The sequence below is a fragment of the Camelina sativa genome, chromosome 17 (genome assembly GCF_030686135.1).
Source record: "Camelina sativa cultivar CO46 ecotype springtype chromosome 17, ASM3068613v1".
NCBI classification, from domain to species: domain Eukaryota; kingdom Viridiplantae; phylum Streptophyta; class Magnoliopsida; order Brassicales; family Brassicaceae; genus Camelina; species Camelina sativa.
The window spans coordinates 9882611-10157541 of NC_141896.1; the positions used below are offsets into that span (position 1 = coordinate 9882611).

The following is a 274931-nucleotide window of genomic DNA, read 5'->3' on the forward strand; positions in this document are numbered from 1 at the left end:
TTGCAAACTTATAAAACTTTTACTAAAATTCAAAATACAATACCAAATTTTTATGAAACAACAAAAACATTAAAGATAAAAAAAACATATTACTTAATTAAAGCACATAAACATTTTATTTAATTAATATATAGTTTAATGTCCAAATTTATTCTATATATTCTTAATCAGATCCTCTTTTAATTTGTGAAAAATTGTTTGCAAAAAATTGTATCCATTCATAGCTTGCCACGTCAGCTTAGAACTAAGCCAAGATCAGTTCTACATCAAGAACTAAAAAAAAGTGTTCTAAACCACCATTCATTATTTTTTTATTTTTTTTGGGCTAAGAACACCCCCTCATGTTCTCCCTATAAAGATGGCCTTAGGCATTAACAAACAATATGTATAGACATGAGTCACATGATATCCTATTCACAGATCCACTAGATGTTAAAAGCTGACAAATTATCTAAGAACTACAATGCCTAGAGATATTAATAGATTATACCAATTTGGAATTTAAAATTTAAGTAAATTAAAAAAATATATATCATCCTACCAATAGGGGTAGCGAAGAAGAAAGTAACACAAGTCAGAGTTACAAAATAAAATATTTAAAAGTTCCAACCTATTGGTGGTTTAAAATTAATCCCACTTAATTAACATGTCATCAGCTTCCCATTCTCTCAGATCCTAGTGTCCGTAAATCCCAAGGTAATAATAATAGTCTTTGCTTAAGAGCACCCTGACAAATCATAGGTATTGTAATATCTTGGTTAAAGTTTAACTGTAGTTAATTATTGGGACCAACTTTTCATATATAATACTAGTATGTGAGTATATGAAAAGGACAGAGGTTAGTGAGTAGCTTCTAGGTGTCTGTCAAATCGTTGCATGCCTAATATTCCTTTTCTTCTTTTATTTTATATCATAAAGATTTACCAATTTTCTTAAGAAAGTGTATAAAGTATTTGTTTATTCCATTTTTACTGCGTTGGTCAAAGACATTTACCAACGTTACAGCAGTAAGATCTTTTGTCTCACCGGCCGATGTCTACGTCTTGTTTATTATGTCATGTCTGTGTCTGTCTTCTACAAACTGGATATACTGACGTTAATGTTAACAACAATAGAGTTAACAGACTAATAGCATAGCAATTATAATGTTTATTTTGTTAACAAAATTTATCGTCTATATATATATATATCCATTTTTCTAGAATAGCATGCATTGAGTTGGATTTAAACGTATTTCACGTAATAATTTGATATGTGATTGATTAATCTGTGTTTGGAAACCGAAGACTAACCATGGACTAAACAAGACTAATCCTTGAGATATATAGAAAACTAAATATCTTGCCAATCTGTGATTTTAGTACGAATACGTCAATTTACATGGAGTACCTTTGAAATCTGAAACGAAAAATTGAGTAGGAACCTTTTGAAAGCTTTTTATTGGAAAATGTATCAGGGTTAGAAGTCAATCCTAGGCATGATTTCATTATATCATCCACCTTTCTCGGTGAATAGTTATGTTATTCTCTCAGATTCCTTCTTTTAAATTCTTTAGAAACAATAGTACTTTAAGATATATATATTAGTCGTAAATTTCAATACTTACAACATAGTAGTAAATTGAAGTTGTGGTATAATATTAAGCTTGTCATCTTAATGATTGTGATAGTTCGAAACATGGTTGAGCTGTGTTTCTCCACGTATGTTTTTCATTAACATTGCAATATAAAGAACTGAGTGGTGCCAACATATTTTAGATTTTACGGTAGTGTGGGTTTAGATATGGATTTTTTTTTTTTTTTTTAATTTATTGATTTTAAAGATGTAGTTTTCATGGATTCAGACATATGGGGTGTGAGATATTGACAATGAAGGCCCAAATGAAGACAAGAAGAATGGGAAATTAGGGAGTGGTCTCAACTTTGGGACTATGTTTGTCTGAGGTTGAAAAAGCCCCATTCGTGTATTTTAAAAAATGAGCTTACATTATTTCTTTAACACACCCAACATAATGTCCCACCATGAAGGGGACACCTCCCTTTAGCTATCTCTTTCTCATTATTCTTGTGTTTTTATACTTCTTTGTTTTGTTTACAAACAGTTGCAAAGAAGTACTTATTATTATTTGTTAGAAAAATTATAACAAAAGTATAGTCACTAGCACAACAAGAATTGTAGACGCATCATCCTAATACTAATGATGTTGTCTTTCACTTCTTTGAGAAACCTCGTGAATCATGACACTATTCAAATTGACATTTTTCTCAATTTTATATCTTTCATATTGTCCAAATATCTTTATGGTTCTCACATTCTTCAATCCTTTTGAATTTTTGTTCTTCACTCTCTTGATATGAACATAGACTCTTCCAAGATTTGTGGTTTGTGATATACTTGATTGCCAACAACACTACCGTTTCCTCATTCAAAAATAGATTACCATGAATCCATGATAAAACGTTGTGTTATATTTAGTACAACGTTAGATATATGTTATATTTTGACAGGTATGTTTAACAAATCATCGAGAATGTAAATGTTCCTCGCGCGCATTTTCACACATCATCGAGAAAGAAAGAGACAACTCACTTCTGGATGATATGGTTAAGCATTCACACGAGACCTTCTGCCCGGGTGGTTAAATTGTCCGCCCGAGTTGGATACACACAAAAACATTAATCAATCACCACAATGAATGTAAATGCATTTTCACACACCATCGAGCTATGACAAAATATGAAGAAAGAGACTACTCACGTGTTGTCATCAGAGCCATCAAAGCCATTAGAGTCATCGGAGCCATCAGAGCTAAGAAGTTTTTTCCAACGGAGTAGTCTAGAAGGAGTCTTTTCCAGAATAGAGGGAGCCGTTTTCTCACGAGCAAGGATGACATCATACCCACTGCTGACAAACTTCTTGACTGTGGAAGCCAGCCTGTAATCATTGGAGATAAGAAGGACTGGGAAGGCATTCTTATGTTCAATACACCATTTGTGTTATTGTGTATAGCCTCACCTATCTTGGCATCTATATGATCCTCCTTGGATTTTTTAATCTCCGGTAGGAATCAAAACAACCTGTATTTGGATTCCATTTGCACTCATTATCTTCAATGAATCTTTGTGGATGATATTGTTTCTGACAAATGCTACTATAGGTCATTCCACACCTTGATAGCCAGCACGTTTTAAACCTCTGTCAACATTTTCTATTTTTGAAGAAGGAAACGGTAGTACACCACAACGTTTGCGTAACATATATTTTCTATTGTCATTTAGTATTGACTGTGTTATTACGTACTAAAATAAATTGTTTGTGTGACTATTTTGCTTTATAATCTAACTTCATCTTTTTGGATATATATGTGATCTTAATTAATAATTATTAGGAAATATCCCGTGCTTTAACATTTAAAATAAAAAATTATAATAGAATAATAAAAGTTATTATTATATTTTTTAAAAATAATTATTTTGTTTGAGATAATATTTATTTTCAATTGTTCTGTAAATCTATATATAGGGTTTTGAATACTAACTATTTTAGAATATTATAATAATTTATTTTTGACGTATATTACAGTTTTATATTATTTGTTTGTTGTATTTGCATCATTATTTTGTGAAATATGAAGTAGTAATTTTAATATTATAATTATGAACAAATAAAATTTATTAATTTACCAGCTATATAAATTTAGTTTTACCAATCCGCCAATGTGAAAATTAAAACACACATTTTATTTTCATAGATCGAGTAATATATCTTTTTTTTTTTAATTCAAATCACAACATATGCAAAAAAAATCTGCATTTTATTAATCATAAGTACTATATGAAAATTCCAAACAATTTGTAAATAAAATAAAATAAAGATGATAGGAGTGTGATGAAATAAAATAAAATTCCAAACAGTTCCAAACAATTTTAACAAAATTTTCAAAATCTAGTTATTAAAAATAATTATATTGACTACTTGGATATAAAATCTTAGTTTTTGAAATTTTGATTTGTTTATATATTTTTTTTAAAAATTTTGTAAATTTCGTCCATAATTTATTAGAGAGTAAAAATATATATATTTTTAACTAATAATTATTTAAAATCAATTGCATGACAATGTAAAATTAAAGAAGAAAATAAACTCTACTTGATTTATCTGTATTTTTAAAAAATCTTATCAGTTAATTTTTTTTTTCTAAGTACAAATTAATTTTGATTTGAATAGATTTCTTTTACTTTTCTAGATTTTTTTATATTTGATCTGTCAGCTTTTTTATTTTTAATTAATTATATTTATTTAATTAGTAGGATTAATCTTAATTAAATGTAATTTTTTACTAGTTTCATATTTGTACTTCTCAATTAATGTAGTATGATGTGAAAGCCGAATGTTTTAGATATACTAAATAGATTTCTTTTAAGAACATACTAATGGTGCACAAATTCCTTTTTTTGAAAGCATTAGTTTGAACTATTCAAAATATCATGTTCAAGATATTATTCTTTATGAGGTCACTATACTAGTAGTAGTGGTCAATTTAATTGTCTTTTGCGATTTAAGATTTACTTGAATTTGTATTCAGTAGAATTGGTCTTATTTTGAATTTGTGCGGAGATATAAGTTAAGCTTTTATCGTGAGAAACGATCATAAATCAAAATTATGGATATTAAAATTATGGATATTATGGAAATTATGGATATTATGTGTATATTAAATTGTTTTTTTTTTAAATAGTTGCACATATCTAGGCTACAAATATTTGAAATCACTTTTGGATTAATTTTGCTAATGAGGACAAAAAAGTTTACATGTGCAATTTCCAAATCCGAATGATAAATTGCGATCCAAACTCCATCCTCCCGAATCACAAACAAACGGATTTGTGCGTTTTGTATATCGAAAATACCACAACGTTTTTTTTATAACTTTCCACCAAAATAAAACTTAACTTTTTAACTCAAAAATGCTTTTCTTTTAACAATATACATTAGATTAATTTTTACATTGAACCGGAACAATATTAAATTCTGATCTAAGACGAAATTCCAAGAAAAAAATTAAGGATATGTTGTTGTAAAAAAAAAATATTAAGGATATGTTAAATAAAAATTAGAATATAAACCGGAATTTTAAGGATATTGTTTGAACAATATACAAAACACTGAGTTTTTGGACTATATATCTACGTTTATTTGCTACAAAAAAAAATAAAAAAAAATTAAGGATATTGTTCGAACAATATTAAATCATCGATGATATATATTTTGTAAACAGAAAAATCCGATAAAACCGTATAATATATACCAATACCTAACTGAGCAAATCCGGATTGAGCCCTCCTAGATCCAAGCCCTACAGGAGTCCAAAACCTATATATATTTAAGTATAAACAGAAAACAACGTTCCAACCAAGAGAAGAAACCCTAAAAAGCAAACCTCGTATTCTTTGTAATGGATTTTCATGGCGAAACAGTATCCCTCAACCATGAAATCGACCACATACCTAAACTTGAAGACGCTGGGAGAATCAAAGTCTATGTGAGCATCCGACATCGTATAAGAGATTGCCAGCCAATACTGGCTTTCTCCTTGCCTGCCAGAGAGTTTCAGGATAACTTCATGGGGTATAGATGGGAACAACTGAATTGCTTAGAGGACGATGAACGTCTCAGTATCTCTCAGGTTGATTTCGCGAGGAGGGAACTCAGTAGACTTGTTACTGACGTCATGTTCTACTCGGTTAAATATTCTCCATATTGTGCTCTGTCAATTTATATTACCTTTAAGTTCAGTCCTAAACCTCCTCCTATGGTTGAAGAGTATAAATCATTGGAAGAGATGACGACGAAATACGAAGAGTATAAGCATCTCCCTGTAGATGAGAGCGTAATGCGCATCCAAGAGCCGAACTGGAACGTCTTTCACTTCTAGAAAAGGAAACACAACCTTGAGATTTGTTTATTGATTTTATTTTATTGGTGTTATATTTAATTTCTCTTATAAATAGGATTGAAGCTAGGTGGCATGAACTTCATCCAAGAGTTTTGAGGGATTTAGGGTTTAACCGAGGGAAAAGAAGAAACTCTATTTGAGAATTTTTTGCTATGTTACCTTATTGTTTTGTGTTTTATATTATCCTAAATTCTTAATAAAGGTTTTGAGTTTTGGAATTTGTTTTAGACTCTAATAGAGCACCACTGGTATCCGATTTAGAATGGCAAGTAAGCACCCATGATTTGGTTTAATGAGTTTAAATTGGGAGAAAGAGTCGTGACCTTACCATGTGGGCACTAGTTGTATCCTCGAGTGGTTTGGCCACCAATCATATTTGTCCATTGTGCAGTTTCGAGTTACCATGTGAGAGTTAGACGAACTACTACTTCCGGTGAAACGTGCTCAAGAATTTAGTTCAATTGTTTAAGGGTTTTCAATCTTTGGCTTTTTAAGCTTATGAAAACAGAGAATTTAGCCATTTAGGTAAATGACTTTATATGAAAGAAAGTTCAAAACTTGCATAAGTGATTGTGTTTGTTGTAAGTGTTGTGATTGTTGTACAAGATGCTGAGGTTGAGATGGTTGCTGATGTTTGCTGCAAGTTAAATGACTCGAAATCACGAAATCAGAGAGAGAGGAGAGTATGTGAGGACTCTGTTGGAAAAATTCGATGGAGACCAAGGCACTGTCAACGCATAATCACTTGAATCTAGCCATGCAGAGCTGATGGCGATTTGGCAACAGAGTTGCAGAGCCTGGACTGGAGTTATTTTCTTTCCATAGCGAGTGAAGCATAACTTGAATATCTCGTGTGTTGTGTAATGTGTATAGTGCTATATTGTAATATTAAATCATTTGTAAAAGTCATATATATGTGTGTTCGCCAAGATCATGGAGCTTTCAAATTTTATTGAACTCTTGGTTTCAAATGGTCAATAGCCTTTTTGCTAAACATGTGATAGATTTGGTCGACGACATTCAAACTCGTTTGAGATACAGTCAACTTTCCCATTTGAGATTGGCACTCTACCTGTTAGATATTTTGGACTGCCGCTTCTCACCAAAGCTATGTCCAGGGGTGACTATCAGCCACTTATTGATAAGATTCGAACGAGAATAAGCTCATGGACTGGTCGGTTCCTTTCTTATGGCGGTAGGCTTCAGCTCATCAAATCTGTCCTCCTCAGCATTACAAACTTCTGGTCCTCTGCTTTTCGGTTACCAAGCAGTTGTCTGAAGGAAATAAACAACTTGTGTTCCGCTTTCTTGTGGAGTGGTCCGGACTTGAAAACACACAATGCTAAAGTGGCTTGGGATGCTGTCTGCTTACCTTTCGGTGAGGGAGGTCTTGGCCTGCGACCACTAAAGGAGGTAAACACCGTTTGTGGCCTTAAACTTATTTGGAGATTGCTCTCTACGAATTCCCTATGGAGTCAGTGGGTGCATACATATCTTATCCGGCAATCATCCTTTTGGGACGTCGGGGACTCGCCTCAGCGGGGTTCGTGGATGTGGCGGAAGTTGCTCAAACTACGAGGGTTAGCTAAGCAGTTTCACAGCAAAGACATCAAATGCGGTCGTACGACTTCGTTCTGGTATGACTGTTGGTCTCCAATGGGTAGGCTGCATGATTTGTTTGGTGACCGGGATTTTATTGATCTTGGGATCTCAAAACAAGATACGGTTGAATCAGTTATGCTACACCACAGGGTGCGGCGGCATAGAGTCGACTCTCTCAACACAGTGGAACGCCTCATTACCACTGTCACTGCTAAGAGGAAGCCGATGCAGTTGATGTGCATTTGTGGCGTCATAGAACTGGTCCAAAGAAAAAGTTCTCGACAAAAGACCTGGCTCCAGTTGCGCATAACCACGCCTGTGCAACACTGGGCAGAGGGTGTTTGGTTTCCTCAAGCAACCCCAAAATATGCTTTTTTGACTTGGCTCGGCATGCTTAATAGACTCTCCACTGGAGACAGAATGTTGAAGTGGAACCAGTCTGTTGACTCCTCTTGCTCGTTCTGCTCGGCACCCTTGGAAACTCGATCTCACATCTTTTTCCAATGCTCTTACTCGCATCAGATTTGGCATGCGCTCACCTCGGGTTTCCTTGGGGTTCACTCAACATCTGATTGGGAATCCATTAAGACCCTCTCCTCGAACTCAACCCTTGACAACAATCTCTGGCTGTTACTACGATGTTCTCTTCATGTTGCCCTCCACTCCATTTGGCTTGAACGCAATAATCGTCGCCATGGTGAATCCCCCGTACCTGCCACTACCCTGCTTCAACGGATTGATCGAACCATCAGAAACAAGCTTCTGCTCCTTCAAGATTCGGGAAACCGTTCATCTAGGGAGGCTCTCACCCTATGGTCCACCACTAGAATCTAACTAATGTATGCTTTTCAACAAAGCTTAAACCCAGCTTATATTTGATGTAAAGAGAAAACGGTTTTTTTGATGAATAAAATTTTACATTCATTCAAAAAAAAAAAAAAAAAAAAAAAAAAAAAAAAACTCGTTTGAGATATTTTTTATATTGTTTATTAAATTATTTTCACATGTTAGTTTCTGTTTTCAACTGAATTTGGAATTCTGGTCTATTCATTCTGATTTCTAAACTGGATTTCCACATAGTCACCATTAAAAGAAATAGAAATTTCATATTGAGCAAAAAGTTTATAGGAAGAAGCAATTTTGTAACGCATTCTTTCTTTTTATATTTTTGTTTTCCACAAATAAAAATAAAATGTTGAACTAAAAGGTCGTCTTCCTCAGCTTCTTCTCCAAGAAGCGAATTTGTATACCTTTTAATTATTTTGCAAAACAAAACGTTCATCACCACCTCTTATCTCTTTCTCCTATGTACGTAAGAGAGTTATAAATTGGCCTTCCACACAGCTTTATTGATTACCTTCGCCACAAATTGCATGAACCATCCACATTCTCTCTCGACTGATCTAGTACTTATCCCACTGCGCTTCCCGTCAAATGACGCCACACACATTTTTCCAGCCTCTACCTTCATTTCAGTCTTTGGGAAAGAGAGAGACGTAACAGCATGAGAAAATCTTTCTTTACAAATTTCTGAAGGTAGAGCTGGAGGAGTACCACTACAGAAATTACGATCATCGATTTGCTCAACCTCAAGACCATGAACCATGACTCGAGTGTCACATCTTCATTTTGCATACTTATGCAAAATTGGCCTGCAAAGTCAAACATCAAATGAGAATTAGTTTTTATATATTTAAAAATATTTAAAGATTTTAATACTATATATGAGATTCTCTTTTTCCACAATACTATATATGAGATAAAATATGTAATTATATACTATTTATTTTTCAAAATATGTGAAATCGGAGAGATTTACTGAAAAACCTTATAATTTATGGAAATTAGTCTTCTAAAATCTGTTTTTTTTTTCTTCTTCTAATTTAAACATGGCCCGCTCCCGTTAGCCTAAATGTGGATAATAATTAATCTGCTGTATAATAATATATTTTTGGTTAAAAACATAAAGTTTTTTAATTTTAAATATATTTTAAAATATAAAAGATGATCAGATATATTATTTTAAATATATTTGATGTCATTTATAGTTTTTCCATTATATTAAGTAATTTAATTGATTTGTTTTTTTTGGTAGGAGAAGGGAAGACAAAGTCTCCCCTCATATTATTATTAGAAAAGAAAAAAACTACAAACGGACCGTCCTTGGTCGAGTATCACCAACAGCATCCTCAAGAATAATCTCTTGAACACACTCAGGGCTAACTAACAAAGCATGAAAATCTAAAGGAAGAGAAAAACATAGTTCGCTAATCCATCGGCAAGACGATTAGTCTCTATATAGCACAACCGTACTAGGAAAGACAGGGGATGAAAGTCTTCAATCCCTGACTTTAAAAAACTAACCACCAGCTTCGAGTCCACCTCAAATTCCACCGCGTACATCCCATTTCCCATGCCATCACCAAGCCATAATAGATACCCCAAAGTTCCGCAAAAGGTGCTGAGCAGAACCCTACATTCAAAACAAAACCAGTAATCCAGTTCCTGTCACCATCACGCAGAGCACCGCCGGCTGTAGCCATCCCTGGGTTACCATGCGATGCCCCATCCGTGTTTAGTTTCACCCACCCCATATGTGGTGGACACCATGATATCAATCGTTCCTCATTAACCCTTCCAGCTCTCTCACCACCCGAAACCAGAAAAGCATTATAACTCTCCACCGCCAAGTCCTTCACGAAATGAACCCTGTCTCGAAAACGACCCAAACCACCAAAAATATCACCACATCTCCACTTCCACCCCCACCAAACTGCTCCAGCAAACAGAGTGGCCCAAGAGTGACCGTTCCTTTCCACACTATCCGACAGATTAGCATACAACCACTCCAATAGCGACGCATCAAAGAAAGACTATTGTCGTCCCTGTGGCACCAACCTTCGCCAAACACCTGCCATTGCCGGACCAATCTCGCAGAACATGTATGATCGTCTTCTCCCCACTACTAAAAACAGAGCAAATGCTTGAATCACTCATATGTCGTCTAACGCATTCAACATTTGTCATCAAATTCTGATGGGAAACCAGCCAAAGGAAACAGCAAACTCGCTATGTCGTCCTAACCCTCCAAATACACGAAAAAAACTGGCTCATGTCTAGTTGCGGCTCAGTACTCCTTCGCAACAACCCATAAGCAGAACTGACAGTAAAACACCCATTTGACGTCTCTCCCCACGACACCCTATCTGAACCTCCCGTTAAAGTATCAATAACCACAGCGTGGAGGCAGAGGCGTAAATTCTCCGACAAGTAAGGAGCGAGTATATTCCAATCCCATCCCATATCATTTCGCCAAGCATCACCTGCCATCATCTCCAATATGTTCGCTGGCAACTCCCCACACACTACTTCCATCAGAGGCTTAGGGAGGAGCCATTTATCTTTCCAAAACCGTATGGTCCTTCCATCTCCAATCACCCAGCTTAGACCCGGAATTACCACTTCTCTCAACCCTATACACACACTTCTCCAGGTAGATGACCATGTGCCTTTAGACACCAGCCATGAACCATCATGAATGGCGCCCACTTTATATTTGGATCTTAACACGCGTGCCCAGCGGCTCTCTGTCTCGTGTAGTAAGCGCCATCTGACTTTTCCAAGCAAAGAAACATTCATGTCCATAGCCATGCGAATACCCAGATCCCCTTCCTGTTTTGTTCGACACACTCTCTTACAGGATAACAGGTGGAGTTTATGCTTCTCTGATGTACTTCCCCATAGGAAACTTCGAGAAACTTTATCCAAAGCAGCTAGAGTTGATTTTGGCAAACAGATGGTACTCATAGAGTGAATTGGAATTGACGAGAGGACAGCCTTAGTGAGAGTTAACCGACCCGCAAAGCTAAGAAATCTTCCCTTCCAGCCAGCTAACCTTGAGGAAACCTTCTCAAGCACCTTCCTGAAAGTTTCTTTGTTTATTCTTTTGTGGAGAACCGGCATCCCAAGGTATTTACCTAGCACCTTAGTAGAACCAATCCCACTCTCTGCACTGATACGCTCTTCAAGGTCTCGACTCACATTCTCTGAGAAAATTTTTTTGGTCTTATCCAAACTCACTTTTTGACCTGAGGCAAGGCACAACCGTTCCAAAACCTTTTGAATAACACGAACCTGCGCCACAGAAGCTTCAACGAATAGTATTAGATCATCCGCAAAACAAATGTGCGAGAGTTTTGGACCTCCTCTGGACAAAGCTATTGGTGTCCATTCCCTGGAGTCAACAGCCAACTCAACAAGATGACAAAGCCTCTCTAAGCATAAGACAAAGAGATAAGGTGACAGTGGATCACCCTGTCGCAAGCCTCTAGAGGGTTTAAACGGAGTATTCCTCTCCCCATTCCACAACACCATCATCGAGGGATCCACCACACACTGCATGATCCAGCGATGCCAGCAATCAGAGAGTTCCGCAACTGAGAGAGTTTCCTCTAAGAAATCCCATCTAATACGATCATATGCTTTTTCTAGATCAAGCTTCAGCAACATCCATCCTTTCTTGTCCTTCTTACGCCACATAGAGTGTACCGCCTCCTGGATTACAACGATATTGTCCAAGCTCAACCTCCCTGGAATAAAGCTAGCCTATGCAGGACCAATCAGCTTAGGCATCACCTTCTTAAGTCGTGTCACCATAGTTTTAGTAATAGTTTTAAATAAAACATTACATAAACTGATAGGGCGAATTTGTGACATTAACTCTGGTTTCCCAACCTTGGCAATCAGCACAACCAATGCATCATTTGCCTCCACAGGTAAGATCCCTAAGTCAAAATAATTCAACACAAATTGGACCACCGAGGGACCAACCACATCCCAGCCAAACTGATAAAAACCAGGCTGGAATCCATCTGGACCCGGTGATTTGAATTTTCCCATACTTCGAATGGAGCTCTCAACTTCCACTTTTCTCTAGATTTTTGGAACCAAAGTATCTCCTCCTGCTCGAGAACCAACTCTAGCTCCTTTACCAAATCCTCCTCCTCTCGTAACAAATTATCTGACTATTAAATATCCAACTGATATGCACGCTCTTAATCTTCGTTTCCAGAGACTCCTTTCTTCGCTGGATATCACCAAACACCTCACGATTCCATTTCTTGAGCTTATCATGCAATCTCTGTAAAGCCACCTGTGTAGTAACCTCCGCATCCCACGAGGTTGCCAGCAGCTCTTTAAAAGCAGGATGATTCAACCAAGCAGCCTCAAATCTAAAAAGACGCCTTCGTGGATCACCTCTTATTTCCAGGCTGAGCTGTAGATATAACGGAGCATGATCTGATGCCAAAAACGGAAGGTGAGATACAGTCGCACTTCTTACCACCTAAGACGAGTTTGAGCACAACATAACACACGGTCCAGTCACTTAGCAACATAAGTACTTACTACACGCCCACGCCGCCATGTGAACTTATGTCCTTTAAACCCCATGTCAATGAGGGAATTAGTATTTATCCAATCACCAAATTCCAGGGAGTTATGAGACAGACGACCATTCCCCCGGATATCTCATCCAAATGTACTACCGTATTGAAATCACCACCCACAATAATTGGTTCACTAACCCCCTGCAACACCTGGCTAAGCTTTCCAAAGCCCCTGCCTACGACTAGGTGTGGGGGCAGCATACACAACCACCACATGAATCAGATCCCTCCATTATCAACTCTCGCATGGATAAACTGATCTAAGGATTCAACAAGAGACACCATCCCCACACACGTTCTCCACAAAAACCAGATACCACCACTCTATCCCACAACATCCACTCGAAAAGACTGATCAAATCCCAACCCCGCACAGATTCGCATTGCTCTATCTCCACCTGCATGGGTCTCAAACAGAGCTAGCAAATTCGTTGGAAAATTCTTCAACATATATCTTACCGATCGCCTAAAATTGGTTTTATTAGCCTCCCGACAGTTCCAAAAGATGCAATTCATCATAACAAACAAAGTATACCATAAAACAACCGGGGAACCCCATCAAGCCAGTCAGAGAACCACCGTTCCATCCGGGGGTTGATCCTCTTCCACCATATCTCGTGATCTTGACACATCCTCCAACAGGGACTATGGTTGGACATCCGACGGGATCTCCCCCGACCCCGAGTCCGCTTGTACCAATCCACCATCACTAGCCTTCACAAAAACACCTCTAGGGCGACGTCCCCCTTCCGACTCCAATCGAAGACGTTCCCTGAGACAAAAAGTTCAATCTCCCCTTACGCAGGACCAAAGATCAAAACCCGGGTGGGCTTATTCTTAAATTGTTTTGATTTCGGCCCATTAGCAGCTGAGCTTCGTTGGCCCGTAGAACTTTTCTCCTTAGCACCCATTTTCAGCCCATTAGAGCCAACTGTATTATGATCCATTAAGTCTTTATTCTTCTCTTGAATTACTTGCCCTCCACGCTTCAAATTATGCACCGTATCCCCAAATAAGCGATTTTCCTTATCATAAGTTCTTGAAATCACGAGATCCCGTATCTCTGAAGATACCAATCCCAACTCTAGGTTACCAAAACTGTTCGTGACCGGGATATTCGCGAGCAGATTATTCGAAGGGATTTCCTTCAGATTTCTTACCATGTTTGGCTCCGACGGCCCTGCGGCAAAAACAATGGGCGGAGTTCTCGTCTCCGTCCGTCGACCATTTCTCCTCACCACCGTGAAACCGTCATCCCCCGCCGGAGATTCCCTTGACTCACCAACCACTGGTACCACAGGCTTCTCCCCTCCCTCAGTTGGACTCTGCCTCACCATCACCGTCCGACCTTTAGGACATGAATGTACCATGGAACAAATATTGTAAGACCCTCGTAAGCAACAAAGTAACGCTCACCATTAATCATAATTGTCCCTTTCAAAGGTTTCCTTAAATTAACTTCAACATAGACTCTCGCAAACCTAGCACGCTCAACGTTCAGCGTCATCATGTTCACTTTAATTGGGCTTCCCAACCCTTTCGCAAGTCGCATAAGAATGGACTGATGGTAAAAATTAAGAGGAATGTTTGTCAGCCGAATCCACACCGGCGTCATGACAATTTCATCCCTCAAAGGATCAAATTCCGGTGACCAAGCCTTTACCATGAGGTAACTACCAAACGCCTTCCAAGGACCCCCTGTCAAAGCTGCCAAAAACTCTTCCTCAATATCAAAACGAATCATGAAGAACTGCCTTGGAAGATCCAACACATACATCCCTCCCTTTGGATTCCACAGCTCCCTCAACTTTCTGCTCAGCACCGCAATTGATATGTTACGCCCCAACACCTTCACAATCATACATTGCTTCCACATGCCATTCATAACATCAAGAATCTCTGCCCCAATCGTTACCACCGGCTCACCATCTTCCCCATTCGGAAACTCTAGCCGCATTCGAGAATCAACAAACGCATCATCCAGTAAAACCTCTGGCACCCGTCTCTTCCCCGCATTACTACCAATAACTTTCTGAACCCAAGACCGATGGCCATCCGGGAGATCCCCCGAAGGACGGTCCTGCACACCACACTCCGACATTGTAGCATCCTGATTACCCGCCGCCAAAACCCTAGAATCGCCCAGAGAGAGAGAGATACCCTTAGTGTAGGACAACGCAGCTGCTTCAAAACAGAAATTTTGGTCAGTAATTTAATTGATTGACATATGAGAAACCTCTGCATAGCTTTTATTTGTTATTGATTACCATCAAGTTTTTTGTTTTACATAATATGAAAAATATTAGAATTGATATTTGAAGATTTTAATATAATAATAAACACATCATTAATATTTTTCATTATAAGTTTTTTTTTGTATATCTATATATATTATAAATTTATTTTAATAAAATATTTGATTAATTCTAACAAATATACATCTATTATTTGTTAAATTTCTTATACCAAAAATAGACTTAATAATATATATATATATATATATATATATATTATTCTAATCCACTAAAGATTTTGTAATGGTTTATAAAATTAAATTTATCATATAACAAACTAATATTCATTTGATGGTGTAGATAAGTTACTATTATTTATGTATTTAATTTAGAATTACGAAATAACAAAGAAATATTATTTTTGAACTTTGTAAAACTTTTTATTTTTATTTATTCTCTAATCAAAAAAATTATTTATTTTATTAAAGTAATTTATAATTAAATTTCATTTTTAATTACATTATTACTTATTAATGATTTTCAGTTATTTTTGGTAAGATCTATATTAAATTCATGCGGATTTTTAGATACTCTAATTGGATGATCCAATTGAATTTTCATCAATACCAAATTACCTTTATTAATTTTAAATTCTTTTTCTAAAAACAATAATTGAGTGGCAATTGAAGTAATTAGATTCATAATTTTGGACATGTTCTAATTTGTACTTCTCTTTTAATATTATAGAAATTAGCATAAAATTGTAATAGATTTTTATTTATATGTGCATCTTCTTATCACTTAGTACTGATTGTGTTATGAGATTACGTACTAATGTAAATTGTTTCCGCAACTTTTTTACTTTATACTAGGATTTTACCCGCGGTACACCGCGGGAATAAATTATAAATTATTGTATTTTAGATAATAATTTTTAATTTATTTAGTTTTCAAATTCTCAATTAATTAACTTTTGTCGAATTAATTTAGATTTTTTAGAATATTTTTCTTCTTCTTACGTTTTACAAAGTTTATAACCTAATTACATTAAATTTGTTATTAGATAGAATATAAAATTCTAGATTTGTTTTGTTCTCTAGAATTAAACAGAGGTATATGCCTATATAGTATGTAAGTGTATATTTTGTTGTTGTAAGCTTGATTTAATTAGGAGATAAGGCCATGTATATTTAGGAGAAATCTAAATATACATAAGATAAGGTCAATTATATTTAGGAGGATCTAAATATATATTTTGGGAGTTATCCAATTGGGTTTTGGTCTTATGTTTTCTATATAAGGAGGTGCTAGCTTGTAGCACAACTTATGAGTTTGAGCTTAAGGTTTTGAGAATATTTTCCTTAAGATTAATAAGAGAGTTATACTTATTAAAATACTTGTAATCTATACTTGGTTTCTACACGTGGTATCAGAGCTTCATCAATGGCAGGAGAAGACTCAAAAGCTCTGGTGGAAGGAGGCGAAGATAAAAACTTAATGATAGGTCAAGAAGACAAGAAGAGTTCGGCTCAGGTTTCAGAATCAACACCTTCGACAGACGGAGGCTCTTCTTCTATTAAGTGCCTGATGCTGAACTCGAGCAACTACACCGTATGGTCTATGAAAATGAGAATTCTACTTAGGGTTCACAAATCATGGGACGTAATAGAGAAGGGAAACGTTGATGAGACAAAGAACGACTCGGCAATCGCTCTTATCATACAGTCTATTCCTGAAGCTCTTACTCTCCAAGTTGGAACTATGGAAACTGCAAAGTAGATATGGGAAGCTATCAGATCAAGACATATTGGAGCGGATATGGTTAAGGAAGCAAGACTGCAAACCTTAATGGCTGAGTTTGACCGCTTGAAGATGAAGGAGACAGAAAGGATCGATGAGTTTGTTGAAAGGCTGTCTGCAATTTCAACAAAATCAGCTGCATTAGGAAACGAGTTGGCCGAACCAATGGTTGTCAAGAAGTTCTTATCAAGTCTTCCTCGAAGGAAGTTTATTTAGATCGTTGCTTCCCTCGAGCAGGTACTTGATTTGAACAAAACCAGTTTTGAACACATTGTAGGTCGACTCAAGGCATACGAAGAACAGATTGGTGAAGAGGAGACAGAACATGTTTGCCAATTCAAGTTCTTTTGGAGGATACAGAGGAAGGGGACGAGGAGGTCGTTCTTCCAGGGGCAGAGGAGGACGCGGCAGGTTTAGTTTCCAACAAAAGGACAAAGATAAGGAACAAGACCTGTCGCATATCACTTGTTTCCGATGTGATAAACAAGGACATTATGCATCGGACTGCCTAGATCGACTACTCAAGTTGCAGGAAGTAGTGGAGAAAAAGGATGAGGAGACTCACATAGCTGATGAATTGATGATGAATGAAGTAGTGTTTCTTCAAGAAGACAAAGTGAAGCCAAACGTCTTTGAGTCCAATGTCAATAACACTAACGTATAGTATTTAGATAACGGTGCAAGCAACCATATGAGTGGTATTAAAAGTTTCTTCTATGATATGTGTGAGAAAGTGACAGGCAAAGTTAGATTTGGGGATGACTCTCGTGTGGATATCAAGGGGAAAGGCTCCATACGATTTGTTTTTGAGAATGGTGAGAAGAAAGTGCTTCACAATGTGTACTATATACCTGATTTGAAAAGTAACATTGTGAGTCTAGGCCAAGCTACTGAGGCAGGTTGTGAGATACGAATGGTGGAGGACAAATTAATGATTTACGACAAGTCTGGGAAGCTACTCGTCACTACAGCAAGGTCCAAGAATCGTCTCTACAAGGTTCTGCTGGAAGTAGATAGCATTGAGTGTCTACAACTTGTCTCGACAAATCAATCCTCTGTTTGGCACGCAAGACTAGGGCATGTCAACACTGATGCGATGAAGCTGATGATCAACAAAGATTTAGTGACTGGTATACCTAGCATCAAGGTTGAAAGACAGACATGCGTGTCTTGTTTGCTTGGAAAACAAACAAGAGACTCTTTTCCCGCACGCCACTATGTATAGAGCTACACATCCTCTCGAACTGATACACGGCGACCTCTGCGGACCGATCACGCCTGCGACACCAGCTCAGAAGAAGTACGTCTTTGTGCTAGTTAATGATTTCGCGCGTTATATGTGGACAGTTCTTCTGAGGGAGAAGAGTGAAGCAATCGAGAAATTCAAGAAGTTAAGATGATTGCTGAACAAGAAACAAGATGTGTAATCAAAACACTTAGAACTGACAGAGGAGGGGAATTTACTTCAGCAGATTTTCATTCTTTTTGTGAAGAAAATGGAATCATGAGGCAATTAACAGCTCCATACTCTCCTCAACAGAATGGAGTGGTTGAAAGGAGAAACCGAACACTGATGGGAATGTCGAGAAGCATGTTAAAACATATGGATTTGCCAAATTATTTATGGGGTGAAGCTGTGAGGCACTCGACATATTTGATAAATAGAATAGTGACAAGGTCTCTTGCAGAGAAGACTCCATACGAGATGCTGAGGGGAACGAGACCGAATCTAGATCATCTGAGAGTTTTTGGTTGTATCGCATACACAAGAACAGAAGCCGTGGGAAGAAAGAAATTAGATGACAGGTCGAGACTCTTGATACATCTGGGAACTGAACCTTGAACAAAAGCCTATCGTCTGCTTGAACCAGGTAGTAAACAAATCATTGTGAGTCGAGACGTCCGTTTTGATGAAAACAGAGGATGGAATTGGAAAAGAGTGGGAACAGAGGAACTCACTCCAAGTTTTTTGATCACTGTTGGTGGTTTTGGGAATAGAGGTGTTCGTCTGATTGAACACGAAGACGAGGATGATGATCTGAAAATTGCAGAAACAGAGTCGAATAAAGATCTTGTTGAAGAGGAAGATGGTATAGAAACAGACAATGAGGGAGATAATGAAGAACAACCATTGGTACGGAGGTCTACTAGACTTCGAAGTGAGCCAAAGTATTTTGCTGATTATGTCACTCGGGAAGAAGAACTGGAGCGTCTTTTGCTGTCAATCAATGAAGAACCCTGGGATTTTAATGAAGCAGCTAAAACAGAAGTTTGGATAACAGCCTGTAAGGATGAATTGGCATCAATTGAGAAGAACAATACATGGAGTCTAGTTGATCTACCCTATGGAGTTAAGCCTATTGGTTTGAAATGGGTGTTCAAGATTAAAAGAAACTCGGATGGAAGTATAAACAAACACAAAGCTCGATTGGTGGCAAAGGGGTATGTTCAAAGGTATGGGATTGATTATGATGAGGTTTTCGCACCTGTAGCTCGCATGGAGACAATCCGGTTTATTATAAGTCTCTCTGCATCGCATGGCTGGAAGATTCACCATTTGGATGTGAAAACAGCTTTTCTGAATGGAGTTTTGAAGGAGAAAGTGTTTGTCACACAACCAGATGGTTTCTTGGTAAAGGGAAGTGAGAGGAAAGTATACAAGCTTCACAAAGCTCTCTATGGCTTAAAGCAAGCTCCTAGAGCTTGGAATGCTAAACTGCACATGACTCTCGAAGATATGGCGTTTCACCGATGTTCTAAGGAACCTTCACTATACTTTAACAATGATGATGAAGAACTCCTTATAGTGGCGGTTTATGTGGATGATCTACTCGTTACTGGAACTTCACAGTCTGCGATTTGCAAGTTTAAAGAGAAGATGGCAACTAAGTTCGAGATGAGTGATCTTGGGTTACTCACTTACTATCTTGGCATTGAGGTAAGACAGCTTGAGACAGGGATTGTACTAAAACAAGAAAGGTATGCGATTAGAATATTGGAAGAGGCTGGAATGAGTGAGTGTAACCCTACTCAAGTGCCAATGGACATGAACATGAAGCTGTCAAAGTCGCAAGGTGAGAAGTCTATTGAGGGACTCAAATTTCGTAGAAGTATTGGTTGTCTCCGATATCTCCTACATACACGACCCGATCTTGCTTACACTGTTGGAGTTTTAAGTAAGTACATGCAAGAACCCAAGGAATCTCACAGAGCAAGCTTGAAGCAGGTTCTTAGGTATCTTCGAGGGACGTGTTCCTTTGGTCTTTTCTACAAACAAACGAACAAGACTTGCTTTGTTGGTTACAGTGACAGCTTGTATAATGTGGACTTGGATGATGGCAAGAGTACCACAAGACATTTGTTCTATCTCGGTGAATCACCAATTACTTGGTGTTCACAAAAACAAGAGATTGTAGCTTTGTCTTCCTGTGAGGCATAATTTATGGCTGCTACTGAGGCTGCTAAGCAAGCGATCTGGCTGCAAGAACTACTTGAAGAGGTGACTGGTGAAGAGTGTGAGAAAGTGGTCATTCGGGTCGATAACAAGTCGACGATTGCACTTACTAAAAACCCGGTGTTTCACAGGCGTAGCAAGCATATTCACACTCGGTTCCACTTTATCCGTGAGTGTGTCGAGAGGGAGCAAGTTTGTGTTGAACATGTACCTGGGAGTGAACAGAAGGCTGATATTCTGACTAAGGCTCTTGGGAGGATGAAGTTTAAAGAAATGAGGACTTTAATGGGAGTGGTTGATGTAAGTGAGGATGAGCTCAAGCTTAGAGGGGACAATGTTGTTGTAAGCTTGAATTAATTAGGAGATAAGCCATGTATATTTAGGAGAAATCTAAATATACATAAGATAAGGTCAATTATATTTAGGAGGATCTAAATATATATTTTGGGAGTTATCCAATTGGGTTTTGGTCTTATGTTTTCTATATAAGAAGGTGCTAGCTTGTAGCACAACTTATGAGTTTGAGCTTAAGGTTTTGAGAATATTTTCCTTAAGATTAATAAGAGAGTTATACTTATTAAAATACGTGTGATCTATACTTGGTTTCTACATATTTTATGTGTATTTAATTTTTTTTTTTTGAATATTAAGAATGTGTTATAGTATTTGTAATATTTTGTAGTTCATATACTAAATATTATAAGTTAATTTTTAAAACTATGATTACAAATCTATAGTATATATATGAGATAAACTAATAAGATTTAGTGTTGGTTCTATAGTCCAAACCCGCTATGCTAGGCGGGTGAGGCAACATGTTCAAAGATTTTTAATCCGCAAAAACTCATCATATGAAACCCGTGAAATTAAAAATTAGTTTTAAATACGTAATAAAAATAAATCTGTTAGCAAGCAATATCTTTTATATATTATTATTATTCCTTGAATAAGATATCAAATTGAATGGTAAATATGTTTGTTACCTTTTAAAATCATACATCTAGTTTTTTTGAATGATTGTTTAAATTCAGAATTTATGTAGAACAATTATACCGAAATTATTGGCATTTGCTCCTATAACAGTTAACCGAATTAATGTAAAACACTTAGTTTCTAGAAACAATCTGAATTGTGTATTGAGAAAATATTGTTTTGTAAAATTGGAAACTTAATATTAATTAAATTAATTATAAACTTAATACTTAATGTTAAAGGGAGTGGTTCCAATTGTTTTAGAAATTTTTTTAGGATGAGAAATCTTGTTTTCAAAAATAGAAACTTAATATTACTTAACTAAATAAAAAAACAAATTAATAATTAATGTCAATGGCATAATTGTAAATAAGTATAAACTTCATGATTTATTTCATAAATGTCTCCAAAAATGTATATATAGATGTTGTCTATAGCTATCTTCATCTTTTTGGATATATGTGGTCTTACTTAATAATTATGTCAGAGCCAAATGTCTTAATTATAGTAACTAGATTAGGACCCGCGGTACACCGCGGAGCAAATTATTTATAATTAAAACATTTAAATTATAAGTTGTATTTATTAGTTAAATAATTGTATAATAATTGTTAATTTTATAGTTTAAACCATATACTACCGTAATATAATTTACTTTTTACATAATATTTATTTAATCAATTTAATTAGATATGTCTATTTTCTGATATCAATAGTGTTAACAAAATAATGAAATAATGTTTTACCCGTGTAACACCGAATTAATGAAACCTGTCCCGCTATATACCATCCCGAAATATTTAAAATCCCACTATATCATCTTAATTTTTAATATTTATTATTTTGTATTATAAATATTAGATTGAGTTAATATGTTATTTATTAAGATTGTAACCATTTACATTTTATAAGATTAACGCTTCTTATAAAATTTAAATATTTATAATACTTAGAATTCTTAAAACGATTGAGTATTTCTCATATTTGAAGTTTCCTAAAAGTTTAAATATATTATTAATATTTTAAAAGTCTTCTAATTTTTTTAAAAGTTGAAATATTTTATAATACTTAAACTTTATATTTGAAACTTCATAAACATTTAAATATTATTAATATTAATAAAGTTTAACTTTCTAAAAATATAAATATTTATAATATTTAATATAACATTTATAATATTTAACTTTTTAAAAATCTTTAAAATAAAGAACCGGAATAAACCAAATTAAAGTTTTTTAAGTTTGAATACCTGATAAATTAATCTTTCTATTCATTTGTATTCTGAATCATTTTGGTCTCTTTTATAGTATGACTCTAAACTATTGCCCAATTTTTTAGGCGATGTGGGAGATTGTACCGGTATTTTTTTTATTTATCTATTGAGTAATATATGTCTGTTTTAATTATTTTTTATTACATCATATGCAAGAAAAAATCACAATTTTTATTAACTAAATGTATTATAGAATAGTTCAAGATAATTTAAATATAAATTCAAATAAAAATGAAAAAGAATCATATATTTATGTTTAAATGAGGTAGACAGATTTTCTTATTTTTTTTAAATCTTACCTATAATTAATTTTGAAAATTTTGGTAACTAATATTAAAGTCAATGCATTAAATGCAAAAACTTTCCAAAAAGTATTTTTGAGCAAAAACTGCTGCAAAAATACTAGTATAGATTTCAAAGTTTAAAAGTCAAAAATGAACCAAATATAAAAAGATTAAGAACAATACTTAGGTTCACCCCTAGGGGTGAACCTAATCCTTCACCCCCTCTAGTGTTAACCAATAAAAACATGACATGTAACATTAAATTTAAACTAAATATTGAATTAAAACAAAAATCAAAAATAAACAAAAAAAAACAAAAACATGACATGTAACATTAAATTTAAACTAAATATTGAATTAAAACAAAAATCAAAAATAAACAAAAAAAAGTCAATACGTGTTTGCTGTCGTTAACGTCGTTGACGTCAATAGACGTCCGCATCTTTTATTTATTAACCCTCCCCATCTTTTCTTATATATATATTTATTATTTCACAATAGTTTTAGACTATTATTATTAGTGATTAGGGTTTCGTCATATTGACGTCGATAGCTTTACTTCATCGATAGATTGTTGGGCTATCTCGTAACACCCCTAATAAGAAGTTTTTCACAAATTTACAGAGGAAGATTCATTGTTTCACAAACGTCAACTTGTCAGGTAAACCTACAAATTCTGTTTTTTTTTTTATTTGGGTACTGTAATTGATACATATGTATGAAATTCTGTATTAAAAATAGGGGCATTCTCAAAAATGCCCCTTTTTCCATATCTCTTTTTAACAATACCCCTTCATGTTGACCATTTTTAAAACTACCCCTCTTTATATACAAAATGACCAAATTACCCTTTTTGAGTGACAGCAAGAATGTACAGTCATCAAAATCGAAAATATTTTCCCGCCAAAAAAATTTCCCGCCAAAATTTTATTTCCCGCCAAAATCGAAAATTTTTCCCGAAAAAATTATTTTTTCCCGCCAAAAAAAAAAATTTCCCGCCAAAATCGAAAAATTTTCCCGCCAAAAATATTGAAATTTATACCTTTTAAAAACCTTGTAAATGCTTTTAAAAAACTTTTAAAAGCGTTTACAAGGTTTTTAAAAGGTTTTTAAACACATTGTAAACGCTTTTAAAAACCTTGTAAATACTTTTAAAAAGCTTGTAAATGCTTTAAAAGGTTTTTAAACACCTTGTAAACGCTTTTAAAAACTTTTTAAAAGCATTTAAAAGGTGTTTAAAAACCTTTTAAAAATTTTATAAAAACTTTTACAAGGTTTTTAAAAACATTGTAAAAGGGTTTAGAAGGTGTTTAAAAACCTTTTAAAAATCCTTTTAAAAACCATTTGAAAACCTTTTAAAAACCTTTTAAAAACCTTTTAAAACCTTTTAAAAATCTTGTAAAAGCGTTTACAAGTTGTTTAAAAAACCTTTTAAAACTCTTTAAAAATCTTGTAAAAGCCTTTACAAGGTGTTTATAAGGTTTTTATAAGGTAGAAACCTTATAAAACCTTTTAAAAACCTTGTAAATTTTTTTTGGCGGGAAAAATTTTGGCGGGAAAATTTTTTTTTTCGAAATTTTTTATCAAAAGTTTTTTGACAAAAAAATTTTTGGCGGGAAAATTTTTTTGAAAAATTTTTGGCGGGAAAATATGTCGGAAATTTTTTGGCGGGAAAATTTTGTTTTTCTTTTTATTGAATAAAATAATTTTCATCTAAGGGTAAAAATGGTCATTAAAAATTAAAAGAGGGCATAAATAAAAATGGCCAGAAAGAGGGTATTTTTGAAAAGGGGTATATCAAAAGGGGCATTTTTAACAAATTCTCTGAAAAATATCTATGGATTATGTTTTTCAGATCATCTATTTCTCTGTTGTGTATTGATCTGGATATATTGAAGTCTGGATTCGGTTGAAGTTAACAGAGACGTATAAATACCTACTGCAAGGTAAGATGCAAGCATCAATTTAACGATATTTTTTCTAAGTATATTTACTAGGAGATATCAAAACCTAGACGTTTTTTTCTTCTAATAATTAAATTATAGTATTAAATGTTTTAGTTGTATTTTTTTTTGAGACAGTTTTTGTTTGTAAATTTATTAAAAACGGTAAAGAAATAAAAATTATTAATTTATTAACCCTTAAAAGAAATAGATTGAGTAACATATATTTATTTTTAAAAATACATATTTATTGTATTATAATATCATTTAAAATAATTTGTAAAATAACATCAAACAAAGTGAATGGAGAATCATAAAATTAAATCTTAACAAAATCTTCTATATATAATAATTAGAAAGAAATAATATGGTATAATATCAAATCTTAGTTTTCAAGTATGATTAGTAAACAATTTTTAAAAAAATTAATTTGTTATTTTCGTCCATAATTAATTGAGAGAAATGCGGATATTTTTTTGGGAAAGTAATAATTATTTAAAAGATTTTCTTAGTTTAAAATTTAATTTACAATTGTTTTACCCTTGTATGCTGTTATCAAAAAAAAAAAATTGTTTTAACCTTAATAAGAAATTTTATAAAGTGGCTTTTCAAATAATAGAATAGATATATTAATATTAAATGGTTAATGCAGATTAATTGCAATGGAGAATAATTATATAAATGAAGATTTTTTACCCAAGGAAGATGATGATTCAATAAGTGAATACACAGCTTCAGTTAGTGAATTTGAAGAAGAAGAAGATAATATAGCCAACAATGAGAATGATGGCCAAGCTGAAGAGGTTGTTGTTTTAGAAGCAAACAAAAAAAACGAGCTGAAGGATGAGCTATGTATTGGCATGGAGTTTAGCTCTGATGAGTCTGCACATATAGCTTACACAAAGTATGGAGGCAATCATGGGTTTGACGTAAGAAAACAACGAAGGTCGATAAAAAAAATAAGTTAGTAAGGCTTCATTATGTTTGCTCAAAAGAGGGGTATAGGAAAGAAGAATCTAAGGTCGAAAAATCTTTTTCAAAACCAATCACACGGTGTGGTTGTAATGCTCATATGACTTGCTTCCTTCAGAAGAACGAAAGATATAAAATTGTGTCTTTCGAGCAGAACCATAACCATGATTTAGTGGGGACACCTATGAAGCATTTGTTGAAGGGCAATCGTGCATTATCTACCTCTCAAAAACAACATGCTGACGATGCTGAGATGTCAGGAATTTCAGCAAAAGCAACTATTGAAATGATGAGCAGAGAAGTTGGGGGACGAGCAAATCTGGGATTTTTGGCGAAAGACTATCAAAATTACATATACCGAAAGCGAATGGCAAAAATGGAAAAGGGAGATGCTGGAGCAGTTTTGGAATATTTTCAAAAAAAGAAAGAGGGTAATTCATCATTTTTTTATTCAATGCAGCTTGATGAAGATGATATGATCACTAATATCTTTTGGGCAGATGATCGGGCTATAAGTGATTACAGTCTTTTTGGAGATGTTGTTTGCTTTGACACAACTTATAAGACTAATGAGTATGATAGACCCTTTGCTCCATTTGTCGGAGTTAATCATCACAAGCAAACTATAGTGTTTGGTGCTGCTCTCTTATATGATGAAACTACTGAGTCATACAAGTAGCTTTTCGAGACTTTTCTTGGAGCAATGTCTGGAAAACAACCAAAAACAATTCTGACTGACCAGTGTGCAGCAATGGCGAATGCAATAGTGAAGGTTTTCCCAGAAACAAAACATAGGTTGTTTGGCATATTTATCAAAATGCTGCAAAGAAGTTGAGTCATGTATTTCATGGAGCAGAACAATTTGCCATGGACTTCAGTAAGTGTGTATATGAACATGAGGAAGAAGAAGAATGGTTATTGGCATGGAATGATATGCTCCAGAAGCATAAATTGACAGAGGATAAATGGTTGAAGAATTTGTTTGAGCTCAAAGAAAAATGGGCAATGGTTTATGGACGTCATACTTTTACAGCGGATATGGTGAGCACACAACGTAGTGAACGTATGAATAATATATTGAAAAAATATTTGAACCGTAGTTATAACTTGTTGTGCTTCTTTGAACACTATGAGAGAGTGTTGGAGGATCGACGATATAAAGAATTAATTGCTGACTTCAATATGATGCATACCTCGCCGGTTTTATGTGCTACTGTAGAGATGTTGCAACATGCACAAGAAGTGTATACACCCGAAGTTTTTAGCTTGTTCCAGAAGCAATACATAGTTATCGGTGATTATGTCGCCAAAAAGGTCAGTAAGTCTGAGATGGTGTATGAATACAACGTATCTTATCGTGGTGTAGCACGAGAGCATTTGGTTAATTATGATGCTAGAAGCGAAATAATACATTATGGTTGCATGAAATTTACTTTTGCTGGGATCTTATGCCGTCATGCATTGAAAGTGTTGGACAAGAAAAATGTTAGAAGAATTCCATCTACCTACATCCTAACTCGATGGAGCAAAGAGGCAAAAGCACGAAGTATATCTTATTATCATCCACATACACCTAATGAAACAGTGAAGCAATCCATTGGAAGGCGATACAGCCATATATGTCGTACTTTCCGTGAGATTGCATCTGTTGCTGCTGACCATATAGAGTTGACGTTGTGTGCAAATGAAGATGCCATTCAATTGCTTAGAAAATTGGAGGAAAAGAAAAAAGAACTTGTAAAAGCTAATGCATGGATACCCCAAACCTCAGATGTTGAACTTGTGGAAGAAGAAGTAGAAGAAGAAGAAGAAGAAGAAGAAGAACAAGAAGAAGAAGAAGAAGAAGAAGACAAGGAAGTTCCCAATGCACGTGGAATAAAAAGAAAAGCTTCTGTTGGACGACCAAGGAACAAAAAAGTTGGACCCCATGGTCGATTTTTGAATGTTATTGAAAAAAAAAATCAGCGTACATCAAAATCAAGTAATGCTACGGCAAAGAAAAAGTTATCATTTCAGGTACATTTTTCTTCTTAGTTTATGTCTAATTTTCATTAACATGTGAATTAATATAAATATATATATATATGTGTGTGTGTATATTAATTTTTTTTAATAAAATGATAAATACTATAGGACTCTACTCTTACTCCAGATACCCAATTATCTGTTACTACCACTAATCCGACTTTACATAATGAGTCATTTATCTCACAAGTGTTCAAGGTAAACATTTCATTCTTACTATTTCTATTTGAGTTATTTGTCATTTTTTTTTTATTAATTTGAAGTTTTATATTTGTAGGAATACGAAAAGAGTTATGGTGGTTCATCGTAATGCTCTATTATTACTTTTTTATTTATTATTTATTTTTATTTTTTCCATAATCATATTCTTAGCAAGAAAAGTGTTAAAGCTAGATTATTTTTCATTTTTTTTTATGAAATCACATGTTTACAAAAGTACATTAGTATTATTTTTATTCTAGATTGATTTCTTTTTCTATTATTATTTCTTTTTATTTTCTTCTAAGTTCACATTTGTTTGACTTAGGCATACATGTTTACACTGACAAGAAAAAAAAAAGCTCAAAATTAATGATATAATATAAATTCTTAATCATTAACTACTGTGTTTTTCTGCATCAAAAACAAATATATTTTTATGCTGTTGACAAAATATATATATATATATATATTGGCATATTACTCGTCGAACAAAACAAATGGTTTTAAACCTTCCGTTTAGCATCATAGCTTTCTTAGAAAATTAAATAAACATAGGTACTTTATAGAATTAAAACAATTAAAGATGGGGAGGGTTAATAAATAAAAAATGCGGATGTCTATTGACGTCAACGACGTTAACGACAGCAAACACATATTGACTTTTTTTTGTTTATTTTTGATTTTTGTTTTAATTCAATATTTGGTTTAAATTTAGTCTTACATGTCATGTTATTATTGGTTAACACTAGAGGGGGTGAAGGATTAGGTTCACCTCTAGGGGTGAACCTAAGTATTGTTCAAAGATTAATTGTAATAACGAACTAGTAGTGCACAAATTCCTTATGGTGATAGATTTTGCTGAGGAAAGCTGGAGGTTCAAGCTCATGTTCAGAGATGACCATCAAGATTACTTACTGACTGATGATTGGGCTTCTTTTGTGAGATACAAATCGGTTCAAGTTGGTGATGTCGTCGTGCTCTTCAGAGACCGTATCTTGGATAACACTCGTTTTGCTGTTAGGAGAGCTAGTTCGGTGAGTGTGGGAAGAAGAAACAATTTAAATCTTGATGCGTTTAGCAGAGTACATGGAAAGTTAAGTCAGAATTTTTATACCATGATTAAATATTACCCAAATGATGTTAACTCAGACTTCTTGGTACCGGTACCTGTATTTGACATTATTGTTGGCTTCGACTGGGCAAGCGGTATAAGGATTAGCAGTGACGGACCCAGAAAAAAAACTTAGGAGGGTTAATTTTGTTAAAAAAACTGTATTATTGTAATATGGGAGAATCGAACTAGGTTAAGGGGGTCATTGATACATCATTGATTTACATGCAAAAAAAATTATTAGTATTTTAGGGGAGTCATTTTGTTGAGTTTCCGAGTTTTTTTTATAGATTGGATTCAGTCAGCGTCACGACATAATCAAAAGGAAGGAGTGAGGCTTTGGTTACTGGCGAACGCGCAGAACTACAAGAAAGCTTTCTTTATCTTTATGGATAACCAGTTCATTTTCAAATATAGTTGGGAGACTTTACCCAAGAAATGGGTAAAAAAAATGGAAAGATCGGAAAATGGGAATATATCTGATACCAATGTTTGGATTTGGATTGGTCTCTTAGATTGTTCTTTCGGTTCTCTTTCTCGAATCAACCGTAGAGCTAGGTAGCAAGGAAAAAAGCTTACTATTCTTTTGTTCAAAGTTAGGGAATTCCCCCAAATGGCTTGCGGAAGAGCTTTTGTTTACTACGAAAGATAGGGTCGATTCTGATACATCAACCGTCTACTCAATATCCTTAGTAGAGTCCAAAATCACTACACGAGATGAACCTTGGTTTGGTGAATTGAAGTTCGCCTTAGGTGTAATAGAACTCCCAGTTACTGCATGTGATCGTATACTGAGATGCTCCCGCCGGTTGTTCGAACGACGCAAATCAATAGGAAGTGCTATTTGCTTTGTAAGAAGTCTTTTATGAAAGTGTTTCAAAAGAGAACTGTTTCTATCAATGTAGCTGCCACCTTTCAAGAAAGAGCATGGTTTAGGACCAAGGGGGAAATTGAGAGACTGAGAGCAAGGATTCTTTTTTTAGTAGGAACAAGAATAAACATAGGACCGCCACTGAGGGTTAGTAAATGTAATGATCACAGAGAACATCTAGGCACCATTACAGAAGCAACGTTCAAGAAACCATCCGTTGGTGCTTTGCTGAGAAGTATGTGGAAATGTATATATGTGCAATGGGATGAACCGGTATGCTTCAAGAGGGAGACATTTTCTCCATGGGAGGTCTCTTTGAAGACAAGCAAAAATGGGACTATGCTGTTTGGTGTGGATCTTTATTTGGTTCAGGTAAGAGGTATTATACATACAACCTTATCTACGCCACACCTCCTTTCTATAAATTTCGTGTTCGTCTGTCTGATTTTGTAACTCAAGATAACTCAGAGAACCACCAAGAAGAAGAAGAGAGGAAAAAGTAGACAAACACATGCTTGATTTCTGATACAATTAGTACACCATATATTATTTGGTGGGACGTCCCCTCTGCTCTATGGATTCGCAGATTTATCTTCCACCACTAGGTCAACCAAGGTTGGGATTTTTCTCTAAGTACATAAAATAGAATTTTTGCCACTTGAATATTTTCAGTTTTAATTCTCCACTCTTTGGATTATGTTCGCTTCTCGATCGGTTATGCTAAAACACTAATCTGAAAAAAACCTTTGGTCGAGCTCGAGCAGTCAAAGATGTTAAGGTGCAAAATTGACTGTTTAAGGTTTAAATTTAGAGTTTAGTGTTTAGATTTAGATGTGTATTTTGTAAAATTACAACTAGGGGTGGGCAAAAAAACCGAAATCCAAAAAACCGAACCGAACCGAACCGAAATAATAGGTTTGGTTTGGTTATGGTTAAGTCTAAAAATTCGTTTGGTTTTCATTTTAGTTAAGCATTTGGTTTAGGTTTGGTCTGGTTAAAAACCGTAAAACCGAATGGTTTTTTTGGTTTTTTAAAAAAATTTAGGATAAATTAGATATTATCAGTTTCTCCAACTTATAACTTTATATTGTGTAACAATATCAATATTTTTTTTCTTTATTGGGCTTATAGTTATTGATCTCTTAGTAATCTATCGAATTACAAAACTAAATTTGGATTCTATTTTTTTTATTTATGTTTAGGTTTTACTTTTATGTTTATTTTTAGTTATGTATCAACTATCTATTTTTAAAAAGTATAAAATAACCATTAAAAACCGGAACCGAACCGAATTGTGATACATATAGTTTTTATATGGTTCCATTTTTGATGAAACCGAAAAAACCATAAACCGAAAAAACCGAACCGTAACCAGACCGAATTACATATGGTTTCTTTATGGTTCTATTTTTATAAAACCAAAAAACCGTAAACCAAAAAAACCGAACCTAAACCAAACCGAAAAACCGAACGCCCACCCCTAATTACAACAACAAAAAAAAACCAAGACTATTATTATTTCTATTTTTTTTGGTGGGGGTAAGGGATGGCAAATATTCCCTTAATTATCAAAAGAGAAAAAAAATTACAAACAAATCCATCTAGAAATCACATCCCCTCTAATATCCTCCATCAAAACAGAAAGAAGATCCTTTGGACACGACTCAGACAACTGCAAGCCTAATGGATGAGTAAAAGCATAGTTCACTAACCTGAAAACAAAACGATTAGCTTCCCTATACCAATGCGTAACTCGGACTGACCAGTATTCTGAAAGAAAACGGTAACACAATCGCACTAAAAAATACAAGTGATGAGTAATAAGGATCCCTGTCGTTAGAAAACCAACCACCAACTCCCAAAGGTTCATCAAGAAAATTTTAAAACTTTATGAATCGGATGTTATAGAACTTTCTAACCTCATGAGAAGGAATCACTGCTAAATCAAGCATCACGAGAAAATTAAAATTTGTAACACTCTTAATAGAGGAAAAGACGAAGAACATACCTTAGTTTCTTAACCCTAGGTCAATATTACATACCATGGACATAACTCTACTCATCCTTTGTGATTTTCTTATATATGTATTTTCTACAAACTGCATATAAGAACTTATCTCATTGCAAATTTGCAATATATAGTAATTATCAAGTAACTTGATCATAGGCGACCAAGTTACTATTAAAACGATAAAACAAACAGTTTCTTAGATGAAAAGTTAAACGAAACAGCTGCCAAGTTTGAAATTTATCAGATACAAATATAATTTTTCTGACTCATTCCACCAAACCCGTTATTGCAAGGCTATCTGGATAGTAAGTGGTTAGTAGATATCATCCAATTTGTTCAAATCTCATGCTCTTAGATAGAACAAATAAGGAAAGGAGATGGTATCATACAAAAAAGCCACCACATGATTGGGTGATGTTAGAAAATATTACAAGATATAAATTAAATTAAACAGCTTTAAGAGTTAAAACAATAATGTTTTGCAGCAATCAAAGAACAAGGTTTTGGCAAATAAATAAAGGGCGAAAAGACACATCAGAGGATATGGATCCTACAGTTTGATGAAACTGTGGAAAGCTTCATAAGAGCATTGGTAATTCTCAAGTACGTATATATATCATTAGTATCGTTGTCCTCTCCGTGATCCACTTTAACCCCCACCTTAACAGTTTCAAGACATTTCAAATTTCCCAAGAAGTGAATCATCTGCTTCTGCTCACTACAAGTTCCGCGATACCCTGAAATGTTTAACACCTTCACTTGACATGTGGTTAAACTGCATACTCCCTCTTCCACCTTCTTGCTCTTCTTCTTAGGGATGCAAAGGCAGACGTCCCCGCATCTACTTGTAACTTTGTGCACAAGTCCCTAAAAGCTAGCGAAAGTAAATTCATACGTAGCAAAAAGAAAACAAGAGTGAGTTGTTCATCAGATGAGATTTAATTTGTTATTTTTTCTTTACCTTGATGACTAAAGTTTCTAGGTTTGGCGAGCTGTTGAGAAGAAGTGGCACCACTTGCCAGCCTCTTTCTTTGTCACTCTCAAAAGATAAAGTAAGGAGGTTGTGAAACACTGGCATTGATTGACACAGAGAATGCAACACCTGATTTTATCACAACACAAAACAAAGATACATAGAAATTGAGACTTTCGTTAGCCAGCTAAGCGCATCCGCTTCAAAATTGTAAAAATATCAAACGAAAGAACAAGTTGCAAATAAAACTGACCTCAAGAGAATCTGAAGACAAGTGAAGGGTCTTAACATTGCTTATCATTGCAACCAAACTCGTAACATCACCCAGATCATCATCCACAAGATAATAAGAAATTATATCGTCCTCATCTGTAACGTCCTCATCCTCTGTATCACTACTAATTAAGTTTCTCCCATGGTTGAAGATCGAGTCTAGCTTCTACAAGGGAACCCAAATTAGCCTCATAGCAACCCGAGACATGAACAGAATAGTCAAGGTACACAAGACTGGGTGTGTTAACCCAAACATGATCCTGAGCTTCAGGGTAATCGGGGAAATCTTGAATGATGGTGAGTCGCCTGATGGAAGGGTTAAGGGCTTTCCCATTCCAAGCCGGGGGACCACCGTTATCAGGATAATGTAGGAATAACTCCTCAAGCACAGAAAAGCTAGAGAAACTGAGTTAGGGTATATAACTGATCTAAATTTGATGGAGCAAATGAAATGGAAGACCGTAAGATTGTCCATCTACATTTCCAGCCGCATGGAGATGATAAATCCGGTCATGGAGAGGTACGTAATTATGGAAGCTACTAAATATGCGGGATATATATTTTGTTGTGACTTCTTATGATGTGTATATTAACTTGTTTTAAAAAAAAAATAGTTGCACATATCTCGGCTACAAATATTTGAAATCAATTTTGGATTAATTTTGCTAATGAGGACAAAAAGTTTACACGTGTAATTTCCAAATTCGAATGATAAATTGCAATCCGAACTCCATTCTCTTGAATCACAAACAAACGGATTTGTGCGTTTTGTATATCGAAAAATTCCACAACGTTTTTTTTTTTACTTTCCACCAATAAAAAACTTAAAATTTTTTTACTCAAAAATAAGAGAGACAGTTTCTTTTCTCTCGGGCGACTTTCAGAGCGACTCATCAAAACTCTTCGCTATCTTCACCGTTTACGGCCGGCGTTGGCTTCTCCGATGTCGGCTGTTGTAGTCATTTTAATTCTGTTGTTTCTTTTCACTACTTTTCACAAAATTTTAGATATTAATACCGGTAAATGATTCAGGTAGATAATTTTTTGGTGTTAGTTTTTAATTGTTTCTTTGTCTTTCTCTCTTTTCGTGAGAGTCTTCTTCCGACCATATTCCGGCGAGGGTCTGGGAACAGTGTCGGCGCTTTTCCGCTGAGAATTTCTTTAAGTGGCTTCCTTTGGTTCAAGGTTGAAATCGTTCATCTTCATCACTGTCAAGTCATCAACTATGATTTACAAGTCCAGAACTTGGATATTGTGATTAAGAAACGATACAAGGAGACTTTGAATCCCGATCCTTGTGTGGGGCTGTTCTACAACAATTCCGCTCAAGCATCTTTCATGTCCGTTGTTGGATACGCCTTCAACGATGTCAATTGGGCTCGCTATTTTCAGATTGAATCTGTTGTGTTTCTATTTGAATGGTTTGAGAATTTAGCAACCAATCATTCGAGACATGTAGCGACTCTTCCTCGCAATTGGTGCCTCGGTCGACGGATATGGGATCTAGGAATTTTATGTTTAGAAAGAAGACTCAAACCGGTGAAAGGGAAGAAGACAAGTTTTTTGAAGAACGTTATGGATATATCATGGGCGATATTTACAAGCAAAACAAATCCATTGCCTGGTGCGGGAGATGGATATGGTTATATGGTTTGCAATGTAACTGATGGATTGCAACCTTTTGATTTTCAAAAAAGATATTGGAGTTTCATGAAAGAGATGATAGCCAAACAAGAAGATCAAATTAGACCGAAGACGAAGACGATCAAGTAAAATAACAGATTGATAAATTTGTTAGCGTGTAAGACTTATCTAAGAAAGAAAGCAACGTGTAATTTCACCTTTTCGTTTCTTTCGTTATATTTAAGTTTTGATTGTATGGTTTGCGAAGCTTTCACTTGTATGCTCATTGATACATTTGTAATATTTTCTTAAAATTAACTAAAAAGACGTTAAAAAAAAATTACTCAAAAATGCTTTTCTTTTAACAAGATAGATTAATTTTTACATTGAACCGGAACAATATTAAATTCTGATCTAAAACGTAATTTCAAGAAAACAAATTAAGGATATGTTAAATAAAAATTAGAATATAAACCGGAATTTTAAGGATATTGTTTAAACAATATACAAAACACTGGAGTTTTTGGACCATATATATCTACGTTTATTTGCTACAAAAAAATAAAAATAAATTAAGGATATTGTTCGAACAATATTAAATCATCGATGATATATATTTTGAAACAGAAAAATCCTATAAAACCGTATAATATATACCAAAACCTAACTGAACAAATTCGGATTGAGCCCTCCTAGATCCAAGCCCTGCAGGAGTCCAACAAAGAGAAGAAACCCTAAAAAGCAAATCTCGTATTCTTTGTAATGGATTTTCATGGCGAAACAGTATCCCTCAACCATGAAATCGACCACAATTCTAAACTTGAAGACGCTGGGAGAATCAAATTCTATGTGAGCATCCGACATCCTATAAGAGATTGCCGGCCAATACTGGCTTTCTCCTTGCCTGCCAGAGAGTTTCAGGATAACTTCACGGGGTATAGATGGGAACAACTGAATTGCTTAGAGGACGATGAACGTCTCAGTGTCTCTCAGTTTGATTTCACGAGGACGGAACTCAGTAGACTTGTCACTGACGTCATGTTCTACTCGGTTAACTATTCTCCATATTGTGCTCTGTCAGTTTATATTACCTTTAAGTTCAATGATAAACCTCCTGCTATGGCTGAGTCATCACCACTTTAGACCAATTCTCATGAACTTTAACCTATAATCCAATGTTTGAGGAGTTTCTTTGAGACAAATTGGTGAGTCAAATTTGAATGAAGTACGCAAAACTAAGGTACTTGAGCAGACTGATATGGAACCGCAAATGAAGTTAAAAAAAAAAATATGCGCTTGGAATTTATATGAAGAACTGATTATTGATGAATAATTTTTACTGATAAAGCAATGTGATTAATATTTCAAACATTCACATCTGCCAAGGCGTTCGTTGCAGAATCCTCCCTTATGACCGGGACATTTTAAGTAACAATCGATGTCCCTCTTGCAACTTAGAGCCTTGCCCAGTGTGTCACTAATGCTTACATACTCTGGACTTGCGGCGGCACCTTCAAAACTAGCATCAACTTCGGTTAGATGTCTTGCTTGTGCTCCAAGATCTTCTCATCGATCATTTGCATAAAACAAAATGGCTTTAAAGGTTAAACTCTTCATCTAGAAACAAAAGTTAAAAATACTAATAACCAATACTTAAAAATGTACTTTTTGTTTCTATCACTTGTACAAAAAAAAACATCTTTAGAAAAGTATACTATAAAAATTGAAATCTTATTATATAAAGTTTGATTTCAAAATTACTCATTAACAAAATCGTGACATGTGTCAATTGTATTATTTAGATGTTGACACATGTCAATTCTAAATTTATTAAAATTTAAAAAATAAAAATGTAAAAAATTTAAAACCTACCATAAAAAAAATTTATATAAAAGTAAAATAGAGAAGAAAACCTAATTTATTTAAATTTTTTTAAAGAAAAAAACTCTTTGTAAACTTCCAAATGTAAAGTTTTTAACAGATTTAATAATATTAAAAGGCAATTAAAATTATAAAATTTAAACAGCTTTAAAATTTAGAAAATATCATTATAAGGAAATTATATATATATATATATATATATATATATCTTATTATATAAAGTTAGGTTTTGAAAGTTAGCCATTAACAAGATTTTGACATGTGTCAAGTTATCAATCTCAGATTTTGACATGTGTAAAAGTTAATATTTAATAGGAGGAATTTGATTACAACAAAAATAAAATATTTTGTTTGAAAAAATATTAATAATGTAAAAAGATAATTACCAAAAATTACAGAATTTATAAAAAATACAAAGTTTTTTAAATAATTATAAGAAGATTATATATATATATCATAAAATTCGAAATTATAATATTATTTAATTATTTTAAATTTTAAGTTATTCAAAAACACTGGTTTCAACTATGTTTAATTGAGAACTTTTTTTTAATGGGAAGATAAAATAGGCTAATCAAACACAAGCTTACAACAAACATAGATAGATAGATTGAAAAACATAAATCGTTGTTGATAGATCCATAGGAGCTCAAAGACTGTGACACTCTGGTTTGCGGAAATGTTTAAAAGAATTGATTTTGGCTACATATGTCACCAAAATGAACTTATTGTTTCGGTCAAGAGTTCTGAGAGAATTTTATGATGGATGATCTTTCTGGAAGTGATTGTTGGAACTGTGCAAATGATGACAAAACAAAGGAAAATATCATTTGTTGATTTGAAGGATCAGTAAACAAGTTTTTAAAGCTTCATAGACATAACGAACCGACCATCGAATATGGGTGGGTCCACGAGCCAGAAATAGATGTAGAGCCCACTTAGGAAGGTGAGCCAATGGACTGAGAGTGGACATGGGCTCACTAAGCAAGGTAGCGATTAATGTGTTACAGAGACAGAGGCTACATCGTGGTGTATCAAAGACACTTACACAAATACATTGGGAAATTTAACATTAGTTACTATCAAAAAAAATTTGTGACGTTAGAAAAAATGTTTTTACTTTCATTGGTTGTCGGAGCAAGCCATTTTGAGATAGCAAAAAGACTTGAACATGTTCTCCCCACACAGGAGGAGGACAAAACCGAGGTTCTCTCTATGGCGTAGAAGATTGAACACAAGGCTATCTCCCCAAGGGAGTAAGGTGGAGGAGGTTTGACGCAAGGTTATCTCCCCAAGTGAGGAAGGTGGAGCCAAGGTTCTCTCCATGGTGGAGGAGGTTGGACGCAAGGTTCTCTCCATAAGAGATGAGGGCGGATCCGAGGTTTCTCCATGGTTGTCATAGACTATTGTGATGGTACATCATTGATTAGTATATTATGTAATATATTTTTTATTCAAAATATTTTTTGAACCAATAATTTTATTTGTTAAAAAACTATGCAGAAGTGAAAGTAAAATAGTTGATTTAATGTGTTCAAACAAACATTTTCTAGGTGGGTGAATATATTTGTAACATATAGTATATGGTGTAAAAAACAAAATTTAATGGTAACATACATAAAAGATTTGTAAATAGATATAAATCAGTGTATTATAACAAAAATAAAATTTATAAATAACATACAACAAATCTAATTATATAAAGTTGGGTTTTAAAAGTTAGCCATTAACAAGATTTTGACATGTGTCAAGTTATCAATCTTAGATTTTGACATGTGTAAAAGCTAATATTTAATAGGAGGAATTTGATTACAACAAAAAGAAAATATTTTGTTAGAAAAATATTAATAATGTAAAATGATAATTATTAAAAATTACAGAATTTATGAAAAGTACAAAGTTTTTCTTAAATAATTATAAGGAGATTATATAAATATATATATATCATAAAAATCAAAATTATAATATTATTTACTTAGTCTTAATTTTAAGTTACTAATTTTACAAAAAAAAGATTAAGGAAAATATACAGCTAATTATTAATTCTAAATTTTGTAAATACTCACTTTTATATAAACACAGACCGTTTCATATTTTTCATCTAAAAAAATAAATAATTTATTTAAAAACATTGCTTTCAACTTTGTTTAATTGGGAAAAATATTTTAATGGGAATGTAATTTTTTCTTATTTTTTTAAACACAATTTTCTCCCACTTTCTTTTTTTCAGTTGGGAATAGGTAAGATTAATATATTGACAAAAAAAGATTAATATATGCGTTTTCTTTTCCTAATACTGTATTTTAAAATTTACTATAGTATTTTTGGATTGTTTTTTTTTTTAATTTATATTTTCATCTTTGAATTATTTGGGATTCATATATTATGGTGCTTATAATTTTTTTTTAATTATGTCAAATTAATTTTCTTCTAATTTCTCAACCTTGATTGGTTGGTCATAAACCTTTTTTTTTTTTTGCAAACATAATTGTTACCATTATTCATTCAATCCCAAATGGAGAAAACGAGTAGAAGCACATCAACCTAAAGGATAGATAAAATAAGTTAATCAGACACAAGCTTACAACAAACATAGATCTAATGGAAAAACATAAATCGTTGTTAATAGATCTATAGGAGCTCAAAGACTGTGACATCCTGGTTTGCGGTGGCATTCCTGAAAGTGATTGTCGGAACTGTGCGAGTGAGGACAAAACACAGGAAAATATCATTTGTTGATTTGTAGGGTCGGTAAACAAGTTTTTAAAGCCTTCCTGACATAACAAACTGGCCACCGAATATGGATGGGTCCACAGACCGGGAATAGATGTAGGGCCCACTTTCCTAAGTGGGCCCATGGTCTGAGAGTGGACATGGGCTTGCTAAAAAAGGTGGCAGTTGGGGTGTTATAGAGACAGAGCATACATTATGGTGTGTCTGTCAAAGACACTTCTACGAATACATTGAGAAATTTAACATTAGTTACTATCAAAAGATTTTGTGACAAAAGTTTTTACTTTCATTGGTTGTCATAGCAAGCCATTTTGAGATAGCAAAAAGACGTGAACATGTTCTCTATAACATGAGGAGGGCAGAGCCGAGGTTTTCTCTATGGTAGAGAAGGTTGGACACAAGTTTATCTCCCTTGGAGAGGAAGGTGGAGGAGGTTGGACGCAAGGTTATCTCCCCAAGGGAAGAAGGTGGAACCAAGATTTTCTCCATGATGGAGGAGATTGGACGCAAATTTCTCTCCATAAGGGATGAGGGCGGAGCAGAGGTTTTCTCCATGGTGGTCATACATTACTTTGATGATACATCATTGATTAGTATATTATGTAATATTTTTTTATTCAAAATATTTTTTGAGCCAACAATTTTAGTAATTAGAAAACTATACCGAAGTAAAAGTAAAATAGTTGGTTTTATTGTGTTCATATAGACATTTTCTAGATGGTGATAAATAATATATTTGTAACATAGAGTATATTTAGGTGTAAAAAACATTTTTAATGGTAACATACATAAAATCTTTGTAAATGGATATAAATCAGTGTATTATAACAAAAATAAAATTTATAAATAACGTACAACAAATTTTAATATATTTTTAAAAAATTAATTTAATTTATAAAACTTTAAATGAGCGGGTCCTCATCTAGTTTTAATATAATTTATGAGATTTTAAACCCGCACATCAGGCAGTCCTCATCTAGTTTTTTATATATATGAATTTTTTTTTAAAACAGTGACAGTTACTACGTAGAATTGGTTTATATATACAGCGTATTCCACAATTTCCACATAAATGACTTTTTTAAATTAAAAAAAATGCAGTTACAATTACTATGTAGAATTGGTTACTACAATTTGATTTCGTATTGATACTGGTCAAAGATTTGTAGAATTGGTCACTCTAGTGGGGGTTGTTCAAAAAAAAAAAAGGTCACTCTAGTGGGGTAGTTAATACGAAATCAAATTGAAACAAGAGAGAAACAGTTACAATTACTATTAGTCAAACTAGTCAAATATCATAAAATATCTTTGACGTTATAAACGATCAAATATTTCTATAAGATATTTTTTCTGAACACTTACTGAAATATCATAAAATATATTTTAACAGTAACTTATATTAAATCGGCTAAAATAGTAAAAATTAGATAAATATTCGTATAAATTATTATGAGTAATCGTGTAAAATAGTATTTAGAGTAAAATAATAAATTATTTTTTTCTGCATTTTATCGTTTTTTGAAATCTATATCAAAATGAAAAATGGTATACAGTTCGACTCGTTTCTTCTTGTTTCTACTTTAAAAAATGATCCAAGGTTCATCGGATTTCATAACATGCTTAAAAGTAGAAATCACAAGTTTTAACAATGTCAAACTTTACGTGCCAAACTTCAAAAGCAAATGTAATTTGATATAAGTATATATAACTCATACAAGTTTGTGTAGCCACAAAGAAAAAATCAAGATATCGTGTAGTAAGGAGTCCATTTGGAAACTGAATAGAAATCAAGTTGCAAGAAACTAGCCGGTGAATTTGAAACCTCGGGCTTGGAATCAATGCATGTAGTATGAATACATAGTTGTTCTAGATAGTGTAGAAATCGATCAATGCATGCATGAATACATTGTTGGTCGTTTGAACGTATGATTATTACCCTTGAAATTAATGCAAATGAGAGTAAAAGTCTGAAAATTGGTAGATAAATTTTATTGATAGAAATATATTAGAATGCGATTAATCCAATTAGAGACAATCACATTTGCCATTATTGCAGATTCCAGCTCCCTTGAGACATCTTAAGTTACAATCAACATCTCTTTTTGCAAGGTGGGGCTTGCATTAAGGTCCTGGTGGTGCCGCCGTAGTTTGAACTTCCGGTGGCAACTTCGAATTTCTTGTCAGCTCCTATTAGCTCCTTGCTTCTGATCCATTATCTATTCGTTCATCATTCATAAGGGTTTAAATTTTTTCTCTAGTAATAATATTTGTGCATCTAAAGCTATAGAGTAATTCAAATGATAAACCAAGGTAACATGTTTTGAAAATATACTCATCCTCTGTGATTTTCTACAAACTGCATATAAGAACTTATCTCATTGCAAATTTGCAATAGATAGTAATTATCATGTAACGTGATCAAAGGCGACCAAGTTACTATTAAAACGATAAAACAAACAATTTCTTAGATGAAAAGTTAAACTAAACAGCATACTGTTTCGTGGCTGCCAAGTTTGAAATTAATCAGATACAATATAATTTTCTGACTCATTCCACCAAACCCGTTATTGCAAGGCTAGCTGGATGGTAAGTGGTTAGTAGATATCATCCAATTTGTTCAAAATTTCATGCTCTTAGATAGAACAAATAAGGAAAGGAGATGGTATCATACAAAAAAGCCACCACATGACTGGGTGATGTTAGAAAATATTACAAGATATAAATTACATTAAACAGCTTTAAGAGTTAAAACAATAATGTTTTGCAACAATCAAAGAACAAGGTTTTGGCAAATAAATAAAGGACGTAAAGACACATTAGAAGATGTGGATCCTACAGTTTGATGAAACCGTGGAAAGCTTCATAAGAGCATTGGTAATTCTCAAGTACGTATATATATCATTAGTATCGTTGTCCTCTCCGTGATCCACTTTAACCCCCACTTAACAGTTTCAAGACATTTCAAATTTGCCAAGAAGTGAATCATCTGCTTCTGCTCACTACAAGTTCCGCGATACCCTGAAATATTTAACACCTTCACTTGACATGTGGTCAAACAGCATACTCCCTCTTCCACCATCTTGCTCTTCTTCTTAGGGATGCAAAGGCAGACGTCCCTGCATCTACTTGTAACTTTGTGCACAAGCCCCTAAAATCGAAAGTAAATTCATACGTAGCAAAAAGAAAACAAGAGTGAGTTGTTCATCAAATGAGATTTAATTTGTTATTTTTTCTTTACCTTGATGACTAAAGTTTCTAGGTTTGGAGAGCTGTTGAGAAGAAGTGGCACCACCTGCCAGCCTCTTTCTTTGTCACTCTCAAAAGATGGAATCTCTTTATCATTGAACCAGGATTATTCAAGAGAACAAGTGTTTTGTCCACGAACTCAGGGAAGCCTAAAGGACAACCACCCGCCTCACTCAAATCAAGATTGTCTACAAGACCACGCAGATTCCTCCAACTCTTGGACAGAACCGATGTGGAAGCAGTAACGTGTGTCGGAAGAAACGACAGGATTTTGCCAAGTATCTCATCTGGGCGATTGCTAATTAAATCCTTAGCTACGCTTTTGGCACGCATTGTAATGACCCTCACCAAGGGTAAAAATCCCAAAATAAAAATTCAAGGAAATGACTCGGGAAAGACTTAAAAAGAAAGAAGATGGAAAACAAAGAAGAACGACTAGAGGAAGTCCGAGAAGATATTCGTGAGTCAGGGAATGGCCGAGCTAAGACTGGAGTGACCGGAGGTGAGATCAAGGCCTTAAGATCGATCAAAAAAAAATTAATGGTTTATGCGGAATCGGCATCCGCGGGGAAAGTCGGGTAAGTACTGAGGAAGAATACCGAGACGTCCAAGGGATGTTCAGGTAATGTCCGGGAAGAGATCAAGATGACCGAAGAAAATCGAGAAGTCTAGGGATGGTCGAGAAAATTGTCTGAGGAGTCGAGAAAAGTTGTCGAAGAAATACCGAGAGACTGGTTTTGCCAAGAAACGTCGGACGAGAGACGGGTTTTGTTCAGAAACATCGACCGAGAGACGGGTTTTACCGAGAAACGTCGGACGAGAGATGAGGAATGCCAAGGAACGTCGACCGAGAGACGAGTTTGGCCGAGAAAAATAAAAATTTTCTTTTCTCAAAATCTGACCAATCAGAAGCCATGCATGCTCATGCACTAATAAAATAATTTTCATGCACTAATAGAGTGGAGTTAGTGGGCTCAATTGCGATTAACGATTGGGGGGTGTTAATACGCTCAACATGCAAGCCATGAGCTAGCCACTTGTCAAGAAGCACTAAGGGTAAAGAGGGAGAGCTCGAGCCTATAAATAGAGGATGTGAGACTTCATTCCTCACTTTTCTCATTCTCTCAAACACTAAAACACCAAAGTCTTGTTTTTCTCTCAAAGCCGAGAGAGATTGTCGAGAAAAACTGAGAGAGATTGTCGAGAAAGACCAAGAGAGTTTGTGGAGAGGGAGATCGTCGACGCTACGTCGAGAGAGGACCGAGAAAAGAAGGAGTTCCTGTCGAAGAGTTCATCAATGAAGGACCGGTGTTAGTATCGAAGAGATCACCGAGAAAATATGGTGATAGTGTCGAAGGAGATTACCAAGAGATCAACGACGATTGTGTCAAAGGAGAAAGACTGAGAAGGGAACGGTTTGCGATCGGGAGAAGACCAAGAGGCGAGACGCGGTTTCGATCGAGTAAAGTCTAGATCGAGAACGGTCAAAGTACCGGGAAGCTGTCGACGCGAAGACTGTCTGATCGACTGGTGCGGTGACGTCCGGTAATCATCGACGATCGCGTGAAAAGGTGAGTCTACGATAATGCATGTAGAGTAGATGCATGTAGTTGCGGTTTAAAGTTGATGCATGCAAATATGGTAAGATTCATGTTAGAATCACCATGTGAAAATGAACTAAGTTGCATGATCAAGAATTTGGACTCACTTAATAATTGGTTAAGGAAGAACTTGGATGCATTTTAAGTATAATCGGATTACTTAAAAATTGGTTTAAGGGTTGCATGCATGATCGAACCTAGAGGATTTTGTAAGTAATATTTCTTGCTTAAAATCGGTTTTATGCATGAATAAATGAGTAAAGTATTTTGCATTTTATTGCATAATATTGATCGAGGTTAGTTGCATGCGTAATTTGGACTTGAAGATTTAAATGGTTAAATCGAAAGATTTGCATGCTTAATTGGACTTGAAGATTTAAATGGTTAAATCAAAAGACTTGCATGCTTAATTGAAATTAAGGATTTAAAACGGTTTAAATCAATTTGGTTGCATGCATGGATAAACTTGTTGCATTATGTTGCTTAAGTTGAATAAATTGGTTGCATGCATCTTAAGTTGCTTGATTTGTGTTTCTTGCTCCTTGTTGATTATTGCATGTTCTCTTGCTCGAAGTTTCTTGCTCGTTTTATGCTTGATTTTCTTGCTTGAGATGTTGTTGGTATTTTAGCGAGTCTCTTGAATTTGTTTCTCGAGTCTTAGCTAGAATAGTGTGTCGATTTCTGTTCCAAAAGCGGTTGTCACGCGTGAGTTCCCGACGACCACTCACGCGGGACACTGTCACGGCTAGCTAGCTACTAGCGTGACCGCTACATGACGATGTAGCATAATTGCGGGCTCATTGCTGGTGACCTTTGTGTTCTCGGCATGGGGGATGGTATGGAACGGAACAGATTATCAAGGGCCCTTAGGTGAAAATAGTCTAGGGTATTCCAAGCGATCCTTGTAGTATTCTAGATGTCTTTGTTTGGTTGATAGGCGAAGGAGTCTAGGGTATTTCAAGTGTCCCTTATTTTATTCTAGATTGTCCTTGCGAGTCGCGTATGAGTCAAGAGTCTAAAGTGTTCTTTAGTCGTCTTGTAATGCGTATAGCGAGTCTAGATCGTTGAGTCAAATCGTCTTGATCTAACCTTTCTCGCTTGTTTGTGGTTTAATTTGCTTCCGCTATTATTCTGCTGCGTTGCTTTGATTACTTGCTGGTTTGTTTTACTTACTTGTTTTCTTTGCTTGCCGGGTAGTCGGGTTGGGGAAAGTAGAATCATGTCTATGATAAAGGGGTACCCAGGCTCACTGAGTAATCTTAAATTACTCATGATATTATTTTGGTCTTGCAGGGAAGCCTAATTGAGTCTAGAGCTGGAGCAAACTTTAGGGTGCCGGATAGGGTTTTTCTTGTGTTCTTTGTAAAACCCTATATTTCTATAAACGGTTATGTATAAATTTTCCGACTATCTTTATATATTGCTTTAATGATTTATTTTTGATGAATTATTTTATTAAAGTGATATATACGGTTTTCAGGAAAACATGGCAAGTTGCAAATGATTACTCGGCCTTGTCCGGGCTAACACAACGCACCAGGCCGCAAGGGTTGCAAAGCCTAAGTAACCTCGGTTGCGGGTGGAGTTGTGCCAGGGAGGACCGGTCGGGAAGTCTGCAGCTTCCGTCCCTCGACCGGATCACCTCGGTGCAATTCTGCAAGTAGCGTTCTGTGGCTGTCCGATGGCCTTCGTGGTCATAGGACGGTTCGGGGGTGTTACAACGGTGGTATAAAAGCGGTGTTTTCGAACCCACGAGCACTTGTGCATTTCAAGGTTATATCGAGTAAATGTGTCACAAAAGCACAAAAACTTTTATCCGGTTGTTTGCTTGTCTAGTTTTAAGTGAACCTTAGAATGGACTAAGCATCTTACCTTGTTTCTTGTGGGTTTTAGATGTCTTCAGGTAATTCAGGTCGCGGGGATGGTTCAGGAGATGAGGGGCCGAGACATGAGGATTATGGGCATCACAATGGGTTCTTGTCAACGGAATCAGAAAACAACCAAGGGCCAAATGATTCAAATGATTGGGATGAGGATGGGGTGTTCGATGCTGACGACACCAACTGGTCTATCGAGACAGATCCGTCCGGGTGTTTAGAGGAAACGGAGGAGTTGGAAGCTGATCAGGATGACCAGACGATTGTGTTGGAGATTGGAGAACCAAGTCGTCTCCAAGTACGAATGGATGTGAAAGGAAAGTTTGAGACTATCCCTGTGGGAGATCATGGAGAGGCGGAGGTGGAGCTCGCCTACAAGTTACATAAGTTATTGTTGGATCTTGTGGAGGATCAGGGCGAGGATATCAGCCCTGAGAACTATATGAGGGAGTATCCGGAGGCAATTGATAAGATTTTGGATTTCTTGACGGACGTGTACGTGCCCGAGGAAGAAGGAGCTGCGAGCGGTGCAAGAGTTGTACCCGACACCGGAGGCACTAGTGGAGAGCGACCTGCGGGGGAGAAGCCAGAGACGGTTGCAAGGATCCTTCTCATGTTGAATGAGTTGCGTTCGCCGGAGAGAGCGGACAAAGGCGATGGGGAAGTCGTTGTACCGGAGGCCAAGAGAGAAGAGAATCCAGCCAATGGAGACTCTAAGAATGGGGAACCAACGACAAGGAGAGAGCGGTGTGTAGAGGTGATCGACCTCTTGTCGAGTGATGATGAAGGGATTCCAAATTTTGTAGTGGAGTCAAGAGATGACCAAGACCCAATACCGAAGGGTCAAGAACAAGAAGCTGATGCGAGAATGGAGCGTGGAGAGGATGCGAGATTGAGGACTAGTACAAGCGGAGTCGCGAGAGACCAAGGAGAACCAAGTTCCGTGGTGAGAGAACAAGGAGGACCAAGTCATGTTGTGAGAGAACGAGGAGAACCAAGTCAAGTTGCGAGAGATCAAAGTGATCGAGACCAAGTTGTACTAGACCAAGCGGAGCCAAATCAGATTGTGCTGAGGCGTGACAGTCCCATTCAAGCTGTACCATTGCGGATGGTGTTACCGGGACAAGAAGAGGAACCAATGGACCGAGATTTGGAAAGGATCGCGAGGATGTATGAGTTAAGGAGGCAGAACCGAGAACGAGTAAGACTCGAGATATGAGAGAGTAGCTCAAGTTTAAAGAGGCCAAGGATGTCGTACCAGGAGTTTCAGGCATAGGAGCAGCCAGTGACCTTTCAACCGAGAGGTAGAATGAGAGTGAGAGCTACTGCCAGGAAGAGGGTGGTTTATCCGAACTAAGTCCACATGAGGAACCAGCCTTACTACGAGCTGTGCGAGGGCATTGGACATTGGACGAGGCATTGTTGGAGAACGGAGCTGAGGCGCATGTGCGACCCGACGAACGTGGAGTGTGAGTGGTGCGGAATGCGAGGGCACTTTGCCTATCGCTGCCCAAACCCGGATCTTATGCGATATATGAGGCCGTGTGATACGTGCAGAATGCCGGGGCACCTCAACAACCATTGTTGGAGGACCAAACCACAACATCTATCGATCCCAGAGCGTGTTGTATGTGCGGAGTGCAGAAGCGCGGAGCATTACACTTACAACTGCCCATATCGAACTGTGCGAAAGACAATGACCTCATCTAGTCGTCATGTGGAGACGGGAGAGAACCCAATAAGACGAGTTGAACGAGTGGAAGAAAACCCGACGAACCAAGCTGGAACCTCGATGTCTGCTGCCTCTACCTCAACCGAGTCTCCCGCTGAACCGCCACTTGATGAGCCAGCTAGGGAGTGCGTGTGCACGTGCGAAGCGTGTACTAGGCTCAGGAACTTGTAGGACTTTGGGAGTAAGGGAAGTTCTTTTTGGGGTTATGTGTAAGGGTTGGATAGTATTCTTTTTGTTGTTGTTTCTAGACCTAACCTTTATTGTGTTTGTCTAGGATCCGAACCCTTAGAATTATCGGCTAAGTGGTGTAGAACCTCCGTATCTTTTGTGAAGTACCTTGTGTTCTTTAGCCGTATTTGTGTTGTTTGTGGTACTATTTAACTGCTTGCTAATCTTTGCTTGTTTGAATTACTTGCTTTGATTGTTGCTTGAGTTTTATAGGTTGCATAGTTAATTATTTGCTTAATTAACTCTCACGCAATCGATGAGGATTCACATAAGTCACCACAAAACGCGATCAGACAAAAGAGAAGAAGCTCAAGAAAGTCCAAGAGAGTTTGATCAGGACAGAGCAGCCATTTCGGGTTAAGAATTGAAAGAAGGAGAAGAGAAAAGAAGAAGAATGATGGAGAAGGTTGAGGCAAACTCAAAGAGATTGACAGAACAAAAGAGCAGTGCAAATCAATCGACAGTGGCAAACAAAGTAAAAAGGTCAAATCAGACATGAGCAAAGGAGTGCAAAAAATAGTGCATGGTCCAAGGAGTAGGACAAAGAGGATGCAAGAAGATAATGCATAAAAGAAAGAAAATAGTCTAAGAATAGACAAAGAGGGTGCAAGAAAATAATAGACGGCAACGGAGGAGCATTATTATGCTAAGAGGCGAGAGTCGAGAAAAGTTATCAAATCCAATTCCATTGGTGTGGAAGTTGAAGAAGAAATTCAAAGTAATCCGAAACCAAAGAAATCAAAAGGAGATAAAATCCTAAGGTGTGGAAGGATAAAGGAGTCGAAGGAACAAGGGAAGCAAGTACTGGGGCTAATAAAGGAGAAAATACAACTTAGATAATGAGTATATCAAGATAATGGAGTGAATCAAGCTGTAAATTGGAGGAGGAGAGAAGAGTCAGGAACAAGCTGAAGAAAGAGAAGCATTGAATCAAAGAATTTAAGTGGTGGACAAGTCATGGTGCAACAAGGCAAAAGCCTTAGTATTTAAGAAACGTAAAGGTTATGAGGAGTCACGTGAATGCTGGAGATGGAGAAGCTTTCCAAAAACATCAGCAATGGTGGTATAAGTGTGAAGTGAGATTATGGAGTCGAAACTACCAAGGAAAGGGAGATTCCAATAAAAATATTGACGTGACGGTAATTGCAAGGCAATGACACCTAAGTTAAGGAGTAACGACATCACAAGGAGAGAAGGAGAAGGTGTGAGAAATCGGGGACGAATTCTTATAAGGGGGAGAATGTAATGACCCTCACCAAGGGTAAAAATCCCAAAATAAAAATTCAAAGAAATGACTCAGGAAGGACTTAAAAAGAAAGAAGATGGAAAACAAAGAAGAACGACCAGAAGAAGTCCGAGAAGATATTCGTGAGTCGGGGAATGGTCGAGCCAAGACTGGAGAGACCGGAGGTGAGATCAAGGCCTTAAGATCGATCAAAAAAGAATTAATGGTTTATGCGGAATCGGCATCCGCGGGGAAAGTCGGGTAAGTACCGAGGAAGAATACCGAGACGTCCATGGGATGTTCGGGTAATGTCCGGGAAGAGATCAAGATGACCGAAGAAAATCGACAAGTCTGGGGATGGTCAAGAAAATTGTCCGAGGAGTCGAGAAAAGTTATCGAAGAAATACCGAGAGATGGGTTTTGCCAAGAAACATCGGACGAGAGACAGGTTTTGTCGAGAAACATCGACCGAGATATGGGTTTTACCGAGAAACGTCGGACGAGAGACGAGGAATGCCGAGGAACGTCGACCGAGAGACGAGTTTGGCCGAGAAAATAGTCTAAGAATAGACAAAGAGGGTGCAAGAAAATAATAGACGGCAACGGAGGAGCATTATTATGCTAAGAGGCGAGAGTCGAGAAAAGTTATCAAATCCAATTCCATTGGTGTGGAAGTTGAAGAAGAAATTCAAAGTAACCCGAAACCAAAGATATCGAAAGGAGATAAAATCCTAAGGTGTGGAAGGATAAAGGAGTCGGAGGAACCAGGGAAGCAAATATTTGGGCTAATAAAGGAGAAAATACAACTCATATGATGAGTATATCAAGATAATGGAGTGAATCAAGCTGTAAATTGGAGGAGGAGAGAAGAGTCAGGAACAAGCTGAAGAAAGAGAAGCATTGAATCAAAGACAAGTCATGGTGCAACAAGGCAAAAGCCTTAGTATTTGAGAAACGTAAAGGTTATGAGGAGTCAATTGAATGCTGGAGATGGAGAAGCTTTCCAAAAACATCAGCAATGGTGGTATAAGTGTGAAGTGAGATTATGGAGTCGAAACTACCAAGGAAAGGGAGATTCCAATAAACATATCGACGTGATGGTAATTGCAAGGCAATGACACCTAAGTTAATGAGTAACGACATCACAAGGAGAGAAGAAGAAGGCATGAGAATTCGGGGACGAATTCTTATAAGGGGGCGAAATGTAATGACCCTCACCAAGGGTAAAAATCCCAAAATAAAAATTCAAAGAAATGACTCGGGAAGAACTTAAAAAGAAAGAAGATGGAAAACAAAGAAGAACGACCAGAGGAAGTCCGAGAAGATATTCGTGAGTCGGGGAATGGCCGAGCCAAGACTGGAGTGACCGGAGGTGAGATCAAGGCCTTAAGATCGATCAAAAAAAATTAATGGTTTATGCGGAATCGGCATCCGCGGGGAAAGTCGGGTAAGTACCAATAAAGAATACCGAGACGTCCAAGGGATGTTCGGGTAATGTCCGGGAAGAGATCAAGATGACCGAAGAAAATCGACAAGTCTGGGGAGGTTCGAGAAAATTGTCCAAGGAGTCAAGGAAAGTTGTCGAAGAAATACTGAGAGACGGGTTTTGCCAAGAAACGCCGGAGGAGAGACGGGATTTGTCGAGAAATATTGACCGAGAGACGGGTTTTACCGAGAAACGTCGGACGAGAGACGAGGAATGCTGAGGAACGTCGACCGAGAGACGAGTTTGGCCGAGAAAAATAAAAATTTTATTTTCTCAAAATCTGACAATTCAGAAGCCATGCATGTTCATGCACTAATAAAATAATTTTCATGCACTAATAGAGTGGTGTTAGTGAGCTTAATGGCGATTGACGATTGGAGGGTGTTAATCACGCTCAACATGCAAGCCATGAGCTAGCCACTTGTCAAGAAGCACTAAGGGAAAAGAGGGAGAGCGCGAGCCTATAAATAGAGGATGTGAGACTTCATTCCTCACTTTTCTCATTTTTCTCTCAAACACTAAAACACCAAAGTCTTGTTTTTCTCTCAAAGCCGAGAGAGATTTTCGAGAAAGACCGAGAGAGATTGTCGAGAAAGACCGAGAGAGATTGTCGAGAGGGAGATCGTCGATGCTACGTCGAGAGAGGACCGAGAAAAGAAGGAGTTCCTGTCGAAGAGTTCATCGACGAAGGATCGGTGTTAGTATCGAAGAGATCACCGAAAAAATACGGTGATAGTGTCGAAGGAGATTACCAAGAGATCAACGACGATTGTGTCGAAGTAGAAAGACCGAGAAGGGAACGGTTTGCGATCGGGAGAAAACCAAGAGGCGAGACGCGGTTTCGATCGAGTAAAGTCAAGATCGAGAACGGTCGAAGAAGCGGGAAGCTGTCGACGCGAAGACTGTCTGATCGAGTGGTGCGGTGAATCCGGTAATCATCGACGATCGCGTGAAAAGGTGAGTCTGCGATAATGCATGTAGAGTAGATGCATGTAGTTGCGGTTTAAAGTTGATGCATGCAAATATGGTAAGATTCATGTTAGAATCACCATGTGAAAATGAACTAAGTTGCATGATCAAGAATTTGGACTCACTTAATAATTGGTTAAGGAAGAACTTGGATGCATTTTAAGTATAATCGGATTACTTAAAAATTGGTTTAAGGGTTGCATGCATGATCGAACCTAGAGGATTTTGTAAGTAATATTTCTTGCTTAAAATTGGTTTCATGCATGAATAAATGAGTAAAGTATTTTGCATTTTATTGCATAATATTGATCGAGGTTAGTTGCATGCATAATTTGGACTTGAAGATTTAAATGGTTAAATCGAAAGACTTGCATGCTTAATTGGACTTAAGGATTTAAACGGTTTAAATCAATTTGGTTGCATGCATGAATAAACTTGTTGCATTATGTTGCTTAAATTGAATAAATTGGTTGCATTCATGTAGAATAATCTTAAGTTGCTTGATTTGTGTGTCTTGCTCCTTGTTGATTATTGCATGTTCTCTTGCTCGAAGTTTCTTGCTCGTTTTATGCTTTATTTTCTTGCTTGAGATGTTGTTGGTATTTTAGCGAGTCTCTTGAATTTGTTTCTCGAGTCTTAGCTAGAATAGTGTGTCGATCTCTGTTCCAAAAGCGGTTGTCACGCGTGAGTTCCCGACGACCACTCACGCGGGACACTGTCACGGCTAGCTAGCTACTAGCGTGACCGCTACATGATGATGTAGCATAATTGTGGGCTCATTGCTGGTGACCTTTGTGGTCTCAGCATGGGGGATGGTATGGAACGGAACAGATTATCGAGGGCCCTTAGGTGAAAAGAGTCCAGGGTATTCCAAGCGATCCTTGTAGTATTCTAGATGTCTTTGTTTGGTTGATAGGCGAAGGATTCTAGGGTATTTCAAGTGTCCCTTGTTTTATTCTAGATTGTCCTTGCGAGTCGCGTATGAGTCAAGAGTCTAAAGTGTTCTTTAGTCGTCTTGTAATGCGTATAGCGAGTCTAGATCGTTGAGTCGAATCGTCTTGATCTAACCTTTATCGCTTGTTTGTGGTTTAATTTGCTTCCGCTATTATTTTGCTGCGTTGCTTTGATTACTTGCTGGTTTGTTTTACTTGCTTGTTTTCTTTGCTTGCCGGGTAGTCGGGTTGGGGAAAGTAGAATCTTGTCTAGGAGAAAGGGGTACCCAGGCTCACTGAGTAATCTTAGATTACTCATGATATTATTTTGGTCTTGTAGGGAAGCCTAAGTGAGTCTAGAGCTGGAGCAAACTTTAGGGTGCCGGATAGGGTTTTTCTTGTGTTCTTTGTAAAACCCTATATTTTTATAAACGGTTATGTATAAATTTTCCGACTATCTTTATATATTGCTTTAATGATTTATTTTCGATGAATTATTTTATTAAAGTGATATATACGGTTTTCAGGAAAACATGGCAAGTTGCAAATGATACTCGGCCTTGTCCGGGCTAACACAATGCACCAGGCCGCAAGGGTTGTAAAGCCTAAGTAACCTCAGTTGCGGGTGGAGTTTTGCCAGGGAGGACCGGTCAGAAAGTCTGCAGCTTCCGTCCCTCGACTGGATCACCTTGGTGCAATTCTGCAAGTAGCGTTCTGTGGCTGTCCGATGGCCTTCGTGGTCATAGGATGGTTCGGAAACGTTACACGCATAGTCATAGATTTAGGTTTCAACTCAAACAAACAAACAAAATCACAAGATTCACCTCGATTATCGATCAAGTGGCTCAATTTGATCGTCTCAAATTGATAAGACCCGAGTTAGGGTTTATAATAATAAGCAATTTTTCTCATGCCTTGATATAGAAAAGTCCCATTTTCTCTTTTTATATTTTATTTGTTACACAAACACAAAAAACAAAAGGAAAATACTGAACTAAAAAGGTCTGTTACTCAAAAGAAAGTTAAATGAAGTAAAAGGTCTTCTTCGGCAGCTTCTTCTCCCACTAAGCGAACTTTTTGGTTCTTTACAAAACAAAATATTCATCTCTTCTCTTATCCTTTTTTTCTCCTATGCAAGAGAGTTACAATTTCGCATCCCACACAGCTTTATTACCTTCGCCACACATTACATGAACCATCCACATTCTATCGACTGATCTGCATACCCCACTACATTTCCAGTCGAATGACGCCACACACATTGCTCCAGCTTCTGCCCTCATTTCACAGTCTTTGGGAAAGAGAAAGTAACATCATGAGAAAAAAACTCAAATCTTTCTTTACTAATTTCTTGAGGCATAATACAATATATAGTGAGCTTTTTTACCTGGAGGAGTAGCACAACAGAAATTACGATCATCGATTTGCTCAACCTCAAGACCGATGAACCATGAACCGAGTGTCACATCTTCATTTGCATACTTATGCAAAATTGGCCTACAAAGTCAAACATCAGTTGAAATGCTTAGATAATAAACATTTCCCTTGGTAAAAACATTGTGTACTTAATTAACAATCCAATAAAACGTAGTTATATAGTTACGTACTGGTTGACAGATATGTATGTGGCAAGATCCTTTGAGATGGCATAGATCTGTCCTGTAGCATGTCGGAAATATTTGTTACCTTCTTCTCCAAATTTCCAAAACTCGGGCTCACGGTACTTGGCCGTCCTTAAGAAAAAAAAAATGGTTTAAAATCCAAACGAATAGAATAAGAGCATACTAAAAAATGAAATAATATGACACATTGAGAAGATTACTTTTTAGTAAGGACAGGTCCAGATTTCATACATCCAATATAGACCCTTGGCTTAGAACGGTGAAGAGCTAATGTGGAAGCAAGCGTACCTGAAAAGGCAAAGGGCTGAGCAAATATATTCAACATTTAAATCCTAAGGATAAAAAATCTTAAAAGTATTCAAGAAACAGATTTTTGGTACCAAGATTGACATGAACATCATCATCAATCTTGACATAAAACTCAGCATCCCACTTTGCAACTGCACTTGAAAAGAAGCTTTTGGTTTTTGCAGACAGATTGTAATATCCTTCCACATGATCCTGCAATGATTAAAAATTAAAACAAAATGAAGAAAACCGTAGATCCAAATCCTAGAAGGATCAAATTAAAAATTGGTCTCACCAGCCTAAAGAAATCTTTGTATTGAGCATCTTCTGAATCAATTTCCTTATCCAGTCTACTATTTGGCGTTGAACTGCCAACACATTCAAGTAAGAGTCTTAGTCTACTTTAAGAAAACATTAGCCTATATATATATATACATTGCATTCATTTCACTATATTCCATAAATTAATTCACCTGCGTCCAATCATGAATTTGATGATAATTCCCTTCTCTTGTTCCAGTTTCTCTAGATTTTCCCCTGTGATAGATTTATATACAAAAGCTAAATAAGATTGGAAGCAATGAAGAATGAAAGTAATAACCAGAGAGAGATTTGAAGGAGGGACATCACAAAATACCCTGAGGCATCCAAGTCTCTCTAAGAGAATCGCGACGTTTTCTACTGCTAAACGCAGTGTTGATACCAACCACCATGAAAACTTTCTTCTTTTGGTTTCCTTCTGTTGAAGAATTGGTGGTGGCTGAGACATCAACAACAACCTTTTGAGAGCTCTGTGTAGCAGAGAGCTGCTTCTGAAGCATAGAAACTGACTTATCTAATGACCTGTGGTCACAAGTGTTGTATAATCATCAAAATCCTATTAATCAACATGCAAGTGATCTAAGCTTTACAAAAAAAAAAAAAAAAATCATTAGTAAAAAAAGATTCACTCACTCGATGGCTTTATGAGTTTTTAAAACTTCTTCCATGACATCTTTTTCTTGTGATTTTTTCTGTATTTGAGGTGAAATCCAAAGATTAAAAAAATAAGAGTTTGTTATAACACCCAAATAACGTTTGTAACAATTAAATGAGATTTAATTTTTAAAAAGAATAATACTTTCACATGAGCATAGTCTTCGGAAACGATCTTAAGTTCCTGATCACGCCGGTGCTGTAAAATGAGCTGGCTACCTGATTCCGACGAACCTGATCGCAATCTGAAAAATGCAACAACAACAACAACATAATGAAAAAGCAAGAAGACATGATTTTTCAATTTACTATATAACCGTAGAAAGATTAATTGATGAAGGAGAAGGGAAAAAAAAAATTCAAAAACATTAAACAAGCTATAGCAAAACCAAACAAAAACAGAACCTGGAAGTGAAGATTGCTCCGAGGAAAAAGCAAGAAATGCAGAGAAGAGGAACCCATGTCAAGGTTAGTTTCTTGGAGACTTTGTTGGTGTGCTTCATGATGAGAGCACAAGAGAGAGAGAGAGAGAGAGAGAGAGAGAGAGAGAGAGAGAGAGAGAGATGAGAGAAGCGAGAAGAAAAATTTCAATAACGGCAAGGCAAGTTACTACAACATGCAGAGAAGAAAATTAGTAACACTCTCTTTATATATATATTAAATGCCAAGTTTGACTGTTTAGTATTCAAAGTAATCTAAGTATTCAAAGTGATTTACTTCCATTTATATAAATGTTCAAAGAAAAAATGAACTTATTGACTAAACAAACATAAACAAATTAAATAACCTTATATGGTTTTATTGAATTTTAATTACTTTTTAAACTCTCAAAACAGTTTTTCATATGAACCACACAAGTTTTGTGATACTTTTGGAAGTTAAAGATTTTTTTTTGTGGTTCTAATTATAGGAAATAAAGCATTCAAAACTGCAGTTAAGGAAAATTATCATACGGAATTTATAACTCGTTTTATTAACATATATTTCGTATTCAATTCAATCAACCAATCAAATATATTCAAAAATTTCACTTGGAAATAGTGTAGATGATAGTTACATGTAGTATTTCATTTTGGGTTTTGTTGTGTGTTACGATATCATGAAATTCTTCAACATGCAAATTGTATTCACTAAAGAAAGGAGATGCGTGTGATTCAACTAATTTTTATATTCATTGACAAGCATTTAATTACATTTATTTTATAAAAAAACATTACAAAACGCTTTTTTATGTGGTTGGTCTCTCGTAAACGTTTTTTTTGGTGTGATTGGTTTGCAAATGCAACATAGGGTTTGTTACTTTGAAGTAAATCTAAGTATTCAAAGTGGTTTAGTTTACATTCATACATAAACCCAATCAATTCAAATCCTTCCTAAACCGAAATAAAGTCACCGGCTACTCCCGGTTGAAAAGTATGCGGCGTCTTGAATCAGTCATGTTGCCGTCTTTACCTATTCAGCCGGTAACCCTTCCAAATTCCATTTTGCGTTTATTCCCCATTGGCCAATTCTCTCATTCTCATCAACCATAGCTTCCGTATTCATCCGACGAGAGAGAGAGAGAGAGAGAGAGAAGAAAAAGCAAAATTCGACTTTTTCTGGGTTTTTAATTTTTTAGGGTTTCTTCGAATTTGGATGGAAACCTCAACTTCATCTGAAGATAATTATAAAGGAAGAAGAAGCTTTCGTTGTCTCCATTGTTGCAGAAACTGTCGTCTCTATTGCTTTTACAGCTAAGCAATTCTCGATTCTCTCGTTTTCGATTATTTTGGGGTTCTTCTAGATTTAGGTTATGGATCGTACTGCTCAATCAGATCTCTCTTTAGGATTCAGTAGCTCCCACGCTTTGCCGCAACCTCCGAGAATCCCAATCGCTGATGACTCAATCACGCTTCAGATTGATTCTAGTTTCCGTCCATCTTCTAATCCAATACCTCCTGTTCCGCTTCAGCTGCTAGAGCAGAGGTTCGATTTCACAGGATTCGTTGAGGAAGACGATGACGTTGTTGTTGGTGATAACGATGATGTAGAAGTTGATGATGATGATGATGATGATGAGCAGTTGATTCTCTTGGGTCATTCCTTGAAGTTAAAACGATCTAGAGTTGTTAATTCCAATTCAGTGTCATCATCAAGTTCTTGTAAAAGATTTGCAATTGATTCAGGGGTTGAGAGTAGACGAGCTGGAGTTAGAGCTTGGGGTAACCAATCAATTGAAGAAGCTGATCCTGAGATTTATGAGTTTATGGAAAAGGAAAAACAAAGACAGTTTAGAGGTATTGAGCTTATAGCATCTGAGAATTTCGTGTGTAGAGCAGTGATGGAAGCTTTGGGATCTCATTTGACTAATAAGTACTCAGAAGGGATGCCTGGAGCTAGATACTATACAGGGAATCAGTATATTGATCAGATTGAGATTCTTTGCCAAGAGCGTGCTCTTACTGCTTTTGGACTAAATCATGAGAAATGGGGAGTTAACGTGCAGCCTTATTCTTGCACTTCAGCCAATTTCGCTGTTTTTGCTGGTCTTTTGATGCCTGGTGAACGAATCATGGGGTTGGATTCTCCTTCAGGTGGTCATATGAGTCACGGTTATTACACGCCAGGTGGGAAGAAAGTCTCCGGTGCGTCTATATTCTTTGAGAGCTTTCCATATAAGGTTGATCCTCGTACAGGGTATATTGATTATGATAAGCTTGAGGAAAAGGCGCTTGACTATCGTCCGAAAATACTTATCTGTGGTGGGAGTTCGTATCCGAGAGACTGGGAGTTCCCTAGGTTTAGGCATATTGCAGACAAATGTGGAGCTGTTTTGATGTTTGATATGGCACAAATTAGCGGCCTTGTAGCTGCCAAGGTAATGTTTATCTCTGTTTCCATATTTTGTTATGGATTTGTTTCTCTTTGGCATCAGTCACCAAAACTTGAGGCTTAAGCACTTGCTCTTTGTGTTTATTAAGTGATGTTAAACTATTTTCTTTGCTCTCTCTTAATGTTGTAGGAAAGTCCAAATCCGTTTGACTATTGCGATATTGTTACCTCAACGACGCACAAGTCTCTACGTGGACCTAGGGGTGGTATCATATTTTATAGGAGAGGCTTGAAGCCCAAGAAGCAAAGCATGAATCCTAATCACTGTGAGAGCAATATCCAATATGAGTACGAAGAAAAAATCAACTTTTCTGTCTTTCCATCGTTGCAAGGGGGACCTCACAATAATCATATAGCTGCTCTAGCCATTGCCCTCAAGCAGGCTGCTTCACCAGAGTACAAGCTTTACATGCGACAGGTCAAAAAGAATGCCAAGGCTTTAGCATCTGCTTTGATAAGCAGAAAGTGTAAGTTGGTAACAGGTGGCACCGATAATCATTTGCTTCTCTGGGATCTGACTCCTTTGGGCTTGACAGGTATGGGATTCCTCTCTTAGCAGATAAGGAAATGATTAATCACACTGTGTAATTTAAATGTATGCCTCATACAAGCTATTGTCAGCATTGCAAGTGTGTCTGTTTTTTCATGGTGTTACATCTGCTTAACCATTTGTCGTGGGTCTATAGGCAAAATATTACCATCTTAGAGTATCTATTATTTCTCATCTCTCTCTAGGTTGTGGATAGCCTACATGACTAGCTTGATGGCCAGTGATCAGTCTGAAATTTATTATCAAACTTATTTGAGATCAAGCATATTTGTCTAGTTTCCCAAAATCAAAGTCTTATTTCTTTGACGTCTGTACAATGCATATGTTTAGCTCTGTCTCCACAGAATTCAAGTCTTCCGCCTTGTGCTTTTCAGGCAAGGTGTATGAGAAAGTATGCGAAATGTGCCATATCACTGTCAACAAAGTCGCCATTTTCAGCGAAAACGGCGTTATTTCCCCTGGAGGAGTGAGAATAGGTAAGCAAACCAAATTCTCAGTGAAACCTCAACAATCTGAACTCTGTAGTCTGTTTTGAATTCTTTATTCTTGTTGTCTGATTCTTGAAAATGGGGCTCATGTATCAGGCAGTCCGGCTATGACCTCAAGAGGTTGTTTAGAATCAGATTTTGAGACAATGGCTGAGTTTCTATATAGAGCTGCTCAAATAGCAAGTGCTGGACAGAGGGAGCACGGGAAGTTGCAAAAGGACCCACTGAAAAGCATCTATCACTGTAAAGACATTGCAGATCTCCGGAACCAAGTCGAAGCTTTTGCTACTCAGTTTGCAATGCCTGCGTTTGACATGTGAGTCATCCTGAAGAACGAGACCACCTCAGTCTCTCTCATTTTTTTTTTGTTGCCATGGTAATCTAAATCCATACACCAATTTCTCTATTTTACAAATATCAACATTACCTCAAATTTATGCTGAACTTAGATCAATATTTGGGGGGGAGAAAACAAACTTTTGTGTGTTGTTGCTACTATGGTCGGTTAATTCTTTATTGCTTGTGTACATAGACATTTAGGGGTGTGTTGGGTATTAGTGTATCCCCCTTTATAAGTTCTTTTTTTTTTTTCAAGTGGTAATAATAGAACACGGGAAGAAAAATCAAAAACAAATTCTGGAAAATTAGCTGTAATGCAGTTGAATTTTTTGTTATATAGAAAAGTGGGAATAATAATATACTTTCAGGATGTTTGTTTATATGTTGGGGAACACAAATCCATGTGAAAGTCTATTGTTTTGTTGTATGCACTTAGTGAAGTTTGATTTTTGGAATGATTTTTATTAAGGGAGAGTTAAGATCCAGGGTTGAACAATTATTTCTAGCCATAAGTGGCTTTAAATGAATTGCTTTGTACTCATTTAGAAGATTTTGATAAAATAAATGTTACTACAATGTTTTAGACTGAGACATGATTGTTCTCTAGTGCCTTTTAACTTATCTTTTTTCTCTATTGGAAATCAAGAATTAAGAGAGCTAACAGTAATGGGAATTGGCACTTTTGGTACTTTGATTACACATATACCAAGTGATTCTTGAGGGTTGATATTTTACTGATAGATTGATTACAAAGAACCAAAAAAAAAAAAGAATATTTTGTCAAAGATGTTCTTTTTGGGTTTAGAAAAAGGAGAAAGAAAAGCAAAGATGAGTGAATTGTGTGTAAAGCAAAAAAAGATTAAAATATTTAAGTAGTATAAGAAACTTAAAGAAGTAAACAAGGAGTGCTTTAAAACAGTGGGTGGGGATGGGATTTAGGGTGTGAAATTGGTAATAATCATAATTATTGACACAAAAAAGCCACCAAATGGTGTGCCCAAAGCATATATATTTAGATGAGAGTGCCAAAAGACAAATCTGCTTTACAAAGGATCCAATTTCATCATTAGTATTGGATTAACACCACAATTTCAAAATTAACAATCTCTCTTGACCTTCACCTCCTCTTCCTCCTATGTGAATCAAATCAAATCCAATTTTTGATCATTGGCTATTTTCAATTTACCTTTCCTTCTCCAACTATCTCAAGGAGACAACAAGCACCCCATTTTGACCAATTGCTTTTTTCTTTATTTAACTTGTGCTAGTCTAATGATGTAGTAATAGGTCACAAGTTACCCCATAAAGTGTACTATTAGAGTATTAGTGAAGGTGGATGATCAATTCTTTAGTAAACTTTCACTTGAGTATTGTCATTTCGCTTAGTTTTAGGTTCGGTCTTGTTATCTATAGAGTATAGACTATACCGACAAAGAAATATACATTCCCCAACTAATGTAAAAAAAAAAAAAAATTCCAAGTCCAAACACACATACACCAATTTGTTGAACTCCTCCATGTTTTGAAACCTTCCAGAAGAACAAAACATCTTCCAACGGCAGGGAACTACCAAAAACTGAAAAAGCAGACATATACTTTAGATATGATTCAGAGAATCACTCCATTTCTAGAATTACATATATAAACATCAAAATACTAAAATAGAGCAAGAGTGACAAAGTTCTCAAATTCCAAATTTTTTCATTTTTTTTTTCATAACAACAAAGATAAAAATAAAATAAAAAAGTTACAACAACTCCCTACCAACTGATTCATCTAAAAGCCTAAAAGCCTACACATTTTTTTTTTTTTTTTGATAAACTGAAAAAATTAAAACCAAAATGTCAGCTTTTGAGAGATGATTCATTTATTTTTCATCTATGGCTGCAGAAATCCAAAAGCTTTTTTCTTCCTTCAACAATTTCCTCAAAGAAATCATCGATTTGGGCCACTATACTCTCTGTCCCATTCCTTAAATTCCCAAAATACCCTTTTAGATTCTCCACTCTCTCTCTCAGCAGCTCCCTCTCTTCCTCCTCCCCTTCCTCCCTCTCTCCTCCTCCGCCGCAGAACCGCCGCTCCAGCTCCGCTTTAAGCTCCTCCAACGCAGCTTTGCTCCGTCGGTACTCATGCATCAGTATCCCTTTCCTCATCCCCATCCTCCCAACCTCAGCCGCCACTCTCTGCTGCAACCTCCCCATCGCTCCGGCGAAACCTCCTGCTTGACTCTGCGTTATTATCTGCGTCTGTGTCTGCGTTGTTGCGTCTCCTGGGAAACAGTAGACGAGACCGTTCATTAATACCATGAGGAGAAGCGAACTCATGCTCCTCGTCGCGTAAAGCACGCCTCGGAACCCGCTGAATCCGTTTTGTAGCTTCGTCGACGATTCTATCGCCGTCGCTGACGTTTGCTCCGACCAAAACGGAAACCTTTGAACTCTGTTCTCCATTAATGCTCTGTTTTCTTCCTCTATCCCAATCGCTTCTCTCCTATATCCTGATATTGCCCTTATCACCTAAACCACCATTAACAAAAAAAAACTAAAACTTTGATCCAAAAACACTAAAAAGATTCAATCTTTAGCCAAAAGATTCGATTTTTACGATCACCCCACCTGACGAGAAAGCTGAGGTGAGAGACGACGGTGGTGGTGATGACCATCGAGTGTGGAAGCGATTGAAATCCCGGCGGAGGAGAAGTTTTCGACGGAGGAGACGGCTGATTTGATGACGAGACAAGCTTCCCAAAGTTTGGAGCTTTCGTCCATATACTCGTCGAGCCATTTGTCACCGACGGGAAGCTGAAGTTTCTGAACTAAGAGAGTGAGATGTGAGTGAGAGGTTCGGAGAAGACAGAGAGCTCTCTGTAAGAAGTGTACGGACATGAAGTTGTTCGAAAGGTAAACTCTTTCGAGATCTTCCATTGATCTGTTTAGAAATGAGTAGAATCCGTTCACTGAGTTTGCAGAGGACGGATCCATTTTTGATGGGTTATATATAATAAAGAAGAAAGCTTTCAAAGATCTGATTTTTATGTTTTGGGTTTTGGTTGGTCGATGATCAATGAGAAAGATATTAAGAGAGAGAGAGAGAGAGAGAGAGAGAAGTGAGGAAATTGGGGGAGAGGGAAAAAGGGAAGAGGAGAATAAAAAGGTTATATAGAGATTGGGATGGTGTATCTATGTATTTATGTACGTATATGTCATCGTATGTATGTATGTGTATTGAGTGTAGATATGTAATATGTATGTGTAGATGAAGAAGAAGAAGAAGAAGAAGGAAGTTGAGGTTTTTGATTCTAAGGATGAAAGGGATTGTTGGGTACAATGATGGATGTTTCCTACTGAGGAGGAAAGATGATTGGTAATTTTGTCTAGTTTTGTTATATTTTTTGTTTTCCATAATTTTCTTTATTTATTTTCAAAATGGGTTATAGTACTAGAAGAAAATAAAGAAATTATGGAAAAAAAAATCATACATATTGGACAAGAATTTGTTTCATGATATCTATCTTAATTTGTGGGTCTTATTACACTTGAAGATATATGAAAATTAAAAATTGTAATGAGTTTGTTTCTTTTTGTAGAAGATACTCCATGAGCTATCTTCTTTTTTTTGGTCTTTGGAGAAATTGATGCTTTGTCTGAATAAAATCTCTAGTTGTTCGATATAAACAGAAGAATATAAAAAAAGAAAACAAAAATTTAACAATCATGAACCCCCAATACCTTGTATTTGGTAGTATATATGATTTATTAAGTTTAGAATTTTCGTTTAGAGGTATCTAATCCCATCTTCACAATTTTACTATCTAGGTTTGATTACAAAACTCTTGATGTTAAACCATATCAAGACGTATGACATTCAATGTGCGTAACGTTTTGTATCTCTTTGTGTATAAAGCCTACAGTTTGATTTTTTGCCTTCTTGGTAAGTTTATGCATGAAACAAAAGATAGGGGAGCCGAAGATAAGATTCTTCTAGGTCTTTATTTGGTGGTAAAATTCCGATAGATAAGGTAATTTACATTGACATTTATTTATGGTAAAGATTAAATATTGAGATATTCCAACGATCAACCTAAAACATACTAATAAATTATTAACGTACAATTTGGTCCCTTTTCTTTGCTAAAACATTCAATAAAATTTAAAAAAAAAAAACAAGGAGCCATTGAATGTTTAGGGTTTTGAGTGGGGTTTTAATTTATTTTCTATGTTCTCATTTGTATATTATGTTGAGTTTTAGTGTTCACTTTTTTAGGTGCTTCTTCCCTCTTTTCCTCCCTCGAGCTACTGATTTCGTGGGTTTCTTTTTTTCTCCAAGAAAATGATTTTAACACTTAATAGTATGATTTTCTATTTACCCAATTCATATTTTCGTTTATGCCACCTTTTTCTACAATTTGCAACATTTGCCAAAAAAGAATAAATGGAAATGATGAGATTCTTTGTATGTATCCTTTTAGGTCGATGCACATACTCAAAATTCTTTTTAGGACATAGGTCTCTGTGATGTTTACAAGCCATCATCAGTCCTATAAGGTATATATATCAACCATTTATTATTATTTTTCATTTAACGAAATATTAACTCCTTCAAAGTATTTATTAATTGATTAAATATTACTTAGTGTTTTGGTGATTAGTATATTAATTTTTTTTTTTTTAACGTCTTTTATTAAAAAATCATTGTTTTACATAATCTTGGAAAAGCTCCCTCCTTAAATACATTGGAGGGTAGTATATTAATATAATCAACAACTTAAATTGTATTTGTCGAAAATTATTCATATAGATGCCGCACTAGTGACTTAGTTGATCGAGATTGATTTATATAGTACGACGATAGATTCGTTGGGAACTATTATAATGCAATCCTAATTTATTTTTAAAATCGTAAACTTCAAAGTGGCATTTCGGACCCATTTAACGGCGGATATCTCAAAAGGAATGTTATGTACTCTATTTAAACATTCAATTGAGTTGATATGTAAGTTGAAGATATAATAAATGCAACAGGGAAAGAAGAAAAATAAAATTAAAATGCAAAAGTGAAAATATATCTTGTAAGCTAAGACGTATACTTTGCTTTATTTCTGTTACCAATATTGAATGTCCATTAGTAGTATACTATTTCTTATTATTTGGTCGGATTTTATTATAGTAAATTCATCCTAAAACAAGAATTTTGGTAAAGTGTTATCAAAGATAGGGATTAGAATTCACGTGGCCACACTCGTTCGGTCAAGCCACAAAGACTAGTAAAACGCGGTGTGCTAGAACTTGGAAAATAAAAAATCTGCATCGAGAGATGATCTAAACCAAATGAGCTAATCCGCAAATAAACACCAATAGTTTTTGTCAAAGAAGCACAATAAAAACACCATTACGTGTAGGTTTATATATGTATAAAAATGTACTAAATGATATGATGAAGAATGTGTATTATTAGTGTATATAATAAGGAGGATGGTGCGAGAGAAATGAGTAGTGGCAGTGGAGCAAGGGGACCATGAAATCTATGGGAAGCGTCGGACAACTCAAAAACCTCGGTTTCGTAAAGAGACTTTCCCCTCCATTCTTTTTCATTTTTTTCTTTCTTAAAACCAAATTTAGTATACTATTTAGTCTCTACCATTTTCTACCAATTTTCAACTTTTACAGAAGAGTTAACAAAAAAAAGAAATTGATATCTTATGCTTAAATTCAAGAACATAACAGAAAAAGTTATCAAAAAAGCTCTTGTAAATGTTTTTTCTTTTGGTTTTCCAATGTTTTTTTTGTTGTTGTTGTAAATGCTCTCATAAATATACATATATATTCTCTTATGGTCTTATTTATGTTTAAATTTCGTAAATAAGAGAATAGAACAGTGAGAGAATGTTTCGTTTTCTTATTAATTGTGTGATGGTCCATAAATTGCTAGTATGCATAGACCATCTGCCTCTCGAATCTATGGGAAAAATGTCAATTAAATCATAAACTTACACAAAAACGTCAATTAAACCCTGAACTTTCCCTAAGACCATTTAAATCATATAATTTCGTTGCCAACTCTAATTAAACATCAAATTTTATTAAAAACGCCAAAATACACATTGCGCAAAATTGGGTAACAAAGCAACTAATCTCTGTTTAACACCCGTTAACATCTGTTAGATTAACCCGTTAGAATTATTAAAAAAAAAGAACTCGAAATCCCTAAATTACTTCGATCTCTAATCCCTAATTTCACAAACACAAAAAAATCCCCAAATCACTTCACTCTCTAATCGCTAATTCTCTAAATAAACATGAAACCCTGTTTTTGATTTGATGCCAAAAGTAAAAAACATACCGTTTAATTGGATTTTTTGGAAAATAGCACGCAGCTACACCACATAAGAGTTTAATGATCGTATGACATAACTAAAAGTTTACAATGCATGAGCGCTTTGTCATATGCTAGCCTTTATTGGATATGCTAGAGGATATAAGGAGGCAATGTGTACGGCAAAACTAAAGGCTACACCACAGGAGAGTTTAATGAAATCACACCCTTGTTTTTTATTTTCGGCATCAAATCGAAAACAGAGTTTCGTGTTTATTTAGAGAATTAGAAATTAGAGAGTGAAGTGATTTGGGGATTTTTTGGGTTTGTGAAATTAGAGATTAGAGATCGAAATAATTGGGGATTTCGAGTTCTTTTTTTTTATTTTAACGGGTTAATCTAACAGATGTTAAACGGAGGTTAGTTGCTCTATTACGCAATTTTGCGCGATGTGTATTTTGGCGTTTTTTGTAAAATTTGATGTTTAATTAGAATTAACAACCAAAATAAATGATTTAAATGACCTTAGGAAAAATTCAGGGTTTAATTGGCGTTTTTGTGTAAGTTTATGATTTAATTGACATTTTTTCCTTGAATCTATTCCGCATCAGTTTCAAAATGCAAAAATTTAACATCAAAAATAATAATTTTCTCAGCTTTCTAAAATTAAAAGAGGTAAAGAGAAAGAGTTTTATTTGGTCCAACAAAAAAAAAAAAAAAAAAAGAGAAAAGTTCTGAGTTCTTGCAAAATATAATTTCTGTCAATTATTTATTTAAGGCCTCAATGATGCATTTATTTTGAATTTTTCGAAACAACGTAGAATATCAAATAATTATAATGTTGACTGTCCGAACATTATCATACAAAAGAAGACACAGAGCAGAGTTGATATGATTACGTATCATGCAAGAAATATTTTTGGAAAAATCAAGATGATATTAGTATGGTGGAAATTCCGAATTACCGTCCCACAAAAAAAAAGTTGAAATTTAAAATACAACTTTTAATTGTTTTCTTAGCATTTCCATAGTTATTATTATTAGGATATTTGTAAATGAATGCAGTGGCAGTGACAATGAGCAAGTGTGACATTAACCTGTCCACCTAGAAGGAGAAATTATGATTAAAAATAAATTAAGGTGGTACGCAACTGATTAGTGCTGCTTAATCTTTGATTCAGTGATTTCTATTCGGACGGTGGAAAGAGAGATGTGGAATAAACTTTTATTCGTTTCAAGGGTCAACTGACCCCCACTTGAGATCTAGAGATATGCTCTCTTTTCTTAAAATTTTTACCTTTTCCCCCATTATATAGTAATATTTTCTCCATTATACACTCTTTTGTATAAACAAAAATTGGATCCAAAATCATTGAACCTAGGTGAAGACCTTTCTTTCGAGATTACGCTACAGAAACGTTTTGGTTTAAGTTATAGTTATCTCTTTGCATTTTTGTTTACATCAAATAATTTTTGAAGTATCAAAAGAAACTGTAACGTTTAATATTTTTTTTGCGTGGCGTTTCATGTAAATGCAATAGAAAAATAGCGTTTGGAACCATCAATACCTTAAATATTTGATAAAGAAAGATGTTGAACTAAAAAATGATTTTGAATGAAAAGTTTTTTGTTTTTTGACATCAAATTTTGAAACTAAAGTTAAGAAAGCAAATTCATAGCTGTTTCGATGTAGCCAGAGATATATACTATATTAATCAAATGATAAATGCCAGTTTTGTATACTTCATGGAGACAGATATGTGTATCTATGTGGTTATGATACATTCGTACACATGACAAATTATATTTTTTCGTATGTGGTCCAATTCTCAGTAATGATTTGAGTGTCTTATCCGTGTATATGACAAGTGTTTATGTATAAATTATAGGAAGATAGAGAATAGATACCGAAGAAAAGCTATAAAACTTGGCTTGAAAGTAATACTATATCAATACCGTTACTTTTACTTCAGGACAAGAACGAAGAATTCGAACTCAAGGACTAGGAAGTAAGAAATAGTAACCAACAAATGTTTTATGAATTGGACTGAGCTTAATTAAGGTAGTGATATGCAGATTAAATCGGGTAAATAGATCAATCATTTTATGGAGAGATAGAGAGGAAGGAGAGACAGAGAAGGGTGATTATTAGAAGAGTGAGAAGGAAGTGGCAGAACAAGTCATATCAAGAAGAGACAGCTGTAATTTCATAAAGACATCAAGTGGTAGAGAGAAGTGTGATGCTTAAGGTTGGTAACAAAAAAAAAAAAAAGTTACTGCTACTTTTCTAAAAGCATCTCTACTTCTATTTTTGTAGTTGTTGTAGTTGTACACACTTCGACTCAATCAGTATCAACATTACATCATCAGACGTCGACAAAAAGCTAAAGAAGCCAGATTTGTCTAAGGAAGTGTAACATTGTTAGAAAGGATCTTCTTATACATAAGCACATAAACAGAAAGATAAAAGAATCATCTCTAACAATATATAAAGAGTGTTTGCATAGAATAATAAATAATGCAAAGTTAAATGCAAATTAATAAAATAGCAATGGCACTCACAATAATATTTGTTTATCTATTTAATTCAATACGTTTGGATGAAATTTACATTTCATTTAGTATGGGTTTATAGATTTTATGGTTAAGTTTTGTAGTCAAATATTTCTTTTTTCGATACTTTTACTCTTAAATATAAAAGTAACTAATAAGTATCATTATTAATCCTACGGTTTTGGGTGGACCTATTTCGATGTAGAACTCAAGGTCGGCCCCTTCTCGTTCTACTACTACTACTCTCCACAGCTACTTGTCATCATTGTCATTCTCCCTTACACTTTTTCCTTACCCGCACCAAAACAAAGAGATGAATTGTTTAAACAGATATGTAAGTAAAAAGGTAAAAAAAAAAAAAAAAAAAAAAAAAAAAAAACACTAGACATACGTTCGTGTAGATGATGGGAAATTGTGTCATGTGTGGGATATGAATAATTCAAATGGTACACTGAGTATATTGTACTAGTGTTCCTAAAATAAGAGCAAAGACCAAGACTTAACTAAACGATGATCATGAAACGTGGCCCTTTCAAAGTTTCCTCTCGAACCCACAAGAGTGCCTTCTTTGTTCCAACCAAGTTTTGTCCTTTATTTATAACCTTAAGCATTTCTTGTTCTGTGATTGAACAAGACACTGGTTTTATGTTTGTTCTCAAGTTCACGTCATGTCTATTAGTGTCGCGAACAAAATAATCATATGTTTCTTAGGAGATAATGTGTGATTGGCTGATTGTTTATATGTATCATGTGTGTACACTACAAAAAAAACTGTTATTAATAGCACATAAGGATAGCGCGGTTTTCGTAACTGCTATGGTTGATTTTGATTATTATATAATGGCATTTTATAAACACCGTGATAGAAATCGGATAAGCGGGAGGCTAAAAATAATTATTCCGCCAATACTTAGAACAAAAAATTAGAAACTAAAAAGACACTCGTCACTTAGCTAAAAATTTTCCCCTTTTCTCAAAACCTAAAAATTTCACTGAGCTAAAATTTTCCCCCTTTTCACTTGCGAAAGGTCTTTCTCACTCAATTTCGTCCCACTTTTTCAATCTCGTCCTTCTTAATCACTCAATTTCGTAGACCTTTTTCAATTTCGTAACTGCTATCGTTTGATTTTGGGACTGAGACTCCAATCGAAGGTATGAAATCTCTCAATCAAAGGTCTTTGGGCGTAGTTTACTCTCAATCGAATGTTATGTGTTCTTGAGGGTCTTTGGGCGTAGGTCTTTGGGAGTAGGTTTTCGAGTTTTAGCAAAATTGGAGATTCGATTTTAGTTGAGGGTTTATACTATCGATTTTTGTTTGGATTTATACTATCGATTTTAGTTGGATTTATACTATCGATTGTTGAGGGTTTATACTATCGATTTTAGTTTGGATTTTGAGGGTTTATACTATCGATTTTAGTTTGGATTTTGAAATTTTCGATTACCAAATTTGTTTATATATTGACTCTGATTTTTTTTCTCTTTTCTTTGCAAGTGTTGTCGACTGTTTTCAGGGGATTCAAGCTACTCTTTTGGTAATTGTATTCACCCGACAGGTCAGTAGTTTTTCTGGTCTTGTTTAGTTGTTTGTTTTGTTAAACATAGCTATATATACGGTTATGTCTTAGCTATATTGGTTTGACTCTGTGGTTGAATTATGATTCTATTAAGTAGTACACTTTTGTGATTATGTGTTTGTCTGGTCTTGTTTTTGTAGACTATATGCTTAGTTGTTTGTTTTGTCAAACATAGCTATATTAAGACTACATACGGTGATTTGTCCTAGCTATATTGGTTGAATTGTTGTATTAAATGTTTTATTAAGGTAAGTACATAAAATGGTGGACAAGGCATGGGTACATTTGTGCAGGTATGGAGTTTAATTTTATAGTTTGGTTTGATTGTGAGACTGTATAGTTTTAGACATAATTTAGGTTTTTTATATTTTGAAATAAAGAGCTGATCCTGCTTATGAGAGAGGTGCGTGGAGTTTTGTTCGCTCTGTGTCTGCGGCATTAGGAGATACGAACGTCATAGTATGTCCATGCATCGACTGTCGTAATGTAGATCGTCATGAGATCAGTGAAGTAGTCGGCCATCTTGTAACAAGAGGAATGGATGAGGTTTACAAGCTACAGACAGATTGGTATCATCATGGAGATGTTACTTCAGGGACTATGGGTGAAGCAAAGCAGCATCATTGGAGTGATGAAATTTATGATTTATACAGAGCTGCAGAAAATGTAGATTCAGAAATGGTTAGTAAGGATCACTTGGGTGAGATTGCAGAGGTTGAGGACAAGAAAGAAGATGAGTTCCTTGCTAAGCTTCGAGATGCTGAAACACCACTATATGGAAGCTGTGAAAATCATAGCAAGCTATCTGCTATTGTTTCACTTTTTAGACTGAAGACACAAAATGGATGGTCTGACAAGAGTTTCAATGATCTACTTGAGACATTGCCTGGAATGTTGCCTGCAGATAATGTCCTCCATACATCTTTATACGAGGTGAAAAAATTCTTGAAGTCGTTTGATATGGGCTATGAAAAAATTCATGCTTGTGTAAATGATTGTTGTCTGTTCAGAAAGAAGTACAAGAAGCTTCAAAATTGTCCAAAATGCAATGCCTCACGATGGAAGATTAACCGGCAAACTGGTGAAATAAAGAAAGGTGTCCCTCAGAAAGTTTTGCGGTATTTTCCGATCATCCCACGGTTACAAAGAATGTTCAGATCGGAGGAAATGGCAAAGGATCTAAGATGGCATTTTAATAACAAGAGCAGTGATGGAAAACTGCGTCACCCTGTTGATTCTGTGACATGGGATCAAATGAATGATAAATATCCAGTTTTTGCTGCTGAAGAAAGGAATATAAGACTTGGACTTTCCACAGATGGATTTAATCCATTCGACATGAAGAATAGTAGGTATAGTTGTTGGCCTGTCCTGTTAGTAAATTATAATTTGCCTCCTCACCTGTGTATGAAGAAAGAACACATCATGCTTACTCTACTTATTCCTGGTCCACACCAGCCTGGAAATAGTATTGATATATACTTAGAACCCCTTATTGATGATCTGTGTCATCTCTGGAACAAGGGAGAGTTAGCATATGATGCCTATAGTAAAACTAATTTTACTTTAAAGGCAATGCTTCTTTGGACAATTAGTGATTTTCCTGCATATGGAAATCTTGCTGGATGTAAAGTGAAGGGTAAAATGGGATGCCCTGTGTGTGGGAAACACACAGATAGTACTTGGTTGAAGTTCTGCAGAAAGCATGTATATATGTGTCATAGAAAGGGTCTGCCACCAACACACAGATATCGAGACAAGAAGTCACGGATTGTTCAAAAGATAAATACAGCTCTGATAAACCAACAAAGGATGAATCTGCGTCCAAAAAATATTTCTCCAACAGAATGGCGGAAATTTGTCAAATTCAAAACAAGTCAAGCTTTTAAGGTATTACCTTGTATTAATATATATTAATTACATAGTAGACTATTAACATTCATATGGTAGGTCGTGAGTGATCAATATAAGAAACGAAGGAGCATGCAGATTCCTCATACTTGTAGCCGTAAAGGGATGGTTAGACTCGCTGAAGAAATGGTTAGTTTTAATAACATGTATAATATTGCTTATATTATAAGCTCATTACTATAATTCATAACACTTTATTCTTTTGATACATAGAAAGAGGAAAGCTCAGATCCATCTGAAGTCACAAGACTAAAGGTGTGGGTGAAGTCGCGTACCAAGAAAGATGGTACACCCGTGAATACAAATGCAGCGGTAAAGTTTGTAAGTTGTAAAGTTTTATGTAAATGATTTATGCATTTTGGATTAACTACATGTGGTATGTTTTCAATTTGTTTTTATGTTTTTATTTGTAGAGAAAAGCAGCTGAACTAGTTGATACCCAGCCTGAATCGAATTCAACAAATCCTAAAGATGATCTCCTTTCACAACTACTAGGCACTGATAATCCTGGGAGGCTAAGGGAAATTGGGAGAGGCATGAGTATGTCCAAGTTAGATTGTTTCCAAGTTAAGAACAAGACTATGGCTGAAATGCAAGAGAAACAAGTTCTATTGCTACAAACAGTAAAAGAACTACGAGAGGAGATTGCCGAAATTAAAAACAAAGTAAGCAAAAAATTTACACATTCAATATATTCGTTTATTTCAATACCTACTTTAATCATTAAAACACATTACAGAAACACGAGCCTGAAGTCGGTGAGAACTCAGCTGCAAGAGTAAGTACTTCATGAGGATTTTACATTGTATTTCAAACTTTTCTGCATCTGACTCAGGTACATGATAATTTTTTTTTGTAGACTGTTAATAGAGGAAAATCCCAACCAAAGTGTGTGTTGGTTGATTGGGCTGGTACAGATGAAAATGTTGCTGAGGGTCTTGTTCTTTCAACAGATCCAGCTGACTTTGTTAATGACATTCCCTTAGGCCCTAATCATGTTAAAGTTTTGGTTGAAACGGCTATAAAACCAGATGCGTATCTATGGAGACCTGCAATTAATGTGTTCAACATTGAGCAAGCTGTTGGGTTACTAGTAGCATGGCCTGATCATAAATGTGTTATTTTGGATCAAAGGATTGACACGGATGACATTGCGCCTAAGGTATAGTCTCATATGTCTAAGAACATTAGTTATACTCAATAAGTTTGATTACCTTTGCATTTTTCCTTTTTTTGCTTATCAAAATGAGGATGTTGTATGCATGTGTTTGACAGAGCCCAACCACAAACCCATCGAACAAATGCAAACTCTTGCATTTGTCTAAAAAGGATGAAGTGGTTGCTGAAGGACGTTGGCAATCTCAAGATCCAAAAGCATTGGTTAATGGACTTCTTCTCGGACCACATGCTGTTAAAGTATTTGTGGATGTCGTAATACAACCTGATACATTTCTATGGAGGCCTACAATTGAAACAAAATACTTAGTGGAGATGTCTTTTGTTGCATGGCCGGCTCATGCAGTTGTATTTGAAAATACCTCAGATGCATCTGGCCAAAAATCTGCACTGCATACTTCTACCGCAATTGATCAAGACGGAGGTGCAAAGTCTCATGCAACTGTTTCAGAAGTCCGTCCACATAAATCTCCTAAGAAGACAAATAAACAACAAGCAAAATCGCCAGTTAGGAGATCTGAGGTAATTTTTCTTTGTTTTAGATGATATGAAACTGATATAGTTTACTCTATAATCTTTACTAATAACTTGTATTTTGCAGCGACACAATCCACTTGTAGTTGCTAAAGAAAATCAGAAGTGCAAGCTGATGGATGTAACAGGATTGAAGCGGGTAGTTGCCGAAGGACGATGGGCTTCAAACAACCCTGACCAAACTGTCCACTTTGTTCCCTTGGGGAAAAATGCAGTTAGAGTTTGGGTCGATATTGTGAAGGTGAGCAATGCTGCAGTTTGGAGGCCATGTTCAGAAATTGAGACTATGGAAGATGCATTAGGAACATCTATCGCATGGCCAGAAGATAAAGTCATCATGTGTTAAACAATGAAATACTTTAGTAGCTTGTTATGTTGTGTGTTTTGGATTGACTGTGACATTGTGTTGAATGCTTTTGGTTGAATGAATGGATTCAGAAAACATGCTTTTTGGTTCAATATTGCCCACTTTTAATAGCATTCATAATAATGCCATAAAAAGTACTAAATCTTTAACAGCAAAATATACGAGTCATGAAAACACATATAATAGCATACACAATACTGCAATAAATACCAATATAGCAGAAAACATTTATGCCATAACATAACTTATTACAGCACACAAAATCCTGCTATATATTTACGGATAATGACAAAATATTAAAGCTATGGAAGAAGTAACTATATTATAGCATAATACAAAACTGCCATGGTAGACTGAACCTATAATAGCATACAATAAAAAACGCTATAGTAAATGTCAGACCTAAGATAGCTGCCGAGAACATAGCGTTTATGAAAACGCCGTTAAACATCTATTATAGCGTTAATCGTGTGCTATTAATAACAGTTTTTCTTGTAGTGGTATAGGAGTTTGATGAGCCAAACCCTGTTCTTGAAAGAACTACGAAAACAGATTTGGATTTTGTGATGGCTTTATCAAATACCAACTGATTGAGCTGCATGGTTCACATCATATAACTCAAGGGAAGTGGTCATGGCACTGGCTGGACCATACTCAATCCACCATATAACAATAATGTGAAAATGCTCCAAATCTCATGATCCCTTGTGTTTTAAGCTAACCAGAAAAAAAAAAAAGAAACTCAAAGCTTGGCTCAGAAGAGACTATTCGTAGCTTATAATTTAATTAGCATCACTTCAATGCTACAAAGAAATAGATCGATCGAGTTACAAAAGATGGAGAAGAAAAACATCTTAAAACAACAACAGAGCTTCTGAATTGTTTGTACTGTAAAAAAAACATGATCCTAGAAATGATCAAATTGGGAAAAAAATGTCAAATCAGATTTAATCTGTTGTAATAATCACATCAAGAACATTAACTTAAAGTACGGATTTGCTGGCGGGAAGAAGAAGGAGCAAACCAAACACCAACCGGTTCATCTTTTTGGTTTAAGTAATAAGTTAAATACTTTTTTTACTAACGATTAACAGATTAGTTAACTCAAAAGAATAGAAATTATTCAAGATTACGATTTTGTCAACTTGTTAATTGTTACAAAAAATAATTTAATAATTCTAGTTGACTTCGAAGATGATTAGACTGGGTTACCTAATACATTTCAGTTCGTCTCACCAATCCAACGGTCACAATTAAATCACACTAATGCAAAATAAAATAAAATCGTGCGTCAATTGTTTGATTCAACTACAAAATTCCTCTTTGAACCAAATTAAAAAAGAGAAAAAAAAAGAAAGACAAAACCGAAACATAAGCGTGTGGATACGAAAGATCTCAAAGATTCGTCACTCCTAAATTTCTCATCTTTCCCTGCATCGGTGAGATTTTCATGTCCTAGAATTTGTCTGTTAACTCACTGTGTTGTCTGAACGATTTTTTTTTTTTTTTTTTTAATAAAGTTTATTACTTTGTTGGTTTTATCGATGTGGAATCGAATTGATTTGACTGGTTCTTAAGGTTTATGTCGGTTTCATAAAAAATTGAAAATTTAGGGTTCATTTGTATCTGATTAGTGTTATAAGCCCATTTCTTGATCATGTGTTCTTGATTGTAAAGTTCTGTTTTTTTTTTTTTTAATTGTTGGGAATTTTATTGATATCCTACAGTGATGGGTTCTGTAATGAGCTTGAGCTGTTCCAAGAGGAAAGCAACGAGTCAAGACGTGGAATCCTCAAACGAATCTCGTAAAAGACGAAAGACTTGTTCAGATAACGATGTTGTTGTTGATGAGTTTTGCAGATTGATTCCAAGTCTTCCTGATGAGTTATCTATACAGATTCTCGCTAGGCTTCCTAGGATCTGTTACTCGAGTGTTAGGTTGGTTTCTCGGAGGTGGAGATCGGCTGTTTCGACTTCTGAGGTGTATGGTTTGAGGAAAGAGCTTGGGAGAACTGAGGAGTGGCTCTATGTGCTTACTAAAGGTCATGAGGATAAGCTTTTGTGGTATGCTTTAGATCCTGTGTCCACTAAATGGCAGAGATTGCCTCCTATGCCTGTTGTTGTTTACGAAGAGGAGTCTAGAAGGAGTTTGTCTGGTTTGTGGAACATGGTTGGTCCGAGTTTTAAAGTTACTGAGATTGTGAGGAGCTTGTTTGGTAGGAAAGACACCTCTGAGCAAATGCCGTTTTGTGGTTGTGCTATTGGTGCGGTTGATGGGTGTCTTTACGTTCTTGGTGGGCTCTCTAGGTCTAAAACAGTGAGCTGTGTTTGGAGGTTTGATCCGATTTTTAACTCGTGGAGTGAAGTGAGCTCTATGTTAACGAGCCGGGCTTATTCTAAAACTGGTGTGTTGAATAAGAAACTATATGTTGTTGGAGGTGTTGATAGGGGACGGGGAGGTTTAGCTCCGCTACAGTCAGCTGAGGTTTATGATCCGAGTACGGATGCTTGGTCAGAGGTTCCGAGTATGCCTTTCTCAAAGGCGCAAGTGTTGCCAAACGCGTTTTTGGCTGACTTATTGAAGCCTATCGCCACGGGAATGACTTGTTACAATGGTATGTTATGTGTTCCTCAGAGTTTGTACTCTTGGCCTTTCTTTGTTGATGTTGGAGGAGAGGTTTATGACCCTGAGACAAATCTATGGGTTGAAATGCCGTCTGGTATGGGTGAAGGTTGGCCTGCGAGGCAAGCAGGTACAAAACTGAGTGTTGTGGTGGATGGTGAGTTATATGCATTTGATCCTTCTTCTTCCATGGAGAATGGGAAGATTAAAGTTTATGATCAAAAGGAAGATACTTGGAAAGTTGTTATAGGAGAAGTCCCTATTTACGACTTGACAGATTCAGAATCTCCTTATTTGCTTGCTGGGTTTCACGGCAAGCTTCATTTCATTACTAGAGACACTAACCATAACGTTACAGTCTTACGAGCTGATGTCCCCAACATCCCAGTGTCCTTACCATCGTCTAGCTCAAGTTCTGTTTCGGGTTCACGGTCTTTGAGTGAAAAGGGCAATGCACCTAACAAGTCAGACACTGTTATCTGGAAGCTCATTGCAACCAAGGACTTTGGTGCTGCTGAACTTGTTAGCTGCCAAGTTATAGATATATAATAAAGTCAAGCAGTTTTTTCCCATTTCTCGTGGGATATTGAGAAATCTCTGTGTACAGCCAGAAGCAAATACCTGAAGCTTATGAGATGTTCTTCCAAAGATTTTAAATGTCTATTTAATCGATGATACATCCTTCTGGCATTTGGCTGCCAAAGTAAGCCTGAGTAATAAAATGTTGTGACAAATATATAGTAATGCGATTGTTTTATCGATACTCTCCACACATGCGCAAACATACACCATAGCATTACATTACCTTGTAATTTAATTGCAAAAGTTGTGAATCTGTAACATCAATTTGCTTTCTGCATACATATTTGATATTTCTGTAGTTAGTAATAGAGAAACTTGTAAAAGATAGAAAGTTTCAGGTAAATTTTGCAACTTATAGTGTGGATCTGATTTAGGCAATTGAAACAGTCTACCACAAAAAAGGTATTGAAACCTCTTCCTTAAATGGGTCAATCCATCTCAACTTTTACCCGGAGAGATCACATTTCTTGAATCCTTTTGCTTGAGAAATACTCGGTTTGGTGTAGAATATCTTCCTTGGACTGAAATGTGTAACACTTAGATAAATTTCTGTAATGGTGGGGGACCTAAGGAGGCAGATAAGCAGAAGAAAAGGTTTTTTAAAAAATGCCTTAGAAACATAAACGCATCATATGCTCTAAAGCAAACCATTTCTAGATTCTCATTTACACACTTCACCTCTATTCTTTATTTCTTTTTATCTTCTTGTATTTTCTTTATATGAAAGTTGCGTTTGATTTATGTTTCAACGAATCTATTCCATGATTATTATTTTGACATTTGGTTATATAATACTTTAATCTGATGTGAAGGAACCAGTCTTATTTGTTATTTTCTTTCTGAATACATAAATCTTAGTAATATCTAAATATCACTAGCCTGTTGTTTATTCCATCCAAAGCATGTATTGGTTTCTTTTTGTGGCATGCACGAACATTTTGGTTGGCGTTTAGCATGAGCCTGTTGTTTATTCCATCTCAGTTTCAACCATTTGAACCGAACTAATTTCATTTATAAATGACTTAACCGAGAATATCAAATCTTTTTTTTCCCGAATATAGTTTACTTGTAAGTTGGTTCACAATTTGGTCTCCCATCTACTTGAAAGTGAAGGAATTTTAGTTCTATGACTGTAACTTTTTCCCAAACCAAACCGAAAACCAAATGTTAAAAGGCATCATTAGACAAAAACTTTCTTGAATATAACAGTCAATAACGTCATTTAAATACCCCTTTGTTTCATATGGTCTTACTACTACAATTGAGTAGAAGAGATGTTCTTAACTCTTAACTCTTAAAAACCCCCCACAAAATTCATAAAGTTTTGTTATTAAATAACCATTATTATACATTAGTTACAGTAGTTAGCCTTCTTCTATAGTTGGTGGCTGCCATTTTCTAACCATTCGAGTTTACAACAACAATAACAATATGTTTATATGCTTTCATCGATAATTCCAGAATTGCCCCTCTTATCATTTGGTTTACAAAAATCACATATTTTGGCATAATGTATTGCCCGACGTATAAAAAACAAGATATAATAGAGGAATCCATAACAAGAAGTAAATCTCTCTTATATTTTTTTAAAAAATATAATAGGGGGTTAAGAGTTCAATATCAAAAGAAAAGTATCAAATACCCCCACTTAATACGAATAATAAAAAAATTATTGGAATCCACTTGTTTCATTTTGATATTGTACAACATGGCCAGAGTTTTTTTGTCTTATAGTATTTTGCATCATTACGAATATTTAGATTTATAAACTATATAATATCACCATCAAAACAATCTTAAGTTTTATAATTCACAAGTCTAAAGATTTGAACAAATTTGTTTGATTAGTAAAGTCTCTAAATAATAAAAGAAAAGTCAACTTTATTAGATGATACTCTATCCGTTTCAAAATATATGATGTTTTAGTGAATAGTTACTTTTAACAAGTTTAACCAATCATAAACAAGCCTACATAATATAAAATATAAATTTAATCTAAAAGTTGCATAAAAAAGGGGAAACATCATATATTATGAAACAAAAATATTTTTCTAAACATCATATATTATGAAACGGTAGGAAGTATATTGATGGAGGAATATATAGGGGTAGAAACGTCAAATTGAGGATTTCAGGTAAGATTATAGAAAGAGAAAAGAATCTGAACCCAAAAAAATTAAAAATTAAAAATTTCCCAAATTGTTTGTGTGTGTTTTTTTTTTTGCTTCTTGTTGCTCAAATACAGAGCCTTTTCAACCAAAGTGTCTCTTCTTCTTCTTCTTCTTCTTCTTCATCATAAATTTCTCTCCTTTTTTTTAATATTATAATTTGGATCTGTTCTGCTTTAAGAACGGTTTGATCCTTCTTGTAACAAAGCGTCGCTGATATAGTCAAAAGATTCAATTTTTTTTTTTGCTTGGCGCGTCGGTTTCGTGCTTTTGAGCAACGGGGATTTGAAAATTCTCCACGAGAATTGATTTGGGGTTTTTGTTAATTTTCATTATTTGGGTTTTGTAATTGGGGTTGGTGGAACAATCAATCCTGTAAAGTGTTCGATGATTTTCCTCAGAGAAGAATTTTGAAATTTCTCTCTTTGATTTAGAGTTTTGTTTGTTTTCTTGGGGGGGGGGGGGGGGGGGAAATTGAAAGGAGATGGGTGGTGATGAAGATTGGGTAGAAATCAAGTTTAGACTGGCAGATGGTACTGATATAGGTCCGAGCAAGTTTGATCAATCTATGACTGTTTCTTCTCTTAAAGAGAAGATCATTTCTCTATGGCCTAAAGGTATTATTATCATCATCTTCACGTTTTTTATGTTTCAGTCTCATTAGTTTCTCTGATGTATACTGATTTGATTTGTTTGATGGTTACTTGGTTTAAAGTTTCTACCTTTTCCATTGGGGTTTTATTGTATACAGTTTATCTTCTTGATTCTTGTTTTTTTTTTTTTTCTTTCTCTGCTGTTGTCTTATGTATAATGATTAGGCTAGTATAGGTATTGAACTTTGTAAAGTAATGAGAATTTTAAAGATAAAAGGTGAAAGGTTTAGGTGTTGTGTAAAGCTACTCTAGCAACTGATTTTTTTGGCTAATAAATGAATGTCTCACCTCACGTTGTATTTTCATTCATGGATTTTTGTGTGTGTTTTTGGCCTTATTTGGGATATGTTGTTGCATTTTGCTATCTTCTGTGCTGTGGTATTACTACTACTTAAGGTTTGTGTTGGAACTGCTGCATATTCAAGTGTTTTCACTATTTTGACAGACAAAGAAAATACTCCAAAAAGTGTAAATGATGTGAAGCTCATCAATGCCGGGAAAATACTGGAGAACAATAGGACACTTGCGGAATCCAGGCTTCCGGTTGGGGAACTTCCTGGAATGATCATCACTATGCATGTTGTTCTTCGCCCTCCTTCGCTAGACAAAAAGAGCGGTAATTTTATCCATACCACACAATATGTTTCCCCTGAGTCTGTAGTCGCTTGCAGTTATGGTTTTCGGATTCCTATCGCTATGTTTCCTCCTATAGGTTTTGCTGCTAATTACTCTTATTTGAGAGATCATTGTCATATCATCTCATTTTCTGAAATCTTTCTGTTTTTGTTTTTTGTTTTTCAGAAAAGCTGCAGAATGATCCACCGATTAAGAATCGCTGCATGTGCACCATTTTGTAGCTGCAAGTAAATTGGATCATAGAGAATTTATATCCTTCATGATAATGGCATTGGTTGATGATGCTCCATGCAACAGCTTCTGTAGCTTCAAACAAGCTTTGAGAAGTTCGTTCCTTCAGTACAAAATGATTGGCATAGACATAGAAAACAAATGATCTTCATTACAGAATTTGGTTCCATGTGTGTGTGGTTGTTAATTTATTTTTCATTTTTTTTTTTCTGTCAAAAATGGCTCCACAAAATGTACTACGATTCTTGAAGGATGGTTTTTCGTATAAGTGTTATACTGTTCGAAGTGATTTTTGTTTTCAGAATTATAAGAAAAAGATGTTTTAAGAATAAGAGATAGAAACGAACGCAAAACATAATTAAAAAAAAAAAAAAATCAAATTTATTAAAAAACTCTGCTTTTAAAACTCTTAAACGATGAACCAAATTCTAAGGCTCGTGTCACCTAACACTCGAGGAGACAGCCATCGTCAAACTCGTGTCCACACGGTAAGGTCACGATTCTTTCTCCCATTTTAAATGGATCAAAACATATTGTGCACATGTCGGAGCTGGATGTCTTGTTCTCGTATACTTTCCTTGGCAAAGACTCAACCGCAAACTTACATGGCGGTGTACACCGGATGTCATCAATGGTTCTATCATCAAATGAGACTTCAATAGTTATGTCATCAAATGACATCCTCTCCAAATATAGACCGATCTTCCAATGATCGCCTATACTCAGAAATATTGGACATACACTTCCATTAGGATAGGAGGATTGAACTTAAAGTTAATATAAAATAAAAAAGCACAATCGGGATAATTGTTAACGGAGGAAAATATGACCTTAACAACAAGTTCATTAAGTTGACTAATCCCATAGCCAACCTGATTGTGAGTTAAATGTTCATCGTCGAGTACGGTCGGGCAATCTCTTATTGGTTCTTCCGACATTAGGATACTCGCATAGACTTTGATTCTTCCTGCGTCTTCAGGTTTAGTATTGTGGTCGATTTCATGGTTCAGGGATACTTTGTCAGCAAGTGAATCCATTACAAAGAGAATACTAGCTGTGCTTTTAGGTTTTGTGGCAACTTTTGTCTAGGGTTTGTGGCAACTTTTGTCTTCCATCACACCATCATCGAATCCCGCCCTCTAGGAATGTAGGGATTTGGCTAAAAGACCGGTTTGTTGCGGTCTAGTGGTTGAAAAAAAATGCACTTTTCAATAAATATATATACAAGTATAAGACTTTTGTAGGTAGGGTTAGAATGGGATTCAATATTTATATTTTAATAACTGTTTTGATTTTTGTCAATAATAACCGTTGAGATTTTACATTTTCTAGGATTTGTTAATTTAAGAAAATTTAGAATTACTATCCTTTATATACTCCATCTGTTTCACAAAAAGTGTCATTTTGACACATTTCACATAAATTAAGAAAATTTTGAGTTATGCATGTTTGCTCCTATCTAATAAGTAGTTAATGATCTAAATTCAATGAAAATTGCTTTGGATTTAGGGGTAAAAAAGAAAATTTAGCATTAAAACACTCATTGGAAATGTAAAATGACATTCTTTGTGAACAAAATTTTTTCTCCAAAGTAACACTCTTTGTGAAATAGAAAGAGTAATAAATTGTAAATTTTAAAAATCATTAATTAAGAATTTTTTTAATTTGGTGAATTACTACTGGTTAATAATTATGAGCCATAAAAAAATAATGCATTTATAACTAAACATATATATATATATATATATATTAATTTGTACAAAAACTCTACAAAATCAATCTTTTTGATACAAATATGGATTATTGGAAAATGTTGATGAGTCATGACTTAAAATTAGGCCTACTTGTTTTTTTATTATAATATTAAAAGAGAAGTACAAATAAAGAATGTCTAAGATTATGACTCTTACTACATCAATTACCCACTCAGTTATTGGTTTTAGAAAAATAGTTTTGAAATTAATAAGGGTAATTTGATATTGATGAAAAATTCAATTGGATCATCTAATTATAATATTCAAGATCCATGGGTGCTTAATATGGATCTTACCAAAACAAAATCATTAATAACTAATTAAGGAAAAAACTAAATTTCATCATGAAATATTTTTTAAAATATATATAATTTTGCAATTAAGGTATAGTTTTAAAAAATTAAGAAATTGCAAAAATAGTATTTCTTTTGTAGTTTTAAATAAGATAATGTTAACCATAATTTATCTACACCATCAAATAAATATCATTATATGATAAATTTAATTTTATAAACTATCATAAAATAAAAGATTTTAAAAATAGAAATTATACAACAATTTTTTAATACAATTTTTTTAAAAAAAATACAATTACAAACTTAATACATGATTCTAGAGCCCAGATGAGGTATAGGACTTTACATATTGATTTTGAAAAGTATATTAATTAGTATTTACTGAATTTATTCCACCTCTCATATAATTATCGGCTAAGTTGAAGTACTCAAAGATATGTTGAATTGGTCCGCTAAATGAAATATCAACCAACACAACGATTGTTCCAGAGGAATTGATCACATTGCTGCGACAGAACATAAGAAAAGAACTCATAGATCAGAATTCAAAAACATCATGTTAAAAGGTATGGGGGTTCTGAAGGTGTACATGCTCTTTGTGCTGATCTTCCAAGTATCACATGCCAAGTTGTTTCAATGAAATATCTGGCAGATCCTGCAACAGACGAAGTCTTCTCGTACATGGTTTTGCAGTTTGTACTAGATGATGAGATTAATGCTGCTGGACCCTCATAAACAAGAGAGTCAATAAGGGGTCACATCAACTCACTCTATTTGAAGCAGTTGGAGAGCTTTGAGATCACTGATGGTACATGTTCAATCACCAGTGGAAAGTGTTTCACAATTGACAATATCATCAAGAAGGAAGATAGGATTGTCAGCCTCTATGACTTGCATGGCTGTAAATGGCGGTTTAAGCATTTCTACGACTATTCTACCAGTAATCACCATCTGATATCTGGATGGTTTTCTTTCATCTATGAAACGATCCGACATGTTTTTTTATTTTCATTTTAATACATAATTAATCTAGTGATCCTATACTCACTAGCCTCCTAACCACAATCAAACCAAACAACAGAAAACCAAACAATACCATTAAACCAGTAACTAATAAATAATAAACCAATGACCAAATAATTCAATCCAACAGAGTCGTAAACCAAATAATCAGCAACCTAACAACATTCTATGACTCAAGTTTAGCAACCTAACAGAAGTCAGAGAACACATCAACGAGCCACTAGAACATCCTCCTCTTCATCGCCTTGATTCCACGATCACACCTTGCCTTTACCTACACCACAACACATATGAGATGCATGAGTATTTTATAAACACTCATTGAGGCAATCCTCCCATCAACTGGGTTATACACACAAGCAATTGAGATATCTCTAACCATCAAACAACATTCAACAAACAAACCAGGAATTGCAACAATAAGAAATTTCTTGACAAGTTTTGACTCTTCAATGATTTCTCCCAAAGCTGCAGACTTTGTTGAAAGTTCTGAAAGTCTTCCAGCCGATGGTATCAGACTCTTTCATCTTTATTCTCTCAAACTCTGCCATTAATGTATGCAATCTCGCTTCCTTTACTCTTTCAGTTCCAATATATCGAGATTTTATCGCATTTCAAACGTCTTGTGTGGTAGGGAGATTTCCAACTTGTAAAACTAAGGCTTCTGGGATGGACTGGAATATAAGTGCTCGAGCCATGTCATCTTTTTTGTCATCGCTTCCGCCTGGTTCAATAGCTTCCACACTTTGTTCACCTTAAGCATTAATTTCATCTTCATGGTCCATACTGTATAGTTGGTCGGATTTAGCATCGGACATTGAACTGTCGAGGGCCCCCTTCTTTAGGTTTTACCTCAACGATCTCACTCATGATTTGATGAACACTAGAAAGTTTGAATCAATATAGTTCTGATACCAATTATTGATTCAAACAATTAGAACAAGGATTGTTTATAAAAGACTCTCTCTTGCTTTAAAAAAACTAACTCAAAAACTAAAGCTCTCAACAATCTCTCTTTCTCTCAACTCATAAGTTATGCAACATCCTTGCATCTCCTTATATATAAAATCTTAGACAAATTTCCCAATCCAAATAGGAAACTTAACTTATTTTAGATAACTCCTAAAACACAAATATATATATATATATATATATTTAGCTTTTCTCCTAAATATACTTTTTTTTTAACCTCAAGCTATTTCAGGCTTACTCCAATAGAAAAAGAACTGTCGTGTACTACCAAGGTGAACCTTAAAGGACTAGTAAGCTTGGTTTAGTAGCCTATATACGGGAAGATACTAGCTCTACTTGGAAGCATCTCAAGGTAACCAATGATTATGCATGTTTTCCGCTTGTTGCAACTTTTGCTATATAGAAATAATCATCATGTTGCGATCCACTTGTCAATCTAGGTCTTGTGCCAATTGGAGGACGCATATGCTGAGGAAGAGGAAAACTGTTGGGAAATTCAGCCATGTACTCCCACAGTCCCTACAACGTCTATCTCAGCTCAACAACATTCCGTGAAGAGAAGTAAATGTTAGGTTTCTCATATTTTAGATACTGCTCAATGCTCTGTTTTGATATAATATGCAAATATCTTCAACAACAGTAAGATAACACTACATCTGTGTAGAATATGGGGTTTCTAAACAATACACATCACTATATTTTTTCTCCAAGCTCTTTAGTTTTCTTTAAATGGCTGGATTCTGCCTTTTTCCTTGCTTCGTTCCCATCAATGACATCTTGTAATTTCATCAGAATCTCCTCACTATGCTTCTTGGACATGGTCAGCTGATATTGAAGTCCCTGCAGCTTGGTTTCATACTGTTCTTTAATGAAAATGATTCTCAACGACGACTCCTGCTGTGGGGCTAGTGGGGATTTATAATCGGTCTTTTCACGGGCACAATTACATTCAGCTTCACCATTCCTTCCCCTCTTTCAAATGATTGGACAACCTTTTGAACTCCGCTTTTTTCCAAATCTGCTCAGAGAGCTTCTGAGTGAGGTCACTGCACCTATTTTTCAGTGTTTCAAGCTCACTCGCACCTTTTCCACACAGCCCAGTTAGTATATCTTTTAGTATCTCAACTGTAGGTTCCGCCTCAGCCTTTATATTAAGCTATCTATAACTTGAGACCACTGTCTAGTTTGATATATTATACAAATATATTCCACAACAGTGAAATAACAGAAGATTTACTGGTAATGAAAGAAGACATGCCACTATATCTGTGTTCTCAACTACGCTTTTCATTCTTTTAATTAAAGAATATGGGGTTTTCTATACAATACAGAGAAGAGATACATGACTTCGAGATCCCCATATCTTGAATAAAGAACAATTATATTAAGCTATCTATAACTCGAGACCACTGTTAGAACTTGGACTTATTCAACATTCTTGGAACTTATATACATAGTAGTAAGTAACATCTGTGCATTAATGTTCACCAAGAGTTGCTGACGATGAGCGGTTCAAGAGCATAGCCTTCTTTGATGCCCTAACGTTCTTCAGAGTCATCATGAGCTTTTGTCTCTCCCCTTCAACCTCTGCAAACTTGAGGCTTAGCTGAGAATAACGGTCATGCATTTCCCTAAGCTCTGTCTCCATAGATGAATACCGGCCTTTGGTCTCCAGCATTTCTTCAATTAGATTGTTTATGTCTCTGAAACTCTGGAAGATTGCTTCGTCATCGGTGTGTTGCTTCAAGAAAGAGCTGCAAATTCAGGCAAAAAGGAATAAGTTCAACGTCTAGTATAGAGTTTTACTCGTTCCTGCAGTATCTTGGTTTTACAAAGGCGAAAATAAATAACAGAATCTTGGATACATGTACCTCTGGAAATGGATGGTTGATTTTTTCTTTCCACGCAATGCTTCAGCAAGTTCTATCTCCAGTGCAAGAACCCTTTCCAATGCGTTTCCGCAACTGAAGTTCTCATGAGATAGAGGGAAGATGCTTTGAAGTTCTTCTTTTGCCTGTTGGAAAGATGATCGTAAGACTTCTGGACGCACATGCTTCAATATATATTACAATCTCTAAAAGGTAAACATCCTCACCTGACGCAATTGTATCAGCTCCTGTTCCAAACCCGGAAATCTGGCGTCTGAATCGTTGTCATCTTGAGGTTGAAGTAGATTCTCATTCTTCATCCGTTCTAGCTGTAAAGAAGACAAAATAAAAGATCCAGTGTCACAATATAAAATTGTTCTGCAGATAACCAACAAGTAGACATTGTGAAATAAAATTGCAATCCAATCCAACCAAAGTCAGATATTAATACATCCAATAATTTTAACTCCACTCATATGAAATTTTAACCCACAATCCAAATATTATTACCTCATTGTTCAAGTGATCCATGCTAGACCTTAAAGTCTCTGCCCTGAAATTATTATTGATCAAAGCAAGGCTTTCTTCACTTTTTTCAAGCGCCATTGCTTCTCCTGAAGGTAATTGGTCTCCGTTTCCGCTTACATTGCTCAATTGAATAGCACCCTGATGAACAATAAACATACATTAATAAGGTGTAAATATAATAAGCATTATAAACACCTAATCATAGCAGCACCTTCTTTCCCACTGAGTCACAGAAAACAATAAGCCTAATATGTAACATCGAAATACGTAGTAGGCTAGTCATTACCAGCTTAATTAATCACGTAAACTAGTTACGCATAACATTTCATAAAGAAGATGGAGCAGAACTTTAACAAGACTGGTTGGAGCAGAACTAATTTTAATGATACCATGAACTTGAAGAAATCTAACTTCCAAATAACTGCTAGTTTGACCTGATAGTTACCTCAATGTTTGACCTGGGACTGATGGTCTCCACTGTGGGAACAAAACAAGCACCATCCCTTTGCTTGTGGTTCACCAAGTCGCCTGGAGACACTGCAGATATATTTTTGTCAGCCAACTCTGACACACGATCATCAATGCTCAATCTATCATGTTCTCCCATCTCAATATTTTTATGAGAGCTGTAACATTGTACTAGTTCTCTCAATGATTCTAACTCTTTGGCCATTTTCAAGTTTTCCTCTTTGCATTGCTGCAGAAGAGCTTCAACCCTCTGTTTTTCTTCTTTGCAGCACTCAAGACTTAATAATGAACAATCCAGCTCAGCCTTCATCATGTCATAATCCGTCATTTTCTCACGTTTATCATGGATAACAGATTGTCGATCAGCCTCCAGTTCCAATATTTTATCTCCGAGCTCTTTAGTTCTCTTGAAATGGCTGGATTCTGCCTTTTTCCTTGCTTCATTCTCATCAATGGCATCTTGTAATTTCATCAGAATCTCCTCACCATGCTTTTTGGACATGGTCAGTTGATATTGAAGTTCCTGCAGCTTGGTTTCATACTGTTCTTTGATGAAAATGATTCTCAACGACTCCTGCTGTGGAGTTAGCGGGGCTTTATAGTCGGCCTTTTCACGGGCACGATTGCATTCAGCTTCAGCATTGTCCTTAAGCTCTTTCAAATGATTGGACAAGCTTTTGAACTCCTCTGTTTTTAAAATCTGCTCAGAGAGCTTCTGAGTCAGATCACTGCACCTATTTTTCAGTGTTTCAAGCTCACTGGCACCTTTTCCACACAGCCCAATTAGTTCGTCTTTTAGTATCTCAACAGTAATTTCCGCCTCAGCCTTTAACACCGTCAAATTTTCTATTTCTTCTTCATGCACAACCAACAAAGATTTCAACTGCTCGACCTCATCAGCACATAAGTTTCTCTCAGATGAACTTCTTTCTGCATTCTCATCCCTAGTTGCGTGCTCTTTGAGTTCAACTGTCATTTCATGATTTCTATCAGCAAGAGCTCTATTCTTAGCCGTGGAAGACTCTAGTTCAGACTTTAAGACTTCAAGACTAATCAATAACTGATTGTTTTCTTCCATATACCGCGTTTCGTTGACTAGACAATGGTTAAGGGCAGATTCCACATCAGTGTGCTTCTTTTGAAACTCAAGGTGGCTCTTAGAGCAGCAGCTAAGTTGTTCTCCAAGGTCATTAATACAGATCTCAGACTGTATCTTTGTAAAAGTAAGCTGAACATCTGCAGCCACTAAACGTTGATATAGTTCTTCTATAAAAGAAGACTCTCGATGAGCATTTCTGACATACTCCAAACGTTGAAAAGACTTTTCAGATTCCAGCTCAGCTACCATCTTCTCCAAAAGTTCCACTTGAGATCTTTGCAAATCAAAGTTCTCCAACAACAAATGCTTTTCATCTAACTCAGAGGCGAGTTCTTCAACTCTGCTGTCTAAGTTGTTTCTCAAACTTCTCTCCATTTTCAATTCTGATTTTACAGAGTCGAGATCTGCCAACAACTTTATATTAGCATCCATATGCTGAGCTCCTACATTACGAGAGTCATTGAACGCATTCAGTACCTCAAAATGTTCCTTGTGGAGCTTGTCAGCATAAGTCTCCCATTCTGTTCTTGTGAAAACAACCTGGATTTCTGCAGCTACTGAAAATTCCATCATTTCAAGTAACTGAGATTCCAAATCGGAAATATATGATGAATCATGATTCAAGCTTCTCAGAGATGTTTCATATCTTGTCAGACAAAGAGCGTGAGTTTCCTTCTCCAGCTCCAGATCGGACACCATTTGCTTAAGACGGACCAACTCAGAGTTTTGCTCATCAAAACTCATCAATTTGGAACTTTTCACAATCAACTGAGATGTAAGATCTTGCATTTTAATTTCTAGTTCCTGCCTCAAACTTCTTTCAAGTTCCAACTCATGGTCAAATGTTGTCTTTAAATTTTCAAGCTCACGCACAAGACCCAACGTTTCCTGAGATTTATCCTGAAGAGAGACCAGAACACGTTTTTTTTCCTCAGCCAGTTCTTCCACAAGCAGCTTGGTTCTTCCATGTTCAACAGCTACAGAGCTTAATTCACTAATCTCTTGACCAAGCCCCTCATTCTTTGCAACAAGTAGATGTATTTCATTCTCAAAATATTCCAGACGAGAAAGAAAGTCCATGTGACGGCTCTCATAGTTTTGTTCAGCTTCAGTAATAACCTTCATTTTGTCCATGATAGACTCAGTTTCCAACTGAAGTCTCTGGAGGAGGGTAGTGGAAGCTTCTAGTTTGGTGACCAGACAATGTACATCATTCTCATGCTTCTGCTTGAGCTCCATAACATCCGACTCAGCAGCCCTTACATATGACTCTGCCTTGGATTTTTCTTTCATCAGATCATTGTTCTCCGACATAAGTACGAAACATTTTTCACATATCTTACACAGGAATTTATCAAGCTCCTCTGTTAAATTATGGGACTCCAAATCAAGATCCACTCCTTCTTCCCACAGTGGCAACGAAACAAGTTTTTCATTGTAGCAGCCTAACGTGTTTATCAACTTGTCTTTCAGACTACTGAAGTTGTTCTGTAGACTTTCATTTGCTGTGACCAGATCATCAAGCTTACCTCTCACAGAATCAAACTCAGCCTGCACAGCAGCAAGCCTTGTCTGAAAATGATTTTTTTCCAGCGCTTCTTTCTCCATAAGCACTGTAAGCTCTTTTTTCTCACAAATGCATGTCTCATAATTGGTCTTCCAATTGTTGGACTGAAACATTAGGGATTCAAGTTCATCAATCTTTTGCAGAAGGGTAAGGTTCTCCTGAGTAATATTCTGCAAACTTGCTTCTACAATTTGATTCTGCATAGCTACAGAATTCCATTTGGCAATGCATGTGGTTTTCTCCTCCTCCAGGGAGCAAACCTCGTCCAAAGTAATATCCAGCCTCTGCTTCAACATTTCCTTGGCCTCTGTTGAAAGTTCCAGCTGCCATCCTAGTTCATCAATTTTCGCTTTCATGATCCTAATGTCAACACTTGCTTCAATAAAAGTTTCCCGTAGAATGTTCGAGAATACTTCCAGATATAAGTTCCTTGAGTGCATCTCATAGAGTTCTTCTTCAACTTTTTGATATAGACTTTCTTGCACATAAAGAGATCTCTTCAAATCTTCTAGAAGAATATCACCTTTTATGGGGTGTTCCTTCATCCCCTTTTTCTCATTCTGAAACTGTGTGAGTTTTACATCTCGAGATTCCTGTTTCTCAGGCTTTGAATCATCTGGTGACTGGATGCATTCGTGAAAGCTTTGTGGAGGGTCTGGAAAAGCTTGCTTAATGAGGTTCTCATTGGTCTCAAACATAGATACAACCTGGGATGAAAGCAATTCAAGATCCTTCTGCAGATGGTTGACAGCAATAGAATAATTTAAGCGGGCCCTTTTAAGTGCTGCCTCTGCAGCCATAGCTCGTTTATCCAGTTCTTCATTCAAAGAGTCTAAAGCTTTCTTCTCCTCACAAAATCTTAGTGTTTGCTCATTCATATCTTGGCGCAACGTTTCCATCTCAGCCTTCGCACCAGAGATACTATAGACGCACGTGGAATGTTCAGTCCTTAGACTCTGTAACTCTACAAGCAACTGCCTTTGAGTTTCCTCAAGCTCCTGGACCAGAGATTCATAATAGCATTCCATCTGATCCATTTTCTTGGCAAGGCTATCACGTTCAGCTTTAGACTCGTCGAGCCCTCGTACAAGCTCGAGTATCTTATCTCTCATGGCACTAGCAGATTCTGCTGAATTGGGTTCACGAGAAGTAAGATCAGGCATACCAAGATATTGAAGTGGATCGAGTTCTGGTTGATAAATATCAGTGTCCAACTCGGAACCTGATACGAAATGCTCTGCTTTTGACACGCCTCTCTCTTTCTTATCAGTCGTGGTGATTTTCTCAGATGGTATTGAGCTGAAGTGAGATATAGGCTGGCCAATCTGCCGTTTAAAATCCTGTAGAACTCCAAGCAGAGACTCAAAGTCTGAGAGGAACACTCTTAAGTCTCTGTCATGGTAGCCATAGCTAACTTTGTTTTGTATTTCTCGTATGTTATCCTCTACAACTAAAAGTCCCTGCAGCCATCTTAATTGTAGACTGTGTGGAACATTATCTTGGTCTTTGCTATTATATAGCATGTGTGATTTGACGCTACGTAGGCGCTCCATCTCTTCTTTTAACTTTGAGCACTCTGATTTCAGCACAGATACTTCTCTGACCAAATGATCCCCAGAACCAATCTCTGATATAAGTATTTGAGAAAAATCTTGAGCTTTGGAACCTATATCATCTGCATGGGACTGTAGCGAACTCACTTCAATCTTAATCTCATTAATGGATGATTCCATGTCGTCCAAGAATCCTTTAAGCTTATTGTTGTCTTCTATTGCATTTCCCAAATCGCTATTCCTACCAAGATAGTCTGACCCCCAGCTATGATGCTGCCACTCGCGACCGTCTTTCTCTTTCAGATGGCTCTGAGCAAGTCCACTCAAATCTCCAGATACTAAGCTTTTGAGGCTATCAATTTCATTCGTGCTGGATATATCGTGTTTCTCTGCACTTAGGCTCCCTGATGTGTTTGAAGAGACATCAAATCCCAGTCCTGAATCAAGGTCATGTCTCCCCACAGTTCCTTCAACTAAAGAATTATCTCGGAACTTTTCTTTGAAACTCCCTCTTATATTTGTCTGCAAAAAGATATTTGACAATATAAGTTGTGTTCTATAAGAAGGTGACCATGAAACTACATACAAATCAGGATATCATTTTTGAAAGCATATTTTCAAATCATGGATCCGTTAAGAGCAAAGTTTGAAAGGACACATTCATGAAGATTTTATGAGAAAAGAAGAACAAACCTTATCAACATGAAAAAGAGTCTCATCAGAAGGTGAAATCCTGCCACGAGAAGATTCGTCAGGACTGCTATGGTCAGGGGTCGCTGATGGACCCCTCTCACTGAGTTCTCTCTGCTGCTCGAACTCTCTGAAACCAGTTTTTGAAGTTAAAAGCTGTATAGTGACCTGAAAAAAAAAAACAAAAACGTTGAGATTCCAATCTATGAGCTTAAGAAAGAAGTCTATTTCTTCATCGGAACGTGAGAAACAGAGAATAGATGCCAAATGGTCCATACATGCAAGATAGCTCCTGAATCACAACCTTGCAAGGGCAATGCCACAGCAAAAGGCTTTAAGGCATCAGCATATTCAGCAAGGTTGATCATAGCCTCTCCAAGGATACTAGATCTAGAAGTACCCTGATCTCATAAGAGAGAAGAATAATTAACTTTGAAATTAGAAGTCTGAAAGAAAAAGGAAATAAAAGAGAAAAGATAGGAAAGAAAAAGTAGAATGATACCATAGCAACAACAATCTTATAAAGCTTTTCATCATAGTGCTTGGTCCTTGTATCCTGAAGTAGCCTTGTAGTTTCATAGATGGGATCACCCCACTTGCAAGTTCCATTTCTCACAAGCGCTTTTGTTGTCTTTGCTGTAGCTTTAACGGAGTCAGCGGGAATGAAAGATATGAATAGTTTGTCCCATCCCACTTGTGGAACCTTTTAGAAAAAAGAAAAACAAAACACCCATCAGATCACCACTGTGCACGCACATTCAGCAAGCACACATCATCAACATCTTACATAACTACTCAAAGATACATAGTTTCACACACCAACAGCCGAAGAACACAGGCAAAAAGCCAAAAACAATAGGAAGTTATTTGACTTACATGGGTAGCGTGAAACTGCAATCGAAAGACCACTTTGACTTTGGCTTTCTCCAGCTTCCATTTTGCCAGTCTCGACATTACTCGAAAAAATTTAATCAAAACAGACTGTCTCACCTGCAACTGCAAGCAACACACATATGGAAACAAACAAGCTCAATTTTCGTTTCCGTGCTCATCTTCATATATATATATATGTTCCAGTTAGAGCCCTTAAATCTAGCAAGAACAAATACTACATAGAACAATGAAACCAAGCAGTGCTAGCTGAGATGTTAAGTCACTCTCAGCTGTTCAAAGATTCCAGATGCTAATTCCACTAAATCACCACAAACTATTAAATGATACCTCAGTTCCCAAAAATAGCAAAGAGATTTTTCTGAAAAAAAAAAATGGCGAAACAGAAACAAAATCTAAAAGTACACACACTTGTAGATGGTAACCCGCAGATCCAATCTCACCTTAAAACTATATAAACCCAATTTGTAAAAACACCTCAAATCGAGAGTAAGAGATCCGATTCAAGAGAGACACACACATGCTTAGCCAAATTAAGCAAAAGTTCCACTATCTATAAACAACAACACATTCTCCAGATTTAGTAGCTCTGAAGAAACACCCAAACACTGGGAACAAAAATTACTCACTAGAACAACAAAACAAGTCGTGATTTCTTAATAATGGCTGAAACAAAAAAAAAAATAGCAATAAAAAAAAAAAAACAAAAACAAAGAGCTTTGATTTTGATTGGGTTAATTGCATAAATGGAGATGAAATGGATGGGATCATCTGACCTAGTTAACGGATCTGAATTGGGTACACTTATGTCGGAAGCAAAAACTAATAACGCCCGACCAATGTAAGAATCTTCTTCAAACCCACGATGAGTAAATCTCTCTCTCACTTGTTCTTCTTACTGATGATAATAATAATAATAATAATAATAAAATATAAAGTCTGTGAATTTCAAAATTGGGGGTAAGCTAATAATAATAATATCAAAAAGGGAATTAAAAAAAAAATCTGCATTAACGGATCTAGAGGAGATTCAAGGCAAGAATTAGGGATTTGGAGGGAGAGAGGGAGATTAGGTTAGGTTTTTTTTTGATTACTGATTGATTTTGTTGTTGTTGTTAAGTGTTGGTGATTTGGTGAAATATCACACAACGGTAGGAGATGAGAGGAGAAGGAAAGAGTAGAGTACTTAATTAGTAGAGTGTAATGTATTATGTAATGTGTTGTTGACAAGGGTTTAAGTTTTGTATTTAGAGACAAAAAGCGTTGATTAAGAACAGAGACATCCCGCCAACGCCTCTCTATTATCATTCCTTAATTTCGCTTTCATTTCTTATTATTATTTTTTATCATATGGTCCCATTTTTATTTTATTTTATTTTATAATTATGGAAGTAGTAATGAAGATTTTTATTTATTATGTCAGGGTGTATTTATTTTTTGGAAGCCTTGGAGGTGTCTGACCAATTCGAATTTTTTTTTTTTACATAAATCTGATTAATGATCAAACAAATGTGTATAGAATAATACTAATAACCACATTAAATAAAAAAATAAAAATAAAAAGCATTACTAGTAAAAGTTAATGATGTCAATGGTTAAGATCGTAAGATGTACTTCACACTCCATGACTGCATCAACGATTTTTAAAGACTTTATAGTGTTAACTTTTTATTTTATTTTTATTATTTATACAAGTATAGATTTTGCTCCGAATTTTTATCCAAATATCATGAGAGTTTGAGGTTATCACCTATGGTTTTTTTATATACATCATAAAACGCATTAATCAAAATAAGAAAAATAATTTAAAAATATAAGAAAATAAAAATTAAGTGCAATGGTGGCCCCAAAACGGCGAGATATAATGGAGCTGGAAGGGCACGTGGTGGGAGGGTTCTCGAGTGAGCGAGTCTCTTTATCTCCCGGTCACAGCTAAGCTATTTCCACTTTAGCACGTGAACGTGAACGTATGTGATCGTCGTACGTGGTGTTCGATCCAATGACAACATATTATCTACGCACGCGTCGATGACGCTAGCTGGTTCCAAATTGTAATGCTAGTATCTTGGGCCAAGGCCCAAATTAAAGGATTTTTGTTTTTTTTTTTTTTTTTTTTTTTTGTATTTTCCTTGAAAATTCAGATTAGTATTAATCTCAATCTTAAAAGATTGAAATATGTTTCCAAGACTTTCGATTTGAGAACACAGACTGTACTGTAGTAAGTGGTAATGACCTTTTTTTTATTCAGACAAAAATGGATTGACTTAAAACACACACTTTAACCAGTAGACAGTAGTTGTTAAATACAGATGTTAACGCATTCAAACAGTACTACTATTTTCTAAATAGTGACTTGTTGCTTTTCATAATGTTTTGTAGTGCATGTATGGGACCAAAAAAAAAAACGTCAAATATATAAAAGAGGATGTTAACGCATTAAAACAGTAGTTCTTCAAAAATCTAGGAATCGAAAGAAGAAGCGCATTATCGTTTATTCTTTGTCTGATTTTCTAATGTACTCATAAAGTGTATGTGTAATGGCGATCGATGGATATATCATATATGATATATATATATATGTAACTTTCTTCCAAAATATCTGATAGTTTTTATTTTATACCGACCCACTCATACCCATCTTGCCACTGGGAATATTAGTTTATCGTTTTTGAGATGCTTCTTCTTCTCGTCTTTTGCTAAACTATAATTTGCCACGACAAGAAAAGGAAAAAGAAACTATAATTTGACAAACACAAAACAACATTGTATTTCTTACGAATCATGAGCATAAACCAAATATAGTTATTATTTCTTTCAACAACCAAAAAGAACAAAAGAAAAGAACAACTTACAAGCAACATAACCTCACTTGAATTTCTGTAAAACTAAGCTACGTGTCTTTTTCTTTTCTTTCTAGTAACAAAGCTACGTGTCTTTTGATTTCTAGTTCTTCTAGTTTTTTTTTATATATATAAATTTTTAGCTTTTGTAGGGTAAAAAGACTTTAAGGAGGAAAAAGAAAAGTGGTTACGGTATCATTACAAAACATAAATAATATTTTTCGAATATATATAAATTCAAATTCGATTGTGTTGAATCAAAACCATTATATTTGACTTGAAGCAGTCCAAGTATCATTATTTGGCTATTCTCTAGGAACTGTTAAAATTATGTTTTTGTTTTCTGTTTTTGTAAGTTGCACCTCTAGTCTCTAGGCCTCTAACACGACTCATTAACTCTTTCGACTAGTTAAAAATTAACCTAAGGATATCTAACTAATTAAATGTATTGTTTAGTGTTCATCTGGAGGAATTTTATCTGGTTTACGAACAGAAGCCACGACAAGGGCTATGTTCATTGCGTTCATTGCTTCGTTAGACGTTCCTGTAATATTATAACTCGTAAAACATAAAGAGTGCGATGCTTAATGCTTTCGTCTTTGTAACGTTTAGTTAAATCATATACGTTTCTCTATATTATACTAAGAATAATCTAAATACGTCTACTTTTGCAATATATTTAGTACTAAGTGGATGTAATCATATCCGGATCTATCTTAGATTTGCATCAACTCAATTTTTCTTTTGTTTATCGTCTGACTATCGTTTCAACTTTTAATTCAGTTCCTATTTTAATGAGGGATTAATTGTCGTATCTGTCGCCTCATAAATCTTTAACTGTCGACTACAATAAAAAAAAGGTAAAAACCGTTTTGTTTTGTATAATATGACTATACAGAGGTGATATTGTGCCGCTGAATGATCAGGATTCGCCGCGCAATTTTGAAATCTTCATTACTCGTCAGTCGTCGTCTATATATATTTTGAAACTTACGGTGTCGTCTAGCGATTATTTGCGACGACGGCTTTAGACAAACCAGTTTTAAGAAAAATACCAACTGGTATAATGATTAGCATATTGAGTATTCGATCAGTTAAAGATTAATCATCTCACTCCTGAGTTATCGAAAAAAAAAGATTAATCATCTCACTTGAGGTACTTGAGGTGTAATCGTTTAGTTTAACTAGCAAAAATCTAAACTAGTGAATGATCTTTTGATTTTTAATGATTACTTTTCTCAAGTATTGTTTTGAATAAACATTGAATCTGATCATATATACATTACTCGGGATAGCATGGGAGTTTTGTTGTCTGATTCAGCAGTCAAACAATTCATGCGGGAAATGTATATGGGTTATAGTTTTCTGTTTAGGGTATATATATGTATATTTATTCTCACTTTTCTTCTAGTAATAGAACCAGTCTCTCTTTTGATCATAAACGTTAGCTAACACATAACTGGTTTACTACATAAATATGTGTATAATTCATATCCGTCTCAATACATTAGGTAGCTAAATGAGTATAATCCCATTTTAGTTTTTGTTTACGTCACCCCATTCATAAAAGAAAATACATTGTGATAATCTATATATAGTTCTGCCGACAAAGCAAAGAGAAAAAGATATATGGTCCACTTTGTATAAATAGTAAGCTTACCTGTAAAATAAAACATTGGACGACTTAAAAAAAAAAAACTATAGGACTCTAAAATCTGTTTCATTGATAACCACTCAACAAAGGACGAGGTAATCTCCTATGCTTCAATAATAGAGTCAACCAAATTATACTGTTCTTCATTCTATCTGACGATAGAGACACTTGAAACTAAAGCAACGACGATAACATTCGTATTTGTAAAACATTATAGGAAACATTATATTTAGATTCCCACTATTTGCGTACGTATAATATAATAGCTGTCAACAAAGTGTACGTATAAATAAGTGGGAAACAGTATGACAAAAAAAAAAAAAAAAGTGGGAAACAGAGAAAATAAATCCAACTAAAATGGACCCACTGATTTATCTCTATATATTCATCCCAACCCCTACACCTTAAATTCCAAAACAACAATACATTTCATCACCTCTCTTTTGTCTCTATTTGCATCATCTTTTCACATATTACCACTATAGTTTTATATATTTTTCTTGTTGAACTTTTCGAACATGTCGCTAGACGGATCGGGACTCGGAGGGATGGCTATGGCTGAGGCTTACACGGCGAGAAAGTTTCACAGAGAGAACATGAAGAGTCTTACGACAAGCGCAGCCACAACCGCCGGTGGAGTCGAAGAGAACGGTGGAGGATCCGGCCGATGGTTCTTTAGAAAGCTGAGCACCAAGAAAAACTCTGCTAAAGTTTGTGATCTTATGGTTACAGAATAATATTAATTATGAGCTAAGAGATGATGGTTATGTCCTAAATTAATCAAATTAATATAAGGAATAAAAAGTTAGAATTTTTCTTTGTCATTTTAGTTTTAGCACTTTCGTGTGTTACTTTGCGTTTGATTGTGCCTATCGTGAGATTTTCTTAAGTTCTTTATTTTGGTTTAAGTCAAGTATCTAGTGTGGAGGTTTTTATAAAAGCTATAAAGAGTTTCTATAATCATGCAGCTCGATCGTTTCTGACTTTTTAATACTATATATATATAACTCATATTTCTCAAATAATACCATTTCTAAAAGGAAATTTTGGAAAATCTTCCAAATAATTTGAGTGAGTTATCTTAACTATAGTCCAAACTCCAAATTAATTAACAGGTAAAATCATGTAACTTTTTTTTGTCTTTAAACGTCCAGGACATTAAATTCAGACGTATTTCAAATTAGCCAACGAATAAGAAAATCATATCCAACGATTCGATAGTCACGACTCACGAGTCACGAGTAGTTGTTTTTTTCTTTATAAGTTTAGGACAAAAATATATATGAACAAGGAAATTAAGGGTTGGAGTTGCAATGTATGCAAATTTTAATTATTCTCCAGTGTTCAAGAAAGCGGTCTAGGCGGCCGCTTAGGCGCCGTCTAGGCGCTAGGCGCTCAGCAGACGCACGACCGCTTAGACCGTATAAAAATTACATAATGTTATTTTAATATATATTTTTTATTTTTAACTAAATATAATTAAATTTTTAAGTTTTATATTCATATACATATTTATAAATGGTCATATGTCATTAATCTAAATTAAATAAATGTATTTTTACTAATTATAGTTTATAAATTATTATTATTTATTTATTCTAACATATTTTTTACATAATTTTATATATAATTTCATATATATAATTTTTTTTAATGTAAACGCCTAAACCGCTTTAAAATACCTAAACCCCGACTAGTCCTCCTAGGCGCTAGGTGCTGGGTCACCACCCACATACCGTCTAGTGCTTTTTTGAACACTGTTATTCTCAGACCAGCATCTCTCCTTACCGTAGCAAATCCAGAAGGTCACGTAATTACCTGTTTTAAGTATAGATAACTATAGTATCTAATCTATCTATATGGTAACATCAGAATTTGATGCAGATTGGAATAGCCAAATGTGGGGATAAAAGCAAATTATTCAAAAACATCCGATAGGTTAGATAACTTTAAAAAAAAAGGTAAACGAATTAATTGATGAAGAGTATATAACTAAAAAAGAATATCAAGTACTTGAACTTTCTTATCTAGTGTACCACTATATTTTCAAAATATAGTTTTTTTTTTAAATTTATAATGTAATCATGTTGGTGTAGTGCTTTTACACCCATACTGGTGGTCGATTGCCATAATATGCAAATTGTTCGTACAAGCATTTCAAAGGTTTATAAGAAATGCTACAAGAATCGATTTTCTAATGGAAATTTTCATCTTATCGGATGTTTTCAAATCAACACAAAACACTTTCATGCATAAATTATCCTTTTAAGTAAATTAGTTCTTGAACACATGTGTTCTTGGAAAATTTATAGTACTAACCGAAAATGGTAAAATAAAATTTTGACGAATCATTTATTCTGGTGTGGGTTTTGCAAATATAACTGATGGTGAGTACTAGCAAAATTAATAATGATAAAATTATCTTTATAACAACATTAATGGATCATATCAATAGTAGAAATTTCTTGTATAGACATGAAAGAGTCACGATAATACGTGACACTTTTCTAATTAGACACGAAGAAGTCACAAAATGCCACAAAATACAAAATAATGGAATACGTGACATTTTCATGATTTAATCGTGGCTTAATTAACCACGAAATGGTCTCGTTTTTTAACGCGACTTCTTTTGCCACGTTGTGGTCACAATATATACGTGACTATTTGTATAAACTGTGTCTTTGAAAAGTTACTAATTAATAATTAAATTACCAAATTATAAAACATGTTTTTTTCCTTTCCAAAATGCTTTCATAAATATATTTTACTAAATGAAAAGTAGTAACCAAATATTTTAGTTTCCCCGGGATAGCTGAATTGTTTGGCACCAAAATATTTGGGTTTTCTGGGTTAGCTGAAAATTTTAAATCATCAAAAGTTATTTGTTTGACAAAAAAAAAGAAGTTAATAAACCAAGAAAACCCTTCGACTTTAACACTTAGAAAAAAAGCCGTCACTCTTATCCCTTCCTCTTGAAGAATTGTCATCCCTTCGTCGCTCACGAACCTCCAACTTGAATCCGGCGGTACACCTCCAACTTGAATCCGGCGGTACATCTTCTTCATCTCCTTCTTCTCCTTCAATGTATTTGCTTTTTCTATTTCAACAATCCGAGATCCTTTAAACCATCAATCTTTTTAGATTCGGATATGTTTTGTGAAATTTGACAGCGAATCCCTGATCTTCGGCTTGGAATCAACCCGCTCAAAGGTAAATCTTTCTTTTCCTCTCATTCTTTTCATCTTTATTTCAGATCTAACTATTTCGTTTCAGATCTAACCTTTAGATCTAATCATTTCTTTTCAGATCTGGCGCTGTCAACACTTTTCGATATTTAAAGAGTAAATCTCTCGGTTTTTACTCCTCAAATCAACAAAAAAAACAATTGGATTTTGTTTTATTTGTTAGGATCCAAACAAGGGGAAATGCATATAGAGAAGAAGCTATTCAGCGACAGAAGGAGAGTGCCGGAGACGGTGGAGAAAGAGAGCGGCAGAGAGCAAATAGAAAAAGCCTTCTCCGTTGAAGCATTTTTATTTTCTATTTCAATATGTTTTGTATAATTAAAAATATTTTGCTTTTTAATATACAAATCATTTTTATTAATCTATAATGGCCAATTTTTTTTTTTATTAAAACTATATGAGAAAGCCACATATTAGTCATATTGCTTCGTGGCTACTAATCCACATACATTTATCTGGCAAATACGTGGCTAACATAGTTACGAAATATGCGTGCCAAAACCGTGGCTATAATGTCACGAAAAAACACGAAATTTTTTAGGTCACGATTGTATAGACACGAAATTTTTCCATGTCTTTCCGTGACTATATGGTCATATAGCCACGAAAATATAGCCTTAGTCACGGAATTCTCCATGGCTATACGCTCTATTTTTACTAGTGTATATACGTAATATGAAGAGCAAATGCAATCATATTTAAATGGAGTACTAATTTTAGTGGTATCCTTATTTAAAGACTAAAATGAATTTAACAATTTCTAACGCTTTTCTCAGTAGTATTGTTGCCTTATATATATATAGCCAATATTTTAAACTCACTTAGAAAGCAATGAAACGTCATTAATCTGTGTATGAAGTATTAAACGAGTTAAGGTGTGAAACTGTGAATGTGTATTTAAAAGACACCGCAACTAAAAAAGAGCCAAGAATAATGAAATCTCTAGAAGTTATATACAAAATAAAGAAAACACCAAAATTATTAGGGTTAAGTTAACGACAATTATATGTGCACGGTGCACCAGCACCATACATAAAAAAAAAAAAAAAAAACGTACCGGTGCAAAAGAAATATACCTAGTGGTGACTGATGATTGAATGAGTCAGTGGTGACGAGACGAGATACCGGAAGATAGCTACTACGAGACGAGGAATCTTGCTTTTCTCACGTGCACTTTGCCACGTGAGAATATTCATTCAATAAGTCTTATGGGCTTTAAGAGCTAAGCCCAACAAATCTGCTCCATTGTATTTTGGTTATCTATTTAAACTTTTTTTCTTTTTCTGTTAGTGGCATACACACACACACTCATGGGAATTTTGAATTAATGAATTTTAGCTTAATTTGTAAGGAAACGTCATATCAAAAAACACTTAGTATATTTAACGAAAACACTAAGAAGAAACAGATTCAATTGGTTTCAGTATTTTTCTCTTGTTGCATGTCACTGATCAATACGTTTTTTTAAATCATATTACAAAGATAGAAAACTATATATATGAATCTTTATTAAAAGCCAAACCAAAAAGCCCCCAAGTGGTGCCAAACTAATGAAAGAATCAAATATTTTATTAGGCAAAAGAAGAAAGATTTAAGCAAAGTAATCATTTGTTTTAGAGTTGGGTAGGTCATTAAAGGCCCAATTATTTCTCACTAAGCTAAGGAGATACTTAAGTTAAAAGATGCCACTGCATACCACTGAGAACCCTCCAAAATAAAGCGAAAATTAAGGTAAACAAAATTGATTAAAAGTAATTAATCTTGCAGTACTCTTGTGTTCCATAAAATGCGACCTAATTTATAGGAAAAGTTACTCAGTTATAAATTATTGAATAACATTGATATATTATCAACCCATGGCATTTTCCCATATCATACGTTTATTCAAAACTTGTTTTTAACGTTAAAAAAACACGAATGTGAATCATAAGTTGACAATAAGTTTTGATTAGTGAATAGTGATTCTAATAGTGTATTTTTTTTTTATAATGATAAACGAATCATATACTCATAATAAAATACTAGTATAATATAAAAGATTCAGATTCTGTATATTAGACGAAACGTTGGAATAAAGTATACGCAAGCCTGCCGGAATATTCCCCCCCCCCCCCATAGCAAAGTTGATGTGTCGGCCGACGATGAGAAATTGAGAATCCAAGCCATCTCATCAAATAAACGCGTATTTTAGAAACAGAGGCGCATGCTAAGGTCAACTTTTGGAACAGAGGAAAAGACTTCAACTTTTTTCTCTTCTCTCGATTTGTTTTCTCCCGGTGTGTGTGCTTTTGTCGTTTCATCGTTCGTTTACTCCAACTTGCTTTTATTATTCTATCTATACTCTACGCTCTCATCTCTCTCATGGACTAATCAAATCAAACAAAACAACACAACACAAAAAGAAAATAAAAATAAATATCTCTGTTTTTTTTTTTTTTTTTGGTTCAATGATGGGTACGCTTCACCTCTAAGTTTTGACCAAAGAAGTTTCTTCGTTTCTCAAACTCTCTCTTGTGGTCACCCGTTGTTTAATCGGAATATACCAAGAGAATGCTAAGATTCACTCTTCATCTCTCGATTTCGTCATGAGTTTCTTCTCTGCTTATCAATGGAGGTTGGGTTTTGGAATCTTTACAATTTCCTAAGTTTTTTGTTGCAAACTTTCTATTTAAATGGGTATTGCTCTATTTGGCTATGTTTCTTCAAAAGGTTCTTTTTTATTTTAGAGTTGCGTCTTAAAGTTTCAATCTTTATTATTAGCTAAACACTACCATAACTTACTTGAGAAACTGATGAAGAATAACTTGTACTACTGTTTATGGGTTGTGTTAGTGTCAGCAATGTAATTTTTAAGGATTCTCGATTGGATCTATATCTATGGAAAGCTGAGCTAGAGATTCTGTTTCTGCAAATTGTTGACTTACAGATGTTGAGCTCTTCTTCTTCTTCTACTCAAGTTGAAACATTCAGAGACATGGGCATGTATGAACCATTCCAACAGTTATCTGGTTGGGAGAATCCTTTCAAATCAGATGTCAACAATATTAGTAACAATCAGAGTTCTTCAACAACACTTGAGGTTGATGCTAGACCTGAAGCAGATGATAACAATAGAGTGAGTTATTCTTTATTCCCTGATTCACTTTAAGACTGATTTGTAAGTGTTTGTTTGTTTGTTTGTTTGGTGATTGTATGGTTAAAATTATGTGCAGGCGAATTATACTTCTTTGTATAATAATAACTCTGTTGAAGCAGAACCTTCTAGTAATAATGATCAGGACGAAGACAGGATCAATGATAAGGTAGAGACTTTAGCATTTTTAGGCTACTTTTATACATTTTGGTTTCGAAGACCTCATAAACTCCTCCTTCTCCATTTTAATCTTTAGAATTAGAGGAAGAGACACGGCGTGATGACATGAATTCTTGTTCCTTCTGTATGCACAGATGAAACGGCGTTTGGCTCAGAACCGAGAAGCTGCTCGCAAAAGCCGTTTGAGAAAGAAGGTAAGAAAAGGTCACTTGGTGGGATTTACTTGTGGTTAATAATAAAAAGGGAAAGCTTATGCAAAGTTACGTCTGTGTACCTGTAGGCCCATGTCCAACAGTTAGAAGAAAGCCGATTGAAGTTGTCACAGCTCGAACAGGAACTTGTAAGAGCTAGGCAACAGGTTAGCTCAATCTTGTTTCTTTGTTCTGTACATGTTCATGATCAAGCTTTTTATGACTCATACTGACTCAGTGGATTTGGTTTGTTTTAGGGATTATGCGTACGCAATTCATCAGACACTAGTTATCTAGGACCAGCTGGGAACATAAACTCAGGTTGGCTTTTATATCACTAAATAAGCTTATGTTAGCATTGCTTAATCTCTTAATCCCTTAGTATCTCAACGATATAAATGGTCTCAATGAAACCTTATTCAGGGATTGCTGCATTTGAGATGGAATACACACACTGGCTCGAAGAGCAAAACAAGAGAGTTAGTGAGATTCGAACAGCGCTCCAAGCTCATATCAGCGACATTGAGCTCAAAATGCTGGTAGATACTTGCTTGAACCACTACGCAAATCTTTTCCGCATGAAAGCAGATGCTGCAAAGGCAGATGTGTTCTTCTTGATGTCGGGGATGTGGCGAACTTCAACTGAACGCTTCTTCCAGTGGATTGGAGGTTTCCGCCCATCTGAACTATTGAATGTAAACGCTTTTTTCACCTTTACACGTTATAGTCTTCACTCTTGAGAAGATAATCTCAACGCTTATTGTTTGTCTAGGTTGTGATGCCATACATTGAGCCCTTAACGGATCAGCAACTGCTGGCGGTGCGTAACCTCCAACAATCATCTCAGCAAGCAGAGGAGGCTCTCTCTCAAGGCTTAGATAAACTTCAGCAGGGTTTGGTCGAAAGCATAGCAGTTCAGATAAAAGTTGTCGAGTCCATGAATCATGGGGCTCAAATGGCTTCGGCCATGGAGAATCTCCAAGCATTGGAGAGTTTTGTCAACCAGGTAACCTGCCAATACTCTTCATATCGTAATATAGCTAAATGTGTTTGATCTGTGCTTTTGTAGTCTCCATGATCTTTCTTCTTAAATCCAAAATCTTTCATTTTCATTCTGCAAAAACCAAGAAAGCTTGCGTCTTTCTGTCTGTATAATGCATTGAAACCATCTCTGTTGGAACAGGCGGACCATTTAAGGCAGCAGACTCTGCAGCAAATGAGTAAGATCTTGACGACAAGACAGTCTGCTCGAGGCTTGCTCGCTCTAGGGGAGTACTTCCACAGGCTTCGTGCTCTTAGTTCTCTTTGGGCAGCTCGTCCACGAGAACACACTTAACAAGTTAGGAGGCAAAACAAAGAGAAAGAGTCATCAACCTTGGATGATGTTTAGCTAGGGACTTGTTAATCTCTCATAAAGTGTTTGGAAATGAAAGCTCCATTAGAGCATCACCTTCCTCATTGAAGTTTTTGGTTTACGTAAAAACGAATAAGGTGTAAATTTGGGTGGAAACAAACATTTGATAAATAAGGCTCTTTCATATTTGTAAAATATAACAGAGTTTGCAGTCTTCTTCGTATATGAGAACTTGTGTCCAACATCTAGTTTTATGTATTTGTGAGGGACTTGAATACAAAACACCGGTGATGCGTTAACGTTAGACCGAACTGATTTGAAACCGGTTATGAGGAGAGGACTATGGTTGCTGAACTTTTGGGTTTTGCTTGCTTTTCTCAAAGTGCGCACTCGTCATCGTCATCGTTATCGTTGCGTTTCTACTTTCATCGCTAATGGAGGAGAAAAGAAAGAAAAAAAAAAAGAAATAAAGAAAGAAGGTAAATTTTCTCTGCTTATCAGTGAAGGTTGGTTAAAGTTTTACCCTTGTGTTCCTTCCTCCTTTGTGTTAAACTTTTCTGGTTTCAAATGTTCTGTAAATTCAAAAAAGTTTCGATTTTTTGAAATTTGGGGAGCTTGAAAACTGGTGTTTTACTTTCTAGAACTTTTGCAGAACTTCTGCTCTGTTTAATCTTGTGTGTTGGTGATCGTTTGTAATTTTAGGATCTTGATTGATTCTAGCGATTGTGAGCCAGAAAGGTGGAAACACACTCTCTTTTCTCTCTTCTGCTTGTGTCTTGTCAGATTCTCTAAAGACTGAATTTGTGATCATTGATACAAATTTGGAACTTTTGCTGTTTGTGTCTGTGAATGCAGAGCCTAGTTGAAATTATCACAGCTTGAGCAAAGTGGCAGCAGGTGAAGTGAAGCTTGGTTCTTTATGTTATGTGTTGATAAAAATTTATCTGCTTCATACTAACTCAATGATACCTTTTCTCTGTTCATTGATTATCAAAATCAGTTACTAGTTATCTATGACCATGAACACAGGTTGGTAATTTCATAAAAAAGTATGTATATGTTGGCTTATAGTATAATCTTCAATACCTTAAAGAAGTAATCCTTCATGAGAGATCGTTTCAGGGATTGTTGCATTCGAAAGGGAATACGGACTCTGGCTAGAAGAGCAGAACAGGAGAGTTAGTGAGATTCGATCAGCACTCCAAGCTCATATGAGTGACATTGAACTCAGAATGTTAGTAGATTCTTGCTTGGACCACTACGCAAATCTCTTCCGCATCAAAGCTGATGCTGCAAGGATTGATGCGTGCTACTTGGTATCAGGCATGTGGCGAACTTCGACTGAGCGTTTCTTTCAGTGGATTGGATGTTTCCGCCCATCCGAGCTGTTACATGTAAACTTCATTCGTTGTTGTGGATTTTGACCTTTATGTTAATTACAATCTTTTCACTCTTTAGAACATATCTCAAAATACTAAAAAATTGTTTTCCTATTGGTTGGTCTTTCAGGTTGTGATGCCATATCTTCAGCCGCTAACCAATCATCAAATCCGGGAGGTTGCAAACCTTCAACTGTCGTCTCAGTATGCAGAAGAATCTCTCTCTCAAGGGATAAATAAATTAAAGATGGCTTTGGCTGAAAGAATAGCAACTGAAATAACAGTTGTTGAGTCCACGAATTATGAGGCTCAAATGGCTGCGACCAAGGAGATTCTTAATTGAAGCATTGCAGGGTTTTGTGAACCAGGTAAACCTACACCACACCGGTACTCTTCATAGTGTTAGGCTTTAGCTCAGTGTTTGGTTTGTGCATCAAACAATTTGATTGCTCTGTTTGATTGCTCAGTCTTCAAGATATTAGGGATACAATATCCCACATTGGAAGTTGAGTAGGATCTTAAGTAGTATATATAAGATATGGGTCTCTCCACTCATGGCCAATTAGTTTTGAGTTGGAAGTCCACTATCTAACATGGTATCAGAGCCCGATCTGCACATACTCAACCCAATCCACAATCGGCCCAGCCCAATAGTTGGCCCGCCGATTCATGCCTGAACATACCGAGATTGATGCCTAAAGCACTCATGGCCAATTAGTTTTGAGTTGGAAGTCCACTATCTAACACAAGAATCAAACAATTTCGCCAACAGGAAGCCCCTCACTGACAGGAAGCTCCTTAAACCTTCTCCAAGGGGAGTTTTAACTTGTAAGAAGGTATATAACTCGAAAGAAGGAAAAAAACAAATCAGAAATAAGAAAAAAATTAAGAGGCTCTCTTATTTAATACACTCTGTGGATTTGAGAATAAGAGACTGTACGTGTCAATTATTTGTTGCCAAACAAACTCTCTCGACTATTTTCTCTTTCTCCTCTCTCTCTTTGTCTACGAAGATATTGAAAAATCAGAAGAGATATCTCTGAAAAATTGATTGAAAGCTCGGTTTGAATGATTCAATTTCTGGTGACCTCCGGCGATGCATGTAATCTGAGAACAAAGGGGGAGGAGCTTGAGACCAGAGACGCTGAGCGCAGTGGCGGAGCCAGGTTTTATATTTATCAGGATCATGATAAAATCTTAACTAAATCGCCAACGAATCTGCAGATGAAGCTAATGGGTCCTCACAATAACAAGAAGAAAAGAAGAAAGAAGGATCCAAGTCTAACAGTAACTCTTCAAGAACTTCTCCTTCTCGTCTTCAGATTTCAGATGACACCGAGTTCTCCAAGAACAGCTTGTTAGCTTCTCAATCTTATTCTGACGACGACGACCATAATGGTTTTTTCCCTCTCTCTCTCTCTCTCTCTCTCTCTCTCTCTCTCTCTCTCTCTCTCTTCTCTTCGGTATCACAGTTTGATCATGTAATCAGCTTAAGTCTCTGGTCTTTGCTCTGTTCTTTGGCTAAAGTTTGTGTTTTTTTCACCTGTTCTTTTCGTCTCTCTGCTATACGTTACAATTGAAGTCTTTAGCTCGATTTAACTCTGGAACTTGGGCTAAAGTTTATGTCTTTGCTTTGTTCTGTTTTGGTCCTCAACACTTGGCTAGAGCTTGTGTCTTTGTTCTGTTTTGGTCCTGAAAACTTTGCTTAAGCTTGTGTCTTTGCTCTGTTCTTGGATAAAGTTTGTGTCTTTGACCTCTTCTTTGTTTGGTCTCGCTGTTCTATATTACAATTTGAAGTCTTTTCATCGATTTAACCCCTGAATTTGGCTAAAATTTGTTTCTTTGCTCTGTTCTTGTTGTGTGTTACGTCTAGTGGCGGTTACAACTACGGATGTCGAAGTAGCTAAACTTCCAAATGAGCCAGTTTTGGATCTGACCGAGTGCGATAATCAAGCGCGTCAAGACACCGTTCTGATGGTGTTGTGAAGGAAAATGATCAACCGAGACTGCAACAATACAGAAAAGGGGACTTGAGTATGGCTTCTCACATGATGAGACTTCAAGAAGATGAGAACCTTGATTATGAAAGTAACGCTAGCTCTTCAAGCTTCGAGTTTCACCGAGCTCGTGGCGAGCGTTCGAATCAGAATCATGGCTCAAGAGCTTACCCTTCGAGACAAATGCCATCCAAATGGAATGATGCTGAAAAGTGGATAATGAGCAGACAGAACGTGGTGATGAGGAAGAACAGTCAAGGGAACCGTGTGCCCGTGAGAGTTGTGCCTGATAATGCAGGTTACGAGCATAACAAATCTAGGATGGATTCGTGCCGCTATGGAGGAAAATCGTTGATCGATCAATCTACACAAAGCAATGATCTTATGGATACAACAAAGGTTCCATCACATGATCACACAACAGGTAAAACAAAGGTGACTAGTTTTTTTTTTTTTTTTTTTGGCGAAATTGTTTGATTCTTGAAGCTGACCACGGAGCTTGACAAGATAAGTATTTTAATGTGTTGTGAAGGTGGTCCTGCGATTCGTTCTGTATGTATGAGAGATATGGGAACTGATATGACGCCAATACTGAGTCAAGAACCTTCAAGATCTGTAACACCAGTTGATGCAACAACTCCTCTTCGCAGCCCGACCTCATCTCTCCCTTCTACCCCTAGAGGTGGCCAACAACAGGACTCTTCTATGTCGCAGGACCAGTCTAAAAACACAAGAAGAGAACTTTCTGAGGAGGAAGAGAAAGCGAAGACGAGGAGAGAGATTGTAGCTCTTGGAGTTCAGCTAGGGAAGATGAACATTGCGGCTTGGGCAAGTAAAGAAGAAGAGGAGAACAATAAAAAAAAATGAAGATGCAGAGGAGGCACAGAAGATTGAGTTTGAAAAACGAGCTACTGCATGGGAAGAAGCAGAGAAATCCAAACATAATGCAAGGTATGTGTGTGCTCAGAGCATGAGAAGCTTAAGTTGGAGTTGAAGAAACTTCAGAAGATGAAGGAGTTCAAACCTAACATGGTATAACCCTCTAGATCTATTGCTTTTGGTTCTCGATTTGGTAATTAGATTAGAATTTGGTTTGGTTTTGGATTGATAGAAGTTTGTGATTTTGGATTGATAAAGCTCTACTATTTTCTGTTACTTTCATGTTTTGTCAATGCAGACGTTATCATTAGAGATTATCCAACTCAATGAGGTTATCTTTAGTTTGAACAAAACTAGCAATTTTAATCTATCTTTCAGTCTGATCGATCTCTGGGACAGAAACTTGCAAGCCATCTGAACGTGAGGCCAAGCATCTCCAAATATGTTAAGTCTCTCCGTGAGGTACTACACATAATCTCATCACGTAACAGTTTCCTACTGTTTCTGAATGAAGCCCTAGAAATACACCCAAAATATTTTTGGTTCTCCCTTTACTTGTCTGAACTGAACTGAACCGAACTAAAAGATATCCGAATCAAACCAAACAGAAATATTTTAGGGTTCTATATGGTTTGTAAACTTTGTATATAAAAGTTACATATCCGAAACCCGAAAAAACTGCTCAAGACATAGTTAATTAAACATGTTGGACTATACAAAAGACATAATTCCTTCACAGAGCAATTATTCTGATGTAATTCTTTCATCTTCTTATTGTTTAGATGAGGTTGATTGTGTTTGAGATGACTAGCTAGTGTTCCTTTATCAAAACATTCAGGGTACCGATCGATACAGTGAATCGTTCCTATATCACCGATTGATTATTTTTTCTAATGGGTTTTCTTATGTAGGGTTTTGATTATCCCAACGATAACACTCGCCACCTGCGCCTTCGTCGCTTTGAATGGGGAGATAATCATCCAAAGTTTCCTTTTGGTTCCGTGGTCAAGCTTTATGCTAAGTTGGGGCTTCATCGTTACAATTTGTTGGAGGTAAAATTTTTTGAGTGCTCTATGTAATATCGATATGGTGTGACTATTATTATTATTATTAGTATACCAAATGAAATTAACTTAGCATTCTCAATTATCTTTTCTTACAGGGGAAAAACTTGCAGCTGGATAGCCTAAAGAGTTTCACCGTGAGCATAACTGGCGGTCCTTCCTCTTACTACGTCAGTCTGGTTGCACGTGTTCCAGATGGCGGTTTGCAGCAAGCCTTTCAAGTTCTTGTTCAGGAAAGGAGTCTTGGCTTTCTAGACTTGGGGTGCCCTATCGCTAGACCTCTAGGTAATTTAAGATTTGACTGAGACTTATATTTATGGTGCATTTAGACTTGGTTTGTGGTCATTACATCTTATACATCTTATACATTTGCTTGATAGTGACCGAGCCTTTCCTACGTCCTCATAAGGCTCAACCACCAGATGGTTTGTTTTTCAGTGATGAATTGCCTGATTGGCCGTCAGAGATTGCTTTCAATGATAGAAAACGGTTTCACCTGGTAAGATCATTAGTAATAACTAACACAACTGACTCACTCACTTGTGGTTTTGCTTTTTGCCTTTGTAGTGATGAATTATTGATAAATTTTGCAGGTGAAAGAATCTGAGTTGAGAGACAATGACTGGATTCGCCTCTATTTGGAACTTGCACTTGTTTTTCACGACAGGACTCTTACAGAGGTGAGCTTTTCAATGATAGTGGCACTCCCTACTACTGGTACTAATTTGATTCACTCGTGCATGGTTTTGTTTCTGCAGCGCTATCTCTCCCAGTTGGAGATTGTGCAAGTGTGGATTGAAACTACTCAAGATGTGGAGCAGCCTAACTCCAAAAAGACTACAATTTTCTACATAACATATAAAGACTTGGCCAAGGCTCGGCTTGGTGAGCCGGTTGATCGCAGAGCTATTGTTAGAAGAATCATCAATGAAGCTACAGCAAACTTCCGTCTCCGGGGTCGCTATTGGTTTGCAGAAAAAGCTCCGGACACTGAGAAGGATTATGTGCTCCTCCCTGTTGGAGAAAAAGCTCTGGACAAGAAGCAGCGTTCTAAAAGGCTTAAGCGTTGTTTAGGTGTTCTTAGACTTTGGCGATTATCTAATCCTAGGTGCCACCAGGTATACAAGACCCGTCGCCTGCGTGCTTAATTTTCTAATCTATTGAGCTCGGCTGCTAAATTAAGCAATGTGGTCCCACGTTATCAGCTGCTTAACTACCCTTATTATTAATGGTCTTCTAAGTTATTTAATTTGTGCTTTTGGACTTTTAAGTTGATCTGTATTTTTGTGTTTTTTTTTGTAATTTATAAGTAGTGTCGACTGTCACAAACAATTAAGCTAAGTTAACGTAATAGGGGAATGATGATAACTGATAAGACATTCTTCTTGATTAAATAGAAAGATTACAAGAAACTCAATTTCTCTTAATAAAAACCATGAACTCTCTCTGATTACAAAAGAAGATGCAGAACAAAATGAAAGTTAAGATCAGGATCTTCATCATATCTTGAGATCCTTTGTCTCACTCACCATTAGTCTCAATATTCCCGCCCTCGAAATGAAGCTTGTCCCCAAAGCTTAATTGATGGAAATTGTTGTTGCAGAACTTGTTCTAGGTTCAAGAAGGATGAAAGTTCACCAAGCATCTCCAACTTGTAAGCTCTTTAAGTCAAATCCCAACTGTACCATCTTGATTTCCATCTATGCCATATAGAAAAGAAGTTATGCTAAAAGTCACACCAAGTAGTGAAAAACAGAAACTGCAGCTCTCTTTTTTTTTTATCTCCATGTACTTTATCCCTTGGTCATGTTTGTGAATCCACCAAACTGTTACAGAAGAAAAACTGAAATAGTAATTCCAAGTCCACAATGTTTCCAAGGATTAGCATATAAGACGAGAGTGTGTTGTTGCTTCAGTGTCACTACTAGATGTGGTGGCCAGTGGAGGAGGAGACTGCAACTTATAAGAAACCTCCCCGAACTGATCAAATCTGTGTTTATACTCAAACTGCCGCCTGTGCTTCTTCCACTTCACGCCTGTGCTTAAAAACTGCAGCCAAGAAATCACTTCCAAACTGCACTTTGTACCTAAACTGAGTTTGCAGTCTCTTCAATTGGATCGCCGTTTGTGATTCCTTGACTTGACACCAACCACTTTTATTTCATGAATCTCCTCTACGACGACCTGTTGAGAGTCTTCTTCACACATAATCAAGATCTCTCATCTCTATATCATATCACACATGTACAATCCCATCCACACGTTTCACAATTCAATTCTAAAGATAAACAAATGAATCCCACATAAAAAGATTATTACGAGAAACTTCATATCAAATCGGATACACAAACAAAACGAATCAAAACATGTTACCAAACCCAGGTTTTAAACTGACGAAATACAAAAAGCAAAGTTTTCAAATCAAATCACCATCCATTCGATGAAAAAAGAATGGTTTCAATCTTGTTTGGACAAAATTAGTCAAATTAACTACAACGATTTCGGTTCGGTTAGTGTCCGGTTAACAATGGTTTGATGAAAAAATGAACGGGCTACCAAACATCAAATATTTAAAATTGAGAAGGCCCAACTAAAGCCCAGAATGAATCCTTCTTCCCTAAATTTCGTACTTAAACGACGAGCAGAAAGATGATTCGTCGGTTGGCCTATAACACAAGACATGATTCCTCCGGAAAGCAGTGATCGTGAATCTGATGTAATTCTTTCATCTCCTTATTGTTTAGATTGTGTTTATCTGTCACAAATGTTAAGGGTGCAATTATTGTTTGATTGCTCTTATTATATTTTCATTAATGGGTTAAGTTTCTTATATTATATAGGGTTTCGATTTTCCCAACGGTAACACTAACACTCGCCACCTGCGCCTTCGTCACTTCGAATGTGGAGGCAAGTATCCTAGCTATCCTTTTCGTTCTTTGGTCAAGCTTTATGCTAGGTTGGGGCTTCATCGCTACAATTTGTTGGAGGTAAAAAAATTTGAGTGCATGCTTTATGTTATATCGATATGGTGTGACTATCAACTTAAATTATAAATTGCATTCTCAATTATCTTTTCTTACAGGGGAAAAACTTGCAGCTTGATAGCCTAGAGAGTTTCAACATGAGCATAACTGGCGGTCCTTCCTCTTACTACCTTAGTCTGGTTGCACGTGTTCCAGATAGCGGTTTGCAGCAACCCTTTCAAGTTTTTGTTCAGGAAAGGAGTTTTGGCTTTCTAGACTTGGGGTGCCCTATCGCTAGACCTCTAGGTAATTAACGATTTCACTTAGACTTGAGTTGAGTTGTGGTGCATTAATTATCGTACATCTTATAGTGACCACTAAGGAGCCTTTCCTGCGTCCTCATAGCGATCCACCACCACCTGATGGTATGTTTTTCAGTAAGAAATTGCCTCGTTGGCCATCATCTTTCACTGATGCAAACCGGTTCCACCTGGTAAGATCATTAGTAATAACTCACTTGTTGTGGTTTTTTTGCTTTCTGCCTTGTAGTGATGAAGAATTATTGACAAAGTAATTACTTTGCAGGTGAAGGAATCAGAGTTGCAAGACAATGATTGGATTCGTCTTTACTTGGAACTTGCACTTGTTTTTCTCGATAGGAGTCTTACACATGTGAGTCTTTTTTTCTTTTTGTCTCCCTTCCATTGGTTTTTGATAGTGGCACTCCCTCATTGGTAATTATTTGATTGTTTCTGCAGGACCATCACTCCCACCATCTCTCCCAGTTGGAGATTGTGCAAGCGGCGATTGAAACTACTCAAGATGACTCCGAGAAGACTACAGTTGTCTACATCACCTATAATGACTTGGCTATGGCTCAGGTTGGTGAGCCTCTACAGCGCAGAGCTACTGTTAGAAGAATCATCAATGAGACTACAGGAAACTTTCGTCTCCGTGGTGTCTATTGGATTGGAGACAAGGATTCTGTGCACATCCGTCGGCCTTCTAAAAGGCTTAAGCTTCGTTTAGGTGTTCATAGACTTTGGAGGCTATCTAATCCTAGGTGCCACCAGCTGTACAAGACCCGTCGCCTGCCTAATGTCTAGACCCCTCATTATCAGCATGCTTAACTGTTGTTATTAATGGTCTTCTAAGTTATTTAATTCGTGCGTTTGGACTTTTTAGTGGATCTGTAATTTTGTGCGTTTAGTACGACCAAGCTCTACACTATCTCTTATTTTGTGGGATTCTTTGCATATCATCTAGTACAAATGAGTCTTATGAATTGAGAGAAGTGAAAAGAGTAGGAACCTGTTACGTGAGAACTGAAACATAAAAATACTTACTACCAATCAAGAATGTTTTTGAGAGCACCCTCTATGAAATATGAAAAGTCTAGAAGCATCAAGGTTGATCTCCTTTCTTCTTCAGCATCTCCAGGTGGTATGTGTTCATGATCTTCTTATCTAATTCGTAATAGACTTCCATTTTCTTCAAAGGTCTCATATCAAGATCAATGAAATGTACCTGCGGATGACGTAGACCTCAGTTTATGAGAGGAATAATTCAATCAAAGCAAAGATTAATTAAGTATATGAAGGTTAAAAAAAAACCACATGTACCTTATACTCAAATTCTTGCTTTGTTGATTCGAGATGAAGATTACTGTGGGAAGATGACCTTGAGAGCCCAACTTCTGTTGATCTAAAACTCATCATTACACTACAGTCCTTTGCAGTGGCAGATATTAGAAAATCTTTCAAAATATTCACTTTTTCATCCAGTGGAATTGAATGCATGGAACTATATTGATTTAATGATTTACTCTTCTCCAAGTCTCTGCACACTTTACATGGCTGGTCAATCAAGTCATAGTACACGTGAATCGCTCCCTCGATGTTATATTTGTCCAGCTTTTGGACGTCTAGAAGCTGATCTAGAACTTCGGATGAGTAAACAGTTTCTGCTACAAGCTCTATGAAACGATCTGCACGTAAGCCATCATTGGTTTTGATGATATCTTTGAGTATCTGCTCAAAAGCTACTTCAACCTTTGAAGTTGTTTTGCATGTGCCGCCACCTAAGCCTCCAAATACCAAAGAACCGTTCAAGAACACGCGGAAATTGTTCTGAGGTGTGGCGTAGAGTGCTTTTATTGCTCTGTGTATTCTATCTTTGGAACCAGAGAATAGGTCTAAGGGATCATACTCACTGATTTCTGATATCTGCAATACATGGCTTTAACGTGTAAGACATTGTGAATTTTGAGAACGTTCAGAGTGATGTAGGAGAAGTACTACCTCGTTTTCCTTAAGCTTCAGAAGTTGGTGCATTTGGAAACGAGTTATACTCTTCTTAATAACATTTTCTTCAGCTATGAAACTTGAAGATGGAAGAAATCCACATTTGGGCTACTTCATCAGAGGAAACATGTATCAGCCAGAATATATAGCATTCAATGGCTAAGCCAACAAATAAAGAAAGCACAAGATAATGATCATGAACACCTTTATTTCAACACTTAAGCATGGTTTATCCTCAACATGACCTGAAAGCAGAGGAGATCATTAACGCTGCGATATGTATCTATCTAGAAAGCAAAAACCATAGCTTAGATCCATCATAAATTTGACTTAAAGCGAGAGACAAACCTACAAGGTCACATCATAGTTTACTTGGAAGTCAAACAAAACAATGAAATAGAGAGAGCCTCATCAATGATCAAATACACAAAAATCCATTTACCGTGAGCGAAAAGTGTCAAATCATCCATGAGAAGCACGGAACTGCGGTTAGTATCAACACTGGCTGCATCAGCTCGCCAAGAAGGGCGCTGAGATGTTATAATATTCTCAACAGATTCAAGAAATTCCTTTGCTACAAGAAGACGTATCTGCAAAGTTGCAACAATTACACATGGAAAATACCCAAATCATCATCCTTTAAAACATCCATAATGTTGCATAGAAACGAGTTACATCCATGATAAGAGAAGAAAAGAGGAAACATACTCCAGGATTGACATGTTTACGACCCAACAAAGGTCTCATGACATGTTTGACAAACAAATACTCTTTAATCTCCTTGTTCTGGCAAGATACAAGTTCCTTAACGTCTCTCCAAATAAGCTTTTCATGAGTAGTTAGACCATTTTCACTTTTGTCTCCATTTTCATTCCCATCTTTTGGCATTTTATGTATCCTCATCATCTTTCCCAACTTCACACATAACACACAAACAAAACAAAACAGATAGTTTTCAATGTAACTACTTCTTTCCATATACCAAAAACAATGACATTAAAGCAAAATCGTGTTTTGGTCTGAGAAACAGATCAAAAGAGGAGACTAACGAAAGTGGGAGAAGATCCAATGTAAGCGAGAACCAAATTTACAGCTCCTTCGCCTCTATATGACCAATCGACTGCATCCTTTGGTTCCAAAACAATCTCCTCCATCTGAATCCAAACACAGATAAACGAACGCAAACGTGTTTTACACAAAATCAAAAACGTATATCTCTCTTGAGCAATGATTAAATCGTAAACAAGCTATGGATGCACCTTTGAGTTTTTGGAAAACAATGTAGCCGACTTAAAAGAACGATTAAGAAATAATCATGAATGATCTCTATTAGTATCAAAATCTAATACTAATAAGAGAATTCGTCATTCAATTCTTGAGATTACGCTCGTCCCTCAAAAAGAACAAGAATGCAAACAAACTGAAATTACTTTTTTTTTTTTCGGAACAGAGTGAATGTGTTTATTAAAATAATTGATTTATTAATTTAAGTGACATTTTTGCAAATTACAATATAAAGGAGGGGATAAATGGAATAATAATTAGTAACATGTAAGAATATTTAGCAGAAGATAATAATTATATATTTGAAGGATACTTTTTTTTTCAATTGAAACAAACATTGTGAATGAATCCATGGTGTGACAAATCAAGTGAAAGAAATATTTGTATTTTTTTTTTTACGTTAGAAATCTTTGTAATTTAAATGCTTAAAATAAGGCGAAGTCAGAGGGGTTAAGACCAAGTCTCATACTAAAAGTTTGAAGATTTCGTAATTGAGAGAGAATATAAATAGTTATTTTCCCGGGAATTTAAATTTGTTGTTTGTAACTGCTGGAAAGGTTAAGACATTTTGAAGAAGAATGAAGAAGGACCGGTTAAATGAGAGTAAACCGGGGAGGGATGTAGCATATAGGACAAGAGATCAGGTGGTGGGAAAGACCAATGATGAGGAACTGACAAATCACAGAAGACAGAGTTAAGTGTCTCTGTCTTAAAATTCATCGGGAAACTCTTCTATCTTTTCTATCTTAGCTGTACTTTTTACATTTTTCTCCGTACCTTTTATTCTCCCTTATTGGCTTTCCTTTTTTTTTTTTTTTTTTTTCTCAAAAATAAATAAAATTTTCAGAGATTTTAATACCACTATTTTATTTACTTATTCTTATGCGTTTTCTCATTCCTTAAAACGACGACCATTCTCTTACACGGATGTATCCATATAATACGATTTTTGGAAGTGAAAGATAGGCAAATATAGCTGGATTTAAGGTAATGTATATAAGTCAATTTAAAAAAAGTTTTATTTTCAATAATTTTTTTTCTTCTTTTAGTTAGTTTAAGCAAAGACTCCATCCAAAAAAGAACACTGAGGAGAGAGATGGTAGTGAGTTCGCCCTAGCCGCCGCTCTCTCTGGCACGATCCCCAACGTCTCTTTTCTCGGCGGCGTCGAATCAGATCGGCGTCGCCGGGAAATTGCCCCGTTACCCCAGTGTTCTTCTCTTCTACTTAAGGTTACTCTTTGTCAGTTCCAGCGGTGAATACACCGGAGGTTCACCAAGTCCACTCTCCTCGAATCCGGCCATGCTTCAGCTTCATCCCCTCGTCCTCCCTTTGTCTCTGCCGGTGGTTTCTCCAAGGGAGGTGATTCTCCTGAGTTACCAGCCTCCAATCGCAACATCCGAGACTCCAAATCGCCTTATCTATCTTGTACTTCGTCCTTGCCACATGCGACCCTTGAAGTCAGCCTTATCATCTCTCTACTCCTCGGATCTAGATTCCCTCACCAAGCGTTTTGTTTGGTCGCAGTTGGACAGGAGCTCTGTGTTGACGCCGGAGCTGTGCACGACCTTGACAAGTCCCCAAGACCCAACCTATGCTCTTAAAAAACCCAGGTTTGTTCCAAGTCATCAATTGCAGTCCCGTAGCTTACCTCTGTGTCGATTTATTGTTTCAATTGTCCGAAGACTGCAATCTGAACATAATCACTCATCGGTGCTCTGTTATTGCAACATTTACTTGAGAACCCTGCCATTAGTTTTGCTTAGGGTCCCTACCCCTGACCACCAAAGACTAATGAGGACCGGCATTATGACCTCGGCTCAACAGAGCGATGGTTACCGGTCCCTCTTGAGTCTAACCTCTTTGTTTCAGCTGTTCCTTGAACTATCTCAATTGCATCTCTGCTCTATTTGTGCTGAAACCGGAAGATATAGGAAGATCGGCATTATGACTTTCTCTTCAAGAAGAGAAAGTTACCGACACCTTCCCAGTCTCCTATACATACTCTCCCTGCGACCTGCTTATTCCCAAGTTCAATCCATCAATGTCCGCAAGTATGTTTCCCCTTGGCAAAGTTTGATGAGTGTCGGCATTATGACCATAACTCCATGGGATTTGGTTACCGGAATCTCTTCAAGTAAGCCATGTTCAACCTTTACTCTCCATCCACCAACCTCCTCGCCAATGAGCAGATCAAACCATCTAGTCTCTCGGCCATGGAAACACCTTCAACGTTCCAATGTCATTTCGATAAGGACAATCTACCACTCTTCTGCTGTATTAGCGAATGTGGTGTCGACAACCCTGGATTTAGCTTGTAGATTGATGCTCTCTTGCTCAAATTTTCAACATCTCTTGGACATGTTGGTCGATCTATCTATTTTTATCTTTGTTGCACATATTTATCTATTAAGCTTTGCTTTGAAAACTCTTATCCTTTGTAACCATGCTACTATGTTTAGTTGAATGAAAGTAAGGCTATGTTTTGTTCAAAAAAAAAGTATATAAGTCAATTTAAAATCCATTTCCTGTAATTAAAAAATTCTCTCCAAAAATGAACTACAAATATTAGCTGTTTGCACTTGCACCTTACGGAATTATCGAATATTAGCTGTTATGTTTCTTCCCTTTTATTTTTCTTTTTTTCCCTTTGCATTTTTTCGCTCTTTGGAAACCTGTATTCAATTTCAATTATTTCCAATATTTTTTCCTTCAAAGGATATTACAATTCGATTTTATACTATATTTCACTTACAAGTGATAAATGTATATATCTCTTTTCCATACCGGCTTAGATCATTTCAAACTTTTAAAACCTATCGTCACTCACTTACCGAAAAAACTATTACCCCAATTAAAAATAACGTAAATATATATCCTACAAGAATTTCTCAAAGAAGATAAATTACACCACAGTGGCACAGTTCTCTGAAAATTACAGTAGAAAATAATAAACAACCTTTTTTTATGAAAAGACTCTCTAATATTCATAGATTAACAATTAAGCCGGTTGTGATTTTTATTACTCTCTTCGATAATAATTCTCTTCTCCGCCAAAACATACGAAGCTAAAGTAACAAGGACTACTTGATAAATAAATAATAATCAACTAAGAACTGGTCTGATCTCTTGAATTCTCATACCAACAAAACATGACTTAAAACACTTTCCTCTCGGCGATCCTCCTCCTCCTCCGCCTCCTCCAATAAACACTCCGCTATCCACCACCGTCTCCTCCACTGCCACCGCCGCTAATATCGCCTTCCTATATCCATCTTCAATCTCACCATGCACATTGCCCTTATCCTCATCATCATCATCATTAGGGGCAGTAACAGTAACACTCTTATTTAAATTATCCGCCAGATCATCCAAATCAACCTCTTGATGATCATCATCATCATCACACTCATGTTCCTCCTCCTCCTCATCCTCATCATGATCATCATCGTCATCATCATCAGTTTGGTAATGAGAGGGTTCTTGAGGAAGTTCGAAAACGTCATCGTCTAGAGGAACAAGGTGGAGAGTGAGACGACCATTGGATCTATCCGCACGAAAATACTCGTGATGACGAACCTTCTCTTCTCTCAGGATAAGCCTCCCGTCGCTCGTCACCACACGCTTCAGAACCCACGGCATGTGCGGGAGAAGATTCCCAGTCTGAGCAAGCAACGGTATCGGAGGAGGAAACTCACGCGCCGCCGCAGCTCTTGCTTCTCTCTCCTCCCTCCTCCTTCCTCCGTAACGATACCGGCTCTTTACAGACTCCGACGGGACGGAGACGACGTCGTTTCCTTCGTCAGCTGAGAGTATGTCGAAGCAGCTCTCTGTCCCGATGTAGTCTCCGACGGCGGAGGAAGAAGAGGATGACGTGCGGGAAAGCATGGATGATGAAGCCACGAATGGTGAGGTTTGGTCGGAGTTGATGGAAAGAGACTGATCAGAAGAAGAAGAAGAACAAGCCATGGATGATGATGATGATGAGTCAGAGGAAGAAGAGGCTCTCTCCATTTTACAAAGAATAAAAAAACAAAACCCAATTCTTTTTTTTTGTTTCTTTTTTTTATGGGTTTTGTTTTCTTTTATTTTTGTAATTTTTAATGGGGTGTTAGAGTTGCATGAAGAGATCTTAAATAGAGAGACAGCTAAGCGAAGGAGGTGATGTCATGGAAGGGATGGTCTCTGAGATATTATCGAGAATCTGTGACATTTAATGTTTTTTTCTTTCCTGTGAATGGGAAAATATAGGAAATATTAGACCAAAATAGACTCAAAATATAGTTTATTTCTTGCTAAGAATATGTCATCATTACCAAATTAGTATAAACTAAAGTGGATGACTGGTACAACTTCTAGAAGTTTCTTAGAATTTCTATACATCCCTCACACCTTTCTTTTATCCAATGAATGTAAGAAGAGCATAAAAAAATGGCAAAGAATCATATAAATTTCTTACTAACAAATAGAGAGAGGTCCTCACATTTCTCTTTATAGTCATTAAAAACACAATTCTACAATCTAGAGGCTCTGAGAATTTCTTTACAAAAAAGCTATATTCATAGTGTTCACAATTTATAATCTACAATCGTAAATCCACAGATAAAAAGCTCCAACCATTTTTACTCAAGGATTGAAAAAAAAAAAAAGCTATATTCATAGTGTTCACAATTTATAATCTACAATCGTAAATCCACTGGTAAAAAGCTCCAACCATTTTTAGTCAAGGATTGGAAAAAAAAAAATTGATTAATGACAAGATAACGCATAAATTAACAACATGCCAGCCACACAGAATAAATGAGTACAACTAAAGAAGAAACCAAAAGAAATAAAAAAAAAACAGCCTAGAAATAAAACAAGTTAAGTTGGATGTGCTTAAACGTATACAAAAGTGGTAATCTATATATTGGATATTCTCTTTTATTCTAAAGAGTAACAGCTTCATTTTCTTAAATGAAAATATCAACAGAAGAAAAAAACAAATTGGATTGCTAAAAAAAGGTAAAGCTATAAGGATGGTCTTTAAAACGTCTATGGATTATTTTAATCCCCTTTTAAGGTTAAAAAACAGCCAAAATCTGTTGCCAAAGTTTTTATAAACGTTATGATAAAAACAAAAAGCAACTTCTCGACTACATGAAAGCTACACGTTTAAAACAAAAAAACGAGAAACTGTCTATTCTTGAAGTTGAACGCAAAAAGCATCTCTACCTATTCTTGAACGCCAAAAAGCAAAAACTACGATTCACGAAATAAACAAGTTGTTGACTGACTAAATATTCTCGAATTATTTATTAAAATTAAATAAAAACAATTCATTAACGCATTGGTCAAATCGACCAAGCTACGCGCACCTTTAATTAAAAAAAAAAAAAAAAAAAAAAGAACGAAGCCGACTTCCACGAACATCTTTCTTAGGATTAAAAAAAGCGATTAAACCAAGATTCTAAGAAAAAAAAATTAAAAATAATCACGAAGATTCTTGTGTGTTGAGAAGAAAAAAAAGAATGATTGAGATTAACATCATAATCAAACCCTAATCAGATTTTCATAATTTACTCCTACAAGATGATCGAATTGTCGTGAATCGTCAATCAAATAACATACAAACACGAAATAGATTGAATGCCAAAAAAAAAAGACGACGTAAAATTAAAAAGGTTAAATCGAAAAATCAATTTACCTGTACAGAAGGATAAGCAAATGAGTTTTTTTTTCTTCGATGAGGTTTGAAGGGATTATGAACGTTACGCGAACTCTTTTTGTTCTCTTAATACACGCACTCACAACGAAGCAGAAGAGAATTTAATTCGTCAAAACGGAATCAATACTACGATATTTTATACCTAATCAATTTAATTCGATATTTAAAAGAAAAATATTTGGGATTAAGGAAAAGATAATCAATCAATAAAATATTTATTTTTTAATTTAAAGAAATGCTTAAAATTAGGCAAAGTCGGAGGGATTAAGATTAGGATGTTTAACCAAGTCGGCCCGTTCCTCTCTCGCTTGCTGTAAATCCTTAACCTATCCTAATTTTTAGCATTATGTGGATAAACAAGCACCTTTTACCTTTTTTACAGCATGTCGATGGTAATCAAAAATTTTAGACATTTATTATTTTTCTTATCCAAAGGATATGACTCTAATTAATTACTGATAGCCACAATGACACAATTTTACGAAAAGGATAATTACATACTGGAGGATAAAGATAAATGGATAATCGTTGGATTTATTTATGGGGAAAAAGCAACCTATGGAATTCAATTTTCCCTGAGATTATGGAATTTGGAGGGGATAAATTGATCAATTTTAAGCTAATCCCTCTATGCGAGATATTAAATATTTGATAACATGATTTTCATGACATTATTGTAAAGTTTGTTGTAGTGATATTTTATGATTTATGTAATAATGTCATTGTGATTTATGGAATAATGTCAGATTTTAATGTATAATAAATTTTCAATCACAATGGATTACGTATGGATGTATATTCTATGAAGTGTATGATTGAACAACTCTCTTTAAGTGAAACACAAATAACTTTACCATTGCTGATGCTTAGGTTAAAGTTACTTATATTATTTCTAATATAATGGTTAGCGAATTTTTGAAAATAGTAAGTTTTGGGAGAAACTCAGAACACACACATTGGTATATAACTAATAAAATTTTGTGGATATGAAACGTCCAAATTCAGAGAAAATGCATAGATGCTAATAAAAACGGAACAAAAAGTCCCAAAAAAAAAAGTGTTAAAAAAATGTCAGAGTTAACTGAAAGGAGATAAATTAACAACAACATCATTATGTACGAATGTAACATCAGTTTAATTTGTCGGATTTTGTTACTTTAGTTTATAAATTTCAGATGTGCATGGAGAAGTCGGCGAAGTAACAAATAAATTTTAAAACTGGTGAAACTGATAATGTATTCAATAGTTTACTTACAAGGATCAACAACACAGAAATACTTGCCGCAAGCTGTACCTAGACCAACGTTATCTGAAAGTGAAACATTTTAAAGATTTTTGGAGAATAAAGTCAAATGTGATGAGATGAGCTCTCAAGATAGAAGATAATAGAAGTTTTTGTGAATAGAATATAAGTTTTTTTTTTCTCGAACTAGTTCTTTCGATGATTCCCAAAGCAGCTTACTTGTCAAAAGCTTAAAAAATCCAGAACACAAATAAGATAATCATCAACCCTGGCGTTTCAGTATATCATATGTAAGAGTGAAAAGTTCGTGAAATTTTTGAGAATAAAAAAGGTACAAACCTACATAAACTAATTAATCGAATAAATACAGAGTTGTTATAAATAAGTGTTTGATTTTATGGTGAATATAATAAATAAGTAGAGAGAAATTTATACTCGCAGAAGGATCAGAATACTGAATAAAAGAGAGGCGAGAGAGAGAGAGATTTTAACTTCTTTATAATTGAAGTTTTGTGAATTGTATTCGTATTTTACAACGTAAGTAAGTTACTATGTGTGCATAGTGACGATGGGCTCCACACAATAATAATAAACGCATAATGTTATACACATGCGCATCATTTGTTGACATTGTATACGTTTTCTTTTTCTGACTTTCACAACAAGAGTAATATATTAGGTTTCACAAAATCAATATATACAAGAAGAGAGCTCTTACTCTACTGTAGTGACTAGTGATGAACAACCAACTTCAAAAGCAAAGAAGTGCGACCATTTTGAGTCCATTATCACTATAATGCTTATTAGGCTTTTAATTGGCCCATTTATCATTGTTGCTCTTACCCTTTTTCCCCTTGAAGACTCTAAAATTCATGTTTAATTTTCTAAGTATACCTTTTTTAACGATCGAGAGTATTCGCTTTTGCTGGCCTTAGAAAGTAATATTCCCTCAAGTGACCATAATTGTAATCAGGATGATGTTAATGAAATAATTTGGTGATGAATTATTGTATCTCTTTCTCCAAAATGAAATTTAGAGGCGATCAATATCTATAACTCATATGCATTTAAGAAAATGTATTAAATGTAAGAGGTGGCACAACATCATCACTAGTACAAAACTACAAACGGATAGATTGATATTTTCCTTGTCACATGGAATATAAGCATATCATAATTGCTCATCTCAGTTAGAGTATATGACCCAAATACGTTTCCCATCTAGTTATAAACCACATTGATTCTTCACACATGAAGGTTATGCGGTCCTGCAAAAAGATTTATAAAGAGCATAAATATATAATGTAGTTATGATTATTATTATTTATGTAGGGGTATTGAATATTGATTCTATAACATATAAGAGAAAATTACCATTTCTATAAGAAAAAATCAAAAGAATCTCAAATGAGGATCAATGGCTAATCCAGCACCTGCATAGCGTGGATCATATACTGTATTTGTTAACCTGCAATAAGAAGTAAATATATAAGTAATTACTAAAATGTATTGTTTGCTTGGTCTAAGGTTTTGTAAAGAACCTATCCCATTTTACAGACTATACCAACTAGTTCTAATTTTAAGAGAGAGTATATACCAACTGATTACTGATATTAATTACTTATAGTTGTAAAATTGAAATAAACAAACCTTTCTTCATGGAGATTGGCCCCATTTGTACTCATATTTCCATTTTGCCAAGAAGATATAACCGATGAAGCTGCTACGCTTGTTTCTTGAAACGGAAACGTGATCCTCTGCAATAGTAAATTTGTTGTCACATTTATATATATGTTTCCTTTGAAAAAGAAAATGATTACTTGTATAAAAATGCATGTATACCCTTCTTTTAGACGAAGAACCTTCATTTTCAAATTGATCATAGCAACTGCGTTGTCTGAAGCCTCCACTCTGAAATAGCCAAACACCATATTTTCAAGTGTATATAATAATATTTTTTTATCTTGTAACAAATATTGAATAATTAGTTAATATTTTAATAACACAAAAAATCGTTCAAATTATTTCAAATGGTTCTATTCCTCATTTTTCAGAGTAATTCACATGCAATCCTATAATAAGATTAGAAAGAGAAAAAACACTTCACCTGTTGGATCAATGAGTTTGTGTGTGAATTTTGATATTGATTATAGAGAGTTGGGTTCAAAGCCGGCATTGATGTGCCTGTAACATGTTGTTTTCCCTTGTCTTGTGGGCAATAAGGCCTAAATTATATACATAAAATATCGTGATATATGCAATGTATATACTAAAATTGTATATATATATTTGTAAAGCATGCGAACATGAAAACTTGCTTACCTGGGAGGGGCTAAGAGGGTTTGAGTTGTAGGTACCAAAGCCATGTTTTTTGGTGCAGTATTAGTCAAACTTGAAGACGTAACACTTGGATATCTCCTGGGTCTGATAAAATTTGAAAACAATATATCATCAAACGTTAGATCATATGAAAAAGTTAAGCAAACATATGTATGCTAAGACAATGATGTCACCTTCCACGGGGCCGACGAGGAGGGTTTACTGGGCTTGGTTTTTGGAAAGCATAAGCCACTGAGTCAGGCTGATATGAAGTTTGCGTAAATGGTGAGTAGTTTCCTGACCTATGAAAAACATTCGAAAGTTCTACATTTGTGAGTGATTTAATTCTTAGAGAATATATAAGAAGCGACTAAACAACTAAATATATACCTCTGTAGTGTAAGAGTGTTGGAAATCATGGGAGTACAATACCCTGGATTCATTATAGTATTTGAAGTCGAGGCATCAGGAATTAGGCATTGGTTGTTGTTTAGCAATGTCCCCCTACAAATTTATTAATTGGACAAAGATTAAGTTTAACAGCTGTGGATAATTTAAATCTTGGAAACAATTAAAGAAAACTTACACTGATGTTGGGGTAGACGACATGTTAGAAAATTTTGGTAGTTGCATTTTATAATCAGTTTCATGGATATGTATGATTTGTTCGAGTAGTGACTCGTTGTGATCAAATTGTTCCTCCTGATGATACCTGCAATATTGATTACTATTTGTGTTATTATTAATTCTAAGCATTTTTTATATTTAAAGAGAGAAAAAAAGATTTTAGAAGTTGAATACAGAGAAGGTTGAAAGTGATGATCTTGAAGGCCATGTTGAATTAGATTAAAATTTGTGGGTTCATTAGCTTTCTCCACTTCTTGCATATTACTCCTCACCTGAATCATTATAATATTGAATATTCTGAGTAACATAAACTTTTTTTAATGATCTATTAAATAAAATATAGAATTATAGAATAAGTTTGTACCATTGTTGAAGCATATGGCACGTTAGAGAAACAAGGAATTGTCTGGGACAGTAAAGGTTGTTGATAACTCTGCTCTAGAGGTCCTTGTAAGTTGATTGATTGTAGTCCGTTGTACACACTTTCTCTTTGGCCACTGCTTAATACACAAGACGACTGCAAATTTAAAAAATTAGTTCATTATATATTGAAAAATTCTTCGGAACAGATTATTCAAGATTAGTATGTGATTAGTTCTTACCATGTCATGAAAGTTTTCAACGGTGGTGGTTAAATACTTAGAGTAATCCTCCTCCTGATGAAAGCTTTGATTTTGTGGTACTATAGCTGTTTCTTGTTCAATGCTTGGAGTTCTTGTGAATGTCCCTTGATCATTGTTTGAATTCTCTACTAGTGGTGAAGAGAACACATTATTTGTGGCAGCAGAGAAAGGGACAAGTCCAACCAAGTTATTGTGTTGATTTTCTGAAACCAGCAACGAAGAATTTCCCACACAATCCTACATATGTACGTAAATAATGTTATTATTATAAGTTATTTTTATAATCCGCATAGCATATATGCAACTAATTGTTGTGTATACATTAAGACACAACAATTAGTATGTGAACAAAAAATATATAATAATAATAGTAAAACACCTAGAGATAAAAAAAGTATACCGTGAGAGCACCAAAATTTTCTGGCAAGTTCAAGAAAGAAAATTCCAGATCTTCGTTTGGAGCCATTCTTAAAAACTGCATTAATATTCACAATCAAATTAACGTATTTTGTATGGTTAGCTTACACAGAAGAAAACTATAAAAACATTTTTTTGTGGTAGTTCTGAACTCCACTAATCAATTGATCATAAACACGTACATCATACGACATATGTATATTTACCATACTTATCAACAAGTTGAAGACAATCATGAGATGATTTTAATATAGTTTGCTCTTTTTTTGAATGGAATTTTAATAACAAATGTCATTCGATATTTACAGCATCAATATCTTAATTCAAACCCATCTCCTACATATAATTGAGAAAAAAGAAGTGACTAACTATTAGTACGGTCAATGAAAAAGCTTAGATGTATGTGACCAAAGTAAAAGTGGGTATGCATATTTTTTTTTTGGCTACTGCTATATACCGTTGGAAATAGTTTCAAAATATGTGTGAAATGAAAGCCTTATAAATATTAAAAGCTATACATAATTTCATTCAAATGAACATAATTTGATATCATCATCATCGAAATCTTCAAAATATAAACTGATAACAAAAATTTAAAGAACAAAAGACTTGTGGTTAAAAACTTGTTTTAGAGTTGAATATATATGATATAAAAAACTGAAAATTTTATTAACATTTTACAGAAAATTATATGAATCTAGTTTCAAATTTTTAAGAATGATGGATAGATCCACAATAAAAGACGGGAATGAGAAAACTCACAAATGTTTAATTCATTTGTAAAGATGATATGAACTAAAGAAGATACCTTTTACAAAAAGAAAGACGACCAGATATGCTCAAAGGAAACGACGAGATTGCGAAAACAAAGAGATGTATCAGATTAGGCAGAGGTAGCTGGTGATATATATTGGAAGAAGCAAACACTGTTGATTGTTTTTGTGTTTAAAGGTATGTTATTATCCCAATTTGTTTTATACTTGATTCAATTTAAGGTGTATGTATATATGTATAAACATATAAATATAAATTTTGACGAAATATATATACAAAAGGTAGTGTTTAGCTCAACAGTAAATGCAAAAAGAAAAACAGATATAAAATTTTAGCTTGACACTTTCATTTTTGCACTTATATTTTACTAGTGATTTGTCAAAATACTAAGACAATGTGTTTTGAAGCAATCATACCTTTACTCAGAAAAGCTAAAAATAGTTCAAATTATAATATTATTTCTTTTTACATTATTGGTGAAAATCTTGATTTTAAGTTAAAAAACCTCAACAAAATTATTATTAGATTTCTTTCCTCAATTAGTATATATACATATATATAAATACATATATATCATACATATATATCTTATTTTAATAAATTGACATAAATGTATTCATTCATATACAAACAGATGGAATTATCTAAATATTAGCATTGCTTTAGCTCATTGGTTGGATTAAAGACAAATGTCACAAACTTGTAGTAATTTGATATTTTTCCTTCTTGTCCAAAATAAGCATTTTACCTTCACTTTCTAAAATGACAAAAAAATGAATCTATAGAGATTTGGAGACATTGTATCTTTTTACTGTGACACGTACAACACATTGTATCTACAGTTTTTAACTAGGAAAACTATAAAACAAATTGGTAGTAAAAGATTTTTAAATTATATGTTGACACGTTTACTATTAATCTTTCTTAATCTAAATAGAAAATAATAGTATTTTAAAGAAAACAAATCTTGCAATTATTTTTCAAAAAAGAAAAAGCTTGTATCATTTTTTATGAGGATAATACTACATCGACTGGTAGAAAAAGCTAGAACAAGAATTTTAGCCAATTAAGGAAAAAATCTAAGCTTGTTAATAAATATCTATCTAATTTATGTTATTTTCCGTCAATTACAAAATAGCTTCTTCTTTTTGCATCATTTAAATGGAAAAAAGTATCCATTTGTTGGTACTGAGTGACAACAAAAATATTCCGTTGTAAACTATCGCAAATATAGCATATTACAAGATTATTTATGCGTCAAAATTTTCATTTCTATGGTTGTTTAATTCTAAAATTAAAAAACAGAGCACATAATATAATGAAGAATAAAATTGTAAACTAGTAGTGCTATAATAAACTCTAGAGCTTTTTCTCAAATTAAAAACTCATATAATTTTCTATCACTTATGTTAATTAAAACTTTTTGTAACATTTCCTCCGAGTCTATTATAAATCATAATATTTAACGCAAAAACAAGATTGGTAGTATGATAAGCCATAATTCAATAAACATAACACAAAAGCTGTAAAAAGATATGTTATTCCATAATTTAATTTACAATTTCTAAAAAACCTTCAAAATTAAATCATACTCAATGCATTAAGGGGACCTATGTATTAAGCGAAAAATACTTAGGTTCACTTCTAGAGTGAACCCTTTTGTTCACTTCCTTATTTTCAACCAATTCAAACTTCCTTATTTTCATCTAGTGAACCCAAGAATTGTTCGTATTAAGCTTACAAATAATTATATACGTCGGTTGATTTTTCTTTCTTTTGTTTAATTGATTAAAATAAATTGTATTGTTGTTAACTAAAATTACATGCGATCAAGTCTGTTCTAGACACTAGACAATAGACATGTACACCAGCTAGTCACTCTATAGTCTAAACAATTATGTCTTGAGAGATTTCTAAAGTCAAAAAATCTATTTGGATCAAAAATATCGTATGATATAATATTTTACAATAGACATGTACACCAGCTAGTCACTCTATAGTCTAAACAATTATGTCTTGATACATACATATATTATATCGTATGATATAATATTTCATAATGTGGATCTTCTTAAAGAAAATGATAGATTTGTATTACAATTATGTCCAAATAAGACCGTGATTTGTTTATCCCCTAAAATCCAAGATTGCCTAGAAAAAACTTACTAATATCACGTAAAAACAAAAATTATAAAATAGTGTTGCCAAAAACGGTAAACAAATACAGTATATAACTCGATTGGACATTTTTTTCTCATATTTTTTTTTTTTTTTTTTTTATCAACAATAAAGAAATCAGCTCAAACGAGCTAATTGGATTTTTCTCATATCATAACAACAAAAAACTCCATTTTTTTTTTTTGTTCTGAGTTAAGTAGTAAAGAATAGGAATAAAAAAATGATATTACATAAATAAATATTCTTTATGATTATTGGCTACTGAGCTGAGGAGCCCCCGTTTCATATTCGGAGACTTCACGGTCAGCTTGTGCCTCCGTCGTCACCGCTGGAATATCACCTTGCTGAGCTGGCATCATCTCATCTATACTAGGAACCACACCTCCATGCTGGCACATTGACCAAAACATATGTAATATTTTTAATTTTAATTTAAAGTATTATAAGAAATAAAAGAAGTTAAATTGTAATTAACTATGCAAAGTTGCAAACACCTGTTGCTGCTGCATAGAAGCGAATAAGGCTGATGATGAATACGTCTGAGCCCACTCAGGGAACATTTCACCGTTGTGGTTCGTTACGTGGCATTCACTCATGTTGTTTTGGTTTGAGCTTGAGCTACTTCCTTGCAACAATGGTTCATACATTGCCGATGATAATTCTCTGCCATTTTTTAATTATAATTGTTAAAAATTGAGTCGAAATGTATCAAACTATCACAGTGCTTCTTGATTGATTAAGGTAGAAAAATAAAAAATAAATTTGTTTTTATATTTCCAAAGAAAATAACAATTGATTGGGGAAGCTTAGGAAGACATGAGGAATATGTATGTACCTGAGTTGATTGGAATGGGCAGATGCATCAAATAAATGGGCTTGATTGTGACCACTTTCAGGCAACCAACCTTCAACGACATCATTTACAAAAGGACCAGCAATGCTTTGTTGCATAGTAGATGCTTCATAAGAAGATAAATGATGGCTGCTCAAGAGATGATCTCGCCGCTGGAGAACATGAGTTAGAGTGTCGAGAAGTTGCTTCTCACAAACTTCATAATCATCCATGCTCGTGAATCTTAGTGGATCTGGTTCGTATCTCCTGCTCATTTTAAGGTTATAGGAATTACAGGGATCATGAAATGAATTAACATGTTCTATAAAGTATATAACATAGAACATTTTTGAGTTTGTCGTATAAGTTACCTTAGTTCTTCCTCGGCCATTTGGAGTTGTTGTTGTAACCTACAAACTTCACGCTGGAGGTCCTGAACTTTCCGATTACAAGTGAGACGGTTAAACTACGTAGAGAGAAATGTATATCGCTGTGATGGAGAATTATTTAAAGATTTAGTTACCTCGACGTCGGAATTGATAGCTGTAGGGCTTTTTTCAAATATATACGAAAGAAAAAACAGTTTAGTGTATTGCAAGCAAGAGTGTATCTTGATGAATTTATGAAATCATAAAACTGAGTATAACAACAAAACATCAAGGAATTACGGACTTCGTAACCTGAAGAGCGATGTCATTTTCAGTCTTGAGTTGCTGCAAAATCCTTAGCAAACACTGTCACAAAATGGCATTATCCTAGATTAATAATTAAAGTAAAAGGCCAACATAATGAGGAAAAAAAACTAATCACTATGATTAGACGAACCTCTTTGCTTTGAATATCTCTGCAAAGCAAAAGGAAAGAAAAAAAAAAAAAAGTCAAGCGACTGAATGACAAAAATACTAGACCCATATAATTATGTAATGTAATACGTACGGGTGTCTATTATGGTCGGGCAAGTAATAAGCACTGAAAAAAAAAATAACCAAAAGTCAGAATTTACTTATTACAAAATAATAATGTTTTAAAAAAACAGAAAATAAATTGTAAATGTAAGGAAATTAATTAAGTAGTGATAGCGTACCTCTCTCGTTCTTGTTTAGAAAGATTGATGAATCTCGTAAAAACGTCTTCGATCCTGAAGAGATAAATAAGATATGATATGATCCATATATATAGTTAAGCAAAATATATCAAAAAGGTGATGATTGATTGAAAATGTTTATGTATCCAAACCCTAGCTAGAAAGCTAGCAAATGGAAAGTGTTAATAATAAAAGGGCGTAAAAGAGATGATGATACCGAGTTTTGCCGGAGAAGAGGCTAAGGCGTTCAGAAGGAGAGAACATGATGAGAGCAATGTCGATATCACAGAGAACCGACAATTCATAAGCTTTCTTAATCAAACCATTTCTACGTTTTGAGAACGTAACTTGTCTATTCGTTGTATTCTCTATTCTCTTGATCTCCAATTTCACGCGACCCATATTGGAGAAGCAAGAAGAGATTTCAATTCATCCAAATCGTAAGTTGATGTACAATGCTGATCGATCAAGTAATCTACAAAACTTCCAAAAGAAAGAAAGAAAAAAATGGTTCGAAAATGATAAATGTTAATATAAGGAGGAAGAACAAAAAAGTGCTAATATTTAGGCGAGTTAATAGGAACTAAAAATAGAATGTTTTGACTAATGAAATTCCCTCTCTACGCCTCGTTTCGTTGTACTGTATGTATCTCGTTTGGAGATTTCTTAAGCTTACTACTCCTTTTACATCAAAAATATTTGGATTAAACGGGGGGGATGAGATTGGTAATTATCATGCTTTTAAGTATCCATGTAAATTTAAGGTAACAATTCAACATTACTTTACGATCATATCTAAGACGAATTTAATGTGAGGATTGCAAACCTAAGGGTCTTATTAAAAAACCAGAAAATAAACGAATAAACAGAGCCAGCGATTACAGTCACACTAAGGACTAATTGTCTGATTACCAATAAGACAAAATGGGAACATACGTACAATAACAAAAGAGAGATCATATATAAGAGGTTTTGTCTTTGATCATGTCTGAAACAGATACAAACATGAGAGGAAAATACAAAACTGGTTTTAGTTCAAGACAATGAATTCTCTCCATAAGGCATCGAGATGAGCTTTTCCGTCGAGCGAGCGAGCTTACGAGAGTAGTACAAACCATCATATTATACTCACCCATTCATGGCCAGACTATCAAAATTTGTACTAGGCTTTTCGCGTGCGTCACCTACCACAGTTCAAGTCAAAAGCGTTTGGTCTCTGCTTTATATTGATTGAAAAGGTTCCAAATCAAAACCATATAAGAATTCTCAATTTGAGGAGATGTAAACAACCAAGAAACTTCCAATAAACAGAGCCGACGATTAAGTCACAATGAGGACTAAATTTCCTGATTTTAACAGTTAAGACAAAAGTGGGAACATAAAAGTGTACTACAACAAATGAGAAACAGAGTTTGGATCACAGATCACCGAGGAAATGTCTTTGGTAGTGTCTGAATCACCTGAAACACACATAAACAGACAACATCAGAGATAATGCAGTAACTAACAGATCTTCTTTAGTTAGTTTCTTTGGAGATTAGAAAAAGAACAATAACACTAGTTTCATCAGATCACACTCAAACCAGTTCCATTTTTCATGAACTCAGATTAGGTCTGTACCTGTGAAGAAGTGAGAGTCAATGGTGGTGAGTGAGTATCGTCGAAAACCCAAGGCTCATGCAAGAAAAGCTCACGGCCATTCATTAGGACACGGCCAGAAGCTATGTCTTCTTCACGTTTCCTTGCTGCTTCAGCTTGTTTAGCTAACAACTCAGCATCCTTATTATTACAAGAAAAGAAAAAAAAAAACAAAAAACAAACATGAGCCTAGGCTTTATTAAATCAATGATGATTTATAAATTGACAGTTCAATACCTAATTTAATATCATTATATGCTAAGTTATACTATAACAGATAAAAAAATTACGCGTTCGACAAGAAACATAAATCTAGGGTTCTTCAATTTGATAATAAGAATTGACTCGTAAGGGAGAAAGAGAGAAAGAGAGAGAGAGAGATACCTTTTGGCGTTTCCAGGCGAGGAATTGATCTTTAGAGATTGAGTTTTGTGTAGTTTTTGGCGTTTCTCCCTCATCTGCCCCCATCGTTCAATTTGTTTTGGGTGGCTCTATCGTCTTCGTCGTCTCTCTCAACAACGCACAAATTTTAATAATTTTTTGATCTGTTTTACTTCATATCCTTCGTGAAACTTATTGTTTTTTAAACGACAGCGTATTGAATGACTCATCTCATAATGTCGTTTCCTATTTTCCGTACGATGTCGTTTTTGAGTAGTAGGTACACAATATAATGGTCCGGTTTTTTTTTCTTGTTTCTTCTCTTCCCTGTCATTTGATATGAACGAATACGAAACTGAATGGAGGGAGGTTCGAATCTTGGTACCTACCATCAATACCAATGGACTCTCTTCAATATCCTATAATTGTCTAACCCATACAACTTCATACATCGTTGGGTGTTGTTTAATTTTGCCAAAGGTATGATTTTTTCGTTGCTTTCTTTATATATTTATTATGTATGCCGGTTATTTGGAAGGATCTATTTGGTTCTTAAAAGATATATAGGATAGAGATTAACATATAACTTTTCTATATGAGTTTGAATATGTTCGTTTTTATATTGTCGCTAACAATGAGGACGTACGATATAGGTTTATATAAGTCGTGAACTTACGTATCATTTTGATCGTTCACAAAAAAAAAAAAACCTTATAAACTGAATATGAAACAAAAATAATACTGTAACAAATTAGATGAACACATAACTGAAAAGTGTTTAAAAAAAAAAAAAAAAAAAAAAACCTCCAGCCTTCTCGCTTAGCTTTGACTTTAATTTCTTGTTGTATCAACGAAATAATGACTAGTGGCATCTTCACAAATTTCGGATCTAACAGCTTCGAACCTGTTTTAATTTCTTGTTCAGTGTAACTTCTGAAAACTTGTATCATCATAATTTTTCTTTTCTTTTCTGAGAATCAAACAAACAACACAAACAAAGAAGAAGAAAAGCATTCAAGATTTGTATTCATTTTGATGAGTGAAAAGAAACAATATTGGCTTACTTCTAAGGAGAACGCAAGATCTGTTCTAATCCCTTACTTTCAAAAAGTATTTGCAAAAAAAATATTCTTCCTATGTTGTTTAACCACAAATATCAAATTCTGCAAAAGTCCTTTTTCTCTTTTCTTTCCACAACCGGGAAGTGACTTAAAAAAAAAATGATAAAAAAAAATCCATTGATACTTTCTTCTTAGCCAGCTTTAAATCTTTCTTTTTCTGAATAAAAATCATACTTTTTCTCTTAAAATTAGGGTTTCTAGCTCATTGATATATATTTGGAGAGTGATCAGCTTGTTCAATGAACCTAGACAGCATCTCGGTTCATCTGCGTTTATTGTTTTAGTTCAATAAACAATCAAAGGCGTTTGTGTAACAATCTTGCATTTCCATATTTTTCTTCCTTTCCAATACTTTCGACTTTCACAAAAAAAAATTATAATGGAAGAGCGTTGGAAGACAAAAAGAGGCTAACATCATAAATCGAATTCGTCTCTGTATTCATTTTTTTCAGGTAGATAATATAATGCTTTCACCATCCACTATCAATGGTTTTGTTCTTTCTGTTTATTTTTATATGATTCCCTTTTATATCAATTTTATTTTAACCCCTTTTCTCTTTTCTATATTTACATGGATATATATTGGCATTAGAAAAACCTAACCATACGTTCATATTGATATCAGTATAATCACCCAATAATTATTAGTCTAAAGTGATTCTTAAACGACGTATATATATCATAACAAGGAACATTTTTTAAGTCAATAGTGAAGGTTTGGTCTAGAAAATTTAGGAAAAACTACAATAGTAAAAGGTTTGCGGCACCTAATGCAATTTGCTTACTATGATGATACAGTACGAATTTACTAGTGAAACTATCTTAGGGATACTAATGGCGTTTTTTTGGCAACTAGGGCCATTTAAGATTTTTTGTGTAGTCCTCTTCTTTCTTAATTAATGGTGTTTTAGATAATAATATATTAATTTTTTTTGGCAAAACAGTTTGACATTTCTATAAATACGTTTCTTCAGTGTTTGCTACAAAACACACATAGCAATGTCGGGTAGAAATCATCCTGTGGACGGTGATGGAGAGATCTCCGCGGCCGATATACCTTCCCCGCAGCAAGCAAATACATCGTATGTCCACAGAGTTGAAGTTCCTCCCAAGCAAAACTTTTTCAATGAGTTCATGTACACTTTCAAAGAAACTTTCTTCCACGATGATCCTCTAAGGCATTTCAAGGACCAGACAAAGTCCAAAAAGCTCATGCTCGGTATCCAATCCGTCTTTCCCGTTATCGAGTGGGGAAGGAAATATAATCTCAAGATGTTTCGCGGCGATATCATTGCCGGTTTAACCATAGCTAGTCTCTGCATCCCTCAGGTTTTCTTAAATTATAATCACTTGTGCCACAAGTTACTTCTGAAAGAAATTTAAAGTAGATATGTATTCGAACGGTTTCAGGATATTGGATATGCAAAGCTTGCTAGTCTTGACCCTAAATATGGTCTATGTAAGTTAATATCGTACTCGTTTATGTTTTATAGTATGTTTTCTTTGAAATTGGAATTACAATTTTTATTGCATATTTGGAACCCTTTTGTGTCCTTATTGGAAGTATAATGTGACAAACTGATTGATTGGTGCTTTTGTATTTTCTTTCAAAAATTTGATTAGATTCAAGTTTTGTTCCTCCATTGGTGTACGCATGTATGGGAAGCTCAAAGGATATAGCGATCGGACCCGTAGCAGTGGTTTCACTCCTATTAGGCACTCTGCTTCGGGCAGAGATCGATCCCAACACAAACCCTAATGGATATCTCCGCCTAGCCTTCACCTCAACGTTCTTCGCCGGTGTCACTCAAGCTGCACTCGGATTCTTCAGGTAACTTACTTACTAATCCCAACATCACATATTAATAATGTTCCTAAAACTTAAGAGATACTTCTTGATCTATAAAACCTCTCAACCCTTTTTACAGATTGGGTTTCTTGATCGATTTCTTATCCCACGCGGCGATCGTAGGGTTCATGGGCGGAGCAGCCATCACCATTGCTCTTCAACAGCTCAAAGGGTTCCTCGGAATCAATAAATTCACCACGAAAACAGATATCATCGCAGTTCTTCGCTCCGTAATCAGCGCAGCCCATCACGGAGTAAAGATTTCACTCAGTCGCTCTGTTTTAAGTTTCTTGCACTCTTTATGTATCCTCACCGTTTGGTATCTTATGCTTGCAGTGGAATTGGCAGACAATACTCATTAGTGCATCGTTCTTGATCTTCCTTCTCGTCTCCAAGTTCATTGTAATTCACCAAACCATCGATTGCAATCTCTCGTCAAAATTTCTATTTTTACTTGTTCTTATATATATATGATCTTTTGGTTAAAACAGGGGAAGAAAAACAAGAAACTCTTTTGGATTCCAGCAATTGCTCCATTAATATCTGTCATCATCTCAACTTTTTTAGTCTACATAACCCGAGCCGACAAGAAAGGAGTTCAGATAGTAAGCACATAACCTTATAGGCTTAATATATAAACCCTAAAGTTACTTCCAACGCAAGTTATTCTACTTTGTGTTGTCTTAACTTGCTTCTCCTCAGGTGAAACATCTTGACAAAGGTCTAAACCCTTCTTCTTTGCGTCTAATATATTTCTCCGGCGATAATCTTCTCAAGGGCTGTCGCATAGGCGTTGTCTCAGGCATGGTTGCCTTGACGGTATATACATACAAAACCCCTAAATTTTATATTTAGTAGTTAAACTATTTTCTTTACAACTTTTAAAATTCTAAGTTTGAAAATTGTTTAAGTACAAATGAATTATTATTTTTTGTAACAGGAAGCTGTAGCGATTGGAAGAACATTTGCAGCAATGAAGGACTACCAAATCGATGGTAACAAAGAGATGGTAGCATTAGGAGCAATGAACGTGATCGGTTCGATGACTTCTTGCTATGTATCCACTGGTTCGTTCTCAAGATCCGCCGTCAACTTCATGGCCGGATGTCAAACGGCAGTCTCCAACATCATAATGTCAATCGTCGTCCTCTTGACTCTTCTCTTCCTTACTCCTCTTTTCAAATACACACCCAACGCGATTCTTGCAGCGATTATCATCAACGCCGTGATCCCTTTGATCGATGTTAATGCCGCCGTTTTGATATTCAAGATCGATAAGCTCGATTTCGTTGCTTGTATGGGAGCTTTCTTTGGTGTCATCTTTGTATCTGTTGAGATTGGCCTTCTCATTGCCGTACGTCTCAAGAAACCTTCATTTGTGTGGATTAATAAGACTTTTATAGTTTTCTTGGCTGATCTTTCTTTGTTGTGTGTGTTCATGTTTTAGGTGGCCATATCTTTTGCCAAGATACTTTTGCAAGTTACGAGACCTAGGACAGCGATTCTTGGAAAGATTCCAGGGACTTCGGTTTACCGGAATATTAATCAGTATCCTGAAGCAACTAGGGTTCCCGGAGTTTTGACAATTCGTGTTGACTCTGCGATTTACTTCTCCAATTCCAATTATGTTAGGGAAAGGTACGAGATCGAATCATGAAACCAAATTTAAACCCTTACTTGTTTTGGAAGAAATCAATGTGTAGAGGTGTTCTTGAAAACTGTAGGATTCAAAGATGGTTGACAGATGAAGAAGAGATGATGAAAACTACAAGCTTGGTTAGGATCCAGTGTCTGATCATCGAAATGTCACGTACTGGACTAACCCTAGTTCTTTTTATATATATATGCATATGTATATTTCTTTTTACACAGTAAATGATGTTTTATCAAACGTTTTCAGCTGTTACGGACATCGATACTAGTGGTATTCACGCCTTAGAAGACTTGTATAAGTCTCTTCGAAAACGAGACATTCAGGTACGTATACACATTATATATAAACCGGAAAGGCGATAGAAAAGTTATGAAACTGACTTTTTTTGGGTGTGCAAAACAGTTGGTTTTAGCAAATCCAGGACCGGCGGTCATACATAAATTACACGTTTCTCACTTCGCAGACATGTTAGGATACGACAAAATCTATCTGACGGTGGCACAAGCCGTGGATTCTTGCTCTCCGAAACTCTCCGACGAGGTCTGAAACGGAGAAGAAGAATATTGATAATGAATCAAAAATACAAATTACAGTGTTGTATGTTATTGTACAGACTGAGTTGAGTACGTTAGTCAGTGGCGTTGCCTTCGATTTTACCTTTTTTTATCTTATACCCAATGTGGGACGTAGAGGTCAAATGTATAGTTGACCTATGAGCCCATACATATATATATAAAGCTTTTTATTATCACCGTGATAAGTTTGGATTTATTGGAATGCCCTTCGTTGTTCTTTTGTTTTCCATTGATGACCTACTAAACATTAACATCGGAACAGCGTAACGCAACGAGAGACGACTCAGGACTTTATTGCTATGATTATTGGTGGGAACGTACACCTTTTGTTTTCCAAGACCCAAGAGTTGAACATTGACACAACAACAATGAAAACAAATAAAACACTTCTCCCTTAATTATTAATTATGTGTGGACCTTAAGTTGAAGCCCACTTGTGTACACAATATACTCTTTCGTTTGATGTTCATATATGGGATTAGGACATTTGTTTTAAAAATTAATGGTATAGACGTCTATGCGTTAGATGGTCGTTATCAAATATATCAATTTTCTCTTTAATGTATTATGTCTAGATGATAGACCTAGTTTGATGTTATAGGTACCTATTCTATTAGATATATATGTTTGGCAATCGTTCTGTATCTGTTATTTAACTATTACATCTCACAGTCTCACACTACTAGACTAGTTTATATATTTATGACTTACACAACTTGTTCCAGATTTGACCAAAACAGTTTTACCACCTTGCGATAGAAATATAAAACCGTCTGTAGAAAGAAAACAAAAAAAGAAAACAAATCATATCTCTTCTCGAAAACATTAATTGAAAAAATGACGTAAGATGCAGAGACCGACCATTTTTGTACAATGTGCCAACTCTGTTTGTACTGTAAACGAGTGTCCCCAAATGCACCAATCAAAACGAATTTGCAGTTCTTGTTTTTTGTGTGTATATATTTTCTAATACAAGAAATAAACAATAAGAGCTTGCCAAGGACTATTTGAATCAATCAATCAATCTTCCATCAAATTTTAAATGCTTAATTATATAAATTAGGTTCAATCGATATTGAACTTTGATTTTTTTTTTTAAGTTTATTTGAGTCTAACTAAGATTTTAGATGATTTTTAATGAATATTAGTAACATTATATTTTAAAATTTTAAATAGATAAATATAATAACAAAAAAAACACCAAATTCTTGATTCAATATGTGATTTTTATTATTATTCAGTCATTCTAAACAATATAACCTCAATTGTATGATTGAATAAAACACACACCCTACACAAAATAATTGATTTAAGAAAGAAAAATACAAAATAATTTGTGATAGACGACAAAAAACAATAATAACGAATAAAAAAAACACTAAAAAGAATCGGAATCATGACGTGTCGTTATAATAATCAGAATAGAATCAGATCAGACAAAATCAACGGTTCAAATTCACTCCTAAGTTTATGGCTCTTCTTTAATTCTCTGTCTCCTTCTCTCTTTACTCCTCACTTCTCTCTTTTTTTTACTTTGCTCTGTTCACTCAGAGCATCAAAGAAAGAAACACACACAAAAGAAGAGAGAAAGCCAAAAAAACAAAACAAGAATACAAAACGATGTTGCTGGGGAAGAGACAGAGACCACCAATAAAGAGAACCACGAGTCTTTCCGAGATTAAGTTCGATTTGAATCAACAACCTAGCGAACAAGAACCGTCGTCTGATCATCAGATTCAGCTCGTGACCATCGATGAACACCGTCATGTTCATCAACGTTTGTTAGATCAACAACGTCTCTTAGCGATGGTGTCACCGAGAGGTGTACAGAGGAAACACTCAGCTGAAGATTTTCTGAGATCTTGCTCTCTCTGTAAACGTCATCTTGTTCCAGGCCGTGACATCTATATGTATAGGTATGATGAAATAAATATGAATCTGATGGGTTTGGTTTGATTAGGAGTATGGAACTAACGAGCTGTTGAATTTGACGCAGAGGAGATAGAGCGTTTTGTAGTTTAGAGTGCAGGCAACAGCAAATTACAGTGGACGAGAGGAAAGAGAAAAAGAAAGGTTCGGTGAGGTCCACCGCCGCCGGAACCGTCAACGGGGAGAGTGTTTCCGCCGCCGTCTAGGTCTCTCTTTATAATTTCGGTATGAATATGATTGTATATGGAATATGGTTATTGTGATTATCTGTATTAAGTTTTAAAGCGTTGAGCGTTAACCGTGATTAACCATGATGTTAGTCATCTTATAAACTTTGCTTTAAGACTTATGACCATGGTATTTTTTTTTTTTTTTTTGCATAGTAATGAGTTTTGTGTTCTTTTGATTATTCTATCTTACAATCTTTTACATGTTCGATATATTGTGTGGACATTAAAAAAATCACAACAGCTCAATTCTCTGTATAACCACACCATTTCACCATACATTTTATAAGTAGTAATTGACAAGTAAAGAAAATAGTATATGTGAAATTGTATACCCACTTGTATGTACCTTTGTGTACTCTAAGATTTTATGTATTTCATACCACCAAAAAAAGATATTCATTGTACTCTTCTAGCTTGATGCTTCCATTCGAATATAAGAATATGATCCAGTTGAACTTTCGTCATTTTGCTTATTAATGCAAAGATAAAAGATACTCCCTCCGTTTCAAAATATAGGATGTTTTAACTAAAACACGCAGATTAAGAAAACTTTACTTTTAACAAGTTCCACCAATCAGAAACAATACTGCATAATATAAAACACTAAACTAATCTAAAAGTTGCATAGAAACTTGAAAACATCTAATATTATGAAACAAAAAACTTCTCTAAAACATCTTATATTTTGAAACGGAGGGAGTATGATTTTTTGTCAAGTAAGAGACTCTCTCTCAAAACGACCGACAAAATATTAAGTAAAACGAGATATGTAATAATCTCATACCTATTCAGCCTAGCATTGACTGGTCCCTAATAGGAGATTTTACTTTTTTTTATGTCTCGATTTTTTATAGATTCCTAGTGGCTACTGCCTAATGGTGTATCCCTTTGCTTTTGAAAAGAATAGCGAAATAGTACAAGAATTCTTGTTTTAAGATAAATATTCTTTTGGAAAAAAACAACCAATGAGTTGATAGATAACTTTTATGTTGCAGCCCTTTATAATATAATTGGTCGAAAAAAGAATCTCAATTATTCTAGTTGGTTGGTGTTAGTGACATCGTTGTGTTACAAACTTACAAACCAAACATTACGTATGTTGTTGACGATAAAAGAAAGTCAAAAAGTTTCACATTAGTCTGTAATTGTTGGGGTTAAACAGTCTGTTTTCTACCTTAGAAAAAGCCAAACTTGTGTGCTTTTTTCTATACTTGATTTTTTTCTTTCTCTAATTTCTTGATGCATCTTATTGTTTTGGATTGAGTTGTCCCATTCTAAATGAAGCAAAGACAAGAGAGGGAACAGCTCATGTGGAGGATTGAGCTCATTAATTAAACTTTATAATAGTTCATGAATTCTAATTCTGAATTTTTGGTTTACAATATCCTTTTCATAATTAATAAATAGCATACAACAAAACTCAATGATTGTTTCTCAAATACCCCTCTCTCTATTCTATCATTTCTATGGTCATTGATAATAAAATTGCAAGTTTTAAAATGGGCCTAAGCCTATCCAGTTCACATTTATGGGCTTCTTGAATTGAGCCTGATAAAACGGCTGTCCCTTGTTTGAGGCGATGAATGTAGTAGATATGAGTTTGGTATATTCGTTTGTGACCAAAATAATGATGCGTCAAGTCTCTCTACTGTTTTCCTCAAGTGATAAATTCTTTGTTTGTTTGGACAAAAGCATCTTCGTATCGCATATTCTATAACACACCTCTGATTCATTAGACATATCACATATGTCATCTTTTTTTTTTTTTTGCCAATTGTCAAATAGAATCTGCCAATGTAAGTAGAGATGTCATGCAACAAAATATGTTAGAAGATCTTTCATTCATCTAATGAAATTGCTTCACATAAATTTTATAAAATCTTTAAAACCGAACCCTCTGGACCAAGAGAAGGCAATGATTTGGTGCTTATTTGCTGTCGCGGTCTATTAATGTAAACGTATTATGGTCTCTACAACCCCACGAAGAGGTTGTTCACACAAACTTAGTTTTCCGCTTACGCCTTCTGGCAAACCTTCGTTTCACTTATTTAAAATTTATATCATACAAATACAATAGCAGTTCAATGAAGCATTTTTGACCAACATCAAACATATATTTAGAATTAAACGTAAAAAAATTAAGAATTAGAAATCAGAACAATCGGTCCATACCGCAAAGAAACTACTTGTTTAAAAATGTGAATAAACAAACGTATTTTGTTCCATATAATTTGCCAATTAATAATTTCTACTATTAAGTTTGGAGAAGATGAAACGGAAGAAACTAATTTTCTCACTAATTAGCTTAAGGTTACATAATTCGTTTTTATATACATGTAAACATCTGAACCAACATCTAAATCATTTAACTAAACCGGTTATAACAACCCGGTTATCTTATCCTAAATGATTTCACATCTCATCATGTAGTTGTCTCTCCTTCACTACCTCAGGAAGCCGATCTTGTTGCTTTCACGTTTCAAAAGTTTCGATTTTTTTTTTTTTTTTTTTTTGGTCTTGGAAATTGAAGGCAGAAAACTAGAAATAGAAACTTGACAAAAACAAGAACTAGAAAGGAGAAGAAGATATTTTGAAGCCTATATATATATATATATATATATATATATAAAACCTTCTAAAATCCTCCTTTTTAGAGGCGCATTGAGAGAGAGAGAGCTTTCGTATTAGGTGTGATTTGTGGATTTTTCTCATCTTCATTGGTATCATCGAGACACATTGATTAAGACCAGGTTTGTCTCTGTCTACAAAAAGCAATTTTTTTTTTGTTTTCTTTGGGTCTTTCTTTCGTCTTCTTGTAATTTACTGGGGCTCTGTTCTTGAGTCAGTCATGTGTTAGCTCTTCTTAATCGTGTTTTGTTTCTACCCAATTAGACCTCTATGTAATTAAAATTCTACCGTTAATTGCTATTAGTGGTTTTTTTTTGTCGTGATCACACTCAAGAGTTTACTTCTACTCTGTCTTGTCTTTTTTAGGGTTTTCTCTGATTCAGTATCAATTTTTTTAGATCTTCAATCACCAAAATTAGTGTATGCTAATTATAGAATTAACATTTTGATTTCTTTTTTCTCTTCTTCTTCTTCTTCTTCTTCAGAATATGGCTACGGCTACGTTTCAACAATCAATCGTTTCATTTGCTGCACACCGTTCATCTTCTTCTTCCTCTTCCACTATCTCTCAGTGTTTATTACGAGAGCCAATCTCGAAAGGATTCAAGATCCATTCTTCACTGAGTTGTAATAATCATACCACCTCAAAAATGAGAAACTTTTGCAAGATTGAAGCACTGGCTTCTTCTACGACTGAGACATCTGTTTCTTCTTATAACACTCTCTTGTCTCCTTCCAAGAACGTACCTGACTTTTCCCAGAAAAAATCAAGTATCTTTCTTTTTGCTCTGCTTTTGGATTCCTCTCAAGTTTAATTAGAAAACATATGATCTGAAACAAGTTTTATGTTTTTTTGATGTGTTTTTAGATGAAGCAGCTTTGATATTGATTAGGCATGGAGAGTCTTTATGGAATGAGAAGAATCTTTTTACGGGTTGTGTTGATGTACCATTGACAGAGAAAGGTATTGAAGAGGCTATTGAAGCAGGGAAGAGGATTAGTAACATACCTGTTGATCTTATCTTCACATCTTCTCTTATCCGTGCTCAGATGACTGCAATGCTTGCTATGATTCAACACCGTCGTAAGAAGGTATCTCTGACTGAAAACCAAACCAAGCACAGCATGTTTGTCTTTTGGGGTTTGTAACTGATAAGTGGAACAAAATCATCTAGGTTCCTATCATCTTGCACGATGAAAGCGAGCAGGCGAAAACTTGGAGTCAAGTCTTTAGTGATGAAACTAAAAACCAATCTATTCCTGTCATACCCGCTTGGCAGCTCAATGAAAGAATGTAAAACATATCTACCAAACATATCAGATGCTTTGAAACCGGTCAAAGAAGCTTTCTGACGTTTTTTTTTTTGGATATATATAGGTATGGAGAATTGCAAGGTCTTAACAAGCAAGAAACAGCCGAAAGATATGGGAAAGAGCAAGTTCATGAATGGCGTAGGAGTTATGATATCCCACCTCCAAAAGGAGAGAGCTTAGAGATGTGTGCTGAGAGAGCAGTTGCTTATTTTCAAGACAATGTAAATGAACAATCTCATTCTAACTTTTCTTTCTTAGTTTCATTCACTTACTAACTTCAGATATCGAATTTGCAGATCGAACCAAAGCTTGCAGCTGGAAAGAACGTAATGATAGCTGCTCATGGGAACTCCTTGCGGTCTATCATAATGTATCTTGACAAATTGACTTGCCAAGAGGTTTGTGACAAAAGGCTTCATTCTTGATCATTGGGTTTTTTTTTTTTGGGAATTACTTAAACTTCTCTATGTGTGTTTTGGTTTGTAGGTGATAAGTCTAGAGCTATCAACTGGTATACCACTTCTCTACATCTTCAAAGAAGGTAAATTCATGAAGCGAGGAAGCCCTGTTGGTCCAACAGAAGCTGGTGTTTATGCTTATACCAAGGTTAGGCATCATTTCTCTCTTTTTCATCTATTTTAGATTTCTTTGTTTCAATGTGGTTTTGAGTGTTTCCTTTGCTTGCAGAGTTTGGCTCAATACAGACAGAAGCTAGAGGAGGACAGTGAAGTAATCTGTTCTTGAAGTTTAACAAGAAAGATTGGTTATTGATCTACTCAACTCAAGCTTAGGACCTTAGAGGCGTTTACAAAGAATATAGATTTTATTATTTCTTCTTGGTTCTTTTCATTCATATGTGACATATCCACTGCTGTTACCTGAAGGATCAATGTTCAAAACGTCACTGTTCCTTCTTACAAGCCTCGCACTTGTTGATGTCGTCTTTGTTATTGTTACCAAACTCTTTAAGCAAAGGAAAACTCTTCAGTATTATTCTGTGATACATTTATAAATCTGTAGTTTTACTGGTCTTAATTGCATAACAACAAAAACGTTTGTATTCATAATCAGAAAACACTATAGTACTCATGTTTCAATTCATACACTCTTACAAAAAAATTTGACAAACAATATTTAATCTTTGAGTCATATATTACAAAAAAGATCATAAATTCATATGTCGAAAATGACTAAACTTTGGTGCCAGCAGCTAAGCTCCATACACGCAAGTTCCCAGTCTTGTCACCACTAAATAGCAATCCTCCAGGACCAACTGTGAGTGTCGTGATCGTGTGCGTAGAGAACATCTTTCCTCTTTCTTCAAAAGATGGTAGGTCGTAAATACCAACTGTTCCATTTTGGTAAGAGCAGAACATGATGGGTTTGGCCTCTGCATCGTGCACCCCACAAAGAGCATGAACACTCTGTTCTTGTCTGCGTGTATGAGTAACTTCCAAGCTTCCATTCTCAGAACAAGTCCAAACTTTTATAGTCCCATCCAAAGAAGACGAGATCAGACACTTTTCCCAGCATAAGAGTGACGTGACAGTGTCGGTATGTTGCTTCAGTGTCATTACACATTGCAGGGTGTCGAGATCCCACACCTTTATTGTTTTATCGACAGAACCAGAGTATAGTAGTTGCTTTCCAACAACGAAACAAGTGACTTCACCACTATGATGTCCCTCAAGAGATGTGAGGTACTTGAAAGGATCAGAGACATCAGAGTCAGTAGTATTAGCTTTCCAGACTGATATAGTGCCAGAACTTGTTCCAGCGAAAAGCATTCCATTAGCAACAGTCATTGCACGCACCTGACCTCCAACCACACCGTCAAGATGCAAATCTTTACTGGATTGAACATTAAAAGCCTTTACAGCGTTACGCAAGCCGAGGAAAACCCATGAATCTTCACTGATTAGAGAACCTGCGGCCTTAGCCTCAGCCTGGAGGTTGATGGTATGTACACACTGACCAGTATGGCAGTCCCAAATCCGCAATGTATCATCGCTACTGACTGAAAAGAGTTTATCAGAACCCTGAGGGAGTGCGATCCCTTTGATATCATTCTTGTGTCCTTCAAGAGAAGCTACCATGGCCAATCCAGGAAAACGAGAAGACCAAGAGTGTAAGAACTGGCACTGCTCACCCTTTTTGCAGTTTCCAGCTATCCAAAACTTACAACATACACTCTTTTTGGTGTCTGAAATAGCAGTTTTTCTCGACGACGACACAGAAACAGAACATCCTCGGCCTAAAACTGGTGGTTTTGGTTTTGTTGATGACCCATTGGCTTGATCTGGAGATTTGTACTGTTTTGACGTCCAAACCAGATTCCTTGAAAACTTATTTGGACCTTGTTTCTTCATTGTATTGTCGTAAGGCGCATAATAAGAAGGTCTTCTCGAAACTACATCTGCTGCGAAAGCTTGCGGCTGTCTCTTGACTCCTCCAACAAAATTCCTTGACTGTGAGTATCTCCTTGGCCCCTCGAAATCCATACTGAGAGAGATGATGATAAACGATAATCCAAGAGTAACGAATCGAGAGAGAGTTTACAGAATTAGCGAAAGAGAGAGATTAAAAACCTAGAAGTCTTTTTCAGATGATCCATAAAACAAAACCAACGACGATAAGTAAAAAAAAGGAAAACCTAGAAAAGGAAATTTAAATAAATACTTAGAAACACCGACATCTTTTTTTTTGGGCCATTGAAAAAGCCCAATGGGCAATACAAGTAGTGATGGAAGTACTCAAGTACAAGCCTAATCTCCTCCATTTACATCCTTAATTAAAAAAAAACAAAAAAAAAACAGCTTAATCCTACTAACTAATTTGGTTTTACATCGTGCACCCCACAAATACGTAAGGATTTATTAAATTTGGGTTTACGGATTTTAAAATAAACTAATTAAACCGGTTTATTAAATAAATGGTTAATTCGATTTAAAACGGCGACGTATATACTTGTAATCTCGCAAAAGAAAGGCTATAGAAGATTTGTTAAGTGTTAACGATCTGATAGATTCTCTCTACTCTTCATCATTTGTTTGGGCAAAAATCGATTTTGATAGTTGAAGTTTGATTATATTGGTTGTGATTTTGAATAGCCTAGTTTTTCTTTCTTTTAGAGTAGTACATTTGGACTACTATAATCGGCTTTTACTTGGTGAAAAGTATGATGAAGTGTCCATGTGTTGTCCAACAGAGTTATCTTATTCCCTCCTGCATCTGCAATCTTGTTACCCTTAGTATTTGAGAGTTGGTTCAAGTTGAACCGTTCAACTAACAAGTCTACAAAATTTGAGACTGGCTGGTGTGAGTCTCAAATAGGAAAAAGCTACAATAGTAAACGGTGTGACTTATAGTTTCACAAATCGGCTTTTACTTAGTGAAAAGTATGATGAAGTGTCCATGTTTTTCCTCCTTCATTCTTTAGAATAATCTTGTTGCTTCCTTTCTTCAGACCATCGGACCTAACAAACTTTAGAATAATCTTGTTTCTTCCTCAGAGCAAACGAACAATCAACCAAGTCATAAATATATGAGAAAGTGTGTTTTTAGTAATCCTCTCTAGTCTCTACCTCTACCTTCTTAAATTTATACATGGTGAAGCTTTTGTCTTTCATGTCTCACAACAAGAATCATCATCATCACCATCTGTAATGACTTTTGAATGTTATAGGGAGGTCGTAAGGGTTGATGCAATGGATTATACATAGAACTTTATATAAATATTGTTATGCAGAAAACTTACAAATTTTACCGTACAATATTACTGCAGATTACATTACTTGACTCATGGCACTAAAGGCTTATAATATCTACAACTTATTACTTGTTTTCAAGACCCTTATAAAATATGTTGTCGACAAATACAGACACAGTTAACTCTTACCTAACTAGACATTGGATTCATACTGCTTAGGCTACGAGTTCACTATAACAGGGCAAGTTGGAGCAGATTTGAAATATAGGAAGAGTTGTCTTGTCTTCCCAAACAAACTCAAACACTAAAGATTCATGTGCCTTAATGCCATTAGCCTTGAAAAATTCTTTTAACCCTAAACCCAAACGCATCTGTGTATTTCCCTTTTCCATGACTAATTTCACTGGCCACTCTTTTCCATGCTTGTCCAACAGAGTTATCTTTTTCCCTCCTAGGTTTTTCATTCGGTTAACCTTAACGAAGTTTTTTGGAAGATGCTGCACACAAAGGAGGCAATAAGATTACACTACGTGAACTTCATAAAGCATGAACTGATAACCAAAACCAAGGGAACAAAACTCCTCTAAGAGAGTTGTTTTAACTTACAAGTCTACTATTTCTAAGACTGGATGGTGTGGCAGTTAGTGTCACAAATCGGCCTTCACTTGCTGAAGATGATGATGATGGAACTTTTTGACTACTGTCACCAGATTTGTTTCTCTTTCCTTTGTTGCAATCTTTAGTGGAAACACTCTTTAATTCTGCAGTGGAGAAACGAAGAAGAGGCGTTTTGATGGAAGAAACATACAAGACTGGTCTGATGAAATAGACTTTGCTTTTGCTTCAGTAATCCGCTTCTTACCCATTGACTTACCCATGTAATCTTTGTCTTCGTCTATTGAAGACTCTGGTTCTGTTTTTAGACTCTGCTTCATCGACAAGTTTCCTGAATATATCACAAACAAGAAGGAACGTTTTAAATCTTCATAACCAAAAAAAAGGCGAATTCCATGGGAAGATTAAAACAGAGCACAACTTACTGATGTTTTCTTGATCATCATCATCAAGATTATCGTCGTGGTCACAAGTTTGTACATATTGAATCTCACAGCAACTGGGTCCAAAACAAGTGATGTGGAACACCAAAGCTCCATCATGTCTGAAAACGATAACATCTCCGACTTGGAGATCATGTGCGGTGGCGAACTCTTTCCAACCGACGGTGAGTTTCCGACCTTCCATCTCAACTTTCCAACTTATCTCAGACGCGTCGGACCTTAGCTCCACTGTCTTTCCTTCGTTTCTTCCTTCTAAGTATACCGAGTGAAACTTCACAGGGATGGTCTGCAACAACATGCAAAAGAGTTATTTTAAACGAAACCATTAAATCATAATAAGCTATACTCGTAAAAGAGAGACAGAGTCAGAGTACGAGGAAGGAGTCGAAGCCGGGAAGAAGAGGCTTAAAGAAATGTGGGTTTGTAGGAGGTTGAAGAACTGGATCCGCCATTGTTCAAAGAAATTCTTTTTTTTTTTATAGCTTCCAAGAAAACAAAACCAAAACCGATCGACTCAAGTCTAATAAGTTATGAGTGTCTTTTGGTAATCCTTGCACGGCTCCTGTTTATTAATGAAAGCTCCAGCTAACCTGTTTTAATGAGTGTGACTCCTTTTACTCTCTTTCATTTTAAACGTCTCACTCCTTTTTGTTCTCTTTGGTGGTAATAAGTGACCTCGTTTACTGGGCAGCATACTTCTTTTTTTCTTTCTTTTATAGTAACATTTGGACTAATATAATCTAGTATTATACTAATATTATGGCTTTTGCAGTAGCTGAAGTAGAGTGTCATTTATATCAACTCAATGTTGGTGGCTATCTTTTTGTAGCCTCTGTTTCAACGATGGAATCCTAGCTAGATGTTGTTATTACGTGGGAGCTCCCATACAACCGTAGATTAAGTTTCACATCATAACTTGGTAGTTTTCGATTTCGTGTAACAAAGCTTCCAGATTCTGTTCCTTTGTCTCGAGTTTAGCCCGAAACCGTCTGATACTAGTTAAAGTTTCTTCAATGCTCTGTCTCACCTTAGGCACATGATCTAAGATAGAGCAAAACTGCGTGTGCTGCAGCTTTCCTTGATCACCAATAGACTTGTTAGACGACCGAGTGCGACGAGAAGGTTCTCCCTCTTCAGCTATCTTCTGCCTGACGCCATGCTTCAGTCTTCTACTCTCCTGACTCCATCTTTGGACTCGAGCTCGCTTGTGTGGCCGAGCCTCTGCTTCAGACGGTGATTGCTCCATCTGAATACAAGTATTTGTTTAGTAACACCAACTTATAGATAGTTCAAAACGAACAAGATTGCAAGCTATTTTGATGCTCACACTAACCTTGGAGACGAACTTAAGCAAAGGACTTGTCCCTCCTCGGATCAACTCCAAAGTTAGAGACTCACCTGCGCCTACTTCATTCGCTGAACAGAAACGTTTCCAACCATCACCACTAATCATATATATTTTCGTGTTATATACATCTGCAAACTATGAATTTTCGATACTACTAGTTTTGTCTGTTTTTAAAAACAAACTATTGGGAGTGTTTCGTTTCTTGTAGCCCTGGGCATTCGGGTACTCGGTTCGGATTTTTCGGGTAGAGCAGTTTAGGACCTATTCGGGTAAACAGAAAAATCTGTTCGGATTCGGTTCGGGTCTTAGCGGGTTCGGGTCGGTTCGGATCTAAAACTAGGTTATTGTGAAGAAACTAGGTTATTGTGAAGATTGATACTGCTAATTTATCCTGTAAGTGTAGATATTACTATATTAATTAATTAGCTTCATCTTTATTGGATAATGGCACCATTTTGGGAGGTGTTGTTACATATAGCTCATCCATTCATTTATTCATTTGATGTTTTCGCATATCTCCATTACATGCTTATGTTGACTTTCATAGGTAACTAATTAGCTCCATGTAGCCTAAATGTTTTTATGGTGAACAAAAATATATGGTTTTGATCTCGACGATATTCTCCAACTTAGTAATTGATGAGTTAAGTATTAGCTTCTTATGTTTTCAGGCTTCAGGTTTAGAGGTTCTTGTTGTATCCAAAGGAGATTGCAAAGTTCCATTCTTGATCTTCTCATCTTCTTTGTCTTCCAAATTCGTATTCTCAAAGTCTGAAGCTTCAGAATCTGAGTTGCTCAAATGAGCTGAGGCTGATGACACCACAGTGGTGTTGCCAAAGAACTTCAAATCATCTCCTCTCATTTTCTCCGCATATTTCTCAAAACTGAAACTTGCATCACTGTTTTTGCCACCAAATGCAACCTCAAGTTGCTCCATATCGAAGAGATCTTCTAGAAGCTTTTTGCTGAGGTTATCATCTGAGTAGACAAACTTCACCTTGTTGCATGTCTTTGGCTCTAGAAACGGTTTCACCATCTGCATATTCACAAATCTCCTTTACTAATGTCAACAAGCTTCATGATACTTTTGCATTATAGGGCAAAGAGACATTTTGAAACTAACCTTATAGAAAGGTTCGAAAATCTTAGGCGGGTTGTATAGTATGGCCATGCCTAAACGTTCAGGGTAATGTTCTTGTAACACATGAGCGGTTTCTCTAGACACTTTCAAAGATATATGCGACATGTTGAAACCGTGAAAATCGATTAACCAAACCATTTGTTCTTGGTTATCCGATAGATTCAAGATTGCATTTTCCATACAGTAGACCAAGAATCTAATCTGCCCTTTATAAGATTTTGTATTCTGTAGTGTAAAATTCAAAACGTGGTATCAACAGAAAAGTATTAGAGAGAATCATTTGAAAGGAAATGGAGATAAGAAATCATACCTGTGAACTTGGTTTCATAACCAGAACTGTTCTTCCATACTTGTCAGTATAATTAGCTCGGTATATTTTCCCGGTCTCAGCTTCTCTTGCAATCTCCTCCTATAACCATTTCACATAACAAGAAAAAAATGAGAACCATTTGTTTAAACTGACTGGATAATTACTGAAGTTAGGAATACATTACCCATCGAATCTCCTCAGGTTTGTACTGAGTCCTCCATTTCAAGGTTTCTTTAAGCATTTTAGTTGCTTTCTTGACATGGCCATTACGAGCGGCTAAATACCGAGTAATGGCAGCATCTGAACAAAACTCAGATGACTTCTCAGGCAATGCCCCTAGTAATGTCCTCACTTCATTTATCTATTATTGTTCAAAAATACACAATCTCTTAATCATCAACATGCAATATAATATTTGATTCACACATCAAAAAATAACAATCATCACAAAGCAAGTATATAATAATAACCTTGTTTAGATAATCCTCTGGTTTTGTTGAATCAGAACTCATATCTTGCTGAAATTCAACAAAGGTGCAACCAAAATTGATTAGAAAAAAAAAAAAGAGAAAAAAAGTCATAATAAAGAGATTTTATACTGCAAAACAAGGATGATACAATAATCAATGCATAAAAATAGAGGTAGATTTTACCCGTGGTTAAGAAGTTAATTAAGCTATAATACGATGTTAATTAGAATTAGAACGAAGTACTTGTTCTGATCAAATACAATCGAATTAGAGACAGCAGAATCAAGCTTTATGCAATGACAGCTATAATTAACATCTGAACTTGATCTTACTCTAAGATAGTTTATAATCAAGAAATCAAAAAGTTAAAGAACATCAACTTACCTGGAAAAAAAAAAATGAATTTAGAGCGGATGATCAGCGATGAGATCTGGTCGAATGGGTCAAACACAAAGCGTAGATATGGTACTAGTAGCGCAAAGATTGAGACCGAGAGAAATCTTAAGTTTCGGTCTAAAAGAATCAAAGTCTCGTTGTAAGAAAAAGTAGTAGTAGTAGTAGACGGATTTTTTTTCAGGGCGGCTACGGACAATGTGATGAGAGAGCTCAATGACACGTGACACGCGATTGAGGAAAGATACAGACACCTTTTCAAAAGTACAGATTCTGTTTCTTGATCTAGAGCGTGGACTTACTGAACTGAACCGGGGGAATTATAAAACCCGGTTTGACTTGTTCTTGATTTGATCTTTGGTTGTGTAATAAATGTGAATGTGATGGTCAAACTGCTCTCTGACATTACATACCAACCACGTTTCTAAAGTCCTGCCAACTTCACTAATCACTATACCCCAAATAGGAAAATTTTATTGGGTTAGTTAAGCATTTTGTTCTTTATGAACTTTGGATTAATCAAGCTGTTGCACTATTCTCTAATCTCCAAAGATTTAATGGGCCTAATCTTGTAGCCCATTCAGACGACCATCTTCTAGTTTGAGATTGTTAACGATGTACACTATTTTATATATTTCTCGATCATCATATTATCATCATTATACAACCATAATCTAACCCAATTTGACAGAAAAAACAAAAAAAGGGTTAGATATTTTGATCCATATACAGTAGTTAACATAGAACAACATTAGCACGAATTTTCTGTTCAGTTTCATTTATCTGTCACATCATTCTATGTTAGATTTATTGTTGTTAGATTTTAAAGATACAAAATGATTAGATCGACCTACAAGGCTACAAATGTCATCGGTTACAAATAGACAAAGATGGTTAGGTGAATGACAAAAGTTATGAAAAGCAACAAGTGTTAGCTACAAAAGTAAAAGTGTGAAACCTCTTTTTTATGCCAAAGCTCAGTATATCAAGGAAATGCGCACTTGCTATATGATGCATTAGCAAATAAATCACGTCCTTTTATTTCGGACCACGTTATCTATATACTGACATGTAATTAGATGCAAACCCACTATACTGACATAAATAGACTTTCATATGACAATAACAGTTTGTATTTTTTTTAAACGCGTAAAATGAATTTCATAGCTAGTGTAGGACTATTTCGAAATATTTCATATAATATGAAATTCTTCCCGGTTTATTGGTTTTCAATTTGGATGCATAACTTGCTAACGTAGGTATCAAACACACATCCTTGAGAACTTTTGCACCATCTTGTCCAAGAAACATACGACCTAGCTAACCAAGCTTTTGATATCAATTATCAATATATCAATTTCATTTTCCATTTGTAATACTAATTTATCAATTGTACAATAGTCTGCAGACGATTTGTAATATTATCAATATTGTATAATAGTCTGCAGACGATATGGACCATATGTCATGCAGAAACGAACGGAGACAATTCACCTAAAATCCACATGCAAATTCCTCTTTCCCTCATGAAACAACGTGCACCTGCTCTGAAAACAACGTCACCCTCTTTTCGATATTACAAAAACCAAAAAAAAAAAAAAAAAAATCATTTATTTAGTAATATAGTTTTTTTTTGTAAATTCACTTCACCCCATAGACACACATTTTCACATGCATTTGTATTGTACCAACTTGTCTACTAGTTACTAGAGTTCATATGTTATGTATAATGTATTAGTAATATAAACTAAATTAGGTGAGAAAATAATAGTAAGATCTTTCAAAGTGAAGAGGCCGAGACATCATCATAAGTGGAGTTTTAAGGTGAGAGAGAGAGAGTCAAATGAACAGTACAAACTGATGACGCGTTTGACGGAAACCGCGTTAAGAGCATTAAAACGCAAAAGTTCAATGCCAAAAGCAAAAAATTCCAATCGGATCCACTTACTTTGACCCATTAGTCACAAATCGGATCTACTCTTTTTTTTTTTTTACTTTTTATCAGAATCTCTCTTTTTCTTTTACCTTATATTGCATGTATTACTTGATTTAGATGCAATGAATCTTAGATATCAAACGACTACTTATAGACAAGTTATAAGGAATAATTTAAAACTGTCAGTCATTTCATTTTACCCTCAACAAAATGTCAGAGAGAACTTGAGAGAGAGAGTACAGTAATCATTTGATTAAAAATAGGTAAGCCAAAAAAGCTGTCAGTTATTAAGACAGCTAAGACTTGAGTAATGATTTTGCAGTTGACTATTTTTCATTTCCCCCCTGTTGACACGCTCGCCCGGATTTGGATTAGTATGAAATTTATGCGTAGGAGATCTTGTTGCTTTTCCTTTTTCCATGCGTAGGTAGGAGATTATTAATATTTCACTTTTTTAATTTTTCCATTAACCATTATTTTATTATTTATATAAAGCTATAGCTAAATTTATTTAAGCAAAGAAAGAGTTCAAAGATAATGGTGTGCTAAACTGATTGCCGATATCTCGACAAAATCATATATGAGTGGCTTCTTGGTTCAAAGTTCAAACTCGTTGAGATGATAAACTCAGTTTGCGCAGTTAATATAGATATTGAAATTAAAAAACATATATAACGAAGTAAGAACAATAGCTCTTAGACAAGTAAGTCATTACACGTACGTAGTAGATGCAATGTTCAGAAAAGCAAGCAGTTAAGAACAAAATATATATATAGAACAATAATAATATATGTAAAAGACAGTACAGTACTAATCAGCATCGTAATGGTGAAACTGGCGACACGCACACGAGCCACCCACATGGGTGCCTGCCTCCTTCTGCGCGTCTTCTCCTATAGTGCTGTATATTTTTATATTGTTTATCCTTTTATATTCTCCTAGTCCTAGCTTTGTTTCAAAAGTTTTACTGTTTCGGTTCATTTCAATGATGTAATAACAATATTTTGCGGCGTTTCTAGATTCAGACTACTCTTTCGTGAAAACATAAGAGATTTTAGATCGGATATAGATGTAAGTTGTTCTGCCTTACATCTTGTATATATGAACTGGTTGATCTTAGTTCAGTTTATAGTAAACTTATTATTTTTTGCAAACTTAAAACGATTTAACGTTTTCAACCCCTGTAAACAGCGAATTAACAGCATAATTATGTATATATATATAATATATACATTATTGTTAGAATTGCTATTTAAATACGAAACCATAGTAGTATTACTCTTTTTCAAATTTGGGTCATTGCAAATTACGGCACCGCAGTCTCTCAACTTTGCAATTTGCGTCACGATTACACGAAGCAATAAATTAAGTTACGCGACGACTCATCAATAGTATCGTATGATGATGAAATATGTGATATTAAGGGTCCGAATGGTGACCGCAGTTTTGGTTGTGCGGGGAAAGCGGTTTTGGAGTGCGGTACGTGCGGTTTGCGGGACAAGTGCGGTTTATACAAAATCAGCGGTACATAATAAAATTTGATTGGTGAAAAAAACTATTTGCGGGTTAAAATAGAATGTTTGAATGGTAAAAAACGTAATTGCGGTTCATAAAGTATATATATATGTTAAAAACACATTTATATCGCTAAAATTGACTATATTTGGACATAATTTTGTATTTATTATAAATTTTACATATTACTAAAAAGTCATAATAATAATAATAATAATAATTACTCTTATTATTATTATTATAAATCTAATCTAATAAACTATTGATTGTTTGTTTCAAATAATTAAATTGCATTTATTAGTTATTTGCTAAAACTTGTCAAAAAAAAGTTGTTTGCTAAAACATAACTTAATTACATAACTACACATTTTAAGCTTAACTTTTTGAACTAATAATAATAATAAATCAACTATAAAAAAATACTTTCAAATAATTATGGATACTTGAATGAAAAAAGGAAAAAGAAAATAAAACCAACTTTTTGAGTGATATAAAAGAATTGTGTATGATAATATTTTTGTGTTGTATGTTTAATTTTATACACATATTCTATTATTATTAAATGATATTATTAACTGTTGGGTGCGGATTTGCAAATACGCATGGTATTGTCTACATTGAAAAGTTGAAGTGCGTTTTTGATCTTTTAGATGTAGTTATGCATGTTTTGAATAACGCACACTGTACAATTTTTTTAATGAAACAAAATGCAAATTGATAAACAAAACTGTGAATGGTGACCTATTAGCGGTTTTCTACTTTTTGCTTGAATTACGCATTTAGTTGTGTTACCATTCACTACCTAAGTACAAATGGATGATTAAATTAATATAGGTTAATGGACATATGAGAAGTTCTCAGCCATTCATTCAAACCCTCTAGACGCTTCTTTTTTAAAAAAAAAAAATTGTATGATAAATTATCTTAATAAAAAGTCTAAACCACCCATTAACATTAACATGATCATCATCATTACATTGAGAGCCAAAATTATTGCTTAACAATCATAAAGTCTACGTGCGTGTCTCCTGATAATTTTCTTTATTTCCGGCTTTATATACTCATACTATTAATTTGGATTATCTCAGTTCCAAAAATTTTCAAAATATATATATATATATATATATATTTTAGAAGTTTTATTGTTTTACTTTGTTTGTTTTTCTTGAGTTCTGTACCAAATTTTAATTTAATTTTATATGTCGACTAGAGTTTTTTTCATAAAGTATTATTGTATTTTCTTCTTGTTTAACTAACACATCGTTGATTAATTAGACGTCCTCATAAGAAAGAAAGAAAATCGATATTTAAATAGTTGTGACCGTTTAGATAGACGTTGAAATGTCTAAACAATGGATTAACCAAAAAAAAGTTAGGCCCTGTTCGTTTTTAATTTGTTGGATTAGCGACAGCGACATAAATAATAGACACAAACGGAATCGTAACTATCGCTGCCGTTGTAAAAAGAGTCGCCAAGAGTTGCCGTACTGTTAAAATAATTTGTTGCAGCAGTCGCTAGAAATTCCGACGACTCTTCTTTCACCCCAGCGACACTTTTTCTTACTCAAAAAGAAATATCTACATCGTCATCTTGCTTTTCCATTGTCGTTTTACTTTTTAATTGCTGTTCTCAGTGTCGTTTAAGTTGGTCGTCGTCGCTCTATGAGCGACTATAAAAAGAACAGGGCCTTAATCTAATCTCTTAAGTTTATGGAGTTGTGTCCATCCACTACGTTTTGAATTGAATAAGAGACAAAATTAAAATCCTACGCACACGGAAGAAAAGAAACGTCCCGTAAAGGAGGTGTCAATGTTTATAATGATCGAAAAGACTCTCCACAAAATTAATGTTTGTAGAATTAAAACACTTCGATAACAGATAAACTTGTAGAATCGTTTTTAACTTGTAAAAGTTAGCTTTTGTGAAACGAAACTTGTAGAAATTATTTCAACAATTGTAAAACGAAACTCTTTTAGTTAGCTCAACTAAAAATATTATCTCCATCAAACGAATTAGTATTTGGATATCAAACTGAATATGTTTATTTCAGAAACATTGGATGAGCTTACTGTAATTCAGTAACTGATACGAGGTAATTATTGAATTTTTGTCAACATGCAATAATCTTTAAGGAAAGTATCCGATGTACTAGTATATTACAAAGAGCAAAAACAAAATTATTATACGTATTTTAGATTAATTTTAAATTTTGAGAAATACGAGGAGGAGATACAAAATAAAATAAAATAAAATAAAAATAATAGTGATGATATTACACGCCAGGCCTCCTATATAAACAAGAGCCAAGCTGAAGAGATAAGTGTGCATCATCGGTGAGGCTGAGAGTTATTCACTTATAAAAAAACCAAACACTTGAGTGTCTTCTTCCCCAAAAAAGTTTTTCTTCTTTCTGATTTTCTCCTGAACTTTTATTTCGTGCAAATCCACCCCTTAGATCTGTTCTTCGATTTCTTTCTGCTTATAATCTGTCTTTGAATGGTTTTGGTTTTTACTTGTTTAAACAACAAATCAAACTTTTGAAACTGTTTTTAAAAAAGCCAGGTATTTTCTGAAAGAGATCAATCTTTTTATCTTTGATCTTCTTCTTTGCTTGTAGATTTAATCGTTTGTGTGGGTATTTTTTTAATTCCCTCCTCTCAAATCTACACAGAGGTTGTTTATTTTTAAACCTCTCTAGAAAAACCTTGTTCTTTACTTTTTACAAGAACCAGGAGTTTTATTTTTTACTTTTTTTTACTACAAAGCTAGCTTATAAAAATATATAAATGGCAACTTCTATGGATTTTTACAGTATCAGTAACAACACAACGTTTCACCAATCTGATCCATTCGGCGGTGAATTAATGGAAGCGCTTTTACCTTTTATCAAAAGCCCTTCCAACAACGATTCATCATCCGCGTTTGCGTTCTCCACTCTACCCACTCCGATTCCATCATACCGGTCTGATCTCCATCTCAGTCCTAAACCGGTTTCGATGAAACAAACCGGAGCTTCATTACCTAAACCGATGAAGCTATACAGAGGAGTGAGACAACGTCACTGGGGTAAATGGGTGGCTGAGATCCGTTTGCCTAGAAACCGAACTCGTCTCTGGCTCGGAACCTTCGATACGGCGGAGGAAGCTGCTTTGGCTTACGACAAAGCTGCGTTTAAGCTGCGCGGCGATTTCGCCCGGCTTAATTTCCCTAACCTCCGTCATAACGGATCCAACATCGGCGAGTATCAGCCTCTTCAATCCTCCGTCGACGCTAAGCTTGAAGCTATCTGTCAAAACTTAGCTGAGACGACGCAGAAGAAACAGGTGAAATCAACGAAGAAGGCTACTTCTCGGAGATGTTCCGCCGCCGTGAAACAAACGGAGGCGGCGGATTCGGGAGTTAAATCGGAGGATTATTCTAGCGCTGGATCTTCGCCGCCGTTGACGGAGAGCTACGGATCTGGTGGATCTTCGTCGCCGTTGTCGGATCTGACGTTCGGTGATGCGGAGGAGGAGATTCAGCCGCCGTGGAATGAGAACTTTGCGTTGGAGAAGTATCCGTCGTACGAGATCGATTGGGATTCGATTCTTCAGTCATCTTCTTCGTAGTCTTGTAAATTAGTTGATGGCATAGGGGTATTTTAGGGAATTTAGAGGTCTCTGCGATGGAAGTTTTTGGTCATTGCAGGGACCTTTTAATTATTAGAGGGCTTTTGTGTTAATATTAATAAGTTGATGTACGTTATTGTAATTATTGTTAATCTCTGCGTCGGTCTGAGCTGGGTTTTTTTTGTCATGCTTCGACCGTGCGAGTTTGTTTTTTTTTAATGTAATTTTTTTGTTTTAAATATATTTTGTAGTTTTTTTATTGTTGAGTTAATTCAAAGTTTTCTTATATCTAAATTGCGAAAATAAAAAAAAAGAATACACGTTTAGTGACGATGGTTTGGAATAAGCCAGTAAGGTGATCTCCAATGTGGAATTAAATATAGATTAGAAAATCACAATATTTTTGGTTGATTGTGAAATGAAAATTTATGGAGAGTCACACATGCTCTCTCACAAGTCATACTGTATGACCTTGAGTGACCATGAAAGGCTAGCAAATAATTCTCATACTAACAACAAAACCATCCAATTCTACAAAGGCCAAATGGGTTAATATCAAATAATAAACAATATTAAAAAAAATCGAAAAGATTTTCTAAAATCTACAACAAATTCAAATGAAAAGCTAATGAAATAATAATAACTAGGTACTAACTAACCCGCAGAAAACCGCGCACTGAACCTTTTTTTAATGAAAATTTGTAATAATTTATTTTGTATTATGTTATTTATTAATTTTTAAAATCTAAGCTGTTAAACAAAACTGATATAAATGTTGATAAAATTTATTGTTGTAGATTTTCTTTGATTAGATTTTTTAAATCTTAGTTGTTAATTTTTTAATAATATATTTTTCAAGTACAAATTAGTTTAGATTCGAATAGATTTTATTTATTTTTGTAAATTTAATTTAATTTGATCTGTCAACGATTTTTTTTGTTTACATTAATAATTAATAAAGATTAATTAATTAACTAATTAAGTTTTTTCTAATGACAAGTGAATGTAATTTTTTACACATTTTAAGGTTAGTTTCATATTTGTACTTCTCCACTAATATAGTAGTACTAGATTATGATTAAAAAAAAAAAAAGTAGTACTAGATTAGGATCTGTGATAGAGCACGAGTTGAAATTCTTTTTATTTATATTGTAATTTTTATATAAAATATAATTTATGTGATTGTTTTTAAAAGTTGTTGTGAATAAAACATTATGCAATAAAATCATATGTTAAATATGATGACTTGATTTTTTTTTGAGATTTTGTTGCTAGTATAATCAGAAATCATTCTTAATCCGCGGAAGAGGGATTAATTTTTGAGATTTTGTTGCATATATATTTTTAATTAAATATTCTTTGAAGATTTTATTTTATTCTTTCAAATACCTTTTTTTAAGAGGATTTGAAATCGAGATTTAACTAATAGTTACAACTCCTACATATAATATATAACCTATCAAATAATTAATCTTATAACCAATATTATATAGTCTACAAAAAAGGTTGTGTACTTCCGTTTAATTATATAGGGGATGATTATAAAAATACTTTCGAAAGAAAAAATAAATTCATGACAAGAGACTTATCAGTAATAACTTATCTCGTTTTCTTAAAACCCGAGACTGGCTATGGTCAAACCACAAAACATCTTAACATTGTATCACCATTAGAGAGACCTGCTACGTTTGTGTTTTTCTTTTGAAAAACAAGCTCAAATTAAACTGAAGAAAACACTCGTCTGAATTGTTTGGAAGATACATAATTTTACACTTTGTACGTTGCCTATGTAGAGAGATAGGGAATAGTCAAAGGCAAAAAAGTTCAGATCCTTAGGAACATGTTACAGTACTACAAAATTCTTTAAATCGGTTGATCATCCCATTGTCGCCAAATACAAACCTAATGTCTAACTGTAAAAACCCGTCGTGATGATTCTCCAGTCACTGATGAAGAACGTGGAGGATATTAAACAACTCAGTTGAATTTACCAATCTCCATTTTCTTCTTAATTGCTCGTTGTCCATGGTATATGAACGAATCTAGTATTCCCGACACCGTGAAGATACCTGCAAATCAAAGATAGTTATTTAGTTCTGAATTTGATGATAACTTATCAGTAAAATGTTTGATGTAATCCATTACCTCCAACTATAGCGCACACATTTGTTAGGAAGTGCAAGAACTCCACATGTTGCTCCTCAAATATCACCTAACAACAAATCATATGAAAATGTGTTTTTGAGTCATAGTTTCCATTAGTATTTTATTAACACAATACCAAAAAGCTCCAAACAGACCTTAATTGGTGAAAGGTCATAGTAAAAGAAAACACCAGGTGGGGATTGCATGCGACCTCCTTCCATACCCTGGAAATGTTCTGTCACAGAGAACTGCCAAAAACCAAAACCCATTTGTTACATTTTAACATAAAGGAAAGGTCAAGATGTTTAAACAGAGGTTTGGTGATTTAGCTTTTACCTGGTTTGACTGAATAGTATTCTGGTGAACATCAGTGTATATGCTGGGTACCACCTGCATCCACACCACAACCATTACAGTCAACAATTATAGTACGCAAAAGCTAAAACCGGTGGAGAAAAGAAATTGCATTTAAGAATCTCAACAAGTAAAATATTCTCATACTTCTCTATCAGCAAATTCAGCTAATAAATAGCCATTAAGAAATCTCACTGATGCCTATTCGAAAACATTTATGTAATGTATTGTGTACCAGTTGAGAATGTTACTGATGGAAAATGATGTAAAAATAAGGCATACCTTGATGAAATATTGATACACGCCACTCTCTTTCCCCTGATGCCACTGCACACTGAGAGAACCAAGAGAAAGTTTCAGAAGATATGATGACTGGAAAAGCGATAACAGGCACTAGTAACGGCTTGGGGAAGAAATGTTTACCCATCTAGAGGGTTCACTACACCAGGGAAAAAGTCCCCAAAGGCCAACCTGTTGACCGTGTGGCTAATCTGTGTAGAGATATAATGAAGTCAAGACCCATTTGAAATATGAGCAACTTTATAAAAGAGAAACTGAAACAAGAACTAAACTTCTCTTACATTGTAATTGCCTTGCTGGAACAATAACATATCATGAAATTGAAAACCGGATTGATGAAAGCTTTGCCCAGGAATGAAATGAAAGTTCCCAGCAACTTTATTAACTTCCAAGAAACCGTGAACATTACAACCTTCACCTTCTTCATCTTTGACCTTTTGCACAAAGCCTTCTCTTTTACACTGAGATGGAATGAGTAAGAATTATCATATAACTAGATGGAAAGTGATGAAACGAAAGACCATATCCATGTCTTATCGGTACTTTTTTCAAATCAAGGAACGTGATCAACCCAATTTTGTTGATATTAAGAGTATGTCAGTATACCTGGTCGATTGATTCAGGGTCTGAGAGGGCCCAACCTTTCTTTCGGTAAGCTTCACGAACTTCCTCACATGAATTACAACAAGCATCATCCGACTGTGAAGTGTGTAAGAAATGACAACCACAACATGTAAAGAGGATCAAAAACATTTCACCAACTAAAAATGGAAATAATCGAATCAACACTAGTGAACTCCGTTGAAGATTTTCTACTGCAACTAACAGTCTAGTATCGCATGTAAGAGCATATTATCGATTTTGGGAAGCTTACCAGTTCGGCTCCAAAACAGGAACCACAATATGTTTCATTGTGTTCCAACCTTCCACCATGTTTCTGTAGTGGTTTCTCAATCTGGGGATAAACAATAGCAATATGGAATTAGAGACATATAACAAAGCAAAAAAAATACAGAACTTCAACAATTTCCATCGCTCAAGACTCTTCTTGCAATGTGATCATAGATAGCCACTGAAAAATGAAAGGTCAAAACCTTTTTTAAAAAACTAACCTTAGTATGACCAATTCCGTCTTGTTTTGCCTCAATGACATTGCCAGAAGAGTCTAATCTTCTTTTAATTATATCATGTCGCTGCAACATAATTCAAAATTCAGACAAAGTGTACACACATCTCGCCTTGAAAAAAACAAGAATGGAAAAAGAACAATCAAGCAGCACATACCACATCAAGGTGCCTCTCTCCGCTAATATCCATGGAATCAAGACTAATAATCGAACATTGCAGCGCAGGGAATGTAACATCAAACTGCAAAAAATTGTATATGGTAAGTTTATTCCTTTACAAAAACTAGTAACCATGACAAAAACTCAAAAGCAGTAAAAGCAAATGAACAAAATTATACATTAATGCGTAGCTTCTCTCCTCTTGATGTATCAACACGAAGCTGAGTCTCCGTCACCGGATGAATGTAAAGCTCTACACACAAAAAAAAAGAAACAAAAACCCACAAATTAAAACTCAAAACCCAGAAGTAAAAATCAAAACTTTGGAGCTCCAATTCTACAAAGCATCGACCTTTAAGCTCCCCCGAATCAAACTGGATCCAAAGCTACGAAAAAAAGAACAGGGGTATGTATATAGAATAATGTGATGAACTTACGAAGCTCGGAGAAGAAGAGAATAAGCATGACGAGAGAAGAGACGAGGGTGATAACACCACCAGAAAGAGTACGCCTGTAGAAATCTTCATTGATTTTAGGGTAAGCGTCCAGATTCCTCAATCTATTCATCACGCCGACCATTCCCTTCCTTAACTCGCCGTTTAGGGTTTGGCTTTAGGCTCTCTCTCTCTCAAACTAGTACTATTTTGACCAGAGAAGGAGATTATTCAACGGGTTAATCACAATCCCCCTGACCTCTTTTGACCTTTCAAGGATCTATCTCTCTCTATTTTCTCGGAATCTCCTCTCTCTCTCTACAAAAAGCTCTTCCCCAAAATAAGCAATAGAATCACAGAACCTCGTAAACGACGTCGTATACAATATATTAAGCTCTTTATTATTATTTTTTTAAATTATTTTCTCCAATTTTTGGCCTTTTGGGCTCTCATCATCATTTATGGCCCATTTAAAAATCCTTTTTTGTTTTTGTTTTTATCATCATTTGTAAAAGAGAAAAGTGGTTATTGTCAAAAAAAAAAAAAAAAAAAAAGAGAAAAATGTTTTTTTTTTTTATTTTTCTTGAAATATGAGAGTAATTATGAAATGTTTAGTCAAACTAATTAGCAGAATCCATTAAATGCAAAAATCTTGTGATACATATTGTTTGATCATCTTCCTTAAATTTTAAATAATTAATACGTTTCTATATATTAAAAAAAAAAGTCAATAGTCTGATGCTTTTTTTTTTCCTCATGCATGAACCTTTTAACAGTCACACAACTGGAAACTCCATATGCATATATTCAAAGAAATGAGAGGTTTCAATTTAATCTCATTTACTAAAATATGATTTATTCAAAGATATGTATTTATTTTCTATATTACCAAAAAATCTTTACTTAATTAGGAGAATAGATTTCTATATTTATTAAATCATTAAATATCATGCGCATGTCATCTTCTATAAATTAGCTTTTACTTTTATATAAATAAAGCCTAAAGAGTAGTTTGTGCAACCACTGAGAACATAGATTATAGCCTCTAGCTAGTGTTTTCGCCACCGCCGAGTTACTCCTACCTCTCTCAGATCGTTGACATGAAGATTAAGAATGTTACCGGAAAGGTCGAAACTTTGGTCGATTCGTTGAGGGATTCGTCTCCGACACGTATCAGATCTTCCTCCTCTGATGAACTCGTATCCGAGAACGATGACGAGATAAGCTCCTGGATTGTAAGTTATTATATTTTGTTATATAGTATGAAATTTATAAATTTGTTTCGATTCATTTTTTTAATATTTGTTTCATTTACGTTTTGATCTTTCAAATGATGTCGTCTGAAATTTATTTTCTTATAAGTTTTCGTTTGTCTAATTTTTGTATCTATGTCTAATACCTCTATATATCCTATATAATTTACAATTTATTTTCCAATACGGATTCCAGTATTTAGAATCTATTAGCTTAGATAAGAGATGTTGGATCATCAAGCACCTATTGTTTTTTTTTATAAATATAAATAACAAAAATAAACTAAACGTTGATGGTTTAACGGTAAAAAGTTAGAAGACAATATATAAATTCAATTTTTCTATAGGTTCAATATTTGCCGTAAACACATTCTTTGACTAATCGAAATTATTATAGGTTTATTAGAAGAAAAAAAAAATCTAAGTATGGGCTATGTGATGACTACATTCTTCATGGGGTTATAGTCGGGTCTCAGTCCCAATACCTGGTTATATTCTGGATTTTAGGCTCTTTTTGTAGTAATTTTAATTTTTGGATTATAGGCTCTTCATCCGTCGGCATTGGATATGTTCGACAAGATCATGAGTGACGCACAAGGCAAAAAAATTATCATGTTTCTTGATTACGACGGAACTCTCTCACGAATCACTGAAGATCACGACAAAGCTTACATAACCGACGAGGTTTTTTTCTTTCTCTTGATCTTGCTTCATCATGTTATGGTTTGAGTTTAGTTCTTGAGCGCTAATATAGATATATTTTGTAGATGCGTGATGTTGTAAAGGAAGTGGCTTTACATTTCAAGACTGCGATCATAAGCGGCAGAAGCACAGACAAAGTAAACTCTCCATCAACAATAATATATTTGACAATATTTGATTTTGCTACGTGCATGTGTATAGATGTAGTAAACTGTATAATGTTACATACTTACATGAGATATGTTTTTGTTTTTTTTCAGGTTCAGAGTTTTGTGAAACTCGCTGGAATCCACTACGCCGGGAGCCACGGCATGGACATTAAGGGTCCGACAAATACTGATGAGGTTTTTTATTTATATTTTTGGTCAATTTTCCCGAAAATTTGTGAGACAAGATTTGTTGTAATACTATCTGATTAATCGGGTCATTGCAGAGTAACCAAGAAGTCATGTTTCAACCTGCAAGTGACTATTTACCAATGATCAACGAGGTTCCATTTTGTAGTTTCGTAATCTTCGGTTTCTTTAACTCTTGTGACGAACTAAAAACGAGAATTTGATTCGTATACTATACAATTTCAGGTGGTTAATGTTTTAAAGGAAAAAACAAAATGTATCCCTGGAGCTACGGTTGAGCACAACAAGTTTTGTCTATCGGTACATTTTCGTCGCGTTGATGAAAAGGTAAGAAATCTAAAAAAACGTTTCTGTCTCCGATAACGTACGGAATGATGTAACATGTTTGTGCTCCACAGGGATGGGCTGCCTTAGCGGAGCAAGTGAGATTGGTTCTGATTGATTATCCGAAACTGAGACTGACACATGGCAAAAAGGTAACATTTTTGACTAGTCACGTAAGTTAATTTATCAAATGTAATAGTTGATTAAGGTATTGTATGCAACCGTAATTATTAATTCGATAAAACAGGTGTTAGAACTCCGACCTTCCATCAAATGGGACAAGGGAAAGGCTCTCGAATTTTTGCTTAACTCATTAGGTGTGTGATCTTTATTCCTTTCTAAGATTTGACTTTTGTAATTCATACTTTCCGTTAATGTTATTTAGATCCGTTAACCTGAAAATATATATGTTTGGTTGAATTAAAATAGGATTAGCAGAATCTGAAGATGTGTTACCGGTTTACATTGGGGATGACCGTACTGATGAAGATGCTTTTAAGGTACACTAAACCAAAACACCATCGTGCATAGTTGATTTAGGATGTGATATTGACGCCATAAAGAGTATTTTTATAGGTTTTATGTGAAAGGGGACAAGGTTTTGGGATTGTCGTCTCAAAAACTATGAAGGAGACCTACGCCTCATACTCTCTCAAAGACCCATCTCAGGTATATTCTATCATGATTTAAAATAATAATAAATGTATGAATTGCATATAAGATTTATACTTCATCGTCATTAGCTAATTATAGTGTTATACTAACTGCAATGTTTATAATGTGCGATGCAGGTTAAAGAATTTCTGGAGCGTTTGGTAAAGTGGAAGAAACAAAAACTTGGAGGAGAAGATGATGAAGAAGAAGTGATTCGTTAGACAGATGGTTAAACAAAAACTTCGTGTGTCTCGTAGCAAACTAAAAGGAGAGACCTTAACTTTTAGATTTTAAATTAAATTGTTTCAATAAATAATACTGAATCTAGGTAATAACCCGTGCTATTGTACGGAGTGAAATTTTTGTTTAAGTTATTATATTTTTAAATATATTTATTTAGTATAACATTTAAACTTATATTGGTTTGAATTCATCAAATTTATGAAAATTTTAAAATAGTAATTGTTTCACCATAAATTTTAGATTGACATATTGGTGAATCTGGATAGAATGTGAACCGAATTAGTGATCGTTAGATTTTTATCAAAATCTTGAACTATCAAATCAGATAAAAATCGCAAAAAACTAAAACTACATGAACCGGATAATTTAAATAAAATTGTTAACCCGGTAAAGCCCGTCCGCTAAACCATCCTGCAACGGATTTAAATATTTTCGAGCCGCAAAATGTCTTTGCATCCGTTCCGCTTGAATTTTTGAGATCCGCGTGGGTTACACATGCATTTCATGATTTCAATAAATCATTTTTTAATAGAAAAATATATCTAAAGCTTAAATTTAATTAATATTTATGTGATAAAGTTTTTTAGAATAACATATTTGTTTTTTAAAAAAATACAATGATATTTAATTGTAAATAATAAATCTAAATAAGGTTAAATAGTTAAATGTGTTTCCCGGCAGCACATCAACTTTTTCAAAACTGTGCTTTTCTATTACTAATACTAGAATAGTACCTGCGCTACGCCGCGAGTTGTTTTTTATAATTTTTTATTATATACATTTTTATGTTTATTTTTTGTATGTTGTATGTAATTTTAGTCTGTTAGCTTTCTCATCACAGCTCATACAACATGCTAAAAAAAAAAAAAAGCTCATACAACAAATGGACAATCATTATAAATTTAATATTTTCCAAATAGACCAACATGTATAGGCAGACATTTAAGCAGTCCCCTTCTCATAAAGTTAAGGAGTACAAATCACTGTTAAAAGTAACTCACACTTGCTAATACCCTTATAACACAATACTCATAACATATTCAAGATCATAGTTCAGTCTACAAATTTCTAATCCAGATAATTCAAACACATCATAGAAAATTCTACAACACAGACAATTGTTGAGCATATACTCAGCAACTATTGAAGAGTAAATAAAGAAAGAAATTACTGCATATCTGCAAATACCACCCTCACCTTAGCCTTAACTTGTTGGAGACTTACAACTTGGTTCTCCATAAACAAAAACATATATTCATGTATGTCCAGTGTCACTTAGTGATCTCATTGGTGACTGGAGGAACATCTACCGTTTGTTCTGAACATACAAAAACCTAGTCCCTACACCGCGAGATATTTTTCTAAATTTGTTTATCTTATTATAAATATAATTTGTAGTAATTAAATAAAATTTAGTATTTGATGTTTTACATTTACTTTTAGATTGTAGTGTCTTTTGCTTATCAGAATTAATTTTTTATTTATATCGCTAAATTTTGTAATTATAATTATATTCTTTATTCGTAATTAGAAAGATAATGTTACAAAATTAAAAATATAATATATTTTCAATTGATAATTATTATTTTCCATTTTCTGATTTGTTAAAATTGTTTAGAGACTATAAATTGGGAAAATTGTTTTTGAAACCGATTCAATATTTTTCTTTGATAATTTTTGAAGAACACCAACCACATATATGAGCATGACAATGCACCATATTATGTTTTAATATAATTTTTTTTTGTAAACACATTTTTTAAAGAATACACATTCTGTAGACACATTAAATTCATATTTTCTATTTTTAACTAAGTTTTGGAAAATAGCTCTGCTCAGTTTAATAATTAAACTAAACCATAATAATTTAATAATAACAACTCCATTTTTAATATAATTTTTTTTTTTTGTCAACAACAAAGAAATTAACTCAAATGAGCCAATTTGGGGGAAAAACGTTTACAAACTTAACATGCTGCGGAGAAGATAATATAATTTTTTTTGTAAACACATTTTTTAAAACACATATTATGTAGACACATCAAATTCATATTTTATATTTTTAACTAAGTTTTGAAAAATAGCTTTGCTCATTTCAATAATTAAACTAAACCGAACTAACAATTTAATAATAACAACTCCAGTTTTTAACTTTAAAAAAAAAAAAACTCCGTTTACGATCTTATCATCTCATGAATACGATTCAATAACTAATCTCAATTCTAATTTAGTAACTTCAATATCACAACCAACGTCATGACTGCGCACTAAAAAAACCAAAGCACCACTTCGACAAACCCATTCAAAAATCTGAAACAGAGATTAGCTCAGTCACTCATTTTCAAAACAGGGAAAGTGATATAAACCTGTGTTTGTGAAACAAGGCAAGTAAACAAAATGGCAAATTCGGAGGAAAACAAATTATGTCGAAGCTAATTAATTCAGCTCAAGTACAATTTAGCAATTGGAATCAAGCAAAGCAAATAACTAAAGTAAGAGCTTTTTTCATTTACAAACTAAATCTCTTTTACTTCAATAACCAAAGGGAGCGACTGTAAAAGTGAAGCAAGAAAAGAGAAAAACAAAAGCAAATCATCCTAATTGAAACCAAACCCAAACCAAACTTTTGGCACATCTAAGGTATTAGTAGGAGACAAAAGAACAAAAGAACACAAAAGTACATGACAAATGTGAAGTCTTGATTTGCTTAAGAGATGTTCATAGCTTCAGCATGATATCTTTCGAGATCTTTGTCAAGGTCCGCAGCCGACTTCCATCCAAGAGTACATTGTTGTATTTCTTCATAGCTAGCATTGTATCATTTCTTCTCATCTACACAACTTCAGCCGATCCCTGTATGACACAGAACATCATATGTCAAAAGTCACAGGAATGCAGTAAAGAGCAAATAAAACAAAACTTACATTTGGACGCCCATTCCTGTCAAAGTGAACCGCATATCTTTTCAGCTCTCCAATCTAGCATATAAATCCTATAAACTTTATATGATATAAATTTTTACCATTTGTTCGTTGAGGAACCTAAGTATATATCAAATGATGACATTGTAGTGGGGCACAAGTCAATTGACCTAAGCTTGACTCAAACTTTGTCACTGAAACTCTTTTCTCAAATTAAAATCACCTCTTTCTTTTTTTCTTATCACTCCTTGTTTATTGTTTTCTGATGAGATACTTGGTTTTAAAACTAAAGAATCAAATCAAAACTAAATAATAAGTGACCCATCTCTAAGCTTATCTCTGTAACTACCACACATCCAGCTCAAAACATAAACCCAAAAAAGCAATATCTAAAAAGCAATCAAAGAAGATGACCATAACTTCAAAACAGATAACATAAAAATCCTTTCAAGATCCAAATCCAAACCAACGAATTTGAAATGATATCATGACGAGATCAGAAGAAGATTGAATTTTAATAGATGAGGACGAAGAAGCATCAATTTGCTACGGAGACATCGAGGGACATTTAGGGGGGGTTATTGGATCCTTGATTTTAATGGATTTAGAAATCCAAGTTAAATCATGTGTTATTCAATCATTCATTTTAAAATCTTTATTAAAATTCTGTGTTATTGGATCTATGAATTCTAAATCCTAATTAAAATCACCCCTTATTCATTATTAAAGATTTGAGTATGGATTTGATTTCATATTGGATTTGGATGGATTTGAAAATATGTTTTACTTATAAATATAGAGATTGAAATCCTTGGTCTCCACCTAGTTATTTGGGTGGATTTGGAAAAAAAATCACAATACGTAATAATGAAAGAAAGAATGACATGATAATAATAAAAAGCATAAAGAGTGTGTTCATGCACAAACATAACAATACGTATCGGACATGATAAATTATGAAGCACCTAATAAAAAATCAAGGGGTTCGAAGACAAAAAATCATGAAGCACCTAATAAAAATAATTCAACTTATAAACAGAAAGCAGAAAGGATGATCCCCTAATAATATTTAGCACTCCATCACGTTACGCTAAATCCAACCATAACGCTCATCAGTGGACATGCTAACAAAGACTTCTTTCATTCCTAATTGGTGAATCACTTTGACTGCATCGTAACGAACGTTTTCTTCCAAATTAGGAACTTCTTTGATAGCTTCCCATACATTATTTCTTTTCTTCTCGACCTCTCTTTGTTCAGCTTCTCTTTGTTGTATTGTTTCTCTTTCTTGTATTAGATCGAAGAGTTTATGAGTTACTGTTGTCAATGAATTCATCTCAGCATGGACATCTGTTGAACCTTCAGATTGACTTGATGGTTCACTTACATTGTTAGTATTGCTTCTATGCTTCCTTCTTAAAGGTAGTTTGTCTAGAGTGCCCCTTGCATTGCTGCATACAAAAGACAAAGGTGTTTCATAATTTTCTGCGAAAGTTTACATAATTTTCTGCGAAAGTTTTGTCGAACGGATATTTTTCCAGAAGAAATCGAGAGTGCAGAAGAAGTTGTCGAAGAAATTAATGACGATGATAATGCTGAAGTACTTACAACCCAAGAACAACAAAGAGAATATGCCAATGAGTGGAGAGAGACAATAACATCAAACATGTGGACTGATTCACTTGAGAATACTACATAAGAGATTATTTTTATAAGTTCTATTTCTTTTATAATTTTTGAATTCTATTCTCTAGGATTTTCAAATCCACTTTCTTTGACTTTCAAATCCACATTATTTGATTTTCAAATCCATATTATTTGATTTAAAAATCCATGGATTCCATATGGATTTCCAAATCTTATAAGGATTTCAAATCCATTAAAATCAAGGATCCAATAACCCCCCCTTAGAAGTGAGGAGAAGAAGGTCGCAAATCAGAAAAAAAATAATTTTATTCCTTCAACAGATATAGTGAGTCACCAATATTATTCTTAGCTGTATTATTGTTTTATTTTGATTGGATATTCATTTTAACTGAGGTGTCACTCTCTGCTTCAATACAAAAGCTAAGGTGTCAAGCTCTGGAAAGAAACACCTTCTTCTTTTATTGTATTGATATAGGGGATAATAAACTTGTCATCAATACAATCTTGTAAAAGTATTTACATAGAATTTTCTTTTATAACCTTTATTGTTTTGGTTCTGGTCATTCATTAGGCATCATCGAATTTTATGTCTCATTGCCATTGGGAATGTTTAAACCAATTGGTCGGAAAATATATTAATTACTAATCAACATGTATGTAAAAAATTATGTGATTCTTTGAGAACAAATTCTTTTAATAATGAAAATAGACTTGAATATGGTCACAAGTCACAACTCACATACTGTAATTTAAATAATTTTTTTTTCATAAATAAATATGTTTTGATCTCATCTACTTTATTAAAATTTGTGAATGTATAATTTACAAATAGAGTATATGATAGTTCGCGGTTCAGTTAATGTTGACGTTTTCTGGTAAATGACAATTAAAAAACTAGAACCCAGCCGTGCGGTTTAGACAAAAATATGAATCTATATAAAGATGTATATACTCAATAAGCTAATGATTAAAATCGTCTTAATCTATAGTTTAGTCGTTGTCAATTGTGAGTTGTGTAGCGGTAAGTCCGGAATTAAAATCCTATTATTCCTATCCACTTCCCATAATATACTATATTGCATTTTAAAAATGTTAGGGTTGGTATTATTTTATAAAACTATTCAGATTAATAACTTAGATTAAAGGAACTAGAATTTTTATTATTTATTTTTTAATTTCCTGATAGCTCAGGGAATCAAAAATTAAAAATATATAGTGTCGACAGAATGTATTCCTTTTCCTAGCAAAGCATATTCCACTGTTTTAAAAACCAATTAGAAAACTAAAATTCAACTTTTAAACCCTTTGATTTTTAAATATTCCATCTGGGATATTATATCCAGTTGAAAGAATCTTTTATTTTATATTTTGGATCCATTCCTTTTCTAATTTTTTATTTAGGACAAAGCAACTATTTTCATACTGAATCTGATGAATACAAAAGCCAAGTGGACAGTCATCAACCACATAACCTTCGACCTCGAAACTAAACCACCCACCAGGCCACCACTAGACCATCATATTATTAGATCACCACCATTTAATTATAACTTAAAAAATGTGACGTCGTTATAAACATTGTAAATTATCACTGAAAACGAAGTTATAATTCAAAACTAAATGACAATAAATATTAAATACACTAACATTCAACTAAAAGCTTTTTAAATGTGCACGGAGCATTGCAAATTTTTTAATTGCCGATAATATTCCTCATTAAAGAAAAGGGAATTTTTTTCATTGATTCTACGAATAAAAAAATGTGTTGTATTTAATTTAAATATACAATGTGACCCTTCGGTTCCTTCCGGAGGCCAAAAAGTTCAGATTTCTCATTCATCGTACATAGAATGATAGAAGTATTTGTTATAATATTACGATGTGTTTTGATTTATATAATAAGATTGTAATAATAGAATTTGGTCCATTCAATTTCGCAGTAATGACTAATGACTATATGTATTCTTGTTAGTGAATTGATATACAATAAGATATGAATCAGATGATCAAGAAAAAAAAAGATATGGAAAAGACTATAAGATTCAATTATACTATGATTCTTCTTCGATATTTCCCGGTAATGATCGAGATAATTGTAAACAATGTTAAAAGCAGCGTGGACCGTTCGATCAAGAACGCTTATAGAGACCGTCCGATGTCTCGTTTTGAAAACATCAAACGAGAAAAAAAAACAAAAAGTTTCTAATTTTGTTATTCGATTTTCCCAAATAAAAATATCATTAAAGGACGGCATTGAATCTGAAAGTGACATGCCTAAAAAAATGATTCTTCTTTGTTCTTTCTAATTTCTATTTTTTTATAATATAAAAGTAAATATATTAAAAACCTTCATCTTCCTCTTCCTTATTTAAACTCCTCTGTTACACTCTCCAAACTCTTAAGCAAAATTAATTGAAAGTAAAGAGAAAAAAAAAACACAGAGAGACTCTCTTTTGTTTTAGAAGTTTCTAAAAATAATGGACGTTTTTGATGGCCTTCCTGATCCGATCATCGTCGACATATTGAACAAAGTTGGAGACGTTAGAACCATACTTCGTTGCAGCTCCCTCTCCAAACGTTTCAACTCACTTGCACCACAGTCCGAGTCACTCATCCTCCGACTTGACCACTCCGAGTCCGATTCACCCAACATTTTCCGATCTTTATTCAACTCCTTTCACGGTCTCCTCTCTCTTTTCTCTAAACCGACCAAACCGATCCTAACTCCGGCTCTATCTCCGAGTCTCCCTTCCAAGATTCTCTCACGTTTCGACAAGATCCGGAGTTTGGACGTCGAGCTTCCACGTGGCGACGTAAAACTCGACAAAGGCGCCGCCGTTAAGTGGAAAGCCGAGTTTGGGAAAACTCTCAAGAGCTGCGTCGTCGTTGCCTTCCGTTCCGCTGCCACCGTGTCTCCTCCCGTCGCCGTCGACGGTGAGTCAGACGCCGAGTTCGTGAATGGACTGAAGACACGCGTGGTGTGTACGATAAACTCCTTGATGGCTGCTTCGACCCGTCATTACTTGATGAGCGAAGTCGTGAAGGAGCATGAGGAGATTGAGAGTTTGGTTATACGTGACGTAGAAGGTGAAGGGATCGTGGTGATGGACGCTGAAGGGCTTAAAGAGTTCAGATCGACGCGTGGGGAAGACGAGGAGGAGCGCGTGGTGAGAAACCGGAGGAGTGTGGTACCGAGCGTTAAGATGAGTATGAGACACGCGCCGTCGCTTATGCTTAAGAGTAGTGGTGTGTGTTTAGAATCAGCGACGCTCGTGATCGTACGACCAAGCGGAGTAGAATACGACGTCGGAGATGATGCTGAGCTGGCGACGGAAGCTTTCGCCGGGAACTGTATGTACGGTGAAGCGGTCGTCGCTTTGTTAAAGTGCAAGAAGACGGCTTTAGAGATGAATTCATTTTAATTTAAAACTTTTGTTGGGCCTTGTAATGGGCCTTGTGGATGCTGCTTGTAAAATATGTTTTTTTTTTTTGTGCCGTGTGCGCATTTTTATAATAAGGTGTACCGTGTACAAATAAAAGTTGGCTTTACACTTTACTTGGCGTTCAAATTTGGTCAATCGTTCGAAGCATATACGGATTTTGATCCTTGCGAGTTGCGACAAAAAAGATTCATTAACATGGCATGAATGGTACCTACAAACGTCAGAAGTTCTACTATAAAAAACAAAAATACGTCAACCAATCCATGTTGCATCTTGTGATCAGTTTAGTTTATATTTGGAAACCCATATAGCTTAAAAAGTACACAAACACAATTTGAAAGACCATATACATTGTTATTTTAATAGGCTAATCCCATATATAATAAAATAGAAGTATACAATTTTTTTTTTGTGACTTATGGCTCTATATAGAAACATTAGTAGATTTTGTAGTCTTATTGTTATGTGATTTTGGTTTTGCGTTGGCTTGATTGTAGCGTTGTGTTTTTTCAGGAATGTACCATCCACAAAATTCAAGAGATTCATCTCTAATGTAATTGTAAGTTTTTCTGTTTGATTAACTAAAGAATAACATTGATACTGTCAGTGAATAGAGAATAGAGAATAAAACATCAATTTTGTTGTAGTATATATATGAATTCTGGTTGGTGCTATGATGTTTTTGAAGGTTTATCTAAGTTGTGTATGTAACTATAGGTATGGTGTAATTATGGTGGAGATATACTCTGTTTTTGGTGAGTGGAAACTTAATGACAAACTTCATTGGAGATTTTTCATCGATACAAACAAAGGTGGATCACTTTGTGAAATTGCTGAGAATATCACATACAAGGATTTAGTTAAGACTATTTTTGAAGATTTCGGACTTGATGGTCTAGTTAAAGAGATTTCACTCAGCTATGAACTTCCAAGGATGAAATTAATGGTAGAAGATTTTCCTCCTATCTTCATTCGCAATGACCGCCAAGTGTGCACTTTCATCAGAAAGATACAAGAAAATCCTGAAATAGGATGTTTGTGTGTATCGGTAAGTACATGACTCTTACTTTTGTTTTTACTGTAACTTTCTTATACTTAATTCTTCAAAGTTTTATAACTTAATTCTTCTTGTAAGAATTTGATCAATCATTTGGTAGTGACATCTCAGTTTATAAGCCACATGGTGATACATGCTCAACCGCTGAAAAAGAAAAGACCAATAATTCATCTGCTCGAGATCCTATTTTGATCCCTACATGAAGTTCACATACGACTGCACATGAAACAAACAAGGTTAGATTCCTTAATATAAGTTTTTAGACAAGATTCGTTTATATTTAGAAAACTCTTCCTAAATCACATAAATGATGAATATCAAGAATTTTAAGGATGAACTCCTTAGGAACGGTTCAAAAATAAAGCTATAGTTACTTGCAAATGTTATTTTTCATTTACTAATCTATTTATTTTTCTAGCAACTTGATCGGTCTATTGGAAGTGATGTTTATACGACACTTAATAATATAAAGATCTCAACAGCTGAAAAAGGAATAGGATCTTATTTAGAGAATTTGGTTCCTCCAACAGATCTCCTTCCTATATCGGGTAACTTCACATTCGACTCGAGGGGATGATGATATATATGTGGATAGATATTTCAAGAACAAGGAAGAGTTGATGTTGAAGATGAGAAAGTGGGCACTTGAATGGAAGTTTGAGTTCAAAGTTTGATGGTCAAACAAAACGAGAGTTATTTTGGGATGTGTTGATGATAAATACAGTTGGAAATTGCGTGCGGCTAGGCTACAATCATCTGAATTCTTTGTGGTGAAGAAGTATTGTCATGAAAACAATTGTGACACAACCCACAAGAATGCCACCATAGACAAGCAACTGCAAAATTTCTTAGGAGTTTTTACTGCAACAACTATGGAGAAAAGAGAGTTGGACTCAAACCAAAACAGACTATGGAGTTGGTCAGAAAAGATCATGGAGTATACATACCATACAAAAAAGCCTGGAGAGCAAAAGAGGAAGGTCAAAATTTGGTTAGAGGCACTGCTGAGGATAGTTATTTAAATCTAGTGTCAGAAAAGATCATGGAGTATACATACCATACAAAAAAGCCTGGAGAGCAAAAGAGGAAGGTCAAAATTTGGTTAGAGGCACTGCTGAGGATAGTTATTTAAATCTAGTGAAATGGTTGTACATGGCAAGTGAAAAAAATCCAGGAACAGTTGCTTACCTTGAGTTGGATCCTTTGAAGAATTTCAAATACGTATTCATCGCATTTGGCCAGTCGATTAGAGGTTTTTCTTGAATGAGAAGAGTGATTGATGTTGATGGTACATTCCTAAAAGGAAAGTATAAGAGAGCTTTGTTAGCAGCTACTGCAGAAGATGGAGATTTTCACTTATACCCGATAGCATTTGCCATTGTTGATTCAGAAAATGATATTGCATGGAATTGGTTCTTTAGGTGTTTGCTCACTATCATCCCTGATGCACCGGATTTGGTATTTGTTTCTGACCGTGCTCAATCCATTGAAAAACAATCTCAGAATTGTATCCAGCATCCCATCATGGCATTTGCAAATTTCATCTCAAAAACAACATCAAGGTAAAGTTCATGAGTAAAAGCTTCTTGCCTCTTGTCGACTCAGCAGCTAATGCTTTTACGTTTCATGAGTTTGAAGGTGTTCTTAGGGATATACAGAATTCTAATCCAAAACTTGCCAAATATTTAGAAGAGGCAGATTTCAAGAAGTGGGCTCGTTGTTATGCACCATCTAACCGCTACAATATTATGACAACAAACATTGTTGAGTCATTGAATTCTATGTTAAAGGATCCTCGAGAGCAGCCAGTGATTTCACTTCTTGAGACAATCAGGATAACTCTTACAACATGGTTTCATGAGCGACGGGAAAAAGCTGCCAAACACAACAAGCGTGCTACACCAAATGTTACAAATGAGATAGTATTAAGGTTCAGTAATGCAATGAAACTAGATGTTTTTCAAGTGGATCAGCATGAGTTTGGGGTCAAAGATGATAGGAATAAGTTTGTTGTTCACCTAAAGAACAAGACTTTTACCTGATGCGTCTTTGACATTGAAAGGATTCCCTTGCATTCACGCCATTGCTGCTGCAAAGTGTACAAACATGGATGAATACAAACTTGTTGATCATTTCTATTTGACAGATATTTGGGCTAAAGCATATGCTGAGAGCATTCATCCAAGTGGAGATGTGAAGAGTTGGGTATTTCCAGATTCTATAGCTGCATACTTTTGTGTTCCACCACAAACTAGGATAAAGAGTGGGAGACCTCCAAAAAAGAGAAAGAGATCAGTTGGAGAGTTTGGTGTACCAGGTTCTAAATCTCAAAGTCATAAGTGCATCAGATGTGGTAGAGAAGGACATAATAAAAGTACTTGCAAATTACCAATATGATGCTTTTTATGCATTTGATTTTTTACAATTGTTACTAGATTTATCCAGGAACACTCTACAGTCTACAAATGTAAACTTCATAGCATACTGATATTCATAAGACAATTTCATGAAGGATATCCTGAGTTTCAAGGAGTCTTTCCTGAATATTATAAATTTTTTAAAAATGTGTTTCTCAATCTCTATTGTGTGTGGTGAGTGTTTCTTTGTGGGGTGTGTATATTTTTTACCTCAACCCTTCCTAAATATCATTCAGTCTTTAGTCTTTACCTAATCTATTCCTATATATTTCATGATATATATTAAATGTTATAACTAATTCTCGAATAACATGCTTTAGCCTAGTGGTTACTCTCCCACTTATAATTAGACGATGTCGCGTATTCGAACACCATATATATTAAATGCCATTGTTATGAGGAATGCCATCCTGATTTTTTATAATCCTTTCCTAAATGCCATAATTGATATGTCACCATATATATTAAAGTTTATAACATATTCCCGAATAACAGGCTTTGGCCTACTGGTTAGTCTCCCACTTGTAAATTCACGATGTCGCGGGCTCGAACCTCCTGGATGCGCATTTGAGGAATGTCATTCTGATTTTTTCTAATCTCTTCCTAAATAAATGCCATCCTAAATATATCACCATATATATTAAAGTTTATAACCTATTCCCAAATAACAAGCTTTGGTCTACTGGTTACTCTCCCATTTGATTAATGAAAAGTTGATGTTGAGAAAAAAGAAAAAAAAAAAAAAAAAATCTCGTGATTCTCATCTTCTGACAAACGAAATCAAACGGCTAAAAAAATCAGCAGAAAACTCTGGTCAAAAGAAAATATGATTTCAGTAAACCAATGGTCAAAGATAATTTAATCTAACGGTTAAGTAATTTAATCCAACGGCTGTAAAACAAAAAGACGTACCTATTTGTCCCGAAACTTTTTTTTTATGATCCTCCCTCCATTTTATTCTATTTTGAATTTTCAATCATCTCTCTCTTCTTTTCAAACTGAAAAAAAAAAAAAGCAAACCTTCTCAGAATACTTCTTCCAAGAGCTCAAAAAGCTCCAATCTTTCAGCAACTTAACCGAAGCAAAATCATAATGGAACTGGGAAATTCACAACCTTTCGGAAGAGACACGCCGGAGAAGGATCTGGAGCCGGCACAAACTGAAGACGAACCTCGACAAAGGTTTTCTTTCTCTGAAATCTTTTGTTTTCTGCGGTGTGTTTGTCTCAAATTGTAATTTTTTTCATGAAAGATTGTTTTTTTTAGTTGTTCGTTTCTTTTGATTTTTGAATGCTTAGGGTTTCTGCATATGACCTAATGGTAGTGGAGGGTGATTTAGAGGGGGTTGATAAAAAAAAGGAGGAGATGCATAAAATCCTAGACCAGATTCATGAGAAAGCTTCATCAGTTCTTGATTCATCGCTACGGTCGGAAGAAATCGACGAGCAGTTTGATTTATTAAAGCAGCGAGCCATGGAAGTGGATTTGAAGGAGGAGTCTGTAAGGAAACAGATTCTGGATCTGGAGAGGAGGATTAAGGAAGCTGAGCTGATGGAAGCATCTCTTAAGGAACTTGAAGCGAGGGAGAATGATACCATCAGAGCTGAACTGGAGAAGAAAGAAGAGATTTTTGAACTGAGAAAGCAAGAAGAAGCCATAGAGATTGATGTGAAGAGGAAGTTCCTTGAGTTAAAGGAAAAGGAACTTGAAGAAAGGGAGAAAGAGATTGAATTGAAACAGAGAGAAGTTGAAGAACCATTAATGCAAGCAGGGGGGACTCGGAAGAGACCTAGGCTGGATTCTGGGCCTTCACTGTTGGAAACGAATGGTAGAGATGCTGAGGCTCTTGCACAACAACACAACCATAATGATGAAGACATGGAAAAAGATTCGGCTTCTACATCCTCTCCTGTAAAGATAAGTGAAGGACATGAAAAAGATATTGAAGAAGTTGTTGTCTCCATTGAGCCATTATTGTGTGTTGATTCAGAGTTTGCAGATTTCAGCAAGACGATGAGATCTTTTAAGGCTGGTCAAGTATGGGCTCTATACGATGGTAGAGATTCTATGCCTAGGTTGTATGGTCGGATCAAGAAAATTAATAAACGTGGGAAGAGTATTCAGTTGACATGGTTTGAACATAAAGATGAGGATTATGTTCCTGCTGCTTGTGGGAGGTTCAAATTAGGGATCACAGAAACCATAAGCCAGTTGACCTTTTCTCATGTGATGAATCCCATCATACATAGCAGACACTTCATCGCTGTGAATCCAAGGAAAGGAGAAACATGGGCTCTTTTCAGAGGCTAGAGCAAAAGCTGGAACAGTAACCCGGAACAGCACATGCCTCCTTATAAGTTCGACTTTGTGGAAGTTCTGGTCACCTTTGACGATTGTCTAGGTGTTGGAGTGGCCTATTTAGGAAAAGTTGAGGGATTTGTATCGGTCTATGAACAAGCTGGGCTGGATGGAGTCGTTTCACTCATGATCGCACAAGAGGAAATGCAAAGATTCTCTCACAGGGTGCCATCACTTAAGTTGAATGGGAAGGAGAGAGAGGGAGTTCCCGCTGGTTCTTTCGAGCTAGACCCTGCTGCTATCATCAGTGTTCCACTCACGAGTGATAGCTCTATCAGTGAGGAAGCAGAAGAGACAGAAGAAAGACAGAGCGAGGATTGTGGTAAAACTGGTGAGGTTGAAGATCAAGATGGGTTAAGAAAAGATTTCCCCATTGTCTTAGATTGAGGGTGGTCTATATTTTGTGATGAGTCTGATTGTCTTAGTTCTTCTAAGATGTAGTATTTTATTTCTCAAATGATGGCTGCTTGTTGCAGAAAATGGTACTGTGACCCTTGTGTGATCTGTTTGGACATGTCTTTGTCTCTCCTGAATGGTAATTTCAGGCTGAACCTTTTTTTTTTATTTGCAGTATTATTGTTAACATTTTTATATCAAATTACTGTCAAACAAAGTGGTAACAACTTTTTAAAATATGAAAAGAATTTGTCTTTGGTTACAAACAAAAGAATTTCTTAAATCATTTGGCTACTATATAAACAATATGTGAAATATCTCTCTGACCATAGACACAAAAATAAAGGAGTAATTGATACATAACAATCTTTCTAATTCACAACCTTTTGTAGAGACTCTTTGCTTTTGTTCACCAAAACAATATCTAAACCTCTCCTTTAACTCTTGATCCAACAATCCTCAGAGAATGGAGAACAATGGCGTATCAAGAAAAGTGATATACACCCAGCAAAAAGCTTCAACCGGGTGAAGTGATCTTAGTGCAGTGGCAGAGGTAAGTCCATTTGGCTAATGGGCCGGCCAGTTGTGGCCCAAAGATTGAAGAAAAAAAAACTTCAACCGGATTTAAGTTTTGAACCGTCTAAACCGCCTATATAAAGAGTTATTAAAACGTGGACCGGTTAGCTTAAAACACTAATAATTTATGAAAAAGGCATGATATAACATGATACTAATTTGAGAAATGACGGCATTAAAATCATGATTCTGTAACATTACATGATTGATAGAAACTATATAGTTGCGGAATTATTATATATGCCACTCGATTGTTTACCAAACATAATTGTCTTTTTTGGACGTTGAAAGAACCATACATTACTATAGTTCTTTGCCGCCGCTAAGCATCATCACCTTCTTCCATTCTTTAAACTTATATATATGAGTAGTGACTTAAAAATTAAATATCAATGGTTTGAGATTCCTTTGCTTTAAGTAATAAAGAATCGATAAATGATTGATTCTGATATCATTGAAAACACCTAATCTATTCCTGTAATCATTGTCGTAGGCTCGTAACCATCGAGTACCATTATGACCAAAAGGTCGTTGATTAATCATTAACAAACTAAATAAATCACGTTATTTGTACTTTTCAAAGCTGCGGAGTTATACAAACGTGAGGTTTATACGATCGAAGATGTGGTCAATACATTTAACATGATTATCAAAACGTTTTAGTTCTTTGCAAACAAATTGTATGTATAACAGAATAATATCTCTTGTAGTTGTTAAGCAAAGCTTTTTATTAGTGCGGATATTAGCTCAACTATAGCCCATAGTCACGAATGATGACTAAATCCAAAACACTAACAGAAGTGGTAGCCAAAACCAATTAGTATATATATATATATATATATATGTGATATTTGATCAATTAATTTTCTATTCTAAGCATGTTGAATTAAGTAATCTTTAGGTCATTAGTTTGGTTATGCTGTACAATATTAACATGTTATATAATTTAATATTCCGAGTGAAGTTCTGATAAACCTAATTCTGTTTTGAATTCAGTTTAGTTTCAAGTCGAATTGCATACGAGAGGTTCAAGTCGAACGGAATACGAGAGAGAGATACAAGTCAACATAGTTTGCATCTCTTTCATTCATTTAATCTGGTATAGTAAAGTTGAAAAAGAGAAAGCCTTTAAAAAATTTCCCAATTATATGGCCTACTTGATCATCAACTATATCACCATTGTCACATTCGTATCCGCCTTATATATATATATATAATATATATACGTTAACATTGTACTGTATAAACAAAATAGCTTTAAAATATAGAATGCAAAGAAGAAAGCATGATGAAAAAACAAACATAAATAACAACGTAACATGTCTTTTAATTTACACCGAACGGTTAATATTCGTAGAATTTTATGAATTTGAATACATGGTTGAAATTGATACTTGATGGTAGCAATCAAAACCACATAATGATGGTCAATTTACTTTAATATAATAGTTTTAAATAAAAAGATTTCTCAAAAGCTAAAGCTTGCGGAGCTGTCAGCACAAAGGTCTAAAATAAACAAAAAATTTAAAGAAGAGGAAAGCAATTTTAAAACCAGTAGCAGAACTCATAAAAAGCTAAAACCACCATCTTCAAGATCGATCATATATACCTAAGAAACAAATCGAAGAAGAAGAAGAGAAAATCAAATTGGAAAAAAATGATTAGAGGAGGAGGAAAGTCTTCAGGTTACTCAGCAGATTTGATGGTTTGTTTCCCTTCAAGAACACATTTGTCTTTACCTTCCAAATCCATTTCTAGCCCTTCTCCTTCCTTTAACCGCCGTCAAAATGCTCCACACCACCGCCGCAGCCTCAGTAAGCTCTCAGTCAGTGGCGGTGGAGTCCGTCAGAATCGCGGTGGAGGAAGGGAGATAGCAGAAGAACCTACATCTCCGAAAGTCACGTGTGCTGGTCAGATCAAAGTGCGGCCGAGCAAAGGCGACAACGGTACCGGTGGGAGAAAGAATTGGCAGTCTTTGATGGCGGAGATGGAGAAGATACATAGAAACAAGTCGGAGAGTAAGTTGTTTGGGATCAAGAAAGATGTCATGGGCTTCTTGACTTGTCTACGTGACCTCAGCTTTGATTTCCGGTGTTTCGGTGCGTTTCCTCCTGTGGATGTGATCTCAGATGATGAAGAAGAAGAAGAAGAAGAAGAGGAAGAGGAAGAGGAGGAAGAAGATGAAAGCTCGGGGACAGTTTTCTCGAAATGGTTTATGGTTTTACATGAGAAGCAGAACAATGAAGAGTGTGTTGACGAAAAGGAAAACGCGTTTTCGGATGTAGAAACTGCGGTTCCTCCGCCAAACGCGTTGTTGCTGATGCGGTGTAGATCTGCGCCGGTTAAGAATTGGTTAGAGGAGAAGAAAGTAGAAACAGAGGAAGGTGGTAACATTGAAAAACAGAGCGGAGAAAAAGAAGAAGAGAATGATACAGTGAGGAAGAAGAAGAAGGATTTGAGATCATTGATGGAGGAAGAGACGAAGAAGATGAATTTGGTTGTGATGGATTACGACACAAACTATTACAAACTCTCTGCAGACATTGCCAAAGAAACTTGGGTTGTCGGTGGAATTCAAGATCCTCTGTTTCGTAGTCGAAGCTGGAAGAAGTGATATTTTTTACTCCCTTTGTAAAAAATTAATACTTTTTTTCTTGTAAATTTGAAGTAAGTTTTTGTATTTACAATAATACTGTTGTGAAAAAAAGATTTGAGACTGGTTTCATACAATGTTTCACTTAGTTTACGTACGTCCAACTTTCTTACTATTAGTTTGGTGCACAAGTTTCTTCCTACATAACATGTATGTACGAGGCCCAAGTTTGTGAGTACGTACCAAACAATTCGAATTACTCAAATCAACAAAAGTTAAATGATAGAATATACGTTTGGTTAATGGCCCAAGTAAACAAACAATATGAAGTGGGAAAGACATGCACATGATAAATATCATCGATATGTTTGAAGCCCATGTATATTGGATTATTGGTTGATCCAAATACAAAATCTGATTACGTAAGAACAAGATACTAATCGACGTAAACATAAGCTTTAGTACTTGACGTTGACGCAGAAGCAAACTGATACTTTGGATGGTGACCCGAAGAGTGGAAATTGCGAGGAAGTTAAGACTTAAGACTAAGGAAAGCCATAATACGCAGCTACTAGCAATATAAAGTGGTCAAAAAGCGAGTAGCTTGTGTCAGAAGCCATACATTTCGTGGCCTTTCCTAATTTGGAAACCATATTAATGATATTCCTTGTCATACTTATGTCTTGACTCAGATTTATACTAACAAGAAATAGAAACTTATTGACTATAGTCTATAGGGAACCAATTTATAGAGCCTATAGTCAACTATATTACGGTCTGTCTAATTGGGATCCATGATTATATAAGGAAGGTTTAATAATTTCCACGAAGTTTCCAAAAGAAAGATGATACGCGTTGTAGACAAATTATGAACAGATCATTTTGTTTCATGAAATTAAATTACTTTGATTTCTTACACCTTTTGTTTCGTTATTGTGCATATGTAATAATATAGCATACAAAAGAGATATGTTATAATTTCGTTTTGTGATTCTTATTCTTCACAGTTAGTTCTTGTAATCAGTTTGCCCTATATGTCTATTGAACTAACTTGTAATCAGTTTGCCCTATATGTCTATTGAATTGTAATTTCAATAATACAGGTAAATCGAACTAGTGAACTAATTTATTTTCTCGGTGAACAAATTTATGCAATGCTTTTGAAGCGTTTTCTAGAAAATAAATACCAAAGTTATAATGTAGGTAATTTTTTCTTTTCTTTTGATGAATGACTAGTGACATTAGCACTTAAATCAACATGGACCTTGTGCTTAAATAATTTATTGATTCTACTTATTTAAGGGTTGTTGGTTCTATGATTTTAATAGATTTAGAAATCTAAACAAAAATCATGTGTTATTCAAGCAAAATTATGTGTTATTGGTTCTTTTTTTTTTGGGTGCAACCTGTGTTATTAGTTCTATGAATTATAAATACTTGTTAAAATTCCATATTATTCATTTAATGATTTATTTTTAGATTTCAAAATCCACATTGTGTTTTAAATAGATTTGAATGAATTTGCAAGTAAAAAATAGAAGCATTCAAATCCAAGAATAAAACCTCTTATTTCAAAATACATGTGTTTTTATTTCCATAATTTTACAATTCTATATGAATTTACAAATCATTCATCCAATAATAGGTTCTTAGTTATTTTTCATAGCATTATATGAATACATTAGTAAGAAAAGTAATACTAGCATGTCGTTTTACGTTTTAATAATATTTTAAGATTTAACTGTTAGATAATTAAGATTTCTAATTCTTTTATTTTTGGTCAATAATGATTTATTATTCTTAAAATGCATAGAGATATAAATTGTAAGAGTGTTTTGGTAATAAGCCATCATTGTTTTCCAAAGTAAATAAGTCATCGTTTATTAAACAAAAAAATATTTCCACTTATTTGGTCTTTAAGTTAAAACATTAATTACTGGTCTAATATTGCCAATTGCCAATTTATATGTCATGGATGCCAATAATCTATTTAGAATTTATAAATAGACAATCATCACACTCTCCTAGATCATGTATTTCTTTTACACACACAAATAAACTTATAATAATAGATTACTTTCTTATCAAGAACATAAATTCTCTCCAAAAAATATATAGGTTCAACAGAGAGAAGGTTAGCATTCTTGATTTTTTAATCAACTACAAATATATATTAGAAAAATAAACTCACTCACATTCTTGTGAGACTTTTTTTTGTACATACCTTGTACTCCATAATCCATTTTTGAGAGTTAAAACCTTGTTTAATATATCATAAGTAGTCTACATTTTAAGGGTTTTAGAGGTTTCTATTTTCATCATAAAATAAATTGCCCTCTCAGAAAAACAAAATAATATAATTAATTACAGTTATGTTCTTGTATAATTTATTAATTATATTATTTTGTAATTAATTATATTATTTTGATTAATTAATTAATCACCCAACCTTTGATGCTACATGGATCTCCTTGTATTGGCTCATCATTCTTACTGAATTCATATTTGAGGTATGCCTTCGATGTGCGGATATGATCTTCACCATATTTGAGAGGATTTCTATATGATCTTGACCATCTAATGGGCGTATCTCCCACTCGAAATTTAGGGTAGTTTGGGATGCTTTTTTAATGGAAAAACAACCAAGCTTGCTCCAATTCTTGGTTGAGCGAATTACAGTCATCGGTTCTGGTACTAGTAAAGGTTGGGTGATTAATTAATTAATCAAAATAATATAATTTTGATCAAAATAATATAATTAATTACAGTCATCGGTTCTGGTACTGGTAAAGATTCTCTTATCCATTATGTTCATTGTTTGCCACTGTGTTATTTTACAGAACTATGTATGTATGTTTTTCTCCTGTGTTTGTGTAATATATGGTTGATTTATATATGTGTTTCTGGTAAACCTTGTTTAATATCATAAGTAGTCTATCTTTTTAAGGGGTTTAGAAGGTTTTCTTTTCATAAAAAAAAATTGCCCTAACACAAAAACAAAATAATATAATTAATTACAGTTATGTTGGATTTACCTACAAAATAACAATAACCATGATTGACACTAATTATATTATTAAAATTAAAATAATTGGACCCCAAATAATAGGAGTTGGGATAAAATTGTAAGAAGATAATTGGTAACTATTATATATATATATATACAAATATATACTAGTGTTATAAATTTGGTTGTTCTATCCATTTTTATTATTATTATTATTTGGCATATTCAAATTTTTTTATTAAAACGATGTTGTTATGATATCAAAAAGCTAATCATATATATAATAGCAGAGTTTTCTCTCATTAGAGAGCTCCACCTCAGCATAATTTTTTTATAAATTTTGTGGACTTTGTCTCTAATTTGAAATTATGTGGGCTTTATCCAGTTTTATAAGCCTACTCTTTTTTATTTAATTTTCCAGAACATAAGTATTTTGATGACAAAATATTAAAAACGTAGAAATATCACTATCAAGACATTTTTAATCGACATGATTCTAAGATAAACCATCAGCCCAAAACATCAAAACCAGTAAAAAAAAATTTCAAAATATACAGGAAAAGAAAACAAAATGGTATTTCTATGTATATTTTAGATTCATAGAAAACAAAATTAAAACAAAAGGGAGGTTGGACCAACACAGTTTAATCTTTTAGATTCATAGAAATCAACTTAATAACTAGATAAACCAAACAAAAAGAAACGAAACTCTTCACAACAACACATAGAATAATACACTATCAACGAGCATCAAAATAAAAATAACAACAATCTAATCTACTAAACAACCTACTTAGCTTCCACCAGCAAGCGAAACCAAAATAGACTCAATAAACAGTCTTCCCATGACTTACCAGAAGCATCACCAATCAAACAATCAACCACTCTCCTAAATTGAAAGAAAAATTCATACGTGGATGATGAACAATCGAATTCAAAGGAAAAGGACAAAAATAGTCACGAAGAATGACTGGATGAAGAAGATAATTAAGTACGGACACTCTCATTTCAGAACAAAGCTACCAGAAAATTAAAACAAAAATACGGTAAAATCCTATAATAAAACAAGAACTGCCCAACAAGGTAATAAATAATCTTTGGATAATCGCCAAGTAAAAATGGCCCATTTTGGCCACATATATATTGAGGCCTTAATAATACAATATAGATATATATGAAAGAGAATAACAGCTTACACCATACACAAACACACAGGAAAGGAAAAATAAATAAAATGTGTATAAAAATAAAAGAGAAAAATGTAATTAAAAGCATGAAGTTATATAGAAAAACGTTTTTAAAAAGGCTCAACTTTGCTTGTGGTGAATTAAATTGTCAACTTTTATTATTTTTTCAGTTAAATCATAAATGTTTATTGACTTTACCAAATTAGACACATAGTTAAGTCAATTAACAGATGAATTTTACAATGTAAGTCAACGTTGATAACTTCTGTTAAACAGTGAAACGACGTCGTTTGTAAGTTAAAAATAAAATAACAGAGCCACTGCGTATATTGACAATTTTACATAACAAAAAATATATATTGTCAAAGAATTTGAACCTCAGCTTTTTCTCAAATTCAGATTTAAGCCGCCAATGGATTCCGTGGGAATCGTCATCTGAACTCCACCGCCATCCCTGGGAATGTCTCAGCGAGGAGATGGTGATCTCCGCCACGAAATCTAGAAAGTGAGATAGAATTAAAATTTGATAAATCGTAATGGAGAAATAGAAAAAAAAAATCATATTGGAATTGGTCAATGGAAACGCTTAAATGAGGAAGAAAGAAAATTTTACTGATAAGTACGCGGTTCTATCGATCGTGAGAAGGAGAAAGTCCAAATAAGAGATTACCAAAAAATATATAAATATGTGTTTGGTTAAGTATTGATTAACTCATCCAACAGGTGGCAGGTTCGAATCACCATATCATGTTTTTCTTTTAATATTACAAATCGACGTCATTTTACTGTTTAACGGATCTTACCGACGTTGACTTAACCCTATAAAATATATCCGTCAGTTGACTTAACTATGTGTTTTATTTGGCAAAATTAACAAAAGTTTGCGATTTAACGTTAAAAAATAATAAAAATTGACAATTTAATTAATATTTTTGCTAACTTCATGCTTTTATTGATATTTTCTCAAAAATAAAATAGAATGGTCAATAGAATAACAAAGAACCCCGCGCAACGCACGGGTTTCATCTCTAGTAATACTAATGAGTAATGATTTTCTTTCTTTGACATCTTTCAGTCGACCAAAACATAATTAACAAATCCTTGCTATTGGTTTTAAATATTTTACACCATAACAATTGGTTTGAAGAATAAACACAAAACTTTTATTTTTACAACTTTTTTTGGCAATAATTTTAAAATAACAAAGTTATCTTTTCAGTCATACAATATTATTTCATTCACTTTTATTTAATTGAAAACTTTCACTTATATTTTAACTAAAATCTATTGATACTCCCAACTTATTTTTTTTTTTTTTTTGTGTAATCTGATTCAGATCTGTGCCAAAATAGTAATAAATGAGCATATATAGCCTATTTAATCTCATAGTCTTTTATATCCAATTGACTTATTATTAAGAGAACTTTTTTTTTTACAAAAACATTTTACTTTATCGTTTAGTAAAGAACTAAAAAAAAAATATAATTTGTTTTTAAAAACCCTTCCCTTCCTTCTCCTTCTCTCTCTCCCTTTCTTAGTGAGCTTCTCAAACACTTTCGTCTTTGTTTTTTTTTTGCTTCTGTATAATTGTGTTCTGTGCCTTTTAGATTGTGTTCTGTGTGTGTTTTTGTAGAACAAACGAGAAACAGAGATGATGATAAGAGGTGAATTTGGAGAAGCTTCGTCTCCTCCTTCGTTTCTCTCACGTTCTCCTTCGTCTCCTCTTCAAACCCAATCACATCATCATCACTCTCAAAACTTCAATCGTCATAATCAAAATCTCTTTCCCGGTGACTCATCTTATAGGTTCTGTCTCAGATCACCGTCTGATTACTCGCTATCGAGTTACTTCTCGAACGGGTTGTGTTCTTCTGAAGATGGTTCGTCTCAGTTCGCTTCTCCTCCACTCGATGGCATGATGATGACGAAGTGTAATCTTGGTGGTGACGATTTGGGTCTTTGCGAAAGTTTCGATCTTTTGAATGTTGGAGAAGAAGGAGACAAGACTCTTCATCATGTACGAACAGATCAGACTCATCACCAAAACAACAACCAAAGGAGCAATTTTGGAAACTATGAAGCTAGTGGTGGTGATGGTGGGTTTGGTTATTACTCTGGCTTTGGTGTTGATCAAAAGGATCAACCTTTACTGTTCCCAAACCAAAACGATCAAATCCTCAAGTCTGTGAATTTAGGATTACAGAGTTTTAACAATAATTACTCTGTTCCATCATTGGTTCATCGAACATTGTTTGATCATCAAGGCAGTAGCAGTAACAAGCCTCCACAGAGTCTTCTTCCTAAAGTATCTGAGTACCAGGGATATGTTTACATAATGGCTAAAGATCAGCATGGATGCAGATTCTTACAGAGGATCTTTGAAGATGGAAGTGCTTTAGATGCTATGATCATTTTCAATGAGGTGATTCCTCATGTTGTTGAGCTTATGATGGATCCTTTTGGGAATTACTTGATGCAGAAACTTTTAGATGTTTGTAATGAAGAACAAAGAACACAGATCATACTCATGGTTACTTCAGAGCCTGGTCAGCTTATTCGAATATCACTCAATGCTTACGGGTAAGAGTGTTCTGTATATATTAAAGTTTACTATATGATCAGTTTGATGTTAAGTTAAAAGCTTGTTTGTTTTTGTGTGTGTGTGTTGTGAAGTACTCGAGTTGTTCAGAGATTAGTGGAATCAATCAAGACTAGGAAGCAGATTACTCTGGTGAAATCAGCTCTGAGGCCTGGATTTCTCAATCTCATTAGGGATTTAAATGGGAATCATGTGATTCAACGTTGCTTACAGTGCCTAAGCACAGAAGATAACGAGGTAAAAAAGAGATCTTTGTTTTTATTTTTTTTAATCTTTAGGTTATGGATACTGATATAATTACTCTTTGTAGTTCATCTTTGAAGATGCAACAAAGTACTGTATAGATATCGCGACACATCGACATGGATGCTGTGTGTTACAAAAGTGCATTGCTTATTCCTGTGGACAACATAGAGAGAAGCTTGTAACTGAAATCTCAAGAAACAGTCTCTTCCTTGCTCAAGACCCTTACGGGTAAATTTTACTGTCTCGTGTAACAAGTATTGAACCTATTACCTATAGAGACATCAATGTAATAATAAGATTTAATCTAGACAACTCTCTTTTCTTGATCAATTTTCAGGAACTATGCGGTCCAGTTCGTTCTTGAACTGAGGGATTTTTCTGCGATTGCAGCGATGCTTTCGCAGTTGAAAGGGCATTATGTAGAGCTTTCGATGCAAAAGTTCAGTAGCCATATGGTGGAACGATGCTTAACACATTGTCCAGAGAGCCGTCCTCAGATCGTGCGTGAACTCATCTCTGTTCCTCATTTCGATATACTAATTCAAGACCCTTATGCCAATTTTGTCATCCAAGCTGCTCTTGCTGTCACCAAGGTACAAAGTCCAAGTCAAGTTTGAAAGTTTCTTTTAATATTCCTAACGGTTTGATTCTAGGAGTGATCAAGATTTTGTGGAATGTTTAATTACAGGGTTCACTTCATGCCACACTTGTTGAAGTCATCAGGCCTCACTCGATTCTACGTAACAATCCTTATTGCAAAAGGATCTTCTCAAGAAATCTATTGAAGAATTGAAGTTCAAAAGGCTCCTTCTCTGGTGGATACGAGTCTGTAATTTCAAAACGTGTTGTTGTTTTCTTCTTCCCCAAGTTTGTTTGTTGCTCTGAATAATCTAAAACTCTACTAGGTAATATCACTCTAGGCAATGTCTACTATCCAGATCGATGTTCTCCTGTTGTTGTTTTTGTTTTTGTTTTGTTGCATGTACTAATTTGTTCTTGGAATGAAATTTCATGTTGTTGGTACCGACCAAGTTTTTTCTAAATCGGTTTCGTCTTATGAGGCCACTTTATTTAATTTGGTTATATAGTAAAACTAGAAAAATAAAGTATTCTTTTGATGTAAAAAAAAAAAAAGGAAATATCAAATTATCTAATGAATGAGATTTTATTTCGCCGATACTAAACATCTTAAATGTTGAGATATTAAGATAAAAGATTTGACTATTTCCAAATCTGATTTTTTAGTATCTAAAATTAGGTATGAAAGATTCTAATTTTGTTAGCAGAACTATTCTTATGAGATCGTGATCTTTTTGTTATAGAAAGGATAATAACTGGTTTTCAAAACAAAGGATTTTCTTTTGGAGTTCTATGTTTAGTAAATTAATTGAGATATTTACGCTTTAAAACAAAAAAAATGAGATATTTATGCTATGGATTCGAATGTAGTGCAAGTTAGTTGAGATCTTTGTTAGAAATTTAGAATCAATACTAATTTTAACCAAATATCTTGTAGTTAAATCTCAATTTGACTTGCAAAATATTCGAAACTTTCGAATCCATAGAAATATGTTGGTATATGAAGTTGAAACCTACTTCCAAAGTCCCTAATTAAGATGATAGCTAGGTTCATACAAGAGACTGTTCCATAATCTTGGAAATGCCAATTCAGAACGGGTTATATACTCTGTAGAAACCGTTCATCGGATCAAAATAGATTATGTACCATTTTTTTTGTTTTTTTTGTTTTTTTAGTATGTACCATTTTATAATTCATGGTTTCTAACTCGAACTGAACGACACTCTAAAATGAAACCCATGTTCGTTAATTAAATACTATATATGTTAGATACCTAGTACAAGCCATCTTTAAAACAATTTTACAGTTGAAACTAAGTTCATTGCGTCCAAGATTTTCATGAAACACTTTCGATATTAGTTCTTAGGGGGTTTGAATATTGTGATTCGTTTGGTCGTTCGTGGTATAGAAGAATGTCCTTATACGGTGATGGGCCAACAATTATAGGATCTAAATTGGGCCACAAAGAAGCATACATCTGTCTGTACACTGAATATGTGATTCTGCTGAAGCAAGGAGAGAAGGATTGGTAGGAAACTCTCTCGGCAATGCAGAAGAATATGAATGCTCACAATCAACCTAAAACTTTAACTATTAATTATAAGTAAACTCTCACTAGAACTTTCTGTTGGTGGATGAATGACTAATGGTTTAACCGAGCCAGGATATAAACACAATTTTAGTTCAAAAATAGTGATTAGATAAAAACATTGATTTATACAGTATAGCTTATCAATATAAAAAATTCATTGACAAAAAAAGGTCAATATAACATGTACTTGAATTGAAAATTGGAAATTATTGTTACATTTATTAGGACGTTGTGAGGATGAAGAAGAGTCGTTAGAGCTTGCTTTAAATGAAGTCGTTAATATAGGTTTAGCTAACCCCCTAGTAAGTCCTAACTCCTAACTCTTCCTTTTCTTCTTTTTGTTTATAATATACGCCTAAGGCTAACTACATGATTAAATATACTGCAGTAGGTTGATCCGATCCGTTCCATTTTATAGTTAAATCTATTTACAATTGAAGAGAACTATGAGAACAACCCCTTTTAACTTTTTCTAGTAAAATGTTAAATGCATATATTATGAAAACGTAATCAAACTTAACCGGTATCTTGATAACTCACGCATAATCCTATAGAAGTCCAAATAACGTTCATGGAGTGTTCTTCAGTTGACAACATATCTTTGCATATTTTGTTTTTCCAAAATTATCGTTGAAACACAAAACAATATATGTGTATTATAACTATATGCATTTATACTTGTTCAAAATTATTTAATGGAAACAGGTAGGCGAGTACTGAATCTTTAATTCTTCTACCAGGAAATAATAACTATTCTAGTATTTCAGAAAATAATATTAACTGAGGCCACAATTATGATCCTCCATCTAACGTCCAAGAAGTTGTATACAAGTAAAACTATTTTACCCGCGACAATTTTTTTTTTACTTGGAGAGCTTTCATTTCATACAACCTTTTTTCCATATCTGTTTTAATTTACGGAATCACAGATTTCTTGAGCTAGCTAACTTTTAATTTTACTTGGTATGGACGTATGGTTGTCTATAGTAACAAGTAAATTTTAAACCAAAAAAAAAAACAAGTAATTCCAGATATTTCTTAATTAATTATTTTGTCAGTGACAAAAACTTAAAGCTTTTATTTCTTGGTACAACTTTTTCTTCTTTCTTGTATATTTCAATTTACGAAATTACGAGTTTCTGGTGCTAGCTTTTAATAAGATGACGAGACATGTATCTTAATTGTTACTGCATGCATGAAGTAGCATGATGTTGTGAGCTTTAAAATGTTTTTTTTTCTCATCAATCAAATTTTGTGATTTTTAATTTGCAATTTGTTTTCTGCTTTTTTCTTTGTTAACTAGGAGGAGTTCGGACCTGGGCCTTAATCTCCCCCATGACCCGAGACCAGCTTTTGCTACATGGCGTAAAACATCCTTTCTACCGGGAATCAAAGTAGGGAGCACATGTATCCAACTCGTGCACTCACCGGTGGTAATTTGCAATTTGTTACTATGTGGGAAATTTACAATCTTTACTAAAGCCCCGATCATGCATAGCTGTAATTCTACGTAGAGGTTATACTGTGGCATGGTGTGGCCCAAGTTACTTGATTAATAATACACACGATTTTTGTATAGTAAAGTGCTTTCGCAAGACGTTACAAGCAATACCATAGTGGTGAGTGGCCGGCCCTACGGTCGTGTCTAGCTAGCTAAGTATTCAGCAACATTTACAAACGTACGGTTTTTAAAATATGTTCGTAAATCGTAATATTATTTAAACGGTTAATTACCACAGAAGAATACTATTAAAGTAAAATGGTTGAAACTAAATACTCGTAATTCAAGGTCTTTTTGTGCTTTCACTTCCTATTTTCTCAACTTGTACTAAAACATTTTTAGTTACAACACAATTTAAATATCTAATGAATATTTAAAAGTTTTCAGTTAGATGCATACACCAAAATTTTATATTAGGGGTTGATCCTAACTCTAGGTTTTAGATTTGGATGGTGACATTTCAACGACACAATGTGTGGATCAATACAATTTTTTTCACTAACACATATACGACTTATATATTTGTATATTAGTATGATACTGTAAATGAATATATATTTTTTTGAACTAAGATACTATAAATGTTTCTAAAAAGTAAATGCATCCGTTGAATTTTTTTAAAAATAAGAAATATAGAAAGGCGATTAATGAGGAAGCTGACCAAAAGAGTCCTAAAAATAAATGAGGAGTCGAGGGACGAGAGCCGTGGCATTGGTAGGCCGCTGAAGAAGATTTCAATATGTGTTATTTGAAATTGTTTGGTTATGTTTGGAATACTATAAGGAGTACTTTTTATTGTTTTTTTCTTTTTCAACTCAGTTCTTTTTTAAAAAAATAGATATAAAATTTCCTATAATATATAGAAAATTCATGTAACACACATGTTTACAATAAATATTTTTTTTGAAGAAATCAATTAAAGTGAAACAAAATCATTTAAACGTCTTAAGAAAAAAAGAAAAAAAATTCAGAGGAAGTAATAAATATACGTATTTTTTGGTGTTGTATATTGAAAAGTGGGAGTGAGAGTTATTGTGGTATTAAAGTTGCTTAGGCATTCTGCATTCATGAAGTCATCAACCTTCCTCCTTCAACTGTATTTAGTTTCTTTCTATTTATTATTGTTTTCTGATTGGGCTTCTATATTTATTATGTATTCACATCTTCAATCACATAACTATTTTCATCATCATGCATACACATGCAGACAACTTCCATGACCAACAAGAATACACACTACTCGCATATAATTATATGCTTGCATCATACATACGTTAAGATAATGGTTGGTGATATCATGATGATGATAATAATGGTGGAGGATTAAATAGGAGAACTATAAATCTAGACATTTCAATGAGACTCCTCGGAGCAATACCCACACTTATTAATCACGCATCCAACTTGAAACTCACACATCATCATCTACGTTACTATACTTTTCCATTTTTCATCCCACGTTGTAGTATTTATTTCCTTAAAACATCGAAATTAATCCAGAATAGCTACGTTTCTGGATTGTACTTGACTCCACCAAGATCAAGTGTATAGTGTAAACCATAACGTATAATTTAAGTGGTTAAAATATTTTAGTTACCATTCTTTAGATAGATATGATATGAACACACTAATACTATGATATATGAATCATAAATGCAAAATAAATTCTTCTTGAGTAACAACAAATACCAAGGTGGACATTATATTGTGCCATGCAAAGGTAATCCCAAATTGAATTCTATATTGTCAACGAATATCTACGATATTTATTTTGTTATATCTAACTCATTAACTCTGTCTACTATTCTACATGAACCGGTGGGGGATAATAACTCCATGGGTGACTCATCTTGTATATATATATACACGACTTTCACGAACTGTTCGTCTATTCTGATCATTCGTTCTCTAACACCTAAGCAAAAGTGAGAGATTCTTAAGCGTAAAGTGGAAGGTATAATGTTTTCTCTACATGATGGAACTCTCTGTTCTAAAAAGAGGGATCTGACGAAAGTCTATGGGGAACCGTTCCATGGTTCCTTCAAACGGAGCAAACAAGTAGATCAAGCACAAGAAAAACTTGAGAAGAACAGTACTACTCTGTTCTTCCAAAGATCAAAGTCAGAGAGCTCCATATTGATAAAGCCAGATGTTCAGCTTCACCTAGAGGCTAAGGTATGAAATCGGTAAACCAAAGTATATATCTGCAAGGATGATATGCACACAAACATGAACTAAAACATGTTTCAAATTTATTTGGCAGACACAATCAGCGACATATGAAGATCACAGGACAGAACTGGATCTTAATCTGAACCTATCTTCATCTTCAAGTTCTACTGTGAAAACAATCACGAAGAAAGATGAAGGTTCTAAAGGTGAAACTTTGATCATGACCCCAGGGAAGAAGGGGATATCATGTGATCTAGGGCTAAGCCGATCCCCGTCTTGGTTAGCGTTTGAAGGTGATGATGATAACCAGAAGAAGCAAGAGATGGTGACAACAGTGTGTATGAAGTGTCACATGCTGGTTATGCTATGTAAATCAACTCTCGTGTGTCCCAACTGCAAGTTCACGCACACTGATGATCATAGTTCCACTAAACAGTTTAAGACTTTAAATTTGTTTAAGCTCTTATGCTAGACAGTCTAGCTTAGACTTGCTTTTCAGCGTATGTTTATGGGCTCCAAGTATGTGGAACTAGATATGTATGAGTTATAATGTATATACAAGTACTGATAGTAATATTCTATGCGTTCTTTGGCTTTGATCGGCATGACTGTACTGCTTTCCACTTTCTTCCTTGTGATTCCTCTCAGGCATCATTGATCTCCTCACTTGGAATCAGTGTTCTGTAAATGCCAATTATCCAACAACAAACTGTTAACCACTTTTTTAAATTTATCAACACCAAGAGAAAATGAACTACCAGTAGCACAAATGGATAGATATCACAAGATACAAATATAGGAAGATGACAATAGGTTCAATGCTTTTGATGCAGAGGTTTATCAATATTCTCTAGAGACAGCTACTGGATCAGCAACCTATATACACATAACCACTTTCTCACTAATCAAAACAGATGAAGACCAATGTAATCGGTTGGGTTTTTCCAAGGATAATTTTGTCTTTGCTGCTAATAGCAGAGCGGTTTCTTCAGTTTGGGGACTTTTTGTCAACATATGTACCAACATCAGAAACAGGTTCCGGATTAATCCTCTTACCAACGTTTACAAGTTCTTGAAACACTCGCATAGTTATTCATGTTAAGAGAATGATATAGTTGATGCAAGAAGCTAAATGTTATGTAATCGATGGGTGAGCAAGCTTCTACAAAGAGTATGCTTCTGAGAGTGTGAGAGATAGTGTAGTGAAGAGAACTGACTTTGTGTGGTAGACTTCAATCAAATGCATAGGGATCATCAGCATATGGGTTGAGAGAGCCTTCTGAAAACAAATCTCCAATATTTGCAGAGCCAAGATAACCCGTCCTTACTGCGCCCTGCAGTTAATAAGTAGTTAACTTAGAACATATTTTAGAAACCTAGCAGCATTACAACAGCATCATCCATAATTTCTTGACTTAAAATCAATTTCTGCACTTAAAGTTCTGGACTTTCCATAGCACAAGGATCACTGTATTTATACTTGGATAGACCTAACAGTTGGCTAAGCGGCCCTAAGCATTTATGAAAAGTCTGAGCTTCAATTGATGTCACCTGTCAGATTATCTATTCTTGACAAGGAAGATGAGGTGGAGTAAATTAAGTTACAGAAAAAAACTATAGTGCATTTTGTAGAAATATGATGTTTTTCCTATCATCCAGTTTACCTTTTTACTCTCTACTCCAGCACTAAGTTTACTTGAGGGGGGTTTATACATTTCAAGCATAAGCAAAAGTAGTGAATTTTTATTTTACCTTGGCGACACTTTGGGGGGTCAATTTAGGTGTAGCCCTAGTCCTGCGTCTTTGTGGTTCCTGCGAAAAAGAGTGTAAAGCTAGCTTTCTTGAATATGTTCCATATATTTCTTGTTTCGATGGAAAAGGTACCTCAATGGCTGTATTTCTTGTTTTTCTCCGTTTTGTTATCCTCCCATTATTCGTTCCAACTTCATAATCACGATGAATTCCCTGCCCCAGTTAAACCACAAACCAAACGATGACTAGTTGATTTTGATGCAAAAGTGTAAAGATGTAAAGGTTCAAATGTTTACCCTGCTATGATGCTTTGGATTTGGAATGCTCAGTACGCTTCCTGTGTTTACATGTTGAGCTTTCTTCAATGTTTTTGGAACGGGTGTTTCTTTTGCCTTTACAAAAGGAGAGTCCTGCATTTGATACATAAGGAAGTGTTTATATGTGTAGCCTTGACAACGCAGAAACGAACAATATTATTTATTTGATGCTTTGCCTGTTCGTCATTATTGTCTGCCCTCACTCTTATATGCTCGCTTCTTTTGCTACCCCCACGACGAGAATCTTTCGAAATTGAATAGTTCTACAAAATAATAAACATCGTGTCAACTATATTATGCAACACCCTAACAATATCCAGTTACAGATACATCTTTTTTCCATATATAACCCTGTTTATGTTATTTTTAAGCACATATCTTAAAGTAGATTAGATAACCATAAGTGAGAAAGTGAAGTTCACTCTAACCTTGTTTGAGTTTACTTCTTGCTCTTCAGGGGGATTGTCACTCATCACCTTCCACTGTAACTGCACCAAAGCTCTTTGCCTCTCTTCCTGCAAGGTTAGCCCATTAGTAACCCATATCATCATCTTATAATGAATCTTATTAAGAAGCCCTTACTTTTTTCCTTTGAAGATCTAATTCTTCTTCAAGCTTCTTGCAATCATCTTCATACTGACACTTAAATGCTTTCAACTGAGCATCATGCTCACTCTTGAGAGCTGTTATCCGCTGGATAAATATACAAGCTATTTGATTACCAAAGGCTATATACTCTTGCATCTCTCTGAACTATCAAGTTAAATCTGCGGGTACCTCTTTCAGTTCATTTTCAGCCTGAATCTGATTCTGTCTCAGTTCCTGGTCATACTTGGCTTTGAGATTGAGCTCCTTACTCTCATGCTCTTCCCGAATACTGAGACTCTGGGGAACATGCAGCCTTTCTCAGTTTATTTCCTTAATAATTCGAACTTGGCTTGACATGCTGTCAGAAATAAACTTCCAAACAGATAATGCATACAAGAAAACAGATAATGATTTCAGATATCTTCATTTTATGTTATTAAGCCTAACAACTCAACCTAGTTGGATTGATTGATTCTATGCTATGCACCTTCATGCTTGAGGATGGCCATAACCATCAGGTTTCTTTGGAAATTAATCATACTCATCAATAGTATCGGACTGGACAACGCATGAGACCAGTAACAGGATAAGATGTGGTAGTTTAACCAGATATTCACAAAGAACATTGTCCAAAAATCTCGTTATAATATTATCTATATATGAAAACAGCATGATCTGTTAAATATAAGATAAAAAAGGATATAGATGCGGTGGATACCAGAGAAGCATGTTCCTCTTGAATGGTCAGCAGTTGCCTCTTTGATTCTTCTTTGCAATCTGAGAGTTCTTTATCATATTTAGTGGACAAATTTTTGATCATCTTTTCAACCTGAAGTTAGAACCACAATAAACATCACCCAGGCATCATTTGCTCAGTAGACTGCAACAAAAGAGACTGCAGTCATACATACCTTATCCTTTTCAGCATTGATAATTTCCTGCTTCTCCACGTCATACTTCCTCCTGATATCATTAATTGCCTAAAAAGAACATATAGAGATCAAATTGTCATTAGAGTTTTTGCATATTGCTACAATTTTGCTAATATATGGAAAAACTGCTACAGATATACCTGGTCATTTCTCTGTGATAATTCTTTCAAGTGCCTTGATAATTCCAACTGTTTGCTTTCCAGCATCATATCATATTGCTTCTTTGCTTCTACAAGCTTAGTTTCAGCAGTTACCAGTAACTCCTTGTCCTGCAGTGGGATTCATATTTGATAAGTACTAAAAAGGTGGATTCAAAACCATAAAGTCATGCCCAATAATCAACTTTTTAGACCTTAATGATTTGTTGGTTCAACTTCTTCTCGTCTTCATTGCACTGGTGGATAAGACGCCCTTTCTCCTCTATGACGGTTTGGAGCTCGTTCACCTCTTTTGCCAATAAGTCCGCCTGCAGCTGATGGCTCTCACTCTCTTTCTGCAAGGTCTCTAATTCCTCAACTTGTCTCTGGGCATCTGCCAGCAGTTTCTCGCATTTCTCTTTGTTTTCCATCTCTAATGATGAAATATTTAATGACAATTCTTGCTGCAAGATATGCAAGAAAAGAAATTAGCATTGCAAGCATGCATTAGATACAGTTTTAACGTGCATTAGATACAGTTTTAACGTGCATAGGGATAGAAATCTTTTTTTTACCTTCTTATCCTCTGATGTCTTCAAACTTCCTAATAAAGTTTCTATCTCCTCTTTCAGCTTCGAAATCACTGATTCTGTTTCAGCATTCTTTAAAACTAGTTCTTTTGCTTCAGACTCCAGTTTATCAATGGTTTGGCTTGCAGAGCAGCGTACCCCAGAAAGTTGAGATATTAAAGACTCCTTGTCGTTCTGGAGCTCAACCATTTTTCCCTTTAGTTCTTTCCCTGCTGATTGCAGAGCTTCTTTTTCGGCTGTTTCACTAAATAACTTGCCCTGGAGTTGATCAAATGATCTTTGAGCACGATCCGATGCAAGATCCCTGTCTTTTCGCAGCAACATAAAGTGAGTATCATATAGGCCACTTAGTTTATCAAACTTTTCGATGAAGGTCAGATTCTTTTTGTCTAATTTAGCCATCTCAGCTACCAAGCAGTGGACAAATTCGTCTAGCTTCTTAACCTCCTGCTCTGAGCTGACTAATTTTTCAAAAAGTTTATCTGCACTCAGCTGAACACTTGTCTTTTCTCTCTCCAACTTCTCTTGGATACTGACAAGGTCTTTGACCTCGTGTTCTTTTGTTGTTACCTCAAGATGTAGCTTTTCTAGCTGGGAGTTCAAGTTGTCAATGTTGAGTTTTCTTTCGGCTGCAGTTGCTTCCAACTTTGTTATTACATCATCTGCCACAGAGGAAGTACTCAATAAGAAGACCAAATTGCTTTAGTCATGAACATTTTTCAGAAACATTGCTTGTTCCCATCTACTTTTCTATGTGGCCACATATTTAAGCTCTACAAGCCTTAGGTTCCAACAAGATTATTTCAACCATTTTTATTTACTGCATGTGACCAATGGCATTATGAATTGAAATAAAACAAAACACGTACCTTTCTTCTCTATGAGACTGGCAGTTCTGCACTGTTCATTTAGATAAAGCATTTCTTTCTGTGCTTTCTCAAGTTTGAACTCCTCCAATTCCTTATCTCCTGCGTTTTTGACTCAAAGATGTTACGAACTTGGATACCAATTGCTTTCCATGTCATAAATAGAATAATGCAACAACTTACTGCTTGTGATGTTTTCTTTAGCAGCATCTAATCTTAAAGACATATCTTGCATTTGCTGGTTTAAAGAGTCTATTGCTTCTGAACTAGTATTGAATTTGCTCTCGAAAAAGTCCTTATCCTTCTCAGCTGCAGATGCAAATTACGAAACAGATAAAGCAACCAATCATACATGATTTTCACAAGCTCAGATATGACTGTATTCTTACCATCCTGAACTTGGGAAGCCAAATGCTGCAGAGTCTCAGTAAGCTGATCACACAGAGCCTTTGTTGAAGAGAACTTAGACTCCAATCCTCTCCAAAGCTTTTCATCTTCCTTTTGCCTAACTCTGAGCTTAGCATTCTCATTAAAAGCGTTCTGCAGTTTATCCTCTAAGGCATAGACATGCTCCATTGACTTTTTCAGCTTACAATTCTAAGACCATGGAAAAGCAAAAATTCCATCAAAATTAGGTGGTGAAATATGTATCTGCGATGAACTCAGAAGAACAAAAACAAGAAAAGAAACAAGAGCTCGAACCTTCCGATCACAATGAACTTTCCAATACACAAAATCGTAAACACAAACCTAGCAATATACCTCAAATGCACATCCATCGAATCTAAGTTCGTAAACACAAACAATGAATGAAGAAAACAGAATAGCTTCCAAAATACCGCCAGTTCTAGATCTGTTCTCATAGCCGCCTGATCCTTCACCAGTTTCTCTGTTACACAAACTTAAAATCGTCGGAATCATCATAAAAGTACGATTCGAGAGAGGCGGAATGAGATAAACAAGAGAAAAACCTGCAGTGAGCTTCAGATTCGAGAAACTTCCGGAGGCGACGGAATCCTGCGGCGGACGAGTGGAGAAGGAGTGCGTCTTCGCCGATCCAGACATCGATCGGAGTTGATCCAAGCTCCTCATCGCCGGAAACCCTAACTTCTGCATCTCGAGATCGTAAGGAACAAAATTGAAGAAATCAATCACTCGCTCTAGGTCTCTCTCTCTCAATATCTTGCGCGCTCTCTCGAAATTGTGTGAGATGAATCTGAAATAAAGTTGGGCGCCAAACACGTCGGTGGTGTTTTATACCGGAGAAGCCGACTCCTTCTGCTAACGGCAATTTTTTTTTTTGGGGGAAAAAATATATTTACTCCACGCGCTTATAGAGCTGCGTAAAACTTACGCGGTTTGCTGACGTCAGACTCTCAAAATAACGCAGTAGCCAGGTGGCACTTGATACACAAAAAAAAACCCTCAGCCGCTTTAGCAGAGCAGCCTCTTCGTCTTCTTCAATTCTTTTTCTTCCTCTCTTACTTTTTTCTCTTCCTAGGTTTTGCCAGAGAGAAGCTAGAGAGATGAGGCTGATAACGCACAATATGCTTTCCTGCAACATCAAAGGAGTCACCAATGGGTTTCCTCTGCGGATCGAAGCTGGGAACGTGATTGAGAAGGAAGTCGATTTCAATCCCGATTTTATCAGGCACATGTTCGCGAAGCTCGAGTGGAAAGCTCTCGTGGAAGGTGCTCGTTCCATGGGATATGCAGAGTTACCTGAGGATTCACCGGATGCGGCGGTTCTGGAATCGGATGAGTCTTTTCTTAAGAAACTCCACCACGCGTTGCTAGAGCTTCACCTCGAGGAAGGTGCGCTTGTTTGCCCTGAGACTGGACGGAAGTTTCCGGTTAACAAAGGAATCCCAAATATGCTTCTCCATGAAGACGAGGTTTAAATTGATTGGGAAAGTTTTACTTGTAAGGTTTCGTTTATGATGTTCTTTTGGGGGTGTTTTGTTAGGGTTTCTGGGTTTTTGCTGCTGATGTTTGTGAGATGTGAACCCTTTTAGTGAGATATGCAATTGAATTATCACTTTTCTTCGTTGTTGGATCCTTTTAGTTGTATTGGTAGGGTTGTTATCAGGATAATGGTGCCTGATTGTGAGGATTATTTCAAGTAATTTGGCCACTAATCTAGTAACTTTTTGTGCGCATCTTGTGGATTTGGTTTGCATTGCTGGTCTCTCTCTCTCTCTGTCTCTGTGCTTATGGTCGATCAAGACCCTCCTAACTGTTGTTCTTATTCTCAAATTTGCTCATGGAGCTCATAAAGCACTGCGCTTTGCGTAAGTAGCTGCCAATCTCTCAACTTTTAAAAAAATGTAGTTGCTTCAGTACAAGCTCGACTTATGACTCCATATATGACAGTTTTGAGTATGTTGAATTCATAATTCCATAGCTTTGTGTTTATGTGCTGGATGTTTTCATGTCTTTTACAGCCATATGATGAATGCAGACCAGCTGATTCAAGGAATAAAACTCTTATTGATTGTCTTTCAATTAGAAATACTAAAACAGAAACTACTTGACTGATATGGATCCTCACTAGATGGATATATCAAACACATTGAACAACAGAGTTTTAACAAGTTCCACCTCTATTGTTTATGTACTGCCGTTTCATAGAATGATAGAAACATACTAATAAAAGCTGTATCCACCACAATACATTGCTTTCCTCTCTCAGACTATGTCCTAGTATCTACCTCATGCTTGCTTAGATGTTTGTACCTCTTAGCCTTAGGAGTGCAGAGCATTGTTTGTACCTCTTAGCCTTAGGAGTGCAGAGTTCAACATGAACTTCAGCAGTTTGGAGTTTGGACCCATGATTCGTTCGTGTGTATGGAACATGTAAATCGTTATTTATGCTTCTTCTCCACCTAGGGCACATGATTAGTTTATCTTTGACAATAATTTAAAACTCCCTTAAAGACGAAATTTGCATAACAGAGAGTTTGATACACTTTTTACAATAATTTGTTTCTTTTTAAAATATAGAACTTGTGCACGAAAATTATATAGATTGATTATTATATATATACCGCATACCTGTTGTATACACGAACCCCATTTATGATTTATATGTAATATGGCCTGGGGAGTTTGTGGATTGTTGTATATATCGTTGAAATGGCGGCGAAGAAAATGAAAAACAAAGAAGTCGATCGAAATGGCTCGCTGATAATTAATCTCAGCCGTCGGTCATGCCACGTGTCCCCTGCGATATTCCTAAGTCTCTGATGTCAGCATGCCGTTGAGGAGAATGAATCGGCTTCTCCGGTATAAATAAACACCACCGACGTTATTGGCGCCCAATTGATTTTAGATTTCTTTCTCACTCAATCCGAGAGCGCTAGCAAGTAATTGAGAGCGAGAGACCAAGAGCGAAGGATCGATTTCGTCATTTTTTGTTTCTTACAATCTCGATCTCCGTGAGCGAGAGAAATTGTGAGTGAGAGTGAGCGAGAGACCTAGAGCGAGTGATCGATTTCTTCTATTTTTGTTCCTTACGATCTCGAGATGCAGAAGTTAGGGTTTCCGGCGATGAAGAGCTTGGATCAACTCCGATCGATGTCTGGATCGGCGAAGACGCACTCCTTTTCCCCTCGTCCGCCGCAGGATTCCGTCTCCTCCGGAAGTTTCTCGAATCTGAAGCTCACTGCAGGTACTTCTCTTGTTTATCTCACTCCGCCTCTCTCGAATCGTACAGTTATGATGACTCCGACGATTTTACGGTTGTTTAACAGAGAAACTGGTGAAGGATCAGGCGGCTATGAGAACAGATCTAGAACTGGCGGTATTTTGGAAGCTATCTTGTTTTCTTCATTCATTGTTTGTGTTTACGAACTTATAGATTCGATGGATGTGTTTGTGAGGTATATTGCTAGGTTTCTGTTTTATGATTTGTGTATTGGAAATTTCGTTGTGATCGGAAGGTTTGAGCTCTTGTTTTTGTTCTCCTGAGTTCATCGCAGATACATATTTCACCACCTAATTTTGATGGAATTTTTGCTTTTCCATGGTCTTAGAATAGTAAGCTGAAAAAGTCAATGGAGCATGTATATGCCTTAGAGGATAAACTGCAGAACGCTTTTAATGAGAATGCTAAGCTCAGAGTTAGGCAAAAGGAAGATGAAAAGCTTTGGAGAGGATTGGAGTCTAAGTTCTCTTCTACAAAGGCTCTGTGTGATCAGCTTACTGAGACTCTGCAGCATTTGGCTTCCCAAGTTCAGGATGGTAAGAATACAGTCATACCTGAGCTTGTGTAACATTAAATGATCATAAAGTCATCTGATCTTGTGAAGTATCATATCTGATTTTTTGCTTTATCTGTTTCTTAATTTTCATCTGCAGCTGAGAAGGATAAGGACTTTTTCGAGAGCAAATTCAATACTAGTACAGAAGCAATAGACTCTTTAAACCAGCAGTTGCAAGATATGTCTTTAAGATTAGATGATGCTAAAGCGAACATCACAAGCAGTAAGTTGTTGCATTATTCTACTTCTGACTTGAAAAGCAACTGGTATCCAAGTTTGTAACATCTTTGAGTCAAAAATGCAGGAGATAAGGAATTTGAGGAGCTCAAACTCGAGAAAGAAAAGAAGGAAATGTACTATCTAAATGAACAGGGCAGAACTGCCAGTATCATAGAGGAGAAAGGTTTGTGTCTTGTTCTACATGAATTCACAATGCCGTTGGTCACATGCAGTGAAAAGTGATGGTTGAAATAGTCTTGTTCTAGATTACGATTTGAAGAGCTTAAATATATCTTACTGTTTGTGAAAAATGTTCATGATCTACAGCAATTGTATATTCTTATTGAGTGATTCCTCTGTGGCAGATGCTATGATAACAAAGTTGGAAGCAACTGCAGCCGAAAGAAACCTCAACGTTGAAAACTTGAATTCCCAACTAGAAAATGTGCATCTTGAGTTAACAACAAAAGAAGACGAGGTCAAAGACCTTGTTAGTATCCAAGAGAAGTTGGAAAAAGAAAAGTCGAGTGTTCAGCTGAGTGCAAATGAACTGTTTGAAAAACTGGTCAGCTCCGAACAGGAGGTTAAAAAGCTCGATGACCTTGTCCGCTACTTGGCAGCCGAGTTGACTAAGCTGGATAAAAAGAATTTGACCTTCACGGAGAAGTTTGATCAACTAAGTGGCCTCTATGATACCCACTTTATGTTGGTGCAAAAAGACAGAGCTCTTGCATTTGATCGTGCTCAAAGATCATTCGATCAACTCCGGCGTGAGTTATTTAGCGTAACTGCCGAAAAAGAAGCTTTGGAATCAGCAGGCAAGGAGCTAAATGAAAAAATAGTTGAGCTCCAGACTGATAAGGAGTCTTTAATATCTCAACTTTCTGGTATACGCTGCTCTACAAGCCAGACCATTGAAAAACTGGAGGCTGAAGCCAAAGGACTAGTTTCAAAACATGCTGAGACAGAAGCAGTGATTTCAAAGCTGAAAGAGGAAATAGAAACTTTATTGGAAAGTGTGAAGACATCAGAGGATAAGAAGGTTATACAAATTATTTTCTATCCGTATGCCCTGTATCTATTGTATGCCTGCAATGCTAAATTACTTCTTGTATATCTTGCAGCAAAAATTGTCATTGAAGCTTGCATCATTAGAAATGGAAAACAAAGAAAATTACGAGAAAATGCAGGCAGATGCACAGAGACAAGTTGAGAAACTAGAGGCTTTACAGAAAGAGAGTGAGAGCCATCAGCTGCAGGCGGATTTATTGGCGAAAGAGGTGAACGAGCTCCAAACCGTCATAGAGGAGAAAGGGCGTCTTGTCCACCAGTGCAATGAAAACGAGAAGAAGTTGAACCAACAAATTATTAAGGTCTAAAAAGTTGATTATAGGGGATAGCTTTATGGTTTATAATCCACTTTTAGTACTTATCAAATATGAATCCCATTGCAGGACAAGGAGTTACTGGTAAATGCTGAAACTAAGCTTGTAGAAGCAAAGAAGCAATATGATATGATGCTAGAAAGCAAACAGTTGGAATTATCAAGACACTTGAAAGAATTATCACAGAGGAATGACCAGGTATATCTGAAGCAATGTTTCATATATACTAATACTTGCAAAACTAGTGTCGTGAGGGTTCACCAACGACCCTTAGCTGAATGTAATCAATATGCAAAGAAAATTTGATCTGTATATGTTATTTTGCAGGCAATTAATGATATTAGGAGGAAGTATGACGTGGAGAAGCAGGAAATTATTAATGCTGAAAAGGATAAGGTATATATGAATACAGTATCTTTTGTTTGCAGTCTACTGAGCAGTTGGTGATGCTTTTGGTGGTTCTTATTTCAGGTTGAAAAGATTATCAATGAGTTGTCCACTAAATATGATAAAGAACTCTCCGATTGCAAAGAAGAAGCAAAGGAGAAACTGCTGACCATTCAAAAGGAACATGCTTCTCTGGTATGTATGGCATAGCTTTGAACTCATCGATTGATACTTTGCATATATTGTGACTCATTGATAAACTTTTTGGACTAAAAGCTATCCCCAGTTATCTTCTTACTGATTTCTTGCATTGTTCTACTTGTCCAAATCAATGAGTGTTATTAGATTTCATAGAAACCTGATGGTTGACCATCACCAATCATGGAGTTGTATAGATGAGAATGAATTAATCAAACTAGGTTGAGTTGTAAGTTTTATGTGTTTGAAAGTTTGTATGACAGCATGTCAAGCCAAGTAATAACTATATCGCAAATAAACTGATAAAATCTGCATCCCCAGATTCTCAGTATTCGGGAGGAGCATGAGAGTAAGGAGCTCAACCTCAAAGCTAAGTATGACCAGGAGCTGAGACAAAATCAGATTCAGGCTGAAAATGAACTGAAAGAGGTACCCACAGATATAACTTTATTGTTCAGACTGATGCAAGAGTATATAGCCTCTGGTATTTAAATAGCTTGTATATTTATCCAGAGGATAACAGCTCTCAAGAGTGAGCATGATGTTCAGTTGAAAGTATTCAAGTGTCAGTATGAAGATGATTGTAAGAATCTGCAAGAAGAATTAGATCTTCAAAGGAAAAAAGTAAGTGCTTCATAATAGGATTCATTGTAAGATGAATCTTTATGGGTTTAACTAATGGGGTAGCCTTGCAGGAAGAGAGACAAAGAGCTTTGGTGCAGTTACAGTGGAAGGTGATGAGCGACAATCCACCTGAAGAGCAAGAAGTAAACTCAAACAAGGTTAGAGTGAACTTCACTTTCTCACTAGTGGTTAACTAATCGACTTTAAGATATGTGCTTAAAATAACATAAACAGGGTAATATATGGGAAAGATGTATTCGTAACTGGATACTGTTAGGGTTGCATCATATAGTTCATAGTTGACATGATGTTTATTATTTTGTAGAACTATTCAATTTCGAAAAATTCTCGTCTTGGTGGTAGCAAAAGAAGTGAGCATCTAAGAGTAAGGGCAGATCATGACGACGAACAGGCAGAGAATCAACTATATATTTTTGTTCGTTCCTGCTTTGTCAAGGCTACGCACATATAACCAATTCCTCATGGATCAAATGCAGGACTCTCCTTTTGTTAAGGCAAAAGCAACACCTGTGTCCAAAATATTGAAGAAAGTTCACAACGTAAAGACAGGAAGCGTCCTGAGCATTCCAAATCCAAAGCATCATAGCAGGGTAAGCATTTGAATCTTTACATTTTCACATCATAATCAACCTCATCGTTTGGTCTGTGGTTTAACTCGGCAGGTATCTCATCATGAGTATGAAGTTGAAACAAACAATGGGAGGGTTACGAAACGAAGAAAAACAAGAAACACAGCCATGTTTGAGGTACCTAATCCATCTCCATTCAAACAAGAAATATAACATATTCAAGAAACGTTGCTTTACATTCTTTTTCAACAGGAGCCACAAAGACGCAGTACTAGGTTGACACCAAAATTGAAGACGACACCAAAATTGAAGACCCCCAAAAGTATCGCCAAGGTGAAATAGAAGTTCACTACTTTTGCTGATGCTTAAATTAGTGCTGAATCAGAGAGTATAAGAGTAAATCTGATAGTAGGAAAAACATCATATTTTCATGAAACGCACAATAGTTTTCTGTAACTTTTACTCCGTCTCATCTCCCTTAGTAATAATATAGATAATCTGACAGGTGATAGGAGCTCAGAATTTTCATATAACTGCTTAGGGCCGCTTAGCCAAGGTTTAGGTGTGGTTAGTTCTATCCATGTATAATGCTGAGGAAAATGTCAAGCAGCATCTAAGGTCCACAAATACAGTCCGGCACTTAGTTCACATTAAGAAGTGCGGAAATTGTTTCCAAGTCAAGAAGTTATGGATGATGCTGTTGTAATGCTAGGTTTCTAAAATGTTTCCTGACTTAACTGCATAATATTTTAATCACAGGGAAGAATGATGACTGGTCAACCTCACTCTGCAAATATTGGAGACTTGTTTTCAGAAGGCTCTCTCTACCCATATGCTGATGATCCCTATGCATTTGACTGAAGTTTACCTCGCAAAGTCAGTTCCTTATCTCTCTCTCTCTCTCTCTCTTGCAAATACATGCTCTTTGTGAAAGCTTGCTCAGCGATTTACAGAAACATTATGCTGTTTGCAACAACCTATCTCATTCTTATAACATAAATAAAACTATGCGAGTATTTCACGAACTTGTAAATGTTGCCATGTTGGGAAGAGAATTCATCCAGAATCTGTTTCTGATCCAGTAGCTATCTTCAGAAAACTTTAATAAACCTGTGCACCAAAAGTGTTGAATCTATATGTCATCTTTAATAGTTCTCCCTGTAATTGTATATTTGGTATTTGTTGGTGTTATTAGTGGGGTTCATGTGCTCTTGAGGTTAACAATTTGCTGTTGAATGATTGGCTTTACAGAACACTGATTCCAAGTGGGAGAGATCACTTAGGCCTGAAACGAATCATTAGGAAGAAATTGGATGGATAGCAGGGCAGCAGTAGAGTAATGCTGATGGAAGCCATTCACATAAGCTGATATTGATCATAGAATAAAACAAATCAGTAGTTGCAGTATATACATAACTCATACTATATATAGTATTGTATATACATAGTAACTCTTAAGATCAAACTCTTTGAATTTTCAAAATAAATGGGTTGGGATCATAAAAGGCCCATAGCAAGAAATGAGTACATGATGTACAACTGTACACATTACTAGGGGACCTATGAAGCGAATTTGGAGGAACATATCACGGAGGATTAGACGAACACGTTTAATATTTAAAGAAAGAAATCGTTTGTTTTAGGCAAAGCAATCAAATAAATCTGATGTAGTAGTACAAATAAGGGAACTAGGTAGTATAGCTATTGATATGTGTTTTAAATAAAGGAAGAGAAGAAAAACAAATCAAAGGGTTTTTGTGGGGGGGGGGGGGGGGGGTCAAGAAAGTCATGAAATGTGTGCGAATCACATTAAATGAAGAAACAAAAGATGGCTAGTAAACGCGTCGAAGCCTTTGACCCTTTCCACTTTCTTGTCGCATTCGTTGATACTTTGAGATTCTGGTAATGCCAAGAGACCTGATATTTTACTATATTTAACTCAATTAATTTTAAGTACTAATACTATAACTTTAGCTGTTAAAACAAAAGGTAAATTTAACGCAATCGTGTTCGTGTTAATCCATCAAATCCAAAATGGATATGTTTTTCTCGGAAAGCGGCTAATTTCATGCATTAATTTTCGTGTAATCGATACATACATTTACCTTATACTACAAATTATACTATTATACAAAACAAAGAAAACAAATATATTAAGACTTTAAATAGTCCTTTGGTTTTGGATATTAGTTAGACGTATTCCACGTAAAGAACGACGGGTCAAGAGTTTTTTAGTTAATAGTTAATTAGGTAACAACCCGCACATAGTGCGGTATAAACTAATTATTTAATATTTTTACTGCAATTTTTATTTACAGAAATTTATTATATTCTTGGGTAATTGAAATATTTAAAATTCGATTGTGTAGTATATATCTATAAAAAAAATTGGTATAATAATTAAAATTTAATCCGTGAGAGTTATTATAATATCAATCTTATATTATTATATCATATGAACAAAGAGTTCTTAAAATTCATTTTAAAGATTTTATGAAAATATAATTAAAGGATATAATTAAGTTAGAAAAATAATATAAAATTTTAATTTTGGGTATTAATTGTATTTTTTGGAAAAACACAATGGTAAAAAAAAGGAAATATTTTTAAAAGCTGATGACAAATAAAGGAAAGAGTGTCTTGAGCTCTGTAATTCTGACACCTCAGCTTTTTTGCCAAAATGTTCTTCTATTAATATATAGGAGATACTACAGAAAATATAACGGGTGAAGAAATAACTATATTTTTAGAAAAATAAATTAAATTATTATTAAAAAGACAACAATTTTGCTTAGTTAATACTACTAGAGTATTGTAAATTTTTAAAAAATATTTGTATTCAACCTCAAGAATTAAATAATACTCCCATAAAAAAATATTTTTGCGCACATATAGGATGTCGGAATAGTGAAAACGCATACATAAAATAAAAAAATGTACAAAATATAGGGATTTGTTAAGGAGATGATATAAATCATAAATGTAAAGGAAGGAAGAGGAAGTCAACATGCCAAATAGCAAAAGAAGAGACTAATTAAATTAAAAATGGGCAGCTTATTTTTAATTTATCTTTGACCAGATCACTCTTTTCTTTTTGCTCCCCCAGCCCTTTCTCTCTCTCTTCTTTTTTTTTTTCTTCCCCTAATTTCATTTTACACTTATCTCAAACTTCCCCCCTTATCTTCTCTTTTATTTCACTTTTGACCCAAAAAATTCTTATATGTTATATCTAACCCCTCATTTTTACTCTAATTCCAAGTATTTTTACTAATCATTTAACTAAATATAATGAAACGTGAAGATAAAAAAAGCAATTACTGTTACCAAAATTAAATAATCGGACGCAAAGAAGGAAGTTATAAATGGTCATAAATCAAGAGTCAATATTAAAGGGCATAAAACAAAGATTTAATATTGATGAAGCACGCCAAATGCAATACCAAAAAAAATACAAATGAATTAAATGAAAATAAATATGTATAAATAAATAAAAAATTTAGCGTTAGGAAAAAGACATAAAAAAAACGAAAGAAAGAAAGAGAGCGAAGACTTCGTCGCAGAGACTTTTTGTGGATTTATCGTTTTTGTTTGAGAGTATCTCTTCTTCTTCTTCTTCTTCTTCTTCAATTCAATCACACAATTTTTAGGGTTTATCTCACCTGGTAAAAAAATCCCTCCTTTTCCTTCTTCTGTTTAGCTACCTTCGTAATGATTCGTTGCCCTCTTTTGTTTTCGAGGTTTTGATTTTTTGCTTTGGTGAATTTTTTTTTTTTTGCAGATTGGTTTGTTTATTGGTGTATATATAAATCTGCGAAAAGTTGAATAATCGGAGAAAACTTCTTCGATTCAGAAAATGGGAAAATTTTGTTGCTTCACTTCCGCTTCTGAGGTAAAGAGAAAAGATTCACTCTTTTTTTTTTTTTGTTCTTCCCTTCATTTTTTTTTAGTGTTAATGGTTGAGATGTGTCACAAAGGTGAGATTTTTTGTAAAAATTGTGTTTCTTCTGGATCGGTGGTATTGGGATTACTCTGTTTTTTTTTTTGCCCCTTTTCATGTTTGAAGAAAATTATCACAAAAAAAAAGCTTCTTGCTAGTTGTTGTGGTTCTTTGAGAAGAAGAGTGATGTTTTGAAGTGAAAGATCTGAGCTTTTTTATATTCGTGTTTGGTTTTTGAAGGTTGTGGGAGGACAATCGTCATCTCGATCAGGTAAAGGAAGAAGTGATGAAGGGATTATCAAGTATGGGTTTAGTCTAGTCAAAGGGAAAGCTAACCATCCTATGGAAGATTATCATGTTGCTAACTTTATCAACGTCCAAGACCATGAATTGGGTCTTTTTGCTATTTATGATGGTCATATGGGTGATAGTGTCCCTGCCTACTTGCAGAAACGTCTCTTCTCCAATATCCTCAAGGAGGTAAACTACTATATAGATTACTCTTTTGGTTTTGGTCTGCAATGGTTCCTTTTGGTCCATGGACATAGCAATATAGCATACTTGGGGGGTTATTATTAAAGTGGTTGGTTGCTGCCTTTTGCTCATGCAATATTCATATGGTTTTGATTGTTTTTTTTTATATTCAGGGAGAGTTCTGGGTTGATCCTCGAAGGTCTATAGCAAAAGCTTATGAGAAGACAGACCAGGCTATTCTATCTAATAGTTCTGACTTGGGTCGTGGTGGGTCTACGGCTGTGACTGCGATATTGATTAACGGGAGGAAGTTGTGGGTAGCTAATGTTGGTGATTCAAGAGCAGTTCTTTCTCGAGGAGGCACAACAACGCAGATGAGTACAGATCATGAGCCCCGTACTGAAAGGTCCAGCATTGAGGATAGAGGTGGATTTGTATCCAATCTACCTGGTAAACCAACTAAACTTTTGATACAGCATTTTTAGTTTGTTCCAGTTTTGATTATGTTGAATGATTGTTGAATAAGGATTCTGTGGGTTTGGATCTAACAGGGGATGTTCCTCGGGTGAATGGTCAGTTAGCTGTGTCTCGTGCCTTTGGAGACAAGGGACTTAAGACACACCTGAGCTCAGAACCTGACATCAAGGAAGCCACTGTAGATAGCTTGACAGATGTTCTTCTCCTGGCCAGTGATGGCATTTGGAAGGTAAAGGAATATATATATATATATATATATATATATATATATATATATATATATATAGATTGATTCTGCTTTCGAATGAAACCAATCCATCTCTTTGTTTACTGAGTGTTTTGAAATGATGATGTAAAACAGGTGATGACAAATGATGAGGCAATGGAGATAGCAAGAAGGGTGAAAGATCCGCAGAAAGCAGCAAAGGAACTAACAGCTGAAGCATTGAGAAGAGAGAGTAAAGACGACATATCTTGTGTCGTAGTCCGATTCAGATGACAAACTCTGAAGGTGAGGGGAGGGTATTTTACGAGGAGGAGATGGTTCTCCTAATATATAATAAACCCGCATTTTCAATCAAAAGATTCATCAGGACCAAAAAAAAAAAAAGCTTTGTGTTTCACTGGATTCGACGACTCTGATGATTCTGGTCCGGTTTAGACCGCGTCTAAGTTTCGATTTTTTTTTGTGATTAGCTTCTTGCTATATACAGTAGCTTTATGTGCTCGTTCGTTGTGTAAATTGTGTGTTTTTAAAGACGTCAAGAAAAATGAACCCAAAAAAAAAAAAGGAGTGACGAAAAAGAGTTGGTGGTGTGACTGGTGGGGGATTTGTGTTATTATCATTGGTTGATTTGTTATTTTAATCATCAGGATATTAAATTATTAGGATGTGTTTTTTTTTTTTTAATTAAGTGAGAACTTTTTGGATTAGGTTTGCATACAAATTTTTATCCTTTTTATCGGTGAGTGTTGTAGTAGGTGAATGTCATTATCCTTGAATCAGTTTTTCTAATTTGGTTGAACTTTCTTATGTGGTGTTATATGTAATTCTAACCAAACATCTTTTTACAAACTGAAATGTTTTCGACCTAAATGTTTTTAACGTTTACACAAAAACATTTGAGGAGCACAAATGTAAAACATGGTCAATGTTTCTTTTTTCTTTTTTTCTTTAGCTAAAATACAAGCATTTGACGTTTTAGTACTTTGACGATGTTCAAAAATATCTTACGAGCAACACAAATTTACTCCATATCTTACGTTAACTTGTTTTGCTGCTGGAACCTTACTTAATGAGTGGATTTGGTTAGAAAAAGCCCAAAAAAATAACGGCCCAATCCATTAAAAAAACGTCAGTGAAAATTAGGGTTTTGGAGGAGCTGAGCTAAAACCCTTTTAGTTTTTATATATAAACACGATCCTCTCGTGAGCTAAGCAGCAACCTTCATATCTTACGTAACGCTAACTTGTTTTTTCATTTTATTTTCTTTTATATAATTTAACTTTTTAAGTTATGGATTCGTAAAAGCACAACAAAATTTGCCTCTACTTTCGGCTGCAAGAGATGAGATCGATTCTTGTTTGGCTTTGTTCTGGAGGCATATATTGATTCACCAATAGCAGAGGGATCCTCATTCTTTCTTGCAGAGATTATATTTTTCATTCTCTGCTCTTTTATCCCCTCTCTTTGGTACACGTAATACGTTTTCAAAACAATAGTTTCATGCTACGTATAATCATAATCAGCATTTGTTGTTACTGATTTGATGAAAATGTCAAATCGATTGGCACAACTTTTGACTTGTCGATCTTATTTATAAAAAAAATAATCAAGTGTCCAATGGGAATACTTTGAGCTCAAATTTGAAGTTATCTTTGTTGCGTGATTTTTGTTCTTCAAAATAATTCATTCCACAAGTGTCCATCCAATGGGAAATACATTGAGGTCAACTGGGATTAAATAAAGGTCGGTGGAAAAGTTGATTATTTAGACATAAACATAGATATGGTGGACCAAAAAAAAAGTAGTAATGTTGTCTGTGAATAGATATGTTTGGTCGATTTAGCGGAATACAAATTAAGATGTATGGACTCTGGTGGGAACGATTAGTTTTCAACTAATAGTCTAATAACATAATGAAAACAAAGATTTCTATAACGTGAAAATCGTTTGTGAAAATCGTTGTAAGCCGTGGTAAAACAGTTCATACGACATTATTCCCAATACGAGTGCCATACTTAAAAGATCCTTCCTGACTCTTTTGTGTGATAGGTTGAGAGAACCAATCGAGGATTTCAATCTATTCTGCCTTTGTTCTAGCCATTTTAGACTTTAGCAGAGAGATAGAGACTAACCCTACAGGCTGGCTATACAGGTTTGGTTCAGATTTTTTGTCACCTCATCTCCACAAATGTGTCCGGAGGAGAAAGTAGATTGCAGCGTAAAATTTAGACTTCCATGACATTTACAAGAGCTGGGAACTCATAAGATTAGTCAATTTTTGTTTTTAATGTTGAAACGATGATACTCCTAAATATTCTGATAAACAAAAACCCAAATGATGCCTGGTGGTGGCTCAATTCAAACAACAAAGAAGCAAACTAAAGCGTAAAACAGACTCCAACCATCATAAGAAGGTTGACGATACGCAGTGATGTGCTGTGGAAAGTTCGAGATCTTGTTGAAACATCATCAAGAAAGACATAAAATTAAAATTACACATTCTTTTCTGAGTAGCAGCGCTTACTATCTCCAGTTCAAGATTCAAGATGCAGCAAGAGACGCTTCTCTTCTCACAAAGGATTCACGATTTAGTTCTGCAAAATGATTCAGTGCTTCCATTAGTAGTGTCTAATTTTCAATCAAATGAATGATGAAAAATCGTTTTAATGCAGCTTAAATATCAACGAAACTGGCTTTTCATACCTCATCTTGAGGCTCATCAGCACCTTTGGTTCGCTCATCTAAGAGAACAAAATAAAAAAAGTTGAGTGTAAGCTGCAGATTCAAAGTTTTTCAAACACAAAAAAAAAAAGCTTTGGAAGAGTAACAAGTATGCTTAAGCTTTCTGCTACAAACTCCTACAAAATAGCTAGAATCCAACGACTATGCACATAGGAATAAATGTATAAAGGACACTGAAATGAGAATCCAGATTAATGGTTTCGAGTTCCCAGAACATTTCCACTCAAAGTTGAGGCTCTTAACAGTTCAAGAACGAACAAGATTTAAAAGGCTTATTTGATTCTTAGGAAACTATTAATCATCAGAGGCAGATAGGGGAATAAAATAAAATAAGATTACCTCCTTCCTCGTTGAGGTCTGAAGTCCACAAGGTGAGATTGTCTCTAAGTAGCTGCATAATAAGAGTGCTGTCCTTGTATGATTCCTCGTTGAGGCTGTCGAGTTCAGCAATTGCATCATCGAATGCTTGCTTAGCCAATTGGCATGCGCTGTACAACACATAGTTTCAGACCGTTAGAAAGTGGCCATTGATTCAATTGCATGTTCTATCCAGAAATAAGCGAACGGAACAAACCTTTCAGGAGAGTTTAAGATCTCATAGTAGAAAACGGAAAAGTTCAATGCCAAGCCAAGTCTAACTGGATGTGTGGGTGCCAAACCAGTCTCTGCAGCAGCAACAGCAGCCTATATAAGCCAGTACGAATAAGGAGGTCTCTTGTTAGGTTTTTCTCGCTCACCACATATAAGAGGAAAGGTATAGAAGAGAAAAGAAAGAAACAAGATGAGTGGACCTTATATGCTTCAAGAGACTGATCTGCAGCTTCCTTGCGTTCAGCACCAGAACTGAACTCTGCCAAATAACGGTAATAATCTCCTTTCCTACATACATAGAAAGAACATGAACGTAAAGCCAAAACAGTGAAACAAATATGGGAAAAAAAGTTCATGAATTTCAGAACCATGGATCAATTTCATTTCAGGAAGAAACATATAACTTCAGTTAAGAGGATATGATAAACCTCAATATCTCATTCTTAATGACATGGATGGTCAAAATCCAAATCAACTATAAAAATTTGCTTCAGGTCATACCACATTTGGGATATAAAAAAAAAATTGGGCACAGAATAAAGAAGCACAGGATGATGACTCACATTTTGTAGAAAAAGACAGTAGACTCCACAGCGGTAGAAGATGGAATGAGGTGCTTATCGATGACGGATAAGATGTCATTACAAACTTTGGCAAGCTCATCTTCAACTCTCTTGCGATAAGTCTTAAGCCTCTTGACATTTTCCTCATTACCTTTAGACTCTTCCTTCTGCTCAATGGAAGATAGTATTCTCCATGAAGCTCTCCTTGCACCAATCACATTCTTGTACCCAACAGATACAAGGTTCCTCTCCTCGACTGTTAGCTCCACATCAAGCTGAGCAACTTTCTTCATCGCCTCAACCATTTCTGCAACAACAGTTTACAAAGGCATTGAGTACTGAAGAAAACCAATCTCTGATTTTAGGTTCCAAGTTTGCAATACACAAACAATATAGCTGGTTTGCAATTCTAGATTACTACACAGAATCAGATCTAGCTAAAAAATGTGGAAACTTTTTTCCATTCTTCAGCATCAAAGTAATTACTGAAAGATATAGAAAAAAGGTACAGACCGCAAGTGAAAAACATAGATCTATATCATTTTCATACTAGCCATCTTTGTGTAACAATGGACTCATACTAAGAGATTCTTCGAGAAACTAAAAATCATATCAACATAAGATCAAGACTGATCAGATCATCAAAGCAACACCAAAACAAGAAAATTTACTTTAAAGGGCTCATCTAAATCTAGATCAAAGTCACACCCACCAGAAGAAACACACAAATCCATAAAGCAGATTTACAGAAATGTAAAACCAAATCATGATTTCGATCGGAGTAACAAAAAAAAAAGATCGGATTTTTCAGAAACATTTTCCCAAAACAGAGAGATCCAAAAAAAAAAAAAAAAAAAGTACCATCGTATCTTTCGGTTTGCTCAGAGAGCTTGGCCAAGTAAACTTGCTTTTCCCTCTCATTCTCCATGGCTTTTTCCTTCTTCTTCTCTCTGTCTCTCTGAAGTCTGAATCAAATGGATGCTTTTGATTTTTGATTGATTTCGAGATTACTAAGTTAAGTAACCCTAGGATGCTCTCTCTTCCTCCTATAAATATTGGCCGTTGGATCTACTTTTTTCAGTCAACAAACTCAGAACCTAAAGTTTTAGAAATTACAAAAGAACCTCAAAGGTTTTGTTTTTCTACAGAAAGAACCTTAAATTAAACCGAATCAAAATTCGAAGAACACTTTGTGCTTATAAGTCAATAAACGTAAAAGGCCAACTACGCTTACGTGACAATCGGAGAAAGACATGTCCTCTTTGTCCGACTCCTATTATTTTAAGGGTTTGTTCGTTTTCTTTAATACAACACAAAACCCAAATCATACACATGTACATATTTTCATGTCAACGCAATTACAAAATCAGTCAGGTTTATCTGTTAATTAAACTATTAAGTTCGGTGACGTAAAAAGACTTGCACACATTGATCTTCAAGAAAAAGTTTGGATTCTGCCATTTTGTTTTGTACATTTGACCTTTTCAAATTCTATATATATCCTGTAGTCTTAGCTAAAAGCCTAAAACATGCTTTAGTTTTTTGCATGAAACATAAAATCTGAACTCTAATAATGGGAAAACAATTTGTTCCAGATAAAACGAACTGGTCACACAAACTCAGTGGATTTGTGAGCTGATATACTGTTGATACTCCTTAGCTTTCGACATTGTTTCTTGATCTTTTGGGTTCGATAGAGCTGCCAAATTCTCCATGTTATCATTTATTTTCTCCATACCATCATCGCCGTCGTCTCCATTCAGAAGATCTGCATTCTTATTATCTTTCTCCACCAGACTGGTTTTCATTGTATCTGCTACATCGCCATTTTCTACACCTTTCGCTTCTTCAAACACATCACCACCAACGGTTCTTCCAATCTGGAGGTTCTGATTTGTTATAGAGCTTGGAACAGGCAAGTCAATGGTGTCAGAGTTACCTAGTAAAGATTCGTTAGCCATCACTGGTTGTTGTACCAGAGTTTTGTTGTCAGATTGCAAAGAATTGAGCCAGTTCTTGCTTCGGGATACAAGAAGAGATTGCAGATACATGGAGACTTCCTTGCAGGTTTCAAACTGTTGCCCATCAGGACTATAAAGTCAAAAAAGAAAAGAGAAATCTTTTATAACCATGAACAAAAAAAGTGATAACAGCAGCTAGAATCCTAGAACGACAAAGAATATACACACACACGATAGGCGATTCCATTAGCACCCCTCAAGAAGATAAAAAGCAAGCAAGAGGGGCAAATCAAAAGTCTAGCAGCAGAACTGAAACACTATTATATACCACCAAACTCGGTTTCTGACTATCCAACGCTACAAAGTGAGTGTGAGTTACTATTCTATGCTATGTTCCAGGTCTATCTCATACTCCAACTACAAACAGACACATGATAAACAGAACAAATGAAAACAATTAAAGCAACAGTATTATTATTATACCTTATGTATCTGCGACAAGCCAGCAACAAATTGCTACCTTTCCTTTTGATATAGAGCATAAGTTTCCATCCTTTAGGCAAGTATCCCCCAAAATCACAAGCTCCCACAACTTTCTTCTTCTTCCCTATATTCACCCATTCACCATTCAATTGTTCCAAGAAACCTAAGATCTCTTCCTTTGTCTTCAACCCAACCGTGATCCTCCTCAGCTCTTCTTCATATGGATCCTCTAAAACATTAGCCAATGCTGAAAGATCAACCATTGTACCTTCTCTGTTCTCCAAGTTCACTAACTCCTCCTTATCCAATGCAGACACATCCACCATTGTTGTACCTTCTCTGTTCTCCAAGTTCAATGCTGGCTGATTGAAATCATCTCTATTCTTTGGAGGACGACCTCTCTTTCTCTTGGCTGGATTTGAATCCATGGAGATATCTACAAATGCTTCACCCGTTAAATCCAAAACCTCCGTCTCTTCGCTAGGGTTACGAATCCTCCGCGGCCGTCCTCGCTTCCTCTTGATTTCATTCCCGGAGGTTCCCTGAATCAGAACGTTCTGAACCGAATCAGGATTTGGTCTCTGATAAACATAGCTGTTATAATGGATCTGACCTTCGTTTTCTTCGGGTTCTTCCTCTTCTTCGTCTTCTTCCTCTTTACTCTGAATCGAATCGACATTAAACAGAGATCTGAGTCGCGACGCGACTTGCGACTGTTCTTCACGGGAGGAATCGTCTCTTTGACGTTGCGGAGACGGAGGTTCCGGTGGTTGAGGGTGGCGCGCAAGGCGGAGACGGAGAAATGTCTGTTTCCGGCTACCGGCAGACTCGTTGAAGACGGAGCGATCGATCTTTGGTGTCAAATCGTCGTCTCCACCGGCGGAAGCAGCGAGAGACGCTGACGAGGACGGAGAGAGAGAAGAACAGTGAGAGAGAGCGCGAAGTTCAGACTGAGACAAGAGACGCGTATCGATTAACGGCAAAGATTCGGCTAATAAACGGTTACCAGCACCACCGTCTCCGTTGTCCATTGAGGTTGCCGCCGTGGAACACGTCAGACGCTAAACGGCGGAATCAAAAAGACGGTTTCGAAAATTCCGATAACTTCAGAGCCTTCTTCTTCCTTCTCTTTTGCTTTTTAATTCTCTCGCTCTTAGCTTTTCGGTTCGGTTTATATCTAATTTTCAGTTTAAACCGGTTATACCAAAACCGCTTTTAATTTTTACCAATACGAGAGATTACTGTCTCAAAAATGTTGTATGTTTGATCATTTAATCAAATTTAGAACCAAAACTCCTATACAATTTTTATTCGACTGTATAATTAACTACATTCCTATTATAAATGTTTGACACTAGAGAATTGATTTTCCAAGTATGAACAATGCTATTGCATACAACAGGTCCGTCCATATGCAAGGACTTCGGTCTTGGCCTTGCGCGCCACCCTCAACCACCGGTGGTTGCATGCTCTGCTTAACAATTTCTCTCTAAGACCATCTCCAATGATTATTTTTATATTTTACTTCAAATATAGAGATTTTAAAAGTAGAGCAGAAGTTTATTCCAATAGTTGTTATATTTCTTACTCTAAAACAAATATTTTAAGTTTATTATATATTTTTTATTTATTTTTTAATTTCTAAGATAACCTTTTATTTTTAAAATCTACAAATTATGTTCACTTATTTTATTTTTAACAAAACTTCAATAAAATTAAAATATTATTAAAATTAAACATGTGGCACTAGTTATATATTTTATATTTATTGTTTCTTATATCATCATATTTTCCAAATTAAATATATGTTATTGTTGTATTTTGAATTTTAAATAAATTTAACAGATTTTTAATATAAAATTATATAAGTGTAAAATTTTGTTACATAATTTTGCTTAGGTATAAAAAAGTAAGATATGATAGTTGAGGAATTACTTTGTAAATAAAAAATTTATATTCTAAAAATAGCAAAATGAATAATGTTACTCTATTTTTAGAGTAGAAGATAAAATACCATTGGAGATGATTTTACTCCAAATATAGAGTTTGGAGTAAGATATAGAGTACCATTGGAAATGCTAACCACCAAAATCACTAGTAAAACTCTAATTAGTAATCATTAGTTATTTTTTTTTTTGTTTTTTGATGAGATTGTTAGGAAGTCTTATAGAAAAGTATCTTAATTTAACTTGAAAACATCTCTCACAACAAATCCTTAGTTATAAACCAAATCCTAAGATAGCGTTTTAGAATTGCTGACACAATAAAAACCACTCACAGGTACAACACATAAGACTCATAATAGCATAGTGAAGAGATCATCCGCTGATAATGTTGACTTTGATGATGTGAACCATATTAGTCTTGGTTATCCTCTTAACCTCGCATATCATTTTATCAGCCGTCTTCATACAGACTCATGTCGTAAGGGACTATGACTTAACATTTCCTGAACGTATAACAGTCGTGGACAAATTGGAAGCATTGATAATGAGATATCAAAAAGATTCAGGTGAATAGCTCCATCTTTGTTAAGGAATTTAGAAGTATTTAAATAAAATTTAGTTTTAATAATTGGATTTTTAAATTTATTAAAATCCATGAATCAATATATCAACATTATTTTGATGAAGAAATAGAGATTTACCCTACATTATTAATAGGCAAATAGATGATAACGATGGAGAAATCCAATATCCAAAAATCACTGTAATTTTTTAAATATTGACCTATTCAATTTCATTCTAACTAAGTCTAATCTGATTTTTGTTTCTTGATTTTGTAGATGTTATAATCAATGTTATCTGAAAGAGCAAACGTACCAAAACTCTAAAAGATTTGATGATTTTTAAACATGGTAAATTATTATTATTAAGAAAAATTAGTTAAATATTGGTCTTTTTTATTATTGGTTTTTTCCACCGGCCGCCGACTGGCCCCTGTTAGAAGGGAAAGAGAAGATTAGCAAAGCGGAAAAAGACAGAGAAGGGGAGAAGAAAACCTAAATTAATAAACTAATGATGTTCATATATTTTACCTTGTTTTCCCTTAGTTTATTTACATCTTTTGCATCTTTTGCTATCCATTTAGGCCATTATTGTGTAGCTTTAGCATTAATCATGCATTAGAGTTTAGTTGCATTGCATTTGCAGATTTTCATGCATAAACAGGTGATTTTGGAGCTTAAGGAGCATGGAAGCAATGGAGGAGAGATGTGAAGCAATCATGAGGAGAAAGCAAGGGAGTTAAGGCTGAAACAACAAGGTCCGGAGTCCAACTCGACCGCACACTCGACCAGACACTCGACCGTGTGCTGAGGAGGACTCGACCGAGTGGAGATTGCACGTGAGAAGCCAGCTCGACCCCTAGCTCGACCGAGCACAGGTCGAGTTGACCGAGCCGTTGACTACTTTGACTTTTTCTATTTTTAGGGCTTCCACCTTCCCACCTATATAAGGCCTTGTACCTACAGCCACCAGGGCAGTCCAGCTTTTAGATATTCTGAAAAACCTAGTTTTTACCTTTTTTAGCTTTATTCCTTTTGCATTTTATTTTTAAGATCTTGTACTTTTTTAAGAAAGAAGACTAGATTCTTATATTTTGTTGGTTCTATAACTTTCAAGATATTGAGAATTTGAGTTTGGTCCTTTGATTAATATTGAAGATCTTTGTTTCATCTTTCTAATAATGCAAGTTTCAACATTTTCTGGATTTTTGATTTGTTTCATCATGTCTTGTTGTGAGTAGTCTTCTTAGGATCTTGAGGATGGGTTAGGAGGAATTGATCTTGTGGTTTATGTGATTTGGTCAAGCTTGATTGTTGTAGATCTCTTCTAGGCTAGATGTTACCATTAGGCTTGCTAAGAGATTAGAGGTCTTGTTTGGTTTGAGATGTATTGCTTAATGCCTGCTTGTGTAGATTCTTTACTGTGTGAGAACAAGTCTAGAATTGCATAGGTTTGATTGTTTCTTGACCATGAGAGTGGGAGAAACTTGTCTTAGATTCATATGTCTAGAGGTTAGCTCAAAGTTTGCTTGAGATTTGTTGACCAAGTTAGATAACCACAATGATTAGTTCATCCCATGAATCCATCCTCAGGAACCTTCTTTGTTTATTGAAATCTTAGTCTTAATCCTGTTGCTTGCTTGTTGTTTGATTGGTTTTAGCATTGCTCTGTTTTTATTGTGTTGCTCTGTTTTCCGGATTTAACCAGCTCGACCTCTCACTCGACCTACACTCGGTCGAGTGCTTGCTCGAGTTCATCCCCAGAACTCTGGTTTATGATTTGTGATTGTCTTGTTTCATTCTAGTTGCATTCATTTAGCTTACAGTTCATTGTTTGTCTTGCATTAGTTCATTAGTTGTAGTTCCTATTTCTGTTCTTGCTTCATTACTTTCAATCATTCAGTTTCATTTGCATTTAGTTCTTGGTTCTTGTAGTTTATTTTCTGCATTTTACATTTTCAACTTAGGATTGTTAGTGACAAGCAATCTTTACATTTGTCTTAACTTAGATTCATATGCACATCTTAACTGTTCACAAACACTCATTTAGGATTGATACCTCTTGTACTGCAATAGCATAAGGGGAATTGAAACACCCATCCATCATTCCATTCATATCACCATTGCATACATTCATCATTCAACCACACCACCACAACATAAACCTTGTTTCAACTAACCACAAATTTTATAAGTCAAATGAATTAACTCATGATTTTCATTTATTAAGTTGCTTTAAATGCTAATTTTTGGTGTTACTAACTTTTTGGTTCACCCAAATGATGGTCACATTCTTACAAATAAACATGGTGATTAAATGTCAAACATTTTATTTGTGTTTTGGTATAATCATGCATCACTACTAATACACATAATAGTTTTATTTTATAAAATGTATAAGTAGTTTTACTTTCTTTACTTTTTAGCCAAACGATTATGGATTATCATAAGTGGTCTCATCCTTTATATTAATCTCTCATTAAGAAAGTATATGATGTGCTTTAAAATAAAATTCAAAACATCACTCCATAGTTTAAACAAAACAAATTTAACCATCAACTCATTTTTAGCTCACAAAATTAACAATCAACAAATTTCTATTGTTTAATCTCCCTTTTAATAAAAGGGAAGTACACAACTTAGTTTTTGTAGACTTTATATTTTTTATAAATGATTACAAATGCATACAAATAGGTTATATAAAGGATATACATTAACAATAAATTAACAACTCTTCATATATAGATAATAAATAATAAATCCATAAATCTCATAAATCATGGAGCAAATATATCTTCGGTTTTTTAATCGGATAATATATTATAATAAACAATAGTAATACATAATAGGCTTCTACGATTACATAGGCCCAACTATGGCATTGTAAATCGTTTGTTTAGTATCTTTCAATCCACATATGGCCTATTAATCAGAAGAAAAAATATACAAAATATCCACATTTTAAACATTTTCCGAGAAAACATATTTTTAAAACTATGATTGTTTTAAAATATTATAAAAATAAAAATAAAAGACAAACAACAAACATACATGATCATTTTTTTAAAGTAAAATTTGAAAATACAACACTTTAAATAAAAATTAAATTATAAAAACCGAAAAAGATTCTAATTAGTGCTACAACACGGGTCCAATCCCCTTTATAATAAAACGGAAGTACACAACATTATTTTGGTAGACTTTATAATTTTAATAAATGGTTACAAATAGGTTATACATATATTATAAATTAATCCATATATTAATTGTAACAAATAAAACCTTAATTGTAGCAGAAAATATTAAACGGGTTATTCTAAATTGATAGTTCATGGATATTCTAAACTTTATTTCGGAAGATCACGTATATGGTTCCAAATATCTAGAATCACAATATTACCAATTTATTTTCCACAGATTTTATTGATAAACCACATCAATAAAAAAAGTTATTAAAGGGATAAAAATATACTCACAATCATAAAAAGTAATCAAATCTCGCTAATTTAACAAGATTAATCGTGATCTTCGGGATCGTATTCAGAAATTAAAAATTAAACCTTAATGCTAGATTAGGACCGTGCTAGAGCACGGGTTGAAATTCCTTTTATTTATATTATAATTTTAGAATAAAATATCATTTATATGATTGATTTTAAAAGTTTCTAAGGTCCTAATCTAGCATTAATCATGATCTTCAGAATCGTATATTATTATAAAATTATAATATAAATAAAAGAAATTTCAACCCGTGCTCTAGCAAGGGTCCTAATCTAGTTATAATATGTAAGATATTAGTAAACATACAACCAAAACTAGATGTAAACCATGTGAATTATATCGATATTACTTTGATGAAGATAGATGATAATGTCGGAGAACATTACATATTATAATTAAACATACAACATTATCATCTATCTTCCTAGATTTACCAAAATGATATTAGGAAGATAGATGATAATGTCGGAGAACATGAATATTAGTTATCATATGTTTGTTAATTATATCTTCTTATCTCAAAGAAGATATAGTTATCATATGATGTTCTATAATATGTTGGAGAACATAGATAAATGTTATCATCTAACTAATAAATGTTAGATACATGTTATCATCTAACTAATAAGTCTTGGTAAATATGTTGGAGAGAACATAAATAAATATTATTAAACAGAGAACATGATTAAATATTGTAAGTAGGTTGTAGAACATAGATAAATATTATCATCTTACTATTACATTTTAGAAAAATGTTATCATCTAACTAGATAAGTCTTGGTTTCATTGCTTAATGTTTAAATGTGAGTGAAATCATTTAACTAATAAATTTTAGATAAGTGTTATTATTCTATGTTTTTTAACATATTTACCCTCCAACATTTATATAGCATTTATTTATTAGTTAGATGATAACATTTATTCATATTCTCTAACATATGAAACTATATCTTCTCTAAAATAACATTTATCCATATTCTCCAACATATTCTCCAAAATATATCCATGTTTATGTTATCATCTAACTAATAAGTCTTGATTTCATTGCTTAATATTTATCAACTGTATTTTCTTATTTCAGAGATGGAGGATCAGAAAAATGCTAGTAACAATTCACATCATAATATAATCCAACGGACGGTTGAACAATCCCTTGACAAATATATATTTGAATCCGCTTGTTTTTTTCGCAAGCCATTGTAATTTTATTATCTATTCAATTACATTCTAATTTCACTTCTTTTAAAATCCAAATTGATGATTTTGTTTATTGATTTTTTCAAATGTTGTCTTCAATATGTTTTTTCAAAGGATAAATATACCGAGGGATAGGTAGCCTTAGTAATTAAGACTCGAAAATGGTATGTTAATATTGTTGAAAATAACTAGTTAGATATTAGGCATAAATTATAATTGGTATAAATAACACTCAATTAATAAATTATCTCAAAATTTATAAGTATCAAACTGCTTTACATGCTAATCTTTGGTGTTATGAAGCTTTGCTTTGCCTAACTGATAGAACCACACCTATTGATTTTGTCTTTTTGCAGTGGTTATTTCTTTTTGGAGAGATTAAAGCTTATATTATTATTATTATGTACTAGGTATGCCGCAGGATTATTTTTTGTTTTTTTTCAGTTAATTTTATATGGTGTTTATCTTGAAATAAATTAAAAATTAGATTGCATTGGTTAGATTGCATTTACCTTATTAAAATAATTAAAACTTACCTTAGAGTTCGATTTGAAAATTTTTTAAAGCACACAAAGGAGTACCACCCTTACATTCCTCTATCCAATTATAATCAATAAAAATAACTCTTTATATTCCTCTACCGAATTATATATATATATATATATATATATTATCATGTCAAGAAATTGTTAGATATCATAACTTATGTTTACTTTTGCTAAACAAATAAGCAAAAAACAAAAGTATATAATAAGACATAACTCTACACAAAAGGTTGAATCTGGAGCACACAATTGAGAATTTCTAACATAAAGTATCACAATGAGACAAGATAAATTGAATATTCTAGTCCAATGGAAGTTAAGAGGGAAGTTGAGTAGAGTCCGAGGGAAGTTGAGACAAGGTGTGTTGGACAAGTACATGAGTAGAGTCCGAGGGAAGTTGTCAGTACCAAAGACACAGTGCTCTATAAAACTAAAATCACTTTTAGTTTTTGCACTGATGTGGAAACACTTTTAGTTTTTGCACTAATGGGCCTAATTTGGGACCCAGGTCCACTAGGGAACCCTAGGTTCCCAAGAAGAAGCCGCAAAGGATGGTGGCACTGACGGCCGCCCGTGGTTTGTTCTTGTTTCATATCATCAGAATTTTACATTGTATTATCTTTTATAATTTTTTTAATCCTTGTCAGATTATCGTATTTCACCTTTCCTTTTTTTTTTTTTGTCAAAACCCTTTGCTTCATTCAATCAAAAAGTAAAGTCGTTACAAGTGTAGAGAAGGAGCAAGAGCCAAAGTTTGAAACAAAACAAGAACAATACAATAAAAGTAGGATGTTCCTCTCCAGGTGATGACACCTCAGCTTTTGTATTGAAGCAGAGACTGACACATCATTAAAATCAACATAATGTGTTGCTTTCCTTGCTTGACACATTAGCTTCTGTATTGAAGCAGGTGTTGACACATCAACAAAAATCAACCACCTATCAAATTATAACAAATAATACACCTCAGCTTTTCTTTTCCTTAGCTGGACAAAGCAAATGAAAACGCTTTGTCAAACACTGCGTTTAATCAATTGTTAGAGATTGATTTTTTCTTCTTCGCCGTGATTGATTTTTTCTTCTTCGCCGTGTTTGATTTTTTCTTCTTCGCCGTGATACCAATCTTGAATGCCCGCCATTATCAATCTTCTTCTTCGGCCTGATTTCAGCTTCTTCACCAAATCATAATCCTCTGTTCTTTTTTCTCCTTGTTTCTCTTCAATTTTGATTTCATGGGTTTGTTTCTTCCGCGAATTTGGGTTTGAGCAAGCTGTATAATTGTAGGGTTTGATTTGTTTCTGTGATTATAGCGAGTTTTGACTTCTATGCAGTTACTGATCTCGCCATAAACTTTGTTATATAGTTTGTGGATTTACACTGAAACTTCATAAACTCATATTTGCAGAACACACAAACATAGATCTTTCTTATGATTGGCTTTTTTGGGTTTTTTTTCTTATGATTGTTGAAATCTTTCTTACCTAATTTATAGTAACTTATTCTCTCAAAAACAAACTCCATTGATGTTATGAATTGGAGATTACCTCAGGATGATCAGAGAAAGAAGCAGAAAGTAAGAGACCAAGTGACATAACAGATTTAACAGAGCTGAGGAATTTTTCACCAACCTTAGAAAAATCCATCCCATAACTGCCTTGGGTTAATAAGAGCATGGGCATTGGTGTCCCCTGGTTTTTGGTCCCCCAAATTTAATATTATTATTTTGAAAGGTTCTTATTTTTAGTATGAGCATTGCTGTCTACTTGTATTTGGTCCCCCAAATAAAACAATAATATTTTCAAAGTTTAAATCTTTTAGGCATTAACATCTACTAAGTAGTAAATATACATCCCACTGGGGATTTATGTAGATGTTAAGCTAAGAAGAAGTAATAGCAGACGCAAAACATACATCATCAGCTGAGGTCCTGACTTGCAGCTTGTTCTTGCACTCAGTACAGCTCATCACACCCTGCAATATCAGTAGATGTTCTGTCAAATCATATTAGCATATAATGAGGTAAAAATGCCTAACACACAGAAAAGCACCATATCAGTAGTTGACAATTTGAGAGAAATAAACTGAATCTGTATCAAATATAGCAATGTAAATACAATAACAGTAGCCTAGATCATTAGCAGCGGAGAAAAAGCTTACTGTTTCATTACTGTGACAGCAGAGTCATGAACATGATCATGTTGATGTTTGTTGTGCTTTCTTGTATCACAAACCAGTTTCTATTTGAAGACTGATCTATATACCATGACTGCATTGATGGTGATGATGATGATGATCCTCTGCACAACTCAAGCCATCTACATTGACTTCTGAATCAATTCCGAAAAGGTATGCTATTTCAGGACACCAACAGAGAGAAAGAAAGATACTTAAACTTGGACAAAATACATAGCAGAAGTTACCTCTCAAGATCATAACCTCCAATCCCTAAGACAAAATCCATATCAACATCTCCGAATTTGGTGTTTTTGATGGGAGCCATAGAGTTGATTTGCTATTGATTTTAAAAACCAAATAAAGAAGAAGTGTCAATGACAAATACATCTTCATTCTATTGGGGAAAGTGAGCTCATGAGCTAATAAGTGTCTTACCTTGATTCTTTTAGTTAAGTGCTCCAACTCAGGCTCGGATGCCAAATCAATCTGCCATAAAAATATAGTTAAGTACTTAACGACCTACAAGATGATTCCTTATAAAGTGTATCAAATGACTGATATGTATCACCGAACTGGACTCTTAAAAGAAGATATAACAAACAAACCTTATTCAAAACTATACGATCTGCATAAGCAATTTGTTCAACTGCCTCATTCACAACAAATCTCGGTTTCACTTCATTCAAATGCCGCATCGCGTGTTTAGAGTCAACAAGTGTAACAACACCATCTAACTTTATATATCACTAACAGTCCAATAACAAAGCTTAGCTTCAGTGAAAAACACAACACAAACAACGGATACCTGTAGTTTCGATGACAATATGGTCAAATCTGTCTCGTTTATTTTTAACCAAGTCAAGAAGCATTTTGACTAAATCACCACGAACAGTACATCATAAGCAACCATTGTTGACCATGATAATATCATCAGAGGAAGAAGAGTGGCTCGCAACCAGAGATCCATCGATATCAACCTCCCCAAACTGTTTATATATATTCACAGTTCTGAAATGCTTAACCAATCTGCAACATTACATTAAGCTAAGATACATATACCAACAAAATATCTCAGAAATGCGCAGCAAGAGGACAAGTTTCGCGAATCGTGCACAAGTACAATAAACACGAATTCGATCCTGTACCTTTCCAGAACCGAGGAATCCGGTGATAACTGTGGCGTGAATGCGAGTATCCTGGTCTGCGACATCTTGCTCGATTCCTGAGCTCGGCACTGAGAAAAACGATTTGAGGAAAGGCTTTGATGGTGAAACCCTTAAGCAAACCGCCGGACAAGCTTCAGGAGATACAGAAGATCGTTTTTGGCTTGAAATCAGCAGAAAAGAGGAAGAAAGACACGAGGGTGCCGCCGTCGAGATAGAAGAGAGAATTTCTCTCGAGAAAGTGGTTTGTGTTACCCTACCCAAAATTTTCTCCCAATCACCACCTTCCACGTGTCCAAGTAGACGGACGAAAAACGTCTCAAATTAAGAATCGTTTCTTCGATATTAGGCATTTTTTTATTTATTTAAAATCACAAAAAACTGGGGGACGGCTCAAGTGTACACCATTGCACATGGTCTAAGAAAAAGAGAAAGAAGAGAACCCTAGAGCTGTCGAATCCAACACCATAACCAAGTTCGTTTAGATCTCTGCCATTGGAGAGAAATGGATTACCCAAAACTGAATGGGAAGAGATTAGGCTGCATCTCTCAATCGCATCTAAACGGCGACGAAGAAATCAAGCATCGGTTAAATTAAACGCTATCGTTTTCTTTTTTCTTTGTTTTCTTTTTTCTTTGTCAACATAAAAGTAAAACTATCTGAGATGTATTAATGTTATTAATTTGATTGGTTATAGATTTTTACTGAGGTGTCAGCACCTCAGTAATGTGTCATATCAGGAATGTAACACATTCTTCTTTTATTGTATTGATTCTACATACCTTACTCAATCAGAATTAAGACTATCAATTTAATTTTCTTCATACAAATGCCTTGATTTATGGATGACGTTTCTATTTCCCGCAAACACTTCAATATTATTTTTCATATATATAAGAATTTTTTATATAGAGAGATATGATAGATTTGGGAAAAAAATTAATAAAAAAATAATTTTCTCTCAGTTTCATTGGTTGAAAAATAGACTAATTTATACAAAATCATAATTTGCTGAACAATCTATCTATTTAACATGATAAAATATACATAAAATATTAATTTTCTTTTCAAGTTGTTTTTGTTAATCTCCAAAAACTCTTAAAAAGATAGTGAAACAAATATTTATCCTTACAAAAAGATTTGTTAAGAAAGTATCTGAAAATACAAAGTTCACTGGTTATATTCGTTACTTGATTTATTTTGTAAGGTCTATCTATCCAAGTGGAAAACATTATGTTTATTTTCTCTTATTTCATTTTGTTTAAGTGTAAGAATTAATAAGATCAAACAGAGAGATAGACAGCTAAATAAGATAGATAATAGAGAGAAAGAAGAATGACAGAAGGAGATATCCACGTGGAATGATCTGCCAGTTCACGGACTCTCTTCTTTAAACTCCAGCTGTTTTTTTTTTTCTTTTTAATTTCTTCTCTTTTTCTATTCTTATTTTGAGTACCAAACAAATAATATCTGATGAATGAATATGTTGTCATTTACCAACATTTTCATGTAAAAATTTCTCTTAAATATCCGCCATTTTTCTATCTCCGTGATTCACATTACTTTTAACAGAACGTAAACGTAAACGTAAGTTTGATCTGGCAAATGACATACTTTTCTTTTTGTATGGTCAACTACACAGTTATTCAATCTGTTGTTGCTCAATATATATAACGATATTTTAAAAAGGCAGTGAAATAGAGAAAGAAGAAATAAAGGGGATAGAAAGAGGGATGGGTCGTTATTGGGTGCGTGCATGCGTGCGGGAGACTATGTAAAAGCTGTTTCTCTGCTCATTTCATCATGTCATCTTCTCAGAATCTCAATTCTTTTGACCCTCCACTTTCACTGTTTCACATATATATATAGCTCCTTTACAACTACATTTACAACTACATGTCTTTAGGCTTATTTAACTCCTTATATGTTCACAGTCACACGAACGTTTTATGTAGCATGCAAATTATTCATATATAATATATAGTTTTATCATATACAATGGTCAATTATTAACATACTATATTGTGTGGTATGTATGTATAATTATATTTTTTTGTGCGTGCCTGATAATTTTAGCTTTCAAATCATCGATCAAAACGTAGAAATGTAGTTGATTCGTATCAAACGCTCCATCAAAGTATATGCCTGACACAATTCAAAACAATTGGATAGGAATTTGTATGATTTTTTTTATATAGCTATTCATTTGTAATATTAATAGTCAATTTTGTAAATGGGGATGAGAAATCTCTACAGGGATACATATACTCAAACTTCAAAACTATCTTTTCACCAATTTTTTTAGTTTTTTTTTATGGCTTGGTGGTGGATATAACAATGGACTTCCACTAATTATAAAAAGTCATAACATATCAGATCGGCATAATCATCGTCATTAGAATTTATCTAATCATTGATACACATAGTACTTACTTTACATTTGGCTACTAATAATTAAGAAAGAAATTTAAAATCTGAATCAAAAATGGAAAATAAACCAGTTTAATTTAAAGTTTAAGGGTTTAAATTTTGATTATGTGGGGTTAGGGTTAAGAATATGTATAAGATATTAGTTTGAAGGGTTTATGGTTCATATTTAGTCTGTTAATTTTTAATTTACAAACACATAAACTACTTTCTTAATCTTGGTATAAGATCTAGACTATTAATCGTGAATGTTTATAAATCGACTATCACTTTCCACTAAACCACAAAACAAGTTTTATTTATGAGAATTCGAGTGACGTCCTATGCAAACTATGTCGAAACTGCATGGTATGCAGTATGCTAAAGTTAACCATCTATGGAATAAAGGTATGGAATAAGGTAGCTGATCTTACGACTTTTTGACATTTTTTATTCTTCTTGACTCACAAAAAAATTGTGAAATAAAAATCCTGATTACAAACAACTTGTGATTGGTTAAATATTCAGTTTACGGATTATCTACCAGAATCACGATAAAAAAAAAAAAAACATTAAAGAAGGTATTTTAATGGAGGAGGGATAAAAAAGTTGTGGAAGAGCTATAATGTTAAAACCTGGCAAGTGAATATAGACAGCGAAGACATACTCAGTGCTTGCCTTGTCACTCTTCTTACAAAACCCCAAATTGAATCTTACATTAACTCTCGCCAAGTCACATTGTCTCTCTATCTCTAAACGGGGCCGTTTACGAGTTGCAAATTGCAACCAATAAAATATAAAAAAAATAAAGAGAGCAAATTATGAAAAAGTCGTTTATTCAGAGGCATTTGGCGATATAAAGGAGCTAACTTTCCCTCATTTACAATCTTTTCTTCTTTTCTTTCTTGGCTCATGTTTTAATTAGACAGACCCCATTTTCATATAATTCATTCATTTAATTTTATTCAATTCATTTTGTTTGTTATCGGTGTATATCATTCATAACAACCATCATCATCAACAAATCAAGAAACTGTTTACAAAAAAAAAATATATATATATGTCTAATACGAGCTATTACCGATCACCGTTCGGAGACACGACTCACACCAAAGTGTTCGTGGGAGGTTTAGCATGGGAGACTCCGACCGATGAAATGCGCCGTCACTTTGATCAGTTCGGTGAGATTCTTGAAGCCGTCATCATCACCGATAAGACTACCGGAAAATCTAAAGGCTACGGTTTCGTAAGTTCTTTATCATATATCTCCACCATTTTAATTCTTTCTTTGTTCTCAACGCCCGCCACGTCATCATTTCCGTGGTCCTCCAGGTCACGTTTCGAGAGCCGGACTCAGCGACTAGAGCGGTCGCTGATCCCAACCCTGTGATCGATGGACGAAAGGCCAATTGCAATATTGCGTCTTTTGGACGGCCACGACCATCGACGCCTCGAGGTTCGTTAACTCAAATTACTTTTCCTTGAATGTGAACTTTTGATGATCATCTCATCGGTCTATTTATTTTTCTATAGATGATTTCTTATCCATTTGGCTGAACCTTTTTTATTTTATTTTGGGCAACATATATATGCTAAAAATATTATTTGATAGGATTGTTTTGAGAAGATTTAGAAACTAATACGATGATGAATAAGATTCTATTTTATGTTTTCAAAACGTAAATTCATCAGTTTTTAAATCTTATATTGGAGATATCGGTCAATTTCTTTGTATTTGCATACCTAAAAATGGGGTTACTTATGTGATATATATGCATACAAGGAAAAAATGCTACATTGTTGATAATGTTATTAGCAATGTAATAATTTTATATTTTCTTTTCAAATAAAAACTTGTTATTACTCATCGATGGCATAGGGCGAGGCCAAGGAGGAAGCCCTGGTCAATATCAAGGCGGTGGACAATCAGGCTATACCGGAATGGCTGCTCCGCTGCAGCAGGCTGCGACTGCCCAGCTCATGTATCCGTCGTACGGGTAAGCAAGAATGATTTTATAACTAAAAATTAATGGGTTTATATATTTAAACCCAAAGGGTGTAAAGAAATTTATAAATTTTGCTTAGACAAGGAAATGGTCCAATGCGAAAGAAATGGTAAGAGGCAGAAGATGATATTAATGCTTCAATTTGCGCAAGTTGGAGTCAGCCTGTAAATATCATGTTCATAATATATATATATATATACTTTTTATCAATATACTAGCTAGCTAGTTGTCCTATAAAAAGCATATTATGCAATGAAGATTAGCCGGACCAACATCGCAACAATAATAGTGAAATATGTCAATGTCATGTATGCATATAAAGGAGTACATTTGTGTCTCGATGAATTTTGCATGCACTAAATCTGTCGAGGTAAAATAATTAACTAGAATTGTTTTCGGTATTTTGGTGAATATGTAGACTAATTGGTTTAGCATCATTTAATTCTCTTGTTTTCAGGTACACCTACAATTCTGAATATGGGTACCACCAAGTCAGTCCCTTTCTCTATCTCCTCTCATTCTCTCTCTTTCTCCATATGACATACATAGTACATATACAATTACAGACACATACAATAAATGTGGTATCCTTCTAGCGGCTATGAATGTACCTAGAAAACTTGCTTAGATTGACAAAATGAGTAGGGAAATCGTATATTAAGGTCTTAGAAGAAACATAGAGTAAATCAAAAATCATAAATTATGGACTTAAGATTATCATGAATGTATTTGATCAGTTTGGTGATATATTAATTGATATATAATATGTTCAGTTCTGAATTATTTACATGCAGGCGCTATACAACTCACAGCTCCAACAGGCTCAATACTATCAACAACAAATGTATGGAGGAGGAGCAACGTCACCATCATCATCCAACATCATGCCTTCCCCTTACTACTACCTCCAAGCTCCAAGCCCTAGACCATATCCTCATCATCATCAACACTACCAGTATCATCATCATCAACAACAGCAACAACAACGTTTACCCTCTGCTTCTTCTTACCTAATCTACCCATCCAATGTCGAAGCTCCCACTTCCTCTAATGCCCCTACTTCCCAAGGCCCAATATCTTCTTCCACGGGTAAGTCTTATTGATTTTGTTTTCCTTCCAATTATGTTTCAACGTTGTATCTTCTCAAACGATGTTTAACCACCATGCATGTTCCAATGTGCAATTACATTCATCATCATAACAACATATATATCCCACGACCATTAAGTACTAAATAATACGTTTTGGTAAAACAAGAGCTAGTGAGATGTATATCATCAATATATAGTACGGAAGATTAAATGAAATATCAAAAAGAGTAAATGATTGGGCACATGGGACATATATAATTGCGTCATGTCCATGTGAACTGAGCTGTCTAATTTTTTTTACCTCACCCCTGTCTATCCTCCATCATGGGTCATGCATGTTTATATATATATGTATGTATTATAAACCAATAGTGTTTGCATGTGAGTTCTGTCACTCTTCTTTTTTTTTTTTTTTTTTTTTTTTGAAAAAAGTTCTGCCATCTTTTTATATTATTGATTCTCAAGATCTAGTCACACAACTCACAAGGGACCACTCTCTAGACTCTATTTAAGCAATTATCCAAACTTATTTGCAGAGGGGCCACCAAACAAATAAGTTGTATGTGCGGATTGACTATTTTTGTTATATTTTTATGTCTAAAAAGTTTTTACGTTATGTTCTATTTTTTACTTCAGAATCACACGCACCACAAGAAGTCTCAGAAGGAGGAGAACACGATCCAACGGATGCACCTGAAAGTACAACAACGAACAGCAGAGAGTTAACGTCATCTTCATGATCAACTCCAACACAACTCCAACTCCAACTTGTACAATCTTGACATTTTTTCCTCTCTTTCTCTTCATCCAATCAGAGAAAAAGAAGCTAATTCACTTTTATTACTTTTCTCAACCAAATTCGTAACTTAGCATGACTGCCAAAATAAAGATGGCTCTATGTCTCGACTCTTGTCATGTTTTTTTCTTCTTCTTCCTGACGGAATAATATAATATGTCGACTTTGATATTCTTTAATATAATAAATTTGACTATTTTTAAAAATCTTACATTGTACTTATAAATTAGACTATATGTCTAATTGATAGCATGTTAAGAAAAAATAATACTCAAGGAGATAATAAAACATATATAGCCAGATTCCACACTTTGCACAAAAAGAAAGACAGATTTCACCGTATATGTCACTAGTTTCATACATCAAAACAAAAAAGGTGTTTAAAAATTAATGTGAAATATTGAACTATTACAAATACTAATTAATGTGCGATTGATAATTAAAACACAAATTTTACGTATATATTCACTTATTCAGTTACTTTGTCAAATACTCCATAAGGTTGATGGTTAAAATAGAAACTATTTCAACGTACTTTGTTACTACTTAAGAATTAAGATCATTTTATAGCACCCGCCTCCCGAGACATGTATCCCACAGACAATTGTCTCCGAGTGACAAACTTTTCCATAGGAGAGAATGGGCCGTACCTAACATATTGGGTTGTACATGTATAAACATGTATATCTTCGCCACGCTGATTATGACCAAACTTTTTACGGTTCTACCTACCATCTCAAAACTAGAGGACAGCGTTGCGTTCTCCGGCAAGAGCGACTTCTCCGGCACAAGAAATGTGATCTCTTATAAATATGAATAAGATATATATATATTTTTTTGTAACAGCAAATACGTACGTAACGTACGTGAAGTTTATATTAGTGGTGTGGCTGTATAGCTATTTTGGTATTAACCAAAAAAAAAGAAAGAAAAAAAAATCATAATGCAAGAGTACTTATTTTGATTCCATAGCAATTGACACTGGATACAAACAGTAAAACCAAACAATAATTATATAAGGATTTATTGGCAAAATAGTCAGTTTACAAAACATTAGTAGTAAACCATCAGTTTACTATTCAAATTTAGCAAAACACCCCAATTTCACTATTTGTTTTGCACTCATCACTGTTATGCATCCAAATTTGACAAAAAGAACATTGTTTGGAGTTTTAGTATCGAGCCAATCCAAGCATTCCATCTCCTCTCTCCACAAATTTAATCCCGACTGTCCTATTTCACTAGCCTCATCGATTTTCCGGTTCACTAAGAGATGGATCTGTGCAATCGAATAAACGGGAGGTAAAAATAATTGCATAGACCGGATAACATCATGATTGAGATCATCAAACGTGTTAAGAATGATAGCACTTGCGCGTTTGGACCGCTCAACCTCTGGAATGAGAAAATTGAGCATTATGTTGTCAGTATTTGTGGTACGGAAATAGGGATGTCCTTTAACCTAAGATTATTCATCACAGGTATCCAATCTATAATTGCGTCAAGATGTTCCTTAGACATGTAACGGTCATCTATCCAATCCACCATTATTATTAGTAATCTAAAATATTCGAAAGATCTGCGTTACACATGCGAAGATCACCCCTATCAGGCATGAGAGATCTCGACGCCAAATTTGTGTATTTAATATGTGTAAAATTTATACGCTTAACAAAAGACAATAATATTGGTTTATCTAATATAAGATGAGTTGTTTTGTAGTTAACGGTAAGAAGATGCCTTTATTATTATAATTATCTCTGCCAGGAAACTAATATTGATGGAAGTGGACAGTCGACACGACTCGGTGGCGTTGTATTATGATAATCACAACTCTGTGATCGGTACTGATATTTAGATACACTAGGCTAATAAATGGCTTCATGCACTGATATATCATGGTTTTTGTGGTTTTTAACCATGATATAAGGAGTCTTTTAGTGTTTTTTCATTTGTTTCTAGATTGTTTTTGAGTTTTTACAGGTTTTTAGTATGGATGGAGAAAAGTGGAGTGATTTGGATCAGTTTGGAGCAATAATTTGGAGGAAATAACTTGGAGTCAGAACAGAGAGGGAGTGTCGATCGACATTGCCTTAGCATCGATCGACACCCTCTTTAGGCGATGAAGAATCACAAATTTGGAAGTTTTACAAATCTGCCACAAAGTTTTCCATATTTGCAACATAAGTCTCTGACGTGTTTTAGGACATATATATATAGTTTTTAGGTTTTCCAAACCCTTAAGTTTTATTCTAGCAAGTTTTATTTTTCTGCAACCCTGAGAGATTTTTGAGAGCTATTGGAGAGAGAGATCTGAACTGCTTTGAGAGAAGAATTCTTAAAACTTCTTTCTTACTCTTTTAATCTCTATTGCTTATTATTCAAAATTATGTATTGTTCTTCATTGAATATGTCTGAGTAGTTTGCTTGTTAGGTTTAGGGTTTTTTACAGGGATTTTATGAATTATTAGATCTGATTATTTAGGATTCATTATCTATCTAGATCTTCATCTTAGGTTGTTCTTCATATTAATCCTTGATTGGCCATCTAGAATTAATACTCTAGGAAAATAAATTGATATGAGAATATAATTGATTTTCCTGATAAAACCTTTTGATGAGCAAAATTATTTCTTGCAAAGAGATTTGATTTAATAATTTTGTGAACAATCTAAACCTAATTTTATTGCTGATTTTTAACCTAGAATTTTACAAAGAGATTTGGATTTTCTAGTTTTAAATTTAGATATTATTTGCAGTGAGAACTGATTTAATTTACAAAAGTGTTTAGAGTTCTAGATCTGTTCTTAATTGTTTGAATCCTAATTTATTGATTGATTTAATATTTCATAATTTCCTGAGAAATTCCCTAGGCCTAGCTTTTTGATCTTCTGAATTTACAACAGCTTTTATTTAATATTTTGCATTGCTTTTATTTTAATTCAATTTAATCTGTTTAGCTTAATTATAAAACTCTATAATTTATTGTGTAGTCTTGAGTCCTTGTGGAATTCGATCCCTAAGTACTGCATTGATCTCTTAATTTGAGAGAGTAGCTCTAGGGTAAATTTGAGCTTATCAAATTTTGGCGCCGTTGCCGGGGACTCTTTGATCTACCATTAGATTTGAGTTTTAGATTTTGTCTAAATTTTTCTTTTTATTTTCAAACTAACACGCTTTTGTTTTCTTCTCTCTTGTGTGTTTCAGGTGTATGCCTAATAAGCCTAACACAAGGAGCAACAAGACTGGTCCAATTATGAAGCTTTCAAACCAAGAGTTGGGAAAACTTGAGCGTGAGAACGGAGAAGCAGCCAAATCTCTGAAGATGGTTAATACGATCATTCTGATGTGTGATGAGGCTGGTGTTTTGAGGGATCAAGAGGGCCATTTGCACAATGAGCAGGGCCAAAAGCTTGATGCAGAAGGAAACGTGATTCCTGAACCTGTTGTCAACGAGCAGGCTATTGTGAACCAGCAAGCTGGTGTCGTTGATGATCCGGATCTTGGTGTCGATCGACACCAACCAGGTGGCATCGATCGACACCCACCTGCAGACGTGCGTGGAGCTGCCAACCACGTACAGAACCCCGTTCGACGACAGGAGAACAACCGGGATCTGATCAGGACCATTGCTGACTACAATCGGGCTGATCTGGTGTATGAGAACCGGTCTGCTATTGTTCCTCCCCCTTTTCAGAGGAATGATTTTGAGTTGAAACCTGCGTACTTTCAACTAGTTAGGCAAAGACCTTTCTCTGCTTTGCCCAATGAGAAGCCCTTGGATCACATTGAGCATTTTGAGGATCTGGTGACTAGCATCAAGGCTAATGGGGTGACTGAGGACTACATCTTCTACACCTTACTCACTTGCAGGAGAGGCATCTCAGTGGTTGAAACAGCTGCCTGCTGGATCATTGACAAGCTGGCGTGATGTCAAAGTGGCTTTCCTCAACCATTTCTATGATGATGCAATGTCAGATGAGTTGAGAATCAAGCTGTCTTCTTTCAAGCAAAGACCAGATGAAGCCTTCAAAGCAGCTTGGGTGAGATTCAAGGCTTACCAAAGGGACTGTCCACACCATGGTTTCTCAAGGGTTCAATTGCTAAGTATCTTCTTCAGAGGGTGTGACTGGGAGTATCAGTTAGCTTTAGATGCTGCAAGTCATGGGAATTTCAAGACAAGAATGCCAGAAGATGCTGAATTGTTGATTGATAACTTAGCTGCTAGCAATAGTACTAAGAGAGCAGATGCTGAAAGGAAGAGATTACATGGAGGATATGATTCAAATCAGCTAGCTTCTGTTAATGCTAAGCTTGATTCAGTGCACAATCTTCTTGTGGGAAAGAAGTCAGTCCAATTTGCTGCTGAAGTTGAGACATTTGAGCCAGAGCCAGAGAATTCAGAGGAGAATGTCAACTATGTGTATGGAGCTGGGTATCAGGGACAGAGATTCGGTAATCAGCAAGGAAACAGACCTTACAATGGTGACCAGAAGCAGCAACAGAACAATGGCTATACAAGAACCTATGGGAATTCATCTTATCAGTCTCCACCTCCTAAGAATTCTTCAGAGAGTAGAATGGAAGCCATGCTTGAGCAGCTTTTGCAAGGTCAAGAAAATTTGACAGTGACATTCAATGGAAAGATTGACAATGTCTACACTGAGCTTAATGGAAAGATTGAAGCATTGAACATTCATGTCAAGAAGTTGGAGAATCAGGTTATTCAGACTGCTGGGTCTGTCAAACGACAAGAGGGTTTTCTTCCTGGAAGAACTGAGTCAAACCCCAAGCATGCTTGTAATGCCATATCTGTGAGGGATGAAGATGATGTTGAAATTGCTTCTGCCGAACTGGGTGAAAAATCGACCAAATACTCGAATTCATATGATGGTGTCGATCGACACCACCTGGGTGTCGGTCGACACTCATCCCAGACGAGCCCCGAAACAGCAAAATCTCAGGTTCCAGCTGCTGAAAGGGTCTACAAGCCTAAGATTCCTTTTCCCAAGCCAAGAAAGTCTAAGCAAGAGATGGAGGAAGCTAGATGCAAGGCTATGATGGATAAGGTGATGATTGAGATGCCTTTAATTGATGCAGTGAAGCTTTCACCACCTCTTAAACGCTATGTGAAGAGAATGGTATCCAATGGTTTGAGCGCTGAAGAAGGAGCCTTGCTAACTAAGGATGTTAGTGCAATTCTGTTGAACCAGCCTGTTTAGAGGAAGAAGGAGAGAAAGCAGGAAGTGGTTGTCTCTAAGGAAGTGAGTGCAATCATTCAATGTAGGACTGCTAAGAAGTTACCAGATCCTGGAAGCTTTGTACTTGATTGCTCTATCTTATCAGGAAGGTTTTCTCACTCACTTTGTGACCTTGGCTCTAGCATCAACTTGATGCCACATTCTGTTGCTGTGAGACTTGGGATGACAGAATTCAAGCCAACTCAGATTTCTCTTATCTTGGCTGATCGCTCCTGAAGAGTTCCTGAAGGTGTTTTAGAGGATATTCCAGTTAAGGTTGGCAACTTCATGATTCCCACTGACTTTGTGGTGCTGAAGTATGATCAAGAGCCTAAAGATCCTCTCATTTTAGGAAGATCTTTCTTGGCTACAGCTGGTGCCATCATTGATGTGAAGAAGGGACATATAACACTGAATGTGGATGGATTGAGTATGCATTTTGAGATGGATAAGCTGAGGAGGGCTTCTACTATTGATGGACAGACTTTTTCTGTTGAAAAAGTTTCTGCAACACGAGCATCAGACTCAGTGTCGATCGATGCCACCAAGAGGGTATCGATCGACACCCCTCCACGACCGCGAAAAAGCTTGTCCAAAACTGATGCTCCAAGTCAGAAACCTGTTCCCAAACAGAAAAGTCATCAATCCACACTCCAGAGCCCTCAGGTAAGGCCAAGGTATGCATCTTTTTCTCCTAAACTTCCTCCTATCATCAACAAGAATTTCAAAGAGATAAAAACTGTTTTGCAGTTAACAAAGCCACGAGATTATCGTAGAGCGCTTGTTTCTTCTATTGATGATTTTGCAGGACAGAAGAGATACCCTCCCATACCTAAGTTCCGCCATGGTCCTGTTCCTCACATCCTTGGAAAACCTCATGCACCTAAAGCTTATACACCACCTTGGATGAAGAGGACCTCAATGCCATGTTCTGATCCTACGGATGCCTGAACTCCACCACAGTCAAGCTAATGACTGAAAACAAGCACTTAGTGGGAGGCAACCCACTGGTAGGTTTTTCTTTTTCTTTTGATTTTGATTTTTATTTTTTTTATTTTTATTTTTGCTTTCCTCTTACTTGATAACACTGGGGACAGTGTTGTTTAAGTCTGGGGGAGGTTAGTTACTAACTATGATTTCTGTTTTTGAGTTTCAGTTGTGTCAGTCAAAACCATTAAGTTTGAGTCAAATTTTTCTTTTTATCTTTGGGAATTATGATCTTGACTAATGATTTCTCTTATTTGGCTAACACTCTAATGATTACTTGTTTATGCTTGATCTCAGAACTGAAGCTTAGAAAGACTATGAGCCTTATCAACAATCTTGAAAGCCCTTATTCAATGGATATCTGATTGATCTAACGTTGTCTCAACTTTTATTAGGATTTTAACCGGACTGAATCTCTTACTTCGGGGTTGGAAATCAGTGGACTAGACTTCTTCTTCAGGCCATACAAGACAATGCATTTTTTCAAAGTATGTCTCCCCTCTCTCTTCCCTTCAGTGCTTTTAAAAAAAAAATCAGAAAAAGAGAGAATAAAAGATGAGATGATTTTGATCAGTTTAGAGAGGTAGGTAAATTACCAGTGACCTCATTATTCTACTCTTGAGTCAAATGATCACACAAAGCTTGGAAGCGAGGGGTAGGTAAATTACCAATGACCCCGGTATTCGCTTACACCTTTGATTTAAAAAAAAAAAGAAGAAAAAATTTTGAAGTGAGAAAAGGGAGAGGAAAGGAGATGTAAGAAGAATGTCTTGGCCTGAAGAGAATCCATATGCCACTGTTCGATACACCCAAGGTAAGAACTCACCTGTACTTGCATTAATTTATGTAATGAGATGACAATGGAGATTTCAGAGATTCCAGAGGATTGTGGGATTTGAGTAAAGAATGTTGATGCTTATCATGGTTGAAGTATAAGAAGTAAGTTCTTGAGTCAGGTAATGAAGAGTGCAAATAAAGAATCATCATGCAGTTGAGTGAGTTCCCTGTTTTCAAACCTCTTTCACAGGTCTAAGTTTCTGTTTTGCTTGAGGACAAGCAAAGGTTAAGTCTGGGGGAGTTGATATATCATGGTTTTTGTGGTTTTTAACCATGATATAAGGAGTCTTTTAGTGTCTTTTCATTTGTTTCTAGATTGTTTTTGAGTCTTTACAGGTTTTTAGCATGGATGGAGCAAAGTGGAGCGATTTGGATCAGTTTGGAGCAATAATTCGGAGGAAAAGAACTTGGAGTCAGAACAGAGAGGGAGTGTCGATCGACACTGCCTTAGCATCGATCGACACCCTCTTTAGGCGATGAAGAATCACAAATTTGGAAGTTTTACAAATCTGCCCCAAAGTTTTCCATATTTGCAACATAAGTCCCTGACGTGTTTTAGGACATATATATATATATATATATATATATATATATATATATATATATATATATAGTTTTTAGGTTTTCCAAACCCTTAAGTTTTATTCAAGCAAGTTTTATTTTCTGCAACCCTGAGAGATTTTTGAGAGCTATTGGAGAGAGAGATCTGAACTGCTTTGAGAGAAGAATTCTTAAAACTCCTTTCTTACTCTTTTAATCTCTATTGCTTATCATTCAGAAATTATGTTTTGTTCTTCATTGAATATGTCTGAGTAGTTTGCTTGTTAGGTTTAGGGTTTTTCACAGGGATTTTTTGAATTATTAGATCTGATTATTTAGGATTCATTATCTATCTAGATCTTCATCTTAGGTTGTTCTTCATATTAATCCTTGATTGGCCATCTAGAATTAATACTCTAGGAAAATAAATTGATATGAAAATATAATTGATTTTCCTGATAAAACCTTTTGATGAGCAAAATTATTTCTTGCAAAGAGATTTGATTTAATAATTTGTGAACAATCCAAACCTAATTTTATTGCTGATTTTTAACCTAGAATTTTACAAAGAGATTTGGATTTTCTGGTTTTAAATTTAGATATTATTTGCAGTGAGAACTGATTTAATTTACAAAAGTGTTTAGAACTCTAGATCTGTTCTTAATTGTTTGAATCCTAATTTATTGATTGATTTAATATTTCATAATTTCCTGAGAAATTCCCTAGGCCTAGCTTTTTGATCTTCTGAATTTACAACAGCTTTTATTTAATATTTTGCATTGCTTTTATTTTAATTCAATTTAATCTGTTTAGCTTAATTATAAAACTCTATAATTTATTGTGTAGTTTTGAGTACTTGTGAAATTCGACCCCTAAGTACTGCATTGATCTCTTAATTTAAGAGAGTAGCTCTAGGGTAAATTTGAGCTTATCATGCACTAATGTCGATATCATTACTTGTTAGTAGAATATTGTAATTCCATGCCATATAAAGGCAAACTAGACTAGACATTAATATACTTTGGAATTGTTTTGTAAGTGTCATAAAAACTCAGATGTATTATTAAAAATCCACATACTTTTATATCTTTTTAGAAGTTGATGCAAGAATAATGCAAATCTATTGGTTTGTTGGATCTTGATCCTTGGTTTGTTGGACTTGTTTGGTCTAGCGGTGGACAAGAGAATGTTTTTTTTTTTTTTTTTTTTTTTTTTTTTTTTTTATATATAAATTTTTCTATTAATATTAATAATGAAAATGGGCCTTCCACTAATGGGCTCGGCCTTGGAACTAATTACAAAAGTCCAACAGTTACAAAAAGGAGAAAACGGCGGTCGATGCCTTCGCCGGAAAAACGATCGGATCCTGCTGAATGACCTGAAACAGAAGCTTGAACATGAACGCTGGTGGTTGCAGGATCCACGGCTTTGCGGCGGATACACCAAATCAAAACCCTTGACATCCGCAACCAAACTATGTCTCAGGTTCTTCTCCGGTGTACCGCTTGACCCGCTACAGATCCTCCAACAAGTTCAAATCACCAATGTCAGGCTCCACGAAGACAGGTCCCATGCCTAGCAACCCGCTCACTCAGATCTAACACGCCTCTTCCAGCTCCGGCAACCACCGCAACCTCCAGGTAGGTTTGCTTCAATCCGGTCTGGTGGGCACAAAGTCATGGCGATTTACAGAGGATGATGGCTCAATCCATCTTCCATAAATCGGATCCCATGATAGCCTCTAAGGATATCAAACATCTAGGTTAACCACCGCAACAATGCAACAATACCCTACTGCTCTCCTCCGACTTCTGTCGCAACCGCAGCTTCTGGCGGATGGGTGAACCAAGGGAAAAGCTCCACCGCGACCAAACGCGGCTTGATCTAGAAGCTTCCCGACCATCCAAACCGAAGTCACAGTTGCATCAGAGGAAGACAAACCACGCCTCTGTTGTCAGAGGTGCAAACCATCCACCACTGCCTTTCCCTTGTAGATCCAAGACCCACAATGAAGAACCGCCCAAACTTACCTGTCAAAGAAGCCAACCCCAACTGGGAAGTAACGCCTCGACTGGACGGAGAGAAGTCAAGATCCAGTGAGAGAAACACCAGATCTGACCACCGGAGCTCACCGAAGAGAAGCCGCGGCTCTCACTTCTCACCAAAGCCAACAAACCCTTCGGCGAGTCCCAACACACAAAGTTTTCCACCCAGAACTGCCAAATCCAGCCACGAACAAACGCTGCCGTCCTCAAGCAAGTCCGTCGAGCCTTCACTAGCAGACAAGAGAATGTTGTTTTACGCCAGATTCTGTATTTAAAATCTCGATTATTGCATATAGGTTCGTAAAAACATCCCATAGTGGAAATTGGTATAAATAACTGTAGAGAAAACTTTTTTCTTTTTTTCGTTTTGTTTGTCCTGATATGTAACGCATGCGGCACATTTAACCAATTTGATATTTATAATGTAAACGTACTACGTACTCACTTGGTCACTTTGACATACTTTTTTTTTTATTTAAACGCAACATCCACGTTGTTGCGGAAGAAAAGAAAACGCATTGCACACACACAAACGCATATATATTTCAGAAATGTCTATCCAAATTGCTAATTTAGGATATCACCACGGACGATTGAAAAATATGAAAACAAATACTCGATCAGAGTATATATATATGCATACATATTTTTAAAATCATCTTATCTTTAAAATATAACATTGTCTCCTTGTAGTTTCTACTCCTTTAAAAGAACCTTGCTCACAAACGTCTGAAAATTCACAACCGAGGAACCTTGTTTATGCTCCGTCGCTTCTTTCGCCAAGCGCCGCCACTCTTGGGCCTTCACTCTCATTTTCTTTCCCTTCTCTCCATCCATCAACTCTCTAACCACTGCCTCAACCTCCTCTCTCTTCACATCTCCGCCAATCTCAATCCCAACCTCCCACTCGTCACAAGAAAACTTACAATTTGTTTGTTGCTCTGCAAAAAATGGCCAACACACCATTGGAACGCCGCCACATAAACTTTCCAACATCGAGTTCCACCCACAATGCGTCAAGAACCCACCAATGGCTGGGTGGGAAAGGACTTGTTCTTGAGGACACCAACTCGCCAACATCCTCCGGTCTTCCGTCTCAGTTAAAAACTCATGTGGAACCATTGCTTCATCCCCGGCTACTAAATCTGGCCGGATCACCCACAAAAACTCTTTCCCCGTTGCGGCCAAACCCCATGCAAACTCCGCAAGCTGTTTTGCATTCAACACTGTTATGCTCCCGAAGTTAACGTAAACAACACTGTTTTGAGCTTTTGTATTTAGCCAATCCAGACACTCCGCCTCTTCTCTCCACAGGTTCGATCCCATCTGTCCGATCTCACTATCCTCACCGATCTCTTGTTTCTCTAGTAGATGGAGTGGTCCAATAGAGTAAACCGGAGGTATAATAGATTGCATAGATTGAATGACGTCATGCTCGAGATCATCGAACGTGTTGAGAATGATAGCTGAAGCGCGTTTGGTTCGCTCAGTCTCGCGGATGAGAAAGTTGAGCATTATGTCGTCAGGATTAGCCGTTCGGATGAAGCTAGGGATGTCTTTTAGTCTTAGGTTCTTCATCATTGGTATCCAATCTATTTCCGTGTCTAAGTATTCCTTGGTCAAGTAACTCTCATCTGCCAAATCCACCACCAGAATATTAGTTTTAAACACAATACGTTTCTTAATTCAAAGAACCGTATTTATATACAAAGCATTTACATTTATAGTGTATAATGATCAGAGTCAGAAAAATATTATTATAGGTCAACAATGTCAGACAATGATACAGAGTTTACTTTTCTTGTGTCAAAAAACAAAAGAAAAGAAGAGTTTACTTTCTCTTTGGCTTTAAAAATTTTATTTTAAAATATCTAGTTTGAATTTATTTTTTCCCAATTGTCACTTTTAGCTGTCGTTGTTGGAGTTATCCTAGCTAGCTTTAAGTTATCTATATTAAAACAAAAATTCAGTAGGGAACCACCATATACGACTATTATGTTTCGCAATCATCGTGATTTTTAGTGCCTCAAATAGGGGAATCGAAAAATTTAAAAGATATGATTTTAGTTTTTTGGGTTTGACGCTGACGCTGTATAAAGTTGAACCCAATTTTGCATAGTTTTTTTGTCTTGTTTCAAATGCATTATGCATGTATCAAGTCATCTCAATCGTGGTCCTCTTTTTGGAGTATATATAATTAAGTATGGTTGGGGGAATCTCTGAGGGCCTCTTTTTTGGTAAAATACGAAAACTTATAATACTCCAATTACGAAATCACATAGATAAAAGCTAGCTATAACAACTTGTTCACCTTGACTAATCTGATTCGTGTCGATTACACGTAAAATACTAAAATATACGACCTCACACAGATGATCTCGTGGTTTCTAGTTTCAACGTTAAACTTAATATTAAAACACGGATTATATCATTGATAAAGGAAAAAAAAAATAATACATACGTATACTGACCTTTTAGCGGCGATAATCCCTTCTCGATGAAACGATAGTAGTATAGATAAGCCAGGAAGCCACAAGCACTGGTTGTCCAGAAAAGAACCTCTGGGACACCAAGCTCCTCCGCAGCGTCAAGTGTGAAGCTCATACAACCATCGGATAAAATACAGCTCACCGGAGGAACATCATCTTTGGCGTTTATCTGCCGGAGAAGCTCCTTGAACGGAGCGAGACAGTGCTTCGACGTGGACTCGCAAAGGGAAGGGATGTCCTGAGTGACGTCCACATCAGTCTCCGGTAGACCGTCAGGGATGGACTCAAACCGGAAAGAAGGAAGCCCGTCGACGGCGTTAGGTCCACGGGACCGGAGGAGACGGTTGTGGTTGTAGACGGTGTTGCAGAAGGTGACGTGGAAGCCTTTAGCGTCGAGGAGTTTAGCCATTTTCATCATAGGGTTGATATGGCCTTGAGCCGGATAAGGCACGCAAACTACGTGTGGCTTTTGTGCGTTGGGAACGACATGAGATCCCATTTTCTTGCTCTCTTATTCCAAGAAAAAATGAAAGTGTTGATGTATTGGTGAATGATTCCTTTAGGCTTTATGACTCCGTTTTATAGAAGGGTTGCTTGAGTATGTGTCGGCGTGACCTTATTTTTTGGCACGTGGGAACTGACTAATGATCTGCCATACATGCGAAAAATCCGGTACTAGGCATGGGCGCTCTCGAGTTCCAAGTTGTGTAGTTAATGTTAAAATTTATAAGTTTAACAAAAGATAATACTATTGATTAGTCTAAAGGTGCGTTCACGTCAGTACGTGAAACAATAATCAAAACTAGTGGCCCAACAAGGTCGATCTAAAATCGTTTTTTTCCATCTTAATTTACTTACTTTGTAAAAAAAGATAAAAGACAACAAAACTTATGCAGATACACTGGAAAAATGAGCGAAGAAGGACAAAGTTGCAATTCACCGAAGGACAATAAGTTTTTGTCACAAAAGGGCAAACTACTTTTCAAAATCGAACAAGTCTTCTTTCAGTAGCTAAGCTTAAGCACACCAACAAAGAAGTGTTACAAACTTTGACTATTTTTTTTCCAACATTTTGAATGACAAATATTTGTTTTCAAATTAATTCTACTGAAAGTTAAAATCAATCCCACCACATTTATATATGTTAAATAAATTTTGAAAATTTTCCAAAAATAAAAAATAAACAAAGTGTTAATTTTGTGTTTTCTATTCCTGTTTGATAGACATGTTCATTGCAGATATTAGCTAAATCTAATTTCTAAACTCTCATTAATTTTGGTAACGGAAAGAAAATGGTCGACTTATAAAAAGTTACTTTTCTCGGTCATTTTGAGAAAAATAGAACTATTAAGAGAAATAATCTAAATGGGGAATAGGAGAGATACTAGTATTCTATGAAATATTTTATTTGGATAAAAATAATTATTTTCAAACAAATATTCATTTAGACGAGAATGGTTGTAAGACAAATTTTTTTGATAAAGATAAAATAAAGCAAAATTTTTATCCCAAAATAAACAGATTTACTTTTTTGAGGACAGCAAAAGTTTTACCTTATTACTAGATTAAGACCCGTGCTAGACCACGGGTTAAAATTTATTTTATTTATATTGTAATTTTATATAAAATGTAATTTATGTGATTGATTTTAAAAGTGTTTTTGGATAAAACATTATGCAATAAAATCATATGCTAAATATGATGGCTTGAAAAAGACACCTATTTTGTATGTTTTATATTGTCAATGATTCTAGATAAGTACACATGCTATAACACTGGTTAAATTTTATTTTATACAAAATTTTGTATATTTTCTATTTAAAAATAAAATTTTAATATGTTGTATTAGTTTATGTATATGAAGTTGTTTCAACAATGTATATCCTACATCATAACGTGAATGTCATTATAAGACATAATTTTGTATATTTGGTTTTTAAAATGCAAACTATTGTATTATGAGTAATTTTATATATTGTTATATTTTTGTTTTAATATACTTGATTTCTTGAAATTCTTTCATATTATAGTGACATATTATTGACATTGCTATAATAAATTAACTTAGAGTGTTTATAGTTTCTAATTTTTATATCAAGTTTCAATATTTTAAAAATATTTCAAAATAAATTATTTAAAGTTTATTAAATTATATAAAATTCAACAAAAAAAAAATATGAAATTAAATTGAAATATTCAAATTTTGACCAGTTACTCAGTAAAATTTTGAATTAAATAGATATTATTTTTATAGAATAATATTACTAAAACTTGAATATTTTATAGATTAAACAATTTATATTTGTTTTTAAAAATTCAACTTATGGTATATTCAGAAATAAATCTATGTTTTAATTATAATAAATAATATGTTAATTTATTTGTTTCACAAATAGACTAATATATAAAAATGAGAGGGGAAATATAATGATAATTAACAAATTAATATGTTAAGTTAGATATCAAAGGATATATTATCTGATGAATAGTTTAATAAAGGAAATTAATATGGTAAGTTAGATGATATCAAATAATTCTTTGGAATATTCTCTTTAGGATTTTTGGAAACAATATGTTCTAGTAATAAAATCTTTTGAAAATAAATTAAAGTTGCACCCACTATTTAACTTGTAACCAATTAATCTATCAATTAATGTATAACCTATTTGTAACCAACTTATTAAAATTATATAGTCTACAAAACAATGTTGTGTACTTCCGTTTTATTATAAAGGATTTTATCTGATGAATAATTTAATAAATGAAATTAATATGGTAAGTTAGATGATATCAAATGATTTTTTGGAATATTCTCTTTAGGATTTTTGGAAACAATATGTTCTAGTAATAAAATCTTCTGAAAATAAATTAAAGTTGCACCCACTATTTAACTTGTAACCAATTAATCTATCAATTAATGTATAACCTATTTGTAACAAACTTATTAAAATTATATAGTCTACAGAACAATGATGTGTACTTCCATTTTATTATAAATGATTTTATCTGATTAATAATTTAATAAATAAAATTAATATGGTAAGTTAGATGATATCAAATGATTCTTTGGAATATTCTCTTTAGGAATTTTGGAAACAATATGTTTTAGTAATAAAATCTTCTGAAAATAAATTAAAGTTGCACCAACTATTTAACTTGTAACCAATTAATCTATCAATCAATGTATAACCTATTTATAACCAACTTATTAAAATTATATAGTCTATAGAAAAATGTTGTGTACTTCCGTTTTTTTTTTTTTTGACAACAACATACAAGATTGACTCAAACAAGCCAATTAGAAGGGTACTTCCGTTTTATTATAAAGAGGATTTCTTCTAAATTCTATTTAAATTTTTAACAAGTTTATATTTAGTTTACCTAACGTTAAAAACTTCAAATACTACAATATCTAGTGAAAGAGTTTATTAAAAAGAAAAAATATATGCCTTGACTGAATTAATATTCTAGTATTCAATATGCACATGCTTGTGGCATTATCACTTTCATTAGAAAAACAAAAATACTTCATCTAAAAATTTGTTTTAGAAGCGATACTTGGTGTAAATGATGTGATTTCGGCGGTGGAGATAGTTAATTATGCTCTCTTTGAGTGTCCACGTTTACGGGAGGTTTGGGATTTGTCTCCGACTCTGGTCATGATAGGGGGTTTCCCATATGACTCGATGTATTCACATTTGGATTTTATGTTTTGGAGGGGATCTCCCCATCCAGATGACCTGGAAAAACTCCTTCAGCTAGTCTGGATGTGATTCGGCGGTGGAGATAGTTAATTATGCTCTCTTTGAGTGTCCACGTTTGCGGGAGATTTGGAATTTGTCCCCGACTCTGGTCACGATAGGGGGTTTCCCATATGACTCAATGTATTCACATTTGGATTTTATGTTTTGGAGGGGTCTCCCCATCCAGATGACCTGGAAAAACTCCTTCAGCTAGTCGGTATGGAAGAGCAGGAATAAAAAATATATTTCAAGGTGTAGAGGTGGAACCAATAGATATCATTGAACAAGATTTGTGTGATAAGTTATTATGGGAGGAGGCGCACTCTCTTTTAGAGAATTTATCTGGCATATCTATTCCCTTGGCTGACCAGGATTCTTCCCCTCGGTGCCAAATTGATGGCTCTTGGAAAGCGTCGGATATCCATTCAGGTTTGGGATAGTGGTGTTGTAATGGTCAGGAGCAGACCTTAATGTTGGGAGCTAAGTGTCTCAGACGAAGCCCATCCCCACTCCGTTCGAAACTCAAAGTACTGTTGTGGGCCATGGAGTGTATTATCTCAAGGGGATTGCGTTGTCAAAGGTTCGAGACGGATTGTGTTGAGTTATTAGCGATGATGCAGACCCCTAAAGATTGGCCGGCTTTTTCGAATTTGTTGGATGATCTCACCTTACTCAAGGAATCCTTCCCTTTATTAACCCTGTCTACGATCCCACATGCGTCTAATCTGAAGGCTGATTGTCTTGCTCGATCTACGAAATCTCTTTTTTTTTAAATTTATTTTGTAAACTCTTTTCTCCCGGTTTAGTTAACCTGTCTGGGAGTTTTATTTTAATTAATGTTTGGTTGGAAAAAAAAAAGAAAAAAATTGTTTTCAATCTTCTTACTCAGACTTTTAACTTATTTTACCTTCCCTGAAAGTTCTTTAACTTTGAGTCAGAAAAAAAAAAAGAATTCTTAACTTAATAGTTATAATGCTTTATAATGCCAATTAATTATCTAAGGTTCGATGACTTGAAGTTTATTTTGTGGTATGTGTTAGCTATTAAGTCAACACTATATCTACGGTAAAAACTTGGTTTAGCACTTCTTATATTGTATCTTTTGTCAATTACATAATTTAACACGTCTATATATTAGATGAATAATTGCAATATTAGATTTAAAATGTGCTTTAACACAAAAATACATTTTTCTCTACTAAATATTAATTTAATATTACTAATTTATATTTGAACATAATAGCAGACACGCATACAAAATACTAGATAGGATTAAGACTACGTGCAATAAGGCTGTTGAATATAAAATTCAACAGTTGAATCTCCACAATGAAGCTGTTGAAAAAACTAAAATGTTGATGTTGGGACCGCATATGCCACATGTCAGAAGATAACTGGGGTGTGTATTTCAAACAGATGCTTGGCGACTCAAAGGTTTTTTGTTTTTTTTTGGGTTTTGTGCAAAAAAAACTCTTCAATTAATTTTTTTTTGCAAGAATACCCTTCATATCAAATAAATGCAAGTTAATACTATGAAATCAAAAGTCACCCGCAATACAGCACTTCTCTGTATTGATGACGTGGCAGTTTAAAATTCTTGTTGTTTTGAGGACTTAAAAATGACAAACCGTTGAGATATATTTATTTTTAATGTTTTTTCTTCTTGTTCTTTGTTCTTTGTTCTGCATTGCGTCTCTTTCCACATGCTAATCAGATGCTTTAATTCACAAACCCAAATTATAAATGCTAAAACACAATTGAGTTACTAAAAATTCAAATCAATAAACCAATCAAAACTAAGATTTCCAAATTTCTAAACAACTAAATCAAATAAAAACCAAAATTTATGCAAACAATCATTCACAACCATGAACTGGTTATGATAATACCCATCAAACCAAATCTTCATCAGCCATATGCTCCTTGCTCAATCCATGGCTTCAACAGCTCAAACGCTTCGTTTGAGATCTCACCGGCGTCGTAAGCGACCCATTCTCTGATTTGTTGCGGGCTTAAGTTCCCATACAGAGACGACCTGCAGTAGAGGTAAGCGTACTATGCTTTACGATTCGAGTCCTAGAGAGCAAAATCGACGGCGTTCGGAGCTTCGGCAAGGACGGGGATTGAACCGGTGATGTTCCGATCTATGTCTCAAGTGGTTGCGTGGCGGAGTACCTCCGGTGTTTCTAGGGTTTCTCACGGTGGTTGATGGAAAGTACAGTTCACGACGACGAAGGGAAAATATATATTTTTTTCTTTTATTTTTTAGTTAAAAATAAATATATCTCAACGTTTTGTCATTTTTAAATCCTCAAAACAACAAGAATTTTAAATTGCCACGTAATCAATACAGAGAAGGGCTGTATTGCGGGTGACTTTTGATTTCATAGTATTGACTTGCATTTATTTGATATGGAGATATTCTTGCAAAAAAAAACTAATTGAAGGGTTTTTTTGCACAAAACCTTTTTCGTTTTCTTTTGTTTTTTATTTATGATTAGGACACTTGTTAAGTTGTAATTCGCTGTTGTGATTTTGGAGATTTTTATCTCATCCTATCTATTTATTTTTTTCGTTTTCTTTTGTTTTTTATTTATGATTAGGACACTTGTTAACTTGTAATTCGCTGTTGTGATTTTGGAGATTTTTTATCTCATCCTATCTATTTAGGATTAATTATTATACAACAAATAAATTTTTTTATTATAAAAATTATATCAAAATTCATAACTTTTTAAACTCTATAAATAGACACTTGGTTCATTTCATTCGGACACACAAAAAAAAATATCATTCCTACCATAATTTTCTTATTATTCTCCACTAAACTCTTGTTTTCCATCATTTGTTTGTTTTTTTTTTTTGAAATGGATTCAAACAATAATCCTACTCAAAATTCTAGTAATTTTTCTTTTCCGTATCCAAATTCCAACAATAATTCTATGCAAAATTCTTCTAACTATCCTTTTCCCTATCCAAATCCTAGCAATTATCAATTTCAAAATCCTTCTTTCAACCAACATCAAAATATTCCAAATTATAGTTTTCCACCAAATTTTCCTATGCCATTATTTGTTTCAAACTATCATCAATATTATGGATCGATGATGTCATATTCATCTCAACCACCTCCTCCAACAGATAATGTGAAAATGTTCTTAGAGCAATTAAATTTCCCGGATTTTCTTCACAAATTAATCTTGGAGGGATAAGCGGTCCTGATGAAGCAATTCAAAAAATTGAGTTGAGAACATAAAATCTTTATAAAAAATAATTGTCACTTTTAGTTAATTTAATTTTATATTTAATTTAATTTTAGTTGATATTTCAAAATTAATCTAATTGTTATTAATATGCAATCACAAAAATAAAAATATATATAAAAAATTGTAGGGTAGAGTGTTGAATTTTATTAAATAAAATCATTGTAGTGTTAAAAATTTAGATGAGTGTTGAATGATTATGTGGAGGAAAGAGAATATAAGGTGGACTGTTAAAAACTGAAAAAGTAGGGTGTTGAATAAGTTTACCATTGCACATAGTCTAATATTAATTGGGAAAATGACACCAAAACCCACTTTGGTGTTGAGTTGTTTCACAAAAACCCACTTTACACACTCCCTATACTTTTACAAGTTTTTTTGTAAGGATACACACACATTTTGGACAATTTTGTCCCTCTCCTCTTTCTCTCCTTCTTTTCTCTCTTTTTCTCTTCTTTTTTGTTGTTAACACTTTAAATGGTTATCATAAAACAAATTGTCTATTTATTTATATAAAATATGTTATGATTATATATTTTCTACATTTTAAGATACATATTGCTATATTTTTTATGAATTTTTAGATTATACAATATCCATTTGTCGTTGAATATTTGTTCAATGATAAGTGGATAATTAATTGCAGTATTGTTAATAGATAGTTACTTTTGTTTATTCATACAAAATATACATACATAAATTTGGTTAGATCTTTATCCATAGCATATTATCCATAACACATAGACCAAATAAGTACAAAACCCTTTAATTCTAAATTTTAAATCGTAGAACATAAACCCTTGAACCCAAAACCAAAACTATTCACTTTAAAAAAAAAAATAAACAAAGTTTAGTGGATAGAAAAACTATGGATAGGTCTCCATGGATTTACAAAGCATATCTAGACATTAAGATTCATGATTTTCATTCAAGCCCATCCAAAACGTGCAGATACTTAAACAAAAGTTCTCTGTGAACTTGATGCACTTGAAAAGAAACCCATTATATCTCAATGGACAAACATCAATCATTTATTTAGAGTCAAACGAGTTTTAAAGCTGAAGAATAACAGTTGAATGGTGGCTATGGATGTGATCATGTGGATATTTTTTGTGTGGATACCAATGTAGACAGACCAAAGAATCATCATACAACATCCACACAATTAAATCCATAGACACCATGAGCTCTTTGCTTCATGTTTTGTGTTGGTCCAGAAACATATACATTCATAAGTGGTTAATAAACAAAATAAAAATTAACAACATTGATTTATTTAGAACATTGAATATCAATCATGTGGATTAGTAGTTATGGATACTTATCTTATAATATCTTGCTCATTCTTTACATGAGCAAAAATTTGTCCAAGATAAATTAGCCATATAGATTTCTTTTAGCTAAATGTTTTTGTACTATTTTTCAGCTAGAAGTAGGTATATTAGAACTTAGAAGTGTCACTAGAAGCATACTACACAATAAACATGGTCATTATTAATCTCAAAGCCTATCCATCAAACTCTGACCACGTGGACAAGCAATCCAGATGAAATTTATTGACAAGTTTGTTGCATGTTCAAACATCACCATAGTTTAGCCACTTAGATGTCTTTTAGCCAAATGTTTTTGTACTATTTTTAAGCTAGAAGTAGAAATATTAGAACTTAGAAGTGTCACTAGAAGCATACTACACAATAAACATGGTCATTATTAATCTCTAAGCCTACCCACCAAACTCTGACCACGTGGACAAGCAATCCAGATGAAATTTATTGACAAGTTTGTTGCATGTTCAAACATCACCATAGTTTAGGGTTTAGACTTTAGATGGTATATAGATTCAATGTCTATGTTTTGAGTTCAAATTGTATTGTCTAAGGTTCAAGGTGTAGGATTTAGGGGTTAAGGTTTAGGTATGTGGATGATGTGTATATATTTTTAATTCATGGTTTAGGATTTAGGGTTCAAGGTGTATGGTTTAGGGTTTAGGATTTAAGATTTAGGGTATAGAGTTTACTGTTTGGGCAAATTTTAACCGATTCGTACTTGAACAGTTCTACGGAATGAACGCGAAGAGATCTTTATTGATTAACGCTCAAAATTACAATAAATCAATATCAACACCCATTGTGGGATGACCTTTTAAGCCATGGCTTTTCCTTCATCAATAATAGTAGCTTGACAGGGTTGTACCTTGAGTATTCTTGGGTTCTTGACCTCCCCTCTTTCACGCTTTTGGGACTCCTCCTTTATAGCTGCCACTAACCCTATTTCTAACTGGGTTGGGGTTAGTCTCGTCGGTTGCAACCTCATGGGTTCGACTTCAATATAGGTCGGTCATACAATAATTATATATTGAAAATATAACTTATTTCTATCCTTGTATTGAATATCCATAATATATACGACCCTCCACATGATATATAATCTTATCAATATAATATAAGACTTATCAATATGATATACGGTCTTATCAATATAATAGACCATCTATTAAGATGACTAACATCGGTTTAAGCTTACCTAACCGGGATATAACCGAGAATGAATTTATTTTTCCCAACAGTCGGTTAAAATTTGCCCAAACATTTACGTTTTTGGGCTTATATGGATTTAGTGTCTATGTGGTGTTATGGTTACGAGCTAAGGATATATCTAACCAAATTTTAATGGTAGAAAAGGTGGATGGGCTTTAAAGTAAACCCTAAACATGGTGATGTTTTAGGGTTTAGAGTTTAGGATTTATGACTTATGTGGATTTAGGGTTTAAGATACAACGACAACATCAAATCCATATATTCATGGTTATGTGGATACCAATAAAATTTGAGGGTTCTAGAGATTTAGGGTTTAGGATACAACGACAATATCAAATCCATATATTCGTAGTCATGTGGATACCAATAGAATTTTTGGGTTATAGAGATTTATGGTTTATGATACAACGATAGTATCAAATCCATATATTTATGGTCATGTAGATATCCATAGAATTTGTGGATTTTAGAGATTTAGGGTTTAGGATCAACAACAACATCAAATACATATATTCATGGTCATGTGGATACCAATAGAACTTGTGGGTACTAGTAACACATGACCATAAATGTGGGTATTAATAACACATCAAAGTTTGTTATCAAATCCATAATACATGACCATAATTATGGTACTAGCAACACATCAAATCCATATATTCATAGTCATGTGGATACCAACTGAATTTGCGGGTTCTAGAGATTTAGGGTTTATGATACAACGACAACATCAAATCAATATATTCATGTTCATGTGGATACCAATAGAACTTTGGGGTACTGGTAACAAATCAAAGTTTTTTTAAAACTTATCCAAATAGATAACTATTTATGAATGCAATATTTTGTTAATCCATATTGAAATTTCATATTGAAATTTTAGTTAAATAAATTCATTAATTTCTAAATTATTTAATTAATTTAGTTTGAATTTAGAAATTGTTGATTTGACTATGAACACTAATTCAATTATATTTGATTTACATTAGATTCATGAATTTTTTTTTGTGGAAAGAAAAAATATTGAAAGGTGCAAAAAATATTTATTTACAAGTTGCTTAACTTTTTTTTTGTTTGTCAACAACTAAAGTTACTAAACTTAAAATTTAGTATGTTTATCACTAACTAAAGTTACTAAACTTAAAATTTAGTAATGAAAATAAAAAATAAATGTTAAAGAAAAAAATATTAAAAAAGAAAGAGAAAAGTTAGAGAGAGAGATAAAAAGGAAAAAAAAAGTAGAAAGAGAATGTTAGAGCAATTTCATTGGTGATACTGCCAATTGGGTGTCAAAGAGAATAAATAATAATATTTTTATTTTAATCTAATTAATTATTATTATTTTTTCCCCCAGCCAGTTAAATGATGACACATGTTAGATTCAGTGTCTTTGAGTGTCTCGGCAGAGACACTCTTTTCTCTCTTTCCAACTTTTGTTCTTTTTTTTTATTTTTTATTTTATTTTTCTCATCCTATGTAAAGTATGTGCAATGGACATACCCTTAGTTTAGTAAGAATGTGTAAGTTGTAATTTGACACAAGAAAAGTATAGGGATAGTAGAAAGTGAGTGTAAGTGTCAATATTTTTGGGAGAAAGTGAGTGTAGATGGAAAATTCCCATATTAATTTGATTAAAGCACTTATGAGAATATTTTGTGTGTAGCATATTCTGTTCTAGTATTTATAAAACTGTTAACTTTGATTGACGACAAAGTTAAAACATTCATGGCCAAGATAGTCAAGATGGGACAAGACAAGAAATAAATAAGACCAATGTTTTATCAGACCGTGACATATGATTTCATGATTTGTACTATTGTTGCTACATTATTGTTGATAAAAAAAAGGAGAGAAAGTAGAATGATTTATAATTAGAGACTTCAGAAAAACACGAGGAATGCGTTTGGAAGAGACCTGAGAAGACAGTTCAATGGAGGTACGACGTTAAATAGGGAGTGGACAAAATGATTGGTGGCAAACGTTAAAAACATTCATGGCCAAAAATGGTTTATTTGGTAAAATTTTAAGTAGGATTTAGATTTAATATATTTGTTTATTATAAATAAAAATTTAAAAATTGCACGTTAAAAATGGTTGAAGTGACTAATCAAGACAGTAAACGGGTTTTGAGAACTAAAATAAATAAAGACTTAAACGGGTTTTGCACGTTATCTCTAAGTTTGACAATGATTTCATGCTTCACAAACGGTCGAACCACACAATGAGCGGTTTATTCGTTAGCTCTTAACTAATTAACTCTTCAACCTTTATCTTCTCAAATAAAGATTTTTTCTTGGTTTTAAAAGATTAAATTTTTAGGCTCTAATTATTAATTAATACATCTTTATTTGGTAATTGATTTCAAGTAAAAAGTATATATGCATATATCTGTATTTGGTGTATTATTAATTTATTACAGCAAATTTTTCATAGGTATAGAATTAATACCCCTGCTTTTGGAATGTGGTACGGTTTTCTGAAATAAATAATTTTAATCTTTGTGAAAAATATAAGAAATCAATCGACAAAAAATCCGAGTGAGTATTTTTATAATATTTTCTGCTGTACCTATAGTCTTACATAAATATTTGATTATACTTTAACATCAATTGTAACACGTCTTAGAACTTGCTTAGCTGGACTATGATACATGTGAGTTAATTGACTAGACTTTGATTTGTGTCTATTAACCTTTTACAAGTTTCTTCTAATTTTTAGTCGAGTACAGTATAATTAATTCAAAAGATGTAAACCAAAATATTTCATTTGCCCAAAAGCCCAAGTGCCGAACGAACAACTATTCGGATGGGCAAATCCTCTTTGATCTTATTACGTAATTCTAATATATATTTTATTATAGAACGTTACGTGAAACTTTTCTTGTAGACAATGACTTGATAAGACTTTTATATTTCATTAGAGAACGTTACATGCAAAAGGAAACCTTTCCATAATTTAATAGGAGATATCATGCCTAAATTGCTCGAGAGAAACCTCCGTATTGGTTTACTTGTCAAAAATACTTGTTAATGATTATAGAGATCTCAATGATTACTTGTTAATGATATGATACCAATACGGAGATATCAATGCAAACGATAAAAGAGTACGAAACACAATTACTTGTTAATGATTATATGTATGAGTGACATAACGCATTTTTATATGATCGAATGGGTAAATAAAAGTCTCTATTCCCGTAAAGAATAATTGGGGCTGAAGCAAGAGAGTAAGTGACGTTCGGGTGGATAGAGATAAACAGATCTCGATAGCCTCAAAACAAAGCACAAGAGGAAACTAAGGTTTTCGAGATGTAAAGCGTGAAACACGCGCGAAACTTAATGCTCAAATAAAAAGAAGAAAATAAGAAAACAAAACGAAACAAAACACACGATGTCTTGAAAGCACTCCAGTAAGGCCCATCAAAGAGGAGGCTTGCGCTACATCAAAGAAGCTTTTCAACAAACATCTGAAAATCAAGTTCCGACGAACCACACATATCCTTCGTCGCTTCCTCAGCCAAGCGTCGCCACTCTTCTGCCTTCTTTCTCATTTTCTTTCCCTTATCTCCATCCATTAGCTCTCTTAACAACTCCTCAACCTCCTCCCTCCTCACATCTCCACTGATCTCCATCCCCACTTCCCATTCATCACAACAATATTTACAATTTGTTTGCTGCTCTGCAAAGAACGGCCAACAAACCATTGGAACTCCACTGTAGAGACTCTCCAAAGTCGAATTCCATCCGCTATATGTGTTAAAAATCCTCCGACTGCTGGATGTGAAAGGACTTTTGCTTGAGGACACCAACTCGCTAACATCCTTCGATCAGCCGTCTCTGTTAGGACCTCTGTGTAACACCCGTCCCGCCTTATCGGCCAAGACAATGTGTTATTCAAATGGTCCCGCCAAAACGCTTCTTTATTAAAATAAAACTCTTCAATCACAAAACTTGTTTCACTTTCATAGAGCTTTTTAACTTGAGGGAAAAGATAAAAGGGTGAACACAATGACGACATTCTAATCACATTCAACAATCAATGTATAGCATAAAATTGGACTCCACATTCTTGACATACATCCAACAAGCATAACGGTTTCACATAATACTCTACCTAGCATATATAATCATAATAATACTTCAACCATATTTAAACACCAAATTCTCATCATTACACACATTCATCATCAATATCGCTAAACCGAAATCCTATCAGCTTAGCATGGCACGAAACAAATCCCATGTTCGTCCAATCACCATGTACAAAACCAATCCCATGTTCATACAATTACCAGGCACGAAACAAATCCCATGTTCCGCCCATCACGAGACACAAAACAAATCCCATGTTTGTGTCCCCAACACACAATCTCATTTCATATCACAACACAACGATCATCATGTTACACATCAGCTCATCATATCATGTCATCATTCATTATAATCATACATCTGATCATCATATCAAAACATACAATATCAAACAATAGACATATCCAATCACATAGTTTCCAAGTCAATACAAGCAATTCATGAAGAACATGCTTAGAAAATAATCATTGTGTTTCCGCGATTACCACCCTCACCTTTGCCACTTAAATGATGGATATCAATTCTCCTTTTACTTTTAATGTCAGACCCAAGATTCATGAAAATTCCTACAAAGTTGCAGCTCCATCCAACCTCATTTGCCAACCAAACATTACAATGTCACCATTTATTCTATGCAAACAAGCCTCATAAACACACGGGTAAAACAACAACTAACCGTTAAAATCACAATCCCACCGTTGAATATTTAGGTTGTAGTACCTTGAAGCTTCCCACCAAATCTCAGCTCGATCAGGTAAGTGTTGGACCACCAAACGCTGTTCCAAGGAGATGAACTCGAATCTGATTTTTAGTGTTGCAGGTTCGGACTGTTTTAGATATTTCTTTCGCAGGAAGCAATGAACATAACTTCTTGAGTATAACTCCGATCGGACTTCCGTCAGTTGCTGCGAGCTCCTGGCTTGATGTTGATCACGCCGGTGTATTTGTATTACCATACCGATGTCACCTCCGATGTCAGAGAGCCTCCAAAGATGCCTCCTCCAAACTGTTTTCCCTCCCTTCTTCCTCTTTCTTATTTTCTTTTCTCCCCCTTATCTACTCCGACTTTTCTCCTCCACCACCACCGAGGCTTTCCACGGCCATGACATGAATAAACAGATCCCACCTGTGTTCTCCACCACCGTCGCAACGTCTCGTTCTCCCCTCTCCTTCACGACTACTGAAACAACCCTTCCCGTTTTTTTTTTTTTAATACCTTAATTTACTAGTGGTCCCATACCCACTAACATCCTAACATCAATCAATAACCGCGGATAATCAAATAAAACAAATTCCATTAAACCAAAAGAATTCCAACATTCAAATCCAATAACCAATAACATCAATCAGATAAAGAGATAACCAACCACTAACATCCTACAATGTTCCTTTGACTTAATCTAGCAACCTAACAACAGCTAGATCACAATCAATCAAGTCTCTAGAACACCCCTTCATCATCGCCTTGATTCCACGATCACACTTTGCCTTTACCTGCACATCACAAACAACAATTGAGATGCGTAAGTATTATCATAAATACTTAGTGAGGCCGTCCTCCCATCTACTGGGTTATACACACAAGCATAGGAGACTCCCAAGTCAACAAACAACAACAACACAATCAACATATCAAACCAGGAAAATAAGACTCGGCAGGTACTAGTGTCGACCGATGCTCAATCGGTGTCGACCGATGCTACAGGAACTGGTGTCGACCGATGCCGGAATGGTGACGATCGATGCTACTCGAGACGGTGCCGATCGATGCTCCACAAAAGTGGTATCGATCGACGCCTCTTCTGCAGTCACGATCTGCGCGAAACTCAGCGACGAACTCCGATCTCAATCAACACAGATTCGACTCCAAACACGTCTAATCATCTCGGAATTCACTAGAAATCACAAATACAATGTACCCAAGCAAGCAAACACCACAAATAACAAGGAATCACACAAAACAAGGGAGATCTCATGCTTAGATCAACCATGGTCAAGCACTCACCTCAAGAACAAGAAGTTTGGATTGAGAAACGTGGAAAACAACACCTCCAGAAGCTTCCCCTTCGATTCCAGCAACAGCTAACACTCCTACAGCCTCAGATCTCTCCAAAATCACCAAGAACAAGCCCAGAAATCCCAGAAAAGTTTTTCTCTCTTTTCTCTCTTTCTTTTCCTCTCAAAAACGGCGAGAACCACAAATAATACGACCTAGGGTCGTTTTTCCCCTTTTACACACGATTAGGGTTTTAAATCAAACCAAACCGAACCAATTCGGTAATTAAATCAAACCCGACCAAACCGGAAAACATGGTGTCGATCGATGCCACCAAGGGTGTCGATCGACACCCACACCAAAAATACACAAATTGGTTCGCGGGCGTTACAATTCTCCCCCACCAATATGGATTCGTCCCCGAATCCCGCAATACCGTCCATCTGCCAAGGACCTCCGTGCCACCGTCATCACAGCCCGCACGTCCCCAGACCGGACTAAACACCATCAGTCAAGGTTTCCCGTGCCACTGTCGCAACAGCCCGCACACCTCCGACTGACCCTCGAGGTCTCCCTCTAGCCAATATACTCGCATCATAACACTATCTGCTCACAACTCAGTGCTTCCCCCGTCCGTGGTCGCAACCAACGAATCATGCCGGCTCGCTATCAGGCCAACCGCCTTAAGCTACGGCATCCAGGAAGTCACCCACACACACTCCCCCCGCTCTCGGGTCGCAACCCTCGAGACATACCGGCTCACTGCCGAGCCTCGGCTCACAGCTACGGTATCCAGGGAGCCTCACATATCCCGCTCTTGGGTCGTCACCCTCAAGCGCGCTCTCGGATCGTCATCCGAAGCAACATACCACTCCCACTCTCTGGCCACAAAGTCCATCGAGCTATCGGTATCACGTGAGTTGGGCCCACACGGCCTAGAGCAAAACAAATACTGATGCTAACGAGTATCTCCCGGCTAGGTCTACCTCACATTTCCACAAAACATTCCCATTTTAGAAACTTCCTATTTATGGAAACCTTCCTTTTGTGGAAACTTTCTATTTATGGTAACTTTCCAAAAATAGAAACCCGAGCTATTTCTCTTTTTCCCATGACAACAACAGTCAAACATAAAGAAAAATACTCATCTTATTAATCTCAAAATGTCATAATCGTTACAAACTCAACGAAAATACATCAGGAAACAAAAATACAACAACTGGAGCCATCAACCCGCATCCCGAGCACCACCTCATCTTGATACTTAGTCGCACAACCAACCACCCCTAGGCGACCAAATATCAAGAGAGATGGGCTGGAATACTCCGTACCCGCTCCAGCCACGGACTACAACTCGGACCCGGCTAGACAAGCTCAAGCGGTCTGCTTCTAAAACCACTTCTTAAACCTTGCCTTCATCCTCGCCTCGGGCTCCCAAGTCTGCTCCTCTACTCCGTCACAGTCCCACAGGACTCTTATCAAAGGAATCTTCTTCTTCCGAAGTTCCTTGACTCTCCTCTCGAGCACCCTCACTGGTCTCGCCTCCAAAGTCATGTTAGGCTGAAGATCCTCAGGAATCTTAGCCAACAACTGATCACCCTCATGAAGACACTTCCTCAGCATCGACACATGAAATACCTTGTGGAACGCACGCATAACCTCAGGCAACTCCAGCCTATATGCCACTGATCCCACCCGCTCAACCACTCTGAACAGACCCATGTACCTCGGACTCAACTTAGTCTCTGTCAAAGACCTGTTCGGACCCCGCAACATGGCCATCTTGAGGTACACTCTATCACCAACCTGAAACTCAAGATCCTTTCTCCTCTTATCAGCATAGCTCTTCTGCCGATCCTGAGCCTCCTTCATGTTCAGCCTCAAAACCCGAATCTTCTCCGAGGTCTCCTGAACAAAATCTGCACCAAATATGCTCCTCTCCCCCACCTGAGTCCAACATAAAGGTGTACGACACGGCCTCCCATACAGGGCCTCATAAGGAGCCATCCCAATACTAGCCTGGTAGCTGTTGTTATAAGCAAACTCCACCAAACTCAAGTGATCTGCCCAATGACCACCCCAATCCAGCACACACATCCTCAATAAATCCTCCAAAATCTGGATCGTCCTCTCTGACTGACCGTCCGTCTGAGGATGGTATGCTGTACTCATATGCACTTTCGTGCCCATCTCTGCCTGAAACGCCCTCCAGAACACCGAAGTGAACTTGGAATCTCTATCAGACACAATACTAGCAGGTACACCATGCAATCTGACTATCTCCCTCACACACTTCTTGGCCAAAACCGCTGCTCCATCAGTTTTCTTGATGGCCAGAAAATGTGCAGACTTAGTCAAACGGTCCACAATGACCCAAATAGCATCAAACGTCCTCGACACAGGTAAACCTACCACGAAGTCCATCGTGATCAAATCCCACTTCCACTCTGGAATGGGTAAACTCTGTAACAAACCACCAGGAACCTGGTGCTCCGCCTTCACCAGCTGGCAAGTATCACACTTCGCCACCCAATCAGCTACGTCCTTCTTCATCCCGACCCAGTGATAGTACCGCTTGAGGTCACGGTACATCTTGGTCGCTCCTGGATGAATAGAGAACTTGCTCGAATGAGCCTCTCTCAGTATCTCCTGCCTCAAATCCTCACCCTTGGGCACACAGATCCGACCATGCACAAGGATAGTACCATTAGCAGAAACCTGATACTCTGCACCCGCAGCCTTAGAGGCATTCACCAGCCCCTCATCACTCTCCTGAGCTAACCTCACTCTGCTCAACAAATCTGCTCTATCAACTGCCTCCAAACCCAAAGGTTCTTGTGAGATAGCACACAAACTCAATGCACTAATCTCACCTACCAACACCTCCATATCCTGCTCCTGAGCCGAAGCCACCCGCTTCCGACTCAAGGCATCTGCAACCAGATTAGCTTTACCAGGATGGTAAGCTATGTCTAAATCATAATCCGCTACTAACTCCATCCAACGCCTCTGCCTCAAATTTAGCTCAGGCTGAGTAAAAATATACTTCAGACTCTTGTGATCTGTAAATACCTGTACCTTCCCACCATACAGATAGGATCTCCAAATCTTAAGAGCAAATATCACTGCTGCCATCTCCAAATCATGAGTAGGGTAATTAGCTTCATGCTTCCGCAACTGCCGTGAAGCATAAGCTATAACCTTCCCCTGCTGCATAAGTACACAACCCAACCCCACTCTAGAAGCATCTGTATACACAACATAAGGCTCGTCCTGCTCAGGCAATGCTAACACCGGCGTGGTAGTCAACATCTGCTTGAGACTTGCAAAACTTGCCTCACACTCTGGTGACCACACAAACGGGACATCCTTCCATGTAAGCTTAGTCATCGGCTGAGCCATACTCGCAAAACCCCGAACAAACCTCCTGTAGTAACCTGCTAACCCCAGGAAACTCCGAATCTCAGTGGCACTCTGCGGCCTCGGCCACTCCCTGATGGACTGAATCTTCTCTGGATCCACTGAAACTCCCTCAGCTGAGACAATATGACCCAAGAACCCCATCTCACGCTGCCAGAAACTGCACTTACTCAGCTTAGCAAACAACTTCTGCTCCCGCAGCTTCTCCAACACTGCTCTCAGATGTACTGCATGCTCCTCAGGACTCTTAGAATATACCAGAATGTCGTCGATGAAAATGATGATAGATACATCCAAAAACTCCTGAAACACACTGTTCATCAATCTCATAAACGCAGCTGGCGCGTTTGTCAACCCAAACGGCATCACCACAAACTCATAGTGCCCATATCTCGTCCTGAAGGCTGTCTTCCTCACATCTGTCTCATGAATAGGGATCTGATGATAACCTGAAGCCAAGTCGATCTTGGAGAACCAAGTAGCACCCCTCAACTGATCCAACAACTCATCAATCCTCGGGAGAGGGTACTTG

General features: G+C 35.1%; 44 protein-coding genes, 1 long non-coding RNA gene and 7 pseudogenes across 62 annotated transcripts; 30 read left to right on the plus strand and 22 right to left on the minus strand.

The window, feature by feature from the left end:
- Nucleotides 1–5435: 5435 nt before the first annotated feature.
- Nucleotides 5436–6174, plus strand: LOC104756544 (uncharacterized). The gene has a single exon (XM_010479150.2). It carries the CDS (start codon nucleotides 5456–5458, stop codon nucleotides 5933–5935), a length of 480 nt encoding a protein of 159 aa, XP_010477452.2. The 5' UTR covers nucleotides 5436–5455; the 3' UTR covers nucleotides 5936–6174.
- An 892-nt stretch (nucleotides 6175–7066) lies between these two features.
- Nucleotides 7067–8392, plus strand: LOC147923455 (uncharacterized). The gene has a single exon (XM_087496451.1). The coding sequence runs from the start codon at nucleotides 7067–7069 to the stop codon at nucleotides 8390–8392; it is 1326 nt and encodes a 441-aa protein (XP_087352577.1).
- A 5949-nt stretch (nucleotides 8393–14341) lies between these two features.
- LOC104759346 (uncharacterized) lies at nucleotides 14342–15106 on the minus strand. Its single transcript, XM_010482288.2, has one exon. The coding sequence runs from the start codon at nucleotides 15104–15106 to the stop codon at nucleotides 14342–14344; it is 765 nt and encodes a 254-aa protein (XP_010480590.2).
- A 12013-nt stretch (nucleotides 15107–27119) lies between these two features.
- Nucleotides 27120–28223, plus strand: LOC147923456 (protein FAR1-RELATED SEQUENCE 4-like). Its single transcript, XM_087496453.1, has 2 exons — nucleotides 27120–27953; nucleotides 28071–28223. The coding sequence occupies exons 1-2, from the start codon at nucleotides 27120–27122 to the stop codon at nucleotides 28221–28223; spliced, it is 987 nt and encodes a 328-aa protein (XP_087352579.1).
- Nucleotides 28224–32690: 4467 nt separating this feature from the next.
- LOC104759348 (putative F-box protein At1g21990) lies at nucleotides 32691–34365 on the minus strand. Its single transcript, XM_010482289.2, has 5 exons — nucleotides 34319–34365; nucleotides 33537–33807; nucleotides 33383–33472; nucleotides 33118–33258; nucleotides 32691–33023 (listed from the first exon to the last, which is right to left on the minus strand). The coding sequence occupies exons 1-5, from the start codon at nucleotides 34363–34365 to the stop codon at nucleotides 32691–32693; spliced, it is 882 nt and encodes a 293-aa protein (XP_010480591.2).
- A 1422-nt stretch (nucleotides 34366–35787) lies between these two features.
- On the plus strand, nucleotides 35788–36168 carry LOC147923457 (uncharacterized). Its single transcript, XM_087496454.1, has one exon. It carries the CDS (start codon nucleotides 35788–35790, stop codon nucleotides 36166–36168), a length of 381 nt encoding a protein of 126 aa, XP_087352580.1.
- A 17669-nt stretch (nucleotides 36169–53837) lies between these two features.
- Nucleotides 53838–56517, minus strand: LOC104756545 (putative beta-1,3-galactosyltransferase 5). The gene is made up of 11 exons (XM_010479151.3): nucleotides 56226–56517; nucleotides 55966–56065; nucleotides 55800–55858; nucleotides 55483–55688; nucleotides 55319–55382; nucleotides 55141–55213; nucleotides 54938–55058; nucleotides 54758–54845; nucleotides 54543–54668; nucleotides 54323–54432; nucleotides 53838–54226 (listed from the first exon to the last, which is right to left on the minus strand). The coding sequence occupies exons 1-11, from the start codon at nucleotides 56321–56323 to the stop codon at nucleotides 54078–54080; spliced, it is 1194 nt and encodes a 397-aa protein (XP_010477453.2). The 5' UTR covers nucleotides 56324–56517; the 3' UTR covers nucleotides 53838–54077.
- Nucleotides 56518–57134: 617 nt separating this feature from the next.
- LOC104756546 (serine hydroxymethyltransferase 6) lies at nucleotides 57135–60363 on the plus strand. Its single transcript, XM_010479152.3, has 4 exons — nucleotides 57135–58677; nucleotides 58822–59227; nucleotides 59616–59717; nucleotides 59826–60363. The coding sequence occupies exons 1-4, from the start codon at nucleotides 57613–57615 to the stop codon at nucleotides 60047–60049; spliced, it is 1797 nt and encodes a 598-aa protein (XP_010477454.1). The 5' UTR covers nucleotides 57135–57612; the 3' UTR covers nucleotides 60050–60363.
- A 1386-nt stretch (nucleotides 60364–61749) lies between these two features.
- Nucleotides 61750–63298, minus strand: LOC104756547 (uncharacterized). The gene is made up of 2 exons (XM_010479153.3): nucleotides 62684–63298; nucleotides 61750–62584 (listed from the first exon to the last, which is right to left on the minus strand). The coding sequence occupies exons 1-2, from the start codon at nucleotides 63047–63049 to the stop codon at nucleotides 61943–61945; spliced, it is 1008 nt and encodes a 335-aa protein (XP_010477455.2). The 5' UTR covers nucleotides 63050–63298; the 3' UTR covers nucleotides 61750–61942.
- Nucleotides 63299–70771: 7473 nt separating this feature from the next.
- Nucleotides 70772–74477, plus strand: LOC147923458 (uncharacterized). Its single transcript, XM_087496455.1, has 9 exons — nucleotides 70772–70803; nucleotides 70891–72217; nucleotides 72461–72550; nucleotides 72635–72733; nucleotides 72835–73086; nucleotides 73161–73199; nucleotides 73281–73583; nucleotides 73697–74119; nucleotides 74199–74477. The coding sequence occupies exons 1-9, from the start codon at nucleotides 70772–70774 to the stop codon at nucleotides 74475–74477; spliced, it is 2844 nt and encodes a 947-aa protein (XP_087352581.1).
- Nucleotides 74478–75746: 1269 nt separating this feature from the next.
- LOC104756548 (F-box/kelch-repeat protein At1g22040) lies at nucleotides 75747–77889 on the plus strand. Its single transcript, XM_010479154.3, has 2 exons — nucleotides 75747–75937; nucleotides 76226–77889. The coding sequence occupies exon 2, from the start codon at nucleotides 76228–76230 to the stop codon at nucleotides 77668–77670; it is 1443 nt and encodes a 480-aa protein (XP_010477456.1). The 5' UTR covers nucleotides 75747–75937; nucleotides 76226–76227; the 3' UTR covers nucleotides 77671–77889.
- A 1947-nt stretch (nucleotides 77890–79836) lies between these two features.
- On the plus strand, nucleotides 79837–81680 carry LOC104759350 (membrane-anchored ubiquitin-fold protein 6). Its single transcript, XM_010482291.3, has 3 exons — nucleotides 79837–80488; nucleotides 80970–81140; nucleotides 81326–81680. The coding sequence occupies exons 1-3, from the start codon at nucleotides 80356–80358 to the stop codon at nucleotides 81379–81381; spliced, it is 360 nt and encodes a 119-aa protein (XP_010480593.2). The 5' UTR covers nucleotides 79837–80355; the 3' UTR covers nucleotides 81382–81680.
- Nucleotides 81681–81835: 155 nt separating this feature from the next.
- Nucleotides 81836–82547, minus strand: LOC147923459 (uncharacterized). The gene is made up of 2 exons (XM_087496456.1): nucleotides 82129–82547; nucleotides 81836–82093 (listed from the first exon to the last, which is right to left on the minus strand). Exons 1-2 carry the CDS (start codon nucleotides 82426–82428, stop codon nucleotides 81836–81838), a joined length of 558 nt encoding a protein of 185 aa, XP_087352582.1. The 5' UTR covers nucleotides 82429–82547.
- Nucleotides 82548–86703: 4156 nt separating this feature from the next.
- LOC104756549 (uncharacterized) lies at nucleotides 86704–95314 on the minus strand. Of its 5 annotated transcripts, none has more exons than XR_015586614.1 (11): nucleotides 94877–95314; nucleotides 94086–94205; nucleotides 93712–93912; nucleotides 93488–93610; nucleotides 93213–93377; nucleotides 89877–93041; nucleotides 88278–89803; nucleotides 87815–87970; nucleotides 87532–87633; nucleotides 87308–87450; nucleotides 86704–87190 (listed from the first exon to the last, which is right to left on the minus strand). XR_015586614.1 is itself a non-coding variant. In XM_010479155.2 (10 exons), exons 2-10 carry the CDS (start codon nucleotides 94161–94163, stop codon nucleotides 86914–86916), a joined length of 6009 nt encoding a protein of 2002 aa, XP_010477457.2. In that variant the 5' UTR covers nucleotides 94164–94205; nucleotides 94877–95314; the 3' UTR covers nucleotides 86704–86913. The 5 variants fall into 5 exon arrangements, 3 of the variants coding, with proteins under 3 accessions (XP_010477457.2, XP_087350939.1, XP_087350940.1); XR_015586615.1 differs by having other exon boundaries at nucleotides 94086–94199; nucleotides 94877–95003; XM_010479155.2 differs by having other exon boundaries at nucleotides 88278–93041.
- A 3702-nt stretch (nucleotides 95315–99016) lies between these two features.
- LOC104756550 (uncharacterized) lies at nucleotides 99017–99554 on the plus strand. The gene has a single exon (XM_010479156.2). The coding sequence runs from the start codon at nucleotides 99113–99115 to the stop codon at nucleotides 99329–99331; it is 219 nt and encodes a 72-aa protein (XP_010477458.1). The 5' UTR covers nucleotides 99017–99112; the 3' UTR covers nucleotides 99332–99554.
- A 1846-nt stretch (nucleotides 99555–101400) lies between these two features.
- Nucleotides 101401–102203, plus strand: LOC147923460 (uncharacterized). Of its 2 annotated transcripts, XR_015585729.1 has the most exons (3): nucleotides 101401–101647; nucleotides 101739–101807; nucleotides 101904–102203. It is a non-coding gene; the product is annotated as an uncharacterized LOC147923460 (long non-coding RNA). The 2 variants fall into 2 exon arrangements; XR_015585728.1 differs by having other exon boundaries at nucleotides 101401–101807.
- A 1704-nt stretch (nucleotides 102204–103907) lies between these two features.
- Nucleotides 103908–106895, plus strand: LOC104756553 (transcription factor TGA3). 2 transcript variants are annotated; one of them, XM_010479158.3, is made up of 9 exons: nucleotides 103908–104456; nucleotides 104769–104957; nucleotides 105055–105144; nucleotides 105290–105349; nucleotides 105436–105513; nucleotides 105604–105667; nucleotides 105770–106041; nucleotides 106119–106352; nucleotides 106530–106895. In XM_010479158.3, exons 1-9 carry the CDS (start codon nucleotides 104451–104453, stop codon nucleotides 106680–106682), a joined length of 1146 nt encoding a protein of 381 aa, XP_010477460.1. In that variant the 5' UTR covers nucleotides 103908–104450; the 3' UTR covers nucleotides 106683–106895. The 2 variants fall into 2 exon arrangements, with proteins under 2 accessions (XP_010477460.1, XP_087350273.1); XM_087494147.1 differs by lacking the exons at nucleotides 103908–104456; nucleotides 104769–104957 and having other exon boundaries at nucleotides 105232–105349.
- Nucleotides 106896–107227: 332 nt separating this feature from the next.
- Nucleotides 107228–108651, plus strand: LOC109130185 (transcription factor TGA3-like). Its single transcript, XM_087494149.1, has 5 exons — nucleotides 107228–107438; nucleotides 107556–107597; nucleotides 107701–107729; nucleotides 107823–108094; nucleotides 108210–108651. The coding sequence occupies exons 3-5, from the start codon at nucleotides 107714–107716 to the stop codon at nucleotides 108420–108422; spliced, it is 501 nt and encodes a 166-aa protein (XP_087350275.1). The 5' UTR covers nucleotides 107228–107438; nucleotides 107556–107597; nucleotides 107701–107713; the 3' UTR covers nucleotides 108423–108651.
- Nucleotides 108652–109023: 372 nt separating this feature from the next.
- Nucleotides 109024–111308, plus strand: LOC104756556 (uncharacterized; annotated as a pseudogene). The gene is made up of 4 exons (XR_015586042.1): nucleotides 109024–109477; nucleotides 109953–110500; nucleotides 110609–111108; nucleotides 111254–111308. The product of XR_015586042.1 is annotated as an uncharacterized LOC104756556 (transcript).
- On the plus strand, nucleotides 110968–113431 carry LOC104756555 (UPF0725 protein EMB2204). Of its 2 annotated transcripts, none has more exons than XM_010479160.3 (7): nucleotides 110968–111108; nucleotides 111334–111417; nucleotides 111867–112007; nucleotides 112118–112304; nucleotides 112400–112518; nucleotides 112613–112699; nucleotides 112778–113431. In XM_010479160.3, exons 1-7 carry the CDS (start codon nucleotides 111085–111087, stop codon nucleotides 113165–113167), a joined length of 1032 nt encoding a protein of 343 aa, XP_010477462.1. In that variant the 5' UTR covers nucleotides 110968–111084; the 3' UTR covers nucleotides 113168–113431. The 2 variants fall into 2 exon arrangements, with proteins under 2 accessions (XP_010477462.1, XP_087350274.1); XM_087494148.1 differs by having other exon boundaries at nucleotides 110971–111108; nucleotides 111355–111417.
- Nucleotides 113432–114699: 1268 nt separating this feature from the next.
- Nucleotides 114700–116216, plus strand: LOC104759352 (UPF0725 protein EMB2204-like). Its single transcript, XM_010482294.3, has 6 exons — nucleotides 114700–114735; nucleotides 114860–115006; nucleotides 115102–115288; nucleotides 115354–115475; nucleotides 115568–115654; nucleotides 115741–116216. Exons 1-6 carry the CDS (start codon nucleotides 114700–114702, stop codon nucleotides 116086–116088), a joined length of 927 nt encoding a protein of 308 aa, XP_010480596.3. The 3' UTR covers nucleotides 116089–116216.
- LOC104756557 (inositol-pentakisphosphate 2-kinase) lies at nucleotides 116213–118733 on the minus strand. The gene is made up of 8 exons (XM_010479163.3): nucleotides 118545–118733; nucleotides 118335–118439; nucleotides 117994–118200; nucleotides 117728–117875; nucleotides 117490–117530; nucleotides 117283–117393; nucleotides 116605–117207; nucleotides 116213–116509 (listed from the first exon to the last, which is right to left on the minus strand). The coding sequence occupies exons 2-8, from the start codon at nucleotides 118437–118439 to the stop codon at nucleotides 116387–116389; spliced, it is 1338 nt and encodes a 445-aa protein (XP_010477465.1). The 5' UTR covers nucleotides 118545–118733; the 3' UTR covers nucleotides 116213–116386.
- A 2820-nt stretch (nucleotides 118734–121553) lies between these two features.
- LOC104756558 (uncharacterized) lies at nucleotides 121554–124427 on the minus strand. The gene is made up of 2 exons (XM_010479164.3): nucleotides 124254–124427; nucleotides 121554–122798 (listed from the first exon to the last, which is right to left on the minus strand). The coding sequence occupies exon 2, from the start codon at nucleotides 122579–122581 to the stop codon at nucleotides 121673–121675; it is 909 nt and encodes a 302-aa protein (XP_010477466.1). The 5' UTR covers nucleotides 122582–122798; nucleotides 124254–124427; the 3' UTR covers nucleotides 121554–121672.
- Nucleotides 124428–126564: 2137 nt separating this feature from the next.
- On the minus strand, nucleotides 126565–130685 carry LOC104756559 (uncharacterized). The gene is made up of 14 exons (XM_087494150.1): nucleotides 130312–130685; nucleotides 129487–129561; nucleotides 129066–129323; nucleotides 128828–128980; nucleotides 128638–128735; nucleotides 128423–128548; nucleotides 128227–128340; nucleotides 128031–128138; nucleotides 127840–127941; nucleotides 127625–127742; nucleotides 127360–127428; nucleotides 127168–127274; nucleotides 126892–126985; nucleotides 126565–126785 (listed from the first exon to the last, which is right to left on the minus strand). Exons 2-13 carry the CDS (start codon nucleotides 129550–129552, stop codon nucleotides 126910–126912), a joined length of 1395 nt encoding a protein of 464 aa, XP_087350276.1. The 5' UTR covers nucleotides 129553–129561; nucleotides 130312–130685; the 3' UTR covers nucleotides 126565–126785; nucleotides 126892–126909.
- Nucleotides 130686–132448: 1763 nt separating this feature from the next.
- Nucleotides 132449–134879, minus strand: LOC104756560 (agamous-like MADS-box protein AGL104). The gene is made up of 10 exons (XM_010479167.2): nucleotides 134589–134879; nucleotides 134372–134425; nucleotides 134224–134256; nucleotides 134113–134131; nucleotides 133960–134021; nucleotides 133811–133838; nucleotides 133659–133720; nucleotides 133291–133554; nucleotides 132950–133118; nucleotides 132449–132844 (listed from the first exon to the last, which is right to left on the minus strand). The coding sequence occupies exons 1-10, from the start codon at nucleotides 134771–134773 to the stop codon at nucleotides 132707–132709; spliced, it is 1014 nt and encodes a 337-aa protein (XP_010477469.1). The 5' UTR covers nucleotides 134774–134879; the 3' UTR covers nucleotides 132449–132706.
- A 304-nt stretch (nucleotides 134880–135183) lies between these two features.
- Nucleotides 135184–136589, minus strand: LOC104756562 (uncharacterized). 2 transcript variants are annotated; one of them, XM_087497288.1, is made up of 3 exons: nucleotides 136394–136564; nucleotides 135992–136150; nucleotides 135184–135555 (listed from the first exon to the last, which is right to left on the minus strand). In XM_087497288.1, exons 1-3 carry the CDS (start codon nucleotides 136475–136477, stop codon nucleotides 135508–135510), a joined length of 291 nt encoding a protein of 96 aa, XP_087353414.1. In that variant the 5' UTR covers nucleotides 136478–136564; the 3' UTR covers nucleotides 135184–135507. The 2 variants fall into 2 exon arrangements, with proteins under 2 accessions (XP_087353414.1, XP_010477470.1); XM_010479168.3 differs by lacking the exon at nucleotides 135184–135555 and adding an exon at nucleotides 135654–135831 and having other exon boundaries at nucleotides 136394–136589.
- A 744-nt stretch (nucleotides 136590–137333) lies between these two features.
- LOC104756563 (sulfate transporter 1.3) lies at nucleotides 137334–141791 on the plus strand. 2 transcript variants are annotated; one of them, XM_087494151.1, is made up of 13 exons: nucleotides 137334–137963; nucleotides 138456–138840; nucleotides 138922–138970; nucleotides 139135–139342; nucleotides 139440–139614; nucleotides 139697–139762; nucleotides 139852–139965; nucleotides 140063–140179; nucleotides 140301–140714; nucleotides 140808–140998; nucleotides 141085–141170; nucleotides 141261–141337; nucleotides 141417–141791. In XM_087494151.1, the coding sequence occupies exons 2-13, from the start codon at nucleotides 138511–138513 to the stop codon at nucleotides 141558–141560; spliced, it is 1971 nt and encodes a 656-aa protein (XP_087350277.1). In that variant the 5' UTR covers nucleotides 137334–137963; nucleotides 138456–138510; the 3' UTR covers nucleotides 141561–141791. The 2 variants fall into 2 exon arrangements, with proteins under 2 accessions (XP_087350277.1, XP_010477471.1); XM_010479169.2 differs by having other exon boundaries at nucleotides 138486–138840.
- Nucleotides 141792–143033: 1242 nt separating this feature from the next.
- On the plus strand, nucleotides 143034–143865 carry LOC104756564 (FCS-Like Zinc finger 5). Its single transcript, XM_010479170.2, has 2 exons — nucleotides 143034–143505; nucleotides 143586–143865. The coding sequence occupies exons 1-2, from the start codon at nucleotides 143210–143212 to the stop codon at nucleotides 143722–143724; spliced, it is 435 nt and encodes a 144-aa protein (XP_010477472.2). The 5' UTR covers nucleotides 143034–143209; the 3' UTR covers nucleotides 143725–143865.
- A 2317-nt stretch (nucleotides 143866–146182) lies between these two features.
- Nucleotides 146183–148683, plus strand: LOC104756565 (2,3-bisphosphoglycerate-dependent phosphoglycerate mutase 1). 4 transcript variants are annotated; one of them, XM_010479172.3, is made up of 8 exons: nucleotides 146183–146498; nucleotides 146862–147147; nucleotides 147245–147468; nucleotides 147552–147670; nucleotides 147755–147911; nucleotides 147987–148088; nucleotides 148177–148296; nucleotides 148378–148683. In XM_010479172.3, exons 2-8 carry the CDS (start codon nucleotides 146865–146867, stop codon nucleotides 148432–148434), a joined length of 1062 nt encoding a protein of 353 aa, XP_010477474.1. In that variant the 5' UTR covers nucleotides 146183–146498; nucleotides 146862–146864; the 3' UTR covers nucleotides 148435–148683. The 4 variants fall into 4 exon arrangements, with proteins under 4 accessions (XP_010477474.1, XP_087350279.1, XP_010477475.1 ...); XM_010479173.3 differs by lacking the exon at nucleotides 146183–146498 and adding an exon at nucleotides 146543–146648; XM_087494153.1 differs by lacking the exon at nucleotides 146862–147147 and having other exon boundaries at nucleotides 146222–146498.
- A 42-nt stretch (nucleotides 148684–148725) lies between these two features.
- LOC104756566 (zinc finger CCCH domain-containing protein 59 pseudogene) lies at nucleotides 148726–150322 on the minus strand (annotated as a pseudogene). The gene has a single exon (XR_015586044.1). The product of XR_015586044.1 is annotated as a zinc finger CCCH domain-containing protein 59 pseudogene (transcript).
- A 1076-nt stretch (nucleotides 150323–151398) lies between these two features.
- Nucleotides 151399–152973, minus strand: LOC104756567 (B3 domain-containing protein REM7-like). The gene is made up of 5 exons (XM_010479175.3): nucleotides 152832–152973; nucleotides 152440–152743; nucleotides 152274–152345; nucleotides 152006–152160; nucleotides 151399–151896 (listed from the first exon to the last, which is right to left on the minus strand). Exons 1-5 carry the CDS (start codon nucleotides 152907–152909, stop codon nucleotides 151615–151617), a joined length of 891 nt encoding a protein of 296 aa, XP_010477477.2. The 5' UTR covers nucleotides 152910–152973; the 3' UTR covers nucleotides 151399–151614.
- A 388-nt stretch (nucleotides 152974–153361) lies between these two features.
- LOC104759353 (B3 domain-containing protein REM5 pseudogene) lies at nucleotides 153362–153910 on the minus strand (annotated as a pseudogene).
- Nucleotides 153911–154219: 309 nt separating this feature from the next.
- Nucleotides 154220–156537, minus strand: LOC104756568 (uncharacterized). The gene is made up of 6 exons (XM_010479176.3): nucleotides 156111–156537; nucleotides 155727–155774; nucleotides 155441–155617; nucleotides 155257–155355; nucleotides 154929–155171; nucleotides 154220–154841 (listed from the first exon to the last, which is right to left on the minus strand). The coding sequence occupies exons 2-6, from the start codon at nucleotides 155766–155768 to the stop codon at nucleotides 154473–154475; spliced, it is 930 nt and encodes a 309-aa protein (XP_010477478.1). The 5' UTR covers nucleotides 155769–155774; nucleotides 156111–156537; the 3' UTR covers nucleotides 154220–154472.
- A 5358-nt stretch (nucleotides 156538–161895) lies between these two features.
- LOC104756569 (ethylene-responsive transcription factor RAP2-13) lies at nucleotides 161896–163230 on the plus strand. The gene has a single exon (XM_010479177.3). It carries the CDS (start codon nucleotides 162358–162360, stop codon nucleotides 163177–163179), a length of 822 nt encoding a protein of 273 aa, XP_010477479.1. The 5' UTR covers nucleotides 161896–162357; the 3' UTR covers nucleotides 163180–163230.
- Nucleotides 163231–164872: 1642 nt separating this feature from the next.
- Nucleotides 164873–168073, minus strand: LOC104756570 (uncharacterized). The gene is made up of 13 exons (XM_010479178.3): nucleotides 167702–168073; nucleotides 167444–167517; nucleotides 167263–167346; nucleotides 167091–167171; nucleotides 166853–166933; nucleotides 166585–166677; nucleotides 166260–166439; nucleotides 166102–166169; nucleotides 165961–166012; nucleotides 165661–165714; nucleotides 165480–165572; nucleotides 165325–165391; nucleotides 164873–165248 (listed from the first exon to the last, which is right to left on the minus strand). The coding sequence occupies exons 1-13, from the start codon at nucleotides 167841–167843 to the stop codon at nucleotides 165157–165159; spliced, it is 1161 nt and encodes a 386-aa protein (XP_010477480.1). The 5' UTR covers nucleotides 167844–168073; the 3' UTR covers nucleotides 164873–165156.
- Nucleotides 168074–168540: 467 nt separating this feature from the next.
- Nucleotides 168541–171445, plus strand: LOC104756571 (putative trehalose-phosphate phosphatase C). Its single transcript, XM_010479179.2, has 11 exons — nucleotides 168541–168933; nucleotides 169495–169635; nucleotides 169719–169790; nucleotides 169914–169997; nucleotides 170087–170143; nucleotides 170235–170336; nucleotides 170408–170485; nucleotides 170581–170650; nucleotides 170763–170833; nucleotides 170910–171002; nucleotides 171125–171445. The coding sequence occupies exons 1-11, from the start codon at nucleotides 168799–168801 to the stop codon at nucleotides 171206–171208; spliced, it is 987 nt and encodes a 328-aa protein (XP_010477481.1). The 5' UTR covers nucleotides 168541–168798; the 3' UTR covers nucleotides 171209–171445.
- Nucleotides 171446–178168: 6723 nt separating this feature from the next.
- LOC104756573 (F-box protein AUF2-like) lies at nucleotides 178169–179351 on the plus strand. Its single transcript, XM_010479180.3, has one exon. The coding sequence runs from the start codon at nucleotides 178276–178278 to the stop codon at nucleotides 179218–179220; it is 945 nt and encodes a 314-aa protein (XP_010477482.2). The 5' UTR covers nucleotides 178169–178275; the 3' UTR covers nucleotides 179221–179351.
- Nucleotides 179352–179971: 620 nt separating this feature from the next.
- On the plus strand, nucleotides 179972–182695 carry LOC147923461 (uncharacterized; annotated as a pseudogene).
- A 1112-nt stretch (nucleotides 182696–183807) lies between these two features.
- LOC104759354 (uncharacterized) lies at nucleotides 183808–185459 on the plus strand (annotated as a pseudogene).
- A 1994-nt stretch (nucleotides 185460–187453) lies between these two features.
- LOC104756574 (uncharacterized) lies at nucleotides 187454–188794 on the plus strand. The gene has a single exon (XM_010479181.3). The coding sequence runs from the start codon at nucleotides 187702–187704 to the stop codon at nucleotides 188656–188658; it is 957 nt and encodes a 318-aa protein (XP_010477483.1). The 5' UTR covers nucleotides 187454–187701; the 3' UTR covers nucleotides 188659–188794.
- A 5484-nt stretch (nucleotides 188795–194278) lies between these two features.
- On the plus strand, nucleotides 194279–196699 carry LOC104756575 (putative pumilio homolog 8, chloroplastic). The gene is made up of 5 exons (XM_010479182.3): nucleotides 194279–195411; nucleotides 195505–195667; nucleotides 195741–195904; nucleotides 196014–196269; nucleotides 196365–196699. The coding sequence occupies exons 1-5, from the start codon at nucleotides 194483–194485 to the stop codon at nucleotides 196467–196469; spliced, it is 1617 nt and encodes a 538-aa protein (XP_010477484.2). The 5' UTR covers nucleotides 194279–194482; the 3' UTR covers nucleotides 196470–196699.
- Nucleotides 196700–201223: 4524 nt separating this feature from the next.
- Nucleotides 201224–202119, plus strand: LOC104756578 (uncharacterized). The gene is made up of 2 exons (XM_087495941.1): nucleotides 201224–201523; nucleotides 201612–202119. Exons 1-2 carry the CDS (start codon nucleotides 201308–201310, stop codon nucleotides 201990–201992), a joined length of 597 nt encoding a protein of 198 aa, XP_087352067.1. The 5' UTR covers nucleotides 201224–201307; the 3' UTR covers nucleotides 201993–202119.
- On the minus strand, nucleotides 201957–208132 carry LOC104740927 (synaptonemal complex protein 1). The gene is made up of 19 exons (XM_087495940.1): nucleotides 207674–208132; nucleotides 207542–207591; nucleotides 207092–207299; nucleotides 206886–207011; nucleotides 206706–206804; nucleotides 205822–206498; nucleotides 205462–205710; nucleotides 205250–205378; nucleotides 205089–205157; nucleotides 204896–205006; nucleotides 204367–204474; nucleotides 204172–204282; nucleotides 204018–204104; nucleotides 203766–203852; nucleotides 203569–203682; nucleotides 203405–203485; nucleotides 203273–203332; nucleotides 202738–202854; nucleotides 201957–202201 (listed from the first exon to the last, which is right to left on the minus strand). The coding sequence occupies exons 1-18, from the start codon at nucleotides 207816–207818 to the stop codon at nucleotides 202753–202755; spliced, it is 2613 nt and encodes an 870-aa protein (XP_087352066.1). The 5' UTR covers nucleotides 207819–208132; the 3' UTR covers nucleotides 201957–202201; nucleotides 202738–202752.
- On the plus strand, nucleotides 208073–208861 carry LOC104756576 (multifunctional methyltransferase subunit TRM112 homolog A). Its single transcript, XM_010479183.3, has one exon. The coding sequence runs from the start codon at nucleotides 208229–208231 to the stop codon at nucleotides 208601–208603; it is 375 nt and encodes a 124-aa protein (XP_010477485.1). The 5' UTR covers nucleotides 208073–208228; the 3' UTR covers nucleotides 208604–208861.
- Nucleotides 208862–209769: 908 nt separating this feature from the next.
- LOC104756579 (synaptonemal complex protein 1-like) lies at nucleotides 209770–215888 on the plus strand. 2 transcript variants are annotated; one of them, XM_010479185.3, is made up of 19 exons: nucleotides 209770–210372; nucleotides 210455–210504; nucleotides 210737–210944; nucleotides 211062–211187; nucleotides 211269–211367; nucleotides 211549–212225; nucleotides 212308–212556; nucleotides 212638–212766; nucleotides 212896–212964; nucleotides 213040–213150; nucleotides 213475–213582; nucleotides 213667–213777; nucleotides 213849–213935; nucleotides 214103–214189; nucleotides 214275–214388; nucleotides 214461–214544; nucleotides 214620–214700; nucleotides 215127–215243; nucleotides 215619–215888. In XM_010479185.3, exons 1-18 carry the CDS (start codon nucleotides 210228–210230, stop codon nucleotides 215226–215228), a joined length of 2637 nt encoding a protein of 878 aa, XP_010477487.2. In that variant the 5' UTR covers nucleotides 209770–210227; the 3' UTR covers nucleotides 215229–215243; nucleotides 215619–215888. The 2 variants fall into 2 exon arrangements, with proteins under 2 accessions (XP_010477487.2, XP_010477488.2); XM_010479186.3 differs by having other exon boundaries at nucleotides 214103–214162.
- Nucleotides 215889–217810: 1922 nt separating this feature from the next.
- Nucleotides 217811–219997, plus strand: LOC104756580 (putative protein phosphatase 2C 9). Its single transcript, XM_010479188.3, has 6 exons — nucleotides 217811–218029; nucleotides 218146–218256; nucleotides 218545–218784; nucleotides 218952–219228; nucleotides 219330–219484; nucleotides 219617–219997. The coding sequence occupies exons 2-6, from the start codon at nucleotides 218221–218223 to the stop codon at nucleotides 219752–219754; spliced, it is 846 nt and encodes a 281-aa protein (XP_010477490.1). The 5' UTR covers nucleotides 217811–218029; nucleotides 218146–218220; the 3' UTR covers nucleotides 219755–219997.
- Nucleotides 219998–221756: 1759 nt separating this feature from the next.
- LOC104756582 (14-3-3-like protein GF14 epsilon) lies at nucleotides 221757–224686 on the minus strand. 2 transcript variants are annotated; one of them, XM_010479189.3, is made up of 7 exons: nucleotides 224239–224686; nucleotides 223378–223684; nucleotides 223015–223102; nucleotides 222798–222907; nucleotides 222563–222711; nucleotides 222185–222222; nucleotides 221757–222075 (listed from the first exon to the last, which is right to left on the minus strand). In XM_010479189.3, the coding sequence occupies exons 1-7, from the start codon at nucleotides 224303–224305 to the stop codon at nucleotides 222070–222072; spliced, it is 765 nt and encodes a 254-aa protein (XP_010477491.1). In that variant the 5' UTR covers nucleotides 224306–224686; the 3' UTR covers nucleotides 221757–222069. The 2 variants fall into 2 exon arrangements, with proteins under 2 accessions (XP_010477491.1, XP_087352068.1); XM_087495942.1 differs by lacking the exon at nucleotides 221757–222075 and having other exon boundaries at nucleotides 222179–222222.
- Nucleotides 224687–224811: 125 nt separating this feature from the next.
- On the minus strand, nucleotides 224812–226994 carry LOC104756583 (methyl-CpG-binding domain-containing protein 8). 2 transcript variants are annotated; one of them, XM_087495943.1, is made up of 3 exons: nucleotides 226435–226994; nucleotides 225822–226363; nucleotides 224812–225468 (listed from the first exon to the last, which is right to left on the minus strand). In XM_087495943.1, the coding sequence occupies exons 1-3, from the start codon at nucleotides 226498–226500 to the stop codon at nucleotides 224997–224999; spliced, it is 1080 nt and encodes a 359-aa protein (XP_087352069.1). In that variant the 5' UTR covers nucleotides 226501–226994; the 3' UTR covers nucleotides 224812–224996. The 2 variants fall into 2 exon arrangements, with proteins under 2 accessions (XP_087352069.1, XP_010477492.2); XM_010479190.3 differs by having other exon boundaries at nucleotides 225822–226971.
- A 13002-nt stretch (nucleotides 226995–239996) lies between these two features.
- On the plus strand, nucleotides 239997–243414 carry LOC104756584 (uncharacterized). The gene is made up of 6 exons (XM_010479191.3): nucleotides 239997–240561; nucleotides 240648–240771; nucleotides 241195–241312; nucleotides 241779–241812; nucleotides 242116–242410; nucleotides 243049–243414. Exons 1-6 carry the CDS (start codon nucleotides 240376–240378, stop codon nucleotides 243150–243152), a joined length of 861 nt encoding a protein of 286 aa, XP_010477493.2. The 5' UTR covers nucleotides 239997–240375; the 3' UTR covers nucleotides 243153–243414.
- Nucleotides 243415–247194: 3780 nt separating this feature from the next.
- LOC147923462 (small nucleolar RNA R71) lies at nucleotides 247195–247295 on the minus strand (annotated as a pseudogene).
- A 6080-nt stretch (nucleotides 247296–253375) lies between these two features.
- On the minus strand, nucleotides 253376–256105 carry LOC104756585 (UDP-glycosyltransferase 85A2). The gene is made up of 2 exons (XM_010479193.3): nucleotides 255329–256105; nucleotides 253376–254491 (listed from the first exon to the last, which is right to left on the minus strand). Exons 1-2 carry the CDS (start codon nucleotides 255843–255845, stop codon nucleotides 253554–253556), a joined length of 1455 nt encoding a protein of 484 aa, XP_010477495.1. The 5' UTR covers nucleotides 255846–256105; the 3' UTR covers nucleotides 253376–253553.
- Nucleotides 256106–268334: 12229 nt separating this feature from the next.
- The window catches only part of LOC104759355 (UDP-glycosyltransferase 85A5-like), a 13283-nt pseudogene continuing 6686 nt past the window's right edge, over nucleotides 268335–274931 (minus strand).

What these genes read in the sequence shown, in the direction of transcription:
- LOC104756545 (XM_010479151.3), bottom strand. Translation starts at nt 56,323, where the DNA reads ATGAAGCACACCAACAAAGTCTCCAAGAAACTAACCTTGACATGGGTT. An exon ending in GGAGCAATCTTCACTTCCAG is followed by an intron (nt 56,066 to 56,225) that starts GTTCTGTTTTTG and finishes TGCATTTTTCAG; the next exon opens with ATTGCGATCAGGTTCGTCGG. An exon ending in AAATTCATGATTGGACGCAG is followed by an intron (nt 55,214 to 55,318) that starts GTGAATTAATTT and finishes ATGTGTTGGCAG; the next exon opens with TTCAACGCCAAATAGTAGAC.
- LOC104756567 (XM_010479175.3), bottom strand. Translation starts at nt 152,909, where the DNA reads ATGGCGGATCCAGTTCTTCAACCTCCTACAAACCCACATTTCTTTAAG. An exon ending in CCGGCTTCGACTCCTTCCTC is followed by an intron (nt 152,744 to 152,831) that starts GTACTCTGACTC and finishes ATGTTGTTGCAG; the next exon opens with ACCATCCCTGTGAAGTTTCA. An exon ending in CGAAGACAAAGATTACATGG is followed by an intron (nt 152,161 to 152,273) that starts GTAAGTCAATGG and finishes TCTCCACTGCAG; the next exon opens with AATTAAAGAGTGTTTCCACT.
- LOC104756563 (XM_087494151.1), top strand. Translation starts at nt 138,511, where the DNA reads ATGTCGGGTAGAAATCATCCTGTGGACGGTGATGGAGAGATCTCCGCG. An exon ending in CTAGTCTCTGCATCCCTCAG is followed by an intron (nt 138,841 to 138,921) that starts GTTTTCTTAAAT and finishes GAACGGTTTCAG; the next exon opens with GATATTGGATATGCAAAGCT. An exon ending in AGATTGGCCTTCTCATTGCC is followed by an intron (nt 140,715 to 140,807) that starts GTACGTCTCAAG and finishes TTCATGTTTTAG; the next exon opens with GTGGCCATATCTTTTGCCAA.
- LOC104756570 (XM_010479178.3), bottom strand. Translation starts at nt 167,843, where the DNA reads ATGGTCGGCGTGATGAATAGATTGAGGAATCTGGACGCTTACCCTAAA. An exon ending in TCTCTTCTTCTCCGAGCTTC is followed by an intron (nt 167,518 to 167,701) that starts GTAAGTTCATCA and finishes TTTTGTGTGTAG; the next exon opens with AGCTTTACATTCATCCGGTG. An exon ending in TCCAGCAAGGCAATTACAAT is followed by an intron (nt 166,170 to 166,259) that starts GTAAGAGAAGTT and finishes ATCTCTACACAG; the next exon opens with ATTAGCCACACGGTCAACAG.
- LOC104756562 (XM_087497288.1), bottom strand. Translation starts at nt 136,477, where the DNA reads ATGGGGGCAGATGAGGGAGAAACGCCAAAAACTACACAAAACTCAATC. An exon ending in TCGCCTGGAAACGCCAAAAG is followed by an intron (nt 136,151 to 136,393) that starts GTATCTCTCTCT and finishes TGTAATAATAAG; the next exon opens with GATGCTGAGTTGTTAGCTAA. An exon ending in TGACTCTCACTTCTTCACAG is followed by an intron (nt 135,556 to 135,991) that starts GTACAGACCTAA and finishes GAACTGTGGTAG; the next exon opens with GTGACGCACGCGAAAAGCCT.
- LOC104756558 (XM_010479164.3), bottom strand. Translation starts at nt 122,581, where the DNA reads ATGGAGAGAGCCTCTTCTTCCTCTGACTCATCATCATCATCATCCATG.
- LOC104756582 (XM_010479189.3), bottom strand. Translation starts at nt 224,305, where the DNA reads ATGGAGAATGAGAGGGAAAAGCAAGTTTACTTGGCCAAGCTCTCTGAG. An exon ending in GCAAACCGAAAGATACGATG is followed by an intron (nt 223,685 to 224,238) that starts GTACTTTTTTTT and finishes CTGTTGTTGCAG; the next exon opens with AAATGGTTGAGGCGATGAAG. An exon ending in AGACCTCAACGAGGAAGGAG is followed by an intron (nt 222,223 to 222,562) that starts GTAATCTTATTT and finishes TTGTTCTCTTAG; the next exon opens with ATGAGCGAACCAAAGGTGCT.
- LOC104759352 (XM_010482294.3), top strand. Translation starts at nt 114,700, where the DNA reads ATGATTCCTCCGGAAAGCAGTGATCGTGAATCTGAT. An exon ending in CCCTATCGCTAGACCTCTAG is followed by an intron (nt 115,289 to 115,353) that starts GTAATTAACGAT and finishes TACATCTTATAG; the next exon opens with TGACCACTAAGGAGCCTTTC. An exon ending in ATGCAAACCGGTTCCACCTG is followed by an intron (nt 115,476 to 115,567) that starts GTAAGATCATTA and finishes ATTACTTTGCAG; the next exon opens with GTGAAGGAATCAGAGTTGCA.
- LOC104756580 (XM_010479188.3), top strand. Translation starts at nt 218,221, where the DNA reads ATGGGAAAATTTTGTTGCTTCACTTCCGCTTCTGAG. An exon ending in TCTCCAATATCCTCAAGGAG is followed by an intron (nt 218,785 to 218,951) that starts GTAAACTACTAT and finishes TTTTATATTCAG; the next exon opens with GGAGAGTTCTGGGTTGATCC. An exon ending in ATTTGTATCCAATCTACCTG is followed by an intron (nt 219,229 to 219,329) that starts GTAAACCAACTA and finishes TGGATCTAACAG; the next exon opens with GGGATGTTCCTCGGGTGAAT.
- LOC104756576 (XM_010479183.3), top strand. Translation starts at nt 208,229, where the DNA reads ATGAGGCTGATAACGCACAATATGCTTTCCTGCAACATCAAAGGAGTC.
- LOC104756546 (XM_010479152.3), top strand. Translation starts at nt 57,613, where the DNA reads ATGGATCGTACTGCTCAATCAGATCTCTCTTTAGGATTCAGTAGCTCC. An exon ending in GCGGCCTTGTAGCTGCCAAG is followed by an intron (nt 58,678 to 58,821) that starts GTAATGTTTATC and finishes TTAATGTTGTAG; the next exon opens with GAAAGTCCAAATCCGTTTGA. An exon ending in CCCTGGAGGAGTGAGAATAG is followed by an intron (nt 59,718 to 59,825) that starts GTAAGCAAACCA and finishes CTCATGTATCAG; the next exon opens with GCAGTCCGGCTATGACCTCA.
- LOC104759348 (XM_010482289.2), bottom strand. Translation starts at nt 34,365, where the DNA reads ATGACTACAACAGCCGACATCGGAGAAGCCAACGCCGGCCGTAAACG. An exon ending in ATCTTCAACCATGGGAGAAA is followed by an intron (nt 33,473 to 33,536) that starts CTTAATTAGTAG and finishes ATTTCTTATTAT; the next exon opens with CTTGTGGATGATGATCTGGG. An exon ending in TAGAAACTTTAGTCATCAAG is followed by an intron (nt 33,024 to 33,117) that starts GTAAAGAAAAAA and finishes GCTAGCTTTTAG; the next exon opens with GGACTTGTGCACAAAGTTAC.
- LOC104756565 (XM_010479172.3), top strand. Translation starts at nt 146,865, where the DNA reads ATGGCTACGGCTACGTTTCAACAATCAATCGTTTCATTTGCTGCACAC. An exon ending in CTTTTCCCAGAAAAAATCAA is followed by an intron (nt 147,148 to 147,244) that starts GTATCTTTCTTT and finishes ATGTGTTTTTAG; the next exon opens with ATGAAGCAGCTTTGATATTG. An exon ending in TGGCAGCTCAATGAAAGAAT is followed by an intron (nt 147,671 to 147,754) that starts GTAAAACATATC and finishes GGATATATATAG; the next exon opens with GTATGGAGAATTGCAAGGTC.
- LOC104756579 (XM_010479185.3), top strand. Translation starts at nt 210,228, where the DNA reads ATGCAGAAGTTAGGGTTTCCGGCGATGAAGAGCTTGGATCAACTCCGA. An exon ending in GAATCTGAAGCTCACTGCAG is followed by an intron (nt 210,373 to 210,454) that starts GTACTTCTCTTG and finishes GTTGTTTAACAG; the next exon opens with AGAAACTGGTGAAGGATCAG. An exon ending in AAAAGGAACATGCTTCTCTG is followed by an intron (nt 213,151 to 213,474) that starts GTATGTATGGCA and finishes CTGCATCCCCAG; the next exon opens with ATTCTCAGTATTCGGGAGGA.
- LOC104756585 (XM_010479193.3), bottom strand. Translation starts at nt 255,845, where the DNA reads ATGGGATCTCATGTCGTTCCCAACGCACAAAAGCCACACGTAGTTTGC. An exon ending in GGGATTATCGCCGCTAAAAG is followed by an intron (nt 254,492 to 255,328) that starts GTCAGTATACGT and finishes TGGATTTGGCAG; the next exon opens with ATGAGAGTTACTTGACCAAG.
- LOC104756548 (XM_010479154.3), top strand. Translation starts at nt 76,228, where the DNA reads ATGGGTTCTGTAATGAGCTTGAGCTGTTCCAAGAGGAAAGCAACGAGT.
- LOC147923458 (XM_087496455.1), top strand. Translation starts at nt 70,772, where the DNA reads ATGGTGGACAAGGCATGGGTACATTTGTGCAG. An exon ending in GTGAGAACTCAGCTGCAAGA is followed by an intron (nt 73,200 to 73,280) that starts GTAAGTACTTCA and finishes TTTTTTTTGTAG; the next exon opens with ACTGTTAATAGAGGAAAATC. An exon ending in CGCCAGTTAGGAGATCTGAG is followed by an intron (nt 74,120 to 74,198) that starts GTAATTTTTCTT and finishes TGTATTTTGCAG; the next exon opens with CGACACAATCCACTTGTAGT.
- LOC104740927 (XM_087495940.1), bottom strand. Translation starts at nt 207,818, where the DNA reads ATGCAGAAGTTAGGGTTTCCGGCGATGAGGAGCTTGGATCAACTCCGA. An exon ending in AGACATCAGAGGATAAGAAG is followed by an intron (nt 205,711 to 205,821) that starts GTAAAAAAAAGA and finishes CATATCTTGCAG; the next exon opens with CAAGAATTGTCATTAAATAT. An exon ending in CAAGAAATACAGCCATTGAG is followed by an intron (nt 203,333 to 203,404) that starts GTACCTTTTCCA and finishes TCTTTTTCGCAG; the next exon opens with GAACCACAAAGACGCAGGAC.
- LOC104756571 (XM_010479179.2), top strand. Translation starts at nt 168,799, where the DNA reads ATGAAGATTAAGAATGTTACCGGAAAGGTCGAAACTTTGGTCGATTCG. An exon ending in ATTTTTGCTTAACTCATTAG is followed by an intron (nt 170,651 to 170,762) that starts GTGTGTGATCTT and finishes GAATTAAAATAG; the next exon opens with GATTAGCAGAATCTGAAGAT. An exon ending in CTCTCAAAGACCCATCTCAG is followed by an intron (nt 171,003 to 171,124) that starts GTATATTCTATC and finishes TGTGCGATGCAG; the next exon opens with GTTAAAGAATTTCTGGAGCG.
- LOC104756578 (XM_087495941.1), top strand. Translation starts at nt 201,308, where the DNA reads ATGTTTTCTCTACATGATGGAACTCTCTGTTCTAAAAAGAGGGATCTG. An exon ending in AGCTTCACCTAGAGGCTAAG is followed by an intron (nt 201,524 to 201,611) that starts GTATGAAATCGG and finishes TTTATTTGGCAG; the next exon opens with ACACAATCAGCGACATATGA.
- LOC104756549 (XM_010479155.2), bottom strand. Translation starts at nt 94,163, where the DNA reads ATGTCGAGACTGGCAAAATGGAAGCTGGAGAAAGCCAAAGTCAAAGTG. An exon ending in TGCAGTTTCACGCTACCCAT is followed by an intron (nt 93,913 to 94,085) that starts GTAAGTCAAATA and finishes TTTTTCTAAAAG; the next exon opens with GTTCCACAAGTGGGATGGGA. An exon ending in TCAACCATCCATTTCCAGAG is followed by an intron (nt 87,191 to 87,307) that starts GTACATGTATCC and finishes CTGAATTTGCAG; the next exon opens with CTCTTTCTTGAAGCAACACA.
- LOC104756584 (XM_010479191.3), top strand. Translation starts at nt 240,376, where the DNA reads ATGTCTAATACGAGCTATTACCGATCACCGTTCGGAGACACGACTCAC. An exon ending in ACGACCATCGACGCCTCGAG is followed by an intron (nt 240,772 to 241,194) that starts GTTCGTTAACTC and finishes TCGATGGCATAG; the next exon opens with GGCGAGGCCAAGGAGGAAGC. An exon ending in CTCATGTATCCGTCGTACGG is followed by an intron (nt 241,313 to 241,778) that starts GTAAGCAAGAAT and finishes TCTTGTTTTCAG; the next exon opens with GTACACCTACAATTCTGAAT.
- LOC104756550 (XM_010479156.2), top strand. Translation starts at nt 99,113, where the DNA reads ATGTCGCTAGACGGATCGGGACTCGGAGGGATGGCTATGGCTGAGGCT.
- LOC147923455 (XM_087496451.1), top strand. Translation starts at nt 7,067, where the DNA reads ATGTCCAGGGGTGACTATCAGCCACTTATTGATAAGATTCGAACGAGA.
- LOC104756569 (XM_010479177.3), top strand. Translation starts at nt 162,358, where the DNA reads ATGGCAACTTCTATGGATTTTTACAGTATCAGTAACAACACAACGTTT.
- LOC104756575 (XM_010479182.3), top strand. Translation starts at nt 194,483, where the DNA reads ATGATGATAAGAGGTGAATTTGGAGAAGCTTCGTCTCCTCCTTCGTTT. An exon ending in TAAGCACAGAAGATAACGAG is followed by an intron (nt 195,668 to 195,740) that starts GTAAAAAAGAGA and finishes TACTCTTTGTAG; the next exon opens with TTCATCTTTGAAGATGCAAC. An exon ending in CTTGCTCAAGACCCTTACGG is followed by an intron (nt 195,905 to 196,013) that starts GTAAATTTTACT and finishes ATCAATTTTCAG; the next exon opens with GAACTATGCGGTCCAGTTCG.
- LOC109130185 (XM_087494149.1), top strand. An exon ending in GCCCATCCGAGCTGTTACAT is followed by an intron (nt 108,095 to 108,209) that starts GTAAACTTCATT and finishes TTGGTCTTTCAG; the next exon opens with GTTGTGATGCCATATCTTCA.
- LOC104756568 (XM_010479176.3), bottom strand. Translation starts at nt 155,768, where the DNA reads ATGAGTTCTGATTCAACAAAACCAGAGGATTATCTAAACAAG. An exon ending in AACCTGAGGAGATTCGATGG is followed by an intron (nt 155,356 to 155,440) that starts GTAATGTATTCC and finishes AAATGGTTATAG; the next exon opens with GAGGAGATTGCAAGAGAAGC. An exon ending in TTTTCGAACCTTTCTATAAG is followed by an intron (nt 154,842 to 154,928) that starts GTTAGTTTCAAA and finishes GTGAATATGCAG; the next exon opens with ATGGTGAAACCGTTTCTAGA.
- LOC147923456 (XM_087496453.1), top strand. Translation starts at nt 27,120, where the DNA reads ATGATGCATACCTCGCCGGTTTTATGTGCTACTGTAGAGATGTTGCAA. An exon ending in AGAAAAAGTTATCATTTCAG is followed by an intron (nt 27,954 to 28,070) that starts GTACATTTTTCT and finishes TAAATACTATAG; the next exon opens with GACTCTACTCTTACTCCAGA.
- LOC104756564 (XM_010479170.2), top strand. Translation starts at nt 143,210, where the DNA reads ATGTTGCTGGGGAAGAGACAGAGACCACCAATAAAGAGAACCACGAGT. An exon ending in CGTGACATCTATATGTATAG is followed by an intron (nt 143,506 to 143,585) that starts GTATGATGAAAT and finishes AATTTGACGCAG; the next exon opens with AGGAGATAGAGCGTTTTGTA.
- LOC104759350 (XM_010482291.3), top strand. Translation starts at nt 80,356, where the DNA reads ATGGGTGGTGATGAAGATTGGGTAGAAATCAAGTTTAGACTGGCAGAT. An exon ending in CATTTCTCTATGGCCTAAAG is followed by an intron (nt 80,489 to 80,969) that starts GTATTATTATCA and finishes CTATTTTGACAG; the next exon opens with ACAAAGAAAATACTCCAAAA. An exon ending in TTCGCTAGACAAAAAGAGCG is followed by an intron (nt 81,141 to 81,325) that starts GTAATTTTATCC and finishes TTTGTTTTTCAG; the next exon opens with AAAAGCTGCAGAATGATCCA.
- LOC104756557 (XM_010479163.3), bottom strand. Translation starts at nt 118,439, where the DNA reads ATGGAGGAGATTGTTTTGGAACCAAAGGATGCAGTCGATTGGTCATAT. An exon ending in TTGGATCTTCTCCCACTTTC is followed by an intron (nt 118,201 to 118,334) that starts GTTAGTCTCCTC and finishes TTATGTGTGAAG; the next exon opens with TTGGGAAAGATGATGAGGAT. An exon ending in GCTTAAGTGTTGAAATAAAG is followed by an intron (nt 117,394 to 117,489) that starts GTGTTCATGATC and finishes CTGATGAAGTAG; the next exon opens with CCCAAATGTGGATTTCTTCC.
- LOC104759346 (XM_010482288.2), bottom strand. Translation starts at nt 15,106, where the DNA reads ATGTCGGAGTGTGGTGTGCAGGACCGTCCTTCGGGGGATCTCCCGGAT.
- LOC104756583 (XM_010479190.3), bottom strand. Translation starts at nt 226,852, where the DNA reads ATGGACAACGGAGACGGTGGTGCTGGTAACCGTTTATTAGCCGAATCT. An exon ending in GCTTGTCGCAGATACATAAG is followed by an intron (nt 225,469 to 225,821) that starts GTATAATAATAA and finishes TTGACTTTATAG; the next exon opens with TCCTGATGGGCAACAGTTTG.
- LOC104756559 (XM_087494150.1), bottom strand. Translation starts at nt 129,552, where the DNA reads ATGGCTCCAAACGAAGATCTGGAATTTTCTTTCTTGAACTTGCCAGAA. An exon ending in AACACTCTTACACTACAGAG is followed by an intron (nt 128,139 to 128,226) that starts GTATATATTTAG and finishes TGTTTTTCATAG; the next exon opens with GTCAGGAAACTACTCACCAT. An exon ending in GTTCTTCGTCTAAAAGAAGG is followed by an intron (nt 127,275 to 127,359) that starts GTATACATGCAT and finishes TTACTATTGCAG; the next exon opens with AGGATCACGTTTCCGTTTCA.
- LOC104756574 (XM_010479181.3), top strand. Translation starts at nt 187,702, where the DNA reads ATGATTAGAGGAGGAGGAAAGTCTTCAGGTTACTCAGCAGATTTGATG.
- LOC147923457 (XM_087496454.1), top strand. Translation starts at nt 35,788, where the DNA reads ATGGATTTTCATGGCGAAACAGTATCCCTCAACCATGAAATCGACCAC.
- LOC104756553 (XM_010479158.3), top strand. An exon ending in AGCTGGGAACATAAACTCAG is followed by an intron (nt 105,668 to 105,769) that starts GTTGGCTTTTAT and finishes AACCTTATTCAG; the next exon opens with GGATTGCTGCATTTGAGATG. An exon ending in TGGAGAGTTTTGTCAACCAG is followed by an intron (nt 106,353 to 106,529) that starts GTAACCTGCCAA and finishes CTGTTGGAACAG; the next exon opens with GCGGACCATTTAAGGCAGCA.
- LOC104756560 (XM_010479167.2), bottom strand. Translation starts at nt 134,773, where the DNA reads ATGGGTCGCGTGAAATTGGAGATCAAGAGAATAGAGAATACAACGAAT. An exon ending in TCTAAACAAGAACGAGAGAG is followed by an intron (nt 134,257 to 134,371) that starts GTACGCTATCAC and finishes TTTTTTTTTCAG; the next exon opens with TGCTTATTACTTGCCCGACC. An exon ending in CTTCTATGCAGCAGCAACAG is followed by an intron (nt 132,845 to 132,949) that starts GTGTTTGCAACT and finishes TCAATGTGCCAG; the next exon opens with CATGGAGGTGTGGTTCCTAG.
- LOC104756573 (XM_010479180.3), top strand. Translation starts at nt 178,276, where the DNA reads ATGGACGTTTTTGATGGCCTTCCTGATCCGATCATCGTCGACATATTG.
- LOC147923459 (XM_087496456.1), bottom strand. Translation starts at nt 82,428, where the DNA reads ATGGATTCACTTGCTGACAAAGTATCCCTGAACCATGAAATCGACCAC. An exon ending in CTATCCTAATGGAAGTGTAT is followed by an intron (nt 82,094 to 82,128) that starts GTCCAATATTTC and finishes GATCATTGGAAG; the next exon opens with ATCGGTCTATATTTGGAGAG.
- LOC104756555 (XM_010479160.3), top strand. Translation starts at nt 111,085, where the DNA reads ATGAAGGAGTTCAAACCTAACATG. An exon ending in AGGAGTTCAAACCTAACATG is followed by an intron (nt 111,109 to 111,333) that starts GTATAACCCTCT and finishes TCTATCTTTCAG; the next exon opens with TCTGATCGATCTCTGGGACA. An exon ending in ATCGTTACAATTTGTTGGAG is followed by an intron (nt 112,008 to 112,117) that starts GTAAAATTTTTT and finishes CTTTTCTTACAG; the next exon opens with GGGAAAAACTTGCAGCTGGA.
- LOC104756544 (XM_010479150.2), top strand. Translation starts at nt 5,456, where the DNA reads ATGGATTTTCATGGCGAAACAGTATCCCTCAACCATGAAATCGACCAC.
- LOC104756547 (XM_010479153.3), bottom strand. Translation starts at nt 63,049, where the DNA reads ATGGATCCGTCCTCTGCAAACTCAGTGAACGGATTCTACTCATTTCTA. An exon ending in CACCTCAGCTTTCTCGTCAG is followed by an intron (nt 62,585 to 62,683) that starts GTGGGGTGATCG and finishes ATGGTGGTTTAG; the next exon opens with GTGATAAGGGCAATATCAGG.